We start from the raw sequence: 286,455 nt of genomic DNA, 5'->3' as shown, positions 1-286,455 counted from the left end.
CTATAAATTTGTTATTATTATCAATGAATCTGTACCCTTTGGTGCCAGTTTCATATCCCATAAATCTGAGTCTTCTGGATACGTTTTCTCCCTTTCTTCTCAACTGTTTAGGTATGTGTACGTCTGCAGTGACTCCAAATATGTGCATGTGTGCTAATTTCGGTTTCCTATTATACATTACTTCATATGGTGTCTTATTTACAATACTGGACCAGGTTCTATTTTGAGTGTAATTTGAATAATGTAAGGCTTCTGACCAAAATTGTTTGCTTAAGCCAGCATCCTCCAATGTGCATCTAATCATGGTTTGTAATGTGGAATTCTTTCTCTCTACAATCCCGTTCTGAAACGCAGAAAATGGACTAGACGTGTAATGTAGCATTCCTCTATCCTTTAACCATTGGGAGAATTCTTTAGACATGAATTCACATCCCCTATCTGTCATAATTTGTTTTATTTTGATATTGTGTTGTGTTTCTATGCGTTTGTAAAATTCCTTAAATTTTTGAAAGGTTTCATCTTTGTGTTTTAATGTATAAACAAACCCATAACGGCTATAATCGTCTACTATTGTCAGGAAGTAACGTTTTCTATAGGTGATTGATGGAGTTAATGGGCCAACTAAGTCCATGTGTACTAAGTCAAAAATTTTGTTAGTTGATCTAGTAGATTTTCTTGGCCTGGGACTAGTTTTTAGTTTTGTAGATTTACATACTGAGCATTCCAAATAGTTTTCACAATTTTTTATTTTGACACCTTCTGCGTGTTCAGTCATTTTTTGTACTACAGGAAAACTGGCATGTCCTAACTTCCTATGTAAGATGTGAGCACACTCATCATGAATTGGTTTACCTATTTTTGGTTTTTTTTCATTGTGTGCATCTGCGTGATCATGAGATATTTTACATTCATCATTGTCACTGTTGCTAATATTTTCATCATCTGCTTCAATACAATCTTCCATATTTGAATCAATGTTATGCAACCATTTTTCCTTTGTTATCAGATAAGGTAGGCCTCCTTTAATCATCACAGTGCCTATATTTATTTTATTCTTCTCCAAAGTCGCTTTTCCCTTTGAGAAAACTATATTAATGTCAGAATCTCTACTTAGTTTTATGGCACTTAGTATGTTATGAGGTATTTCAGGTATTAACAATACCCCCTCTATTTTTCCTAGACCAGGCAAGGTTACATTTCCTCTGCCTAATACTTGAACCTTTTCTTGGTTAGCTACCTTTATTACAAATTTATCTTCTGTAAATGAAGACAATATATTTTTGTTATTAGTGGTGTGATTAGTTGCTCCAGAATCAATAAGCCAATTATTGTTCTCATTTTGCTGCATTTTAGTGTTGTCTTGTTTATTTAATCCATTTAGTGAACCAGATTTTCTATCCTTTGAATTATCTCTGCCCCCTCTATTCTCTTTGTAATTTGGTGGGCTTCTATATCTATGTCTATCTATGGAAGACTGTCTATAATTGTATTTGTTCCTATATTCTGACCTATGTCTTTCCTTTGAAATTTTGGGACAATCACTTCTATTGTGTTCCCTGGATCCACAATTGTGACATTTAAATGTTTCATTATATTTTTCTTGGAAAGCTACTTTCCTATAAGGTTTGTGTTCTGTGTGATTGCTAGAACGATTTCTTCTTGAATTGTCTTCTGCTATCAATTTATTGGATAGACTTTCTATGGATAAATATCCTAGATTGATAGTGTCTAAATGTGACATAAAATTGTCCCATGATGAATCAAGTGAGTTGATAATAACACTTTTCATTGTTTGGTCTGAAATCACCTCCCCCCTCAAATGCAGCTCAGCTCTTATTTTGTTTAAAGATATTAAATGCTCACTTATGGAAACCCCTGGTTTCACTCTAGATGAAAAGAAATCCTTAGACATTCTTGTGGTGGTAGCCACACTATCGCTGTAAAACAAATTAAACATGCATTGAATAATTTCTGAAACAGTCAGATTAGGTTTGATGCTATGATACATTGCAGGAGACACACTAGATATTAAGAAAAATGCTCTATGGTGTAAACAATCTATTTTTAAAGTCCAAGGTCTTTTTGGGGGACTAGTGATAAAAAATAGTAAATTTTCCTTCATAAAGACAACCTGTAGCTGTTGATACCATTCTTGCAAGTTAATGCCATCAACCCTTAGTTTTGGGAAGTCACTGGGTAAATTTCCGACATTATTTTGTCCATTACTTACGACCTGAGGTAGTCCGTGGTCTCGCAAGTGTAGAAAATTGCAAAACGGCATGGGGATGCTCGCAACGAGTCTGCGTGGTTCTCTCGCCAGTTCATGTCTTCCCGGACCGTCTGCGTAGTTTCGCGCATGCGCGTTGTCCATTTCTTCTTTGAAGTCGTCGTGGAAGGTTCTCTCCGTTGCGGCTCGCTCGCTCTGTTCTGCTTCAGACGAGTCGGTCTCTGGTTCGACCTTGGGAGTTCTGACGATGGCGGCTGCTCTTCTTTTTCTTTGGGGGGCGTTGGCACTTGCTTCGGTCTGTGGTGTAGGGCGGAATCGACAAGGCTCTCTGGGTTCGGGCGTCGTCACTTTCGAAGTCAGGATGGGAGCGGGCAGGTCTTGAGGTATCGGCTTGCTCGCTCGCTTCTTCGGTGGCTCTTTGGTAATTTTTAGTTTTGGCCCAAATGCAGCAAAAAGTGTTTTCATTGCTGATTTTATTTGGGATTTTGTTGAGTCATCTTCACTTTCTGATTCTGATTCTTCTGAGGAGTTCGAATCTTCTTTTTCATTTTCGTTGTCTGATAACGTTTTTCGCGCCAGAAATTTTGAATTGAGCATTTTGATTGGCTCTGCTTCGCTCACCTTGGAGGCCTGTTGAAACCAAGATGGCTGCCATTCAAAATTTCGCGCGGGATCACTGTTTTTCTTCTTCGTAATGACTTTCTCTGCAGTCATATCACTCACTATTTTTGGGTCTTTAGACTTCTCATTAGTGATGTTTTTCTCTCTCGCTGCTCCGCTGTTCTTCAGCATTTCTTGGAGGTTCGCGATGAGGCTTTCATCATTCTTCTGGCTTTTTAATAGTTTTAATATCTCTGACCTGAGTTCGTTATTCTCTATTTCAATTTCCTCCTGGTCATCATTTTCGTCTATTATTTCTTCGTCTTCAGTGGTGTATTCTTCGGATTCTCTCGAAATTGCGTTTGTGGATTCGTTGATTATTTCTTGTTCTGTTTCCATTTCTTTGCTGTAGGCCCTGGTGTTGGGCCTATCTTTCTTAGACATTTTTTTAAGTTTTTATTGAGTCAATTAACCATCCTCTGCTACCAGCTTGTTGCAATATTTTCAGGATCAGACTCAATAATATTAGTGAGAGTTGAAGGTTTAAATATACTTCCTTTTATTTACAATAGGCATTCTATATTCACTGAATATTCACAGATAGAAGCGAGGAAAAGGGTGTAGGTGGCTCCTTATATATACAATGGGTGGAGCTATAAGTGGGAGTGGTGAATTGTGAATACATTAAGAAGTGAAGAATAAGTTAACCCCTGATACCCCATTCATATACTATTTACACATTAGAGAATAAGGCATTTACATCTGACATAATCAAGTTGTTTTTTTCTCTCCCAATGGGAAACAATTCTTTGCTACCAAATCTATTATAGAAAAGCTTGGTCTAGTGATTAAGAGACCAGGCTGGAAATCAGGAATCTGTTAGTTCTAATTCCAACCAGTAACAAAGATGATGAGGGGACTAGAGGCTAAAACATATGAAGAACGGTGGCAGGAACTGGGTATGTCTAGTTTGATGAAAAGAAGGACTAGGGGAGACATGATAACAGTGTTCCAATATCTCAGGGGCTGCCACAAAGAAGAGGGAGTCAAACTATTCTCCAGATCACCTGAGGGCAGGACAAGAAGCAATGAATGGAAACTAATCCACCCAACCAGAGGAGTAGGTGTAGGATCTGCACCTCCCCATGGTGCAGACACAACACAACACACTGTTGGGTAACCCTGCTTTAAAGGATATTGGATCAGTGGTGAAATACAATTTTTTTTTACTACCGGTTCTGTGGGCATGGCTTGGTGGGCGTGGCAGGGGAAGGATATGCAAAACGTCCATTCCCACCCCACTCCTGGGGGAAGGATACCGCAAAATCTCCATTCCCAACCCACTTCAGGGGAAGGATACTGCAAACTCCCCAATCCCTCCCCACTCCTGGGGGAAGGATAGTGCAAAAACTCCATTCCCACCCTATTCTGGGGCCAGCCAGAGGTGGTATTGGCCGGTTCTCCGAACTACTCAAAATTTCCGCTGCCGTTTCTCCGGAACCTGTCAGAACCTGCTGGATTTCATCCCTGTGTTGAATACTAAATAATCCCAACCAGCATGGCTGATGACAGTATAATTGTTAAAAATAGCTAATTCTGGCCATGCCTTAGTTTTACTTTGGCAATTGCGACTGTATCTGTCACAGGGCTTATGCTGTATTTGACGAGCAAAAAAACAGGTTTATCATCCGTAATTTGCATCCCTTTTCCATGTAAAATGAAGTGGTTAAGCGGTCAAGAGAACATTTGCTCACCTGTGAATTGTCACAGAGCTGGAATCTCTCTTGCTACTGGATCACATGGTTTCCCTTTAATTATTGCACAGAATTCCCAGCAACCTTTCGAATTATCTGCTTGAACAGGACACTTGGCAAAATGCCTCTGCTTTCTTGGTTACTGGGAAATTCTGCACCGAGACCTATTCCGCGCACTCTTTATATTTAACTCACGCTAAATCATTCTCGGAGCAAAAACGGTTGGCTCCATGCATAAGTGTTGCTATTAATTGTTCTGTTCCACTGCCTTGTTTACTTTAGAGCAAGTTCTTAAGGGGAAACTTGTATCTTCAGTGGTAGGGATGGCTTGGTCTAAGAGGAAAACCGGGAAGGAGTCAAGACCTCTGGTGCTGAAAAGAAACACACAGCTATAAATTAACAGGGATGCAGTGTGTTCCTTGCTCAGAAGTTATACTTAAGGCACTTCAACTTCACAACTATACCAGAAGTCGGTTTCAGCAGGTTCTGACCAATTCTGGAGAACCGGTAGTGGAAATTTTGAGTAGTTTGGAGAACCGGTAGTAAAAATTCTGACTGGCCCCGCCCCCACCTATTCTCTGCCTCCCAAGTCCCAGCTGATGGGGAGGAAATGGGGATTTTGCAGTAACCATCCCCTGGAGTGGGGTGGGAATGGAGATTTTACAGTATCCTTCCCCTGCCACGCCCACCAAGCCATGCCACGCCCACCAAGCCACACCCACAGAACCAGTAGCAAAAAATTTTGAAACCCACCACTGAACTATATCTCTATGACCGTACAAAATTGGCTTGTTTCAGGGTTGAGCTAATGTATTGCTGAATCTGATGTATTGAAACTGCAATAAAGCTAGTTTTTTTTTTCTTTGCTGTAATTCCTTAAAGCAGTGTTTTTTCCAACTTGGCAACTTGTCCGGACATCTTTAAGTTGCCAGCTTGGAAAAATACTGCTGTAGAGTTTTTGGCTGATCTGATCTGCCTCACCATAAGTTGCACCTTCAGGCACTGTAACAGATATTTTAAAGGGAAAGATGGATTGGTGACTTTGCAACTTCTCTTTCTACAACCCATTGAATATTATAGTTACTGTCATTAAGGTAAAAGTAAAGGTTCCCCTTGCACATATGTGCTAGTCGTTCCTGACTTTAGGGGGCGGTGCTCATCTCCGTTTCAAAGCCGAAGAGCCAGCACTGTCCGAAGACGTCTCCATGGTCATGTGGACGGCATGACTAAATGCCAAAGGCGCACGGAACACTGTTCCCTTCCCACCAAAGGTGGTCCCTATTTTTCTACTTGCATTTTTTACCTGCTTTCGAACTGCTAGGGTGGCAGAAGCTGGGACAAGTAACGGGAGCTCACCCTGTTACGCGGCACTAGGGATTTGAACCGCTGAACTGCCGACCTTTCAATCGACAAGCTCAGCACCTTAGCCACTGAGCCATCCCATCCCTCTTAGTTACTGTCATTATCATCATTTTATTTCTTCTGTTCACTCATGTCTGATTCTCAGAGACTGCTTGGATAAGTCCCTGTAGTATTCTTAGCAAGGATTTTTCAGAAGTGGTTTGCCGTTGCCCCTTCCCTAGGGCTGATAGAAAGTGACTGACCCAAGGTCACCTAGATGGCTCCGTGCCCAAGCTGTGGCTAGAACTCACGGTCTCCTGGTTACCAGCCTGATGCTTTAACCCCTATATACCAATCTGGCTCTCCTTATCATCATTTTGTTGAATAGAATATGGTGGGCTAATCAAGTAGGTGTTGAGTCCAATGGTTTGGATCATTGACAAAAACTTAAGAGACACGAAGGCATGAAATGTGTGCTGTTCCAAGAAGAGAAGTCTTGCAAAATTAGTGGCATCAAGTCCAGTAAGTTTTAACTTTCCAAACTCTTGGTGACTTCTTGTAGCATTGCATTATGAGTTCAAGTTACCGTTGGTATAACAATGAATGTTTAGCTCCATAATCTTGCAAGCTCAATTTGTTAATCATAATATTTCATTTTCTCCAGTTGTTTTTTTTTTTCTTTTCTGTAACAGTAATATTTCTTGTATTCTGTTCTAAGTGGCTGTCAGTATGAATTCTGAAAACACACAATTTTATTGCCCTCATTTTTTAAACTTTCCCAAGCCTAAAGTCTCAGTTGTGTTTGCAAACAATGAAGCTGAACACCTGGATTTCAATGGATGATGTTTGTGGTTTCCTCATGGAATTCCTTCCTTCCTTCCTTCCTTCCTTCCTTCCTTCCTTCCATCCATCCATCCATCCATCCATCATTCATCCATCCATCCATCCATCCATCCATCCATCCATCAATCAATCCATATTTCTACAACATTCTACAACAACTGGAAGTTTTTAGGAAGATGTTGGATAACCCTTTGTCTGAAGTGGTGTAGGATTTCCTGCCTAAGCAAAGGGCTGGACTAGAAGACCTCCAAGGTTCCTTCCAACTTCGTTATTCTCTTATCCATCTCACATAAGTAATTCTGGGTGGCTTACAAAAACAAAAAACAAAAAAACCCCACCCTCTGAAATAATTTTACTTCAGCCACTAATGAGTTATTACAGTTTTATCTTACTTTTACCTAATCAGCATTTAGCATTGTAACAAATACGTTCAGTCTCAGTTCTGATGATATTGCTTTGCAAGTTTTACCCTGAGCTGTCATGTTTACTTTCTCGATTTCTTTTTAAATTATTTCCAATTTCAACAGCAACCATGTTAGATTTTGATCTGCCTTTTGTCTTCATTGTCGTGCATATACTGGACATGCAGTGGCTTGGTTTTCTAGCAATACAATCTTACTTCTTTTTATTTATTTCATTTTGTAAAATTTGATTTATATGTCGCCCTTCTCCGGAGACTCAGGGCGGCTTACAATGCATTAAGCAATAGCCTTCATACTTTTGTATATTTATACAAAGTCAGCTTATTGCCCCCATAAACTGGGTCCTCATTTTACCTACCTTAGAAAGGATGGAAGACTGAGTCAACCTTGAGCCTGGTAAGATTCGAACTTACTTTAATTGCAGACAGCTGGTGTTAAATTACAGTGCCTTTGTCTGCAGAGCTATCCAGGCTTCTTGCCTGTTTATTACTCCCACAACAGCAAGCATATACATAGAGGGTAAGTCAACATTCCATTTGTAGGCTGTAACACCAAGACACAACTGGAAATTAATTAGGTTAATGATTATTAATTTTAATTCAATGGAAGTGCAATGAAATCAAATTTAGTTTTTATCTTAGTTGCACTAGCAACTTTTTGGATCCAAGCGATGACCTTCATTCTGAAAAAAATTGTAAATTCTTTTTGGGGATTTTTGGCAAGTAAATAAATTATCGGGAAGGCTTTCAGTCCCTTAACACCTACTCTCAAATGTCCCTGGCTGAATGAGTGCCAGGCTCTTTTTCGTGCTATACTTTTAACTGATCATAATGAGATGAGATTTTGTTCTTAAATGGTCCATTGCGTCTAAATATAGATGTCTTCCCTCCCCAGAATGAATGCATCTCATCACAAAGCATTTACTGTGTTCAAAAATAACTTATAATGAGTTGGGTTAGCAAATGTAAAGATGATACCGATGCTGAAAAAGGAAAAGTAATCCTCCTTTATTTATGATTAATGATTTTCCCTCCACCCCCCAAAAAGTTGAGAATTGAAATAGCATTAAACTAAAGGTTGGCGGAAATAGCCATTCCTTTCAGTTTGTAGCTGAGTGGAAATATAAGCCTATCCAATTACTTTTTAAATAGAAAACTCAGATGCAGCGAGTGCAGCCACAGAATTGGAAACAGAAAGAGTATTGATGTCCGCAAAGAATAATGTTATAATCATTTCAGGTCTCCTAATGTTGATGGTTAGAATTGGTCCAGCCTCGCAGAAGAGTTCAATTCAAGGGAAGTCCAACGTTTGAACTCCAAAGTATCTTGAGGGAAACACTCGAGGGGCAGGATTGTCTCAAAAACAACTCAGTGAGGATTGCACATGTCCAGAAAGTATGAGGTGGAGGCAGGGGTGGGTTCTACTTACCTTTACTACCGGTTTGCAATGGCCTTAAGAGATCATAGCACAGAGGTGTGGCCAGTGGCCAAAATTTTTCCCTACCGGTTCTGTGGGCGTGGCTTGGTGGGCATGGCAGGGGAAGGATATTGCAAAATCTCCATTCCCACTCCACTCCAACGGAAGGATACCGCAAAATCTCCATTCCCTCCCCTCCTGGGGGAAGGAATTGCAAAATCTCCATTCCCACCCCACTCTGGGGCCAGCCAGAGGTGGTATTTGCCGGTTCTCCGAACTACTCAAAATTTCCACTACCGGTTCTCCAGAACCTGTTAGAACCTGCTGGATTTCACCCCTGGGTGTGGCATTAAACCAGCAAGTGCCAATTTACATGACATTAGAACCCCTTTCAACCCCTGTCAATATGCAATGGTCTTCTTGTCCTTTTTAGAAATAGAAAAAAAAAATAACAGAGTTGGAAGAAACCTTGGAGGTTTTCTAGTACAACCCCTTGCTTAGGCAGGAAACCCTACACCACTTCAGACAAATGGTTATCCAACATCTTCTTAAAAACTTCCAGTGTTGGGGCATTCATAACTTCTGCAGGCAAGTTGTTCCACTGATTAATTGGTCTAACTGTCAGGAAATTTCTCCTTAGTTCTAGGTTGCTTCTCTCCTTGATTAGTTTCCACCCATTGCTTCTTGTCCTGCCTTCAGGTGCTTTGGAGAATAGCTTGACTCCCTCTTCTTTGTTGCAACCCCTGAGATATTGGAACACTGCTATCATGTCTCCCCTAGTCCTTCTTTTCATTAAACTTGACATACCCAGTTCCTGCAACCATTCTTCATATATTTTAGTCTCCAGTCCCCTAATCATCTTTGTTGCTCTTCTCTGCACACTTTCTAGGGTCTCTACATCTTTTTTTACATTCTGGCGACCAAAACTGGATGCTGTATTCCAAGTGTGGCCTTACCAAGGCATTATAAAGTGGTATTAACACTTCACGTGATCTTGATTCTATCCCTCTGTTTATGCAGCCTAGAACTGTATTGGCTTTTTTGGCAACTGCTGCACACGGCTGGCTCATATTTAGTTGTCCACTGGGACTCCAAGATCCCTCTCACAATTACTACTATTGAGCAAGGTACCACATATACTGTACCTGTGCATTTTGTTTTTCTTAACTAAATGTAGAACCTTGCTTTTCATCAAATCTTATTGGTGAGCAAACCAGAACCCTCTGTAGGCTCCAAGTTGTTCCATCTTTTTAAACATTTTCTGTGGAAATCCATTATCTGATTAAAAGCAATTTTATTCTCTTTCTCTGTCCAACAGCAAAAATAAGCCAAGTTTCCTAGCTGGATTGGAACTGATTGGAGATTAACTTCACGACTTTGATGTTGAAATGTCCTCCAAATGCCAGAATTTTTCATCAATGTTTTTGTGAGTGGAAACAGGCTTCTTTGTCTATCCATTATAACCTTTCCTTATCTTTTCTGCATTCTGCATTTTTTTCTCTGCCTCTCTCCCGTCCCATTCATTAGGAAGGATTTTAGTCATAAATGAACAGCAAACAGTTAACGATCTGATGTATTATTATTGTCTAATACAAATCCCAGGATCTAATTTTAAACAGCAGCATGCGCATAGATTAAAATAGACCACTCTTTTTTTCCTTCTTGATGCTTGCAAGGCATCCTGGAGACTTTGGGTTTTGTAAACTTCCTGAAATGACTTTTCAGTATCTTAAGAAAACTTTTTTTTTGGGGGGGGGGGGGGCTCTTTTGCGAAAAAGAAAGAAAAATCAGTAAACAGAGCAAAACCACAAAGGCTGTTCGTTTTTGAAGCAGGACACTTTTCCAGCTTGCTTGCTTTCCAACTGAATTACCTTCTGTTGGCTTCCCTTTTTTCATCAGCAGGATGAATAAAAGATGAATCGGCAGGGAGAACCATCGGAAGTCCTCATTAGAAGCCAGCGAGGAAAGCAGCAAGAGAAAGTCTGCGGAAAAGCTGGAAGGAGAATCCATTTTAAATTGCATTACATTAAGCAAGCCATGTGATTTAGGATGTGTTCTCCTGGTGATGCCTTCAGGACAGCAATTTAGAAGGGAAGTCATGATCTTAATAGAATGGGGAGAGCCCCGGAACCACATCCATTAAGGAACATGAGCTGAATTAGGAAGTATAGGCAGTCCTTGACTTACGACGACAATTTAAGTCCAAAATTTATGTTGTTAGGTGAAACATTTGTTAAATGAGTTTTGCCCCATTTTACGATCTTTCTTGCCACAGTGAGTCATTGCCATGGTTCAGTTAGTGACCGAGTTGTTCTGTGAATCTGGCTTCCCTCATTGATTTTGCTTGTCAGAAGGTCTCAAAAGCTGTTCACAGGATCCCAGCACACTGCAATATGAATCAGTTGCCAAGCATCTGAATTTTGAACACATGACCACAGGGATGCTGCAATGGTCGTAAGTGTGAAAAACGGTCATAAGTCATTTTTTTCAGTGCTGTTGTTCCTTTGAACAGACACTAAACGAATTGTTGTAACTCACAGTCACTAGCCTATTTTCTGACCTGATGCCTTCATCACTACACCAAACTGGCTTAAAGGTTAAGGTTCCCCTCGCACATCTGTGCTAGTCGTTCCTGACTCTAGGGGGCGGTGCTCATCTCCGTTTCAAAGCTGAACAACCAGCGCTGTCTGAAGATGTCTCCGTGGTCATGTGGCCGTCATGACCAAACGCCAAAGGCGCACGGAACGCTGTTACCTTCCCACCAAAGGTGGTCCCTATTTTTCTACTTGCATTTTTTACCTGCTTTCGAACTGCTAGGTTGGCAGAAGCTGGGCAAGGAATAGGAGCTCACCCCATTACACGGCGCTAGAGATTTGAACTGCCGACCTTTCGATCGACAAGCTCAGCGTCTTAGCCACTGAGCTACCACGTTCCTTAAATGATGCAGTGACGCCTTAAGTGACATATCCCTTAAGCCACCACGTCCCTTAAGGGTAAGATGGCTTACACTTAGTGTAATTAAGGCAGAGTTACTCTACTTCTCTTTCTCACATTTACCCCTTCCTCTGGACTCATAAATCCCTCCTCCGCTTCCCTTAACTGTCTTGTCCCTGGTCTGTTAGGCATTTTTGGGGGGCGGTGGGAGTGGGGTAAACAAGCAGAGAATATTCTTCGAGATGCAGCAGGCGGCATATTTTCAAAGTCCAAGTGGGCAAGATTATAACTTAAATAACTTTAAGGAATGGAATAGTCCAACTCTCTGGGTCATATGACTGCTCTGCTTTAATTTCTTCTTTTGTGTAATTTATTCCATTTTTGAAATACAGTGTGTCTTCTCACCAACTGAAAATGTCAAACAAAATCTGTAATGAAAGCTGTGCCCCAAAATAAAACAAAATATTTTTAAACTCGCCGTGCGGGGAACATTTTGTTTTGCACGTTGACCTTATGCTGTCTCTCCCCTTTTTTCTTTCTCGCGGCAGATTCTTTATCCTAGCGGTTCACCAGACCCTGGGAAGGAGATACGAAATTCTAATGCCCCAGATTGAGTTGATGCTAAGAAGTCCTGCTAGTCAACAATCTCCTTTGCTAGCCATACAGTCAATTGTGTGGGTTTTTTCGGACAAATATAGAATTTTGCAAAAGGCATCTCAGCAGCTGGCATTGGCAGCCCTGGAAGGGAAACACGCTACAGGTAGTCCTTGACTTACAACACTTCATTTAGTGACTGTTCATAGTTACAACAACACTGAAAAAAAGTGATTTAAGGCCGTTTTTTACACTTATGGCTGTTGCGGCATCCCCATGGTCAAAATTCAGAAGCTTGGCAACTGACTCAGATTTATGATCCTAAGTTGCATTAACAGAGGGATACAATCAAAATCAGGGGTGAAATGGCTGCAGGTTTTGGGTTTGGCTACTGACTGGGGTGACATGATAGCAGGATTCCAGTATTTGAGGGGGTGCCACAAAGAAGAGGGCGTCAAATTATTCTCCAAAGCACCAGAGGGGAGGTCAGGAAACAATGGTTGGAAGCAAACCAAAGAGACAAGCAACCTGGAATTAAGGAGAAACTTCCTAACAGTGAGGACAATTAACCAGTGGAACAGCTTGTCTGCAGAAATCCTGGGCGCTCTATCCCTGGAGGTTTTTAAGAAGAGACTAAACAGCCATTCATCTGAAACGGTATAGGTTCTCCTGCTTAAGCAGGGGGTTGGATTAGAAGACCTCCAAGGTCCCTTCCAACTCTATTCTATTCAGATTATGGGTTCTACCTGTTTTGCATCTTCTTGTTTCCACATCTCGTTTTCCTCTTGATCACAAAAGATGCATGCTCTGTTGCCACACCAATGATCTATAGTTCTTAATTAGTGGAGCCACATTGTTATGTGGGATCCTGCAAGATGAAAGACATAAGTTCACAAGTAATGAGTAGCCCTCAAGGCAGAGTAGCATTGATAGATCTTGTCTAAATTCAGTAGAATCAGGAGTGGTTAATATTTGGATGGGAGATAGCAGAAAATACTAGGAATGTAGATTAGATTAGTGTTTCTCTACCTTGGGAGCTAGAAGACGTGTGGACTTCAACCCAAGCTCTGGTGGCTCAGCAGACTAAAGCACTGTTATTAACATCCACTTACATCTGCTGCCTGCAATTACTGCAAGTTCAAATCTCACCAGGCTCAAGGGTGACTCAGCCTTCCATCCTTTCTAAGGTAAGTAAAATGAGGACCCAGATTATGGGAGCAATAAGCTGACTTTGTATAAATATACAAAAGTATGACAGCTATTGCTTAACGCATTGTAAGCCGCCCTGAGTCTCCGGAGAAGGGCGGCATATAAATCAAATTTTTTAAAAAACAAACACCCAGAATTCCCCAACCCGCATTGCTTCTGCTGGGAGTTGAAGTCCACACATTTTCAAGTTGCCAAGATTGAGAAACACAGAACTAAAAAGTTGAAAAAACATCTTTGAAGAATGGCTAATGGCTAATAATTTCTGCCTTGCTGCTGCATCAGGGATGAAATCCAGCAGGTTCTAACAGGTTCTGGAGAAATGGTAGCGGAAATTTTGAGTAGTTCGGAGAACCGGCAAATACCACCTCTGACTGGCCCTACCCCCATCTATTCTCTGCCTCTCGAGTCCCAGCTGATCAGGAGGAAATGGGGATTTTGCAGTAACTTTCCTCTGGAATGGGGAGGGAATGGAGACTTTACAATTCCTTCCCCCAGGAATGGGGAGGGAATGGGGATTTTGCAGTATCCTTCCCCTGGAGTGGGGTGGGAATGGAGACTTTGCAATATCCTTCCCCCAGGAGGGAGGGAATGGAGATTTTGTGGTATCCTTCCCCTGCCACGCCCACCAAGTCACGCCCACAGAACCGGTAGGGAAAAATTTGGAATTTCACCCCTGTGCTGCATACTACCTGACCATTGGAAGCTGAGCATAACCTGAAAGAGATGTTACCTTTTTAAGAAAAGTTTTGGACTTTTTGCAATCTTGGCTGATCCCCATGGGAGGAAGTGGGGGGGGAGGGATAAAAACTTTCCAAAGGTTGCAGCTATTCCAGTTGTATAAAGAGTTCCTTTGCAAAAGCAGAAGAGGAGCTAATGTTATTTTAGGCACCGGTTATTTTAAAATTGGTCAAGCTAAGAGTGAAAAACAAACATGCTTGGTCAATTGGTACTGTTTACAATCAGAGTTTACTCAAGCAAAAAAAAAATGGTTACATATGATGAAACATTCATAAATAGAGCTTATTGGTTGAACTGCCAAAACAAAAAGGGTCTGAATTAAAAAAAAAATGAAACAAGAAAATAAATATTTGCATTTAACATCATTCCATAATGTTGCTTTGCTTCTGCTTGTTGCTCCAAATATTTGGTTAGATGTATGGAAGATAGCCAATACAAGTGAGATCTGTTTTTCTTGGAGGTTTAGCACATTCAGAACCTGGAAGGTGGGTATACAGTAGAATGAACTTCTCACCATTTAACTTGCAAACTTTTCGTTTAGAGAATTGGAGGAGAAAAATAAATTGGTCCCAAAGAAACCTACAGTTGCCTGAGATTTTACCAGGCCAAAGTCAAGAGTGACATCTTGTGGAAGATCCTTGCTATGCCCTTCTCGATTTTGTCAGGTTTTGAGTTGAATCCCAAGTTGAACCCTTGTTTATGTAGAAGCAGGATGTCTCGGGATCTTGAGGCTGTAATGGAAGACCAATATATCCATGTCCTTATGTTGGAGTCCAACAGAATCAGACTGATTCCTGGTCTGTGATAGAAACTCTGTTGGATCTGGTGTAGCCTTTGCCTGAGCCAGTAGAATGTCTCTTGAGAAGGTCCCACTAATCTCCCCTTGAACAAAAGAGAACAAGCTGTCTCCAAACGTTAATACTTAGAGGTTGAAGATGTTCTCTGATGCTGCAGAGAGCAAGATGGAAACCAAGCGAATGAAAAGAACAAGAAACAGTTCTTGGCTGAATATTAGGAGAAACTTCTTGAGAATGAGCCGAGGGCCGTGATGGCGAACCTGTGGCATGCATGGCCATATCAGTGGGCACACAGGCTTAGCTCCGGCGGACATGCGCGAGCTGGCCAGCTGATTTTCGGGCCTTCTGGGCCCACTAGAAGTAGGGAAACAGGCTGTTTCCTGCCTCCAGAGGGTCTCGGGAGTGGGGTAGGGAAGGCCCGTTTTTCTCTCTCCCCAGGTTCCAGAGCCTTTCTAGGAGTCTGGGGAGGGTGAAAATAGCCTTCCCCATCATCCCGGAGGCAAGAAACGGCCCATTTGCCAATTTCTGGTGGGACCTGGGAAGAGAGAAAAACGGGCCTATCGGGCTATCGCGTACCAGGAGCAGGAGCGTGGGGGGATCGCGCGCACATGGGTGAGGCACATAGAATTATGGGTGTGGGCACACGCGCATGACCCTCCCCCACGATCCACCTACTCCTGGCACGCGATGGCAAAAAGGTTAGCCATCACTGGTTTAGGGTATGATCTGCTGCTACAGAGGAATGTTTTCTGTCACTAGAATGTCTAAATGAAAGCTGAGAAGATCATCCATCAGGAACATTCAGTCGCCCTTGAATCCTGTAGGGTAGGTGTTGTATTTAATGGGAAACTATGTTCAAGTCTGTATTACTCAATTCTAAGAAGAAGAAGAATTTATTTATTTATTTATTTGTTTATTTATTTATTAGTTCAATTTATATATGCCGCCCTTCTCCGGAGACTCAGGGTGGCTTACAATGCATTAAGCAATAGCCTTCCAACTTTTGTATATACCTGCTTAGTAGGGCTTTTTGGCCCGCCCAAGCGGTGTTCTATTTTATACAAAGTCAGCTTATTGCCCCCCACAAACTGGGTCCTCATTTTACCTACCTCGAAAGGATGGAAGGCTGAGTCAACCTTGAGCCTGGTGAGAATTGAACTCGCAGTAATTGCAGGCAACTGGCAGCTAAGTGCTACTTTAACAGCAGCAGCTTAGTCCACTGCGCCACCCAAAGCTCTACATGTACTATTTCTACATGTACTGCCAGGCACAAGATATACAGTAGGTATGTTATCATTTGAACCTGTTGTAACCTATAAAGTCTTCTCATTCTGATTATAGGAAGCAGTTTGGGAACTTGAAATACTAAGCAGGGTTCTCCAATCTCTCTGAACTATTTGGAATTTTGAGTGCACATCGTGGGCCTTCTCCCAAAATGCTGCTGCTGGAAAATTTGGATGAGCTCGTAGAGAACACTTGCTGTTGGAGAACACTTGCAATGGAGATCACAACCACCTTCAAAGCATCAATTTCTCAAAACAAGTCTCATTGGCCTGACTCTTTTTCTAGGCCACATCACCTTAATCACTCTCTAACAGGGGTGAAGTCCTCCCGGTTCGGACCGGATCGAGTGATCCGGTAGCGATTGTGACAGGTGGTTCGGAGAACCAGTAGCGATGGCCGTGCGAGGCTCCGCCCACCTGCCCAGGTGTCATTACTTCCTGGTTTTAACCAGGAAGTAATGTGTTTTTTACTCTCTGCACATGCGCAGGTTTTGCACATGCGCAGGTGGTTTGCACGCGCATTTGACATCCACGTACACTTCCGAACCGGTAAGGAAAGTAGATTTCACCCCTGCCCTATAAATATGTTCTTGTCTCTGAGCTTAAGCCACATTCTTCATTGGGCCACATTAAACCAGTAAAGACAGAACCCCTTGTGGGGTAGAATAGGGATCAGCAGAAGGCAATACAATCAATTCCAGTTTATACTTTTCCTGGATTGAATGGGCGTCATGCTTTAATGCGCTGACTGTGCCTCGTCTCTATTTAGAAAATAGTATTTTTTAATTGGAAAAAGTACATGATGCTAGAAAAAAGGTATGTGAATATTGCAGTTCAAGAGCATTGCAAGCTCCAAGTTGCTTCTATGTGTTCATTTGGTTTATTTTTTTAATTGTGTTGTTGGTTTTATTTTGTCACGCTATTGCGTAAAAGCAGGAGATAAATCTAAAAATAAATACAATATTGGGCCTGAAACCACAGTGTGTATTTTACACAGAAGAAAAACAGCAAAACTGACTTCTTACCCTTTCATTCATCTTAAACATACTTTTATTCTCAAGCAGAATAAGCTTTAAAAATAACAAAGGTATGAACGCATTTTTAAAGTACATACATGTAATAAATGCTCTCTTCATCTCAATGCTAGCTCATTTTAACTTGTTAATATATAAAAATGCTTGAAGTACTATGTTAAATTAACATTATGCATAAATAAATACGCTTCCTCTTGAAACAGAAACATCTGTTATCTTGTAACCACATTCTATAAAGATTAGTAATTTCTCGACATTACTGACCCTATTTTTTTTTTTTTTTACATCACTTGTTGAACTATATTTAACTCGGGCACAGGCCAGCTTCAAACTAGAGAAAATTCTGGAAAATGTCTCCAATTCAAATTCCTCTGAAATTAACTGTACAGTACAGACATCTTGCTGAGACCCTGCATTGTTTTGGAGATTGGTTTTAGAAGATCACCCCTATCTGCTTTGTAATTGTTGATACTTCAATATTCAAGGATATGTTGGTCTGTCCTAAACACAATAAAGGCCCACTTACATTACTGAATTTTAATGTTCTAGGACAGTGGCCTCCAACCTTTTGGGCACCAGGGACGGGTTCCGTGGAGAGGTTTTCCACGGTCTGGAAGGGGTGTGGTTCAGGGGTGAAATCCTCTGAAGTCTGCTACGGTTCTGTGAGCCTGCTACCGAGCACACGTGCCCACGTAGCACTAAAAAAGTAAGAGTTTGAAGCCTTCTGAGTCTGCAAAGGCAAGTGGAACAGCGAGGGGGTGGGAATGTGCTGTGCCACATGATTTAGATTAGCTAGAAAGCAGGAAATCCAACAATTCTAGCTAGTATAAATCTCCCATCACAGCTGATCGTCGGAAATACCAGTTCGCTTGAACAGGTAGCATTTTTTTTTTAAAACTACCAGTTCGCCCGAACTGGTCTGAACCAGTAGCATTTCACCCCTGGTGTGGTTTTGTGTGTTGCCTGCATCCCGTGGATGGGGCTTTGCTTGTTTGTGCGGTCCAGTTTCTGGCATGCCACAGCCCAGGGGTTGGAGACCCCTGTTCTAGGATATTTTATCCAGCAATATTAAATATAGCCCAGAAATAATAGCCTTACTCTAGAAAACATACTCTACATAATTGGATGCACTATAATCTATGCAGAACAGGAACGTAGAAACTGCAAGGGTAGAAAGGGAAATGGTTTAAGAAACGGTAAGGTATCATGGAGTTGACATTTGAGGGGTTAGATCATATGGCTCCGTGTGCATACATTTTCAGGTTCAGTCTTGGTATTTCTCTAGTGGAGAATCTATCAAATACCGTATTTTTTGGAGTATAAGAATCTCCAGACTATAAGAAGCACCTACCTTTTTTGGGGAGGAAAACAAGAAAAAAAAATCTGCCTCTCCCTCCCAGCAATTTGCCTCCTTGCAGCAAACAGCGGAGGCCGAAAATGGGGCACGTGGAGGCGGCAATAGGCAATGGCTATCCCTGCAGCCTGAAACAGCTGATGGTCAGGAGGCCGATCCAACCGACAATCAGCTGCTTGTGCTAATCAGGCTGTGCTGAAACTGAAATGGGCTGTTTGCTGTAAGGAGGCAAATTGCTGGGAGGCAGAGAATACCGGAAATATAATTCTAGTGCTTAAGATCAGAAGTAATCAACTTCTACCACATATGAAAGTAGCAACTAGCAAAATAGCTACAAGAAGAATAGACATAATCCAAAATATTATTTGCCAAGCTGTTCAAAAACTGGAGTTTTTTTTACCATCAGCAATTAAAAAAAATAAGCATGACTGTTAGAGCAGCAATTGCTAACAAGTCTTGCTAAAGAAAACTCCTACTACCTTTATTACTGGTTAAGTTCCACTTGCTAGAAAAATGACATCCAGTCATCCCATCTGTAAGCGGATGATGGACAACTGATGATCAAAGAAAAACTTTGTTTAGGGACAAGGTGTAGACTGTTCTAACACCGTGTTGGATTTTCCCTGTGCTAAAAGAAACGATTCTGTAAATTTGATGTAGCCCAATAATACTTAGCAACATTACTTATAAAATGCACAATCTTGAGGGGTTCTTGTTTTAAGCAATATTTTATGGTTAAAATTTGTGGACTTGTGGTCCTAAGGATGCAAAAAAAAATTTTGTTGTTCAAACTGCTAGCAGAACTATTAGCCCTTTATGTTTTTCTAATGCCAACATTAAGAAATGTCCTTTCTCCCCCCTTTCTGGATTTTTAAGCACATTACAAGGTTTGTGTTTTTCCTTCTGACTTCTCAATTCTTCTTAATCAACTTGTTCCCTTTTTCTGTAAACCACAGGCCATTCTTAGAACCGAGGATATGGACTGCTTCTCTTAATCTAACGTACATCCAATTTAATCAACTATTCTGTAGCTTCGCTTGATTGCTTCATTTGAGCCGCTCCTTCCTTTGGGTCATTTGAAGACTCTTCATTCTCCCTGGGCTCAGTCTGAAAAGATCTGCTATCAGATGTGTCATTCAAAAAACTCTGAAATTTCCCTCAAAGAAAAATCTACTGTTTGGTTCCGTTTTCACGTTGAATTGGAACGCAAGTTGAAGAATGCAAAGTGTAACTCAGCAAACCATTCCGTGGAAATGAAATGCAGCGTTGCAGACTTCCCTAAAATCATGATTCAGACAGTGAGTAGTGTGTACTATTAATAAAACCCTGCTCTTTTTCAGAGAACAGTCATCAACCCAGTGTATTACTCATACATGACTGGTATTCAAAGAGAATGTTAGTCAACAGGTGTTTTAAAAGATCAAACGTAAATAAAAAGCACAATATTTGTCCATTCTTAGGAAATTAAAGCCATTCATTGGCAACATGGCGCGTTGAGCCAAGGCTGCAAATATATCCTTATCTCCTTACACTGTAAAATGTCTCCCAATTGCCTTTCAAGAACGCAGCGCAGCTACGAATAGTAATCCTTTCTGAAGCTTTTTTTTTTTAAAGCCAGCAAGAGACACTTACGTAAGACTGCTATGGTAGCAGAAGCAATCAACAGGAGTTTGAAATCCCTGAAGTGCTTTCTACGAGTATTCAAGTAGTAATTGATGCAGCCTATGAACAGTAGCCGTTCAGATGAGGAAAGAAAAGGGGTTGTTGCAAGCTTTTCAAACAGAAAGGTAAGGAGGAAAACTGATCACAGTGGACGCTGCTTAAATAGCTGGAAGACGCTTTCCATATTAATGTATCACGATGACGCCATCAGGAACCTCATGCAAATGACTTGGGAGCAGAAGACAAAATTCAGCATTGCAGGGATGAATTTGGCTTCAGGGAAGTGTTTCATTGACCCTCCACAAACCTATGAAAATAGCTGTATCTTTAAGGAGCTCCTGTAGCAGGGGATTTTTGACCTGACAGAAATGGCTATGCAGTGGCAAAGGGGCATTGTTGGATATAATTCTTTTGACAGGATCAGAGTAAGCTCCCTTGGAGTAGCATCTCTGCCTTTCAGTACAAGTCAGTTTGCATGGATTGGAATCCTGAACCCCACTGAACCCCCAAGTGTCCTCAGAAAAATAATGCATCTCTTCCCCTGCATGCAATCTTTTCACCGATGGCCATTTTGGAGAGCTCACAGAGGAAGAGCACTATCTGCCATTCCAATCTACTTTAGAAATACTACTAAAGTATTACTAGCTGTACTACTAGCTACAAAGTTTAGGTTCCAGTTAAACAACTATTACCAGTTTCTCCCCAGCACCCCATTAACTACAAAACTCAAGCGTTCCACTGAAATCAAATGATTGCCCCAAAATTATTTTACAAGCCAAAAATGGATGGTTTTTTTTTTTTTTATAGGAATTCAAGGCTTACAGAGAAATAAACTTGGTCTCCTGAAGGAAGGACAGGGATTTTATGGGTGGGGCTCTCATGCAAAAAATGTTTCAGGGAATTTGAAGTGAACGCTCCTGACCTTCGGAATTCATGTAACTCAAGATCTTTCTTCATCCTCTTGATAGTATCTATCAATTACATCTGAATTAAAATAGACCACTGTAACTGTGATATCATCCCTGTACATGCGTGCAAGGTCATCAGGAAGAGTCAACATTGCCATAAGCTTTTCTTGGTCTATCTCTCCATATTCATTGGCACCAATGGCATGTCTGATAAGGTGGGTTGCCACATTCTGGTCACAGGGCTGGGCAGTCCGAGCCTTTCTCCGAAGTAGCAGGTCTTGCACATACCCCAGACTGGTTGGTTTCTTAAAAGTGAGCTGAGTTTTCTGGACATCATCTTCAACTGTATGGTTTGCAACGAGCTGGACCACTTCTTGGTTACTCAACATGTCCCACAGGCCATCAGAAGCAAGAACCAAGAACTTATCCTGCCGCCTGATTTTGTGGTAAGTGACCTCTGGCTCGGCTGTTAAGTAAGGAGGGGTGTGATAACACGGAGGGACATACTCATAGATGTTTAAATCCTCCAGGTTGCAGTGGTTTTTAAGGATACTCTGCTGCAGATCCTGACTCCACTTGAACATGACGTCTCCAAAAGCTCTGGAAGGCATAAGGACGCCCAGCAATCTGTCGTTCATAATGAGAGTGTTCCATTCAGAAGTTGGGTGCTCACCTTTCAACCGCGAGATTTCTGACTCATTGAAAGCATTGTGATCTCGGGTAAGGGGTAAAGCAGACCACGAGCCATTGGGGTTCTGAACTCCCAGGATCACCCTGCAGTCCCCAGCATTTGCAACATGCAAATGAGCCTGATCAACATGAGCTAAGCAAGCCGTTGCCCCCGAGAAAGCCACCTGTAGAGCGATATTTTTCAGAAGTTCGTTCTTGGAAGGTGCCTGAACTTCCAACGATATGTCTGAATCCAGCCTTTTAAAAGCACCGATCAAAGCTTCTTCCATTGTCAGTCCAAGGTCTGTGTCCGAGCTCAGTAAGTCTTGCCAATAAACTCTGAGCTGTTCCAAGTACAGGGAGGCAACCTCGTGGAAGAAGCTGTCGTTGGGGTGTTTGTGCCACTGAAGAATGGGCATTATCGGTTTCATAGATTCCACGGCCAACTCAATCTCTTCCAGCGTTTGCCGAGACAGAAGAGAAACGGCGAGGTAAGAAAACAGCCTCTCGCTCACCGACTGAGCACAGGAATAGCCGGCGTGGCCGTCAAAGATTCCGAACATCATTCCCCTCGTCTGCAAACAGGTTGCCGCGCTTCGGCGGTCTTCTATTGGCACGTTGGCTCCCAGGTGGTTGGACTCGAATTTCAATACTGAGCTGGGATTTTTCCCGTCAAATTCAGGGACGGTGTAGGACAACTCGCTCGCCCTTAAGACCTCATTGATCTGTGATGGCGTCAAATGGAAAGAGAAGTCTTCTTCTTCCGTGGAGGTATGTCGGAAGGCTTTTCCCAGGGGGAACATGTGATTGACCTGGCAACTGCAGCTTGCTGGGGACCAACCTGAACGACCTTTGGCCAACAAACTTTTCCATGCTTGATTTTGGGAGAGAACGTATCTGGAATAGAGGCGTCCTTTTCCGGGCAAAGTGGCAACAGCAGATCTTGAAATAATAACCCAGCTAGGCATAATGCCTATCATACGATTCCTTGGACTTCCAATCAACACGTTCTGGAAAGTCTACAGGTAAAACGAAAACATAATTAAAGGAGAAAACAGGAAGACGGCACAATTTCTACCTCAAAGGGTAGACTAAATTGCTTTCTACCAGGAGGCTCCTGAAGACATAATCGCTTATCATTGTTCTCAGTAATAATTTTGTCTGCATAGGCAAGTTATATCAACAATCTGGCAACATTCACATGGAAGAAATTAAACAATATGTCTGGATTCTTAACAGGGGTCAGCAGTAGGACACTTTCATAACTGCAATATCCCTTCTACTTGGAAACCACTTCTGAACTTTGTGCTTGAGGTGGGAAAAAAAAATGAAACTTTGATTTTGGGTTTTCCCAATCAGATAGGATTGCCGTTATAGAAATGGCTAGTATATATTATTATGTAAAAGTAAAAAGTTGAGGTTCTATGTTATTAACTTATTCTATTGTGCCAAAAAGAGTCGAAAGTCAATGTTTTCTTTTTCTTTTCCCTTTCACCCTCCACATTTTCCTCTTCCCCTTCTCGTCCTGTTTTCCCATTATTTTCATTTTTCTTTGTATTTCTGCATTTTATGTTATGATTAATAAAAATTGTAATCTCCAAGATTTCATAATGGCAGCCTCTCGAAATAAGCCTAGACATCCTTACAAAATTCAGTATTTTTATCATTTTTCAAAAATTCTAATGGTAGAAATCTTTTGAGGCGGATTGCTAAATCTTCTGAAGCTTTGGGTTTTTCTTACATAATTTCTGGTAATGGTATGACCATTTTGGAATGACCTTGAAGAAAAGAGGAAGAGCCACAGCCTAGACCAGGGGTGTCAAACTCAAGGTCCAAGGTCCGAATCTGGCCTGCGGAGTGCTTAGATCTGGCCCACGGGGCTGACCTGGAAACATCGAAGGACTGGCCCGCGGTTCCTCTGCCAATGAAAACGGAGCTTAGGAGGGATGTGTGCGGCCCTCCCGAGCTCCGTTTTCACTGGCAGAGGGTTGCAGGAGGCCGTCGCAGCCGAAAACAGAGCTTGGGAGCCTTTTTCATTGGCAGAGCACTCAGTCCACCACAGGCACCCCCAACACGAGTGATGTCAAGCTGGCCACACATTCCCTGGCCACGCCCCCTCCCCAAAGTCAAACACAACCCTGATGCGGCCCTCAATGGAATCGAGTTTGACACTCCTGGCCTAGACAATCAAAAGCTTTCTTGGTCCACAGAAAGAAAAGGAGTGTGGGAAGCATCTCAGAAGGGACCTATCCTACTTTTCTAGAAACTAAAAATAAAGGAGGATGAAAATGCTTTCAGACTTGCAAAATTCTGTTACTATATCCTTACAATAAAGGTAGCAGCAACTCATGGTTTTGTATTTCTTGTTTGGACTACCTGACCAACAATATCTTAAAGAGCCATGGTGGCGCTGTGGTTAAGTGAAGTATTACAAGCTAATTCTGCTGACTGCCTGGGGTTCGATCCTCATCAGCTCAAGGTTGACTCAACCTTCCATTATTCCGTGGTTGGTAAAATGAGGAGCCAGATTGTTAGGGGCAATAGGCTGACTCTGTAAACCTCTTAGGGAGGGCTGTACAGCATTGGGAAGCAGTATCTAAGTGCTATTGCTATTTCAGGAATACAATAGGTGGAACATTATGACATACAATGATCTCGAGAGCTTTCAATTTTCTTTTTAAGTAAGAGATATAGCAACCCATCATACATTGTGGATGCCTATTGCCTGAAAGGTCTGCTGATCTCCAGGCCGCCCACAACATAGATAGATTTCAAAACTGCCAACTGTAGGCACTGGAATGTGCCTACAGTGGAATGTGTGTAGACACCAAGATAGCAAAAACCATTTACTTAGTCCTCATCTCTTTTTTGCAGAACGTATGATTTGCTCCTATGGGTTAGTTTTTGTAAGTTTATGTCATCAGAATGGGGCGATGCAGTGGCTTAGTGGTTAAGAGACTGAGCTTATCAACTAGAAAGCCGGCAACCCAGGTTCGAGACTCGAGTGTCACGCAACAGGGTGAGCTCCGTTCCTCACTTCAGCTCCTGCCAACCTAGCAGTTTGAAAGCATGCAAATGCGAGTAGATAAATAGGTACCACTTCAGTGGGAAGGTAACAGTGCTCTGTGACATCATGGTGGCCAAATGACTATGGAAACGTCTTTGGACAGCCCTGGCTCAATGGCCTTGAAATAGAGATGAGCACTGGCCCCTATAGTCAGCAACAACTAGCAGAATAAAATCCATAGGGACACTTACTTTAGTTCATCAGAAGGCACTTTTTTACAATTAAGGAAACTGTATTACCCAATGCTTTGCGGAGATTTTTTTTTTCCCCAATGAAAGACTTCTGACCCGCTTCTCGTAAAATAGCTATAAATGAAAAGTTAACCACCTCCCACTCACATCTTGCAAAACTCTTCACTTTAAAAAAAAATCTATTTTGTAACGTTCCACATGAGGATGTGAAAAATTGGGTTTGAGCCTCATGGCTGGCATAGAAGAAACCCAATAAATAAAGCAGCATCGTACATTGGCTGCCCAGTTCTCTTTGATTGCAATTTAATGCACATTGTTTTGAGAGGAAATCAGGCTTACTGATATCAGAGTACTTGGTTCTGAATAAATATGTTCAGTAGTTAGCAAAAAAAACCAACTTGCAAGGTCTGGGACCATCCTTACCATGATAAACTTTAACCCAACAAAGAGTGTTATTGTAAAAGGTAAAGGTTTCCCTGTCCAGTTGTGCCCAGCTCTAGGATGCATCTTTCATTTCCTTTTCTTGGTCAAGGAAACCAGCATTAAAGGTAAAGGTTCCCTTCGCACATATGTGCTAGTCATTCCCGACTCTAGGGGGCGGTGCTCATCTCCGTTTCAAAGCCGAAAGAGCCAGCGCTGTCCGAAGACATCTCCGTGGTCATGTGGCCAGCATGACTAAACGTCAAAGGCGCACGGAACGCTGTTACCTTCCCACCGAAGGTGGTCCCTATTTTTCTACTTGCATTTTTTACATGCTTTCTGCTAGGTTGGCAGAAGCTGGGACAAGTAACAGGAGCTCAACCTGTTACGCAGCACTAGGGATTCGAACCGCTGAACTGCCAACCTTTCAATCAACAAGTTCAGCGTCTTAGCCACTGAGCCACCACGTCCCCTTAAGCCAGCATTGCCTGAAGACAATTTCTGCGGTCATGTGTCCAGTATGGCTATATGTCAAACACGCATGGAACGTGTTACCTTCCCACTGAAGTGGTACCTATTGATCTACTTGCATTTGCATGCTTTTGAACTGCTAGGTGGGCAGGAGCTGGAGCAAGGAACAAGAGTTCATCCCATTGCGCATAGCTTGGGTCTCGAACCCGGGCTGTCAGCTCTCCAGCCGAGAAACTCAGCATCTTTAACCGCTGAGCCATTGCACCTCCCCTTCTATTATTGCATACATACACAATGAAACGTTGGACTGTGGATACCACTGAGTTAAACGAACCCAATGTAGACCTTCTACAGATGTTCTCCAGGGAAAAGAGTTATTCTTCTCCTACCCAATGGTGGGATTCAAATAAGTTAACAACTGGTTCTCTCCCTAATGACCAGCTGGGTAGGCATGGCTCGGTGGTCATGTGACCATGTGGACGTGACCAACTCAACGTCACTCACGTTGATGGGTGCTTCGCCTTAACTGTTACAATGTAATAAGGGTTAACCGGAGAGGCAGTTTCTGTAAGCAGGGCAATAAAGATTAGGCTAGAAACAACACCAGAATGTTCCCTTCCTGCCTTCCTTACAGGATTAGCCCTGTAAAGTGGGGGGAAAAAAACAAAATAAGATTTCTTCCAACAACCGGTTCTCCAAACTGCTTAGAAAGTTAACAACTGGTTCTCCCGAATAGGTGCGAACTGGCTGAATCCCACTACTGCTCCCATCCCAATATGCTCCAACACTTTAATTAGAGGCAACTCTTGAGTAACAGCTGAGCCTGGCTTTTGATCTGTTATTGAGAACCAAAAGGAGAAATGAAAACAAAGCACAGGAGCATTTCCAAAGAAATTAATCTCTGGAGATACACAAGCCTACACTTTGTTTACTTATGGTTGTTCTCCTTTTATCAAAGCTTCCAAGTGATTTATTAACTTAAATCATTAGGAAATGTCCTATCTCAGTGGAAGAACACTGGCTTCCTAGACAGAAAGTTTCAAATTTAAATCTTCATCCAAAGCTGGAGAATTGTTTCCAAAACTTTGGAGAGCCTTTTCTTATCAGGGGCTGATTCACACATTACTTGAATTTTGGTGGGTTCTATTTCAGTTAGTTCTGTGAACTAGCATTGATAAAGAATGGATTAGAGCCATGATGGTGAACCTCTGGCACGCGTGCCAGAGTTGGCACACAGAGCCCTCTCTGCTGGCACGCGCATCGTTGCCCCCAGGCCAGATCTCCGTGGCGTTTCTTTTGTGAGCTTCTGTTTCCCTGCAAATGACGAAACAGAAACTCACGATAGAAAAAGATCTTACCTCTTGCCACGCTGCCAGTGTTGGGATGCCCTGCCTCCCGCTGGGCACCTGGTCTTCGTGTCTCTGCTGCACATACACCTTTCAGTGTAACCTTTCAGTTTGGACATGCACATGCATGCAGTTTGGGCACTCGGTGTCTGAAAGGTTTGCCATCACTGGACTAGAGTTTAGTATAATACGGGAGCCAAACCAAGTGAGTTTTCCTCAACAAGCATGACTTTAAGACCTTTATAGGACTTATGCAGGAAACACCTGTCAGGTGTAAGAAATCAGGAGCCAGGATAGAGTTCAAAGCACAACTGCAAGTTTATTCCATGATACCTAGACACAGGAATCTGATCTACTAACAGTCAATGCAAATTGGCGCCAGATAAGAGTCAACAGGTTCCAAGGGGAGCTGGAATTAGTTCTTACAGGGGTGTAGATATTCCAAACTGATTATGTGTTTGACCCCACCCTCAGGCTCAGCCTCGTCATCTCCTACAACACCATGTAAAACAGGGTTCAGGATTGGGAGTGACAAGACAGATTGATAGCTTTACTGCCTTGAATGAAGAGTACGGAGTTAAATTAGTAGATTCTTTCTCCATACTGAATAGTTGACTGTGAAAAAAAGAAAAGAAGTGGAAAAATTACACTGATATGGAAAGCTATGAAAAGAAAGGGAAAGTCTGAAATGATGCCCCCCAACCCAGCCTGGTCCTTCCAGGAGGTAATTCTGCCAGGGTCCTGTTAGAAGTTGGAGCTTCTAAGCAGTGGTGAAATTAAAAAATTTCCCCTACTGGTTCTGTGGGCGTGGCTTTTTGGGGGGAGGTCATGTGACCGGGTGGACATGGCCAACTCAACATCATTCACATCAAGGGGCTCCTCACCGGCCCCTCCTCTCCCAGCCACTCCTTGTCCCAAATGGCAGGAAAATGGGGAGGAGAATATTCCTACCTACCATCCTTCCCTCAGTCTGTGCTGAGATTGAGGAATGGATGACAGGCAAGAAAATCCCCTTCCCCATTTTCCTGCCTTTTACGAAAATGGCTCCATTCCAGCTGTGGCAGAGAGAATGCTAACTTTTCTCCCACCATTAAGAGCGGAACTGCTGCTCCCTTTTTGGTCCCCTCCCTCCTGGGGACTACCTTAAAGGGACAAGCTGCAGCAGCTCCATTTTGAATGGAGGGAGAAAAGGTAGTATTCTCTCTGCTGCATTTAACATTGAATTCTGTGGAATATCGAGTGGCTGAAAGAGGTGAACGGCGACTGGCCGGGCGTGGGGTGATTACTACCAGTTCAGCGAACTGATGCCAATAAACCCTAGCGGTTCGCCCGAACTGGTCTGAACCGGTAAGATTTCACCCCTGCTTCTAAGGAAGATGCTAAGAGCTGGAATGCAGAGAATGTCAACATGCAATCATGTTCAACAGCCATTCAAGGGAGCGTGGGAAAAGAGAGACCAAGGAGCTTGAAGCTTTGAAGCAGGAAAAGCTATATAACGTTCTATATCAGAAGTCTCCAAACTTGGCATCTTTAAGACTTGTGGACTTCCAACTCCCAGATTTCCCCAGCCAACATGGCTGGCTAGGGAATCCTGGGAATTGAAGTCCACAAGTCTTAAAGTTGCCAAGTTTGAGATCCCTGTCCTATACCATCTCTCACTTTGCTCAGTGTGTGTCTTCCTTTCCTGAAAACAAGAATCCCTAAACTGTGCTGGTTCATGTAACTGGGGAGTATATTGTCCAGTTCTGCCAGCCCTTCGAGGTGGGCAGGATCAAGGAACAGACATGGCAAGAAACGCAGGAATATTTTACAGCTGTCTTGAAAGCTTGTTCTCAACTTTCACCATCCCTTCTGAAGGGCCGTACAGTCTCTTTCTCATACTTTCTACTTTCCCAGGGTTGACTCATTGTCTTCCCTTTTCCTCCTTCAAGGTCAGAACTAAATTCCTTTAACCACTTCCCCTCATTTCAGGGGAATTTGACATCAGACATGGGTTAGCCCAATTTGTAAATTCAACCCACAGGCTAAAAATCTAGGCTGGAGGAATCAAGATTTCAGATAAATTCAAGGCTGCTTCCAATTCAAGCAGCTCATGATGTGCAAATCCATGCTGGTAAATACCCGAGTCATGAGATGTAGAAGTAATCCCCAATTTTAATTCTGCAACTCAAGGTAGCTTTGCCCAAACTTGATGCAAAATAGGAGGAGAAAGGCAGGAAGCTTCCTTCACCTCCACCCATTATCTGCCCTTGACAAGGATCCCAGAAGAGAGAGGCAGGAAGGCAATAATAAACTGGCTCAACCAGATTCTTCTTTCTCCCGGCCCTCCCCCATAATCACAACAGCCACCAACTATCCAAGTAACAAAAGATGCTGTTGTTTGTAGGAGGCCCTTTCAACGATATTCATTGCGGTTTTATTGACCCTTATTTACACTGCTTGCAAACTGTTTTGGGAGGATAGCTATCTAAACGGGAGGATATAAGATAGCTAACAATAAAGATAACCACCAAGGTGAGAGGGAGTCAACCTATTCTCCAAAGCACCTGAGGGCAGGACAAGAAGCAATGGGTGGAAACTAATCAAGGAGAGAAGCAACTTAGAACTAAGAAGAAATTTCCTGACAGTTAGAACAATTAATCAGTGGAACAACTTACCTCTAGAACAGTGTTTCTCAACCTTGGAAGCTTGAAGATGGGTGGACTGCAACTCCCAAAATCCCCCAGCCAGCGCTGCTACCAAGGTTGAGAAACACTGCTCTAGAAGTTGTCAATGCTCCAACACTGGAAGTTCTTAAGATAAATTTGGAAAACCATTTGTCTGAAATAATATAGGGCAGGGGTCTGCAACCTTAAATACTCAAAGAGCCACTTCGACCCATTTCCCACAGAAAAGAAAACACCGGGAGCCACAAAACCTGGGTGGGTGTGGCCAACTCGACATCACTCACTTCCACCAGTCACATGACCACCACCCCCAGCCACGCCTACCCAGCCAGTCATTAGGGCAGAGAACCAGTTGTTAAAAAAACACCGGGAATCACAAAATCCTTTTGATCTCTCTCTCTCTCTCTCTCCCCACCCCCCTCTGTATCTCTCTATGTCTGTCTCTCTCCCCCTCTCTCTGTATCTCTCTGTCTCTGTCCTGGCTGCTTCTCCATCCCCCGCCATCGCCCTTACCTTCTCAGGCCAGGCAAGGAGTGACTGGGAGGGGAGGGAGAGGGGCGGGGCCAGCCAGTGGTGGGATCACTTGACATGGAGCCACAGCAGAGGGCCCAAAGAGCCGCATGTGGCTCTGGAGCCGCAGGTTGCTGACACCTGGTATAGAGTTTCTTGCCTGAGCAGTGGGTTGGACCAGAAGACCTCCAAGATCCCTTCCAACTCTGTTATTCTGTTCTGTTATCCTGTTATTCTTTCTGTATCCATCCCATCAAGCCCAAAGGAAGTCCAAAATGGCATAGGACCACCTGCCATGGGTAGTGGGTTGGACTAAAGACCCACCAGGCCCTTTCCAACTCTATTATTCTATGTTCTAATCAGTGGTGGGATTCAAAAAAATTTACTACCGGTTCTGTGGGCGTGGCTTGGTGGGTGTGGCATGGCAGGGGAAGGATACTGTAAAATCTCCATTTCTACCCTCCCCCGCTATCTGTTTTCCAGCTCCGTTCTCCTGTGCAGGGCAACAAAAGATGACCCAGCCAATCAGCTAGGTCTCCAATCAGCTGGGACTCAGGAGGCAGCGAATAGATCAGGGATGGGGCCAGTCAGAGGTGGTATTTGCCGGTTCTCTGAACTACTCAAAATTTCCGCTACCAGTTCGCCAGAACAGGTCAGAACCAGCTGAATCCCACCTCTGGTTCTAATATGTCACCTGTCATTTTCTCGCTCTCTCCATCCTCAAATGAAGAGCCCCTGCTCATTTCACAACTGGGGTCACCCGGTCATGAGACAACATCTGCTTGAGACATGCGGAAGAGGAAGAAAGGCAGTGAATGAACCCAGATAACACTCACACAGAAGTCCTGGATTGTTTCATCATTTGGCACCACCTGTTTTTGCTCTTTTGCATGAGGCATTGTGGAGTTACTGTCTCCATAGCAGTTTCGGTCAGCCTCCCAAGCAGACCAGACAGGAAATACGACAAGGTGAGCTAATTCTACTTTATTATAAGGCTGCAATAACAGATTCTTGCAAGTCTGAAAGAATAAATCTCCTGCCACCATTTCTTTTTACTGCCGAATAAGATAAGGGTGGTTCTTTTCTAAATTTCTCTGCTTGTTGTTTAGCTGCAGGCTGCCTCCTTATCTGACCATCCTCTAGGCAGCATTTTTTAATTCCCCTTCCAAGGTCATTTTCACATACCATTAAAGTTTTTATTTATCCCAAAACTACAGCTGCAGCAACAGAGTCCATTTTTGTAGAATAAGCCATAATTGGTTGTTAAAACCTTGCTAAGCCGTAAACCACAGTTCACAAGTTAAAGTGGGAGACCCTACTGATTTAAAAGCAAAAATACCACATTACATGGCATCATATTCCTGGCCGTGTCTGTGCCTGTAAATTTAATCTAGATTTTAGTTAATACTGAGCTGGACACAATTCCTGGTCATTGCATGGATAAATACTTGCTATCTGTCCACTGTTGTCTTCCCCTTTTGTTCTATGTATAAATCTTATGATGTATGGATTTTTTTCTACTCATCCACTTGCATTACGTGTCCAAAGTATTCAAATTTATGTCTGCTAATCAAAAACTTAACTGTTCTAGGCAGACAAGTTTGACTTGCAGTCCATGGTTTTCTTAGTAATTATACATTTAATCTATACAGTAGTCCTCAACCATTTTTTTTTTTAATTTGATTTATATGCCGCCCTTCTCCGGAGACTCAGGGCGGCTTACAATGCGTTAAGCAATAGCCTTCATACTTTTGTATATTTTTATACAAAGTCAGCTTATTGCCCCCACAAACTGGGTCCTCAATTTACCTACCTTAGAAAGGATGGAAGGCTGAGTCAACCTTGAGCCTTGGAGAGATTCGAACCAGCAGTAATTGCAGGCAGCTGTGTTAATAACAGGGTGCTTAGACCACTGTACTATCAAGGCTCTTATTTGAAGTTACAACAGATCCTATAGTCATGTAATGAAAATTCAGGTAGTTAGTAACTGACATATATGTACAAGGTCGCAGGGTCCTGTAATTGTCATTCATGACCTGTCTAGTCGACTTCCGACAAGCAAAGATATTAGGGGAAGCCAGATGTCCTTAAGCATGATTAATTTAACTTCAGTGATTCGCTTAACAACTGCCTTATTTAGCAATAGAAAATCTGGTCCAATTGTGGTTGGGCAGGATCTAGTGTCTTCTTTCTTTTAAAAACAGAAGTTGTGTAGTTTCCTTTTGAAAAATACAACATTGCTACTTTTTCTTCTGTTTGTTTCAACAAATAGAAGAACAAGTGGAAATGTTGTATTTGTCAAAAGGAAACTTCACAACTTCTGTTTTTAATAAGAAGGAAGATACTAGATCTTGCCTGAGTTTTATATATAGGTAATCCTTGGTTTACAACCACAATTGGACCAGATTTTCTATTGCTCAACAAGGCAGTTGTTAAGCGAATGACTGAAGTGTGTTAAGTGAATCCAGCTTCCCCATTATCTTTGCTTTACCAGATTTTTCAAATCACACCTGTTTTTTTATTGCTTTCTTTTTCTTGCACTCCAGTCTCATAAATTATAATCAATAACAATTTTTTCTACTTACAGAAACGAAGAAAATAGAAAAACCCAGGAAGAATTAGGAAACATTTCAAAGTTATTTACCTTGTTAATCATTCATGTTTTTGCTTTTTCCAGGTATTACGCAAGGCAGATGGTCCTTCACGAAGACCTGTTGAAAAATCGATGTGAGATTTTTAAAAAGATAAAGACATGCCAACTGTCAGGACCTGCAAAACAAAGCCATTATTCCTCCTTAACTATAAATTTAAATGCATTCACAATATATACCTGATCATTAGATAACGTTTGTTATAATTTCAGTATCTCAAGAGCTGCCACAAAGAAGAGGAAGTCAACCTATTCTCCAAAGCAACTGAGGGCAGGATAAAAAACAATGGGGTGGAAACTAATCAAGGAGAGAAGCAACTTAGAACTAAGGAGAAATTTCCTGACAGTTAGAACAATTCATCAGTGGAACAGCTTGCCTCTAGAAGTTGTGAATGCTCCAACACTGGAAGTTTTTAAGAAGAGATTGAAAAACCATTTGTCTGAAATGGAATAGGGTTTCCTGCCTAAGAAGGAGGTTGGACTAGAAGACCTCCAAGGTCCCTTCCAACTCTGTTATTCTATTCTTACCAATAGGCAAATATTTCTTTTCCATGCACAGAAAACGGATCCCACTACAATGCATGAAAATTCTGTAAGACAGTGCATGCCACACAATGAAAAATAGCCATGACAAAAGTTAAGTAACTTTTTAGGGTTGATTTTCCATATTATACTGTAGTTCCTTTCCCTTGACTCAGATCAGCTTCAGAAACACAAATACAAACTTGTTTTGAATATTATAGCCTTCTTTTTTATCACGCCACAAATGTGGTTTAAAACAGCAATTTCCCTCTCCATAACTACACCCCTGGTACTCCCTCTGCATAATTGCTTCACAACCTCAGTGCAAAATATAATGTGCAGCTAAACACCTTGGGTGATCAGGCCAGCTGAGCAAAACGGAACCTAAAATGTACCCAAGTTTTTTTAATAGTCACGTTTTGTTACACATCAAACTAAACTTTAGGCTGTTTGAATAACAGGTCAGCCGAAGGAATGCTATTTTAGCTCCCGATACCAGTGTTTGTGGCTGAGGTTTGCTGTTGGTTGACTTTGCTTTTGCGATGTTGTCAGAAAGTGCACAGACCGATGTCTGCATGAGCAAAAAGGTCAGTCAGCAAAAAGAAAACACCAAGCGAATGCAACACTGATAACTGGGAATGTATCAGGGAGGTTGATCTTTTCACAGCAGCTTTCAAAAATTATGTTGCAAGCTGCCATTAGAATCACATTAAAGATGAGCCTCTGTGGCGCAGTGGTTAGAGTGCAGTACTGCAGGCTACTTCTGCTGACTGCCGGGAATTCGGCAGTTCAAATCTCACCAGGCTCAAGGTTGACTCAGCCTTCCATCCTTCCAAGGTGGGTAAAATGAGGACCCAGATTGTTGGGGGCAACAGGCTGACTCTGTAAATCTGCTTAGAGAGGGCTGTAAAGCTATATAAAAATGCTATTGATATTGCTACTTCAATGATCCAGGTTATTAAAGCAGCGGCATCTTATTTCAGGGTCTGGTGGAGGCTCCCACACAGACCTTCCTGTTTTAATGAAGAGAAAGTTAGCTGCATTCACACAGGTTCCAAAATCATTTCAAATCTCATATGATGAATGCACAGCTCTGAAACAGGCACACTCCTTACTCTGTGACAAGTTAGCTGATAGGCAGAGAAACTGTACCTCTATTAAACTAACACCCTAAGAACAATCATTTTGTAAATCCATTCCCAACCTATGCAAGAGGGGAAGAAAAAAAAACTTTAGCAAATGCACCCAACCACCTTCAATTTTTGCAACTTTGGAAAACGTTGGGATATTCTTTAGAAACTTTCCCCTCTTTTCTACTACATTTTTTTCCCACTTCTTCTTCTTCCTTAACTCCAAATCGGCACCCGCTTTAATTCTGCTTTAACACGTCAAATAAAAAAATGATTTTAAAAAAGGAAAACGGAATGCAGAGCCTCCTTAAAAAAAAATAAAAAAATTTCTCTGCTGCACCAAATTTGCAGTTGCACCTTTAAGTGCAATAAAAATAATAAAATGTAATAGCAACCGAATGGACGAGCTGGGAAATTACCCTTTCAACTTGAGAGCTTCCAAACTTCGAAGAGTTCCTTGGCAACTCCCGGAACCAGGTTCCGTTTCTGAACCAGCGCCGATCCGATTTGCACCAATTCAATGGCTGATCCCGTTTACACGACACTCCCTTGATAAACACCATAGATAAAAGAAATAACCCACGCTTAAAAACCAAAACAAGCCAACCAACCCTGTATTTTTTTTTCCTCTCTCCAGGCGATAAAGAGGTTCACTTGCTGACTTCCTGCACGCTGAAACCTCCGCGAAAAGAGTAAAAAAAAAAACCTGCTTTTCTCTCTTTCCTCCTTGCAAATTAATTACATTCCGGTTTGGGGCGTTTAAGAAGCAGCAGCAGCTGCTGGACTTCCAGTATGGCAAGGCAAAGCGAGGCTTCAATAGAAGCTTGACTCCGCCCCTGGAACGCACAGCCATTGGCTGCAGCGGGAGGCGTGAGAGGGTGTTCAGGAGCTGAATGGCGGGCCGGGGTGGCAAAGCCACGCCCCATCCCGCGCCACTGGCTAAGTCGCATGGGGCTTTTCCAGCTGGGTTCTGCTTGCCTCCCTCCACCTGCGCCCCTAGCGGCCGTTCGGAGTTTTGCAGCCTCAACCAGGAATGCAACGGAATCCGCCCAGAACACGGGTTTCTTAGAACGTGTGAATGGGCACTATAGAACGTTTTCGGGGGTTTTTTTGGGGGATGCGGGCCTCCCCAGGAAATAAAATGCGAACCCGTATGTTCTCAGGGCGAAGCATCCACGCTTGTATCATCTTAGGAAGACTTAAAAAAAAAAAAAGACGTACCTCGTGTCGGGTGAGCCTGCCTGCTAAGCAACCGGGAGCCGTGTGAGTTACTCTGGAGGCGAGGCAAAGCGCTCCTCCTCTCCTCTACGGGAAATGACAGCGAGCCCAACCCCAAACTCGCTTCCTCTAGAAGAGATAGAATCATCAACCCTCCCCGCGTCGTGGGGAGGTGCTTGACCCGGGAGCCTCCCAGACTGGGAGATTCCCCCCACGCCGGTTTAGCCCGCGTTTCCTTAACAAGCCTAGATGAAGTCGATTTGCACACCGGGTCAACCCGTAACCCCACGCCCAGCCATCACAGCCCCGTTTTCCCAAAGTCAAAAACCCAACAACCCCAAGACCGCAGCGCCTGCAAACACGGAAAGCTCCACGTGCGCGCAAGTACCCACGTTCTCCAAAGCCGCGTGTCGACCCGTTTGGCTCTTGCGGCTGGGTTTTTTTTTTGTTTTTTTGTTTTTGGTGGGGGTTGGAGAAGCCGGCAAGAAGCAGCCCCGTTTGGATACATACGACCCGCCCTCTGCCCGGCCTCGCTTGTCCTCGGATGGCCTCACCGAGCTGCCGCCTCTGCGATCATAAGCCGGGTTGTCCTCGGCGAAGGCGGGGTGGAAAGGCAAGGCTTGGTGGTGGCCGCCGGCTTTCTGGCGGATTCCGACGTTGCACGAGACAGAGAAAAGAAGAACACGCAAGTTTGTTTCCCGGTGGGTGACCAGAGATGTTTTCAGCGCCTTGCAAAAGCCAACTTCTCCGGCCCTGCTCCTTGCGAATGACCTAGGCAAGGCTACGACTTTAAAGAGATTTTAGATATGGTCGTAAAACTAATCCATGAATAAACTCTCTCGGTTTTAAAGGTCATTTGGGTAGGAATTCACGGAGGAACTAAATCCAGAAAATCCATTTTTTTTAGGCAAGAAGGAACGAGAATGTTGATAGTGCATGGAAAAAAACCCAGGTTGACGTTTGTCACCTTTTCTGTTGCAAGCCTTTACAAATTAGAGGCTGGGTTTTTTCCATCCTAAATCAAGGTTTACTTGATTTACTCCTCTGGACTGTTATAAATGTCAGTGAGTTGGTCATTTTTGGAACTAATAGGTGTAGTTCCCTATTTATATTTAGGGGAAATGCCAAATGACAAAATGCATCTTTAAAAACAAAACAAAACTTGAGCACCAAAATTCTTTTTTAAAAAGATGTTGAATGACACCCTGTGAATACTTTCAGTTATAATCTGTTAAAAAACTGATGGACTACAAACTTCTGGAAAGCCATTTGGTTTAAAAAAGCCCTACTTGCTGTTGTAACATCTGTAGTAAAGAATGAGTAGGTCTACAGTGTGGATTTTTGACCGCACTTGGAAAAGGATCTCCAAGAGGTCAAGACGCTTCTGATTTAATCTCAGTCATTACAAGAGTCCTGTGAATAATAATCATCACAATATACAAAACTCCTCCTAAGCATATTGATTTGCTAAGAAACCATTGGCAATGTCCATTTTGCTCTCCGAATTCATGGAGACCTAAGCCTAACCCTAAGTCAGTGGTGAAATTCAATTTTTTTTTACTACCGGTTCTGTGCGCATGGCTTGTTGGGTGTGGCAGGGGAAGGAGACTGCAAAATCTCCATTCCCACCCCACTCTGGGACCAGCCAGAGGTGGTATTTGCCAGTTCTCTGAGCTACTCAAATTTTCTGCTATCAGTACTCCAGAACCTGTCAGAACCTGCTGGATTTCACCCCTGCCCTAAGTGGATTTTCCCCCAATGGGATTTTCCCATGTTTCCACCTGGAAACATAAATAGGGCGAGGTCAAAAAGTCTGCACCCTCCTAAACCTACTCATATGCTAGGAATCCATGTCCATTTTGCTGTCCAAATTCATGGAGACATAACCCTAACCCTAAATGGATTTAGTTATCCAATGGGATTTTCCCATGTATTTCACCTCGGAACATAAATAGGGTGGCATTAAAAAGTCTGTACCCTCCTAAACCTACTGATGTGCTAGGAATCCATTGGCAATGTCCATTTTGCTGTCCAAATTCATGGAGACCTTACCTTAACCCCAAGTGGATTGCTCCCCCCCCCCATGGGATTTTCCTATGTATTTTACCAGGAAACTGTCAATAGAAATAGAATGACTATGGCAAAAAAAAAGCAAAAATAGTACCAATAGGTAACCAAACCAACTTTGTAACCAAAACAATCTGGAGCTGCACTTGAATGCTGTCAGCATTGACACAATCACCATCAGTCAACTGCAAAAGGCAGCTTTATTTGGAACAGCTTACAGCTTGATACCTTTAGTATTATTAAACAAGGACCTTCATCGCAGGTTCTTGAGAAGCACTTGGTAGGTGGACATATGTGCCAAATCCAGTCTAAACCTCTCCCCGACTGTGTGAGGAGCATAATAATTTAAATTTTGCATTGTCAAATGATTTGGGGGAGGGTGACTTTACAATAAAGTTGTGAAAATTTGGGATATTCTCTATTCTTGTAAAAAAAAAAAAAAAGAACAGAGAATACCCCAATACCTGAGCAAATGGGGAATTCAGGGTCCTGTATGAGGCTGAACTCATAGTTTATTTATTTATTTATTTATTTTATTATTGGACTTATATGCCGCCCTTTCTCCACTAGGACTCAGGGCGGCTCACAGCAATAAACAACAAGAAGTCCAATTAAAATTCAACAATAAAAACTAAAATTCCTATTAAAACCCCATTCAGCCCAGGCCAGCTTGGCGAAACAGGCATGTTTTAAGGTCACGGCGAAAGGAGCGAAGGTCGGGGGCTACCCGGAGGTCCAAGGGGAGCTGGTTCCAGAGGGTAGGTGCGCCCACAGAGAAGGCTTGCTCCTTAGGGGCCATCAGCCGACATTGTTTGGCTGACGGGACCCCAAGTAGGCCCTCTTTATGTGAGCACACGGGGCGATGGGGAGCTGTTGCTGGAGTTAATGATAGATAACATGTACTTTAGACTAAAGTACATGTTAGCTTTAGACTAAATCACGAGCATTACGTTAAAGAAGGAAAACAGGTTCCTGTGTAAGTTTTGAAGAACCATCATTAGTGATTTGATTTGTTGGGTTAAGGTTCAGTGAAATGTGTAAACGCGGCATTCTGAAACTTATTTAAGAAAACATGGCTGCCACAAGGAAGAGAGAGCCAACTTACTCACCCAAGCACTCTAGGCAGGACAAGAAACAATGGATGGAAACTAGCCAAGGAGAGAAGCGACCTAGAACTAAAGAGAACATTTCTAACAGAACAATTAACCAGTGGAACAAATTATCTTCGGAAATTGTGGATGCCCCAATATTGGAGGTTTTTAAGAAAAGATTTAAATAGTATCTATCAGAAATAGTATAGGTCTCCTGCGAGAGCAGGGCGTTGGACTAGAAGATCTCCAAGGTCCCTTCCAATTTTGTTAGCTGTTGCTATCTAGGAATGAATGGAATGGGATGAATGAATGAATGAATGAATGAATGAATGGGTGGTTTTCAAACTGACAGCATCCCTCTCTATTATCCTTGCTGGTTAGGACCAAGTTGGGAGTTTTAGATAAGCAGCGTTTTTGAAGGACTATGGTTCTCTATCCTTGGCAAACATCTTCAAAAAGGATTGTCTGAAGCAGAAAAATATAGCATGAAGGGCAATGAAGTTCGAGCAAAGCATTGAAGTATTGACGGCTTTAGTCAAGCACAAATTTTCTATAGCTTATTTTAGGCTTTGCGGCTATAAAAGCATATCAGAGGGCAGCTAATACTGATGGCGGTGAAAATATATATTGTCCTTTAACACCCATTAATTTTCAGGTAGAAACATTGAAGGACTTTTCATCCTGGTTTCCTAAATTATCCAACTATTTTTTTTTTTTATAGTGGGTGACAGGTTATGTGAACATAAAATGATTTCAGTTCTCCAAAATGCTGGTCCTTCCATAATCCAAGGAACATCACAGACAAGCTGGGAGGCTTGGTGACCACTTGCACTTTTCAATAGTTCAGGGGGGAAAAAAAGAATTGGAAAGAAGGAAGGAAGGAAGGAAGGAAGGAAGGAAGGAAGGAAGGAAGGAAGGAAGGAAGGAAGGCAAGCAGGCAGGCAGGCAGGCAGGCAGGCAGGCAGGCAGGCTCAGGTTCTTAAAAGCCTCTTCTGTGGAGGTCTGGAGTGGTATGGATGCTTTTCAAGATCTCTTGAAATAGAATCATGTCAAAGTCAATAGATGTCCTGTAGCCATCTTGCATTTTACAGCCTTGGATGAAAATCAGTCTTAAGTCCGCTGATTTTAGAAACGCTCTTTATATTCTTGCTTCTCCTTTTTATTCATTCTTTTTATACCCTGAAGGACGCGCGAACGACCCTTCCCTTAAGAGGCTGAGGGGGCCGAAAATTATTCACCATTGGGATTTTTTCATCTTCCTCTGTCGTAAAAAGAAGACTTCTGAATTTCTCCATCTGTAAACGCATATGAGACGGTGTTACCGCTAGAAACACAATCGGTTAACAACGCTAACAAGCAAATAATACTAAAGAAAACGGAGCACTTTCATCATTTTTTATTTTGTTCTGTTCATCCAGTCATACTCATAACTAGACTATTCCATCCAGTGTTATTTGGGGGGGGGGGGGGTGGCAAGGGTGTAATCCATCAGGTTCTGACAGGTTCTGAAGAACTGGTAGCGGAAATTTTGAGTAGTTCAGAGAAGTGGCAAATACCACCTCTGGCTGGCCCCAGAGTAGGGTGGGAATGAAGATTTTGCAATATCCTTCCCCCAGGAGTGGGATGGGAATGGAGATTTTGCAGTATCCTTCCCCTGCCATGCCCACAGAACCGGTAGTAAAAAAAATGGATTCACCACTGGTGGGGTGGGGTTTGCAACAGGTGTGCAAAATTTGATCTTAAACAATTAAAGCATCCTAGCAGCCAAAGAAATACAAAAATCTACATGTTAGTACAATGTACACACAATGCTTTTAAATCTGAGATACAGCAACCTACAAAAATCGAAATGTATATAAGGCCTAAGTACTGTAGTTAAAGAGGAAAACAATTTCACTGGAAACACAACGTAACCCAGCTTAACGACAATCAAAACGTAAGTCCTTACCTAATGCTTAAAAGACTTTATTTTTCTCTTAAAGATTACATTTTGAAATAATGAGAATAATTTAACAGGTATACAATCCATTTTCACTACCGGAGCTTTCGGAGGGTGAAAAAAGCAAAGCACAGAGGCCAAAATGGCAACCCAGACACAGCTGCTGGTTGCCGGACTGGTTCACAGTTGCCGGACTGGTTCTGTGCTTCCCGTTGTACTCACTGGAGCACCCTGCGACGATCAGCTGCATTTTTGAAGCTGCGTTTCTGCCCCAACAAGGCGCTTGTGCGCTCACAACCAGCGAACCTGTTGCTAAAGTTCACCTCTGGGGACAGCTGATTGGGGGTATTCTGGGAGGCCACATCCACCCGCCAATCAGCTGCTTGTGCTGAATCAGGCTACAATAACATGCTGAAGCTGACCAGGCTGTTTGCCAAGGATGCTAGCCAGATGAATACCGATCGATGCTGGTAGGCAGAGACAGAATGTTTTTTTTCTTATTTTCCTCCCTCAAAACCCCGCCATCACTCTGCTAAACAAATAATTCCCTCAACACTGTCAAACTAGTTACTAAGTCTGCATTACTATTAATCTACTCATTGTTCCTATCACCCATTTCCTCCCACTTTATGACTGTAACCTTGTTGCTGGTATTCTTAAGATTTATATTGACTGTTTCCTAATATGATTTGATTGCTCATTTGTACACTATGACTATCATTAAGTGTTGTACCTTATGATTCTTGATGAATGTATCTTTTCTTTTTATGTACACCGAGAGCGTATGCGCCAAGACAAATTCCTTATGTGTCCAATCACACTTGGCCAATAAAGAATTCTATTCTATTCTAAGGGGCAACTAATACTCTGGAGCATCTTATACTCCAAAAAATACGGTACCTAAAAATCCCTCTCCAAAATGATGATAATTTTTAAAATCGTGGAGGAAAAAAAATCCATTTATCTGGATAGGATACCTAAATCTTTTGCAGCTTGGTTGCTGAAAGTGCTTTTCCAGGAGAATAAATGTGTGTGTGTTTTTTTTAAATACAGCATTTTCTCCTGATAACTATCGGGAAGAATATTTTCCGTAAACATCGGACAACTACATTCTCATCACTCACCCGCAAGATTTACCTGTTTCTCTGATATTTGGATCGCTTCCTTCAGTACTATCCAGGTTACACTCTCATGAAGTGGTGGTGTTGTCAAAGATCCGGCATAAGTCCAGTACTTTTTGCCAGCAGGAAGCAGAGTGCTTGGGTTGAAAGATCTGAATTCAGCTTTTGTTCCCTAGGAGAAGTTTCAACAGGAAGGAGAACATTTGACATTTGGGATTTAAAAATAAAATAAAATTAAGAAACAGCTTCACCAGAAAAAGCAATTACTGTATGTTTGGAAGAGTTAGCGGTAAAAGGAAACTAGGACGCCAAAGGAAAGACACTGTGGCTGAACACCCTCAAAGCTGACACCAGTCAGATCAGGGGTCGGCAACCTTAAACACTCAAAGAGCCTCAAAGGTCCTAACCGGAAGCCCCCATTCAATTCTGGAGGTGATTGGAAGTCTGGTTCCCCCACCATAGAGTCTCCTCCTAGCGTGGCGTCCTTTTTCCTCTACCGACCAAAAGTCCAATTCCCCCACCATAGAATCTCCTCCTAGCATGGCATCCTTTTTCCTCTGCCAACTGGAGGTCATTTTCCCCCACCATAGAGTCTCCTCCTAGCCCAGCATCCTTTTTCCTCTATCTGTCCTAACCGAAAGCCCTATCAATTGTGGAGCTGACCAGCAACAGGGAGCTGCAGCAGAGGGATGAAAGAGCCACATACGGCTCCACAGCTGCGGGTTGCTGACCCCTGAGCCAGATCATAGAAAAATTCAAAGAAGTAGTACAAGATCAGAAGACGTGGAGAGACCTGGTTCACAGAAATGCCAAGAGTCAGACATGACTGAATGGATAACATCATCATCATCATCAAGAGACGACTAAAGATGCAAACGAAAATGATTTTTTTTAAAAAAAAAACTCTTGGAAACTACGAAAAACAAAAACGAGACAAGCAAAACCCCCAGAGCACTAACAGAACTAAAAAGTTGCTTTCATGCTGAACTGATGAATAAAAGAAAGAGACACTAAATGGATCTGAGATATGAAATGATCTAAGAAAAAAACACAAAACCAGATTCCTTACCAGAAGCCCACTGTAAATTTTTTTTTTTTTTTGCTCTGAAAGCTTAAAAGAATTTTATAAAAGTTAGAAAACTTGGGGTTTTTTTGCATGAATAATGTAATATAATTCACATCCAGGCTTCAAAATAAATAAAAAAACCCAATGCCATAGGTGTCAGTTTTGCATTATGATGATACAGCTAAAAGAATACTTGAAGCAGGTGCATACAATCTTGAGCATCAAGATAAATATATAGACATGCACACTTCTATAAATATTACGCCTTGCACAGTTTAACTGGATTTAACTTCCATAATTCACTTAAGCACAATTATTTTCATAGGTTACTTCCAAGGGCATTAATTCTGGATTCAATTAAAGTGCCCAGCAGAACCCAAGTATAATATCCCTTCCTCTTGTTATCACAAAACTTAATCTTTCTGGTCTATGCAAGAGATGTGCAGCGTATTGGATTTGATTCCGTAAACTTGCTTGGAGAAGGCAGGGCCACAAATGTAGCATCTGTATGAGCTCCATGGAATAACTGTATCCTTTTCTAGGATTGTGTACAATCCCAGGAAAAGATGCTGCTGCTTTGAAGAGTTCCAGTTGGTTGCCATGTCTCAACCTTCATGAACTCTAAAGCACCTATTCAAGTCTAATTCCTCCTTAGAAGTAGTACTGAGGAAAGACAGTAGAAGGAAAACTCCAATATCTACTTTAGAATTTTATTATATGTTTGTGTGATTTGTCTCTCCCTTTCTTCCCTATCGCATATCAGGTTCTGTTGTAAAGTTAGATATTAAGCTTCAGTAGAGTTTGAACTAGGTCAAAATAGGGTTGATAGTTTGTAGTTCAAAATATAATGGAAACCCATCCATTCAACTCTGCATGCTGTTTGAATCATTACACGAAACCTTGATTGTTTTGTAGGAGACAGTAGACATCCTTCTGAAGATGTCTTCTTCCTTCTGAAGACTAGAAGTTCTAGAGGAGTTCTGATTTGATTCCAACTGTGGGTGGAGTTTGTCCACAGGGAGCCTTGGAAGAAACATTATCTGGATCTCTTCCGGTAATATTGCAGGCCAAGGCATATCTTATCACTGACTCAAAATGTCCATAAAAGAAGGGTGAACATAACAGACAAAGAAACCCAATAAGAAATAATGTCAACATTCATGTCCATATAATTCAAGAGCAATCTACTTTACAAACTTACTTTAAATTTGACCATATAGAAGGCATCAGTCAATCGGTTCATAGTAGCATGTTCTTCTCCAACCTAAATGTTGAAAAGATCAGAGAAAGTAGAGGCAATTACAATACAGAGTAAGTTTATAATTTCTTCAGTCGGTGGCTTGTAGACTTCTGCTCTACCCACTATTCTTGAAAGCATTCAGTTTTTTAGAAACACTAAAAAAGGGGCAGGGGAGTCACAATCACACCTTCCTTTTTCTTTTCCCTGCGCCTGGAATGACTTTCTGAGGGTGGTGTGCCTAAAACGACACTAACTCATTCATTCATATTCCATTTGGGCAAACTCATGCTTTTGGCATGACTCTCTCTTAACCCAGTTCATGTCCCGGTTTTGTTCACCTGGGAAAAATAGGAGGAGAGAGCATTAGGTACCCTGCTTTGAGTTGTACCCAGTGGTGGGATTCAGCTGGTTCAGGCCAGTTTGGGCGAACCAGTTGTTAAATTGCTGGATGCCCCCCCACCTGCTCCTTCCAGGACTCCCCACGTGCCCTGTTTTGGCTCTCAGGAGGCTGCAGGGAAGCCTACTAGGCTCAAAACAGGATGCGGAGGGGGTGTGTGACCTCCCCGCGGCCCGTTTTTGCTCCCAGGGGGGGTGCATGAGGCCGAGTGCTGCCTGTCACGCCCCTTGGCCACACCCACCATGGCCACGCCCACCCAGCCAGTCATTAGGGCAGAGAACCGGTTGTTAAATTATTTGAATCCCACCACCGGTTGTACCCTACCGAAATGATGGAATATCAATCAAAACGCATCAATTATTTCGATAAAATAAGTAAATAAAATATCCTTTCAGACTTGATTGCCTCCTGGTGTACATTTTCAAGATGGACAGCCTGTTTATGTCTTCCCAGGGAGAAGCTCATAGCATTGCAGACCCTGTAGAAGACTCATGTTAACTGATTGGACTAAAAATTTCAGCAGGATCCTGGCAGCCCCCTTTTCCAACTAACAGATTTTATGAACAGTTGTGAGCTGCTCTACACCTTTTAATACAAATTTGTTGGTTGGAAATGTGTTATTATCTGGGTTCTTCTGGATTTCTAGCCTTGCGGTCGTCTATCCTTTTACACTGACCCCGTTCCCCTTTTGTGTTAAGCTATAACACAGCGACACCCAGGGGGAGGGCCTTCTCTGTGGGAGCCCCAGCCCTGTGGAATGAACTGCCCCCGGAAATTCGTAAGATTTCTGACCTCCGGGTATTTCGCTGCGCACTCAAGACCCTATTGTTCCGCCAGGCTGGGTTAGCAACATAATTTTTAATTGGATGTTTTAAATTTTTGGGGTTTTTAAATCAGCCAAATTTATTTAATACTTTTAAATTATTTTAAATTGATGTTTATTCTGTTTTTAAATAGGCTGTACACCGCCCTGAGTCCTTCGGGAGAAGGGCGGTATAGAAATAAAATTATTATTATTATTATTATTATTATTATTATTATTATTATTATTATTATTATTATTATTATTATTATATGCTTCATGATGGTTTGCTGAAGAGAGTGCACTATTTTTTTTTTTTTACTTAATGCAAGACATAAGCCAGGATTTTCAAACCAGAAGGACTGACTTTACTTAACATATTGGGGGGGGAACCAATCACATGATGGCAAAGGAAAGGTGTGACCTCAAATGCTGTATATCTGAGGTGTCCAATTGTGACAACTTTAAGTTCTATGGACTTCAATTCCAGAATTCTAGGAGTTGAAGTCCACAAGTCTTAAAGTTGCCAAGGTTGGACACCCTTGCTGTACAGCCTGTGTTGATGGGTAATAAGCATATGACACGTACAGGATGCTGAGGCTCTCACCTCTAAGAAAACCCCCATCACGGCAAGGCCATCTGGGGCAGCTACAGCTTCTCCAAACGTTGTGTATTTCTTGGCATTCCAGTGAACTAAATGAAGCTTGGGAGGAGAATCAGACAATGTTGTTATCCGAAACATAAACAGACAAGGTTTTATTCTTCCTATCTCTGACCACATCAAGCAGGTGAGCTGAACGTATTGCTTTGTCCCAAAAAGAAAGTTGAATTTTTGGAGGGTCCAATAACATTGGCAGATAGTTGTATTTTTACCAGGTAAGTCATGGGAAAAATGCTAAGGAAACTCCAGCTTTAGAAAAGTTTTTAGAGCACCCAACTCGCAATTCCCCAGCCAGACAATCCTTTAACCATGGCGGTTGGGGAATCTTGGGAGTCGTCCACATGTCTTAAAGTCACCAGCCAGGGCTGAGAAACACTGCTCTAGATAGCCATATATGCAGTGGTGAAATCCAATTTTTTTTACTACCGGTTCTGTGGGCATGGCTTGGTGGGCGTGGTGTGGCTTGGTGGGCGTGGCAGAGGAAGGATACTGCAAAATCTCCATTCCCTCTCCACTCCAGGGGAAGGATACTATGAAATTTCCATTCCCACCCCACTCCAGGGGAAGGATACTGCAAAATCCCCATTCCCTCCCCTCTCCTGGGGGAAAGATATTGCAAAATCTCCATTCTCACCCCACTCTGGGGCCAGCCAGAGGTGGCATTTGCCAGTTCTCCGAACTACTCAAAATTTCTGCTACCTGTTCTCCAGAACCTGTCAGGACCTGCTGGATTTCACCCCTGCATATATGTGAATTAAATATATGAGCTTAGATCAGTGACTGCCACTAAATCTTTTTGTAGCCACTGGATTCACATAGAGGAAAAATAAAGGAACAAGAAAATTTGCAGAATATTAACATTTAATGGAAAAGGAAGTCCTAAAAAAACAAGATCCAAAAAGGATTCAGGAGGGAGAGGTCATATGACAACATAAATGCAGTTTGCTTACATTTGGCTTAATATATTAAGTGAATCTTAACTACTATAATTTCCAAACCATAGTTGATGAATATGCATGTGTGAACCCAGCCAATGGTCAATAAACCATGGTTAAACAAAGCAATAATGTGTCATGTGAAATTTTACTTGTGTGAAATTAACTTTGTTAAATTGGCTATTTGCTGTTTTTCACATTCTTGCTAAACAATGTATGATAAAGAACAAGCCTATAGGTCCATTTTTATATAGAACTATTAAAATAACTTTATTTTTAGGTGATTGTGCATCTATACCAGGCACAAAGCTTTGCTTTTAAAAATCTGGAGACCATTCAGCAATTTTTGGCTCATCTGAACGGACTACAGATGCTCCATCTCCTTTATGCTTTGTTTTGTGCACAGCTTTGCTCTGTCAACGTTGATAACAACTCACCTCGCAAGGGAAAGATTTCCCATTAATGGTATGTTCGGATCCACACTTCTGGCTTGTCCCCCAGTGAAAATGGAATTGTTTCAGCCTATAAGGATTTTCCAAGGGGCCTCCACTGATAGCTGGAACCCAAAAAGGAAGCAGGGATTGATAGCTGTTCCGTTAGAGTAATAACTATCATGTATTCCTTTCTTCCCGTCTTCATTGGCCAAAGGCAGACGACAAAAGGGCAGGTGCTGTAGTGATTAAGGTTAGAAACTGGGAGACCCTGAGTTCTAGTCAGGGGTGGGCTGCTGGGGGTTCGCAGGGGTTTGGGAGAACCTCTAGCTAAGATTCTGTGCAGTTCGGAGAACTCCCAAATCCCACTCCTGGCTAGCCCCGACCACCTGCCCTTCCCAGGAGTCCCCACGTGGCCCGTTTTGGATGCAGGTAAGTGCAGGCCTACTGGAAGTTTGAGAAGGCCGACCGTTTCTGGCCTCCAGAGGTCTTCTGGAGCCTGAGGAGGCAGTTTTTGCCCTCCCAGAAGCTCAAGAAAAGCCTCCGGAGCCTGGGGAGGGCAACAACGCTCCCGCTCATGATGCAGGAGGCCGACTAGGCCACGCCCACCATGGCCACGCCCACCCAGCAACCGGGCAGAGAACCCCTTGCTAAAATTTTTGAAGCCCACCCCTGGTTCTAGTCCCGTCTTAGGCACAAAATGAGCTAGGTGACCTTAGGCCAGTCCTTCTCATTCAGCCCTACAAAATGGGCAATATACTATAAAACTACTTCCAAGATCTTGCCAGGAAAAATTGCAGGAACTAGCCCAGGCAGTCACCAGGAGTCAAAAATGGACTTGGAAAAAAACAAAACAGAAGTGAAAAACTAAAGGGATTACAATAAGAGAGTTTTTGTAACGGAAGACCAGGCGGACACTTTCTAGATTTACAGTTTTATTTAGAAAACACAGCAGTGTACAGGCAGAAACAAAAATGCTCCTTTTTCAAAACGGTAGGGTTTGCCTCCAAAAAACCCAGAGAGTTCCATGTTGTAATGTGCATTCCTCTCGGTCTTACGCTCCAAAACTCCTTGACTGGCCCGCATGTCAAATTAAGCCACTTTGCTTAACCAGAGTTTATTGACTATCTAACAATTGTCTAGTTTCACACCGCAGCCATAAATGTTGTCATGATTTCTTACCTTCTTTGGCAACAAACAGATGCGATAACACCCAGGGTCATCCACAGAAGCCCTGACTTCCAGATGCCCAATTCCAAAGTCCAAAATTATTCTAATTGCTGGGGCTGGAATGCACCGGCTGAAATCTGTGCAAAGTCATCCATTTTAGTGGCTTCAAGGGCACTAAGGTCTTAATGCTGTGCTGAGATCTGCAGTTTTTCCCCTTGCAAAAGAGGCTTTTGATGTATTAGCTCATTCTCAAGATGCTTGAGAATTCTGCGTATCAGTTCCATCTGAATGGCCCTAAAGATGGAATAAATTTCTGAATGATGGCTGGGATTCCAATTAATCTTGGAGCCGTAACTGTTTCTTAGGTTCATTTAATGGTGGTCATAGATTATATCTTGTGTAGAAAGCTTGTGTGTGTGTGTGTGTGTGTGTGTGTGTGTGTGTGTGTGTGTGTGTGTGTGTGTGAAGGTTTTAAAAACCAATAAACTCTGGCTCACCTGTTTTGTCATCTACATCCTTGAAATCCACCATGACGGAATGTCCATTGTTGGAGATACCAAGAGATGAATCCGATTCGTAGGAAATATTGAGAGGCTTCAAACTGGGGTCATAGATAGCTTGTGTGGAGATGATATCAATTGGAGATTGACGGCTGCCTTGCGCAATGGGATAAGACTTATACCATAGAGAAGGTCCTTTGGGGAGAAAGAAAGAACAGCTAAGAGTGTCTTTTCAAAATCATGGAACTTGTTCCTCTTCCCCTACATGGTTGGAGTCCTCCTAGTCATTTAAAGTTGACGCGTTAGCAGAGAACTCTTTGGTTGAGGAGATCACGTTAGCAAAACACTGCAAGTTCAGAAGGTGGATTCTTAGCTTAGAAAAGTTACAGCTGCAACTCCTGGCATTTCCTGTGAAAAGATTTGGAATTGGGGCAGGAGATATTAGGAGAGATTTATGGAGATCAGCTGCAGTCAGATGATGATAAACACCTACTTTTAGGGCACAGTTGGACTTCTGCTTGTTCAGAATGCAAACCATAAAGCTATTCCTGATTACATCAGACAAAGTTGATAGTGATATCATTGGCAGAGACATAAATCTAACATGCAATTAATCAAGGTAATAGGCTCGCTGTTAAAACAACCACTAAGTTAACTAGAATCATTATCTCCTTTTGCCTGGTTTGGGATGAGTTTCAGTACAGATAGCCCTCGACTTACAACAGTTCGTTTAGGGACCGTTTGAAGTTACAACGGCACTGAAAAAAGTGACTTATGACCATTATTCACACTTACGACCATTGCAGCATCCCCAAAGTCATGTGATTTACTTTCAGATGCTTGAGAAGCGGTTCATATTTATGACGGTTGCAGTGTCCCAGGGCTATCTGATAACATGTTGTGACTTTCTGACAATGGGGAAGCCAGATTCACTTAACAACCGCGTTACTACTACTGCCAGCTGCCTGCAATTTGGCAGTTCAAATAGGCTCAAGGTTGACTCAGCCTTCCATCCTTCCGAGGTGGGTAAAATGAGGACCCAGATTGTTGGGGGCAATGTGCTGACTCTATGAACATCTTACAAGAGGACTGTAAAGCACTGTAAAGCAGTATATAAGTCTAAGTGCTATAGCTATTGTTACCAACTAGGTCATACTCATCAATGCGGATGGTGATTTATGCCCTGATGATGTTACCTAGTTGGTTAATGAACTGTCTGAGGGGTCCTTGGTGGTGGTCTCTGAGCTTGGTTGTTTTCTTGCAGACCTTTCATTACCCAAACTAGGTTAACGTCATCAGGGCTAGATCTTTCCCCCTTATCACTCAACTGGTCTGAGATAAACCACAAAGAACAAGTCCACGTGCAGAACTCAATAGTACTGACTGAAACCTGTCTTCAACCCTAGATCAGTATCCTCAATTACCCCTGAAGGCATCAGATATAGTTACTCCTCCAACACCCTCTCGCCATCTCCTACCATCTCCTGCCTGAAGTAGTTGCCTTCTTAAGACTAATGGTATACATAGTCGCTCCTAATGCTAAGGTAAGTCACTCCTCTTCCGGGCCAAACCGCTTGGGGATGATTTGTTTCCGATGCCTTATTTTAAAAATATAACCTATTCCTTCATCAGCGTTGGAGCACCCGTTGTTCTATCGGCTTTTTTTCTCCGGTTTGCTTTTGCATACAGAATAATGTTTGATCAGCATTGCTTGCAAGCATCTTTTGAACGGGTTTCTGTATTTGGAAAAGCCGATAGAAAAAGGACCCCAGTTCAGCAAAAGTACTCAGAGGGACTACAGCCTAGGAACATTGATTTCCTAATAATAAATTTTAATAATAAATGTAATAATAAATAAATTTTGTTTTCCTGAACAAAAACTCCAAACGTCCCCTAGACATTAGAAAAAAAATTATAAACCGGATAATATTTTGACCCAACGATAATGTAAAAGCTGCTTAAAAGTTAACCCTTTTGTTCCCTGTGGCATATTGCCCGATGGTCATGGGATTGGGATGTAGGCAATAAAGGCAAGCAGTACAATATAACTATATTGAGTGGAAGAAAAGATGGGATGCAGAAAAAAAAAAGAGAGAGAGAAAGAGAGAAGGGAAAGAGTTGTGCAAATCACCTACCATCTTTCTGGCTGTATCCCCAGCAGTTATGGCCTGTCATTATGTGGGTTGCTTCCTTCTGCCTGGCTGCCAGATCATTTAATCCAAGCGCATCAGCTTACCTGCCTTTATAACAGCTCACTTAACAGGACAGTGTTCGGCTCTTAAAGAGACAGCAGCAAATTCTTCTCTTAAATCCACTTTGCACAACTTAGAATTTATAGGTGTACGAGTGGAAGGGGGGAGATAAACTACAGCATTTTTCCTTCATGTGCAGATTACGGATTGTCATTCTCCAGGTTAAGAGGCCCATCAACAAGGACAGCATGGGATACGGGAGATTTTGGTATGTGGTTGGGATATTTCTGCTCCGAAGATGTCTTATGGATGGGCTGATTACCTTAAGGTGATTAATAGTTCTGCTGAATTTAAAGCCAGTTGGAGAGCAGGAGCAAGGGATTTTTTTTTTTTTCCATTGTTCAAAACACAGTTGGGATTCAAAACACAATTGTGCAAAACACACTGGAGTCAGAATGGGGATTTCTGATTCCTTTGGGCTTATGGAATGAAAGGTTGGTGGATATGAATTAGCCTGAGAAAACCATTTTTTGAATTTGCTAAACCTAAGCCAATATTTTGTATCATTTGAAAGGTTTTGTACCGTTTGCGTGTTTATTATAGACTTTATTATTATAGGACAGACTGCCATACACTAAATAAATACATTTATTATCGACTGAAACTTTCTGAATCACGGTCCATTTTATAATTTCACCTGGAATGATGGCATAATAAAAAAAACCAGCTGTTTTAAATGTCAAAAGACTGCCGGATAACAGACCAGTATAAATCTACAATGGGATGGTTTTAGTTTTGCTTTAATGTGTAAGCCAGCCATTAATATTAAAGTCTCCCTTGCACAATAAATAGACTTGATGGGTCAGCATTACATGTACATCAAGACAATTGCATCTTAATCAAAGTATGGATCAAATCCAAAATGCAAAGGTAGATTATATATTGTCTTTTGGACCTTCTGAATGGACATCTGTAAACTTTTCTGATTTATAGCATATCCTAAAAACAAAGATGCTGGTTACCCTGCAAAGGTTTGTGTGTACGCATGTTTGTGTGTGTTCTGAGTGTGTGTATACACACATGCACACATGTTTTATGAACTGAAGTCTCATCACTACTCCATTCAAGGACAAATTAGCCTCCACAGCAGTGGTGGGTTTCAAAATTTTTTACTACTCTGGGTGTGGCTTGATGGGCGTGGCAGGGAAGGATACTGTAAAATCTCCATTCCGTCCCCAATCCAGGGAAAGGTTACTGCAAAATCCCCACTTTCTCCCAATCAATTGGGACTTAGGAGGTAGAGAATAGACGGGGGCGGGGCCAGTCAGAATTTTTACTTCCGGTTCTCCGAACTATTCAAAATTTCCGCTACCAGTTCTCCAGAACTAGTCAGAACCTGCTGAAACCCATCTCTGCTCCACAGCACACACATAATACTGTCATTGAACAAGAGCAATAATGTGAATTTAGTTCCTCCTGTTATTATCTCTTGGTGAAGAATAAGAAGTCATAAAACAATTTATCACTGGATTCGTTAATGAGAAACACCATTTCAATAATTTTGAAATATATGTGTGGGAACAGTGTTTTTAGTCCAGAGATGTACAATATGAGCCTGTTTTGGCATGACTGCCATTGAACTATTAATGCAGTTTTTAATGGGACATAAAATACATGAAAAAGCATTTTATTAACTGTAATATTAATAGCAATTATTAATACGCAGCTATCCTATTTTTTAAGTGCAGATGATAGGTTTCTCATAGTATCTGAACTCCAGCCCATGAAGTTGGCCAATTCCTGCTGCTGTGGTTGATTTAATAAACCATGGTTAAACATAGTTTGGTATAACATGCAGATTAGGAGTTACACAGGCTCATTGCTTTCAACAGGAGTGCAGTGGAAGAATTTGACCATGGTGTGATAAATATGCTACGCTTGAGAATTTTTTCTATGAGCATTTCTGAAATTGTTTTCTGTCTCTTTCTTTAGGTTACTCTGAAATTCATAATATTGTCTGAACTACTGTAGGAAAATTCATTCACGTTGCTTTCTAAAAAAAGTTATATGAGCTGCTTCTTTATTACATACCTGAAATTATAGACAAATGTCACCCCCCCCAAATAAATGTTCTGTTTAATTGCTGTTTATACTGCTTCCCCTATCAAGAATGATATTTTGAAGTAGAGCATAATATTTTAAAATTTATAATTATAAAAATTAGATACAATTACATCATAATTACAAATATAATTATAAACTATAATTATAAACAATTTCATTTAATTCCACAGTAATTCTGGAATTAACATCTCAAAATAGCATTCACAGCATACACTTAAGGCTGGTTTTTTGTTTTTTTATTTTACTTTATTTTTTAAATTTGATTTATATGCCGCCCTTCTCCGAAGACTCAGGGCGGCTTACAATGTGCTCAGCAATAGCCTTCATCCTTTTGTATATTTATACAAAGTCAGCTTATTGCCCCCACAAACTGGGTCCTCAATTTACCTACCTTAGAAAGGATGGAAGGCTGAGTCAACCTTGAGCCTGGCGAGATTCGAACTTACTTTAATTGCAGACAGCTGGTGTTAAATTACAGTGCTTAGTCTGCAGAGCTATCCAGGCTCCTAGAGCTATCCAGGCTCCTGAGTTTGCCAATAAGCCATGGTTTGCCAATAACCATATGGTTTGGTTCATCCAACATACTAAGCCAAAACCAACAAAAATGCACAGTAGGCCTTTGTGTGATGCAGGAATCAAGTCAATTTAAGTTTGTTATAATGTTATCTGTATTTTATTAATTTGGCTTTTTTTCAGGTGACATTTTAAGAGTCACAAGTTTTTGTTTATACTTTACCATATCCTGTATGCATCTTGATGTCCATTAATTTGCTTGATCAAAAGTCTATTTGGACAGGAAAGTTTGGGTTATAACAACATTCACCAAACAATCTGTTTCGGGAGGCATCAGTCTTTCCCCTTCCTTTATAATGCCTTGGTAAGGCCACACTTAGAATCCTGTATTCAGTTTTGGTTGCTACGATGTAAAAAAGATGTGGAGACTCTAGAAAGAGCACAGAGAAGAGCAGCAAAGATGATGAGGGGACTGGAGACTAAAACTTATGAAGAACGGTTGCAGGAACTGGATATGTCTAGTTTAATGAAAAGAAGGACTAGGGGAGACATGATAGCAGTGTTCTGATATCTCAGGGGTTGCCACAAAGAAGAGGGAGTCAAACTATTCTCCAAAGCACCTGAGGGTAGAACAAGAAGCAATGCGTGGAAACTACTCAAGGAGAGAAGCAACTTAGAACTAAGGAGAAATTCCCTGACAGTTAGAACAATTAATGAGTGGAACAACTTGCCTCCAGAAGTTGTGAATGCTCCAACACTGGAAGTTTTTAAGAAGATATTGGACAAACATTTGCCTGAAGTGGTGTAGGGTTTGCTGCCTAAGCAGGGGGTTGGACTAGAAGACCTCCAAGGTCCCTTCCAACTCTTGTTATTCTATTTTTCTTTGTTAAATGCATTTGGACCCAGCTTTCTTTGTTGTCAACAAAGTTTTGAGTTCTGATTCCATCAGAATCCAAGACTGGATACATACTGTCTCTACCTATGCCAGAGTAGTTTTGCTTTAGCAAGATGGCACCTTGGAAGCATACCTTCTCAGGAACCCTCCCAGTCCTTTGGAATTACTTCCCACCTTTTTAGCCATTTGGTAATCATAACGTCATAAAAGTTCTGGATTTTCCATCAAGCTTTGGGCTAGGATGGGGATTGAGCAGGGAGGCTGCCTGAAGGTGTGGTGTCTGGTGGGAAGGGTGGTCTTTCTGTTTTCGTTGGATTTATTTATTTATTTATTTATTTATTTATTTATTTGTCCAATTTATATGCCGCCCTTCTCCGTAGACTCAGGGCGGCTTACAATGCATTATAGCAATAGCCTGCATACTTTTATGTATATACCTGCTTATTAGGGCTTTCGCCCCCCCCCCCAAAGCGGTGTTGTTCTATACAAAGCTGGCTTATTGCCCCCACAATCCAAGTCCTCAATTTACCTACCTCAAAAGGATGGAAGGCTGAGTCAACCTTGAGCCTGGTGAGATTTGAACTCGCACTAATTGCAGGCAGCTGGCAGCTAAGTGCTAGCACTTAACAGCACTTAGTCCGCTGCACCACTGAGGTTGTTGTGACTGTTCTAGAATCCTTATTGTGAGATCGGCGGCCATGTATGTTTTGTAAATAAATGAATAAAACAAGAATGGCTAAACACTCAAAGCTACCTTCCCTGACCAGATGTTCTGCAGATGTTTGGACTACCTTCAGGAGCCGGCATCAAATTCAGTTGGAAAGGCTGATATTAAGATCACGAATCATAAAACTTGTGATTCATCTGGCCTGGAGAAAACTACCATGAACAACGTGTTCCTTTTGATTTCATTCAGCGGAGTGCCAAATATTTAAATCTGCACAAAGAGGAAGAATGAATGCATGAAGGCAGAGAAAAGGGGCATCTGATAAGAGAGCTGAGAAAAGCGGAAGTGATTCCTTACTATCAATTTTTTATCCTCGATTATAAAATATTATGACAATCATCTCATACATTTTTGTTCTTCTGCTCAATCATGTCCAATTCCTCAAGACTGCCAGGACAAATCCCTGCAGTTTTCTTGGCAGCTTTTTCAGAAGTGGTTTGCCATTGTCTCTTTCCTGAGAGAGCGTGACCAGTCCAAGGTCACCCAGCATGTTTTGGGCTTAAGGCAGGACTAGAACTCCTGGTTTCTGATTTGTTGCCTGATGCCTTCACTACTACAACAAATTGGCTCTCCATGCCTATTTATCTAGGAATAAATCCAGTGAACTTCATTTATTTATTTATTATTTATTTATTAATCAAATTTCTATACCGCCCTACTCCCGAAGGACTCAGGGCGGTGAACAGCCAAGATAAAATACAGACAATACAAATATTAAAAATCCCTTAAAATTATTAAATATTTCGGCCGAAACACAAATTAAAACACCCAATTTATAAAATCACGAATTAAAAAATTTAAATTTAAGAATTTAAAAGAGGGGAGTTAGGCCAGGCCAGCTTGCTGAAATAGAAAAGTTTTGAGAGCACGGTGAAACGTGCGCAGGTCCGGGATCTTCCGTATCTCTGGGGGGAGCTCGTTCCAGATGGTAGGTGCCCCCACAGAGAAGGCTCTCCCCCTGGGGGCCGCCAGTCGACACTGTTTGGCCGACGGCACCCGGAGGAGCCCCTCTCTATGGGAGCGTACTGGTCGGTGGGAGGCTATTGGTAGCAGAAGGCGGTCTCGTAGATACCCCGGTCCGATGCCATGGAGCGCTCTAAAGGTGGTAACCAAAACCTTGAAGCGCACCCAGAAGACCACCGGGAGCCAGTGCAGCTCGCGCAGGAGGGGGGTCACATGGGAGCGCCATGGGGCATGCCTCTATGATAGTAGGGTTAGCATGGAATAAACTTCTTCTGTCTACAGTATATTCTGCTAAAACTCTCACTATCTTTATCTACTTGTACCCTCAAGTTAGCCCAAATGGTGCATTATATTGCAATTTTTGAATCGAGAAACCTGAAATCCACTATCTTAAATATTGCATAAAAAATCCAGGAGCCATTACTCTGCAGAATTGAAATGTTCACAGTATTCAGACCAGTTTTATTTGCAAAATTGTGGCCGTTGCAGTATCCCCATAGACACGTCGTTGTGATTTCCAATGCTCCCTGCCGTCTTCCCACATGTAAAGTCAACGGAGAAGCCAGCAGGAAGTTGGAAGTCACTGCTGCTCCCACTTCTACTTTGTCCACTGGTGAAAATAATGACTTATTATTGCAGTTCGTTTGCTACTACAATTATACACACTCACACACAATTTCATGGAACTGTCCAGCATCAGGGTTTAAAAAAAATTGTCCATCTAAAATTTAATGTTTATTCTGGTAACATCAAACTGCTCTTTCTTTCTTTCTTTTCTTTCTTTCTTTCTTTCTTTCTTTCTTTCTTTCTTTCTTTCTTTCTTTCTTTCTTTCTTTCTTTCTTTTTCTTTCCTTCCTTCCTTCCTTCCTTCCTTCCTTCCTTCCTTCTTTCTTTCTTTCTTTCTTTCTTTCTTTCTTTTTCTTTCTTTTTCTTTCTTTCTTTCTTATAATGACCTGATAGGTTACAGTATATATTGTATATACTAGTATATATTCATTTTGTTCCAACTGTCTTCAATGCCTTTTTATTATCTCAGGTTCCAACCTCAAAATACAGTTTGTAAGTGGGCACAGGGTTTGGGTTGAAGAAAATGTTGGAGAATCAGTTATGAGTTTGGAAGCAAAGTCACAGTAGTTTCACCACTGCCTTGTTTGCAACTATAATTTTTCTCAGCAGCTTTTCTTAAATGATAACCCCAAACTATTTGACGTTAATTATGTACATCTCACTTCAATATTGTACCACGTACCTTATCCCATCCAACTCAAACTAAGTAATGATCAAAGGCCTGGAGACTAAAACATATGAAGAACGGCTGCAGGATTTGGATTTGGTTAGTCTAAAGCAGTGGTCCCCAACCTTTTTATCGCCGCGGCCCGCTGAGCGCGCGCAGGGGTGGGGGCACGGCCCAGGAGCTTTTGCGCACGGCCCATTGAGCACGGCCCAGGAGCCTTTGCGCTGCAGCGTTCATGTCCCCCGGCCGCTGCGCGGCCCGGTGCCAGGTACTCCACGGCCCGGCACCGGTCCGCGGACCGGGGGTTGGGGACCACTGGTCTAAAGAAAAGAAGAATTAGGGGTGACATGATAGCAGAATTCCAGTATTTGAGGGGCTGCCACAAAGAATAGGGGGGTCAATCTATTCCCCATAGCACCAGAGGGCAGGACAGGAAACAATCATTGGAAACTAACCAAAGAGAGAAGCAACCTGGAATTAAGGAGAAACTTCCTAACAGTAAGGACAATCAACCAGTGCAACAGGTTGTCTCCAGATATCGTGGGCGCTCCATCACTGGATATTTTAAAGAAGAGACTAGATAGTCACTTGTCTGAAATAGTATAGGTTCCCCTGCTTGAGCAGAGACCTAAACTAGAAGACCTCTCAAGACCTATTCTATTCTATTCTATTCTATTCTATTCTATTCTATTCTATTCTATTCTATTCTATTCTATTCTATTCTAATTCTATTCTATTCTATTCCATTCCATTCCATTCCATCATCCTATCCTATCCTATCCTATCCCATTCCATTATTCTATTATTCTATTCTATTCTATTCTATTCTATTCTATTCTATTCTATTCTATTCTATTCTATTCTATTCTATTCTATTCTATTCTATTCCATTCCATTCCATTCCATTCCATCATCCTATCCTATCCCATTCCATTATTCTATTCTATTCTATTCTATTCTATTCTATTCTATTCTATTCTATTCCATTCCATTCCATTCCATCATCCTATCCTATCCTATCCTATCCTATCCTATCCCATTCCATTATTCTATTCTATTCTATTCTATTCTATTCTATTCTATTCTATTCTATTCTATTCCATTCCATTCCATTCCATTCCATCATCCTATCCTATCCCATTCCATTATTCTATTCTATTCTATTCCATTCCATTCCATTCCATTCCATTCCATTCCATTCCATTCCATTCCATTCCATTCCATTCCATTCCATTCCATTCCATCATCCTATCCTATCCTATCCTATCCTATCCTATCCTATCCTATCCCATTCCATTATTCTATTCCATTCCATTCCATTCCATTCCATTACCCTATCCTATCCTATCCTATCCTATCCCATTCCATTATTCTATTCTATTCTATTCTATTCTATTCTATTCTATTCTATTCTATTCTATTCTATTCTATTCTATTCTATTCTATTCTATTCTATTCCATTCCATTCCATTCCATTCCATCATCCTATCCTATCCCATTCCATTATTCTATTCTATTCTATTCTATTCTATTCTATTCTATTCTATTCTATTCTATTCTATTCCATTCCATTCCATTCCATTCCATTCCATTCCATTCCATCATCCTATCCTATCCTATCCTATCCTATCCTATCCTATCCTATCCTATCCCATCCCATTATTCTATTCTATTCTATTCTATTCTATTCTATTCTATTCTATTCTATTCTATTCTATTCTATTCTATTCTATTCTATTCTATTCTATTCTATTCGTTAATACTCAACTCAAGGCACGAAGATGCTCTCAAGCAGCGTTTACCTACTACCCTGCCCCAACCGCAAGGTGTTTGCCACTGCCCTTTCTCCTGACCTCAGTTTCCTATTTTCCCAATTTTCGCCTGGCACTCTCCCTCCCGAACCTAAGCAGGTTTAGATCCTTTCCCGCAAGACTGGATCTTGAGAAGCTAAACCTGCGCACGGACCGCGCACAGAGGATGCAGGCAGACCCCGGCTGAGTCACAAGCCTATGCAACCGTTTACGACGTTCCTCCTAGAGGGCTGCCTCCAGAGAGATGAACGACCATGATTTCTCCTGCTAGCCCGTTCTGGCTTTGACCCCGACCCATCTTTGGCCATTTGAAAGCGCATCTCTTCGGCTCTCTCTCTCTCTCTCTCTCTGCAGAGCGCGCATCCCCAGCGCCCGATACACACAGCCACAAGGGAATCCCAAGCAGCGTGCGGGATGCCGCGCAGGCGCAGAAGCCGCGTTCTCGGGCGCCCTCTCCGGCGGCGCGGGTAAACGCAGAGGAGGCCCAGCGGCGGCGCGGAGTCATGGCGTCGGGGAGAACGGCGGGCCGGCTCAGCCTGAAGGAGCAGCGCTACGACCGGCAGCTCAGGCGAGGAAGAGCCGGCGGGGTCCGGCTGCGAGACACGGGGGAGGAGGAGGGCTTCTCTAAGCCGCGGGCCGGAGGAGGAGGGCGGAGGGGTCGGCGGGTCCATTGGGGCGCCCGGGGTTTGCAACCTCCCCGCAGCGGCTTTTGGCTCCGCTTCTCTCCTGCAAATCCCTTCGCCTCTTTCTCTTCCTCCTCCTCTTCTTCTTCCTCTTCTTCTTCCTCCTCTCTTCCTCTTCCTCCTCCTCTTCCTCCTCCCTCCTCCTCCTCTTCCTCCTCCCTCCTCCTCCTCCTCCTCCTCTTCCTCTTCCTCCTCCTCTTCTTTCTCCTCCTCCTCCTCCTCTTCTTCCTCTTCTTCCTCCTCTTCTTTCTCCTCCTCTTCTTCCTCTTCTTCCTCCTCTTCTTCCTCCTCCTCTTCCTCCTCCTCCTCTTCCTCTTCTTCCTCTTCCTCCTCTCTTCCTCTTCCTCTTCCTCCTCCTCTTCCTCCTCTCTTCCTCCTCCTCCTCTTCTTCCTCCTCCTCTTCTTCCTCTTCCTCCTCTTCTTCTTCCTCCTCCTCTTCTTTCTCCTCCTCCTTCTCCTCTTCCTCCTCCTCCTCCTCCTCCTCTTCTTTCTCCTCCTCTTCCTCTCTTCCTCCTCTTTTTCCTCCTCCTCTTCCTCTTCTTCCTCTTCCTCCTCTCTTCTTCCTCTTCCTCCTCCTCTTCCTCTTCTTCCTCCTCCTCTTCTTCTTCCTCTTCTTCCTCCTCCTCGTCTTTCTCCTCTTCCTCCTCTTCTTCTCTCTCCTCTGCTCCATGCAGAGCCTCCAGGCCAGATCGGCTAGAGTTCGGCTGCGGTTCCTCGGGCTCCCAGTTGCCTGGATGCCCATCGGATGGAGGATGGCCATTCATTGTCCTTGCCTCTCTCTTGGTTCTTATTTCCAGAAATCTTGTTTGTTTGTTTGTTTGTTTGTTTGTTTATCCTTCGGTTTCAGAGATAAGATTTTAGCATGCATATTCTACATTTGCATATCTGGTTGTATTATGTGCATATTTTAACCATGCACGCCTGTGCACATGTTACATATGCAAACACGTCTTATATGTATGTGCATGTCTACAGAGGTCTGTATTGCTGTATAAGAATGTTACATATGTGGGTATATGTAGAGTATTATAACCACACACACAGCCATGTGTGTATAATAAATAGATTTCCATTTCAAATATATTATTTCATTGCAGACATACAATTTATGTCTGTCTGTTTATCTACCCATCTATAAATATAATATGTGAATAATGCAGGGTGTGTATACCAGTAGTGGGTTTCAATTTTTTTTTACTACCGCTTCTGTGGGCATGGCTTGGTGGGCATGACATAGCTTGGTGGGCATGGCAGGGGAAGGATACTGTAAAGTCTCCATTCCCTCCCCACCCCAGTGGGAGGTTACTACAAGGTTATCGGGATTCCCTTTTCCTCCCAATCAGCTGGGATTTGGGAGGCACAGAATAGATGGGGGCGGGGCCAGTCAGACTTTTTACTACTGGTTCTCCAAACTACGGTACTTAAAATTTCCGCTAACGGTTCTCCAGAACTGGTCAGAACCTGCTGAAACCCACCTCTGGTATATACCCAAACACACAATGAGTTGAGTTGAGTTGAGTTTACTTTGAGTTTACTTCATTGATTAGCCCTTTGGACCATATCAAAGTGCAGAGTTCCAGTCACAAATTATTATTAAAGTCTGATAAAAACAATTTAAAATGGAATTGGAATAAAATACGATTTAAAACAAAATTGGAATAAAATACGATTTAAAACGAAATTGGAATAAAATACAGTTTAAAATGATAGCTTTGATTAGCCTATTGGCCATATCAAAGCACAAGGTGCAAACATATCGCCAATAAAATCTTATACAAACAATTTAAAATAAGAGTAGGTAAAATACAATAGTTATAGGATAAGATACAATATAATTTAATACATAAATATATACAATAAAATAAAGTGACATAAAATTATATTTTGGTGTCACCCTTACAATCTACCCCAATCAGTCCCACTTATGCATATCTCAACTAAACCATTTTCTTTAACACGAACACGCAATGAAATCCTCCTTTCAGGAAACCTATGAGAGGACAGCAATAGATATTTTGAGCGACTGATTATGTCTGTTTTGCTTTTGGTTCATTTGTTTTATGCTTCTGTTTTATTGCCTACATACTGCCTTTCAATCAATCCATTTTTCTCTCCTAGGTTTTAAAGTCAGAAATATTTTAAATTTTAAAGCAACTATTGGTAATGTATGTCGATGGAGATTCTCAGTCATCCAGGTCATAGTTGCCCCAAAGGTGCTTTTTCAAGAGGCAACTGGACTTTCTGGTTTTTTGGGGTTTTTTTGAAGACGTTTCACTTCTCATCCAAGAAGCTTCAGAGCTGAAGAAGCTTCTTGGATGAGAAGCGAAACATCTTCAAAGAAAAACCAAAAAGTCCAATTGCCTCTTGAAAAAAAAAACACCTTTGGGACATTGGTAATGTATCACTTTCCAATAGCTTTCTCTCTAGTTCTTGGTCTTGAAAGTCATATATCTTGATGTTGCAGGTTATGGGGTGATCATGGACAAGAGGCTTTAGAATCTGCTCACGTTTGTGTGATAACTGCAACAGCCACCGGAACAGAAATACTGAAAAACCTAGTTCTACCAGGTATAAATGACTTTTAAAAGCTGTAATTGGTCCCCAGTAAAGTTGTAGTTTAATCTGATCACTGGTTTGGTTTGTTCTTTAAGGTATTGGATCTTTTACAATCATAGATGGGAATCCAGTCACTGGGGAAGATGTTGGAAACAGGTAATGCATTTTCTACAAATATTTGGTAATATTCTGGTGAATATTCCTCTTATGGCATAAACAATGGCATCATACAAAAACATAATGATTTATTTTCAGTAAATAAAATACTTAGGAACTTAAAGCTCCATTTTAACGTACGATTAAAAACCACTAATGTTGACTTCTACCAATTATTTCACTACATTCCAATGAATATTTGTGTAAAATCAACCCTACATTTGTTTTGGTTTTGAGATTAGCCAATTGTGCCACAATGTTTATGGCAAGAATTTCATTTATTTTTAATTAAAATACATAAATATCCAATGGGATTTTTTTAGTCCCATTTGCAATGGTAGATGGAAGATTTTTAAAAATCCTTGTTACTCCATGAACTACAGTTAGATTGAGTGCCATTTTTAATACTTCCATATTGTTTAAGTGGACGGAACACTGATAGACTCATAGTGTCTATGTCTCTATGTCTCAATGTTTTACGGTTGGTAATAGGATAATTTCAGGTCAATTTCAAACTTGGTGGGAATATGGAACAAAAATATGTGAAATACTTTATTGCTGCTATAAATATAGTTTACATTGATAGGTAACCCTTGCTGCTTATCGATGTTGATCATTATATACTCGTGTTAAACCTTAAGTCAATATTCACATGCCATTGTTCAATTTTATTCCTGGTGACCATTTTTATAGCATGGTAAAATCAACTAAGATATTAAGTTGTAAATCTTTCAATAAAAAAGATCTGTGTAGACTAACCATGAAATGCCCTTATTGGAATTACTGGTTTTATTTTTGTGAATTTACAAATTCACATACAGTACTCAGATGTATTGATTTCAAGCACGTCTTTAAAATGTTGCAACATTTTAGAGAGGAAAAATGTATTAGAGTTTTCTATGGAGTATACTGTTTGCATTGTTTTATTTTAAAAATTGTAATTATGATGAAATTCTAAAGGAATATTTTTTCTTTTTTAGCTTCTTCCTGCAAAGAAGCAATATTGGTCAAGTAAGGAAATACTAAATGTGTTTATTTATGTGAGTGATTATGTAACGCATAGGATCCATTCAATTAACTGGTTTTTCCCTTTCACAATAAACATACACATGTCTTGTGTGATTAACAAGGCAATTGTATATATATCTATACATATCTATAGAGAAGTGATCCCCTTGTGAAATATAAACATATATTTATTCCTAAATAAATATATGTTGCAGCCTAAATTTATAACCTTTCGTGACCCACTTTTAATACAAATAAGTAGATTTCTTAGGTAGACGCACATGTAATCCTTTTCAAATGATTAGTTAATTCGCTTTGAAGATCTAACCATGGATGCTTGCAAACAAAGTGTTATTCTGAACAAAACTTAAAGCAGTTTTTTGTTCCCTGTTGTGTAAGTTTGTATGCCCTTCTGTATCCATTGCTGGACATTTTCTGGTACACCCTAAATCATATATGTCTATGTTTTCAGAAGGAATCACCTCAGTATTTCCCCTAACATTTTCCCATTAATATTTATTAAAGCATCTGTATTCATATCTCTCTTGAATGTTGTAATCTGTCTACAATTACATCTACCCCAAAATCCTTATTTTGGAAATTGGAACATGCAGTACAATTTTGTACCTATTTATTGAAAGGTGGGGGTGGGGTTTTGAGGGGATATTTACATTCTCACTTTCAAGATAAAATTTTTAAATCTGTTTATAATGTAACACATCTGCTTATTATTTTTAAACAGAATCGAGCACAATGTGCCACAGAACTGCTGCAAGAGTTGAATAATGATGTCTGTGGAAATTTTGTGGAAGAGGTTTGCATTAAAACATTTTTACACACGTTATACACATGTGCTAACAAGTCACAAAAGTATGTCAGCTATTACTACCATAATATCAAATCTTGCTCTTGTGTAGGCTCATATCAAAATAGTATCCTTTTTTTCTCACTTTCAAGCAACAAATCCTTTTTAAGATGCATACGATTTCATACCCTGAGCAACATGAATTTATTCCTGCAACAGTCTTCTTTTGCAGTGGTTACTATGTTGATTCAAATCCATATTAATTCTAATGTGAATTTAATAATAGCCAGGTTAGAATAGTCTTGATTCAGGAGACCTTTATCTGACCAATGTAGGTGAAGTATGATCAACTATGATGGACAGAACTGAACTGTCTATAAATATGTTTAAAATATGTTTTTAATATGTTTATAAATATAAACATATTTTCCAAAGGGGAAAATATTTGAGTTTAGATTATTGTACTGATTAAAAATAGGCTTGCAGTTGAGGCTAGAAAAGGAAGTTTTAATTCTGAATCTTTTTATATTTATTGCTTTATGCTGCAAATACAAATGGGTGTTTTTTATGTTTTCTCAAGAACCCAGATAAACTTCTGGACAACGATCCTTCTTTTTTCTGTCGGTTTAATGTAGTGATTGCAACTCAACTCCCAGAAAGGTAAGCTGGAACGAAATTGATATTATTGTCTTTATATACATGTGTTTTATTTCGTGTTTGTTTTGGACGTGGTCAAACGAGATAACGCTTGCTCCTAGGGAGGAAAGCTAGGGCAAATCTAGACAGCATATTAAAAAGCAGAGACATCACCCTGCCAACAAAAGTGCGTATAGTCAAGGCTATGGTTTTTCCAGTTGCAATGTATGGCTGTGAAAGTTGGACCATAAAAAAAGCTGAGCGTCAAAGAATTGAGGCCTTTGAACTCTGGTGCTGGAGAAGACTCCTGAGAGTCCCTTGGACTGCCAGGCAATCCAACCGGTCGGTCCTAGAGGAGATCAACCCTGACTGCTCTTTAGAAGGCCAGATCCTGAAGATGAAACTCAAAAGACTTTGGCCACCTAATGAGAAGGAAGGACTCACTGGAGAAGAGCCTAATGCTGGGAACGATTGAGGGCAAAAGAAGAAGGGGACGGCAGAGAACGAGGTGGCTGGATGGAGTCACTGAAGCAGTCGGTGTGAGCTTAAATGAACTCCAGAGGATAGTAGAGGACAGGAAGGCCTGGAGGAAGGTTGTCCATGGGGTTGTGATGGTCGGACACGACTTCGCAACTAACAATAACAACAACAAATGCAATATAAAATTGTAAATTGTTTTTTAAAATACCACAAGGTTGCAAACTAAAGGATCTCAGTTACAAGATATTGTTGCTTGTTCAAGATCTTGAAGTATGAGAGCTATCTATCGATGCTCTGTATACGGAATAAATATTTGTGGGTAGATTCTAGTGGCTGTGTATTTTCTGCTCATTGTTCACTGTTCATTTGCCTTATATCTTATGTTTTTCAGTACGTTGCTCAGGCTAGCTGATGTCCTCTGGAATTACAACATCCCTCTGTTAATTTGTAGGACTTACGGACTAATAGGCTATATGAGAATTGTTATTAAAGAACATCCTGGTAAGATATTTAATGATTTTTTTTAAAAAACATTCCATTGTTAAAAGAATATCCAAATAAAATCATCAGTGATTAAAAATTACTCTGAATATGTAACCATTTATTAAAATGGTAAGTAGCAAAGTTTCTATGTTTTTTCCACCTGTATTTTTAATCTCGGGTGGCTCATTTTCAGAAAGTAACATCTATAATGAAAAGCTGTATACTGAAATAGAGTATTTTGATGAAAAATAGATTAGGTAGTTCTTTAAATCACCTTCGTAACTTGTAAGGCAGGAAATATAATCGGTTCCAAATTATAATTTATCATTTGAAATCTGACTCGAAATACTCCTTGGATTTTACATCGTCTGTTATCACCTCTAGATGCAATGTTAAATAGTCAGGAAAGGGTCACATCATTTACAAATGTGTGCATAATCATTGAATTGTGTTTATTTACAATATTTTAAGACCAACTTTTTAAGCACAAGCCCTTCAAGGGCAGCTTACATAGTAACATCTCTTATAATAATGGGAGCAAAATTGCGGGGAATCTACAAACTTTAGCAATAATGTTACCTTCAGCTATGGCTTTAGAACTGAAATGTTGTTTAATCTTTCAATAGTTATAGAATCTCACCCTGATAACGCCTTGGATGATTTGAGACTGGACAATCCGTTTCCAGAGCTGAGAGAACATATTCAGTCTTACGATTTAGAGCATATGGAAAAAAAGGTTGGTACAGACTTGGCCAACTCATCAGTATGTGCAATCAAGTATTAGAGATGTTCCGGAGGTATTTTTTCAAGAAGCAACTGAACTTCCTGGTTTTTCGTTGAAGATGTTTTGTTTCTCATCCAAGAAACTTCTTCAGCTCTAAGAGAAGAACTGAAGAAGCTTCTTGGATGAGATGTGAAATGTCTTCAAAGAAAAAACCAGAAAGTCTAGTTGCCTCTTTTTTTTTTCTTTTTTTTTTAATTTGATTTATATGCCGCCCTTCTCCGGAGACTCAGGGCGGCTTACAATGCGTTAAGCAATAGCCTTCATACTTTTGTATATTTATACAAAGTCAGCTTATTGCCCCCACAAACTGGGTCCTCAATTTACCTACCTTAGAAAGGATGGAAGGCTGAGTCAACCTTGAGCCTGGTGAGATTTGAACCTGCAGTAATTGCAGGCAGCTGGTCTTAATAACAGGGTGCCTTAGACCACTGTACTACCAAGGCTCTTGAAAACGCACCTTTGGGACAACCATAACCTGGATGACTGAGAATCTCCATAGAAAAGCATTAGAGATGTTTCTTGAATTTGTTCTAGAACAACATTATATGCTACCTTTATTACATATAAAGGGCATTTACGGAGAGTCTTAATCATCCAGGTCATGATTGTCCCAAAGGTACTTTTTCCAAATGGCAACTGCACTTTCTTGTTTTTTTTTGCTTGAAAAACGTTTTGCTTCTCATCCAAGAAGCTTCTTCAGGTCAGAATTGAAGAAGCTTCTTGGATGAGAAGCGAAATGTTTTCAAGGAAAAAACAACAAGAAAATCCAGTTGCCTATCAGAAAAGCACCTTTGGGACATACAAAGGACATTCTTTTCAGAGATGAAAATGGGGCTTGATTTAGATCCGTGCATGTCAAATCTGATTTTTGCTCACTGAAGTTATATAGAAATTTGTTCAGTCTGTTCGTTCTAGGGAAAAAACAAATCCAAGCATGCTTTTTGAACAAGCTCCATTATTACAGACTTGCCTTCTCCACATGCTTTCAGTATAATTTCAAGGTGGGCCAGCCAGCTAGCTTATATAATTCAAAGGTATCTAAATGCTTTGAATTTCTTTAAAGTGCCTGACTCCATTTGGCTTGATGAGATTTCCTACATAGGATTGTGAATCTCTATTTTTAGCTGTGGGTTTTCCAAATCAAATGGAAACCGAGGAAACTATTTACCTTCTGTACATCTATTGCACAAAGTGAAAAGGTTTATTCCACAATTATTTTGTAGCAGCCCTTACTGGCTATTCTGTTAGCTATTTTTGTTGCATTCTGAATTGAGTTTGTACCAGCAACCCTACTTCCCAACAACCCTGCTTTCCAACTTTAGAAGTGCACTATTTTCGTTGGTTTCTTTATTTTGCTATACTTGCTTTAATTTTGCATTTGCAGGAACATAGCCACATTCCATGGATTGTGATTGTATCCCAGTATCTAGAAAAATGGTGTAATGAGGTATGTAGATACCTTGGCGGTAGTAGTCTAACTTACGGGTTACTCATGCTTTTTGCTGCAGATTCGGGGGAATAATGCCTTCCTCCAGAGTGGCTTATGTGCTTTTATATGCTGCAGGCTTGATCACGGGCTGCCTGCATGCTGCTGAAATCACAGTGTTGAATCAGGCTATTCTACGTGAGATTGTAGCTAGCTATTAAGCTGATCAAATGCCATTCAGAGGAATTTTTGGAAGCCCTTAACTTGGGCCGGTTGTGGTTAAGTGAAGCCTCACAGACTTCAATAAACGCTTCTTGTTCCCCAATCTCTTCTTCCCATCTAACTGGCACACAGAAAACTATTTGCAGGCTGTGCATGGCAGCACTGCAAAGAAAGGAAGGTTTGTGTTAACTTCCAGTATGCCATTTCAGCTATACTCTGTTCTCTGCACCATGTAAGCATTCATCCATATGCTTAGGTTGTGGGGGTGGATTGTGCCCATATGTACATCATGTTTAACTGTATTTATTTATTAAATTTCTAGGCTATCCATCTCACCATCAAGCGACTCTAGGCAGCTTACAGTATTATAAAAGCAGCATAGACAAAGTTAGAAACATTAAAACATTGAGCCTTAAAATCAAAAGTTTAACAATAAATTATATAACGGCTCCATGGGTAAGTGTGTTGGAGGTGGGATCTTAATGTAATCTACCAGCCATCTCCAGAATGGGACACCCCCATTTCAGCCCCAGGCCTTCAGCTTTGGCAGAGCCAAAGTTTTAGGCCCTTACAGAATGCCAAAGAGAGAGCACCAGGCAGATCACATTTCTAGGAGCGTGATCTTCCAAAGATTGCCTATTTTTTAATGTAAATCCTGTTGCTAAGCTTGTTATTAGTTTTAGTGCTTTGTTTAAACTAGCCACATCGTGTATGAGAGATAATATATCTGTTCATATCTTTATATGTATGCAAGCGGAAATTTAAAAAAACCTGATGTACAGTGAGTCATGTTTAGCGTAGAATGGGCCTTAAATTAGTCACAGCTTATTCCACTGATAATAGATATTTACACTAAAATTGATTGAATTTGGCTGTAACTCACTGGAGTAGCCTGGCTTGAACATTTGGACTTAAATATGTACAAGTAACATTTTGATGTGCTCCGCTTTATATGTTCTTGCTGGAACCCATCTTCCAGCAGGTTCAGCTACCTATGATTTGGTTAGCATTATACGTAAAATGAGAATTCTGACTTGTTTCGTAATAGAGTAGAATTTTAAGATTCATTTGTTCTTATGAAAAAAAAGAGCCAGATTCACTTATAGTTTGATATTGAACTAACCGTTATTTGCCTTAATGCACAGTTTAACAAAATTCAAACCTGTGATATTTCTGTTTAGAATAATGGTCAGATACCTAAGAACTACAAAGAAAAGGAGGCCTTCCGGGAGATGATTAGGCAAGGTGAGAATTTTGGGTAAATCTCTTGTCTGTCTATTTTAGCATTGTTTCGGTGGGCTTTATTTAAAGACACATATATCTGTGGCATGCAATATATATCAGAAGCTCATTAACTTATCTAAAGAATTCCGATATATTAATATGAATTCAAAAGATAAAGGATGTCTGTTTATCACCAATTTTCTAATTAATAAAAATCTTATTTAGTCAGTTCTTCATTTCTTTCTAGGAATTTTAAAGAATGAAAATGGAATCCTGGAAGATGAGGAAAACTTTGAAGAAGCCATTAAAAATGTGAACACCGCTGTAATTGCTACAAAGGTAAAGGAAGGTTGCCAGAATTGTAAATTGCATTATGACTGCATTCCTAATGGGAAAAAAAATAATGTGGAAATAAATGTTTTCTTGAATTTGTCTTTTAGGTACCAAGTTGTATTGAAGACATTTTCAGTGATGATCATTGTATCAATCTCTCACAGCAGGTAGTAAATGCAAATCATTTGAATATTCTAATCCAATATTCTGACTCTGAATAAAAGAACTTGATCAGTCAATTTTGGTTTTGACTTGTTTGGTTCTTCGTTGTCCTTAGACTCCATCTTTTTGGATTCTGGCTCGAGCCGTAAAAGAATTTGTGAGCAAAGAAGGTCAAGGAAATTTACCTGTCAGGGGTACAATTCCAGATATGATTGCAGATTCGAGTAAATTTATCAGCTTGCAAAATATGTAAGTATTTTTCTACAGTTGTTTAGTTTTATATTTGTACTGAGTTCCTCTTCAAAACCAATGTTTTCGGCAAAGATTTTCATTATGACTTTATAAGCTCCCTATTTTGGGGTGGCTGTGGCTTTAACTTTGATATAAGGGTGCTCTCAAACTGATGGCAAAGTTTTGCAATTGCTAGCTCTAAAAAAATATCAAAGTCTGAAACGCTGACAGTTAGATTTGCTGAAGTTCATTTTTAGAACTTTATTTTTTTAAGATACCGTGATAAAGCGAAGAAAGATGCCGAAGCTGTGTCTAATTATGCTGCAAAGCTGTTGCAGTCAGTTGGCAAAGTGAGTAGTAGAAAATGCACTTTTCATTCTCTTAAAAGACATTGAAATAAAGAGTGAAGTAAAATGTATTTATTCGTGTATGTTTTTTAAATTTATAGAACTGCCCACCTCACAAAACAAATGAGAAGGGGATGGGTGAGGCAGCCTGAAATATTTCTTGTCATGATTGATTCCCAAAACTGGAATTGTAGAAGATAGATAAAACATTGTAATTTTGTATGTGCCCCCAGCTATGGACATAGGATTAAATCAAATTCTATAACAGGAATCTAGAAGACAATTGTTAGACATTCTAATTTCATTAAAACAAATTTGCATTTTGTTCACAGGCACCAGAATCCATTTCTCAAAAAGAATTAAAATTGCTTTGTAAGTATTTTGTTTTACTTATGTCAAGTTAATAAGGCTAAATTGTAAGGAATACTGTTTAGTTGCTTCCATTTGACTGCTCCTACTAGAGCCAGAAACGACTAGCACGCATGTGTGGGGGAATCTTTACCTTTACCTTTTTACTAATGGAATGGGCTAAACAAGGAATCAGTCATTGTTTAATAATGTACCCAAACTGAATTTCCTAAAATGCTCTTTTCTTAATTAGCCTTAATGGTGCAGGAAGAACATTGAAAAAAGGACTTTGCTAATATATAACTGTATGCTGTATAACTAGAAGTCATAGTTGAGAACTTTATCGAAAATTTGAAATCTTGTACTTCAAATTCCATGGCAAATTTTTAAATACCGTTTTGAAATATAATTGCAAGAATGACATAACTATCTCTTGCAGGTTGTAACAATTTTTATATTTAAAATACCTATTCTCTCCTGCCCATTTTCCCACTCGCCTTGGTATTCTGTGTTTAGGCAGTAACTCAGCATTTCTTCGCATAGTACGATGTAGATGTCTTTCTGAAGAATATGGACTGAATACTTCAAACAAAGATGAGATCAGTAAGCTTATTTATTTGTGTCCTTTTGCAGTGTTTTCATGTACAGATAAATCTGTTTGATATAGAAGAGACATGGCCTTTATTCTGCCTTCTTCATTTTTGCTATAATGTAGAGACAAGATTTTAGTTGCAAAAAAGATCAGAGATCTCCAAAAAAAAACCTTTGAATTTGTATATATTGTGAATGAAATGTTGTGGTGATGAATCATGTGTGTAGCTTGTTTTTATTTTTCAGTAAATACTCTTGACTGTGCCTGTATAACATTTGAATCAGTCACTAAGTAAATAAATGAATAGTATTTTATTAACTGAGCTGGCTGGTAGATATTGGCATAATTTATAACTGAACAAGCAAAGAACATAGAAAAAAATTACAGATTATGTGGTGTTTTATTCCCATCAATCCTGTCCAACATGGCGAATATCAAAAGATTGTGGGAATGGTGACTCAAAATATCCAGAGCGTTTAAGTTAGCTGCTATGTATTACAGGAATGTTGCTTCTTAATGCAGTTAGTTGGAACTGTTTTTCAAGTCACTGTTCATAAGATGACTGTGATGGTTTTGCCTTTTTCCCTTATATGTTTGGCACAGCTGGCCAGATCGTTTTATAAAGTTTCTTTGTGAGAGACATCTAAACTCTATATTAAAATCTACCGTATTTTTTTGGACTATAAGATGCTCCGAAGTATAAGATGCACCTAGCTTTTGGGGAGGAAAACATGAAAAAAAAATTCTGCCTCTGCCTCCCAGCAATTTGCCTCCTTGTAGCAAACAGCAAACAACGTGGTCAGCTTCAGCACAGCCTGATTTAGCGCAAGCAGCTAATTGGCAGTTGAATCTGCCTCCTGGAATACCTCCTATCAGCTGTTCCAGGCTGTGGGGATCACCGCCGCCACCTATCCCTGGTGCCTGGAATGGCGGGTTGAAAATAGGATGTGTGGAGGTCGAAAATGGGGCACATGGAGGCCCAAAATGGGATGCACAGGAGGCCGAAAATGGGGCACACGGAGGCAACAATAGGTGACAGTAATGATGAGTGGTGACTGTGCCAATGGGCAGTGGCGATCCCCGCAGCCTGGAACAGCTGATAGGCGGTATTCTGGGAGGCAGATCCAACCGTCAATCAGCTGCTCGTGCTAAATCAGGCTGTGCTGAAGCTAACCAGGCTGTTTGCTGTTTGCTGCAAGGAGATAAATTGCTGGGAGGCAGAGGCCGAAGGGTGGGAGCCGGCGGATGGGCAGGGCTTCGGCAACATTCGCTGTATAAGATGCACAGACATTTCCACCACTTTTTTTGGGGGGGAAAGTGTGTTTTATACTCTGAAAAGTATGCTAGTTTATTTGCTTCCTCTTCAACACTTAAAGCACCTCATGTATTTAATCCCCAAGTGGTTTGTCTTATGTATGCGATAGAGAAGCTCTTTAACATATAGTTAAGTCTCCTGTCATGTAGGCTGACTATATGTTCCTAGCTATAAATCTGTAACATGACAGACGGCGGAAGCAGAGAATAGAGAAGAGGAGATATAAATATGATATGGAAACATTCTTATAGCAAATGGAATATGCTACGTGAAAAATTGAGGAATAGGAAACCTACTTAGTTAAGTTAATCTCAAGCTTTTAACAATTTCCCCTTGCAATTTACATTTTGTTTTGTTACTTGAAGCTTCCCATATGGATAATCCAGATAGTGAAATGGTGCTGTACCTCATGTTACGAGCTGTGGACAGATTTTTTAAACACAATGGTAGATACCCTGGTAAGGTTGTTTTCAATATATCATATGCTTTCTGAGATAAAAATGAATACTTTTGGTAATACTGTAATTTCTGTATCTCTGTTCAAATTTATAAATGCATCACATATTGAAGTTTTTAATATTTCCTATATATATCATAAGTGAGTATGTTTGACAATTCTAATGTACTTTAAAGGCTTAGTAAAAGATCTTACTTTTCTGCTTAGTATATTTTTCTATGGGATAGCGTATTCTCTTTTCTAACAAAATTATATTTCATTTGCTTGCAATAAAATGTTAGTTCTGTCTATAATAATCTTATCTTCTTTTCAGGGGTTTATAACTATCAAGTGGAGGATGACATTGGAAAACTGAAATCTTGCCTTAATAGTTTTCTTCAGGAATATGGATTGCCTGTAACGGTCAAAGATGATTATGTCCATGAGTTGTAAGTATTAACTTGCAAAAATACTTTCCAAGATCTTCTTATGAAGCATTATAATATAGTAACTTTATTTTCCTTTTGTAGTTGTCGGTATGGAGCTGCCGAGCCACACACCATAGCAGCATTTCTAGGAGGTAAAAAGATTGCTTTTTTCATGTGTCCACAAGCCAATTGACATGCAAAAAGATTTAGTGTGTCTTACTTTGATAGTACTTTGTATTCTCATGTCCATTGTTGTTAGTTGCAAAGTCGTGTCCGACCCATCGCAACCCCATGGACAATGTTCCTCCAGACCTTCCTGTTCTCTACCATCCTCTGGAGTCCATTTAAGCTCACGCCAACTGCTTCAGTGACTCCATCCAGCCACCTCGTTCTCTGTCGTCCCCTTCTTCTTTTGCCCTCAATCTTTCCCAGCATTAGGCTCTTCTCCTGTGAGTCCTTCCTTCTCATTAGGTGGCTGAAGTATTTCAGTTTCATCTTCAGGATCTGGCCTTCTAAAGAGCAGTCAGGGTTGATCTCTAGGACTGACCGGTTTGATCACCTTGCAATCCAAGGGACTCGCAGGAGTCTTCTCCAGCACCATAGTTCAAAGGCCTCAATTCTTTGGCGCTCAGCCTTCCTTATGGTCCAACTTTCACAGCCATACATTGCAACTGGGAAAACCATCGCCTTGACTATACGCACTTTTGTTGGCAGGGTGATGCCTCTGCTTTTTAGTAAGCTAATCTTAGAGACACGTAAAACTCCCCAGATTAAATTGCCCTGTTTGAATTTTAATTGGGAGGATCAACTAAGATGAATTTGGAATCACAAATTGCTAACGAAAATAATGAAGACCCTACCATAATTTCTTAAGAGAACAAAATTGGTAATCAAATTTTCCAATACCTATTACCCCACTTCTCTTGTTGTTGATAGGTTGTATAAGAGGTCTCAACTGAAAAATTCAGCTTATGGACAAAGTTGTGCCAGGAAAAACTCGTGCCAGGATTTTTTAACTGAACCTGCCAGAGATTTAACATGGAAAAAGTGCAATTGGCCATTGAGCTGAGTCAATCATGAGAGTATTCATGCTTTATTTCTACCCATTGATCTAAGGTGGCATCTGATTAAAAAAAAGTAGAACTAGAAAATATGCATTTGGATTGGAATCAATTGGCTTCTGTTACATATTTTTAATTTGTCATTCCTTGGCTGTTTTACAGGAGCTGCTGCTCAGGAAGTTGTGAAAATTGTTACCAGGCAATTTGTAATATTTAATAACACCTACATTTACAATGGGATGTCTCAGACCTCAGCAACGTTCAAACTGTAAACCAACCCAACTATGTTGTTGGAATCTCTAACTGTTTTTGATTTGCATTTTGTTCCGTTAAAAGTATTGCTGAAAAGAATGTATAATGCCAGTTCCTTTCTTTGTATTATTTTTGTCTTTCTACATTCTTTCAAATTGTAATAAAGAATGTATCTTGCATTTTAATAAAAGACACTGGAACGTGGAAATTATGGCTTCTTCAAAGTGTGGCCAGGTTACCTACACCAATTTTCCCATATTATATATTTATATATTTGTGGGGAGAGGTGGTTGGAAATAATTTTATTCTTCACAAAAAACATTGGCTGATTTACAGGACTCAAAGAAGTATTTTTAAACATTGTGCTAAATACCGTATTTTTCAGAGTATAAAGACGCACCTACCTTTTTTGGTGAGGAAAAGAAAGAAATCTCCCTCTGCCTCTGAGCAATTTTGCCTGGTTGCAGCAAACAGCCTGCTTTACTTTCATTTTCGTTTTCAGCATAGCTTGATTAGCCCAAGGAAAAAAAAATAATCTGCTCCAGCAATTTACCACTTTGCAGCAAGCAGCAGAACCCTGCCCAAAACAGCTGAGAGCAAATCAGCTGAGAGTCGGGAGGCCGATCCAATCAACTTGTGCTAATTAGACTGTGCTGAAGCTGAAAGGAGCTGTTTTTTTCTTGCTGTTTGCTTGCAAAGAGGTAACTGCTGCAAGGCAGAGGTCAAAGAGTGGGGGCCAGTGGGTGGGCGGGGCTACATTCGGTGTATAAGATGCACCTAAATTTTCACCCCTTTTAGGGGGGAAAAAGGTGCGTCTTATACTCTGAAAAATATGGTAAATTACTCTTTGAAGCAAATGTGCAGTGGTATTAAGCGCAATGTGTTAGATCTTCATGAGTAAGAGATAGTTTCTTGCAACATACAGATATACTCCATGAAAAGACTGGTTCACAAAGAGGATTGGGCATTCATTGAAAGCTACTGGTGAAGAAAAAGGCAGCATTTTTCCTTTCCATTGCTGACACCATATCTTTTTGCACATTGTTCTGGAGGTTTTAATAATGCTTATAGCAGCTTTTGGAGATACTTCACTGCAGTGGAATAGAACTGACAAAAACCACTGCTCAGTTTTTCCTCTACAATAAGCTGTGGTCTAAATTGTAGATCCCACTCATTATAATATGCAGTGTTATTTTCAATATTATGAATGTGTCTTTAAACCATTAAGAAAATGTAAAACATTCTGGAAAATAATTCACGACACTGTGATATAGTGGTAAGGGTTACATACAACAAACATTTTTAATCGGTCATGCAAGTTTTACTTATATTTTGAGAAAAGCAAGCCCTTTAAAAATGGCTGCCCTTGAAACAGAACATTTCAGTGCAAAATCATGGTTGATAATCTAGTGAGTCTTGTCACTAGAACAGTGGTTTGGCCCAAATGGAGGCACTCAATTTGAGACGTGTGTGTGTGTGTATGTATTTTCACTAGATTTAGATATATAGATAGAGATAGAGATATAGATATAGATATAAAGTGTTTTTCTATCGAGACATCTGGTCTACCCCAGCATGTGGGAGGGAGCATATCAACAAAATATAAATTTGGTATAATATATATATGTATGTATGTGTATGTATATGTGTGTATATGTGTGTGTGTATATATATAAATTTATATTTTGCTGATATATATATATATATATATGTATGTATGTATGTATGTATATACACACACACACTCACTCAACAATGAACTAAAGGGCCACCATCAGTGAGCTGTTGGACAGCATTACTTGATCTGTTGTGTGGATGTTTGGGTGGTTTAGGAGTGGGGAATTTGTGGTGGGTGGAGGTGTGTTTGGGGATTATTATAAGTGTTGGATCTGGTCTTTGGGTGTTAAGTGAATTTCATTGTATGGGTATACTGTGTATACACGTACAATGACAATAAAGTTATTATTATCCGATTAGTAGCTGCACACTAAGTTTGAAAATTGGGTGATCTACCTTTGAAAGGACGTTATGGGTCATTGGTAAAAAAAATTTTGATCTCAATTGTGGTCATAAATGGAGGATAATCAGTACAGGAGACAAAGTTGCAGCCTCACTGCACTGAGTGTGTAGTGGGAACATCCCAGGCAGCCTGTTTGTGTTCTCATACAGAGCCCATTCCTTGGGTAGGAAAAGGATCTGCCATCATTGCTTCCCCTCCAGGGGGAAAAAAAAATGCACAAATTTTACACAGGTGAACAAGAAAGAGACAAAGTGTTCAGACTTGTAAAGGCCACACCAAGGTGCCTAATGCTGGAAGTTCCTGCAGATTCCTTTCGGCCGAGACCAGAGGCAAATTTGAAAGCTAGCTTATCATTTGCTTCATGGTTGGACCTCCCTCCCAGCCAGCTGAGCAGTGGGTGCTGAGCTAAGAATGCTGGGACTTGTAGTTCCAATTTACCTGGAGGGGTGGGCTACTATTGAATGACATAAGCCAGGGATGGGCAACTGTGGCCCTTTTACAACCTGTGGACTTCAACTCCCAGAATTCCTGAGACAGCCAAGCTGTCTGGGAGCCAAGCCAAGAATTCTGGGAGTTGAAGTCCACAGGTTGTAAAAGGGCCACAGTTGCCCACCCCTGACATAAGCAGCTTGGTGGGAGAGGGATGTTTGCACACGCGGGAGACAGAGGCGTGTTCATTTTAAACAGATTTAGTACAAATGACCTTCAAAACAACCCACGGCATTGAAGGCCTGGGTAAAATAAGGCACTATTGGGAAGAATCATGAATAAAATTCTCCTTCGGAGTAGTACCTAGAGATGTCTTTTTTCTTTTTTTCTGGCCTTGGCGGCACTTATTTATGCAATTATTTCAGAAAAGCGCCCCATTTTGCAATTAGAGAAAGTTGGGCCTTCAATTCTAATGGAAAATATTCTCAGAATTGATTCAGTCTCATCCTGTTTTTAACTGGATGGCATCGAACATCTCTATATCATTAAAAATGTGGGAAAAAGTGTATGGTTTTGACCCTCAAATATCCATTTTAATTCTTCAAGAAAGACGTTTTCAGTTAAAGAGGGCTGACAGGCCCCATTTACTGGATTCGCATGTCTCATTATGTCCTAATATGGCTGCTTTATTGGCGCTTAATTCGTTTATAATCCAGCCCAAAAAAGTCAAATAAGTCAAGATGGCGGACACAATATTCCCCTTTGAAGTTCCACCTGTTTTGTTTCGTTTCTATGCTGCCATCTTGACTTTGTTGCCTTGAAATGCAGGCGCCCTGAATGGCATGGAACTGAGGACCCCATTCTCTGAATCTGAGAGACAAAACACTTTTTAATCTTTGCAAAGGAGGCTTTTTCGCCTACCTGAAAATGCCAATCGCCAAGTAATTCAGGCAAAGTAAAAAGCATTTATTGAGGAGGAGGGTCAAGTCTTTTTATAGGGTACAGAGATAATTTATACATATATTTGGTGTATGCGATACGTTAGAAAGCAAGTGCTCAAAGACATGGATTATATGTGAGAATTGATCAATAGAAAACGTTGCTTCTAGGTAACAGTCCAGAGGTGGAAAATTTATGGGTTAAACTATAAATTAAATTATTCTCTTTTCCAGCCAGGTTTGCGTCTTGCAAGTGTATTTAAGGATTTCTGTTGTTTAATTGTTGAAAAGGCAAGTTCTTGTATACCAAAAGAAATGGTCTTGAATACGAAGGAAAAAAAATGCTTTTTTAAAATTAGAAAAGAAGCCTGGGCTACCGTGTTAAAAATGCTAATATTGCCTTTTTAAAACATACGAAGGAAAAAATGCTTTTTTAAAATTAGAAAAGAGGCCTGGGCTACCGTGTTAAAAATGCTGACATTGCCTTTTTAAAATGCTAATAATGAAGCATAAAATTCCAGGTACCAGATCTACCTGTTTTTTTATACCTCCATTTCGACATTTTGGACTGCAGATGCCCCAGACCAAGCCCGTGTAAAGCTACTCTGTCTATAAGGGAAGTTTTGGATATTTAATTTTGTATCCTATACTGAGAATTGGTATAGAAATGATAAAAAAAAAATTGGTAAAGTGAATATATTTTGTATAACTTTTTTCCTCTAATTTTTTATTTCTAATGAAGAAATTAACTTGTGTTTTATTTCTTCTCCACCTTCTTTATTATAGATAAAAGCTGAGAAAAAATACAATCAAAATGGAAAATGGAAAAGAACAGAAAATTAATTGTGGTAAGATTAGCACAGACACAATACATTAAAGGATGGTATTAAATCTGCTCTGTGTATTCACAACTTTTTCTGCATGTTCTTTGCATTTTTTTGAATGCAAACGCAAGTTCAAATTCCACGTACATAAAAACATGGATTAACAACAGCAGTTCCCATTTATTTAAAAAAAATTCTACTCAGTACACTAATAATTGTTTGGAATATTGTTGGCATTCTTAACATTAGTGCAATTGGCTGTTACAGATGACAAGATTCTACCATTGACAACTTTTTTTAAAAAAGGATTCTAAATATTCTGAAATTATTGTTTTATCCTTTCAGATATGAAAACGGATCTGAATTTACTCCTTGAATGTCTTAAGTATCAAATGGACCATCCAGCTTCTCAAAAGCAAGCCTTGGTTACTATTTATTCGGTTTGTCAACAAAATAGTAAGCTACTGAGTTTTAGAATTGTAGGTCTATTGGGTTTGTTTTGCTCATTGGGATTATTAGTATGGAAATAAATTTTATTTTAAAACATCATCTGCTATTCACCGGATCTGCTTTTGCTACAGGTGCTGCCTGTGATTATTTTAGAGAAATAGGTGGTTTGATGTTTGTATGGAATCTTGCAAAGTCACACGTGCACAGTTTGGTTCAAGAAGCTGCTTTATTTACATTAGGAGGTTTAGCTGAGAATAATGGTAAGACACAATTTCATTCTCATTATATAATTCTTTCATGTATTTACAGAATCCTTTGTTTTTATTGATAACATTTTTGACGATCAGTACAATAAACTCTACATTTATAAATATTTTACTGTTTATCTAAAATCTGATCACCTGAAAAATAATTTTATTAAGGAACTCTCTATGTAGCTCAGATGGAGTGGGAGAAGATGGTGAGCCATATATATTTTAAACATCACCAGATGTTTAAATGTCAGCTTTTGTTTTCCACAGAAGGAAAATTAAAGAACTTAAATATTGAGCAAATGCTATGAAAATACTTCATCATTCTGGTTGATTTAATATCAATGCACCTTTAAACTCATAAGTACTCTATTCTATTCTATTCTATTCTATTCTATTCTATTCTATTCTATTCTATTCTATTCTATTCTATTCTATTCTATTCTATTCTATTCACTTACTTGAACTCCCATTAAAACAGGCTCCCTAAATCTCACTGAAAACACCCTTAGAATACAATCCTATTCTTATCTACTTAGAACTACTCTCAAGAGTGTGTGAATAATGTTGCACTCTGAACTTCAATGTAAAGTTCAACAAAAATTGGGTATAATTTCTGCACTTGAATAAATTAAAATATTTTATGTTCCCAAAGCTACCATTATAATGTACTGGTACTTCTAGCCATATTTCTGAAGAGTAAGTTCCATTAGGTAGGTGAGAATAGTGGTTATTCCTATATTTGCTCAATTACAGCAATAATACCAGCACTTAAACTTATATACGTCCCATAGTGTTTTACAGCTCTCTCTGGTGGTTTACAATGCCATAATATTTGCCCCCAACAATCTGGGTTATTGGGGGCAATAATGCATAATTATTGGGAAATTCAATTGTATTTAACAATTAATGTGATGCAATGTAGTCTTATTCACATTATATTTATTTTTTTAGTGTTCTGTCAACAGATGTTATGCACAGCTGAATTATTTAAGGATCTTCGTACATTTTTAACTAATAAGGATTCAAGAATGAATTTGAAAAGAATGTCTGTATATGTCTTACTGGTGCTGGTTTCAAATAATAGTAAGATTTTTTTTTCTTCTCCATGTATAAAGAAATTATTTAAACACATATACAGGCAGTCCTCACTTAACAATATGAGGTCTACTAAGATTAGTTCCCATCTAATTGGGGCTCTTTGGTATGAATCAAAAATCCTAGTTTGTTTTAGGTAAAATGTTGAAACTTTGAAAACATTCATTAGATTTCATTATTAGTTGCTTAATATTTGTTCTATTTATTTTTTTTAAAAAAAATATTTAAAAATATAGACAGTGGACAAACACACGTGAGAGAATCTGGATGCCTCGATATTCTGCTACAGTTATTCAGGTAAATTAACCCCAAGAAAATTCAATTAAAAAGTAATTTTTATAGACCCAAATGACTTTTTTCATTATATGCCATCTTATTTTCTTGAACAGAGTAATTCCTTCAGAATCTCAAATGAACCTTTTTGATCATAAAATTGATCAGTATCATCTGTGGTCTTCAGTTTGTAGTAATCTTTGTGTATGTGTCAACAATCCTCAGAATGGTAATTAGTTTATCAAGCATTTCCTTCTCCCCCTCCTCCTCCTCCCCCTCCTCCTCCTCCTCCTCCTCCTCTTCTTCTTCTTATCCTCCTTCTTTTCCTTCTCCTTCTCTTTCTTCTTTCTTCTTTCTTCTTCTTTCTATATAGATGGGAGGAGATGACAAATGGCTAGTGTTCAATGCACATTTTGTTCCCTTCCAGAGGAAAATCAGAAAGCCTGTAGTTTGGTTTTTCCATATGCAAAAGATTGGCTGCAAAGTAGTATGAAGGCTGAGATAATTCGTCCAATATGTTCATTCATTGGGCTCACTGTTGCAAATAATTGTAAGTATCTAAAAATACACACTATGAAAATGTTTATTCTGTGGAATAAAATATCATTCCTAAGTAGGGAGAAAAGAGATAGAGTGTCCGGATGTGCGACAGAAACTCTAATGTGATTTTGAGAGGATGAAATTTGCAATAAGCAAACTGATGATGTGAAGTAAGCGATGTGGTGCAGCAACGCTGGCATATATTTTTCTTTCCTTTTTTTTTTTTTTGTTTAATTGTGTGATTTTTCTTTCTCATATTAAGTTGGTTTTAAGTTAATGCTACAGTTTCCATTTCCTTTCTAAAAATAGTGAAATCCAAAATTTGGCAATGCCATTGAAGGGGATTAGGGCTAGCAAAAAGGAGATTTAAAGTCTACAAAAGGCATGATTTGATGCGTTGTGCAAGCCAAACATGAGTTATTCAGAAAAAGTTATTTAGAAATCTAAATTTTTAAGATTTAAATCTTAAAAATTTAAGGTCATATGAGAATATTAATATTTTATAGCTTCCCACTGTACTTGTTTTATGAATCTTTTGTGTGAAGCTACGGAATAAACTAGTTTTGTGTACATCAGTTACACATTCTGGACTTGTTCACGTATCTCAGTTATAAATGTGGTTACAACTGAATTTATTTGAGATTCCTTTAGAGATTTTTTAAAATTTTGATTTAGGATTTTGTTTTATTTATCTGCTTTAACATAATCAAAGAGCTAATTAAATATTATTCCCCTCTCCAAATCTGTTTAACTTTATAATGTCTGTAACTTTAAACATCTGTATCTTAAAGCAATCTGATAATTGTTTATTGTTTGGGATTTTTTTTTCAAGCAAGAACACAGATTTTTTTTATTTCTATTGGAGGATTAGCTGTTTTGGATGAGCTTCTTCTCAAACTGATACACGGTTCATTGGGGAACAATACAAATATAAAACTTGCTGTAGTGGTGACAAAAACATTGGATGCCTGCATTGCTAATAACGGTAAGTAGTTTCTGTTCGTAAACTTACTGTTAATTGCATAGTGTGTTCTGTGTGTGGGTTTAATATTCAATTCACTGTCTTAATAGTAACAGATAATCTTATCTGTTGATCTTATTGCTAGGATCTGTTTTGCTTTTTGACTTTCTCTGAAACAATTGCAAATATGCTTGAAAGACTTTCAGCTACATTAGGAAGGCTGCAAGAGGCATAAGAGATCTGAAAGTCTCCCAGATCTCCTTCAATGTACAGATAATCCTTTGACCATTCATTTAGAGACCGGTTACAGTTACAACAGCACTGAAAAAAGTGACAACAGATCTTCGCACTTACGACATGGTAGCATCCTCATGGTCACATGGTCTAAATTTAGGCACTCGGTAACCAGCATGTATTTATGACAGTTGCCACTTCTCAGGGTTATGTGATTGTCATTTACAACCTTCCAGTTGGCTTTTGACAATCAATAGAAGCTGGGTTTGTTTAATGACCATGCATCCTCTTAACAACCACATTAAGCCATTCGCTTAATGACTATGGCAACGAAAATGTCATAATATCAGGTATAATTCACTTATTGACCACCTTACTTCCCAATGGAAGTTTTGGTCTCACTATGTGGTTGTAAGTTGAGAACTATCTGTATTTTCACTTCTTATATGAGCCATGGTGGTGCAGTGGTTAGAATGCAGTACTGAAGGCTGCCTGCAATTTGGCAGATCGAATTTCACCAGGCTCAAGGTTGACTCAACCTTCCATCCTTCTGAGGTGGGTAAAATGAGGACCCAGATTGTTGGGGGCAATAGGCTGACTCTGTAAACCGCTTAGAACGGGCTGTAAAGCACTGTAAAGCGGAATATATGGTAAGTCTAAGTGCTATTGCTATATCCTTGTGTTTATCTTGGCTACTGTGCACAGATAATAACATTTGCTCCAGAGAGAAACTTTGAAAAAACTGGAAGCAATGATACAGAAGGTTCTTCTAAATGTACAACTCTTCCAAATGTACAACTTTGTATGTGGTTTCATTCTATTGTATTCCTAAAGAGGCATTTTTAAAAAAATATTTTGTATTTGCAGCTGCAGTTGGCATTCATTTACCAAAGTATAACATTGTGCCTAATCTACTAAAACTGCTTTCTTACAACATTTTGGACTCAGGAGAGCGATTCAGCATTATACTTACTCTTGGACATTGTACAGAAGTCTGTGGTAAGATTTTATTTTATTTATTTTATTTTATATTGGATTTCTATACCGCCCTTCTCCCTGAGGACTCAGGGCGGTGTACAGCCAGATTAAAAAACATGCAGAACAAATATTAAAAACAATTAAAAGATATATAAATTTGGCCCAATTAAAACTCATTACCAATTAAAAACGTTTAAAACATTTAAAAAACAGTTAAAAATTTCATCTTAAGCCAGCCCGGCTTGTTTAAATAAATGGGTTTTAAGGGCGCGACGGAAGGCACTGAGGTCTTGGATTCTCCGTATCTCTGGGGGGAGCTGATTCCAGAGGGTAGGTGCCCCCACAGAGAAGGCCCTCCCCCTGGGGGTCACCAGCCTACATTGTCTGGCTGATGGCACCCCGAGGAGGCCCTCTCTGTGGGAGCGCACGGGTCGATGGGAGGTCGTTGGTAGCAGCAGGCGGTCTCGAAGATAGCTAGGCCCTATGCCATTAAGAATGAAGATTCTTAATTATATATCATTTATTTGAGGGTAGTGAATGCTGCGTTGAGGTGCAGACTGCATTCGAATTTCAACATGTAGTTTATAACAATAAACAAGAATGACCAAATCTGATATTGATAATCTATGTTTGATTTTTCAAGCTGCATTTAGCTTTCATCTAAATGGAAAAATCAGCCAAAATAAAACATTTGAAGTTCCTAGTGACGTGAGTCCAATAAAATATAAGTATGAAGACATTCCAACAATTTAATAGAACGTGGAGCCCTAAATGGGACAATTTGCAATTGTGCGTATGTTTATCTGAGGGAGAAGTTCTGAGCAGACAGAAATAGGATTTGACAATATCTAGGAATTGTGCTTTTAGTTAGCTTTACAAACTGTGGAATCATAGGAATCATTCTCATGTCTGACCTCTGCCAAAATATGTACTGTGTACTTTGAAAAAGGGGTGGGCTTCAAAAATTTTAGCACGGGGTTCTCTGCCCAGTTGCTGGGTGGGCGTTGCCATGGTGGGCATGGTCTAGTTGGCCTCCTGCACCACGGCGTGGTGTGGTGGGGGGCGTTTCTGCGTTTCTATGGGAGGGCAAAAACGGCCTCCTCAGGCTCTGGAGGCCGTCCAGAGGCCAGAAATAGGCCCGTTTCCAGGCTTCCTGAACTTCAGGTTGGCCCATTTTTTGCCCTCCCCGAGCCTCTGCACGCACCTTGCCCTCCCCGTGCTCCAGAGGCTTTCCTTGAGCCTCCGGGAGGGCGAAAACAGCCTCTCCAGGCTCCGGAGGCCCTCTGGAGGCCAGAAACTGGCCTGCTTCCGGCCTTCCCGAACTTCCAGTAGGCCCGTTTTTTTTGCCCTCCCCTCGCACGCCCTGCACTTATCTGCATTCAAAATGGGCCGCGAGGGGACTCCTGGGAGGGGTGGGCGGGGCCAGCCAGAAGTGGGATTTGGGGGTTCTCCAAACTGCATAGAATCTTAGCTAGAAGTTCTCCCAAACCCCTGCGAACTCCCAGCAACCCACCCCTGCTTTGAACTACTACTGATTGTGTTTACACATAATAGTATGCTACAGTTAGCTTAAAATGGCTTATTAAATAAACTAAAAGTGGCTACATTTGTGCAACATAAGCCATCAACTGCAATTTACAAACTACAAGGTAGTGGTCCATAAAACACCTTAAATAATATATATTGGTTGATGTGAAACTCATCTCTGTAACTATCTTTTACGATAACTTTTTGGATTAATTTTTTTTCTGGATAACTATTGTAGTTCTAAGCTAAGTTCTTGAGTTTATGATATATCCTAACAATAAACTGCTGATGGCAAGTTGGCAGTGATAGCAAGATGTGACTTTAAATTTTAGACCTTACTGATAGTTTGAGTATTGAAGTAAGTGAGAGCACATGTTTCTGATTAAGCAAAGTTGTGATGAAAAGCTCAGAATCAATTGCTTTTTCTTGTAAAGATATGTTCAGATGATCTTAATTTTACAGTTTGAACAAATATGTTTACTGAGGCTGATTTTTTTTTAGAGGAAAATCAATATGCTCTGGTTAAGAACAATGGCCTTCCACTTATGATTCAAGCACTAACTGAAACGCAGGATGACGAACTAAATAAAGCTGCTACCTTTGTGTTGCAAAACTGCAAACAGATGAGTAAGATTATCATTATTTTGATTTCTGTATCTGCATCTAAATAGTCACTTGCTTGGTTAAATTCAGAAGTAACAACTGTATCCAAGTGCTCAGTATGTGAACCTGTTGCAAAATCAGTTCTTTAGGTTGAAACTAATAGTATTTGTTAGACTGTCTTCCAATATATAGATTGTAAAGTATCATTTTATAATAAGTTTAATTTTGTGATTGAGAATGTGTTTTTGTGAAAGCAGTGCTATAAATTAACAAATGTTTCTAAAATTCTTCTAGTGGCATTTAATGCGATGCCCTCAGTTGTTTTATCCTATGCTAAAACTCTATGATTGGAGAAGATGATTTCATCCTGAGATGCTTGGATCAAGAAACTGCTATTAAACAACCCATTTTGGTCATTTGGGCGGTTTCTTGTGTGAATAAAATATTTTATTTGATACAAATCAAACCTTAAATATGTTACACATGAGATGGTGACGGATGTAATGCATTAAGTCTTTATTATAAAATATATATCTTTATTTCTGTGAAACGATTGTTTCTATTCTTTTTCACAAGCTGAAAAATTGTCGGGGAAGATGAATCAGCATTCATTCCAAGAGGATGAAAGAAGAATATTGGAAGTAGATTGGCAGAACAAAGAAAGGATTCTTGAAGATTATTGGAACGAAGCAAAGCAAATTTTATACAGAATCAAAGGGCTTGAAACTGAACAAGAGGTTCTTTCTTTCTTTCTTTCTTTCTTTCTTTCTTTCTTTCTTTCTTTCTTTCTTTCTTTCTTTCTTTCTTTCCCTCCCTCCCTCCCTCCCTCCCTCCCTCCCTCCCTCCCTCTCTCTCTCTCTCTCTCTCTCTCTTAGTAGTTGAGGAAATCTATCAAAATCAGAAAGCCTCTCCTGACATTCTCAGTAGAATCTAATTGTATTGTTTTATTCCAGTCTTTCAATTCTTGGAATTACCGTATTTTTCAGAGTATAAAACGCACCTTTTTCCCCACTAAAAGAGGGTGAAAATCTGGGTGTGTCTTATACACCAAAGGTAGCCCTGCCCAGCCTCTGAAACACAGGTTTCAGAAGCTGAAAAAAGCCTCTTAAAGGGAGGCTTCAGAAGCTGAAAAAAGCCTCTTTAAAGGGTGGTTTCAGAGGCAGAAAAAAAAGCCTCTGAAACAGAGATTTCAGAGGCTGGAAAAAAAGCAAGGTGCAGAACTCACAACCAACGAACCTGTTGCTAAAGTTCACCTCTGAGAATAGCTGATTGGGGGTATTCCAGGAGGCCATCCACCAGCCAATCAGTTTTTTCTTATTTTCCTCCCCCAAAACTAAGGTGCGTCTTATACTCTGGTGCGTCTTATAGTCTGAAGAATATGGTAATAACTCAATGAGCTATGCTCATTTGCATTTAAAAAATGAAATTCCATTCTCCTGTTAGTCAGTGCTTGATGGCCTCTTCTAGCTATTTTGGGTATTCTTTTACATATAAGTTTGATTTCTTGAAAGTAGTTACTGCTGAGATAAATATTCCATCATAGTACTAAATTAATGGATTACCGTATATCCATATGAGCTTTTTTGAAAGCAGTTTTGCACTGGCTTTCCTGTTGTTTTTATAGTCAAACAGAAGGTGTAACGTTTGCTTATGGTAGTTCTGTTTAACATCTAGAGTCATGTTGGGCCTGGTCCTATCCTGCAGCTTTGCTTTTTGTCTATGCATTTGTTTCATTTCCCTACTGTTTTTAAACATAGGAAAGTATCAGAAGAGAAATATTAATTGATGAGGATACCCCTCAAGAAACGTTTCTGCAGGCTATGACCCAACATCGTCGAACAAATTCCAGCAAGCAGCTTTCAGAGAACAGCAAAATATATTCAGAAATGAAATGCCCACTACAAAATACTATTTCTAAAGTACAGAATACTTCTAAATTTGAAAAGATTTCTTCTAGTAGAGAACAATTGAAGTCTGCCATTAGGAATTCAACTGATGCTTCACTCGCTCAAAATGATCACAATAATCTTCTTTATGCAGCTGAAAAAACGACAGCACCCATCATAAATGAAGCTTATATTACAAATAAAAACAGTTTTTGTGATTTTAGGAAAGGTGATGCCCAAGCAAGGTACTGTACCTAGGATCTTCTGTCTAAAGCTGGCTTGTTAGTTTGTTCTTAATAGTAAATCAGATTTTCAGATGGAAATTTCATATTGGGTTGCTTCCAGATTTAGTTATGCTTAGGATAGATCCAGTTATTTTAAGTGATAAAGGGCCCCTTATACTATCTAATTCAGGGGTGGGTTCTACTTACCTTTACTACTGGTTCGCAACTGGATCACGCATGCACATGCGCAGATCGCCGATGATGACATCCAGGGCCGTGGATGGGGCCTCCCGCTGGTTTTACTACCGGTTCTTGCGAACTGGTCCGAACCGGGGGGAACCCACCACTGATCTAATTCCATTTTAAGTTTTGGGATGAATTCTGAACAGCCTAGAATTTTATCCTAAATTGTATGGGAAACTTTGTTATTTAAATGTTTCTCTCAAAGATAGAAATCAATTTGTATCTTTCATGATAATTCATGACTTCTAGATAATGCCACATACAGGAACAATGTGTGCTATTCTGTGAATTTTTCCTCACATATCTATAATAAATTAATTATAGGGTGGGAGAATTTTCCAAATTTGAGTTTGAATGTGAAACCTCAAATTGAGCAGAGTGACAAAGCAATATTGTATTGTCACAATGCAAGTCCTGCCCACTTTGTGCATGTGTGTCATGGTGTTATATGGGTGTACAAATGAAATGGAGTTTGTGGCACAAAAGTACAACATTGGTTTTACCATTTGACATACTCAGCTGGAGTGGATACCCATAAATGAACACTGTATGTTCCTCAGTTAGTGGTGCGATATGAAAGATTGAAGTACTTTTGAGGCATCTGTCAAATCTCCAAACTAAAATTCTCAGTAATACTCTTTTAATCTTTTCAGTGAATTCATTTTTAAGAAACCAGATTTTGTAATAAAAAGCCCAATGCAAAAGATTCCACGTTCAGGTAGATATAATTTATCTAAATATTTTAATTTCAATTTGATTTTTAGAAATTATATATTTTTTGTATGGATGGCTAAAAGGTACACAGCTACATTCTGTGATATGCTACTCAAAAGAGCTAAGTAGGTATAGAATATTATTATAACAATAATAAGTTTGCTTTATATTGAAAATATGGTTCTAATTCTTTTTAACAATCTTTTGAAGAATCAATATATAAACTAAATATTAACAATGTAAGCCCTGTGTTGCTGTATCATACAAAGGAAACTTAAGTATAACAGTTAATGATTAAATTGATAGATCAAAAATTTAATCTGGAAATGTTAGTTGGCAATTAGTTTTTATATATGTTGGTGTGTATTACGGTATTTCAGTTTAATTCTTTTTAAATACAGTGGTAATATATAAAAGTAAATACATCCATTGATTACTGCATTTCATATTAGATGTTTTATTTTTCAAAGAGCTACAATATAAAAGGAACCCAAACAGAGGAATGGACCATATTCTGACTGTTCCCCTTAAAATAAGAGAACTCAGATGTTCAGGTAATAAAACATATTAATAAAATAAAAATAAAATAAAATAAAACATATTAAAATATGCTCATAGATTTTTCTGTTCAAAAGGAAGTCCCACTGACTTCCCATTAAGAAGTAGTGATACAATTTCAGCCAGCCAGCCAGCCAGCCTATCCAAAGTAACGAAAATTGTTAGGAGGGCTGTGTGTGCAACATTCCTAATATTAGCCATATCAATATGGGTATAGCAAGATGGCATGGATAATCAGTACAATTTTCTGAGACTGCCCTCCAGTGGTGAGTTTCAAAAATTTTCGCTACAGGTTCAGTGGACGTGGCTAGGTGGGGGGGAGCATGTGACTGAGTGGGCGTGGCCAACTTGACATCACTCACGCCCACGTCCACTTAGTCATATGACCCCTCCACAGGGGTCATGCCCACAGGAAAAGGTAGGAAAAATTTTGGAATTTCCACCTATCTACCCCCGCCCTCCCTTCACCAGTGGCCGTCGTTTCCCCTCCTTTAGCGGCCCTGGTCCTAACCCCGCTTCCTCCCCTACCACCGTCTCTTTGTTTGGGCTGCTTACCTTCCGCGGCGGCTGGTCCAGAGTCCGGAAGGCAAGGTGACCGGAGTTTTCTGCAGCCCCCAGCGGCTCTCAAAGAAATGGCGGCTGTCTGCAGGCCTCCAAAAGATATTGGAGGTTGTGGAAAAAGCTGCTGCCATCCCCATGTTCTTTGCGCATGCGCATCTCATTGGACTTGCAAGGCAATGGAATGCGCGTGCGTGAAGAACATGGCGGCGATGAACATAGCGGTTAGGGCGAGCGAGCAGTGACTGGGGGACTGATTCAAGGGCTTGGCCAGCTGGCCATCGCTACCGGTTCGGTGATCTTGGCCAAATTTCTGCCAACGGTTTGCGCGAACCGGTGCGAACCGGCTGAATATCACCTCTGCTGCCCTCCCTCTGGCTATGTACCAATATCATCCTTTTGTTTGATGTGGAAGGGGTTTGCTACTATATAATTTGTCTCCTTCCTTGCCTAGCAGAAAAGTCCTTCTTTGGGCTTTTTTATGAGGATATAATTGACCTGTAGGGCAATGTATCTGTAGATCTATTGATTTTCTAGATTTAGTGATGCATTTATCACAATGTAGTTAAAGCATAAAATAAGAAATATTAAATAATTTAATGTCTTGCACCTGTGACATTTTATTTCTATAATATTATATTCTCAGGTTGTAGAATAGGAAGACTTTCCCTAAACAGCCGAAACTTTAGCAAGACTCTACAATCTTGTCAATATCTGTGTGAACAACACAAAATTATTCTTGAATCTGAGATGGAATATAAAAGGAAGTTGAGAAGATCCATTATGGCTAACAAGAATACTTCTGCATATAATGGTAATCACAATGACCAGAGATTCAGCTGCAAGAGAAGCTCAACAACTACGAAAGAGTTAGGTGTGTCAAGGAACCTTTATCTTTCGTAATAATATCTAGTTTAGCCCCATTCTGTGGTAATTTTCAGTCTGAATAAATCAATAATGTTTTGTTTCAAACAGCAAATTTTCAATGTGATGCACATTCTAAGAATCAAACAATGAAACAGAATTATAGCTTTCAAGACCAGGACCTGAGTGAAAACCATCCATTTGAAGAGGAGGTACAGACACCTAAATATCAACGTTTTGTATATTAATATCTGGGTATAAATTCTAACACCAGATAGTGTTCTTTGCTGAAAGGGCTTATACTTAAAACTCTTGGTGTGCTGTTTTAATTACTGTTGCAGAATACTGAATACTGCAGTATACAGAATACTGAAACTCCATCAAATATGTCTACAACAACTTTAAAGAAGAGGAGAATCAGGAAAGATTTTACCTCAGAAGAAATAAGTTATCTTTTGGAAGGTGTAAGGAAAATGGGGCATCATTGGAATTCAATTTTATGGGCCTACCCATTTCAGAAAGGACGGACGAATGTTGATCTTGCTAAGAAATACTGCAAGTTACAGGTATTTTTTTTTTGTTTTATAGCTATATTTACATGGATTGAGAGTAGCAGAGGCCTTAAAGTTAATAGCTAGTGTTGGAAGAAATGTCCTTTTGGGTTCAGTTCCAAGTGGGGAGAAAGACACGGGCAACATGGTGGCTGCAAGGAAAGATGGTTTTAATGGTGGACAGGATCACATGCCTTGAAGATCTTGGGTGGAAAAAAAAAAGGGAAGAGATGCTGAGAGCGCCTGAGTTTTATGCCCTCTTGAGCTTTTGAATTTGAGCTTGTATTCTGATCGGTTGTCAGATTCTCATGGGGCCATGCAGGGGCAACTCTGTAGGCTGTCCTAAATCCCAAACTTGGTTCACTCTTGCTGGGTGATGATGTAATGAAAGGGCTTTGGGATTCCTATTATGGCTCTGCCAGAAGGAGGTAGATCTTTGTTAAGTAGAATAGGCTGGCCCAGGCCTTAATAGCCCATTGAGAAGGGTGGGTGGGTGCTGAGTTTCTGCCTCCCTTTTAGGGGAAATATTCTGCCCTTTTAATATTTCCTACAACATCTCATTTTCCTAGGAGAGGGGTGGGTGCTAACTTCCTGCTGTCAGACTGCGGTACTATCTCAACATTAAATGAATTTCCAAACTGCCAATCTTTAAGGAAATCTTTCTTTAATTGAGCTCAGCCACCAGATCATGACTCCACGCGGACAAGACTGACCTTTTGCCTCCCAATCCCTCCCTTTCCAATCCCCAAGTCTCTGCTTCTCATTGGCTATCTTCCAAGTCATTCTTCAGACTTCTTCTCCTTGTCATTTCTCAGGAATGTGCCTCCTCCCCTGATTTCCACGACAACCAAGCTTCAAAGGGATTTTGCAGACAAAAGTTTCAGAGTTTATCTTTCGCTCTCCTCTGCTCTCTCTATGCCAGCGTTGCAATGCTGACACCTGCACTAGTTAGATAAATCAGTTTAGAAGGACTAAGAAATGTCATCTTAGATGGTGATGGAGGAACCAATAATAAAAGCTAGTCATACACCTTTCCTTGATTACTTCAACTCTACAGCCGTATTAGAGGCAATGAGTAATTGATACAAGATTAACATGCTTAGCTTTGTGTCGTTTTTCTCTTTTACAGAAGACTGGAAAGAGCAGAAATACCCAACCTCAGTGAAAATGTACAAAAGCTGAATGTATGTCGTTTAAAATGTGTGACTTCGGCTCCTTTGCAAGAGTCCTTGTTTTGTTATATCTGGAGATTTACACAACAGGCTCTTTTCCACCAAGACTTAAATCTGAAGATACGTTATTTGCCCAAGTGCAATTATGTTGCATGTTGATACTGTATACATTCAAAAGGATCGCATTGGCTTTTTAAGGAAGTGCATCCTACGATACCATCTGTAAAAAAAATAAATGTGAAAAGAATGACTAAGAAGCAAAATACGAGTCTAACATTTATTCAATGGAATTATGCCCTCGCTCTCTGCTTTTGAGTTCCTTCAAAGCGTTTTGCGCTTTTTAAGCTCCCGGTATCGGAATCCAGTCTCGCTACAAAACGGTGCGACTCCGTTTTATGTCCCTTGCGAGCTCCGCATCCTCTTAAGTGTAGTAGTAAGTGAAGAAAAAAAAAGAAAAAAAGGGGGTGGGGAGAGGCTAAACCGAACTATTACTGTATTGTGCCTGTATCGAAACCTTCGGGCGTAACCAAAGAGCCTGCTGTGCTCGTTGCCGCCACTAGGGGTCCCTATTTGGCGCAAACTGGGCGGCGGCCCCGAAAATATTGAACTCATCGTCCAAGCGAAAAAAACCCGCTGCCGTGGGTGTCCTCAGAACTGCCTGACTAAAAAGAGTGGGGGGGGGTCAGCCTTCCGCGTGGGACCAAAAATTCCCCACCTTCCAAAACCACGCCGCGTATAAGTAAAAGCCACCGATGAAGCCACGAACGGGGCGACGGAAAAGGCTTCCAAGAGAGGGGCAAAAAAAAAGAAAAAAGAAAAGAAACAGGCACCCGTCGGGGACAGTCGGGGTCCTTAAGCCGAGAGTGTGGGAAAGCCGGGGTCCTGTCGGCGGAGCCTGGGCGGATGAGGTCACTCTTTGTGGCGGCTGCCGTTGGCAAGATGGCGCCGGTGTTGGCAGAGAAGAAGCTGCTGGAGCCGGACGGGCCTTTGGCTGCAGACCTCCCCAGCGAGGAGGAGGAAGGCCAGAGCCTCTGGTGAGCAGCCGGGCAGGGGCTTCAGACGGCGGGGGGAAGGCTTCGGGGGGCCTGGGCGTGGGGGGGTGGGTGGGGGACGGCATTGCATCCTTTCCCCCTCGCAGGTGGGAAACGGCTTTGCAGGGCCGGTTGAGGGGCCGCCGAGCTCGGCTTCAGCCAAGGGAGCCCCGGGAGGTCCGTTTTTCCCGGCGAGAAGGCTGAGCTCCGCCGCCCTTGGGAGGGGCGCCTCCTGCAGCTGGGGCCGCGGGGGGGAGCTTGCCCTGCCCGGAGGGTGGAGTGGGGGGGGGCTGCTGCTCCTTCCCTGCAAAGCCGACGGTGGGCGGCAGCCTGGGTGCTACTAACTTAGGGGCATGAGGCAACTACCACACCCATCCTCCCCTCTCGCCATCATCCCGCCTGGAGGTTGGGGTGGGGTGGGGGGGGGCAGGTGGATGAGAGCCTTCGGGGAAGCCTCTGCCTGAAATATGGGGCTCCTGGCGCTGCATCTTCCCTGCTTCCCTTCCCTCCCTCCCTCCCTCCCTTCCTTCCTTCCTTCCTTCCTTTCTTTGGGGGATGCAGAATGCTCTTTTTTTTTTTTCCTGCACCCCAAACAGTTGCTGGTTTAAAATTGCCTGGCAGCCTCTGTTTTTCGGGTCTCTCTTAAGTAGGATGCCTCTAAAATATTATCTTTAATACCCAGAGCTTTAATCCCTTGCAAAGGAAGCGGACCTCCTCCAGCTTTGACATGGCAGTTTTGCGTCTCACTGTCTCCTTCCTTCCTTCCTTCCTTCCTTCCTTCCTTCCTTCCTTCCTTTCTTTCTTTCTTTCTTTCTTTCTTTCTTTCTTTCTTTCTTTCTTTCTTTCTTTCTTTCTTTCTTTTTATCACTAGCATTTTGTTCCTCCCTGCTTGGACGTCTCGATACAAGCAGTTTTCCCTAGTTAGCCTGATTTGTTAGGATGCTTGGCTGGCGTTGCTTTCTATACTGGTTTCCCTAAACCGCCTCATGGCGTTTTCCGCTTTTATCAGTGGGCTGCTCTTTATTTTCATTGATAGTTCCCTTGGTAATAAGTTTGCTTTGTAATGAATGCATGCTTAACCGTGGCTTAAGGAATGTGTGAATATTCTGAACTCTTTGAGTTGCCATGCATTTTATTTAGAAGGAGAGACTCTTACCTCTGGCTTGTTTTGAGTTTTGTGACTCACTACTATAATCTGTTGTGAAAGAATGCTCTAAAATATGTCACATGGTGAGAATAAACGCTTTTTTGGTTTGTGTACTAGATTTAGAATGTTTCTAAACAGTTAACAAATGTCCAGGAATTTTTTTTGTTTATTACACTCACAATCCTTTCTGTATAATTGAAATATTGCAGGTGAATAGGTGAATTCCTGCAAAAGGTAGAGTCAGGCCTTTGACTCCTGGTACCCAAGCCTTGTGGGGAGCAACTTTCCATATTATATGCAATACATAACCTTTAGTTCCTTATTTATTAAATTTGTACAGCTGTCCATCTCATGTTGTGTCATGTTTATAATGATTGATCTCAAAAAACGTAATATTGCACTGTTGGTTCATACTCAAAATCCTAGTATTAGTTCAACACTAATTCATAAAAGGCAGGCTTTCCCTAAATTTGTCTAAAAAAAAAATGTATGGTTGTAGTCTGATATTATAAGGCCTAACATGATTGAATGTAAATGTAAAATATAAAAAAAAATTTCTGACCCAAGGGTTTAAATATTTATTTACTGTTTGGAAATGACATTTGGACATATGAAAATCATAGAAAGCAAAAAAAAAAAAAAAAAAATGCTGATTCATTTTTTTATAGGATGGACCTTCACTTCTGGTTTTGTTTTGTTTTTTGTCACTCATCCTGTTCTTTTGATATGTATCTTTCATCCTTGACTAAAAATAATGTTACTTCAATGCAGGTTATCAATATTGAGTGAAGTCTCCACCCGCTCAAGGTCTAAATTACCATCAGGCAAAAATATTCTTGTCTTTGGTGAGTATCAGTGAATAGCTATGGGAGGCTTTTGGTTCTCCAAGAAGGTTAACTGATGAAAGAAAAAAGCCATTTAATTTGGACGAAAGCCTTGGTTGAGAGATTGAATATACATTAGCCAGGCTTCACATGGTCTTGTGTGCATTTTGTGACATAAGGCCTCTAGTGCTTCTTATAGACTTAATGGGATTTTTTCCCCCAGTTTTTCTTTTCGAGAAATAATGTTTCCTTTTTGAAGAAGAAAATGAAAGGTAATTGATACTTAACAAGTTAGAAAGTGGAGGAAGCGTGCAGCAGACTGGCACCATAAAGAGGCCTGGCTTTGTTTAGCTGTTCTCTAAAATGAAATGTTTCTTCAGCTGCTGTGAAGGTACATACAACTTGTCAATTCAAAGGCATGATGTGTTTTTCTGTTAAAAGATTATCTTCCTATTTCTTCTCTTCCTTGCAAACATACTGGCAGGTGATGATGGCTCTGGTAAAACAACCCTGCTGACTAAAATCCAAGGAGTAGAGCATGGCAAGAAAGGAAGAGGGCTGGAATATCTATACCTAAATGTCCATGATGAAGATAGAGATGGTAAAGTCCTGGTTTTACCTGCCTTTCTTTTGCCTAAAGTTCAAGGCCAGCTTACCTCAAAGATGTTATTGTCAGAAGTTTAAGTGCCTTTATTCTTTTCACTTTCTTTTATGTCTGGTTCATTCTCTCTTTTTTCCTTTGATGCCTACATTCAGGCAATTAGCAAGACATGCTATTCCCACCACAAAATATGGCCCTTAATGATCTGTTACCACATTTAGTACATTCTGCCTCATCATCTCTGTTAGCATTTTTGTGTGTGTGGAATGTACCCCCTCCACTTTTCACTTAAGTCTGGTTTCTGTCCATTTCTCTATCCTGTATACATTTTTCAGAATCCTCCACAGCCATTCTCCTGACCCTCTTGTTGCTCCGTTCGTACAACCTGAAAGCTTCCTTTTTGACATTCACTCGTCCAGCTTCACTGCTTTCAGAATTACTAGATCCTTTTGTCCTTTCTGCCCTGTGCATTTAAAATTGCTCGTCAGAATGCTTCAGCTGCCCTACTTTTTCTAAGCTTGTCCTCAGAACTCACCTTTGAAAAAAGCTGAGTACTGCAGCATTTCCAAATCTGGTACACTCTGGATCATCCTTGTCTTCTGTGACCACAATAAACACAAGCGGATCTAATTTAATTTCCCAAAAGATTAAATTAAAAGTTATGCATAAATAGTTGTGGTTTTGTGAATTTTGTGATGCAGTTCTCTAGTCATAAACTGTAAAAACGAGGGAGCTGTCTGCCTCTAAATATGCTATTCAAATAAAAGGCACAACATTTAAGAAACATTCCTTGCAAAAGTCATGAATCAGGAAAAACACAGGCACTGGTGAAATGCTCATGGAACTTCTGAAAATTAGTGTGGAGCTAAGCATGTATACAAAGTGATGCAAATTGTAGCAATAAACTAAGAAAGACGAAGCAACCGAAACCAGAAGATTTATCCATCCATTTATCCAGATTTATCCTTGCCAATTTGGAAAGACCATCCTAGTATTTTTAGGTAAGAATGTCTGAAATAGCTGCACATTCTCGTACTTAGTCAGCCTCTGCTTTTCTCCTCTTTATCTCATTGATGCTGAATTCTTGTTTGTAGTCTCCCTTGCAAGCAAAGTTGTGCTATATTTAGTGCTGGCTGTGCACTTGGTGCTTTAGAAGTTGTCAGTGCCAAGTATGTTAATGGATGCTATATCTTTTAATGTGAGAAGAATTTCCTACTTAAGAGGAATTGTCTCCTTTGCAGATCAGACCCGCTGTAATGTCTGGATTCTTGATGGCGATTTGTATCATAAAGGTCTCTTGAAGTTTGCTGTGACAGCAGAATCGTTGCAGGAGACTCTCGTAATCTTTGTGGCAGATATGTCTAGGCCATGGACTATTCTGGAATCCTTACAGAAATGGGCAAGTGTCTTGCGGGAACATATTGATAAACTGAAAATCCCACCGGAAGAAATGAGAAACATGGAACAACAATGTAAGTTACGTGAGGCTGACATTTCTTTAATGTCCGTGCACTTTATTTAGAAGAATGTCCGTAACTATACTGAGCCAGGCCAAAAGTCCATTAACTAAGCACTGTCTACCTTACTTGTCTGCTGCAGTTTGTGTTTGAGTCTCTTTGTTTTAAACAGCATTGCTAATTATGTGGATTTTGTAAGGGAACATGTAATTTGTACTTGTTCATGTAATGAAGAATTGGTCACCCTGGGAAAGTAGGTTTGTAAATAAATAATATCCCTGTTCCGTTTACAGTACAATTAAATAAATGTTGGAATGATATAGGTAGGGTAGCTTTCATGAGTAACCTTGCAGAGGTTTACACTATGAATGAGGGCATAATGGGTTAGATCTAAATTTGATAGTGCCTGGAGTAGAACATTTAACAGTGATGGTTCTTGAGTTAGTCATTACAGAGTTGCTTTGTTGATGAAATGGATTTGTTTTAAGCAGGATTGTGTCTCAAAAGTTCTGTGGCTTGTAAGAAAAACAATAGATGGATAAAGCAATAGCACTTAGACTTATATACCGCTTCATAGTGCTTTACAGCTCTCTCTAAGCATTTTACAGAGTCAGCCTATTGCCCCCAACAATCTGGGTCCTCATTTTACTGACCTCGGAAGGATGGAAGGTTGCCTTGAGCCGGTGACGATCGAACTAGCAGTGAGCTGAATTAGCCTGCAATACTGCATTTTAAGCACCATGCCTCTTAAGATCTAAATATCTTAAGCTAGAGCAAGCTTTCAAGTTGCTACTTTCTTTTTAAGGAATATTTGAGAAAAAAAGCGACCATGGAATACTGCTTCCCAAAGCTGCTTTTGTTGAGATTGAAGAGAAATTGTTTCCCCCAGTTTTGACAGAGGGAAGTCCTACAAAGCTGGTGCCAAGACTTCATGCATTTGCCCTGATTTTCCAGGAAGTCATCTTCAGCTATCGATAGTCAAGTGTGATTTGATGTTTGCCTAATACTAAATTTAGACCTCATTTTCCCTTCCCTGTTTGCATTGCTGGGCGTCTTGCTTTAATTTTAATCTGTTTCTGCAGACATTGATTCGTTCAAGTATGGATTCTTGGCAGCTCTTGTGCAAAGCCCACTTAAAGTATTTTCAGATTGCTGTGTCTTTGTACAGGTAGTCCTCGATTTACGGATCACAATTGAGAGGTCAAAGTTTTTGTTGCTAACTGAAATGTTTGTTAAGTCAGTTTTGCCTCATTTTACGACTTTTTACGACAGTCGTTAAGTGAATCTTTGCAGTTGTTAAGCTAGTAACACGGTTGTTAAGTGAATCTGGCTTTCCTGTTGTCTTTGCTTGTCAGAGGCAGAGATGGTCTGGAAGTTAATTCATGGCAACTGAACTTTTTTTCTGTTTTGGTTTGAAAAGGTTTGCTGCTTAGTCAAGTAGCTTCTTCAGTCTGACCGAAGAAGCTACTTGGATAAGCAGCAAAATGTTTCAAATCAAAAAAGAAAAGCCAAGCTGCCATGATTCAACTTTCAGACAATTCTACCTGCATGATTGAGTATCTTCATTGACAAGCAGAGACAATGGAAAAGTTTGTAATTGTGGTGGTCCGCCAGCAGCTTGTGGAGCTGACAGCAGAGTCAGACAGTGAGGAGGCTGGGGAGGACCATGGGCCAGTCCTGAAGTCTCAGGAAGGCCCGGACGAGGGCTTTGCGTCAGAGGCAGAGATGGGGCCAGGGCCATCTGGGAGTGATACGTGGATTCCGGAGCCTCCAGAGTCAGACAGCAGAGAGGCAGAAGAACAGGAGGAGCCCGTTCCTAGTACACGCATGCACAGAGCTGCCAGAAGGCAAGAGCAGCTAAAGCAAAAGGGATGACTCGGGAGTAAGGCCAGGAGATGATTGGCCCCTCCCATAAGGCTTAAAAGAGCAGCAAAGACTCTTGGGCTCTTTGTAGGAAAGCAACATTGCTAAATCTGTTTCTATTCGGCGTCTCTTGTTTCTGAATTTAGTGGGGCTTTGCCAAGAAAGGCCTTTGACAGGGTGCCAAAGAAGATAAAGGTTTATGATAAGCAATTAATTTGGACTAAGCTAATAGTTTTGTTTGGGACTAATTGTGTCTTGTAATGATTAAGTCAGTCTAGGTCACAACAGTAAAGTAATATGATTGCAAGTCTCAGTCGCATGATGTCTTGCTTATCAACCACCTTGCTTAGTAACAGTTGTGGGTCCCAATTGTGGTCAGTTAGTGAAGACTACTACAATTCATGCAGAATGAATTGATAGTTAACGTGCACCTGGTGAATGCGATTGGTTTATTTACAGTTTTTTAAAATTGTTGAAGAATGCCCTGAGTTTCAACTTACTGGTTGATATATCTTCTAAATTGCGTTTCTGAGGATTATTTCAAAAGCACAATGATGAATTTGCAGTCCTCAAAGCTCACTTCTTACAATGGGCATTGAATGGTGCTTGCACTGAACTTTAGGAACTGCAGGGATGAAGATCTGCGTGGCATTGACTCGATAGAAAGCCACTGTCCAAAATCAAATAGTAGCAGCATTTTCAAATAACCAGTTTGTTTCTTTATTTATGACACACATGTATGCCGTGTAGTGATGATCAGGATAATGGTTGATTTATAAAAAAGCAATTGGGGCTGTAGAATTGTGGAGGTCCATCAGTCAAGAGAATCATTTAAAAACATTTTTTAAAATACCATCTCTTGTTAGAAAAACAATGAGTGTGTCATCAGAATTTCTATTCCAAACATTTGGGCACTGTCATCTTTTTCAAGAAGTATATTCTGGCAAGCACCTTCCACTACTTGACACAAACACCTCTGGCCTCAATGTGACACTGAGCTCATATTATGCTGGTGGTGGAAAAAAAATCCTTAAGGTTTCCGAAGCTGTATCATGTGAGTTTATCAAACCCATAAATAATTTCAAGTACAGTGGGTCAAAGAATCCCTTTCTTCTGCCAAGAAGTTATGTGCTGTGGATTGTATTATTCCACATTTATATGGAAACTTAAATGAACATGTCCGTTACAGCAGAAAAATGCCTGCGTTTGGAATTTTGCAAAACACACAAGTCATTTCCCTGGATGTAGTAATGATTGTTGTGGATCTGTGCCCGAAGTGAAAGTTTCCAAAGCTATTGAAAAATGCAAGAAGATGAATGGTACTGGGTTTTTTTTTTCCACCATAGAAGGCAGGAGTTCTTATCTTACCTAAGGAAGCAGTCATATAAAACAGCTGGGGCAAGACTTGCCATAAGTGAAAGCTGCTCAGAGTTGTATGCAGGTGACATACAAATGTAATAAATGCAGTTGTGCACAACTGCCTCTCTTAAAAATATCAGCTCCTTCAATGTTGAGCAGTTTAGAGATGAAACATTTGGCATGCTGCAGATGTTTGATTTGCCTGGCTCTTGGTAAAACAAAATTTGACTTGACCCCAAGAGTCTTCAAGAATGGATTGAGCTAAAACTCCATACAAATGGATTTCAGTGACTTAAGATGCTTCATTTGTGCTGTTGGAGTTACTAATAAATTTGCACCCTCATTTGATGATGTACTCACTATTTGGGACATTCATCTTCTAAGGCAAGATATTTTTGCGTTTTATCATGTAGATCCGTGATGGCAAATCTTTGGCATGTGTGCCACAGGTAGCACGTGGAGCCATATCAGTGGGCACGCGAGTGTTGCCCTAGCTCAGCTCTGGCGCGAGCTAGGTGGGACCGGAAGTCGGGAAACGGGCCATTTCTGGCTTTTGGGTTGGTGGGGAAGGCTGTTTTCGCCCTCCTAAAAAGGCTCTGGAGCCTGGGGAGGGTGAAAAACGGGCCCACTGGGCCATCGTGCCAAAAGCGGGGGGAGTGCGGGTGGTGGGGCGCATTGAATTATGCGTATGGGCATGCGTGCACGCAACTGCCCCGCTCCCCCCGCTTTTGGCATGTGATGGCAAAAAGGTTAGCCATCACTGATGTAGATGATCTCATTAAATAGAAAGGATGGCATTTTTTGGAAGGGTAGTGTTCACCAACCTTGACAATATCTGCAACCATTGGGATATTAAATGTAAAAGCTAGGAGTACAGTTTCTGAAAGCCTATTAAAAGAAGCCTTGTTTTCGGCACTTCAGGTCTTTTGAATTTTTAATATGCTGAATTCTTGTAGGGTTTCCTCTTCCAGAAAACCTGGCACAGATACAGCTCTCCCCCCCACCCCCTTTAGCTGTCTGTAGTAGTTTACTGAAAAAGCCTTAAAATAATGAAGCCTTGAAGTTTCAGAGTGAGGTACCCAAGTCCATTTTAGAAAAACATTTTTGTTTTGAAGAAAAACTGTTTCTACATTGTGAAGGGTTCTTGGAGACCTGGAAGATGAAGTGGGATAATTGGTAAACATATTAAAACCATTTTGAGAAAAAAAAAATGGATGGTGTGTTTTCCCCCTTTTTTTTACAAGCAGGTGCTTTATCCTAATTTTTGCTCTTTAATTTCAAACAATATCTTTTTTTTTTTATAAAGAACATTTGAAACAGTAGCTACAGCTTTTAACATAAAAGACATTGTTTAAAAGTAAGTATATGTTTTGTTGTAGTTGTGAAGATTTTTCAAGAATATGTAGAACCAGAAGGAGGTTATCAGGGATCCCCACAAAGAAGAGGTCCATCAGGGCAAGATGAGGAGAATATTGCTCTCCCTCTCGGAGAGAATGTGCTGACTCATAATCTTGGGATTCCTGTGGTGGTAGTTTGCACAAAGGTAAGCTTGAAGTCTCACTCATTGGCAAACCCAGCCATCCCAGTTATACAATGGAATTGAATCTTGTTACTTCAAAGAATGAAATCTGATTTGTGGGGAAGATGGTTTTTCCCTCCCTCCCTCCCTAATATCTTCCTTCTTTCCTCTTCTCTCATATCATCTCCCTCCCTCCCTCTTCTCTTATATCCTTCCTTCCTTCCTTCCTTCCTTCCTTCCTTCCTTCCTTCCTTCCTTCCTTCCTTCCTTCCTTCCTTCCTTCCTTCCTTCCTTCCTTCCTTCCTGTTTCTTTAACATTAACATCGGTAACGATACCTTGAGCACTTCTGCATATTCTTTTTGATTTCAATAACTCTCACATTTCCCATTCTCTAAAATTCCAGGAAGAACATTGAGTTCCGCCTGCTTCCTTTTTTTTCAGGCTTCCCTTTTGTTTATGCTAATTTTAGACTAATCTGCCAAATATTAGAAATCACAGAAGATCTCTGTTCTAAATTTACAACACCACGCAGCTGAAGTGCGATTAAATAGCAAATCAGATTTAAGAAGTTGCATGTTTTTGTATTGATAAATCTGCCATGGATGCAACATTTTCAAACAGAAAAATAGTGGAGAATGTTATTGTGTGTTTGTGTTATTTGTGTACATTGCCCTGAATCGTATGTTGATTGTGTTGGTAGCTATGTGAATGGACTAAATGAATAAGTACAATTGAAACTTTCCCCTTAATAGCTTCAAAGTTTGCTCTAAATATTGATCTACGCAAAAGTCTGTCTTCCACGCTCATTTTATTGTGTAGCAGATTTTCAGAACTCTTGAGATTCCTTTGATTTTTTTTCCAGTGTGACGCAATGAGTGTGTTAGAAAAAGAGCACGACTACAAGGAAGAACACTTTGATTTCATTCAGTCGCACATTCGTAGGTTCTGCTTGCAGTGTATCCTTTTTCTTAAGCCTGAAGTGGTATATTAAAAAACTACTTTATAAACTTGAAACAATGTTTAACGTGAATCCAATTCGGTTCTTTGTTTTGTTTCCACCATTGAAAACATCTAGGTTACATCTATGTTTCATTTGCCTTTCATGAGCACATATTCAAATTTAAAACCACAAAGGCCAGCTGTCAGGGTTCCAAATAATAACCCCAAAGCAATCAAAACTCTGAGGCCTGGAGTTTCCTCAAAGAATATATTTATTTGGGATATTGGCAACGGCTGGTGAAAACCCGACTCTGAAGGGCCCAGAGTTTTCCCCACTCAAAGTCGAAAGTCCCCGCCCTCCAGGTCATATGTCCATCACATGGTCCAATCAGGTCATAGTCCCAACTTCGGCTGGCTTTGGTCCACGCCCTTCCAACATCTGGTAGAGCGACCTTGGTTCCCACGAGAAAGAAAGTTAATTTGGCTCCTTTAGGAACGGTTGTATTTCTTTAAACTGCTTTAGGCTTCTTGTAATATTTTTTTTGAGTTTGAAAACTTTTAACATTTTCATTTCTGTATTATAACTACTCTCCTTTTCCTTGGGCTTTTCCTTGGGCTTAAAATTAAAAGGATGGACTGCTTCAAATCATTATCATCAATACACAGTAAATAAACATATGGTGTCGTAGTAAAGTTTTGGACAGGTGACCAATGCTTAGCTGTGTTACTCTCTCATAGAGCTTCTCTGAGGTAAAGGAGAAAGCAACAACATATACTGTCTTGAATGTCTGAGATAAAGGCAGGATATAAAATTAGTAACTAAATATATCATTTAGAAACAGGTACTTACTTTTGAGAGACTTAAATGTATACATTTAGCACTTGACATTCACTTACTCTGCTTGGAATTTTCCTTAAACGAAACGAATAGATGGTGCAGCCTTGATCTATACATCCGTTAAGGAGGAGAAGAACCTCGACTTGTTATATAAGTACATTGTACATAAAAAATACGGCTTTCACTTTGCAACCCCTGCCTCAGTGGTAGAAAAGGACGCGGTTTTTATGTAAGTTGAAGGGCAAAATAAGCATCAAAAGGCTACTGTAACTGAAACACAATATTTTTCTGGCTTGGTGGGTCAGGGGAGACGAAACCTACCTAAAAGGTGCAAATATCTGTCTCAACTCTTAATAGAAATCTGTCTTGAGTAATATTGTCTAAATGGAATTCATCCTATAATCCTATAATAATTTGAAGAGCACCAGTTTGCGAAAGTTACATACTCGTGTTTTTTGGACTATAAGACGCACCTAAATTTAGAAAAAGAAAACAACAAAAGTTTTTGGCCTACACGTGCCCCATTTTCGGCCTGTTTTTGAGGCTTTTTTGGCCCGAAAAAAGGGTCGAAAACGGGCCCAAACCCTCAAAAACGGGTTGAAAAAGCCCCAAAAACGGGCTGAAAAAAGCCTGAAAATGGGGCATGAGGAGGCCAAAAAAATGGCTGCTGGGTGGGCGGGGCTTCGGCAATATTCGGTCTATAAGATACATAGACATTTTCACCCCCTTTTGGGAGACAAAAAAGTGTGTCTTATAGTCTGAAAAATACAGTAGTTTTTCTGCTCTGTGTAGACTTAAGTAACTTCTTGGGATTGGTCTTTTCTGGTTAGCATTTCATCTTCATGCCTTTGGCTCTTTTTTGAGAAATGTACCTAGCCTCTGAATTCCCTTTTCTCTGTACCTTCCAGAATTTCCTTTGAAAATTGTTGAATTTCAAAGGAGGGTGGTGCGACACCCCCCCTCCCTCCCCAGTGGCGATAAGCACTGAAATTAGTTTCATTCATTTTAATCATGAAATAAAACTTCCTACTTCCCAAAACCTGTGAATGAAATTATTTACAGGTGTGTAATAATTTCATTCACTGGAGCCCTCCTCTCCTCCCTGCCCATCAAATAAATTGTCTGCCTCAATTTACAAGCGTCTCTTTTCAAGGGGGAATAAAAGACAAGCAAAATCACGCCTTTATGTTCAAAACGCATTACTGAAAAAAATGCATGAATGGTAATTCTTTCCCTAGACCTGCTGGCTGGGACAATGAAAAGAAAATTGCAATCCTGCATGAGAATTTCACAACAGTGAAACCAGAAGATGCATACGAAGACTTCATCGTAAAGCCACCTGTAAGAAAGGTACAGCTTGCTTTGAACTCTGCTCCACTATCCTTCATGTGAAACTAGCTGCTGGTCATTGACACCGAAGTTCATATTTTAAATTACAGTAAACTTTTGTTTGGCATCATTTAATGCGGAGTAGTGAATCTGCTAACTATTCACTCATGAAATACTTGGAAAAGTGCTTCTTGGGACTCCGTTGATTTAACAAAGAGCACTTATAAAAAAACAGAATGCTACTTTTCACCCCAGGCAAGGAGTTGTAATTTGGTATGGAAAAGACCAGGATAAAATGGATTGGATCCAACTAACCATGAGTGGAAGAGTGTTCTGAGACATAGAAGCCTTCTGAGGAGGCCTTTGATGTACGTTTCCCCTGCCTCAGGCACACAATTTTGCAGGAGGAACCCAGAAGATATTTCCTTCTTAACTGCCTAAGTTTATCAGCCTGGCAGCCATCTTTGTAGCCCATCAGCATCTAACGTGTGCAGGCTGTGGCTGCTTGTGCCTATACAGTCTAAAAATGCTTGTCCAGAAATGGGAGTTAGTCCCTACAGTTCCTACACTCTGGCAGCAGATCAAGGAAGCTGATTACTCCTCAGCTGTATCTGAGAAAGTCGCTCTCTCCGTGCGGTAAGAGAAGCCATCGGCTTCTTTTGCATATGGAGAAAAGGAGCTTTTCCCAGAATGGAGCTGTGTTCCACCCCTTTCCATGCACAGAAAACGAGGGGATATCATTTGCAAAGGGTTGTCCTTGCAATGTCCACGGGCCATCTCCAGGCCTTCTTATCTGTATTGATTTCAGGCCAGAGTGACTGTTCAGCAGGACTTCTTCTAACCCAGGGGGTCAGCAATCTGCGGCTCTGGAGCCGCATGTGGCTCTTTCATCCCTCTGCTGCGGCTCCTTGTCTGCGGTCGGCTCCACAATTGATAGGGCTTTCAGTTAGGACACGTAGAAGAAAAAGGAAGCCGCGCTAGGAGGAGACTCTATGGTGGGGGAACCGGAGGCTTTGTGGCTTTGAGTGTTTAAGGTTGCCGACCCCTGTCCTAACCCTAAAATACCATGCTAAGAAAGGAAGTGGAAGGGAAAGCGCTACCATAGCCAGAAATTTGCACGCGGCTCGCCTCTTTCTGCAGTTTCCACAGGGATGAGTCTAAATTTGTACGGGTGGGAGGGACACCCTTGTGTATTGTTTCTTTCCTTGTGTGTGGGTTTTTTTCCTAAGATCCAAACAGGTGTGCGCATCCACATTTCTTGCATTTATTACGCCAGATGTTGAGGTGTATAATAATCTCCCTCCGCTCCTCCCCCGTGACTCCTCTTAATGGAGATAATTTCAGATAACTGAACATCTGTTTGTGAGAAAACCCTTTCCCCCCCTTTTTTTATTTCCCTTGTCAGTTAGTTCATGATAAAGAGTTTGCGGCAGAAGATGAGCAACACTTTCTGATGAGGCAGCAGGTAAGTGGAAAAAAACGCTATTTTCTGTTTTTGCTTGTCTCTGGGGCTTAGGCTAATTTAAAATAAGGTCTATGCATCATGAGGCTTTGGGTCTCAATGCAGCCTCCTAAGTCTCCCTTTTTGTAGCCTTTGCATCCCTTTTTGATCACAATTGCAGAAAACCATCTTCATGGTTTGCTGGCAGGTAAAGCTCAAAACATTTAAACCTATATCTAAAAATAAACTTTCTCAAATTAGAAGAACAACATCTTGGTCTTCTCCACATAGCATTGACTACTTACCGTGTTTTCCCGAAAATAAGACCCTGTCTTATATTTTTTTGAACCCTGAAATAAGCGCTTGGCCTTATTGTCATGTGCTCAAAAGCCCAATTGGGCTTATTATCAGGGGATGTCTTATTTTGGGGGAAACCGGGTAGCATTATTATCCTACCACTACAGACCTGAATCCACCTCTTTTTTCCTGTGATAGTAAGTCTTCAATGAATCCCCAGTAAGCAGAATCCTTGCCTGAAGGACCAGGGTGTAAAGCTCCAAGGGAGAAAAATAATTCCCAGAATTTACACGCAGAGCAAAAGCGTAGCTTTCTATGTTTTGCATGGTGACTTTCTCTCAAAACAATTCTTGGAATTGTAGTTGTCTGTTGCAGTGAAAGAGATTACTGTGTCTGGTCTAGTTCGTGGATGAGCTGTTTCCTTAGGATAGTTTTGAACTTTAATTTAGAAATACTGCTTTTTTTTTTTTCATTTGAAACTAGAGACTCTGATTCACTCTTATCAGACATATATAGCATAGTGCACAATAGTCACCCTGATGCTGTTGAATACATCTATCACTCCTTCACTATTAACTGTGCTAGATGGATTTGTGTTCACAAACATCTGGAGCGCTGTTCATTGTGCCTCCATAAGTGAGTGAGTGAGTTTGTTTGTATCCTGCCTGTTCTGACCTAGGCTCCCTTAAAAAAAGAAGCAGGAATTGGTCCCGGCAAAAACCTCTTTTATTAACACGACTGTGAATTACTTTCATTCACAGTCAGCAAGGTTTGTCCAAACAGTTTTTCCAAGGAATATTTCTCAACACAACTTATCTCGCTTGGCAAGCTGCCACGTAACTTACTTCCAAACTCCAAGAGGAAAGCAAAGTTTGGCACAGAGTCTCTTGGAGGCACGAACAGAACTTTTCACTCTTGAAACTACCGAACGAACGAATTGTTTCCTGCAAAAGCCCCCTCCCCATTCGCTCTTCTTTTGTTTGGAGGGGCCAATCATCTCCAAGGTGTGGCTTTACTCCCAAGTCGACCCTGCTTTCTTAGTTGTTCTTGTCTTCTGGCAGCTCTGGGCATGCGCACACTGGGAACGGGCTCCAGCTGTTCCTCTGCCTCACTGCTGTCTGTCTCCCTTTCTGCCTCCGACGCAGAGCCCTCCTCCGAGCTTTCCCCAGCCCCCAGGACTGGCCCACGTTCCTCCCCAACCTCCTCACTGTCTGACTCTGCTGCCAGTTGTGCTGGCTGCCGGCAGGCCACAACACTACCTTTATTATTTTTACAAATAACTCAAGGCAGCCAACATATTGAAAACTCCTTCCTCAGCCCAAGCAACCCTTGTAAGATTAGAACTAGAACTAGCCCAGCCTCCTGGTGATTGGCCCTAAGTCATGCAGCCAGCTTTTATTCCTAAAGCGGGACTAGAACTCGGAGTCTCCTGCTTTCTAGCATTGTGCCTTGAGCACTAGGTTGGAGTTAACAGCCACATCATCTCTCCTCTTTTAACAATATAAAATCTCAGTAGGAAAAAAAGCTTTCTAAAATATAATGCTGTATTGTGGTTCTTTGGATAATCAGTTGACAGGACTGTAACTTTTCTTTCAGGCATTCCTTGCCAAGCAGCCGGCAACCCCTACCAGAGCTTCTGTGAGTATACATAGTTAAAATCGGTTACATTCCATAAGGCAGTATAATCAGATAAGAGAGAAAAATATGAAGAGTAATCCGCCAGTGAACGTCTTGTGAATGTGAAATTGTTTGACAGATGATTGCGCTGCACCAAGGGAAATATGTATTTTATTAATGACTTCAATTCGTCGTCGTACACAGCTTTTAAAAATCATAAACGGGGGGGGGGGGGGAGGTGGTATTTTGCAAAAAGATGGCATCAGTAAACCACATCCTGTTGCTTTTTATTATTATTTATTATCCAGGAATCTCCTGCCCGTGGCCCTTCTGGCTCACCCCGACCGCAAGGCAGGACAGGCCCTGCCGCCGTCCCCAGCGCCTCGCCAATAGCATCTGTCAAGAAGCCAGATCCGGCTATTAAAAGTATGCAGTTCACCTTACCAATGTTTGTTTCTTTTTGAACTTTGCCTGGGTGCAGCCTTTTATGGTCTCTTGTTTCAAAGGCTATGGGGATATTTGGAAAGTTTTTTTGTGAACTGCTACAGGGATCATTAGCATAATGAAACTTGCCATTGTGAAAAAAGTATAATCTCTTAAATGCAATTTTTAAAAAAATCTTTTTCAATTATAGCGTTAAAAAAATCCCAAGTCTCACCACCTGCTTTAATCCTTCATTGGATATGGGATGTAATAATTAGAGGTGTATCTTCATAATACATCCATGCCCAAGCAAGAAGATAAAAACGTTTTAGAAAAGCTAAGATGGTTTTGGAACAATAGTGGATCTATAGCTAGAAAAGGCAGCAGATCCCTCCCCACCTCAAGTATCTAAGCTTATGTTACTCAAATACAGATATAGTGAACTATACCGAAGCTATAGTAAAGTAGTATGTTTAGATGAAGATATTATGGTTTTATTTGAAAGCCAGTGTAGTCTACTGGTCAAAGTGCTGGACTAGAGATTAGAGGAACCAGGTTCTAGATCTCCCTTAGGCCTGGAAGCCATCTGGGTGATCTTGGACCAGTTATGCCCTTCTTAGCCCAAAGCAGCATTGGGGCCTTGTGAGAATAACTCCCATGTTGCATCATGCACTTTTCTGCAAGAAGTCGCTCTCATGTAAAAAGAAAAGGATGTTGCAATGAAATGGGAAAATGGGTAACAAGATCATTGTCAGTTGAATACACAGATACACCATTTTGCGGGATCCAATCTGGGTCGGTCACCAGGACCAGAGGTTTTAGTCTTCCAAGGTTTCGGACTCGAGCTCAGGGGCACATCCTCAGGGAACTTCACTCTAGCACAGTGTTTCTCAACCTTGGAAGCTTGAAGATGAGTGGACTTCAACTCCCAGAATCCCCCAGCCAGCGCTGCTGGCTGGGGGATTCTGGGAGTTGAAGTCCACCCATCTTCAAGCTACCAAGGTTGAGAAACACTGCTCTAGCAGAATGTAACATTCTGGTCCCGGTGATCGACCCAGATTGGGTCCTGCTGTAACATCATTCTGGGATACGTCTATTTGCCTTCAGACAAATTTTTCCGTATAATAACCTTTGACATCAGAAAGATACCAGTGTCGTGGTTTTCTTCTTTTATTTCTCAGCTTCTGTTTTGAAAGTCGATTTCTTTTAAGGGTCAGTATCCCACTTTTGCCCATTTTTGGTGTTTGCCTCTTCCTCCTTAGACAATGCTGCAAGCGAAGGAGTGCTAGCCAGTTTCTTCAACAGCCTCTTGAGTAAAAAGACAGGTTCTCCCGGGAGCCCTGGTGCAGGAGGAGGTGTGCAAAGCACCGGCAAAAAATCAGGTACTGTCCAAAAGAAGCCGTTTCTCCGTAATTTAATCGGGCCCATTTACATGCAGTACTTTGTAATCTGTGATTTTAATCAGGGTGGATTTGATTCAAATCAAGTCGATTTAAATCATGATTTAAATCACTAGTAAAAAGGCTTGATTTAAATCAACTCGATTTAAATCATAATCTTTAAAGAGCAACTGTCATCTCTGTCAACCCTCCTCTGACCCGCTGTTGACTCACCGACAGTCCCATTCACTTTAGTGGGATGGCTGGTGATGCGGTAGTGACCCAACCAGGTGAGGGATGTGGTGGGCAGCAGGTGAATGGATGCCCGCTAACAGGCGCTGCCATGATGGATCTGAAATGACAGGTGCTCTTTAAATGTAAGGACTCATTCTTGCTGGTCGTTAGAATCTTTGATATTATTATTATTTGCAAACAAAATGAAGGTTTCCTATTTAAGCTTGCAGAGCTTGGATTCATTGAATTGAGTTTACCAAAAATGTAAATATTGCAGAATATACAGCCTCATGCTACCTAACTAAGCTCCATATCATGCTGAATAAAGTAAATAATTATTTAATTGTATCTTAAATAGAAAACTATCTTTAGATAGATTTTTTACTCCAAAAGCATTTTATTAAAATAAATTTGATTAAAAAAATCCGATTTAAATTTTTAAAAAATCAGATTTTTTTTGATTTTTTTCTATAAAAAAAAAAATCGATTTTTATCCATCCTGGTCTTTAGTTGATTTTCTACATACGTATACTGTGCCTTCCTTTTTTTATAGGGCAAAAACCTGTTTTGACGAATGTCCAAGAGGAGCTGGATAGAATGTCTCGCAAGCCAGACTCGGTAGTAACAACCAACTCCTCTCTGACAGAGAACGAAGCTTGAGAATCCTTGAACCTCCATATGTAAATGACCAAATAGTGATGTACATTGACCTGATAACACCAGGAGCTTCCTGCTGTGGCAGATGCTATCAGTTTTTTCTTGGGGAAATGAAATTTAACCTTCATTGGCTTGTCCCGGTGTCAAGTGCACATTCAGGAAGTTTTGCGTCTAAATTTCCTCTGTTTTACGATAACCATTTTAGAGTTTAAATAGGGCATTTCTCTTAATTTGGTTGCAAGCAATAGGGAGAAGCGCACAGAAGCAAGAGGTGGAGTTCCTGCTGAAAAGCCACGAGCTGCTGCTGGCACGGAGGAAGCGCCAAGTCCTCTCTCTCTGTTTTTTTTTTTCCAAGTTAACCGGAGTTGGCCATGAAAATGCGTACTTGTGTTTGTAGAGGGTGCAATGTAGCAGAATGTTGGTTGGATGATGAGTGTGTGCAAAATGCAGTGTTTTGAACGGATAAAGGCAAGACCTGATCAATAGAAGCGAAAAAGCACGTTGGATGTAAATCAGATAATCATGTCGGGAAAAATAAAATAAAATAAAAATGCCTTTGCAATTGGGAAACAGAAAATACGAGCATCATGGGAACTATTCCAATGGCATTTTTTTTTTCCAGTTCTAATAAGAAGATACATAAAATATGGTGGGTGCTCTTTTTGTCATAACTGACACGGGGAGAAACTTGTTCAGACCAAGTGCCTGGCACAGTGTGAGATGTGTCTTCTCGAAGGTGCTTGAACCTCTTGTGCACTATTGTACAAACAGTGTCTGTTTAATTTTTTTTTTTTTTAAATTTTATTTTAACCCGGTAACTTTGATAGCTGGGTTGAGATTTTGCATCCTTCCCCCCCCCCCCGATAACTTTTTCTTTTTCTTTTCTTTTCTTTTTTCAATACCAACCATCTGGCCTGTTAAAGAGGAATGAGGGACATGTCATTTCTCTGTAATGAAATGGAAACGCAAATCTTTCTTTTGTATCCAAGAGTTAATTGCAAAGGTCAACACTGATTTTCTGCCTTAAGGCTTTAAAAACCCCTATGGTGAGTTTGGGGTAGCCTCCAGAATTCTTGTTCCGGATTGGATTTTAACAAAGGGTTGTAGGTATACGCAGAAGAAAAAACAAATGCAGACTTACGTGACTTCATTACATTTGTGCTTTACCCCTTCGGTGTTGCCTTTTCAATGTGGAAATGATTTTGACAGTTGGCCCGTTGCTGCTCAGATGAGTTCCCTTAGCCACTTGGAGTAAGACTCCCACAGTTAACCGAAATGGCACTTTTGAGTTTCTGTACAATTTATTTGACAGAGAAACAATAACTTATTTGTACCAAACTTGTTTGTAAGCAACACATTGGAGGGATATACCACCATGGATTATGCAGAGTTTACTTTGTATTGATAAAAAGGTTTTTGTGTTACGTTAAAATCTTGTTTCCGAATAGAACCACCCTAATATTTATATACCTATATCTATATATATTGTTATATATATGAAATAAATTGACCACTAACACATTACTGGATGTAATTGCAACCCACGTGTTGTTAGAGAGAGAGGCCATTTCTCTTCGTTTTTGTAAGTCTGTCTAATGCTAGCTAGAAAACTAAGAGTATTTACTTGCATTAACAAAAAGTATGTTTACTTATGTCAGTTACATTTTTTTTTTTAAAAAAAATACATGTTCAACTACATTATAAAACTCAGTTTTGCCCAACATTACCTGGCTCTTAAACTGAGAAGTTGTGATCAGGGAATTTGCTGTGTTTTGGCTGCCATTACAAGCCAGCGTAGGCTTTGTTATATCAGGGATCTCCAACCTTGGCAACTTTAAGACTTGTGGATTTCAACTCCTAGAGTTCCTCAGCCAGCAAATCAAAGCTGGCTGAGGAACTCTGGGAGTTGAAGTCCACAGGTCTTAAAGTTGCCAAGGTTGGAGACCCCTGTGCTATATTGTAAAATTAGCCTCATGCCATCCCAATAGTTGTAACTCAATCTGTCCTCATGGCAGCGCCTTTTAAGTAACCTATATACCCTATTCAGTAACTACAGTTTGGTGCCCTTTATACATGTAGAACCAGTGAGTGTTTTGAGATGATTGAATTTATGCTTGGATCTAAACAGATGGGAGTGCAACAGCTATGGGGTTGTTTTTGATGGGTTGGCCATTCCGAAGGATGATTATGGCAGCCGGATGATTTCATGGAATTCTGGAGAATAAAACCTTAAAATCAAACTGGGTTTGGGGAAAACACAACAAATTACTTGCTGCTGTTCTAAGAGAGCGCTAGTTAGGTCTCGAGGCCCAACTGGTCTTATTAAACATTTTGTCATGCACCAAGATAATTTACTTTTTTTTTTTTCTTTGAAAGCTGTAGACAACAGGATTTTTAAAATTTTTTTGCATAAAATGAATCTTGGATTTGCAAAACAAAAAAGGTCAATAGCATATGACTTTCCAGTTCTACAAAAGATCATTGGGACTCAAACAGAATTTGGAATGCCCCCCCACCCCCCTATTCTTCCACTTTGCAAGTGAATGCTCCTAGTTTTTTCAAAAGAAGGAAACTGTAAGTGATGTGATGTTTGTCAGTTGCCAAAGTCTAGCAACTTTGGAAAGCTGCACCATTGTCTTTTCTGGTGTTCTCAAGCATTAGAACCAAAGGCCAAATGCAAAACAGCCTTTATGTTTAAAAGTACCATTAAGATTTTTTTCAGGATTCACTTTTATGGAAGACTGTTAGAATTACTACCTGGCTCTATTTATATTGCATATAATAATTGCATCTGCTGTTCACGTTTAAAGTAAAGTAATAATATATTGGACTTGAAGATAAGGCAAATATAAATCAGTTAAGGATTGGCCCGCCATCCAAAATTCTTGTTTTATGCTGCTTGATTTTTAAGTTTGCACTTCTATTGGCATTTTAAAACTCGTTTAAACAGAACTTGTACGTACGTATTTAATTTAACACATTGAAAGTGACTGAACTTAACCATACCCATACTGTAAATGAAAGTTCTCTCTCCTGTATTCAGTTTATTGATGTTTTTAACTTTTCAATGGAGACTGCAGATGTATCCAGCACAACCCTTAGTCCAGTTGTATGGCTTTAACCAGGTGCAGTCCTGTGGAACCTTGCTTTCTAGTGCTGGCGAAAATGAGGACATGTCTTTAACGGCTTCAAATAAACACCAACCAAGACGATTTACCTGTGTGGAGTCACCTTTTCTTTTTTCTTTTGGCAAGGTGGGCCATTTTGAAGAATGATAAATTGAAGCAAATGAAGTTTTGAACTCTTAAATATAGAGATGATCAGCTTTTTTCTTTGGGCGGGTAAATTTTCTTACCTGTTTGCTGAGAACGTAGAAAGGACTGTAACTAAGCAGCCGAACGACTGAAAAAATACTGTCTGAAATCCTAGAAAGGCAGACTCATTCCGCATACCAGGGAAGGGCAGTATGCAGATGATGTGGTCCCCCAAACTGAGAACATACTGTCTGAAATCCTAGAGGGGCAGAATCGTTCAGCATACCAGGGAGGGGCAGTATGAAGTTGACATGAACCCCCATCACTGAAATCCTTTAGTCAAATGAATGACTAGTTTTCAGCCATGATTCCCCCTCCCTGACTAAGGATACTAAAAGTGTCCACTCTTAAAATCCCCATCCCCACAAAAAAGTGCACAACTATTGTTGCTAGTTTTCAAGTGCATTAATTCATGTCTTGGAGGGTTTGAAAATGAGAATGGTAACTATTCCTGCAGTCTCCCTGATCCCATTTCCAACTTTTAAAACAGACCAAAAAAAAATGGGACAGTCATGCAGGTTTCTTGACAAATTGCAAGCTGCAGGCCTATAATGTGCTGAACCTCGCTTGGTGAGTGATAGCTTCATAATCTTCTAAAATGTAGAAAAAATCCTATACTTTCTTGAATGGGCATCAGTGACTATTTTGGCTATTTTTCTAAGTAAAATGAATGCAATGAATTGCTATATTGCGTAGAACTTAAGGGGCCCTTAGAGCAGTGTGTCTCAACCTTGGTAGCTTGAAGATGGGTGGACTTCAAACTCCCAGAATCCCCCAGCCAGCAGCGCTGGCTGGGGGATTCTGAGAGTTGAAGTCCACTCATCTTCAAGCTTCCAAGGTTGAGAAACAATGCCTTAGAGTGTTATCTTCCAGATGTCCGTTTTCAAGATCCATCCCAACAGAGTGATCCTATAATAGGGATAGGATATTTCAGAGGCCCTCGCTGAAAGACATTGGAGGCTCAGACCTGGATACTGGATTAACCTTTTCAGTAGTAGCCCTCTGCCTCCCATTTAGCTGCACCAGGTGGTTTTTTGCAAAGTGATAAAAATATTCCTAAGGGAGCATTTGGATTTAACTTACAGACCTATGAGTTTGTAGCTTCATCATTTGTTGGTGTAATGGATGTATTTTATGGTTCTATTAATGTTTTACTCAAATGCTGTAAGCTGCCAGAATTTGAAGAGTAGGCAGCATATATGGTACATTTTGGTAAAGATCCATCAACACACTCCCTAGAATAGCTCTGAAGTCTTTAAAATCTCCTTAGAAAATAAGAATAGTAAGTATCTGTAACCTGGTCCTTTTTTTGACAGATTATCATCCAAATAATTCTCGTTTTGTCACTAGCCGCCCACTCACTCATTCTAAGTAGTCCTATTTTCTTCCCCGTTTGAGGGGCCATTCATAATATACAGTTGATATTCCAGATACACTTATCAATTGCAAGTTAGTTCCTCATGTTCTCTGCAGGGTATTTTAAAGCAAGCTGTGGGGGAAAGAATCTGTTCAAAGAGGCTGTGCGTTTAAAGAGAAGATGGTTTATTCGACTCAAGATGCGGTAACGAGAAGCCATCACATTCATTAGCAGCATAAACCATCTTTTATTGGAACAGCATTTCAAACGTCATTGCACTGGAGTGTTACAAATTGTTTTTCGAGAACAAAACTGAACGTAAATTGATAAAACATACAGCTCCCTAGAATAGGAAATCCAAGCCCAAACAAAGAATGGTAAAAATGGTTTTAAAACACTTTTAATTGGTTTTTTTTTAAATGCTTTTTAAAGTTTAGGTTTATTAGTAACTTTTTTCTTTTGTTATTTCATTGAGCTGCCAGAGTCACGTGGGTTTGGGTATAAATCAAATCAATAAAACCACAACAAAACGTGACCTGCTCTATTTTGCCGAATTGAGTATGTCTCATGCTGTAGCTTGTTCTGTGCATTTGGAGACGTTTGATGGCAATACTGGCCCAATATTGTCAGGGCGCTGAGCAATATTTGGAACATCTCTTCATGTTCAATCGGTTGTCCACTCATCTTAAAAGCTGCCAAGTTGGAGAAACGCTGTCGCATGATTAGACTGTGCTACCATATCCTCCCTCATCCCAGTCTCGTAAGACTGTTACGGATGGAGCTGCTTTGTGCTACTTTGGGGCACCGCTTTGTAAGGTGGCTGTGATTTAAACCGAAAGCAAAAGGTAACAAAACCTTCGGCATCCACTTTCTAAGATGGAAGATGATAAAATCTAACACGGAAATTGATAGTGAACGTTGTGCCTGGTAAAATGCGCTCTCAGTAAGAAGGGTTAAATTGCAAATTGAGTCAAAGGGCTGACTTTAAAAAAAATAATAATTAGCCATTACCACGGGAAGGCAGTAAGAAAGAGAAACTAATCCAGTTTCTCAGGGGAAAAAAAAGTGTGACACGTGAGCTGATTCCTGGAAAGGGCCCAACCAGTTGGCTTTCAAACCACACTGAGATAAGAGGTGAAAACAGTTCCTCAACCAGTTTCACCTTGACTTTCTGTGTATGTTTACTGTATTCAGAACTAATCACACTGGGCGGAATGAACTGATTGTATTATAGCTTTATCTTCCTTTTAGCATCTAAAAGTCATTTGTTGTTTCTCTTTGTGGTGAATTTACCGGGAAGACCGAAATGCTTAGAAAGATCTTTATAAGATGCCTCCCATCTTGTGAATACAATCCCATTTCTCATAAATTTTGGGCCCAGCATGCAGAATGAATAGGTCCATTCATTTTCATTGATGCAAAACAAAACACACACCCACCCAAAAAATCCTGCCTTGTAATCTCGTTTCAGAAACACAAGAAGGGTTTTTTTTTGGGGGGGGAGGGTCATTTTTAAATTATTTTTTGTTACCCCTTTTTCCCTTTTAATGTTAGTTTGTATTTTAATGTTTGACAATGAAATCTAATATATTGTAAAAATATAGGAAGCTTTTTTGCAGTAATTTTATTAAGGATATTAAATAAGTAAATTATTTAATTATTTTAAAATATAATACAGAAATACATCAAGGAATATAGCTATGTACGTATATATATAAAAAAAGTACAGAAATCCCCCAAACAAAAATTCCACATCTTTCTTTTTAATTAACTAATTAAGGGTTTGAGGCCTTTTTCAAAATTGTTTCTAATGTTTTGTCTTCCTTTTTTTTTTTCTTTGAAAGCACTTTAAGTGGTTAACATAATCAAAAGCAGAATTATGGCCATTAAAAGTGAGTAGTGAAATTTCTTCTGCAATTTAATACAAATGGCCTTAATGAACATTGAAGGACCAGAGAAAAGAGCTAAGGAAGTTCTTTAAATTGTGCCTTTTTTTACAATCCCTGTGAAGTGATAGCTTTTTTTTTTTTTAACCTTAGCCTCGCATCACTTACTTGCTTTCATCTCATTTCAACATCCAGCTGCAAGAGTTATTTTTGTGGATTTCCAAGTTTGGGGACCTCTGCTTTAAAGGAAAAACAAAGTTATTTTACTAGCAGCCCATACATAGCTCTAAACTTTTGTGGGAGAGAAAAAAGGGAAATATATCTAAGACCAGAACAGTGAATGTGACATTGATCATGGTGGTTGACAAGGAGAATAAGTCGGTTTCCAACCTTGGCAACTTTAAGACTTGTGGACTTCAACTCCCAGAATTTCCCAGCATGACTGGCTGAGGAATTCTAGGAGTTGAAGTCCACAAGACCGCTGGAATAGGTTGCTAAGAGGCAAGGACTTGACACACAATTTATTATTACTACTAGTTCACAACAATTTGAAGTCACCGCTGCCAGGTTTTTTTAAACTGATGTAGGCCTTCAAATGCATCGATTTCTTCCCAAGAACCTAGGACCGTGATGGCGAACCTGTGGCACACGTAGCCATATCGGTGGGCACGTGAGCTGAGCTCCGGCGTGCATGCATGCACCGGCCAACTGATTTTCAGGCCTTCTGGGCCCGCCAGAAGTAGGGACTGGTGGGACCGAAAGTTGGTAAACGGGCCGTTTTTGGCCTCCGGAGGGCCTCCAGGGAGGTGGGGAAGGCAGTTTTTGAGAGAGAAAAATGGGCCCACTGGGCCATCACGTGCCAGGAACCGGGGAGCGTGTGCACAGGACGCATAGAATTATGGGTGTTGGCATGTGAGCACCTGAAACCCCCCCCCACTCCTGGCACACAATGGCAAAAAGGTTAGCCATCACTGACCTAGGATGTCATAACGGAGTAATACACACACACACACACACACACACACACACACACGCAAATCCAAGTAGTGTGGCCTTTTGCAATTGACAGGAAGAAATGTTGTCAATTCCCTGATTTTCTAAGAGCTGCCCAAAATGTTTCAGTATGGCTCCCAGTGTGTGCCCATAACTACTGGCACAATTTATGCCATAATCTTTCAACTTCTATATTCAGATCTTGATATTTTTTGATCTCCTCCAGTTTTTTTGTCCTCCGTCGTCCTATCCCATGATATTGCCACATCAATTAACCGTACTTCCTCCTTTTCAACCACAATTATATATGGTATGTTATGAGTCAAGCCTTTTTCAGTTTGTATTTGGAAATCCCACAATATTTTAACTTTGCTCATATTAGGCCATCATGGCACAATTTTGAAACATACGTGTCCTTTTGTCTGTGTTTGTTCTTCCAGTAGCCTTACATGGTTAGGGTTTTTCCATCTTCTTTAAGATGCCCCTATTAAAGGAGCTGATAGATACAATTATTTATTTAGTGAACATCCAAAGTTACAAAAACACTAAGGTACAACAGTTACAGCAGCCTCATCGTCACATGATCAACATGGCAAACGGCATGTATTTATGACAGTTGCGAGCTGGTTGCCATTTGCAACCTTCTCAGCCGGCTTATGACAAGCCAAGTCCATGGGGGAAGGCGGATTCACTTAACAACCAAATGATCCATTTCACTGCAGTGATTTACTTAATTGTGGCAAAAAGGATAGTCAAAATTGTGCACAACTCATTTAACTGCCTTGCTCAACAATGGAATTTGTGCTCCCAATTTGTGGTTGTAAGTCAGGGACTACCTTATCCAGGCTCTTCCACTAAGACCTGCCTGGCATGAGTGATCCTTCTGGGAAAGTGTAGGTAGTCCTCGACTTACGACAGTTCATTTAGCGACCGTCCAAAGTTACAACAGCACTGAAAAATGGGATTTATGACCGTTTTTCATAGTTACCACCTTTTCAGCATCCCTATAGTCATGCAGTTTACATTCAGATGCTCGCATTTATGATGGTTGCAGCGTCCAGGAGTCACGTGATCTCCTTTTGCAACCTTCTGACAAACAAAGTCAATGGGGAAGCCAGATTCACTTAACCAGGTTACTAACTTATCTGCTGCAGTGATTCACTCAGTACAGGTGTCAGCAACCTGTGGCTCCAGAGCCAGATGCGGCTCTTTGGGCCCTCTGCTGTGGCTCCCTGTTGGGTGATCCCACCACTGGCTGGGCCTGCCCTTCGCCCTCCTCTCCCAGTCACTCCTCGCCTGGCCTGAAAAGGTAAGGGCGACAGCGAGTGATGGAGAAGCGGTTGGGGCAGAGACAGAGAGATTCAGAGAGAGAGGGAAAGAGAGAGACATAGAAAAATACAGAGGGAATCATGTGACTGGTGGAAGTGAGTGACATGGAGTTGGCCACGCCCACCCAGATTTTGTGGCTCCCGGTGTTTTCTTTTCTTTGGGAAACGGGTCCAAATGGCTCTTTGAGTGTTTAAGGTTGCAGACCCCTGACTTAGTAACTGCAGCAAGAAAAGTAAAATGGGGCAAAACCCACTTAGCAAAAGAAATGTTGGGCTCAATTTTGGTCGTAAATCAAGGACTACCTGTACATTATGGTCAGCATAGCCCTCAGCCTCATCAAAGCATTGCAAGACCCTCCACCACATCGGGGTGATATTATTATTATATCACACTTTTTAGAGGAAATCTCTGCGGTTGCCAAGAGGTATGGCACATAATGTACTATTTGAATCAACATCTGATAATATTTGGTCCAGTGGTTAAGGCACCAGACTAGAAAGCAGGAGACTGCAAAAGTTCAAGCCCTGCCTTAGCCATGAAAACAGCTGGGTGAGCTTGGGCCAGTCATTCTCTCTTAGCCCAACCTTGCAGGGTTGTTGTAATTATGGAGAAAATAAGGAGGAGGAAAGTGGGGGGGGGAGATGTTCCCCGCCTTGAGTTCCTTGTAAAAATAACAACAGGTGGGTTGCAAATTAAAAAATAATATATACATACATACATACATATATATATTTATTTATTTAAAAAAGAGGAAATTTCCTGACAGCTGCATAAACAGAGGGATTGAATCAAGATCACCTGAAGTGTTAATACCGCTTTATAATGGCTTGGTAAGGCCACACTTGGAATATTGCATCCAGTTTTGATTGCCACGATGTAAAAAAGATGTGGAGACTCTAGAAAGTGCAGAGAAGAGCAACAAAGATGATGAGGGGACTGAAGAACGGTTGCAGGAACTGGGTATGTCTAGTTTAATGAAAAGAAGGACTAGGGGAGACATGATAGCAGTATTTCAATATCTCAGGGGCTGCCACAAAGAAGAGGGAGTCAAGCTATTCTCCAAAGCACCTGAGGGCAGGACAAGAAGCAATGGTTGGAAACTAATTTGCGGGGGCAATAAGCTGACTTTGTATAAAATATACAAAAGGATGAAGGCTATTGCTTAACACATTGTAAGCCGCCCTGAGTCTCTGGAGAAGGGCGGCATATAAATCAAATTAATAAAAAAAAAAAATCAAGGAGAAAAGCAACCTAGAACTAAGGAGAAATTCCCTGACCGTTAGAACAATTAACCAGTGGAACGACTTGCCACCAGAAGTTGTGAATGCTCCAACCCTGGAAGTTTTTAAAAAAAGAAGAGATTGGACAACCATTTTGTCTGAAGCGGTGTCGGGTTTCCTCCCTAAGCAGGGGGTTGGACTAGAAGACCTCCAAGGACCCTTTCTTGTATTCTAACTTAATATAAGGGTGGAAACTCCTCCTGACGCTGCTTCCAGGGTTGGGGTCTGGGGTCGCTCGACCGTCCCCGTGGGTCGGTGGGCGCGTGGGGAGGGAAGGCGAAAGAGCTTCCCGGCTAACCGGGGTCGTGCCCCCCTTCCCCTTGAAGACCCCCTTCCCCACGGCTCTAACCTGTTGAACGGCGGCCCTCCTGCCCGGCGGGGGTCGTCGTCGGCGGGAGCCCCCTCAGGCTGCCTCCTTCCCCGCCTCCCTTCTTCCCTCCCTCCCCCTCCAGGCCTGCCTCCCTTCCCTTCTTCCGTCGCCGCCGAGCGGGAGGAGCAGCGGGCGAGGGCGAGGCGTCGCCGGGGAGGCAGGCCGACGGGGCGGGACCAGAGGCCGGGCCCGGAGCTGAGGCCGGGGCGGTCCGCCTCGCTCCGCGGACCGACATGCCGCCGTCGCTGCTGCTGCTGCTTGCTGCGCCTTCTTCTTCTTCTTCCTCTTCCTCTTCCTCGGCGTGAAGCGAGGCTCCAGGGCCGCCATGAGGAGCCCCGAGGACCTGGAGGGCTTCGACGGCGAGGCGTCCAGCACCTCCATGATCTCCGGCGCCAGCAGCCCCTACCAGCCCACCACCGAGCCCGTCAGCCAGCGCCACGGGCTGCGCGGCCTCCGCTGCGACCGCGACTACCTGCGCGGTACCCCCGGCCGCCTGAAGATCGCCCAGGTGGTGGGTATCACCAGCCCCCCCTCCCTCCCTCCCTTCCTCCGGGGTCAGAGACCCCTGCCCTGCAAGGGGAGGCCGGCCTCTGGGGGGGGGGGTGTCCCAGATGGGGTTTTTTTGGGGAGGGGGGTTGTCTGCGGGGGAGGGGAGGTTTGTCTCCCCTCTTTGGTGGTCTCCCCCTCCCCAAAGAACCCCTGGATGGCGGCTTCCAGATGTGGCACCGACCTTTTGTGCCCCTGCCTCTGTTTACCTTATTTCCTAGGGAACATCTGGAGCCTACCAGCCCATGGGGGGATACGGTGTACACATGTGTGTGTGTGGAAGATGGGGATGATGGGTACTGGGGGTTCAAGGTATCCAGAAGGCGCCTGCTTGGAGGGGGAAAGGACACCGGGTCTTTTCTCCCCCCTCCCCAAGGAACCCCTGGATGGCGGCTTCCAGATGTGGCACCGACCTTTTGTGCCCCGCCTCTGTTTACCTTATTTCCTAGGGAACATCTGGAGCCTACCAGCCCATGTATGGGGTGGGGGGACGGACGGTGTATGCATGTGTGTATGTGTGTATGGAGGATGGGGATGATGGGTACTGAGGGTTCAAGGTATCCAGAGGGCGCCTGCTTGGAGGGGGAAAGGACACTGGGTCTTTTCTCCCCCTCCCCAAGGAACCCCTGGATGGCAGCTTCCAGATGTGGCACCAACCTTTTGTGCCCCGCCTCTGTTTACCTTATTTCCTAGAAAACATCTGAAGCCTACCAGCCCATGTGTGTGTGTGGGGGAACGGAGGATGTATGCATGTGTGTATGTGTGTATGGAGGATGGGGATGATGGGTACTGGGGGTTCAAGGTATCCAGAGGGCACCTGCTTGGAGGGGGAAAGATACCGGGTCTTTTCTCCCCCTCCCCAAGGAACCCCTGGATGGCAGCTTCCAGATGTGGCACCAACCTTTTGTGCCCCGCCTCTGTTTACCTTATTTCCTAGAGAACATCTGAAGCCTACCAGCCCATGTGGGGGGAGGAGCGGTATGGTGTACACGTGTGTGTGGAAGATGGGGATGATGGGTACTGGGGGTTCAAGGTATCCAGAGGGCGCCTGCTTGGAAGTGGGAAGGACACCGGGTCATTTCTCCCCCTTCCTTGCTTTCAACTTTGCGTCTACACCACCACCACCCCTCCCCAAGATTGTGAAATGGTCTTGAAGGCTCCAGATGTTTGAGGGACCCGCCCTGTTGCAACAGATGGAAAGGTGTGGGGACATCTCAGGACATCCTAAAGAGTTAACCTCCGATCCTGATGACCAAGGGGTGGGAAGAGTGTGTGTGGGGTAGGGGTGGGGATTGCTGGGCCCCATCAGCTTGGTGGCATGGGTGTGTTACCTTTCATTGTTTGGCAGAGATATATGATCTACACTATAGTTGCACCCAAAGGACGAAGAAATTATGGGAGATTGTCCTTTCCCCTGTGTTTATACTCTTTGTCCTTGTAGTCCCTGGTGTATTTTTGAAGTCTGCCTGATGGGGATTGTTGCTCAGTGCTTGCTTATCTTGTTGGATAAGACTCTTCTAAATACTCAAAAATTAACACATGTAGAAAACATAATCTGTGGATTTTTACCTAACAGGGTTTTTTTTAGTGTATTTGTGTATTTATGTGTTATTTGTCTTTGGAGGTGGGAGGGTGTTGTATCAGTCTGCGGAGGATAAAGTATGATAATCTACAAAAACTTCTGCTGCAAATCTGTAGAATTACAAGGGTTCTTTTGTTGGTTGCGGTCCGAGCCTGTGGAATTGGGATTTGGGGAAATTCATATTCCGTTTGGAGATTGTTGGAATGGGATAAAAAGGATTATGCACTGTATAGCATATAACTTTTCTTTTCCTGCTCATTCCCTCCTCTCCTTTTTATGAGCAACTGCTTTCAGGTTATGGGAAGGGAATCTCTGCAAAATTTGTGAGGATACTGGCTTTTCTTTTATTTGTCTTTCTGGTGCCTCTGATTTTTTTTTTTCCCTTCCAGAAAAAGAAAAACTTTTCCTTGAATCCATTTTCCTTTCTTTGTTCCTCATTCCTATAATTTTCGGTTTTGTTTCTGCTTGATTAAGAAGCAGTTTGGCAACAGGTGACATTCTGTAAGGTTATTTATATTTATCCAGTTTTGCAAGGTCATTCTTTGTAACTAGGGGGAAAAATGGGAGATAAGGTATCCTCTTTTGTTCTCTTATCTCTTCCCTCAAGGTGTGTTCTAGAAAGTGTGTTTGCGATGTCTTTTACTCAATTTAGCTGATAGGTCTACTCATGCTTTTGTTTTTGTAGCATTGCAGTACTGAAATATGTGGGTCTTTCGGTCTCAGTGACTGCTTCATTTGGAATGAAAATATGTGAACTTGGAAATGCATAGAAGATGTGGTTTCTTCTGTGCTAGCGAAATATGAACAATTTGTTATCATTTGTTTTTGTCTGTCTCATATTGCTCAAGTGACTCCAAATAGGATATAAAACTTCCAGTGTTTAGAAGTTTTATATCCCATTTGGTCTACAAGATTTTTGAAAACAGTTTTAGACCCTTGATGAAAAGCTTACGCTAAACTTGCTGTCGTATCACAGCAAAATGCAAAAGCAATGAAAGCAAGTCTAAAATTAAAAATATTTCCAAAACTCCAGTGAAATAAGAAAGTGTTGGCTATTTGCCTAAAGCAGTTTTTTTTCAATCCTGGCAATTTTAAGGCCTTTAGACTTCGACTCCTAGAATTCCCCAGGCAGCCATGAGAAACCCTGGCCTAAAGGCTTAAAGCAGAGGTCTTCAAACTTGGCACCTTTAAAACTTGTGGACTTCAACTACCAGAAGCTATGCTGGCTGGAGAATTCTGGGAGTTGAAGTCCACAAGCCTTAAAGCTGCCAAGCGTGAGGACCTCTGGCTTAAAGAGAAAGGCTTAAAGAGCTTTTGGAGGGAAAAGGGGCCTGGTAGCTCAGCAGACTGATAGCATTGTGATTAACACCAGCTGTCTGCAATTACTGTAAGTTCGAATCTCACCAGGCTCAAGGTTGACTCAGCCTTCCATCCTTTCTAAGATAGGTAAATTGAGGGCCCAGTTTGTGGGGGCAATAAGCTGACTTTGTATAAATGTACAAAAGGATGAAGGCTATTGCTTAACACATTGTAAGACGCCCTGAGTCTCCGGAGAAGGGTGGCATATAAATCTAATTTTTTTAAAAAAATTGTATATTGAAAAATCCTTGTTCTGTAGCCCAACGCATCTGGCCTTGAAATTTAAGGAACAGTGGCTTCCAGTGATTTTATAATGGACATTTAGCAAATTCACATGGGGAAGACTTTCAGTTTCTCTTGCTCCAAATAATTGCGAAAGCAGAAGGCAGAATAAGCTGGAGTTTAAGTGGTGGAGTGGGGGAGGTGTTCAACCTGGTTATCTTCCAAATAATATATAAAAGTAGTCCTCGACTTACAACAGTTCATTTAGTGACTGTTCGAAGCTACAAAGGCGCTGAAAAAAGTGACGTATGACTGTTTTTCACCCATCCCTGTGATCAAATTCAAAATTCAAATGCTTGGCAACAGGCATGTATTTATGATGGTTGAAGTGTCTCGGGATCATGTGAGCACTTTTTGCGATCTTCTAACCAGCAAAGTCAATGGGGAAACGAGATTCCCTTAACAACTGTGTTACTAACTTAATAACCGCAGTGATTTACTTAACAACTGTGGCGAGAAAGGTTGTAAAATGGGGCAAAATGCACTTAATCACTGACTTGCTTAGCAACAGAAATTTTGGGCTTGACTGTGGATATAAGTCAAGGACTACCTGTAGGTCAGGGAGAACAGCAGCAGTAGGTTTGCCAAGCCACAAAGTGATTTATTATAGATTAGATTAGACAGTTTAAGGTGTGGCCACAGAAATAGCTACCATCATAGACTTATTAAACATGAAAAGTTTCTGATGTGATACTTGCATGTTGAATGTATTGTAATGTTGACTTTTTTTTTCCTGTCTTGACTGCTAGTTTGTTGATATCTTAATAGCTTTACGTTTTCATCTGAGAATTGTATCTTAATAGCTTTGACATATATGCCCCCATCATAAATCTATTGTGCATGGCCAAATTGGGAAAGGAAAAAGGGTGTAGTTTACTAACTTTGGTCTGACTGTAGTTTGGGTTGTGCTTGTGGCTTAGGTGCTCTTGTTCTTACCTCTGCATTTGAACAGTGCTGTGCTGATGTCCTAAGTGCTTTTAATGGCATTTCAAGAACAGAGATATACATCTCAGGTCAGGGACACAAAATTTTGCTTTACTATAATTGACCCATTATTTAACATTGTGTGCATAAACAGTTGTGACCCAGGCTTACAAATTCCTCCCTTCTTTTGTACTCCATGACTGGATTATTACAATGGCAGTAGCAAATAATAATTTAGGCTTCGGCTCCGTGTGCACAAATGAGAGTTTGCGCTGCCTTAAGACAAACTTTTTACCGTTAATCTGAATTAGACATTTCCGGCAGCATTTTTTAAATTAACAAGACTGCACACTTGATGTCCCCGTTTGTTCGTGTCAGGATGACCTAAATGTACGGTATGCATATTTTATGCATTTAACTAGAGGACTTTTAAGGATGCATTTTCCATGGGCAGCTTTATGAACTTGGAAAAAATTCTGGGTGATCAGTGGAATTTGTCCAGCCTGAGAAAAGCACCTAGTATGATTATACACGGGAAGGAACTATGACTATGCAGTCATTTCTTCCTATTTCTGTTCTAAGAGTGCAACCAAATCTCATCAGTGGAAAATGGCTCATACGACACTGGCTACTGGAACTAGATTTTTGTTGTGTTTTAAGAAGGAAGCATTCGTTAATTAATGTGTGTTGCATGGCTTTCCAGCAAATCTGTCAGCCTGATACATGTAGTTCTGTTTTTATTTGAATTCACTGATCACAAGATGATAAAAATCCACATTTCAGTATTCTTTGGGGCCCTGATTTTTTGGTTTGAACATTTTAAAAAATGCTAACTTTGCAGTCACTTCAAAACAATTTGAGGTTTATTATCTGATTGGAAGAGTTGACATATACAACTATAATCTGATATTTAAGATTGATCTGGGCCTGGACTGTCCTTTGAGCTTTTAAAGGTTTTTCTCTGTGTTTGTCTAAACTCAAACCCACTATAAAAAAAAAAAAAACAAGGAAAATGCAAGATGAACATAATTCAAAATTAGTGTTTATGTGTTCCTGTACTTTAAAGTCACATTTATTGGGATGTTATTATAAGATCAAAAGGGAAGCACAATTATTTTCAGTAATTAGATTTCATGAGCAAATAATACAAGAGCAATTGTTATACTAATTGTCTTTTATGTCACCAGGATAAAGAACTTGGAAACTATAAAATGCAGGCTCTGTGGCTGCTTTTTTAAAATAACATTTTGGAGCTCTTAATGTTTTGCAATTACATACACTACAACAAATGTATTTATTGTCTCGATGCTCAAGTTAGTTTATCTAAGCTAAATTGCACCTTTTAGCTGAATTAGTTAGGACTTCAATTCTGTATAGTAAACTTGGTATTAAAAAATTTCAAGGACAAAAAAAAAGGTTGCTACTTACAACAAGACACAATAAGATATAAGAAATATACATAGATATTTATTTTAGTTATAGTTGATCACTGCAGAGTTTGGAGAAAGATCATGTTTTCTACATAACTTTCTGTTCTCCATTTGTAGTTTTCTGCCTAATTGCAAATAGCAATTTTATCTCCCGTTTGTTCAATTTGGTGTAACTTGGGCTCTTTTGGAAAATATTTACTTGAGCCCCCCCCCCCTCCCCCGTGACTATATGGTGCTACAATATATAGATGATGGTATTGCACTTCAGGGTGCTTGGTGACACATTATTGGCAGGCGATTTAAACACAGTGTGGGAAGCTTTGGCGCTTTAGGGAATGTGAAATGTTTTTTAAAAATTCAGACAGTGGAAAATTTGTTCTTTTGGGGCATAATTTGAAACACATTTGTGCGGCTTTGTTTCAACCAAGGGTAGAAGGTAATTTTTTGAATTGCTCTATAAAAAAAAAAACCTTGAGGTACCTTGGTTCTGTCGGAATTACAGCCAGAGTAGTTCAGGAGTTTTAGGCCACTGTTGGTATCATTCTCTTACTGTAAATTCCTTAAAGCAAATTGTATTCTATGGATGATGGCGGTAGAAGCCTGTTTTGAACAGATTATTTGGTAGAAAAATAGAAGGTAGTCCTGGACATATTGCCACAATTGAGCTCAAAATGTCCATTACTAAACAATACAGTTGTTAAGTGAGTTTTGCCTCATTTTACAACCTTTCTTGCCACAAGTTAAGTGAATGATTCAAGTTGTTAAAGTTTATAATACAGCTGTTAAGTGAATCTGGAGTCCCCATTGACTTTGCTTTTCAGAAGGTCGCTAAAGATCAGTGGTGGGTTGCCCCCGGTTCGCACCGGTTCTATAGAACCGGTAGTAAAACCAGCTGGAGGCTCCGCCCACCGACCCCGACATCATCAAAATGCTTCTGCACATACGTAGAAGCTTCTGCGCTTGTGCAGAAGAGCGCGCGCGCGCAGACCGGTAATAAAGGTAAGTAGAACCCACCCCTGCTAAAGATGATCACGTGACCCTGGGACCAGCGGTGAAATCCTACTGGTTTGCATCAGTTCGGGCAAACCGATAGTGATAAAAAAAACCTACGGGTTTGAGTGAACCAGTAGTAAAAAAACCCATTTCTGACAATCAGGAAATCCTGCTTTCTAGTGAATCTAAATCTAAATATTGAAGACTATTGTATTGTCAGTATTGAACATACTGAAGTAATTTGCCAGATAATTTGTCTTTCTTTGCCTAGTGTGTGTGTGTGTGTGTGTGTGTGTCTGTGTGTGAGAAAGAGAGAGAGAGAAAAAGAAAAAGAAAAAGAGACAAGGTCATCATTGCCTTTGCTGGCAAGGTATTTTCTTTGTCCTTCTAATTTTGCAGTCTTTTTACCACAAATAAGTAGAATCATCTTCCTTGGTTTGATTTTGAAGATTGCATTCTATAAACTTAAAAAGTAATTCTTCTTAATGAGAACTATGGAATGGCACATACTAACTGTGGGAGTCCAAGTTTCTTATCGACTGCATTCAGAAAATCCTTTATTGAAGACTCAGTTGAAGGAATAGACAAGAAGTGTATTCTTTTTATGAGTATGACCTCTGTCTCTGCCTCTTTTTAATGGCATCAGTACTGCCTACAATTTCCCATACGATTGATTTAGTATTAGAATAAGTGAAAGAGTTAACAAAAACAGCTGGATGTTTTCTCTGCAGGAATGATGTTCTTATAATATGTTGCTTCTGCATGTTTTCCTCATAATTGGTACTTATCTAGTTTGGAGGAAGGAGGAACTTGTGTCCAACAGATGTTTTCAACTCCAGGCCTTATAAGATTATGGAAATTGTAATCCAAAATATTTGGAGAGCCCCAAGTAGCCGACTCCCATTCTTAGAAATCGGACAACTATGCACAAAGTGTGCGCTGATGCTATGTCATTGTAAGAATTCCTCTGGGCGCATTTACTGTGTCTAGAAGATTGTATTGGAAATTTTAAGGCCACCCTACTTAACCCATTTTAGAAAACTCTTAGGGCAGGAACCACGTTTTTAGAAGAGTAATTGTCACGTACAGTGCTTTAAAACCATGTCTATAAAAATATTTTCCTCCCCAGATACTTGCATAACCCCTAAGGGTTATGCAGAAGCAGTTTGAAGTAGGGGCAGTTGTAGATTTAGGTGGAGGGTCCTCAAAGAGGCTTCATACAGATTTAAATGACTGATCAAGCTCCTAAAACACATGATTTTTGTCTGTTTTCTATTTAGCATGTTTTGATATTGCTAACTATTCTGTTTAATTTAAAGTTGGTTTTATTTCTCAGAATTTCTTTCATTCTGTGATGTTTTGGACTGTTGGCTACTTAAAGCCTTCAGGAATGGACAACATGCATATCAATAAGGCTATAAAACCAGGAGATTTTGTGGTTAAGCCAGTTGGGTGACTTTGGGCCGGCCTTCCTTCTTCCTTCCTTCCTTCCTTCCTTCCTTCCTTCCTTCCTTCCTTCCTTCCTTCCTCTCTCTTTTTCTTCCTTCCTTCCTTCCTTCCTTCCTTCCTTCCTTCCTTTTTCTCGCTCTCTCTTTTCCTTCCTTCCTCTTTCTTTTTCTTCCTTCCTTCCTTTTTCTTTCCTTCCTTCCTTTTTCCTTCCTTCCTCTCTTTCTTTTTCTTCCTTCCTTCCTTCCTTCCTTCCTTCCTTCCTTCCTTCCTTCCTCTCTCTTTTTCTTCCTTCCTTCCTTTTTCTTTCCTTCCTTCCTTCCTTTCTCTCGCTCTCTCTTTTCCTTCCTTCCTTCCTTCCTTCCTTCCTTCCTTCCTTCCTTCCTTCCTCCCTTCCTTCCTTCCTCTCTCTTTTTCTTCCTTCCTTCCTTTTTCTTTCCTTCCTTCCTCTCTCTTTCTTTTCCTTCCTTCCTTCCTTCCTTCCTTCCTTCCTTCCTCTCGCTCTCTCTTTTCCTTCCTTCCTTCCTTCCTTCCTTCCTTCCTCTCTCTTTTTCTTCCTTCCTTCCTTTTTCTTTCCTTCCTTCCTTCCTTTTTCCTTCCTTCCTCTCTCTTTCTTTTCCTTCCTTCCTTCCTTCCTTCCTTCCTTTTTCTCTCCTTCCTTCCTTCCTTCCTTCCTTCCTTCCTTCCTTCCTTCCTTCCCCTCTCTCTCTCTCTCTCTCTCTCTCTCTCTCTCTCTCTCTCTCTCTCTCTCACACACACACACACACACACACACACACACACATTTAAAGCTTTAAAGGTTAAAAGCAATGCCTTGCATCAAAGCATGTTTGTGTACTACAGTCTTTTGAAATATATATTTGTTACATATGTTTAATGATTGCTCATAAGTTACATTTTTTTCCAGCATTGTTACATTTAATATATTTTGGCTTTCCTGTTTGGATTGTTTGAACTTTTGAGAATAAGCTGCCTTCATGGGTTTGAGCTACTCGGTATACATTTTGTAAATTAAAACTATGAAAAGGTGGCTTAGCATAGCATGGATATCTGACATTCTTTAAGGGGTTGTAGAAGTATTAGTTGAAACCATTGAATAACTCAGGCAAGAAATGGCAGAATATTAATGCTGCTTTTCATTGTAATAGACCGTTTTGCCTTTACGCCCAACTCCACCCATCTTTGCATACCTTCTGCTTACACAGTGTTGTTCATCTGTTCCCTGTATTTGTACAGTAATGTAAGACAATCACCTTTGTTTCTCTTTTGCCTTTTTAGTTCAACTCAACAGTTGGTCAGGATATAAGTTGATTGATCGGGTTGATCATTTAAAAAAATGAATCACACTGGTTTTTTAAAAAGTTGCTATGGCTGTCTGTTTTGTCACTGAGCTGGGGTGTGTGTGTTGATTTTGATGTGCAACCTAACTAAAATGCTTAGTATGTAGTTATTGTCCATGGGAACTGGAGTTTGGTTCTAGAGCAGGGGTCCTCAAACTTTTTAAACAGGGGGCCAATTCACGGTCCCTCAGACTGTTGGGGGGGCCGGACCAGGTGGGGGGGGCGTGGCTAGGTGGTCATGTGGCTGGGTGGGCGTGGCTAAGTAATCATGTGACTGGGTGGGCATGGCCAATTTAGCAGTCCATTAAACAATACACACAAATTAAACTTTAATTTGTTATGCTCCTGGGGGTGGAAAGCAGGTTAATGAAGGGATGTGGCTGCCTTGGGGGGGGGATTTCTCTTTGTGTGTGTGTGTGTGTGTGTGTGTGTCTTTCTCTCCCTCCCTCCCTCTCTCCCTCTCTCTCTCTCTCTCTCTCGGCCTCCAATACCACTCTGCCACCCAAAAACAGGCTCGTTTTTGGCCTCCTGGCCTCCAGAAGGTGGGTGTGGGCCCGCGGGTAGGTGGGGCAATATGGGCAGGGCTGCCTCCTGTGGGCCCGTGCGGGCCGGATTAATGGCTTCGGTGGGCCTTATCCGGCCCACAGGCTGTAGTTTGAGAACCCCTGTTCTAGAGGCTCTCTGATTATATTATTATTCAACCAAGTTTGACCTTCTAGAATTATTTGTGGTGCAAGGACACATTCCTTCTTTGGGAATATTCTAGAGAGATTCTGAGTCATTCAGGTCATGGGTGTCCCAAAGGTGCTTTTTCAGGAGGCACCTGTTTTTCTTGTTTTTCTTTGAAGACATTTCGCTTCTCATCTAAGAAGCTTCTTCAGCGTCTTCAAACGTTTTCAAAGAAAACCAAGAAAAGGCCAGTTGCCTCCTGAAAAAGCACCTTTGGGACTTCTTTGAAATAGTTCTTGTGTTTGGATTGTACTGGTGTAGGACAGAGGTGGGTTTCAGCTCTGGTTCTGAACAGTTCTGGAGAACTGGTAGCGGAAATTTTGAGTAGTTCAGAGAACCAGTAAAAACCATCTCTGACTGGCCCCGCCCCCATTTCTCTGCCTCCTGAGTCCCAGCTGATCGGAAGGAAATGGGGATTTTGCAGTAACCTTCCCCTGAAGTAAGGAGGGAATGGAGATTTTACAGTATCCTTCCCCTGCCACGCCCACCAAGCCACACCCACAGGACCGGTAGTAAAAATTTTTGAAACCCACCACTGCTGTAGAGTACTATTTTTGCGTAAAGTGAATATGTTTTTTTAGCCACAGACTTCGTAATATGGAGGAGCCTTATGTTAGGATGAGACAGAGGAAGATTGCTTTTAAAAACCGTGCTTGATGGCTGTTTATTTTATAATAAATTCCTGAAACGATTGTCTATACTGTGGAGTAATTACAGGATTATCTTCTCAGGTGAGATAGAGAATTTTTTTATAAATAATAAAAAAAGTGTGCTTTTTGATGCTTCCCAATATTATTATTATTATTTCAATTTATATACCGCCCTTCTCCTATTGGACTCAGGGCGGTGCACAGCCAAGGATAAAAAACATACCAATACAAAATTTAAAATCAATTAAAAGAATTATACATCTTTGGCCCACAGTTTAAAACAACCCAATTACACTTAAAAAGCTAAAAAGAGCTAAAAAAAGGGGGGGGGTTTTTCACACCAGCCCTGCTTGATGGAAAAGAAAAGTTTTTAGGGCACAGCGAAAGGCCCGGAGATCTGGTATCCTTCGTATCTCCGGGGGCAAATCGTTCCAGAGGGCAGGTGCTGCCATAGAGAAGACCCTCCCCCTGGGGGTCGCCAGCCGACATTGCCTGGCTGATGCCACCCTGAGGAGTCCCTCTCTGTGGGAGCGTACTGGTCGGTGGGAGGCTATCGGCGGCAGAAGGCGGTCTCGCAATATGCAGAGAATGCTGTGTTGTGAAAGTTACAGAAAAGAAAAATGACTAGAATTAGTAACAAGATAAACAGAGGTCATGAAAAGAATTGTAAATATTTCTTTGCTATGTCCTAAACTATTTATTTGGCAGGAAGAGAGTGACAGTTCCGACCACTTTGAAGAGTTTATCTTCCACAGACAGACGCCCATAGAAACTGAAGTTACTATTCTTTTCTCCACAATCTTTTTACAGCCTTTGTTGCGTCTCCTGTAAATTCCACTGTTAAAATTTCTTTTACCTTTCTCAGAGTATGTACATCTGAAGTTTTTAAGTGTTCTGCCCTGAGGTGCGATCAATCTGTAGCGATTAGATAGTCGTCTTTGTATTTAAAGCCATACATTTTCTTTTCATATTTTTGTTTTTTTGTGCTTGCTTTTCTATTTTGGGGAATTGCTTATGAAATTCTTACATAATTTGTTCCAATTAAGCGTCGTACGGCAAAGAAAGAATGCATGTACACCAGTGGGTGGATCATCACAAGGTGTTCTTTGATTTTTATCCCCTGCTGATTTTCTGTCTTCTTTCCTCATTCATCCGCTGGCACTTCTGAAAAGATTTGTGGGGCCAGTGAAAGTAAACTATTACATTAAAAAGGTGTAGTCGATACACATTTGGTTCTGCTTTGAACACCTTTTTCCTGTTCAAATGCAGCGTTGCCATATGTTTACGAAGGAACATTATTTCTGTGAAGAACACGACTTCACAATTAGATTGTCCAACTTTTTTTTTTTTTTATTTGATTTATATGCCGCCCTTCTCCGGAGACTCAGGGCGGCTTACAATGCGTTAAGCAATAGCCTTCATACTTTTGTATATTTATACAAAGTCAGCTTATTGCCCCCACAAACTGGGTCCTCAATTTACCCACCTTAGAAAGGATGGAAGGCTGAGTCGACCTTGAGCCTGGCGAGATTTGAACTCACAGTAATTGCAGGCAGCTGGATGTTAAATGCTGCCTTAGGAAGCATTAGCCTCCTACGCCACTCAGGCTCTTTTACACATGAAAGAGGTTTTTTTTTCAGTTTTAAATCGGAATAACAGAGTTTATTTATTTATTTATTCAATTTGTATGTCGCCCCTCTCCGAAGACTCAGGCTCACAATGCATTTAAATCATTATAAAAAACATTTAAGAATTAAAAACATTAAAACTCATTCCTTGAGTTGGAAGGGACCTTGGAGGTCTTCTAATCCAACCCATTACTCAGGCAGGAAACCCTATACCAGGGATGGCTAACCTTTTTGCCATCGCTTGCCAAAAGTGGGCAGGGGGGTCGTGCGCATGCGTGGCCACACCCATAATTCAATGCGCCCCAACCCCGCGCGCCCCCTGCTTTTGGCACGCAATGGCATGGTGGCCCCAGTAGGCCTGTTTTTTGCCCTCCCCAGGCTCCAGAGGCTTTCTTGGAGCCTGGGGAGGGCGAAAACAGCCTTCCCCAGCTCCCGGAGGCCCTCTAGAAGCTGGAAACGGCCTGTTTCCCAACTTCCAGTGGGCCGGAAGGCCAGAAAATTAGCTGGCCAGCATATGCATGTGCGCTGGAGCTGAGCTAGGGCAATGCTCGTGTGCCCACAGATATGGCTTGGCTTGCCACCTGTGGCACACGTGCCACAGGTTTGCCATCACGGCCCTATACCATTTCAGACCAATGTTTTGTCCAGTGTTGGGGCACCCACAACTTCTGGACACAAGTTGTTCTGTTGATTACTGTACTATCCGGAGTATAAGACACACTTTTTTCACTCCTAAAAGAGGGTGGAAATGTTGGTGCGTCTTATATATCAAATACAGCCATTTTTGGCCTCCTGAAACCCTGCCCCGTTTTTGCAAAAAACAGCCCCATTTTTTGTAAAAACAGGACATGCAGAGGGTTTGGGAGGCCTGCAGAGTGCTCCTGGGGGCCAGGGAAGGCAAAAACGAACGTTGTCTTACCTGAACGTTCCTTCTCTGCGCGCTGATGGGCCCGGGACGAAAATTTAGCTGCATTTAAGGATGCGTCCGCACAGTACTCAGTGGCTGCAATGATTTTATTTATATCGTGGTGCAGCCTGTTGTCCTCAGGTGGAAGCCGCTCCTGTAATTGGCGCATCCAGATTAGCGATGCACGGGCAAAGAAGGAAGTCGCAGTAGAAGACCTGATGGCCCAAGCGACGGCTTGATGAGTCTTGCGGAGAGACAGCTCAGACTTCCTGTCCTCGGCCTTGAGTCCATCAAGGACGTCGTTTGATATCACCGAGGAAGACGTAAGGTGGGCCACAGGGGGGTCCACATTATTTGGATTCTCCAGGCAGCGCGCTGGAGAATGTTTTTTTTTCTTGTTTACCTCTTCGAAATCTTGGTGCATCTTTTACTCCGGTGTGTCTTATAGTCCGCAAAATCCGGTAATTGTTCGGACTGTCAAGAAATTTCTCCTTAGTTCCAGGTTGCTTCTCTCCTTGATTAGCTTCCACCTGTCAGGAAGTTGAAAAGGTAGGGAGAGAAAAAGGCACAGAAAAGAATTCATAATGGTAGTATTTTTAAATATAGGATGCTAGCTTAAATGTGTGAAACACCTACGCACATCCATCAGTTAGTGCTTCTTGGAGAAGAATGATGAGTATGGGTCTTCCTCCTCCCTCGGCCTCATCCATTGTACACAGGTAGTCCTTGACTTTCGACTATTTGTTTAGCAATGTTTGAAGTTACGACAGCACTGAAAAAAAAAGTGACTTAACAATTGATCCTCGTACTTAAGACCGTTGCAGTGTCTGTGGACACGGATTGCGATCTGGGTTCAACTGGCTTGCGTTTACAACAGTTGCATTGTCCAGGGGTCAGGTGATCGCCATTTGCAACCTTCCCAGCTGGTGTTGTGGCCGGTCGGCCGCCAGCCCTTCCGGCAGCCGAATCAGAGGAGGAGGAGGCGTGGGAGTCAGAGTCAGCATCAGGGCAACCTGAGAGCTCCAAGGAGGAAGCGGGAATGGAGCTGGCAGAGAGAGAGAGAGAGAGAGAGAGAGAGAGGCGGCGCAGATGGAGAGTCAACAGCCCCCAGGTCTGGAGATGGCTGATGAGGAAGAGGAGGAACAGCTGGGTCCAGTGCCTGATTCATAGATGCACAAAGGCAGAGGAGAGGAGAGCAGTGGAAATCCATGGGCCGATCCTTGGGAAGGAAGAGCCACCGCTGCTAGCGAAGCCCCACCCTATCTCTGGGGATAAAAGGCAGGGGGCGAAGATGAATAGATGTGGCAGACAACTATTCATCTTCCGGTTGGCCGGACTTGTTAGCTTGCGAGAGAAACGTTTTGCCAGGGCTGCCGGCACTCCTAATCAAGGAATCTTTTGAGTTCACGTCAGAGGATTTGTCGTGTTTGGGGAGCTGGCTGGGTCAGGACAGCCGGCTTCCAAAAAAGTAAATTTAAAGGGGGAAGCCTGTTTTGCTTAACAACTCTATAATTTTCTGAACGATCGTGACCAAAAAAAGTTTGTAAAATTAGGCCCAGTCAGATGGTGGCTTGCCTAATGGTCGCATCATTTAGCAATGGATGTTTCAGTCTCAATTGTGATCATATGTTGAGGACTACTATATCTGAAGAATTGTGCTTTTGTTTTGTCCCTTTCTGACAGTGGATTTTTTTCCCATTAAGAGAAAATGAAAGAATGAAAGGGAGATAAAAGATGAGAGGATAACTAAAATATGCTGATGTTATCTGGCTCTTCTGTGAAATTTCTGTGAATAAAGTACATGCTAAAAACTCTTTCTGGAAAGAGTCTTTCAGATGCTATTTGGCAGGTTTCAATGCTCTTTTCTTCTCATTTCCTAACCCAGGTTCTATATTTAACTTTTTTCCCCCCCTTTAATGGGCCTAGTGCATAACTCTCTCTTCTTTTGCTGTCACTCTTGTCTTCGTGCAGCACAATCATTTTTCTAACCTATTTAATTGCCTTTAATGTCTTTGTTCTTAATTGATGCTGTGTAGTCAACAGCTGAGCTTGTTAGAAGATGTAATTATTTATTGCTTTTGACTTTTGAGATGCGATGCTTCCGCAGATTGGTAGCTATGTAATTACGAACTCTGAATCTTCAAATTATGACACATTGTCCTATAATCCCCTCAGGACATGTTTACAACTAAGCAGAATTAATTACTCTGAGAAACCTCAGAGGGAAAAATTGCCTTTGATTTCACTGTTTTGCACCAGTGTGACAAGGAGGGAAAGTTACATTTGTCTTCCTCAAACGTCAGAATACTTTGCTTAAAAAAAAATAAAATCAAATAGTACGGTAAAAGTTTTAAAAGGAGTTTAAAGGAAAAACCAATGATAGATATAACAATTCATGATTTATATAAGTGATCCATCTGGGTGAAAAATAAGATGATTGTGGCTTTTCTCAAGCAGATTCAAGTGGTTTTATTCCATCAAGTCTTGGGACAAAATTGGATGGATTCCATGATGATTTTGGATAGAAATTTTATTGTATTTAGTTGTAGTTTATTTTGACTGTATTCTTTTGTTCTATTGCTTACCTCCAGTCTCTGCTGGGAATGGGGTAATGGTAGATGTCTATTCTGTAAAATAAATATTTTTTCACACCTTTTCCTTATTAAATATGATTTTTGAACCTAGGAGAGTGCCAAGTCTCTAATTCTTGTATAGCTTTTTAGAAGAGCATAGTATACAGTGTTGTACCGTACATTATTGAAAAGCACATGTGACATATAATGCATTGTTTATGATTGTAAGCTGCCCAGAGTTTCCTTGTTGTAAGATGGCCAATAAATTTTATAAATAAATAAATAAATAAATAAATAAATAAATAAATAAATAAATAAATAAATAAATAAATAAATAAATAAAATAAATAAAATGCATTTCATTTGAACTTCTGTCATACTTAACAAATATACAAGGATAATATTGAATTTTGTTTTTTTTAGAAAACAACTCTTCTAATTTTATGAAATTTCTATCCTGGCCTATGTTTATACTTTCTTTTGGGTGGGTGGGGAAATTAATGTGTGCTTTTTAAATGATGAAACATTAATGAAGCATGAAATCTGTCCAATATTTGTTTTGGAAGAACATTATATTCTTAGTGTTGTGGCTAGCAGTTTTATTTTTTTATATTTCTATTTTTCCAGTATGTCTAGACTGTTTTGTCTTTTAAAGATGGCATCTAAGAGAGATATCTGATTGAAAAGTTGAAATTCCTGATATTGTGAATATTTTTTATTTGATCTGGTAACATTCTTCTTGTAGTGGATTCCTTTTAGGTTATACTGTGCTCCTGATTAGCTCTTTACTAAAATTCTTGCATTCTGGTAATTGAATACCAGATAAACACTTTAACAAATCTTAAGTAACTGCTGTTTGAAATGAAAGCTGTTAGTTTAAAATGAGACTTGATTTTTCTTTATTCTAATTAATTGGATATTAAGCTAAAACACAACTTAAACATTACTATTTATTAGAGATGTGTCAACCTTTTTTTTTTTTTAATTTGATTTATATGCCGCCCTTCTCCGGAGACTCAGGGCGGCTTACAATGCGTTAAGCAATAGCCTTCATACTTTTGTATATTTATACAAAGTCAGCTTATTGCCCCCACAAACTGGGTCCTCATTTTACCTACCTTAGAAAGGATGGAAGGCTGAGTCAACCTTGAGCCTGGTGAGATTTGAACTTACAGTAATTGCAGACAGCTTGATGTTAATAACAGTGCTTTAGTCTACTGCGCCACTCAAATCAAACCTTTTTTATGGCCTTTAGGAACACTACAAGAAAAATACATAAACCTGTATTTATTAACAAAACTATAAAGGAGACATGTACTGCAATAAAATTGCATAAAATATTAATGTAGAAACAATAATAGAGATGACACCGGCAGCTTTAGGCGGTTAGACTAGAAGACCTCCAAGTTCCCTTCCAATGCTGTTACTCTGTTCTGTTTTGTTCCTTCAAACTCTGTTATTCTGTATCCTGTATTTTTATTCTCCTAAGAACACTGAGAGAGGTAGGTTGGCCCTGCCCCCAAGGCACCTAGGGAGTTTCTGTGACAGTTGGTGGACTTGATCATAAGTCTCCTTGGTCATAGTCCAGCACCATAATCATTAACCACACCAGTGTATCTGTGACTAGTGAGCTTCCCATTCCCCTTCTGAGTGGTTGCAAAGAGGTGCTTGTTGTGTTTGGACTGGGAATACACAACCTAACCACATCCTCCAGATGTTTCTAATAGAACCGTCACCATTTCTTGTCACTGCTGTCAAAGTTGGCGGGAACTGAAGTTCAGAATACTTAGAGGGTTCCAGTCCTCTAAGTATGTCTCTGAGCACAGCCAGACAAACCCACCAATCCTTGAGCTGGCAGTAAAGTTTTCTAGCATTACATCACACCACAAGGCTGGTGAATATCCTTAAAGTTTCAGAATTGGGCCTTCTGGAATGTGATTGGTAGATTCTCCTGGCTTTGTTTCCCAATCATGGTGGTTGAGAAAAATAACTGTCAGTCCCTTTCTTTGACCTGATCTGGATGGAGTGGGATGAACAGGTGAATTTTGATAGACCGATCCCTTAGAGACAGGTAGGCTGTTGAGGGTTATTGGTCCATGGGACAGCAGTATCTACCCAACTAAGCCAAAGACAATGTGAGGAAAGTGGGAAGTGACAACTCTTTATCTAATAAGCTTCTAGTTCTGCAGATCAAACACCTGGTGGGTTAGGGAGTTGATGTCAACTCACAAAGCATCCCTGGCTTGCTCTCAAGTTGCCATAGGCAAGGGGGATGAGAAACTGACGAAGCAACACGGCAGCCAAAAACAGGAGCACATTCCAGACATACGTTTCTCAAGGCTAAATCCCAGGGTTACCCACAAGGGCCGGAGGGGAGTGATCTCTACAACCCACGAAATTGCTCCATTGGCGAATGTGACACACCCTGGGGGGAGGCGGGAAACAGGGTCATGATTAGGACTGTAAATTACATGGGGTCAGAGTTGGCTTCATTTGGGTATGTGCCGACATGGAGTTCCTAATAAATAATTGGATTTCTTTTGAAGCTTGGTTCGAGGCTCATGATTTAATTAGGGCATCCGTCGGAACCCTGACAGTTGAGGCCCACTTTGTGCTAGCCAAGTTAAATCAGAATAACACATCTAAACCTGAGTACAAAAGAGATGAGATATATTTAAAAGGTAACGGTAATGTTTCCACTGTCCAGTTGTGTCTCACTCTAAGGGGCGGTACTCATCTCTGTTTCTTAGCTGAGGGAGCCAGGGTTGTCCGAAGACATATGTTCCTGTGGCCGGCATGACTGTATGCCAAGACATACGGAATGCTGTTACCTTCCCACCAAAGTGGTACCTATTTATCTACTCGCATTTGCATGCTTTCGAACTGCTCGGTGGGCAGCAGCTGAGGCAAGAACGGGAGCTCACTCTGTCACGCAGTGCATGGGTCTTGACTGCCAACCTTCCAGTCGAAAAGCTCAGCATCTCACCTTCTAGGTTTGGGGATTTCCAAAGGCCATTTTCTCCATGCCTATATTAGGATGTATTATCAGCTTTAGCATATTACAAGATAAAGTAACTCCTGTTAAACGTTTTTGCCCCAAGATCCTGAATATTCTTAAGTAAGGGAAAAAAAATACACTATCTGGTAGTTTTTCACAATCATGAGTAATTATGTCGTTGAACCACATACAATAAGTCTTTTTATGGGCCCCTTCAGATAAACAGGAAGGCTATTTAAAAAAAAAAAAGCCATCACGATGGAAGGGTTTTTTAAAAAATATTTTATTGCCTAATTTAACAACCGATAAAATGCAGCCAGCTAAATAGGGAAAATGTAATGGTAGCATTCTTTTTCCTTAAGAAAACTTCTGCTGAGGTTAAATTTAAACTTCAGTGCATTCTCTTCATTTTTCTCAGATGTTGACAGTAATACTTAGTTAAGATGATTTGCCAAAGTGGATCTGGTTCTGCTACAATTCATTTTCTTTCTTACTTGATTTGGTGGCGTGCTGGGCCAGTCCCAAAGCGGCAGCAAAAATATCTGTGTCCTTTACAATAGGACAAAATATTTGGGAAAAGCTCTTTTTGGCTGCTGTTCTTTGATCCTGCACAGTTGTAAAAGAACTCATTGGCTCTTGAAGAGCTAAAACAATTTGGGGAAAACCAATGCCACATATTATTTTTTTTTGTACCACCAGTTTCGTTTGCAACATGCCTGGAGATGTTTCACAAACAGGCCCCTTTCTTTGCATGGCACAGGTGCCTTGAGAATTAGCATGAACAGGGTAAAATTAGATTGGTGTCAACATTTCTGGCCTTTAGGAAGTCCCTGAAAATATGACTGTATCATTTTTACATTGGAAGATTATTTGAGTCAGAAAAAGTCCAGTGGTTCTTGACTGCGAGTTGGTGAATTCATGCAAAGTTTTGCTTCCCACAGGAAAGTGGCATGAAAGCAAATGAGGTACATAGTGTCGAAAACAAGAATGTACAACTTTTTCATGACTGGGATTTGAATCAAACTGATTTGTCCCTCTCTTGCGGAAATGCGGGTAGAATCCAGGAGAGGTGTGAGGAAACTTTTATTCACACAGTACGTTGTTGCAATAAACCCACCTTTTCAGAGTTTCGTTGTATTGTTTTATTAGTCATTTGTGTTCATTTTGGTGTTTTTTTAGGGGAAGTACATTTATTAATATTATACTAAATAGAGATGTGATGACAAAAGGTTTAGAGATGACTTAGAATGATTTTCCATTGTACTTGTAGTATGAAAAAGATTATACCTTATCTTTGCAACCAAGTGAAGAAGGCTGTCCTATCAATAAAAAACCTTTTAAAAATTAAAAAAAAAAAAAGAAGGCTGTCCTATCCACCTTTTAAATCAAAGAGAATACTGAGGAGCTTCCAGACTTGAGGGAACTCTTCCTCCATAAGTTTTCTATGAAAATAATAATAATAATAACAACAACAATTGATACCTAGGACGCTGACAGCAACCCGTATCAACCATTAGCACCAGTCAATGGTATTTGTGATGCATTTTGGAATGTTCAGTTGACTGAGTTTCATGTTTTTAATGAATAAAGTAAATAACAACAATAATGAATAAAAAAGATAATCTGACGATCTGTCGAATACAGATGGATCGTCATTTGGAACACAACACGCCAGATATCACGAATGTTGAGGGCTGAAGCGTACAGTTTATTAATATCGCTGTATCAGGAGACATCAAAGTCGAAAAAACTGGAAAAAATCACGAAATATCACGACCTGGCCATGAAAACTACATGGCTATGGATGAAAAATGTAACAGTGATACCCATTGTGATCGGGGCACTTGGTACCATGTCCGAGAATTTTATAAGATACATCAACAAATTGCAGCTTCCTGCAATAACACCAGCGGAACTGCAAAAAACTGTGCTACCCGGAACATCATATATTTTAAGAAGATACTTGGTTGATACCTAGGATTCTGGCAGCAACCTGTATCAACCATTAGCACCAGTCAATGGTATTTGTGCCACATTTTTAATGAATAAAACAGATAATAATAAAAAAGAAGCAATGGGTAAACACAAAATTAGAAGAAGGAGATTATGATGTCTACATCTTCCTTACATTTCATAAATGATCAAGGTGTATGGAAACTCCCGTAAGAAAACACATTTCACTAATATAATTATTGGTTCAGGTTGTTTGCATTGATTTATATTGGGAAGCATTTCATAGCTTCTCAGTTGTGCTCTTTCACAGATCTCCAATACATACAGTCGTTTATCCAGTAAATTCTGGATGAATGCGTCTCGGATTTCCGTACAGTAGAAGCAAACTTGTTTTTGTGTAACTTGTGTTGAATTCTTTATATATCAGGGGTTTCCAAAGTTGGCAATTTTAAGACTTGTGGATTTCAGCTCCCCAGCCAGCCATGGGGTGGGGAGTTTGCAAGTCTTAAAGTTGCCATGTTTGGTTTATATCATGAATTTTACTGGGAACTGCACATTGTTAAGTATCCACTTCCCAATGGATGCTTCAGGATTATTGGTGACTCTATATTCAGAATATTACAATACTGTTTTCCTGTTTTTCCACATCTTAGGTTTTGGCTTTGATTTCCTTCATCTGCATAGAGACCATCATGGAATGCTCTCCTTGTGAAGGACTTTATTTTTTTGAATTTGTCAGCTGTAGCGCATCGGTAGTTACTGGAGTTCTATTGCTTATGTTCAGCCTAAATCTCCACTCAAGAATACCACAGATCAACTGGAACACTACAGTAAGTTCTCATCCAAACCTTTACAAAAATAGCTGAATAAACATGTGAAGTTTAGATTTTCAGCTCTGATTGCTTCAATGCAGGAACTTTAGATCTTATTAGAGCAATATGCTAGGACTCTGTGCACTAAATAGAGAAACATCCTGCTTTATATTCAGCGTGGATCCCCACTGGTGTAACATGTGTTATGAAATATTGTGTGCTAAAGTATCTAAAGCTGAAATTGTGTCTGACTGCATTTTCCCTCTTGCAAATGCCAGGTTTGTCTTTATTGCAACTTCTTAGTTGCTTATGATGGAGGAAATCACCTTGTCACTTCATATTGATACTTGTATTAGAATTGAGTATAAACTGTATGAATTAGCTCTGAAAATCAATAACTCTTAATAGATATAAATTTATAATGGAGCGACACTTTGGAACTGCTCTATTTTTTCTTGGGGCGGAAGTAGATTTTAACTCATTTTCTGCCCCATCTTCTTAAAGGAGTAAGGTTGTGATCTTCCTTTTAGTCTTATTCCTGTCCTTAAAAAAAAAAAATAGCCTGAAATGTACACTAACGTTCAGGAGATTTAACTTTACTGTATTGTCCAAAAATTCCTTCGCTTGTTCTCTCCCACGCTGACAGGTTGGAATGCACATTTTTATTGACTGGTAAGCCAATAAAAGGGATGCGGTGGGAGGGACGTGGTGGCTTAGTGGCTAAGATGCTGAGCTTGTCGATTGAAAGGTCGGCAGTTCAGCAGTTCAAATCCCTAGCGCCGTGTAACTGAGTGAGCTCCCGTTACTTGTCCCAGCTTCTGCCAACCTAGCAGTTTGAAAGCACGTACAAAATGCAAGTAGAAAAATAGGGACCACCTTTGGTGGGAAGGTAACAGTGTTCCGTGCGCCTTTGGCATTGAGTCATGCCGGCCACATGACCACGGAGACGTCTTCGGACAGCACTGGTTCTTTGGCTTTGAAACGCCCCCTAGAGTCGGGAATGACTAGCACATATGTGTGAGGGGAATCTTTACCTTTACCTTAAGCCAGTCAATGTTTTTCCCTTCAATGTAGAATAAACGGCACCCTCAATGTTGCAGGTGTGCCGAGAACTCCCGAAAAACAAAAATTATGTATTGCAGTAATTTGTGTAGCCATGAAATGTTCAGTGGCGGTGATCGCTAATGACAACACTGTATTTTGGAGTTTTTGATAAACATTCATAATATTTCAAGAAAGAAACGTGGAATACTGTTTTTGACAGCAGTCCTTCTGTTGTCGTATTGCAAATTACACACCTTTTAATTTAATTTTTTAAAAAAAGTAGCTTCTAGAAGGTAAGTATGCCAACGACTCAGTTGTGGTATGCTGGAAAGAGCTAAGAATTATTGAGGAAATAAGCAGACAAGTCATTTTTCAGACTAATGCTGATAATGGGTTAAAAACCAACAATGGAAATTCCTGTGTGGTGCTTAACAAATATAGCTCCACAGTGCAAGAATGTATGCAAATAATATCAAGGAATGTAATGGCCATCTGAAAGCGTTTTTGTGATGAGTTTACATTCACTCCTAAATCCTTGTTTTAATCTGTTGCAAATACCCCAAATATTTAGTCTAATTGCGATTGGTTTAGAGTTTTCTTCTTCTCTGCCTTGTGACGGGTTAGAATGGATCTGTTTCAAATTGGAAGTGATGAACGAATGCTACAGTTCCTGAGATTCCAACAAGCAGAGATTTGGCTAAATGTTATCACACTACGTCTTAGCAGGGGCAGTCAAAAGGGATGGAAAAATGTCCTGTTTCACCCTCACAAATAGCTTTCATGATTGTGACAATTTGATATTTAGTGCAAGGTGTGCTACAAAAATAGCAGATTTTTTTTTTCCTTGTGCTAATCAAGCTATGCTGAAAACAAAAATGAATGTAAAGCAGGCTATTTGCTGTTTGCTGTTTGCTGCAATGAGGCAAAATTGCTGGGAGGCAGGGGCAGATTTCTTTTTCTTGTTTTCCTCACCAAAAAGGTTAGGTCTCTCTCTCTCTCTCTCTCTCTCTCTCTCTCTCTCTCTCTCTCTCTCTCTCTCTCTCTCTCTCTCTCTCTCTCTCTCTCTCTCTTCTCTCTCTCTCTCTCTCTCTCTCATCTATCTATCTATCTATCTATCTATCTATCTATCTATCTATCTATCTATCTATCTATCTATCTATCTATCTACCCTCTTCATTTAATGACCCCATAATCCCTTGTGAGGTGGAGTCTGGGCAATTGAATGGAGCTAACAGAGTGTTTTAATGGCCGGATGCCTTTCTTGTTCCCAATGCGGAGTTTTGTTCAGCAGATATATTCTCAGTGTGCCCAGAGAGAGAAATATCTGCTTCTACCTAGGATTGAACTCACAGCCTCCTGATTCTGAGGCAAGAACTCCACCCTAGGCCACTGCACCACTCTGTCCGTCCGTCTGTCCGTCCATCCGTCCATTTATCCATCCATCTATCCATCTATCCTTTGCTTTTTGGCTGTTGTTTTCCCAGCCTTGAGCCTGGAAGGCACCTGCTATGTAGCTACAGAGTGGTTCTGTCTGCTTTGAGCAATGCTGATGCCTTCCTTGCCTGTTTCAGTTCTTAGAGGTTCATGGATTGGGACGGGCCATCTCAAATGCAAAAGATGTTGAAAGGTAGCAGTTGTCAATTTTCCACAGCTAACCTCTTTATTACAATTGGTTTACTGAACGCTTCTTTGTCTCCCCCAGTAGAACTTCAAATATCTTTTGTGTAGGGGAATATAAAGGATAGTACCAAGTAGAAACTTCGGCCATTATACTCTGGTTTTGGCTAAATCTGCTTGCTCTTGGCTTGTGTCTAAGAAAAACACGAGACCCATAATTGCCTAGCGTACAAAAAAAAAATAAAAATCAGACAGTCTGTTGAATTTTAAAATATTTTGTGAATTGCACAATCAGCTTAGTCCATCTCTCTCCTCCCAAATCCTTTGCATTATTATCCTTTGCTATCCTTTGAATAATTAATATTGAGATAAATTATATGAATGCCCTTATAGCAAATACTGAACTCCTTCTCTCCCTCCCTCCCTCCCTCCCCCCCCCTCTCTCTCTCTGTGTGTGTGTGTGTGTCTGTGTGTGTGTGTGTGTATGAAACCGGGGTAACCCAATACCTTTTCTTTACATCTCCAAATTGCAGGGTTGATGAAAGAGAAAATGGCTTGTTTTTCAAATTTCTCCTTTCCTTCATTTTATGTGTGAAATGAGGACAGGACATTTTCTTTTCTTCACACATTTAGAAAAAGAGGAACCCATTTTGTCTGCAACCTCAGCTATTTAAGCGTTTTGTGTATTTAGGACTTGAAAGACCAGTTAATGTTATGACTTTCCAACTTGGCAACGCTTGGTATAAGAGTGCATCAAAGAGATGATAACTAAAACACAAATACGTTGGAAATCAAAAAGAAGATTTAGAAGGGAAGGCAAAGTGGTGTGCCAGAAGTGCTATTATACACTTTGAGCAAATGACGTTGCCGGAAAGAATCTGCATATGGAAGATAAAGAAACTAACATATGTCCCAAACAGACTTCAAATATGGTCCTTGCCCGATAATCTGAAATAGCAAGCAAAAATTCAAATTAGGTCATTTAGGAGCTGCTGTGTATTGTATGCCAGGTCTCCCCCAACAAGCTTTATCAGACAAATTAACATGCAACTTCTATGTGGGTCTAGGACAGTGTTTCTCAACCTTGGAAGCTTGAAGATGGGTGGACTTCAACTCCCAGAATCCCCCAGCCAGCGCTGCTGGCTGGGGGATTCTGGGAGTTGAAGTCCACCCATCTTCAAGCTTCCAAGGTTGAGAAACACTGGTCTAGGACAACTCGCCTTGACCAATTCACTGTGGCCAACTCGTTGCAGCCATCTTGCTGCGGTCAACTCGCCTCGAGACAACTCGCTGCAGGATGAGTTACACTAGTATTGAAGAAATGATGGAATAGAATAATTAAAGGAAGGATGCAAAAGGAGAGGTCGCAAAACCAAATGTGAATGACAAAAATTAAAATAAACGTTTAATTGTTTTAAATAATGAAATTGAATTGTTGAATTGTCCCGCACCAGGTTGGCCACGGCGAGTTGACTGTAGCGAGTAATCCCATTCTGCTTCTATGCTGGCTAGAAATTGTAAACGTTTCTGTCCCTTTATTATCCGGACAGTGCCAGGTTGGAGAAAGCTGTGATCAACTATAATTAAACAAGTTCCCTGGTTTCAAATAAGCCACCTGACTGCCTCCCAGAAATTGCTTTGAATTTACTACAACAGTAGTAAGTCGAGATAACTACGATGCCTTGACTTGGTGCGGGTAAATTTTAAAGCAGCAGATTGCGGCTTGAAGAGCTGAAGAACTGTTGACAGGTGCAAATAAAACCCAACATCTCTGTGGTGAAACCCCCTACTTTTTAAGTTACTTTTTAAAAACTCAGCAATTGAAACTGATGAACTTCTTAATAATATATACTAACGTATTCTTTTTCTTGTCTTCTCCACATTAATCCAATAAATGCTTTCGTGATTATATAGGTGGCTACTGTTTAGCTGTCTGAAATATCTGTAGTTATCTATTGAACAGAGCTTTCTCTATGTGATTGTTGGATATATCCGTTTAATATATACCGGTATTATTTTAGTGCATGCACTCAAAAGCCCAATTGGACTTATTATCAGGGGATGTCTTATTTTAGGAGAAACAGGGTACCTACCTACCTAATCAGTTCTGTTTGGAAAACTCTGGATTTTATTTCCTCAAAACCCTAAAAATTGAAACTGGAAGGGAAGATGGACTAAAAGCCAAGTGATCTTGGCATATTTCTGTAATAAATGTACACAATGAATCCCCACTACTCCTTTATTGGAACATCAGGTATATTAGCTAAGCTTTTGTCTATAACCTGTGAAATATATGGTAAAATTAACTGGATGATCTGCATTTCTCTCTCTCTCTCTCCTTTTTGAGTGTATTGGTAAGCCTGTAAATCATCTAACAAAGTTCTAACAAGAACTCGCTCTAATTCCTTAGAATTATGATAAATGTGCATAACAGCATGCCAATTATACAGCTGGGAATTCAGTGAGATTAAAATCATTTGAGCTCCATTGCTAAACAGGAAGTCTGTGAAACTGAATTGCAGAAGTTACTGAATGATTTGTTGTTTCAGGAATAAAGAATACTTGAAAAGATTCTCCAGGACATAGAGAAATGTTCCTTTATGCTAAAACTATGTCACACAAACAGAATTAGCATTTTACAGAGATCCTGCAAGATGTAATACCGTAAGAGACGTGTGGCAGGCATACAGATAGTTTTCTAGATTTGACACAGCTAGGAATCTATTTATATATCAGTAGCTAAGTTATAAAATATGCTTGTGGCTGGAAGAATATTTTGTGGGTTTGGTAGTATTGGAATAAAGAAAAGAAGAAATTGCCCTTGTTTTATTAAGTAATTCTTTTTCTTGACTATAATGCAGGAATTGTTCACCGGGTGTATTTTTCTGTGGAGTTGCAATTTGACATAAAGTAATTACCGGTAATTGCATGCAAACTATCCTGCTTCATCAACTCAGTTGATATTAAGACAGACAGACAGACAGTATGACAGACTTTGACTGATAGTTAAGACTGCAGAAAAAACAATTGCAACTAACCTGCCTTCCATTGAGGACTTGTATACTGCGGGGGTCAAAAAGAGGGCTGAGAAAATATCTACCAACCCCTCACATCCTGGATTGCTCCCCTTGGGACTCCGCTACAGGGCATTGAATGCCAAAACAGCTAGACACAAAGACAGTTTTTTTTTTTGCTTTGTGCCATCACTCTGGACAAAGTCCTAATCCCCACAGCACTGTCTTACGTCTAAGGATATTTACTCCTGTAGTAGAGCTGTACTACTATTATCCTTCTCATCTGTTCCACTGCCTTCTCCTATCTGTGTCTGATGTTTATATTACTAAATTCCTCGTGCATCCAATCACACTTGGCCAACAAAGAATATTCGGTTCTATTCTAATATTCTAAGATATAATATCTCTAATTTTGTTTTTATAGGATTTGGTCAATACTGGAATCTGCACTTTTTTCTTCTTCATTGCGTCGATAGTACTTGCAGCTTTAAACCATAAAAAAGGTGCAGAAATTGCAGCTGTGGTAAGAAAACATTGATTTATTTGCATTCTCTTGTCGAAAAGATGAAATATTTGGGCCCTCTGTCAATCCACTGTCAACAGCAAACTGCCACCCAGATTAATTTATGCTGCTTGACCGACGGGGTTGGACTAGAAGACCTCCAAGGTCCCTTCCATAGCTCTGTTCTGATTGATTGATTGCTGGTTAGAATTTCAATTTAGGCTCTCTCTTTTCACATAGCAATCAGCCTAAACAACCAATTTTGTTTGAGGTCAAAACATCGAAAACATCAAGAAACAAAATTGATTGTCTTTATGTTGGCTATTACCATCGTGGCAATGCCAATATATTTCACTGTTTTAGGTTATTGATATATAAACGATCCATCTCACTTGGCTTTGTTTTAAACATTCAGCTTAATAACAAAGCTTTTTAAACTGCCACAAAGTGAAAATCGTGGCGAGCTTTTTTCTGAGTAGATCAGGGGTTTGCAGTCTTGTGTGTATGTAAGGCTGCACTTTGCCTTTGAGTGATAATGCCAGATACCACACGGTTGAAAGTTAATAATCACTTTCCGTGTATTTAATAATTGCTCCTTTGTGGTATATATTAAAAAGCATGATTCAGCAAGAATCCTTGAAGGGGGTTCAGGAAGGGGCTGCAAGCCAACACTCCGTTAAAGTCTCACGTGGGCACTGGATTTGCAGATGGCGTATTAATGCTTTAGTTAATGAGCAGTTCTGTTTCGCAAAAGGATTTTGCAATGTTATGGTATAAGCTAATCGACTCCTTTCAGAGTTAACAATTCCATAATTTTTGCCTGCAGAATTCCAGGAAATTTTAATGGAATAAAGAAATAATCAGTGTCATCATATGTTTAAGTTACTTAAGTTATTTTTCTTTTTAATGGAGCTGGGCTGTAGCTCAAAAATCACATGGATGGATAAATGGCTATCCTGTAGCATTACTTGAAAATATTTGGGATATGTGGATGCTATATTTACACATGCCTGTTGATTTCATATTAAAGACACCAACAGTGTAAAATTTCTCACTCATCCACCCCCAAAATATACAATTAAGTACCAGTATTCACTTAATTGAAAGTGCAGGCTTATTATCTCTGGTTTGTGTTCAAAGGAGTTTTATGAAGCTTTATCTGTGTGATAAGGATTATAACTTGTCCTTCAAACAGGACACCAGTATTAAAGACAGTAAAAGGCAGCTACCTTTTTATCTGAAGGCAGCAACAGCGTGCACATACCGTATATTTCGGAGTATAAGACGCAACTTTCCCCCCCCAAAAGGGGGTGAAAATTTAGATGTGCCTTATATACCGAATGTAACCCCGCCCACCCACTGGCCCCCACCCTTTGGCCTCTGCCTCCCAGTAATTTACCTCCTTGCAGCAAACATCAAGAAGAAACAGCCCATTTCAGCTTCAGCACAGCCTAATTAGCACAAGTTGATTGTCCGTTGGCCTCCCAACTCTCAGTTGTTTTGTTCTCAGCTGTTTTGCGCAGGCCTTTGCTGTTTGCTGCAAGGAGGTCAATTGCTGGGAGCAGATTTTTCAAGCTATGATGAAAGCAAACAAAAATGAAAGCAAAGCAGGCTGTTTGCTGCAACGGGGCAAAATTGCTGGGAGGCAGAGGCAGATTTCTTTTTCTTGTTTTCCTCACTAAAAAAGGAAGGTGCGTCTTATAGTCCGGAATGTCTTATATTCCGAAAAATACGGTAATTCGTATTCTATTAAGTGTTACCTGCTATTTCTTCAAACAAATGTTCTCTTTCTCTTTTTAGATATTCGGTTTTTTGGCAACCGCAGCCTATGCTGTGAATTTATTTTTAGCAGTTAAAAATTGGAGAAACACCAACAGACAGCAAAACACGCGACAGACCAGTGACTATATACGTGCTCGGACAGAATCCAGAGAAGTAGATAACCGTCCAGAGATTCAACGTCTGGAAGGGTGAAAACGAGAACTTCCTGAAAAAGATTAAAAAAAAAAAAAAGCCTGTGGACCTATGTTTTAAAGCAAAGAAGATGCCGACAATAATTTTTTACAGGCAGTAAAGGAGAACGTGATGGCCAAGAGCATGTTCAAAGAGAAGGAGGTGGATTAAGAAGCAATTATATGAAGGCTATAATGACAATTGCATATTTTTTTTTTGCCCGTAAATAATGGAGGATGGAGATACATCAAGAGTGGAGAAAGGGATGTATAACATCCAGACCAAAAAAAAAAAAAAAGTAGAATTAATTCTAGCAATAGATTGTATTTTTGAAACATAATTTTGATGTTTGGCATCATGCACTGAGATGAAAGATAGCAAGAATATAAATTGGCTATTGGATTACAAAACTGCTACATAACATTTTCCAACAGGTTTGCCAGGTTACTTTTCGATCTCACACTCCTACACTTTCTCTGTGTCACTGCAACAAGCAGCCAGCTATATTAGACTTTTAGCTGGAGGATCAGGTAATACTACAGTAACTTAACGATTTTGAGCGCAAAAGAAAACACCAAGCGCCACTCCCTCTGTGGTTACAATTTAGGTACGACCTGATATTGAATTCTATCACCTGTTACATTCGTTCTCTTTTTGTTTTACTTTGAAAGAAACACAAAGTAGATATTGGAGTTGTTTGTGTAAACATGTATAGATAATGTTTTTTTTTCTCTCCCTTTTATGTTCAGCTACAGCAGAGGTCTTCAAACTTGGCAGCTTTAAGACTCTTAGACTTCAATTCCCAGAATAGCATAGCTGGCTGGAGAATTCTGGCATTTGAAGTCCACGAGTCTTAAAGCTGCCAAGTTTGGGGACCCCTGAGCTACAGGAAAGTCTCATTGTGGTCAGGGCTTAATAATATTTGTTTTGCATCCACGGATCGCTGTGTTTCTGAAACTGTGCAACTGTCCTGAGAACTTAATTGGTTTGGCTGCTAATTTCTATTGTCCAAATTCGGGGTGAAATGTATTTCTGAGTTAAGCTGTTATTGTAATGGAATGTGGGAAAGACTTTGGGAGACAGAGTGAAGAGATGCTTTCCAGGGAAACGGTCAGAAAAAAAACAAACCAGCAGAGTTGGAAGCTGGATAATGGTTCTAGAATGTATAAAGAAGTTCAGAAGAGACCCAACCTTGGTCTGTTAGATTCTGTTAAAAAATAAAGTTAGAATCTGGTTGTGATTCCTGTCTAGTCTACCTGATGAGGCTGACTTATTGTGTTTCCCCAAAAATAAGACCCTGTCTTATATTTTTTTTGAACCCTGAAATAAGCGCTTGGCCTTATTGCCATGTGCTCAAAAGCCCGATTGGGCTTATTATCAGGGGATGTCTTATTTTGGGGGAAACAGAGTAATTGGAGGCCCTTGAATGATAACTTTCTGGATGTCAGATCACGCATGTTTGAAGTATGTCTACAAATTAAGACTTATTTTGGCCAGTGACCATAGCCAGTTATGTGGTTTGTTTAGTTTATATTCATACAATATAGTAACTCCAATTTTCCTTCCACCTTTGTTTGAAAAGGGAGAACAATGCATTCTGCGAGTCGGGAATGTGGAACCAGTGATTAGATTTGACTCTCTTGTATTCGTTATGTAATGGTGATCACAAGATTAATGTAGTACCCTATGTACCGTATTTTTTGGAATATAAAATGCACCTTTTTCCTTCCTAAAACGGGGTGAAAATTTAGGTGCGTCTTATACACCGAATCTAGCCCTGCCTACCCAGTGGCCCCCACCCTTTGGCCTCTGCGTCCCAGCAGTTACCTCCTTGCAGCAAGCAGCAAGAAGAAACAGCTCCTTTCAGCTTCAGCACAGCCTAATTAGGACAAGTTGATTGGATCGGCTCCTGACTCTCAGCTGTTTTGCTCTCAGCTGTTTTGCGTGGGCCTCTGCTGCTTGCTGCAAGGAGGTAAATTGCTGGAGCAGATTTTTTTTTTTTTTTGTGCTAATCAAGTTATGCTGAAAACGAAAATGAAAGTAAAGCAGGCTGTTTGCTGCAATGAGGCAAAATTGCTGGGAGGCAGAGGCAGATTTCTTTTTCTTCTTTTCCTCACCAAAAAAGGTAGGTGTGTCTTATACTCCGAAAAATACTTTAGTTTTTAAATGACTTTTTGGGAAAGACATCAGTTCAGATAAAAAGGGCAGGATTTTAAGCGTCATGTACATAATCCCAAATGTTGTTTTTTTTTTTAATCTTTGGTACCGATTCAAGCTGTATTCAAAACTACTTTTGGAAGAGAAGTTCTAAAAGCAGCTTAAATTATGACCTGCTGGGGGAGCAATTGCTATTCCAAAAAGTTAGCAAAACATGTGATGCCGTATAGCAATTTCATTTCCCCCCCCCTGTCAGTAGATGATAAGTAAAATAAACAATGGTGAGAAAATACAGGGAAGTTTCACTGCAAAAATATCACCTGAATTCCCCTTTCATTCTGCCAGTAAAATTCTGTACTGTAAATGAGCTTTATGATAGAAAACGCCAATGCAAGGCAGGATATGTACTTAGAAGCCTTTAGAATTCATCTTAGTTCAGCTCAATTACTTAGAGAGAAAAACTGATTTGGCCCTTTCTCTTTAGTGGTTCTGCCACTAAATATATAAGGATTGTATGAAAAGTAATGACTCAACCTTATTGCCGCCTCCACCAAGGTAGGCTTGGAAGGAATCATACAACAAGAAATGCTAGAATTCTGTTTTATTCATAGAAGCTATAGTTTAGTTTAGTTTCCTTTACTTTATTGTCATTGCACATGATACGATGAAATTAAATGCCATCTTCAGTGTACATTATAACTATAATAATAAAAACCTTGGTAGTACAGTGGTCTAAGGCACCCTGTTATTAAGCTGGTTATTAAGACCAGCTGCCTGCAATTACTGCAGGTTCGAATCTCGCCAAGACTCAAGGTTGACTCAGCCTTCCATCCTTTCTAAGGTAGGTAAATTGAGGACCCAGTTGTGGGGGCAATAAGCTGACTTTGTATAAATATACAAAAGGATGAAGGCTATTGCTGAGCACATTGTAAGCCGCCCTGAGTCTCCGGAGAAGGGCGGCATATAAATCAAATAAAAAAAAAAAAAAAAACGCAAACATACATCCTTTACATTCTATATAATTGAAAATTGAAAACCCGATATTGCACTATACCGTAGAATTCAATACGGTTATTGCCCTGGGATAGAAGCTGTTTTTCAGCCTATTTGTCCTTGTTTTTATTATCCTGTACCGTCTGCCAGATGGTAATAGTTCAAAAAAAAAAAAAAAGAGTGCCCAGGATGAGATGGATCTTTAAGAATGTTTTGAACTTTCATAAGGCAGTGGGAGCTACAAAGCTCTTCCAAAGAGGGGAGAGGGCAACTAAAGATCCTCTGGGCAATGATGTTGACCCTCTGGAGTGCTGTCCTATCCGCCACTGTGCAATTGGCAAACCATACACAGGCGCAGTAAGTTAAAATACTCTCTACGGTGCAGCGGTAAAAGGCCACCAGCAGTTTTCCATTCAGTTGTTGTTTGCTGAGAAATCTCAGGTAGTATAATCTCTGCTCGGTCCTTTTGACCAGTGCTGCAATGTGAGCGCCCCAGGTCAGGTCCTCTTTTATGATAACACCCAGAAACTTAAAACTGGCCACTTGCTCCTTTGATAAGCAAGGGCTGGATATCTGATCTATTCCTTCCTTTCCTCTTAAATCAAAGAAAATCAAGGCAGGGCAATTTTTAATTCCTTCCCCATTGTTTCTTGTTTTCCTAGGCTAAACTCTACTAACAGCTACCCCATACTTTTCCAATGTAATCTCTGTGCTCTTTTACACTTTGTGATGATGTTCCATAGACAGCGATGCTTAGTTTCTGGGTGACAGTGATGAACCTAGTTTTCATCAGCTGTCACAATGCTGTGAAGAAGTTCCTTCTCTTGGTGTGACAACCAGCTTTCAAGTTTTGAAGGTTCCGTTTCTGCCATCATTCTGCAAGACACCCATCATGCTCAAACCTTCTGATGCAGGAGAACATCCATAAGGTGACCTGCTATCCGTGATTCTCTGGAACACCAAGGTTGACAGCCATTTCACTTTGATCCGCTGATTGTTCTTAATCGGTTCATCAACTTTTCTTCCGTGAACTCTTGCTCTCTCACGAATTGCGCACTTCGGCCTTGCCTCAGACAAATCAACTCTTCCCAATTCATCATCTTTGCGTTTACAACTTCACAATTTTTGTTGGCTCGTTTGGCAGTAAATTTCAGTTTAGTGGGATTCCATCGGCAGTGGAACATTCAATCAGTACATTGCCTAAAGAGCACGGATGAGTTCCCACTTGCAAGTTTCTATTTCACAAACAATAATAGCAAGACAGTTTTTTTTTTTCTCTTCGTAAAATTTTCTACCAATTGAAGTGGGAAAAAAACAGATGGTAAACAATATGTTTCTAATATGTAGGCAGTAACATATACTGCTGAAGGCATTACTTTTCATTCAAGACTTGTAATTTAAGTAAGAACCCACCCTCCGTAACATGCATTGCAGCTGTGTTTGGGAATATGATTATTGTGTGTTACAAGAGTGACACTTAAGCTAAAAGAATAGACATTTTAACATTATCGTGTAGAACAGAGGTACGGTACATTAAATTGCCTTGAGAAACTTAACCAAATTTGTGCTTGATATTGTCAGAAATGATAAGCATTGGAAGTCTGGGTATGAGTATATAAAAGCCTATTATAGCCACCTTAGTCCACGAGGGCAAAAGTCCATAATCCACAGATAATGAAGAAGACCATCTAAAACACTTTCTCAACCTTGACAGCTTGAAGATGGGTAGACTTTATCTCCTAGAATTCTGGGAGCTGAAGTCCACCCACTTTCAACCTTCAAGCCAAGGTTGAGAAACACTGATCTAGAAAACCAGTCCTCTGGAAATTCTTTGTCCAACAATATTACAAAAGCAAATACGGGGAAGAAGTAATGTTTGTATATCCTAGCGTAGTAATTATTATTTTATATTTCCATGGGATCATCCATTGAACTCAATGCATTAGGAATGTACCCAATCAGAGCTTTGATTCATAGCCTTATTGGTTTTCTAAAGCTTCTAATGACTAAATACACTTATATATCACATTTTGGATGAGTGTTGGAAATTATTTACCTAGCCTAAATCTGGTAATATCAAGTAATGTTTATAAAAACATGATTAAAGTAATGTGCTAGAAGCTATATACTTTTTAGCAATGACTTCCATTTTAAGAATATTTGGTTTTTAGCTAGGGAAAAAGGCTTTGCATAGTACTCTTTTTATGAGACAGTTTTATTTTTATGAGATAAGAACACTGCCTTTTCGGTGTTAGTTATCTTATGTTTTTCATGGAAAAAGGTGCTCAGTGTATTTGAACGGCTGTGGTCAGGTTTTATTTTGTAGTTAATTGTGAAGATGTAAAGACCCAATACACCATCCAGATTGTTACAGTTGTGGCTTGCGGTATTTAGCTAAGGCTTGTCTTTACAGCTATGCTAATATCCATAGATGAAAACTAAGAAGCTGGAGTGAAACTATTCCTATTCCTTCCTCTTGACAGCTGCGATTGATTTTGGAAAATCAGCTCACTTTCTGGAATAATTTAATTCAGATGGTTTATGAGCCCCAGAAATAAGTATGAAGAGAAAAGAATACTGGGTTGTTTTTTTTTAAACCCACTATTTGTAATATTTCTAGTAAACTAATGTTTTGGAGTTTGTCTTGCCTTATTTACAATATCGATTTGATACTAGAAGGAGTGCAAAAACTGAACAAAAACTGAATCCGTGTCTGGTTTCCCTTGACTAGAAAACGATTTCCCTTCTTAATCTGCTTGGCCCTACGCACAAGATACTAATGTGCAGTTCCGCCAGAAAATGATTCATTTTTCGTAAGCTCCTGTCCCTTCTAAAAAAACCTTCTTTCCAAATTGAGGACTATTTGTACGTGTCGAGAACAATTCCACAATATTCAGCCAGCGTGGTCAAGACTGCAAGGTAGGGAAAGTTGGGTGTAGCTAACATGCGTGAATTTGGTGGTGTTTAATTTGGGATAAAATCCGATAAAAGCATTGAAGAGGGCGAAACGTCTACGGAGATTCTCAACCCACCAGGTCATGGTTATTCCAAAGGTGCTTTTCAAAAGGCAACTGGACTTCCCTGTTTTTTTTTTTCCCTTGAAAACATTTTGTTTCTCCTCCAAGAAGCTTCCTCGGTTCTATCAGTTCAATCCTTTCTATCAGTTCAATCAATTCAGTTCAATCCTTCTGTTCCCCACCAGTGGTGGGTTTCACATTACGTTACTACTGGTTCGCCACGCACACACACTTGCTTCATGCGTGCATGCCTGGTTTATGCACACGCCTGCCTTCCGCACATGCGCCCGGCTTCAAAAACGTGCCTAAATAGGATGGCATAGAGCCGGTTCGGGCCAGTTCGCCCCAAACCGGCTGAATACCACTTCTGTTCCCCACTATTCAGTCAGAACTGCAGAAGCTTCTTGGAGGCGAAGCGAAACGTTTTCAAGGAAAAAAAAAATCAAAAGTCCAGTTGCCTTTTGGGATATCTAAGAGGGCATTGTGAGTCCTAGCTTATTTCTGGCTATCAAGAAGGCTTCTGTTGTGGCATTTTAAGAACTCTAAGTAAAAGTACTGTAAACAGAGCCTGTTCAGAGGTAGAATAACTCAGATTGTACATCTTTTACATTCCATTATGTATGATCTCTGTCCACTGTTCATATTTGGGACTGGAATATATATATATTCCACATATATATATATAGGTGCTCCTGGACCTCTATACATTGTTGTTAAAGCATCTTAAGATGAAAAAGCGTAACTCGTGTTAGGAAGTGTTGGGCATCTTGATTCGGACACCTGTTTCAGTGACTCTGCTAAACCCCACTTACACTTCCTCGCCTAGAATAAAAGATGCACTTAAATCGTCTTATGCGGATACTTCTCTTCTGCATTATTGTGGATGGAACCTATTTGTATATATTGAGGTTTATGAATTGAGATATGATACGATGATGAGATGGTAAACTGTATATTTATTGTTCACTGTTATTGTCCCAGTTTGGCTAGAGTGCCTTTTTTGTACGAATATCCTTTGTGTGTGAATGGCATGAACCCTTCTCAGAGATCCTTCCAAACAAACGCTATTTTTATAATCGCAAATTGCTAAACGACAACTTTTATTTTTTAGTTCTGTTAAAATACCAGCCTTAATGGATTCCTCAGCCTTCTTTAAAACGTCTGCTTCCCTGGCAGAAGTTGAAAAATGCCATTGCATTGCCATGGGCAAACTCTAATGTTGTTTAACATGCGACGCAAACCTTTTGGTAGGTCTAGAGAAAGTGTGTAAAAAAAAAATGTGGATTTTGGTTGACAAGGGACCAAGTTAAAGCAGGTAACACAATTCCTGGGGTAGCACAAGTGCTATTATGAAATGAGGGACACCAGTAGGTAAAGAGAGATGTTTTCTCCTAATTTAAAATGTTTTCAAATATATGGCAAGTTGCACTTGATTTGTTTTAGAGGATTCTTTTGAAAAACGAAGTATTGGATTGTTTCAATACCCGCTCCAAGGCACTGGCACTGTGTTCTAGACTTTTTCAGAATTCAAACTTTTGTGACCAAAAATATTACCTAAATAAGATTATCAACAAGCTAATAAAAGACAGGTGATTTCAATTTGATCCTTTCCTTCCAGGGTGAAACCATATTTAAAGTATCACGTCTTAAATTATTGGCTATTGTGAAATAAACATTCCTCCTACGAAGAAAGGCTTAGAAAAGCTTGATTATATAGCATGAAACGCTATTGAAGTCAAGTCCCAGGGACTTAATTTTTTTTTAAATAAAACAACTATTGCAAAAGTATGCCCAGTTACCATACCAGCAGTTTGTAAGGAAAAAAAAAAAAAAGGCAAGAAATTGTTTAATGCTGTGGATTTAAGTTACGGTAAATATAATTAGATCTAAAGTTTGAATATGGTTTCAGTTACAAACCTGGTTTGCTGGTGAGCTGAATCAGTTTTCAACTGATGATGGGATTCAGCCGGTTTGGGCGAACTGATTGTTAAATTGCTGGCTGTCCCCCCTCCTTTTCCAGGAGACAACATGTGCCCCGTTTTGGCTCCCAAGTAAGTGCAGGGAGACCTACCAGGCCCAAAATGGGGCACGGGGGGCCCCCTGGCCCGTCCCCCTCACCGCCCGTTCTTGCTCCCAGGAGGCTGCAGGGAGGCCAAATGCTGCCTGTCACACCCCCTGGCCACGCCCATCATGGCCACGCCCACCCAGCCGATCATTAGGCCTGAGAAGCGGTTGTTAAATTATTTGAATACTATCAATGAATGTGACCTACATTGTATCAGATAGAATAGTTTGTTTTCTAAGTTTTATCTAGCAGAAAATCACATCTTTTCAGAGAGAAAAATCTGCTTTCAAGATTGTGTGGTCAGCAGATATAATTTCCCATCTGAATCCTTTGCCGTTTAGATTGACATGCCCTTCTGAGCTTTGCAGTTTGGGAAACATATTTTCCAATACGGTCCACGGAGACTTGGTCAGAATATCATTTCAATGGCCTGGGACTACAACAGGAGGCTTCATAACCTTCTGTTACTACAAATGGTTCAGAAACTGCTATCGGGCCACTTCAAGAACACAAGAAGAAATCTGGTGATCTTGCATCTGCGTAGTCTAAATATTGATCATTGGATTGGCCAATGCAGGAATCTAGTTGTTTTAATTTCGAACATAACACCACCAGCATAATAAAACATGGGTGGAAAACAGCGCAGTCTGTAGTAACCCGTTAGTTTAGTGTTTTATCAACTTCCGCAACTTTAAGCTGGCTGAGGAACTCTTGAGAGTTGAAGTCCACACATCTTAAAAGTTGTTGAGGTTGAAAAACCCTGCATTTGTCCTTCCGGAGCAAAGTTAATCATATTCCACAAAGTTCCTGTGGTTTCAAGACTTATCTGTACGGCCTTTTGCTTTAGTACCAAGAAAAAAAAAAAACTTGAGCGCAGAAAGTTTCTTCCTGCATAAAGATACTCTTTGACATTCCATATATGAGGATTTCTATCTGTTGTGTGAATAAGACGTATATCCATTCCAAAGTTTCATGAAGACAAATAGCAGTTGTATGCCATGCACTTTTAATTTCCAATATTACTCTGCATTTATAAACTTCCAAGATGAAGGATTGTAATGATTTTTTTTTTTTACTTAAAACTGAAGGCAATCACCAAATTGCTGCTTGGTCAGTTCTGGTTTTTAAATTTATTCCTATGTGGTGTATTTTTGTATATTGGCATGGTTTATTCTGGGTAATGTAAAATTGACTGAGTATCCTCCTGCCTTTTGATCTATACTTTTTTGGGGGACGCACCAGGATATCGGATTCTATCAAATTCTCATGGTACTTGTCTATTTTCATTGTGTGTTTTTTAAAAAACCTGTATTTTTGTATGTAGGACAAAATCATAAGCTTTCGGAGTACTAATCTCATATGGAATCATTGTAAAGGATTTAATAAATGGGTAGGAATAAATCTCTTCACTTGTTGACCATTTGCATCTTGGGTGACTTACATACCCAATTGTTTCACTCCATCTAAGAAAACTGCCCGATATTTCTAACAAGGACTTGAATTTGTCATTCTTTGGGAAACCAAGCATTTAGTTGCTCAGAGAGCCTTAATATGTTTCAATGTGCATGTTCAGATAACTAGGAAAAGCTCTTATGCTACTGGTACTCTCTGAGTTACCTAAAAAAGCATCACCAAGACCAACCTGATTTTATGACTTTTCTGCTGCTAATCTATTCCTATTCTTCGCTACGGGGTGCTTTTGCTGAAAACCAGAAGTAAAAACCAGATTCAGCAAAAATGTAAACCATGGTTATATGAACACGGGGTGCCACAAACAGATATAAATGCAGACCAGTGGCAAGCACCTGAAAGGTATTCACATGATTGTGGGGAGTATGTGCGTCCATTGTAACTTTGGAATTGGGTTACAAGTACCTTTTAGGGGCTGTGTCAGTGGTGAAATCCAATTTTTTTTACTACCGGTTCTGTGGGCGTGGCTTGATGGGCGTGGTGTGGCTTGGTGGGCGTGCCAGGGGAAGGAAATTGCAAAATCTCCATTCCCACCCCACTCTAGGGGAAGGATACTGCAAAATCCCCATTCCTGGGGGAAGGATATTGCAAAATCTCCATTCCCACCCCACTCTGGGGCCAGCCTGAGGTGGCATTTGCCGGTTCTCCGAACTACTTAAAATTTCCGCTACCGGTTCTCCAGAACCTGTCAGAACCTGCTGGATTTCATTCCTGGGCTGCGTCATAAATCTTGGTCGGATTACCTGTATCATTTACCTTGGTCAATGGAGACTTTGATGTTCCAAGCCGAAGGTTGAGAGGAGTATCCTCTGAATGAATTTCTCAGCCCTAATGTATAAATAATTGTTTACTGCAACCCTTTTTAGTGTTAGCAATTTTTCTGTATTTAAAAAATGCCTAATATGAACTTTTTAAAAATAAAAAAAGCTAAGACATTACTTTGCCATTTACAGGCACCGATCAAACTTCCTTTGATGCGGCTACCTTGAGAATTCAATTGCATGTGTAAGTAATTACTCGAGGCAAAAGTACCTTCCTTTTTATAAAATACACTTACAGTAAAAATGGGCTAACATAATATCAAAAGATTACAAAATTCGGATAACATAAGATTCACATAATCAAATCATAAACCCATTTCTCAATCCGGTTATAAACAGCAGCATGTCTGTCTAACTCATGCAAGTTAATACAATGGAACTGAGCTGCTCATTTTGTATACTGTAACTGAAGTGACTTCTAGATACCTATACTTTAAGGCTGTTTTAAATTTGTTATTTTAGGCATAACCTGAGATTGCCCTAATCTTAATTCAAGCATCCGTACCAGTGTACAAATTCCGGAATTAAATTTGTACAGGCAAAATTCTATTCCAGAGATGTTATTTAAAAAACAGATAAATAAATTCATAGCCTTAATTGTTACGATTCTTTTAGCAATGATTTCCACAGGTACATTAACGTTACATGCTTGCCAGTGAAACACTGCATACCCTTTCTCTATCCATTTCTGGAAAGTTCAAATTTTATAATCAAACATTTGTTCTTGGATATTGTTTTGGATCAGCTGATCTAAAATATTTTTGCTCTGCGTTTTTGCATATTATTCAGGTTGTTGTTACTAAGGCATCTGAATTACAGGCCAAAATTTGTCTGAAATCTGTAATGCAAAGATTATTTCAAACAAGAAAAAAAAACTAATGGTTTCCCTGTAGGAGATGATTAACAGAAAAGTTATTAAGGTAAGATAAGAATAGGCCATTATGATTGTTCTCATATCTGAAATACCCAGATCTTTCCAGATAGTGCAGATATTGAAATAATACAAAAGCTAGTGAGCACCTTCAAATGAAATATTGACATAGATTTACTCCGTCTACAGTTCCAAAATGTGTTCCTTGTTCCATTTGACATGCACGCTAGGTTTCCTTTCATTGAAAAACAAAAACAAAAATCACAGATTAAACCACATGCAAATGACTATATAAAAAGAAGCAAAGACGGTAAAATGGTCCTCGGGGGAATTCCAGAGAAGCACAAACCGGAACATAGCTAAACTGTTGTGATAACCCAGTTCAGAAGCCAGTCTGCTGGGTCCTTCCTTCTCTTATTGCCAGGACCTGCCTGTGGAGTTTATCAAAAGGAAAGACATGTGTTTGCTTTGTCTTGATAACTGACCCTGCCCTACAAAACTAATACAAATCGGTACCAAGCATATTAAATATTGTGTAATGATATATTGCATCATAGTTTCCTTCATTATAGGTAAGTCTTTGTTTAGTTAATACTATTTGGACTGGCAACTCTTGCTAAGGAATGCAGTTGTTAAGGGAGACGTCACGTGGCTAAAACAGCCTTACGTGCCCTCACTTCTGCTGTGGTTATTGAGACACCCCAGGTCATTAAGCGAGACTTCAAGTGACCATGATTTGGGTTTTGACTGGCAGCTTCTCCATGGGACTCTGCTTGTCAGCAGCCGGTGGCGAAGGGCACAAATGATTATGTTGGCTGCAGGACACTGCCATGGTCATAATGCAAAGCACGGAAATGGCAATCACAAAAACTGTAGGGATGCTGCCACGGTCATCACCTGTGAGGACCAGCTGTAAAGGTACTTTTTCAGCATGGTCGTAACTGAGAACCGTTGCTAAACAGGGCAGTCCTTAAGCAAGGACTGGTATACGGGAGAAGAAGAAAAATCAGAAGCCGGAGGAATTGCATGCCTGGTACACATTATCCTGAGATTCTTTTTGGTAATTCTAGTTTTGGATCAAGGGAGCATGTACATCGCAGAGAAACTATGCACTGTATCTTGCGTAGTTTTCTATAGCTTACCGCTCCTCATAATTACTGGTGGAGCTATCAATCGAATCAAATATTTATTATGGTCCTAGGCCAGAATGCAATCAATAATTTATAGTTAAAAGAGAGTTAAAAAGCTAAATATATATAAAATATTTTAGTTAATTTTTAAAAGTGTGTTCTCTCTCTCTCATCTATTATCTATCAAATTATTTTTTATATTTCACCCTTCTTATGCTGGTATATGAATGTAATAAAGATTTGATTGGCTGGTGTGGTTACCAGACAGGCAATCACAAAAGTTGTGAGAAGCATGTTCATCACATTTCTTTCTTGAGGAATGATCTATTAACGTGGGGCTTGGTATGTGTAGGCATGTAATTACTGAATACGAGAGATGATTTTAAGGAATCATCTTACTTTGGCTTTATTCATTAGGGGTTTAAATTTATTTTCATTATTGCTGAATTTTGTCCTGAGTTTAAATTCAATCTAAGTTTTAAAATCAAGCCCCCTTCTAACAAATAAGCTACTGTCTTCTGAAGTCAAGAACAAAAACTTTGGTATAAGTAGAAAAAAAGAAAGAAAGAGATATTACAGTTTATAAGCTTGATCTGGGTATTATGTCTACTACTGAAGAAACTCCATGTTGCAAGATGTTAATGACTTCTTTATACACCCCGGATAACATAAGGAGTCTGTTCGTAAAAGGTTTGGCTGGAAAAACCTATTGCAATGCTGAATGAGTTTCAGACAGCAGCAGGTCAAGTTTTCTTGTGTAAATTATACACAATAATATTCCCAGCATGATTTTGGTGATCCCAGTTGCAGTTTTACAGTTCACTGAAAAAAGTTAAAATATCCAAGTTCACTGAAAAAAGGTTAAAATACTCAAAACATTCATTTCTCTTCTGCTTTTTCTCTTTTTCCTTTTCCTTTTCCTCTTTACGTCTTCCTCATTTTCCATCGAGGTTCTGCCATTCATCAAAGATACTGTTATTTCAGTCTGAATCTGAATCGGAGTCGTCTGAAAAAAAAAAATGGACGTGAAGAATAACTTTCATACTAAAAATAGGAAATTGGGCTTTTTAAAAATACTATAGTAAACTGATAAATGGGAAGTAACTATATATATATATATATATATATATATATATATATATATATATATATATATATATATATATATATATATATATATATATATATAAATTTGATTTATATCCCGCCCTTCTCCAGAGACTCAGGGCGGCTTACAATGCGTTAAGCAATAGCCTTCATTCTTTTGTATATTTATACAAAGTCAGCTTATTGCCCCCACAAACTGTGGGGGCTATTAACTGTAGTTTTTCAATTACCTAAAACTAGAGCGGTATTTTTCAAACTTGGCAACTTTAAGATGTGTGGACTTCAACTCCAACTACCAGGAGCTCTGGTAGTGCAGCAGACTAAAGCACTGTTATTAACATCAGCTGCCTGCAATTACTGCAAGTTCAAATCTCACCAGGCTCAAGGTTGACTCAGCCTTCCATCCTTTCTAAGGTAGGTAAAATGAGGACCCAGATTGTGGGGGCAATAAGCTGACTTTGTATAAAATATATAAAAGTATGAAAGCTATTGCTTAACGCATTGTAAGCCACCCTGAGTCTTCGGAGAAGGGTGGCATATAAATCAAATAAAAAAAAAAAAAAACCCTCCCAGAATTCCCCTGCACCAAATCATTAGGTAGCAAGATTGCATTGAAGCTCTAAATAGCAAGTGTGGTTGGATAGCAATGCAAGAACGGTTCAAACCTACTTTCTGACTTCTGTGATTTGGGGGCGTCGGAGGAATCTTCCTGTTTTAGAAATGTTGCCAGGTCATTAAAGGTGAAATAGACATAGACACAATAGACGATGGTGGTAATAAACCCAAATACCTGAAGATCAAGATAGAGGAAATACAGAAAACATAAGTTTTTAAAATATGGAGGAGGGGGGGAAGAGGAAAAGAGCTATCATGGGTAGAAATGACAGAATTCAACCCATATCCCGTGTCTCCATTTTTAGTCTTGACTGCAGAATACGGGATCTTGGAGGTCTTCTAGTCTAACTCCCTGCTTAGGCAGCAAACCCTATATCATTTCAGATGAGTAGTTGGCCAATCTCTTCTTAAAACCCCGAGTCTTGGAGGATCCACAACCTCTGGAGGCACGTTCTTCAACTGATTAATTGTTCTAACTGTCAAGAACTTCTTCCTTAGTTCTAGGTTGCTTCTCTCCTTGATTAGTTTCCACCCATTGCTCCCTGTCTTCCGGTGCTTTGGAAAATAAGTTGACCTGTCCCCCTCTTCTTTATGGCAGCTGATCAAATACTGAAACACTGCTGTCGTATCTCTGCTAGTCCTTCTTTTCATTATTATTATTATTATCATTAATACATTCAGTGGTTTACGGCTTTCCTATGGAAGTAGCGCCAACTTGAGAGTATCTGACAATCTTTTCTAACTACATCTGGTCAAATGAAGGTTGGATCCCTAGACTAAGAACAATCTTGAGAATAAGGCGCTAGAGGAGAAAAGGGGTATCAATCGGATAAATGCATATAAAATAAATTAGAAAATAAAGAGAAAACATGCTTTCAAACATGTTATTGTCATAGACATTTATCCTTCCTTGTGAGCTCTTTTGCATTTGTAATTCCAGCTTTCTGAAATATTTGGATTTTTAAAGAAAGCTTCATTGGCGTTAATGGAAACTTTTTACAATGCAATGCTGGGAGAACTTTTGGAAGAGAGGCATATGATTAGAGAAGAAACAATCTCCCAATTCTCTTCCCATATTCCTTCATGTACCAATGAGTTGAAAAAAAAAAGCTTCCACTGATATTAATGGAAGGTTTTAAAAAGAGCTACTCCATAAGAATGTATGGGGAAAATCATAGCGCAAGGAGTTTATGAACTCTTTTCTCCCCAAAATTAAGCAAACCCAAGTTGAGCAATGAAATGTGAAGAGCAACCATAGATAAGTTTAGACGGAATTACAATTGCATAAAAGAAAACACAAACAGGCTTGTGAAATTAACTGCTGGAGAGAGAAAATATGGCGTACAAGTTCTGTTCAGAAACAGAAACTTACCCCCGCTGCCTTCGAGGCGGTGTCCGTATATTTCGAAACGGCAGCAATGGAGATGGCAAAATATATAATAGCAGCAATAATTCCACACAAAAAATCCTGCAAAACCAATGTCGTCAGAAAGAGAAGATTATTAAGAAGGTAAAGGCGCTCTCATGTAACCCCCCTCCTGCGCGAGCTGCACTGGCTCCCAGTGGTCTTCCAGGTGCGCTTCAAGGTTTTGGTTACTATCTTTAGAGCGCTCCATGGCTCAGGACCAGGGTACTTACGAGACCGCCTCCTGCCACCAATAGCCTCTCACCGACCAGTTCGCTCCCATAGAGAGGGACTCCTCAGGGTGCCGTCGGCCAAACAATGTTGACTGACAGCCCCCAGGGGGAGAGCCTTTTCTGTGGGGGCACCTACCATCTGGAACGGGCTTCCCCCGGAGTTACGAAACATCCAAGACTTACGCATTTTCCGCCGTGCCCTGAAAACATTTCTATTCCAACAAGCTGGTCTGGCCTAACTCTCCCTTTTTAATTGGCTTTTAAACTGGCTTTTAAATTGGGTTTTAAACCTCTTTAGATAAATTTGGATGTTTTTTAATCTTTGAGCCTAAATTACTTAATCTGTTTCTTAATAGTTTTTAACTTCTATATGTATTTGTATTTATTATGGCTGTTCACCGCCCTGAGTCCTTCGGGAGTAGGGCGGTATACAAATATGAAAAATAAAATAAAATAAATAAAATAAATGAAAAAGGTATATATGCAGGGTTGCCTTTTAGGAGATAATTTCAGAAGGAAATTTATAGTCCTTCACTTGTTGGCTTGAACTACAGTTTTCACCACACCGAACCAGTAGTGGTCAAAATATTAGGGATCCTGGCAGCTGTTCAGTCATATTTGGAGGTCCACAGCTCAACGACCCCAATTCTGCTCCTGGCCAGCCTTTTCCAACCTGTTGCACTTTAGATGTCTCAAGATCACAACTCCTGACAAACCCTATCAGCCAGCAGGATCTGGTGAAGATCCTTGATCCTTGTTGGGAGAAATTTTATAAGAGGTTCCTTTAATTGTTGAGCGTTATGTGCCCAGCAGTTACGAGATGGTGCAGCAATGTTTTCATGCTGGGGCACAGCATATAATCATCCATTCCTTGAACCGACAGGAATCAGATTTGTCATCGGGGGGCTGCGGAGACTTTGAGGGCCAGAAAAAGATCACCGAAATATGTTAATACCATCTCCATATTTGCAGCACGCGTGCATTTAATTCTCTTCTTCTTTTCCTTGCACAAGGAAGACGGGCAAATGTATACAGCCCGCAGAAAAATCTGCTTCCTTTTTTTCTAGTAGAGATGACGACTGCTGGCATTTGAATTACAGAGCTCAGCTGGGTTCACATCTCAGTTATTATTATATATCTGGGTTATAGCACTGCAGTCTTTGACCGTAAATTAGATGGCTGATGGAAAATAATGAACAAATCGGGTGGAACAAAACTCAATGGCAGTGCTGTATGTCCCGTCCCGTCCCCCCTATCCCGTTTTGCTTTGCAAAGTTAAGTCTTCCTGGAAAGCCAGCATCCCCTGGTGGTCACTGTGGAGAACAAAGGACTTCTTAAACAATTGTTTTCCTCAAAATCTGACTGGGCTGCAATATCACAACCAGCTTCACCATCAGGCCAGGCCGCCCTGTCATTCAGATTTCAAAGGTAGCTTGCTCAAAAGCCACAGGTGGAATGCAATTGGATACAGATAATCCTCGACTTACGTCTGGTTGCTTAATGGCTTGTCTGAAGTTATGATGGACTCCCCAAGGCTACTTACGAACTGGATTTGAAGTTCCAATGGCCACTCTCTCCACCACAATCACGGGATCATATTGGGGGTTGGCAACTGGCTCACATTTACAGCCGTTTGCAGTGTCCCGTGATCACCTAACCTTGATTTCTGATTTCTGACCAGCTCAAGGATGACTTAGCCTTCCATCCTTCCGAAGTTGGTAAAATGAGGACCCAGATTTTGGGAAGCGATATGCTGACATTGTAAATTGCTTAGAGAGGGCTGTAAAACATTGTGAAGTGATATATAAGTCTAAGGGCTATTCCTTCCTTCCTTCCTTCCTTCCTTCCTTCCTTCCTTCCTTCCTTCCTTCCTTCCTTCCTTCCCTCCCTCCCTCCCTCCCTCCCTCCCTCCCTCCCCCCCTTTAGTTAGAATGTAGTGTTGCAAGCTAACTCTGCCCACTGCCAGGAGTTTGAACTTGACCGGCTGGCTCAAGGTTGACTCAGCCTTTCCATCCTTCCGAGGTGGGTAAAATGAGGACCCAAATTGTTGGGGGCAATAGGCTGACTCTGTAAACCGCTTAGAGAAGGCTGTAAAGCACCATGAAGTGGTATATAGTTCTAAGTGCTATTGCTAGTTCCTGTTTATTTCTTGCAAAAAACACCCATTGTGGAGAATGAATTTGCTTAATGGCCATGATGTTCACTTCATGGGGTGTGGGGAGTCATTTAATAATAGCTGCAAAAAACAATGTAATCGGGCATGGTCACATAGTGACCTGCTTAATGACCATCACAACTTAGGACTGTAATTCTGGGCTCAGTTATAAGTCAAGGACCGCCTGCATCTGATGCCACTTTGTGTTCTGGGTGTCAAGTTCCAGAAGTAACTCTCAAGGTAGTAACAACACAAATATAGCTCAGCAGACGAATGCATTGTAATTTAACTCCAGCTGTCTGCAATTAGTAAGTTCAAATCTCACCAGGCTCAAGGTCGACTCAGCCTTCCATCCTTTCTAAGGTAGGTAAAATGAGGACCCGGTTTGTGGGGGCAATAAGCTGACTTTGTAAAAATATACAAAAGTATGAAGGCTATTGCTTAACGCCTTGTAAGCCACCCTGAATCTCCGGAGAAGGGCGGCATATAAATCAAATTTAAAAAAAAAAAAAAAGTACCTGTTCTTCCTTCTCCCTACCCATCATCAGGTTGTCTGGAGTTGATGGAAACACAACCTCAACATGTTTGGAAATGATACCATTCAACCTCCCTTCTCCTCCTTCCCTGCGAAACCAACCTACCAGCCCACCTGCTAACTACATCATAAGCACCAGTCAACCCCCTCATTCAGCTACTTACCCCCAAAAGCCAATAGATGCCTCGGAACTTCTCATTCAACTTCAGGGAATAGGAAAGGAAAAAGCCCAAAGCGACCAGAAATGTCAGTAACGGCACCATCATGAAGGGCGCAGCTGTCGAAGCGATGTAGCAGATGAAGATGATAAAGGAGAGGGTCTGAAGGACACAAATGGGAGAGCGTGGTGGTTACCCATGAGCTGCAGAAGATCTGTTGGGAGTCCACTTGGCCCGGTATTCCTGCAGATGCAATCTCATCTCCCCCTACACACCGACAGGTATCGGGTTTGCTTGCAGCATCAGAATTTTCTTGAATGGGGCATACAAAACCTTTGCTAGACCAATTCTCGAATACAGCTCGTCTGCCTGGAATCCGCACTGTATATAGGACATTAAAACAATTGAGAGAGTCCAGAGGTATTTTACAAGAAGAGTCCTCCACTCCTCTACTCGCAACAGAATACCTTATGCAACCAGGCTTGAAATTTTGGGCTTGGACAACCTAGAATTACGCCGCGTACAGTCTGACCTAAGTGTAGTACACAAAATTATCTTCTACAATGTCCTACCTGTCAATGACTACTTCAGCTTCAACCACAATAATAGATGAATACACAATAGATTCAAACTTAAGGTAAACCGCTCCAAACTCGATTGCAGAAAATACTACTTCAGCAACAGGATGGTCAATGCCTGGAATGTACTACCTGACTCTGTTGTTACATCCTCAACCCCCCCATAACTTAAACTGTCTACTGTGGACCTCACCCCATTCCTAAGAGGTCTGAAAGGAGTGTGCATAAGCGCACCAATGAGCCTACCGTCCCTGTCCTACTGACTCCATTTATTCGTCCCCATTTACTATGTTCATATTTATGTTTATACTTATACCCGTTATCTTTTACATGTTTGACAAACTAAATAAATAAATAAAAATGGCTCTTCAATTTTTTTTAAAAAGGAGGTTTAGTTAATAAAGGGCCTGGTGGCTCAGCAGACTAGAAGCATTGTGATTAACACCAGCTGTCTGCAATTACTGTAAGTTCGAATCTCACCAGGCTCAAGGTTGACTCAGCCTTCCATCCTTTCTAAGGTAGGTAATTGCAGCATGGGGATGCTGCAATGGTCATAAGTGTGAAACATGGTCATAAGTCACTTTTTTGAGTGTTGTAACTTCAAAGGGTCACTAAATGGACTGTTGTAAGTTGAGGACTACCTGTATTTGATTAATTTTACCTTTGGGGGACAGGAGACAGACCCCTTTCTAAACAAACTATGGACCTCCACCCAGATTGTTTTTACCGGTTAAAAAGACTTTATTTGAAATCCCAAGGGTCCAGACACATTCATGGACAGAAAACACAGTGCAGGAAGTTGCATTGTGCTTTGCTGCCTGCCAGCTTTGTTTAATGTTTCTTTAAATTAAAAGACTCTTTTAAAAAATTAATCTCAAACTCTGTCTGGGGGTTGATGGACACCACTTCCTATTCCTTTAGCTTCTGCAAAAGGAGCTGATGCAAACTATTGCAAATTTCAGCCAGCTGTGAAATAAGAACTTGAAAAGACAGAACAATTTCCAAGAAACCCAGCAGTTCCTGTATCGTTTTTTTGAATCCAGGAAGTCTTTGCTAGTAAGTAGTATAAACCACTAAAAATGGAGGATGGTGAACTTCAACCATAGCTGCAATGAAAGAGCTGCCCATTTAAAATCTACATGTGTACATGAGTACACACACACACACACTCTAACATTTTTTTTGGCAGAGATTTATCTTTAGGGAAAGCCTGAAGGGCCTGCTGATAACCCTGAAGTGAAGCCCAACTTAGAATAGAACAACAGAGTTGGAAGGGATCTTAGAGGTCTTCTAGTCCAACCCCCTGCCTAGGCAGGAAACCCTATACAACTTCAGACAAATGGTTATCCAATCTCTTCTTAAAAACTCCCAGTGTTGGAATACTCACAACTTCTGTGAGTGTTCCACTGATTAATTGTTCTCACTGTCAGGAAATTTCTCCTTAGTTCTAAGTTGTTTCTCTCCTTGATTAGTTTCCACCCATTGCTTCTTGTCCTGCCTTCAGGTGCTTTGGAGAATAGCTTGACTCCCTCTTCTTTGTGGCAGCCCCTGAGATATTGGAAGACTGCTATCATGTCTCCCCGAGTCCTTCTTTTCATTAAACTAGACATACCCAGTTCCTGCAACCGTTCTTCATACGTTTTAGCCTCTAGTCCCCTAATCATCTTTGTTGCTCTTCTCTGCACTCTTTCTAGAGTCTCCACATCTTTTTTACATCATGGCGACCAAAACTGAATGCAGTACTCCAAGTGTGGCCTTACCAAGGCATTATAAAGTGGTATTAACACTTCACGTAATCTTGATTCTATCCCTCTGTTTATGCAGCCTAGAACTGTGTTGGCTTTTTTGGCAGCTGCTGCACACGGCTGGCTCATATTTAAATGATTGTCCACTAGGACTCCAAGATCCCTCTCACAGTTACTACTATTGAGCAAGGTACCACATATACTGTATCTAAATCTAAGTGACAGTTTTCTATAATAAAGGACGTACAGTCACTGGATTTAAAGATCACCGTGCATTACCCCCTGCTGAACAAGAGTCTGGAAAATATGTGTTTTCCCCTTTTCTTTTCTTTTTTCTCTGCAATCTCCCTGACTTTGGGCAGTGTCTTCAAAAGACTCCACTCTGTGTCTCTTCCAAATTTTTCCATCTGCTCAAACCCATTCGTCCAGTTCTTCTACTATGCTAACAACCCTTAAAAACAAGATTTAAGGTCTGATTGTGGCCACGCCATACAGGAATCTTCCCCAGGCTTCATCTAATGGAAATGGGGAAACACAACTCCAAAATGCCCGGCCAGTATAAGTTTCTTGGTTATCCCACTGAGGATACTCCCAAGGCTTGGATTTTGCAAATGGTTTCTTCTCTAGCATGTTTGACTCAAAGACAGACTTCGTTCCTGATAGGGAACAAACGAAGAATGCTCAGGTTAGCTAGGTCTGAGAACCGAAGAAGCTTCTTTGGATGAAAAGCGAAACATTTTCAAAGGAAAAACCAAGGAAGTCCAATTGCCGTTTGAAAAAGCCACCTTTGGGAAAATCATGACCTGGATGACTGAGAATCTAAATAGATGACCTAGTGATGGAAAACAGTCCTCCCTGAAAATTCTTATTTAACTTTTTCCTTTCCTCCTAGGTGGGAGGAGTTTCTACTGATGAGTTGCTACAAAGAGGACTGAGCAAACGAAAGAGGGGAAAAAAAGAGGAGATTCACAGCTCCTGGAGAAAGAGGTTCCCTATTATGTAGCCATCGAACAGTTTCAGGCTTGGGTAGGAGTTCGAGTTCTCCCAGTCTGACTTCCGATCGGGGTGAAATCCAGCAGGTTCTGGAGAACCGGTAGCGGAAATTTTGAGCAGTTTGGAGAACTGGCAAATACCACCTCTGGCTCGCCCCAGAGTGGGGTGGGAATGGAGATTTTGCAATATCCTTCCCCCAGGAGTGAGATTTTCCACTATCCCTCCCCTGCCACGCCCATCAAGCCACGCCCACCATGCCACATCACGCCCACACAACCGGTAGTAAAAAAAAATTGGATTTCACCACTGCTTCCGATTCATGGTGGCTGCTAGGCTTATAAAATGTGAGGATTCCTACCATATACACCTCCTTCAACTCGTAGAGAAAAAACAGGATAAAAAAACAAAACATTGGTGGTAAGTGCTAATGGGAATTTGTCGGATTTTGGCAAATCCAGGTACCATTCGTTTAGCGACCATTCGAAGTTACAAGTGAAAAAAAAGTGACACGACTCATCCTTGCACTTAGCAACATCCTCATGGCCCCGAGATCAAAATTTAAGCGCTTGGCAAACTGACATGTATTTACAATGGTTGCAAGTGTGACGTGATCACTTTGTGGCCTCCCCAGCCAGCTTCGGACAAGCAAAGTCAATGGGGGAAAGCTGGATTCGCTTAACAGCATGTGGTTCACTTAACATCTGCAGTGATTCGCTGAACAACCATGGCAAAAAAAGGTCATAAAATCGGGCGCAAGTCACTTAAAAAACTGCCTCGCTTAGCAACAAAACTCTGATCTGAATTGCAATTGTAAATCAAGGATTCCCTGTCCTTAATCAGCTCAGAATCTTAGAATCTGGCACAGAAGGACAAAGGTTAATTTTCCTAGGCTAGATGGGAAGGGCCAGTGACTTTTTTGATTGATTGATTTACTTAGCATTGTTCCTCGTAGAGATATTCCTGATTATCCAAGGACACTTAAGGTTGATAGGAGGTTAAAATCTGTGCTCTTGTTAATCCCATCATTTTTTGCCATACCAATATGGCTAGATTCAGCTGTTTAGCATGGTGTCAGAACCTTAAGGTAAAGGTTCCCCTCACACATATGTGCTAGTCGTTCCCAACTCTAGGGGGCGGTGCTCATCTCTGTTTCAAAGCCAAAGAGCCAGCGCTGTCCGAAGACGTCTCCGTGGTCATGTGGCCGGCATGACTCAACGCCAAAGGTGCACAAGAATGCTGTTCCCTTCCCACCAAAGGTGGTCCCTATTTTTCTACTTGCATTTTTTTACATTCTTTCAAACTGCTAGGTTGGCAGAAGCTGGGACAAGGAACGGGAGCTCACCCTGTTATGCAGCACTAGGGATTCGAACCGCTGAACTGCCGACCTTTCAATCGACAAGCTCAGCGTCTTAGCCCCTGAACCACCGCATTCCTGAATTAAGGTCAGAACCTTAATCTGTGGTTAATGTCTGGAGATTCTCCATCATCCAGGTCATGGTTGTCTCAAAGGTGCTTTTTCAAAAGGCAACTGGACTTCCTTTGTTTTTATTTGAAGACGTTTTGCTCCTTAATCAAGAAGCTTTTGACCAGAACCGATAAAGCTTCTTAGATGAGAAGCGAAATGCCTTCAAATATAAACAAAGAAAGTTTTCAGAAAAGCACCTTTGAGAAACCTATGGTTAATGTTAACTGTGGTTTGCTTTAGCAAGCCACATTCATAACTCTGTTGGTTGCCACGCCCAAAGAGTTTTAGGGCAAGCTGCAGAAATCTTACATTACTTAGAACTGACACCAATTATGTCATACTTGGCATAATGTGTTTTGCTTTGTCTGTCATGCAAACTCGGCCAGTGGACTTTTTCCAATGAACTATAGTCAAGCAAACTATGGTTTAGGAAAATGTAAAATTAGTACAGTAAAAGTTTCTGAAACTTCTGTGATCACACTAGAAAAATGATTTTTTTCCTGTAGTTTTTCTCAGCGTATTAGGTTGAGGTCATGGTTCACCCTCTTTCATGGACTGATTTAGCCCATCATCTTGCTCCTCCGGAGCTCAGCTGGGTACCACTGCAGTGTCCAGATGTTTCTGCTTCCCCTACACAAAGTATCTTGAGAAATATACCTCCTTGGGGGTGCTTTTATTCAGTGAATTTATTTGAATTTATTTATTGATTGATTAGCCCTTGGGCCATATCAAAGTGCAGAGTTCCAGAAACAAATCATTACAAAAGTTTGGTAAAACAATTTAAATGAAATTGGAATAACGCACGATTAAAAATGCAATTAGAATAAAATACGATCTAAAATGAAATCGGAATAAAATATTTAATCAGTAAATCCTGATTAATCCAGGATCAGGCATAAGTCTGTTGCTTCTAGAACGGCAGCTCAATGTGTCGTGCGAATGCCGTCTTCGCCTTCTCTCCCGGGTCTATATAACACATAAGGGGGCTCTGCTGGGGGAGGGGGAAAGCATGACAGGTCTATCTTTTGGGGTAAGCTTCTCCAAGGAAGCGACCCGTTTGCAAATCATTCCTGCTTTGGCAAAGACACACCTCGGGCATCATCCGGAGTGGGTCACAAGCTCCCCCCTAGAGCAGTGGTGAAATCCAAATTTTTTAAACTACCGGTTCTGTGGGCATGGCTTGGTGGGCATGGCAGGGACAGGATACTGCAAAATCCCCATTCCCATCCCACTCCAGGGAAAGGATACTGCAAAATCCCCATTCCCTCCCCACTCCTGGGGGAAGGATACTGCAAAATCCCCATTCCCACCCCAGCCCACTCAGCCAGAGGTGGTATTTGCCATTTCTCCAAACTGCTCAAAATTTCTGCTACCTGTTCTCCAGAACCTGCTGGATTTCACCCCTGCCCTCGAGGCACGATTGTTGCAGCAGGAGTCGTCTGAACCAGGGGTCTCCAACTTGGGCAACTTGAAGACTTGTGGACTTCAACTCCCAGAGTTCCCCAGCCAGCTTTGCCAAGGTTGGAGACCCCTGATCTATTCCATGGTTTTTCATTGGGGGAATTCTGGGAGTTGAAGTCCGCCAGGCTTAAAAGTTGCTAAGATTGAAAGACAGGGCTCTAATTTGATGGCCGAGGGGTCTCTCCTTTCATTTTAACCCTCCCCCCCAAGAATAACCACCCTGAAGAAACAGGAACTTTGAATAGGGACTCCCTCACCCCCACCCCAACCTTCTTCCAAGCATTTAAACCAGGGGTCTCCAACCTTGGCAACTTGGAAGACTTGTGAACCTCTGGTGGCTCAGCAGACTAAAGCACTGTTATCAACATCCACTTCCATCTGCTGCCTGCAATTACTGCAAGTTCAAATCTCACCAGGCTCAAAGGTCGACTCAGCCTTCCATCCTTTCTAAGGTAGGTAAAACGAGGACCCAGATTGTGGGGGCAATAAGCTGACTTTGTATAAAAATATACAAAAGTAGGAAGGCTATTGGCTTAACGCATTGTAAGCCGCCCTGAGTCTCCGGAGAAGGGCGGCATATAAATCAAATTAATTACATAAATAAATAAATAAATAAAAAACTCCCAGGATTTGCTGGCTGAGGAACTCTGGGAGTTGAAGTCCACAAGTCTTAAAAGTTGCCCAAGTTGGAGACCCCTGGTCTGAACGGTAACGCAACGCTTGGCCAGGGCTTGTCCTTTAAATTTGGGGGGTTTTAAATTTCAGACATTGTGTAATAATTTTAATTATTTTTAACTGATGTTTGTCTTTGTGTTTTTTAATAGGCTGTACACCGCCCTGAGTCCTTCGGGAGAAGGGCGGTATAGAAATAAAATTACTTACTTACTTACTTACTTACTTACTTACTTACTTACTTATTTCCTTTGCCAGAGATGAGCTCACCCCACATCTTCGGCCTGCCTTTTCCCCACCCCGTGTCTCAACTTTGCAACGGGGAGAGAGAGAGAGAGAGAGCGGTCCCCTTGCCCCTCCACCCCACCCCACTCCCCCCCCAACTCTTACCGCCTGGGCCAGGAGCAGCAGCCCTTTGCGGGAGCTCAGGAACCCCTTGAAAGCCAGCAACAGGCGAGCCCCCGGGGGCGCCTCGGCCGGATCGGGGTCTTCTCCTTCGCAGCGCTCCATGCTTTCCGATCGCTTCGCTTGCAAGAGGAAGGAAAGCGACTCCCGCCGGCGGACTTTGCAAAGAAGCCGATGCAACCTCGGGGGGGGGGGGAAGGTTGGGATTTATTTTGGTCTTTTCGGGTCTGGGTCTCCGGAGGAGGCAAACGGAAACGGGACGGAAATCGGGCAAACCCGCACAATTTTTTGCGAGCGGCCACCAATCCGGGTCGGGGCTGGGGGAGAGGCAGGCAGGGAGGGAGGGAGAGAAAGGAGGGGGCCGCACCGTCTCGGCTCCTCCTCCTCCTCCTCCTCCTCTTCTTCCTTCCTCCGGCGCCAGAATTGAATGAATGAATGAATGAGCCCAATGCTCATCACTAAGTCTGCATTACTTTTCATCTTCTCATTGTTCCTATCGCCCATCTTCTCCCACTTATGACTGTAGGACTGTAACTTTGTTGCTTGTACCCTTACGACTTATATTGATATTGTTTTCTGATTGCTTATTTGTACCCCTGTGACTATCATTAAGTGTTGTACCTTACGATTCTTGACGAATGTATCTTTTATGTACACTGAGAGCGTATGCACCAAGACAAATTCCTCATGTGTCCAATCACACTTGGCCAATAAAAAAATTCTATTCTATTCTATTCTATTCTATTCTATTCTATTCTATTCTATTCTATTCTATTCTATTCTATTCTATTCTACTCTACTCTACTCTATTCTATTCTATTCTATTCTATTCTACTCTATTCTATTCTATTCTTTTATTCTATTCTATTCTATTAAGTCTGCACTACTATTAATCTTCTCATTGTTCCCACAACCCATCTTCTCCCACTTATGACTGTATGACTGTAACTTTGTTGCTTGTATCCTTACGACTTATATTGATATTGTTTTCTGATTGCTTATTTGTACCCCTGTGACTATCATTAAGTGTTGTACCTTACAATTCTTGACCAATGTATCTTTTATGTACACTGAGAGCGTATGCACCAAGACAAATTCCTCGTGTGTCCAATCACACTTGGCCAATAAAAAATTCTATTCTATTCTATTCTATTCTATTCTATTCTATTCTATTCTATTCTATTCTATTCTACTCTACTCTACTCTACTCTACTCTACTCTACTCTACTCTTAACGTGCAAACCGCTGATTGCACGGAAAGGCAGGTTTGTTTCGTTAAATCAAGAGGTGCCCAACCTGGGTAACTCTTTAGACCTGTGGACTTTTGACTCCCAGAATTCTGAGAAGTTCACAAGTCTTAAACCCGAAGGTTTAAGAAGAACCTTCTCTCCCCGGAGCAAAGAAAAAAGAAAAAAATCTGCTGTGAACTCAACGTGGAGTCAGGAAGGGCATCCGGACAGTAAACGCTCAGCTCCATCCAGTCGCCCCGACTCTACCCCAATTACTTACGGGATGAGAGTTGTAAAAGGGGAGTATTTGGATGAGAAATGTCTTCAAGGAAAAAAACCAAGGAAGTCCAGTTGCCATTTGGAAAAGCATCTTTGGGACCACCATGACATGAAATTGAGCATCTCCATTGGCCCAAGTCTTAAAAGTTGGTGAGGTTGGCCATCTCTGTGCTAACTTGATCATCCAGAAAATCAAGTTGGAAGGGAACGTGGAGGTTTAGTCCAACCCTCAGTTCAAGCAGGAGACCCCATACCATTTCTGACAAGTGGCTGTCCTCTCTCTTCCTAAAAGTCTCCAGTATTGGAGCACCCACAACTTCTGAAGGCAACTCATTCCACTGATTAACTGTGCTGTCAGGAAGTTTCTCCTTAGTTCTAGGACACTTCTCTCCTTGATTAGTTTCCATCTATTGCCCTTGGTAGGGCTGTTGGGTTTAAAGCAGATTTGGCTCCCCCTTGATAGTTTGAGAGACCGTCCCACCTTTGGACAAATGGACAAGCCCGAGTGTGTAGGGTTTGTAGAAGGTCACCTTGACAGGTGAGGTGCCTCATTGATAAGGGGAACCAAGCAGGAATGACATAAGGAATGAAAAATGTTGAGTCTTTTTTGCAAGTAATGCAAAATAATCATGATTTAGAAGATGTATGCAAATGTACTTTTGGTTTTATGTATACCTTAATTGTCAAGGCTATGGTTTTCTCAGTTGCAATGTATGGCTGTGAAAGTTGGACCATAAGAAAGGCTGAGCGCTAAAGAATTGAGGCCTTTGAACTCTGGTGCTGGAGAAGACTCCTGCGAGTCCCTTGGACTGCAAGGTGATCAAACCTAGAGGAGGTCAGTCCTAGAGGAGATCAACCCTGACTGCTCTTTAGAAGTCCAGATCCTGAAGATGAAACTCAAATACTTTGGCCACCTAATGAGAAGGACTAACTCACTGGAGAAGAGCCTAATGCTAGGAAAGATTGAGGGCAAAAGAAGAAGGGGACGACAGAGAACGAAGTGGCTGGATGGAGTCACTGAAGTATTGTATTTGTATTTGTATTTATTGAATTTGTATACCGCCCTACTCCCGAAGGACTCAGGGCGGTGAACAGCCATAAAAATAAAACATGGAAATACAAAATTTAAAATAGAGATAAAACAAATTAAATAAATTTGGCTGAACCATATTTAAAACCCCAATAATTTAAAACCAAATTTAAAATTCCCATTTAAAAGCGGAGAAGTTTAGGTCAGGCCAGCTTGCTGGAATAGGAACATCTTAAGCGTGCGATGGAAGGTACGCAGATCCGAAATCCTCCGTATCTCGGGGGGGAGCTCGTTCCAGATAGTAGGTGCCCCCACAGAGAAGGCTCTCCCCCTGGGGGCCGCCAGTCGACATTGTTTGGCCGACGGCACCCGGAGGAGCCCCTCTCTATGGGAGCGTACTGGTCGGTGGGAGGCTATTGGTGGTAGCAGGCGGTCCCGTAGATAAGAAGCAGTCGGCGTGAGCTTCAATGGACTCCAGAGGATGGGAGAGGACAGGAAAGCCTGGAGAAACATTGTCCATGGGGTCGCGATGGGTCAGACACGACTTCGCAACTAACAACAAATATCTTAATTATCAAGGATAATTAATTTAGGCAAAATCAATAGACTGAAGTGTCAAGAGAAAGACTTCAGAAGACTACTGAGGATCAGTGGTGTCAAAAAGCTGGACCACAATGCTTTTTCTTAATTTTTGGATGGTTAAGCCAGGGAGGTGAGATAATTTAACTATCAATAAGAGGATGCTATAGGATCTCCCAAAATCCTACCCAAATTTACCTGGAATTTGGGGAGTCGTTATCTAATTTGAGCAGAAAACCAATGTTTAACAACCTTTATAGATATAAAATGATCCATGATTTTATAAGCACGAATAACACACTCCTTTGCTTGTTTGATGTATAACATGGAATATATTTAATTCTACTTTAGAGGTTTTTATTGTTTGTAGCAAATGGAGCTGTAAGCTTGAAGGAATGTGGTTTGTCTTCACTGTTGCCTGTTTGGACAAGCAAAAAAAAAAAAAAAAATGCAGAAAGAATCCATCAAGTTATATGCCCTGGTTTTTGCTCCTACTGTATGAAACTTTCAGAAAGGTGATTAAGATTCAGAAATTGACATTTTGCCATAAAATGTTTAGTCTTTCTTTTTCTGAAATATTATCACCATGGGCAGTTTCTATTTCTGATTTTTTTAAAACTATCCACCTGCTCTTTGAAAGCCTTAAGTTTGTTGATGTGGAAAAAAACTCTACTTTGACATATTATTTTCAGTTTTCCATGTACTGTATTTCAAAACATTTATGCTACCACACCCTAATTGTTCTAAGTATTAGTTAAAAACAAATACAAGGACATAGTTCGGTGTTTTCATTTTAACAAATTGATAAATGGCTTTAAATAATTTTTTCCTATTTTTTTTTTTATTTCTCACGAGTTCACAGCAGTGGTGAAATCTGAACTGGTTTACTACCAGTTTGCTGACTGCGCACAGTGCGCACCATGCACCAAATGCGAAGTGCACACATGCGCAGTGCACACCAAAAGGAGGCATGGGGTAAGTAGAACAGCACACAAGGGGGGGGGAGGTGATCAGCTGTGGCGCGCAATCTGTTTTTTTACTTTTAAAAGCATTTTTTTACAACCTATTCAGCCAAATAGGTTGCAAAAAAAATGCTTTTAAAAGTAAACAAAAAGGCTCTGATGATCAGGGAGCTCAGCTGGGATGTCAGAGCCTTTTTTTTTACCTTTTAAAAGCATTTTTTTACAACCTAATAGGTTGTAAAAAAATACTTTTAAAAGTAAAAAAAAAAAAAGGCTCTGATCATCATGCGGCTCAGCTGGGATTGTCAGAGCTTTTATTTTACCTTTTAAAAGCAGTTTTTAAAAGAATTGGCAAGCTGGCGACCAGGCGATTGGGTGGGCATGGGCAGGGATTTTTGCTATCGGTTCTCCGAACCACCACCCGCCATCGCTACCGGATCTGCTGATCTGGTCCGAACCAGGAGCATTTCACAGAGTTGGGGACTATTGGCATGTAGAGGAAGAGAGAAGACTGGTTCATTGGAAGAATCCACACAGATAAAGACTTGGTGGGTTGATTGAAACCTTTAAACCAACAATTCCTCATCTGGTTTATCTTAAATCAGGATCAGAAACTATAGGATAATCTTATTTGGTTTATCCTGGTGCACAAAAAGCCATGTACAATTTCAGCCAAAATTTTCATATCTTCTCAGTGTGGCGTGGAATGAAAATGACAAGCAAGTCTTAAGGCTTGTTTGGCACACTCAACAGTTGAGCTTCATGTCTGAATGTGGTATTCCCCCCTCCTGCAAAAACGTAATTGCAATATTATCGCTAAGAATGGGGAATCTGCTTTTTTACAACATGAGCTACCCAAAAGTTGAGTTAGAATTAGGAACCAATTGGGTACTCTGGCTTGAGTTGTTTGTAAAAACAATAAAGGGCGGGGATACAAATAAATAATAATGTTAGTTATTGCTACATCTCCACTCTGTACTGTCAAGACAACTGTCTAAAAGGTTTTTCTGACTGACTTCCTCTTTTTGAGTGCTCTGCTAAGATTTGCCAAGTTGTGAGTGTGTGTCTGCATTTACGCAACATGCTAACTAATGGCCAGAGGCTGAATTTTTAACTGGAAGGACTTGTGGGTCAGTAAACCACCCCCATATTAGCCCGGCATATTGGCTGAACTCAGTATTCTGCTATTACAAACAGCAAAGTCAATGGTGGTGGCTTCTTAAAATGGAATTTTGTTAAAAGATTAACATTTTTTTAAAAAATTCTGAGCGGGTCAAATGCACACAATAAATACTAGGAGCTCTAATATTATCACAGGTAAAACCATTTTAATTAAAAACATTTAAGATTTAATACAAACCAGTTCAAGAAAATATACCCCATAATCATTTCTAATGTTATATGGTAAAAAAAACCAGCTGTTTTATAAAACACAAGATATTTTTATCAACGGTGGTTTTATGCTGTTAAATAAAGGAACTAATTTGACAACGTAGCCAGTAAGTCAAATTCTAGATGCAGTTAAACTAAAGGCATAAAAATCCCCCATCAAGTAAAGGATTTTAAATCACATGTAATTTGATAGGGTTAAAACATGTGCTTAATTTTGCCTTTTTGAAATCAATAGGATTTAATAAAGCTTGACTGACTCAACTGGAATCTAAAGCTTTCAGGAAATACAGAGAAAGTGTGACAAAAGAGCCTACAGCAAAGCAGGCTTTTAAAATGGATTATAACAGCTTTCCCAATCTGATGACCTGCTGGTATTTTGTCCCAGCTACACACAATAAAGTGCTTTATGCATTGGTTGTGGATGATGGGAGCTTTAGTCCAACATATTTGTATAAAGCTGTATTAGGAATGGCTGTTTTATATAATTTATTTGGCTCAGTTGGCCATTTTATTTTTGGATACCATCCCTTCTTACTACGACCTATTAAAAGAAACTTTTTTCAGGATTAAAGTAGCATCTATTATACAAAGAACGCAGAGTATCAAACAGAATACCTGTAAAAAAAAAGAAGAAAAAAAATGGTTCAGATTCCACACAAAAATGAAAAATACAGAATCACTATTAACATCTAAAGGCTAGTATATAGATCAGAATTTGGTTTTGTGACTGTTCTAAAATATATGCAATAGGTAAGAAATCTGGAAAAATGTTTGTACCTCATATTCTAGGAAACTTGCTTCCTTTTATTGTGTTCTCAGCAAATGTAAAACAAACTTCCCATTTTAAAGGTAAACCGAGGAGAAAAAACATTTTCCGTTCAAGTAAAGGAAGTAACTGTATTTTTGGCAAATTTTGAGAAGTGGTACTTGCTAATGGCCTAGCAATATATAGCATTCGCTTTCAAAAATGAAATGTGAGTTAAGTAAAATTGCAATATATGGGGGAAATCCTGGTAAATTGTTACTGTTGGAAGAGAGTCACATTAATTTATGGTAACAAAAATCAAGTTTGGTAATGCCTTCCCCAACTTAACAGATTTTATTAAAAGGTAAAAACTGCCTGAAAACTTATTGCAAAGAGGTTGTAGAAAAAAATGCTTTTAAAAGTAAAAAAAAAAGTTGGCCACGCCCACCCAGTCACATTACCCCCCCCCCCCGCCACGCCCACAGAACCGGTAGTAACAAATTTTACATTTCACCACTGGTACAGATGTCTTACTTACACCTCCAATTAATGTTTCCTTGATGGTCTTTATGATTGTTGCACACAGGCCCACAATGAGGAGAAATAGCGCTGCCACCAAGGAATTGAAAGCATCCTGAAAAACAAAGCAGAGAATACTGTCTCCAGATCCAAGATATTTTTGCTGTCTGGTAAGGAACAATGCGAGTGGCTCTTCGCTGGAGTCAACCAAGCGATACCTAGCAAACCTCACAAAGTCTTGTCAGAAAGAAAATGCAGATGCAAGTGTCAACAATCGTACAATAATTAAACTAGTTAGGGCCCATTTACAATACAGTACCTTAAATCAGCTGCTGGAGGAGCTAGCTGAAATGTGAATGCTTAGATCCCAGATATGCATATCTGATGAAAATGTTTATCATCATCATCATCTTCTTTTAAAAGACCCCATAATTCCTTGCGGGGTGGAGTCTTGGGCAACTGAATGGAGCTAGCAGAGTGTTTACTGGCCGAATGCCCTTTCTGTTGCCTAGTTGTTAGCCTTCGGGCCTGGCACCACTATTCATTTGTACCCTCTATTAAAGAAGTATATAGGACTAGAATCTTAGTGCTAGATAGGTGGTTTTATTGGAGACTGAAATAAGTCATATATATATATATATGCAGAATATCTGCCTAAAATTCTCCATCTATCTATCTATCTATCTATCTATCTATCTATCTATCTATCTATCTATCTATCTACTTCATTTAACGATCCCATAATCCCTTGCAGGGTGGAGTCTGGGCAATTGAATGGAGCTAGCAGAATGTTTACTGGCTGGATGCCCTTCCTGTGCCAATGCGGAGATTGTTTCAACAGATATATTCTCATTGTGCCCAGAGAGAGAAATATCTGCCTCTACCCAGGATTGAACTCGCAGCCTCCTGATATCTGATAAAAATGTTTATATTGCATCAATATTCTTTTGCTTTGTAAAACAAAAGCAACAGCCAAGAAAAAGAGTGCTTATAAAAGTCTATAATGTGAAGCTTTGTTGGCTAACCTTCAATATAACTGCTGAAAAGGAATTATTTTTGTAATGGGCAGAAGTTAAAGCTCCATGGAAAACTGATTTTGAGTCATCTTGAGATCATTAAAAAAGTGAAGGATGAGTAACCAAATGCTTAATGCAGTAACACCCAGTAACAGTTTATAAGTAGTGCCTCAAACAGAAGATAAGCAGTGTTTTAAGACTGAGATGCTTTTTATTGAACAAAATCTGTATCATTGCAGTTAATAAAAATGATAGCCAATATATTTAAAGTATATCTAAAGCATCTTAAATATAATATCACATGTGGTGACAAGTAGATGTATTTTGAAGAACGACCAGATTTCAGCATTGCCCTAAATCATTCATGGAATTTAAGCTCCTGTTTTCCATATCGAGTATGTTCACATTTTTCAATATAGTACTACTTTATCCTGTGTTTTTACTTTTACTTCTGACTTCTTTTACTTCTTACTAAGTAAGTACTTCTTACTTAGAAAATAAAATAAGTTGGTTTGTAAAGACAGAAGAGTAGAAGAATGATAATCTGAAATGGTCTGGTGGATTAATGCTTTTCATTCAATGAAACTAGTCAGCTAAATATAATCCTAAGAATTATCATGAGCTTAAATGGACTCCAGAGGATGGTAGAGGACAGGAAGGCCTGGAGGAATGTTGTCCATGGGGTCAACATTAGGTACACAATTCATAAGCAGATCTAACACCAGTAATTTCACAATGTTAAATGAAGCATAATCATCAGAAGCAAGTTTAGAATGAATGAATAAAAGAATACCGTGTTTCCCCAAAAATAAGACCCTGTCTTATATTTTTTTGAACCCAGAAATAAGCATTTGGCCTTATTTTCGGAGAGGTCTTATTATTTTGGGGCACGTGGAGCAAGACGGGGCTCCTCTTGCCATCTTACCTGATTTCCAGCTCTGCCTCCCTAACCCTAACCAGAGGAAATGGCCGGGACCGGCTGCGCATGCAGTTAAATATTTTCCGGGAGGGCTTATTTTCGAGGGGGGACTTATTTTAGTGCATGCACTCAAAAGCCCGATTGGGCTTATTATCAGGGGATGTCTTATTTTCGGGAAAACAGAGTATATATACTCTGTTTCTCTGAAACAGAAACTGTGCTTTGCTCGCACAGGCACGAAGCCGAAGACACCAGCCTGAAGATGACGAGTCGGACCTCGTCGAAACGTCGCCAAGATACTCTCCATCTTACACGGGAAAAGACCCGAATACGCCAAGACCTGCATACCTGTACCCGTGAAAATCTACGAAAACAAATATATACACACACAAACACACACACACAAACGAATGAATCAGCCCTACATCCAGAGAGCAAGTTATACAAAACAGTGGAAGTCTTTCTATAATTAACCTATTTTTCCAGGAATATGATTGGGTACATTAAGTACCAATCTGACATCTATCTTTTGCATTAGTTACAGAATGTGTACACAAAGCAGTTATTTGTAAAAAAATTATACTTACAGCCAAAGGCCAAAACATGAATTTTAGCTTTTCATCCAACTTCAGTAGATAGAGTAAATAGAATAAAAAGGTAATGACAAGTTCCATGATCACAAGAGCTAAGAAGGCCTCGTGAGATCTTTTAACAGCAAAAGTGATGATCGCCATAAAAGCTACAAGCTGCAAGGAAGAAATAAGTAATTTACAAGACATCCTGCAAAAACACCAGACTGCTAAACTTTCTATTTGACAGGTTAAAATAATAAAACACAAAGCTAAGAAATTTCACAAAAAGAAATGCTACATGTTTCTTTGGCATTCTAGCTAAAACAGACCAAGGATGTGACAAGGACAGAATGTCTTGCACACAAGTTTTCATATGAAACACACTTAAATGGTAGCCGCAAGTATAACCCAAGAGTTTGGAACTTTCATTTTGTTGATCAAAGGTAAAGGTAAAGGTTCCCCTCGCACCTATGTTCTAGTCGTTCCCGACTCTAGGGGGCGGTGCTCATCTCTGTTTCAAAGCCGAAGAGCCAGCGCTCTCCAAAGACGTCTCCGTGGTCATGTGGCTGGCATGACTCAATGCCAAAGGCGCATGGAGCGCTGTTACTTTCCCACCAAAGGTGGTCCCTATTTTTCTACTTGCATTTTTTTTTACGTGCTTTTGAACTGCTAGATTGGCAGAAGCTGGAACAAGTAACGGGAGTTCAATCTGTTACGCGGCACTAGGGATTCGAACTGCTGAATTGCTGACCTTTCGATCAACAAGCTCAGCGTCTTAGCCACTGAGCCACCGGGTCCCTTTGTTGATCAAAACAAACAGCCAAAACAAGGCACAACATCCTGAAACAGAAGTTAAGTTTGTTGAGTGGTATTAGGAAATAGTGGCTGGGTTTGCATTCCATTCTTTATTTGGTTATTGAATTAATTCACTTTCTTGTTTGCATGATCAGTGAATCATAAAGAATAAGCTGGATTTGCACAACATATACTAATATACACACAAACCAGCCAAGGTTAGAATTTAAAATGTGAAAAATGGAACTGTTAAGTCTATAGTGGGTGTGAATTTACATTTATGGAGAGAGAAACAGACTTTAAAGAACCGAAAAAGAACAAAGTTACAGCATGAAAAAGGAAAAATGTGGGCTTTGAAATCATCATTTCACATCACAGTAGGAACCACAGAAAATACTTGGGTAAAATCTTAGCCTCCTTTATCCTGATGTGTTATGATACTCTTTTTCTTTTTCTTGGGGCTAAGGAGGATGGCTGCTGTAGTCCAATGAACCTAGAAAATTTCTGGTTGGGGAAGGTAGATTTAAAATGCCTCCTGGATGGCTCTGAACAACTGTATGGATCAAGGGAGATGACAAGTATTCATACAAGATGCCTACTCAGTTACAAACCAAACAATATGGTTTGTTGGATCTTGGTTAGTTTTTTTCTGGGGTAGAGCTGATGTGTGAACCCAGAGATTAGGAAAAAATATGAATAGTTCATCGCCCTGAAAGTCAGACACTGAATTTTTAAAAATGTCTTATAAAGAATAAATGGAGCAATATATTTCTATAAAGTTTAGATGTATGAATATGTTAAGTGAATGAGCTCATTCTATATTTATTTCATTTATTTAGTCAATTTATACGGCCACTCAGCTCACTAAATGTGACTCTGGGTAGCGTACAACCTAACATATTAATATTGTATGAACCCTTTTTACCTTTTCTTTCAGTTTTCCATCATTATTAGGTTAACCGCTGTTCTGTTTACTTTTTATATTTTATTTCATAACAAGATGTACAAAAGCCAAAAAGACAACAATAAAAAAGGGAAACAAAGGCAATTGCTTTTTCAAAAAACAGTAAGATTATGCATTTCCTGAGCCCACTGTTTAACACTGGGACTAACTGCATTTTGTTTGTATTATTTCATATCCCTGCATATTATATATTTCATATATATTTTTCACATATACAGTAATAATGTGCAGAGGAAAGCAGTTCAATTCAACTACTATGTTCCAGATGTTATGCAAAGACAGACATTGCCCTGATGTGACTCTAAAAGTTATTTGGGAGGGCTTTAATGTCTAGGTCTAGGATATATAGAAGGAAGGAGAAGGTGGAAGAAAAGGAAAAAAGAAGAGAAGGAGATAGAGGAGAAAAAGAAAAGGAAATAGAAAAGAAAAAGAAAGAAGGGAAAAGAGAAAGAGGAACAGAGAAAATGAGAAAGGAGGAGAAAAAAGACCAGGAAGAGGGGAAAGGAGAAAGAAGGAAAGAAGGCAGGAGAAGAAAGAATAGGAGACAGAGAAGGTGAAAGGGGAAAAGGAGATGGAGAAAGAAGAACTAAGATGACAACAGAGACAGGAGGAGAAAGAAGAAAGCAGACGAAGAAGAGGAAAAGAAAAAAGATGAAGAAAGGAGAAAAGGGAAGAGAAGGAAGACAGGAAAGAAAGAAAAGAAGAAGAAAGAAGGATGGAGGAGAAAAAGGGAAAAGGAGCTGAGGGAGCTGAGGGAGAAAGAAGAAAGAAGGGGAAGGAGGAGACAGGAGAGAAGAAATGAAAGAAGGATGGAGGGGAAAGGGAAGAGATGGAGAAAAGAAAGAAGGGAAAGGAGGAGACAGGAGAGAAGAAAAGAAAAAAGAATGGAGGATGGAGGAGAAAAAGGGGAAGAGCTGAGAGGGAGAAAGAAGAAAGGAGGGAAAGGAGGAGAGAAGAAAGGATGAAGGAGAAAAAGGGAAGAGGAGCTGAGAGAGAGAAAGAAGAAAGAAGGGAAAGGAGGAGATGAGAGAAGAAAGGAAAGAAGAATGGAGGATGGAAGAGAAAAAGGGGAAGAGCTGAGGGAGAAAGAAGAAAGGAATGAAAGGAGGAGAGAAGAAAGGAGAAGAAAGGATGAAGGAGAAAAAGGGAAGAGGAGCTGAGAGAGAGAAAGAAGAAAGAAGGGAAAGGAGGAGATGAGAGAAGAAAGGAAAGAAGAATGGAGGATGGAAGAGAAAAAGGGGAAGAGCTGAGGGAGAAAGAAGAAAGGAAGGAAAGGAGGAGAGAAGAAAGGAGAAGAAAGGATGAAGGAGAAAAAGGGAAGAGGAGCTGAGAGAGAGAAAGAAGAAAGAAGGGAAAGGAGGAGATGAGAGAAGAAAGGAAAGAAGAATGGAGGATGGAAGAGAAAAAGGGGAAGAGCTGAGAGGGAGAAAGAAGAAAGGAGGGAAAGGAGGAGAGAAGAAAGGATGAAGGAGAAAAAGGGAAGAGGAGCTGAGAGAGAGAAAGAAGAAAGGAGGGAAAGGAGGAGACAGGAGAGAAGAAAGGAAAGAAGAATGGAGGATGGAGGAGAAAAAGGGGAAGAGCTGAGAGGGAGGGAAAGGTGGAGAGAGGAGAGAAGAAAGGAAAGGAGAAGAAAGAACCGAGGAGAAAAAAGGGGGAAAAGGAGCTAAGAAGGGAGAAAGAGGAGAAAGAAAGGAAAGGAGAAGGAAGAACCAATGGAGGAGAAAAAGAGGAGACCCTCAGCGCGCCTATCCAGTCCACCCTCCCTCCCTCTACGCTGGGGGGATCCGGCCCTTGAGAGGCCGCAGGGCCTGACGAGAGAGGCGCTCTGCACATGCTCAGAGACCCCCCCCCCCTCCCGGCCTCAACGTACCATGCGGGCCGCCTTGAGGACGCCGCCCGTGGAGCGCGGGAAGTGCCGGTTCACCTCCACCTTCGCCATGGCGGCGCTGCGAGGCGGCGGGCGGTGCCGGAAGGGTCGCCGGTTGACGGGCTGAGGGCGAGGGCGTCGCGCTCTTCCTCCACGCCTCCTCGGGGCGGTTTGGCCGCCCTACCCGGCCGGACTGTTGGGAGCCCTTCGGGCTGGTGGGGAGGGGGAGGAGTTGAGCAGCCCCCTCCTTCCCTCCTCCCTCTCCTTCCAGGACGGCCTACCTCACAGGGCTGTTGTGAGGAGAAAGGTGAGCCAGGGGGAAAGAAAAGGGGGAAGAGACATGCCCCCCCAAAGCGGATTTGAGCATCTCTTTTCTGTCTCCATAGATGGGTCTACCTTGCAGGGGGCTCGTGAGAAGGAAGCCACAAACCAGCCCACTTTTTTGGCCCCATGTGGAAAAAAAAAAAAAAAGAACCTTTTGGTCCAGTTTCAGGTTTCCCCCATAGTTTATAAGCTTGGAAAGTATGAGGAGTTGAATAAACCATGGTTAGTTTAATCCTGGATAGGCAGGGCTTTGGGAAATGGAGGCTTGGAAAGGCCCTTTGAGCCCCTGCTTGGACCGCTGTCAGGATTGACTTATAATCGATGAAAAGTATAAATAAGTAACGCAGAGCTGCAGGGAAACTTTATGGATGTTTAATTTGAGATGCTGTTATTCGTTCTTATTTTTAGATTAAATTGTAATCGTATTGATTACATTGATTAGTATCAGATTAGTAAGGGATTTTGGGCTCCATTAAAAAGGTGTCCTTGCATTTAACATATATATAGATATAGATATAGATATAGATATAGATATTTATGTTAAATGCAAGGACACCTTTTTAATATATGATATACTAGAAATATATGTATAAAAGATATATTAAGATAAGAAAGAAAATGTATAAATATGGATTACTGATGCGAAGATGTTGAAAAGAAGATGTAAATATGTTTTTGTTTTTTTGTTTTTTAAAAATTGTTTAATAAAAATAAAAATAAAAAGGTGGCCTTGCTTAAGTAATGAGCGAGGATGATATATTCTCAAAATATATCACCATATCATATTTTGAAAACTTTATTCTTTTTCTTTCTTTTTCTCCCCCCCCCCCACTAATTACTTGCATAGGGAATATTCTTTATTCTATTTTATTTGCATTTTTTGTCATGGATTGCACCAATGAGGCTAAAACCAATTTCGTTGTCTACATGATGTACAATGACAATAAAGCAGTGGTGAAATCCAATTTTTTTTACTACCGGTTCTGCAGCCGTGGCTTAGTGGGCATGGCAGGGGAAGGATACTGCAAAATCTCCACCCCCACCCCACTCCAGGGGAAGGATACTGCAAAATCCCCATTCCCTCCCCACTCCTGGGAAGGGATATTGCAAAACCTCCATTCCCACCCCACTCTGGGGCCAGCCAGAGGTGGTATTTACCGGTTCTCCAAATTACTCAAAATTTCCGCTACCGGTTCTCCAGAACCTGTCAGAACCTGCTGGATTTCACCCCTGCAATAAAGGGTATACTATACATGGAAGAGCTTCAGGTGACAAAGGTGTCTTCTGCACAGATGCTGGAGATATGAGTTGACAAATGGTTTTTCAGTTATTTAGTTAATCCATTTATGCAGTCTCACATACATCATTCTGGGTGGCTTACAATTTATTGAATAACAAATAATCCTAGGCCGAAGCCTCATTCCTGCATTAAATATCAAATGCGACTTGCAGATTACACTGGCTAGGTTCAGGGGTTATGCTAAAACATAAGGCAGTGTTTTAGTTCAAGCTTCAAAAGTGTTGCATATGAACCCATTTCAAGTGGCTTTCAAGCCATGATTAATGTTGCCATCATGGCTTGTACCAATATGACTTCACCAGTCTGCTCCAAAACTACAATTAGTTTTGCTAAAGGAATTCCGGCATTGTAACAGGAAATAGTTTAGCAAGAACCTTCTTACTTGCAGCTCTGAGGTAAAAGTAGCTCTTTAAAGCTACCAGGATGTTGATTCTTCTTTGCTTCTTTGACTCAAATATTTATTGTGCTTCTTGACTGTTATTATTAGCGGTTGAACATTTGTTTCAATCTTCCACCTGGGATTGTTTTTGCAGGACTTAGATATTTTGTAGATATTTGTTCCAATGATTTATTTACACAATGATTACACTACTGTATCTAATCTTGATTATGAAAGAATAACAGGAAAGCAAAAGAACAATTTATAGTGAAACTCAATGTTGTGTAGGCAAAATGGCTGCCTAGTAGTCCCTATCAGTCAGATAAAATGGCAGCGGAAGGGGGTTTTCAGGGTTTTCCCGAATGCCAAGAGGAAAAGGGTAAGTTTAATTTGGTAGGTAGCGTGTCCCACAATGCTGGAGCAGCTGCTGAGAAAATCTGTCTTCTGTTCCCTTTCGTCTCTCATAATCGTTGAACTGTGTAGCTGCAAGTGACCATGAGGTCATCTAGCTCAACCCTCTGCACTGCAGAGGAAAACCAAATCCATTATCTTGAGAAAGGGCTGTCTAGTCTCTTTGTCCAAATCTCCAGAGTTGCTTCTCTTCCATAGACTGACTTCCACTCTTCCTGCCATCATTTCTTAACCTCTGTAATTTATATCCATTATTTCTCGTGTGGTTTCCATGGCGATGGAAGAGTGGGCAATTATGCAAGTCCCCCTCCCAATGCTCCTGGAGGATGACAAAATCCTAATATAATGTGTTGCTGGAGGGTAGGCTGGGACCACTCATAAGAGTGAAAAGGCCACGTTGACGCATGAGAATTAATTGCAGGCCACAGAGGGAGACCTGGCATGCCAATCAGCTGTTTGGCAGCTAGCAAGGAAGAGGCAGTGATGGAGCTGGCATCCCGGGTGAGGCCTTGAGGTACTTTGCAGCATGTCTTTTGGGGCAGAAGTGGCTTTGAAAAGTTAGCCCGTGGTGACATTTGATGGCAATGAATCGGTTTTCAAAAAATGCTAATGGACTGCACGAAGCTGCTTGGCAGGCTTCAGACTTTGTAGACCCATTTTGGAGTGTTTTGATCATTGTTGTAGTTTTAATTAGTCCTGGAGGGGACGTCCCAGTGTAGTGACTGCAAAGTGGCATTCTCCTACAATTTTTTTTTTTGAAAAAAGTTTTTTATTTTTATTTTTCATCAACATGTTTAAATGTACAGTCTTTTATCCATCCTCATCCACTGTTCATTCATCTTCTTTAACTTCCATTAGGTAATTAATTATTTGTTCGGGTCTGCTCTTTTACCATTTCCTTCTTTTGTTTTACTACAACCTTTCCTTTTTCCCTTCCCTTCTTTCTCCTCCTTTCTTTCTTCTTTCCTCATTCCTCCTCTTCTTTCCTTTCCTACTTCCTTTCCTCTTTCCCCTCTCCTCTCTTCTTACTCCCCTTCTTACCCTCTCTCCTGCTCTTCTTTCCCCTTCCTTCTTCCTCTCCTTTTCCCATTCTTCTTTTCTCTTCTTCTCACCTCCCAACTCCCATACTTTCCCCTCTCTACTCCTCTCCTCTTTTCCATTCCTTTGTTGTTTCCTTTTTTAATTCAATCTGAGATGGTATTCGAGCAGACATGATTTCTACTTTCATACGTCTCCATTTCCAATTTCATTTTTTACTTTACTATTATTCCTCTAGTATTCCTGTACATTTTTTAATCAATCAATACAATTGCGGGTAGGATCCATTGCAGGTTTATAATTCGACTTACAACAGTTCACTTAGTGACAATTCAAAGTTACAACGGCACTGAAAAAAAGTGACTTATGACCAAGTTTCACACTTATGACCTCATTGCAGCATCCCCGTGGTCACATGATTTGCATTTGGACTCTTGGCAACTGGTTCATATCTGTGACGTTTGCAGTGTCCATGGGGTCATGCGGTCAAGCTTTTGCAAGCTTCTGACAAGAAAAGTCAACGGGGAAGCCAAATTCATTTAACAATTGCATTGGTAATTTAACAACTGCAGTGATTCACTTAAAAAATGTGGCAAGAAAAGTCGTAAAATGCAGCAAAACTCACTTAAGAAATTTCTTACATAGCAACATAACTTTTGGGCTCAATTGTGGTCGTAAACTGAGGACTGCCTGTAGTAGTTTGGCCATTGCCTTTTATGCGAGTTAGAGCTTCTATTATACCCAGAATCATTGGATATTTAGGTGGGCTGAGCTCGCCCATGCTTAGCCTATGGTGCGAAATACGCTAGAGGCAAACGTTTCGAACTGAATCCTTCCCCTCCCTCCCCTCTTTCCTGCCCTGCCTTTGCCTCTAGGGTTGCCAGGTCTGCTTCCAAAAAATAGCGGACAAGCGGGGGTGGGTGATGGTTAAGTAGTAAAAAAATTAAAAAATTTTTTACAATTAAATTATATATTTTCTTACAAACATTTTAACACGTATTAAAATAATCACTTCAAAACTTTACTTAAAATTCAAAACATCAAATATAGTATAATATGTAAAATATTAAATTACATTTTACTTTGCTGTCGTGTGCATTTTTTATTTGACTGTGCAGCTTTGATCAATTCTTTGTGTTTAAGGAATAATTCTTTAATTTCAGTACAACGTTGAGAAATATTAAAAAAATATACAATCATAAAGCTTTTGAATAAAAAAAATGTCCACTATTTTGTGAAAAAAAAAATAGTGAACATAATGTGAAAAAAGTGGACTGTCTGCTCAAATAGTGGACACCTGGCAACCTTACGAGTGCCTCCTTCCCTTCCACCACCACCCCCTCCAGGCTACCTTGGGTTGGATTAGATGACCTCCAAGGTCCCTTCTAACTCTGTTACTATAACTGCCACCCGCTCGCCTGCCTGCAGCTGATCAAAAGGAAAAATTCGTCAGCTTGCAAACCCTTAGTCCACCAGCCCGAAAGGCTTGAACTACAACTCCCAGCACCCAACTGCCCAATCTGGGGAAGCTGCAACCGGCTGACGCGCGGATCGCAGCTGAGCGTCTCTCCTCCCCTCCGTTGCAAAGCGCAGCTGCTGGACTCGCGGCGTCTGCGAGCAGCGGAAGGAAGCGGCTCATCGGCCCGGACAGCTGCTCCAGCTGCTCCTTCTTTGCCTTTTGCAACGCGGCCGCCCTCCCGGTTCCTGCGGGACGACCGGACATGGGCGATGGGGTGGATGCAATCGCTCCGCCACCGGCTCTGGCTGCCTGGCTTGCAGCTCTGGGCGGCTGGGGCTGCCTCGGCTTCCTACCGCTGCAAAGCCGGCTTCTCGGAGCTTCGTCGCCCTGCGTCGCCGAGGGAGCAACGCTGCTCCATGGCCGGGTCTTCCCAGCACGCCTCTTGTAGGTCCAGCTTGGCTTGGCTTGGCTCCTTCCCGGGATGGGAGAGCGGGTGGGTGGGTCGCGCGGGGCTGGCCAGGTTTCTGGGCTGCTGCCCATCGGAAGGCGCAAACGGTCCCCAGTCAAGGTTGCTCCCGAGACTCGCCTGGGTTTGGTGTTGAAAACGTGGCTTGGAAAAACGCTAAAACCAGGTGGAAATAGAATTGTGAATTGCCTGGGTTTTATTTAATTCATGAAATGAACGAATAGTGTTTCAGGACCCCTTGAATTTTATTTTATTTTATTTTATTTTACTTTACTTTACTTTACTTTACTTTACTTTACTTTACTTTACTTTACTTTACTTTATTATTTTATTTTATATTTTATTTTATTTTATTTTATTATTTTATTTTATTATTTTATATTATATAATATATTATATTATATTATATTATTATATTATATATATTATATTATATTATATTATATTATATTATATTATATTATATTATATTATATTATTATATTTTGTCGAGTACACATTAGATAATATACACTGCTCAAAAAAATAAAGGGAACACAAGCAGAAGACATCCGAGATCTGAATGAATGAAATAGCCTTATGAAATACTTTGTTCTTTACATACAGTAGTTTATACACTGCTCAAACAACTAAAGGGAACACAAAACTACTGTATGTAACGAACAAAGTATTTAATAAGGCTATTTCATTCATTCAGATCTCGGATGTCTTCTGCTTGTGTTCCCTTTATTTTTGGGGGGCAGTATATATAAGTATAAGCATGAATTGAATACATCAAAATGAATACAATTAAAGGGAACATTAGGACAGGGACGGTAGGCACGCGGAGGCTCTTAGGCATGCTGAATTTTTTTATTCGGCTTTTATATGAAAGCTGAAATGTCTATTATCCAAGAAGAGTCTGGGGACGTTTCTTTACTGTTTCTGCTTATTTTTGGTGTGTGTGTGTGTGTGTGTGTGTGTGTGTGTGTGTGTGATGATTTTGTTGAAGTGGCTTATGATGCACAAAAGCTTATGTCACAGTAAATGTATTTATCTGGAAAGTCTCACAAGTCTGGGCTTAATGAGGATCCAGCATGAAATCGGGCCTGTGAAATAAGAGTTGAATGGCAGACAAGATGCCAACATCTGACAAAGTCTGTAACAGTTGAGTTGAGTCTAGTCTGTGATCTTAGCTATTCTTGTTTCCTGGGTAAATACTCTGTTTCCCGCAAAATAAGACATCCCTTGATAATAAGCCCAATCGGGCTTTTGAGCGCATGGCAATAAGGCCAAGCGCTTCTTTCAGGGTTCAAAAAAAATATAAGACAGGGTCTTATTTTCGGGGAAACACGGTATGTCAGTTGGTCCTAGAAGGCTTTGCTTTGATGCAAGAGACTCCTGGTCCTGTTACATAGCCTTGCCCTTTCCTACATCCTTCCTGTACCTCTTGCGTCTGCATCCGGTGTGGTGAGGATGAGTGCTGTGCAGGTGTGTTTGTGGCACCTGCATTCACACTACCCCTGTCCTGCCTTTACCTTCTTTTTCCTCTCTATCCAGCAACGGCAAAGATGTCTGACTTTTTCTTTCACACGTTGTGCTAAAACAACCTTTTAATTCTAGCTTGCATTGGTTGGGGTTTCACATATTTACCAACTGAGCCACCTCATGGCTTAGCGTGACGTGTGAAACTTGCAAGGAACAAATTAAGTGACCTTGATGGCACGTCCTGCAATTGAATTCCGCCATGAGTGGTAATGTTGATTAGGATTCTAGCAAGGCTATTCGACCTCCTATCCTTGATCATCATCATCTTTTAGATAATTGATATTAAAAGAAGATTTCACAAAGGTTTAAAAAAACTATTGAAAAATAGAAGAAGAAATAGCAAAGAGGGTAAAAGGAAAACAGAAGAATAGCAAGAAAAAAAGATATTTAAGCAAATCTGGTTCTTTGGAGCAGTTGCAAACATAATGATTATCATTCCCTCCCTCTCATATTGCATGTCATAGTTCCTTTCTTCCCATAGACAAATCATTCTAATCAATACATCCAGAAATCACCAATTCATTTTTATTCATATGCAGCAAAAAGTCCATAAGTGGTTTCCAGTTTTTTTTTTAAAAAATAAAAAGTAATTGTAGTTTTCTCCTTAAACAAGTTCTTCAGTGTCTAGATTGAACTTTGGACTGTCAGAATTAACTTAATTAAAACAAGTTAATTTAGCCATTTCTGCTATCTTCACAACCCATTCCTCCATGATTGCTGTTTCTATAGAATTGGAATGTATAGGTTGTAATGTTTTTTTTAAACTTTTGTTTGGGACATTGTTCGCATTGTTTCATTCTTTGTTGTTAGCTGCCCAGAGTCCCTTGGGAGTTGGGCGGCATAAAAATGCGACTAATAAATAAATAATTAATAAATATAGTCTTTCATATTTGTGCATAAAATAGCCTTAATACTAATTGCCCTTTCCTTTGTAGCACTACTAATATTTCAACTTATTACCAGCACCAGTTACTCTTTCAACTGAATGCCTTTATTTTCTTTTAAAGATAAGCACCTGGCAAACGGAGAAGGAAGGAAGACAGTTGTAAGTATGAATCTCCGATATTCTGCATTAATGAGACAGTAATGAAAACAATCACTATGCATTTCTGAATGTAGACTTGCAAATCTTTTTGTTGGATATCGCATAGGAGAATAATAACAATATATTATGTAGTATGTTTTAAAAAGACTTGGGGCATACAGTCTGCAAGATGGGAAGAATATGTGAAGATTGAAACCATAATTGAAATGACTGGAAAGTGATAGTTCATGCTCGCTCGCTCGATTGATAACATGATTGCATGGACTTTGTGCCACTCTTTTTATTTGATATTTGATGTATCGGCTTTTGGAACTTATCCAGACTGGGAAACTTGGCTCCACAAAAAGGGTAGAACAAAGCTGTATTGAAATATTGTAAGTCGGGGGTGTCAAACTCGATTTCATTGAGGGCCGCATCAGGGTTGAGTTTGACCTCGGGGGGCCGGGGGTGGTGGTGTAGCCAGGGTGGGCATGGCCAGCTCAACATCACACATGTCGGAGGTGTCTGTGGTGGCTTAAGCGCACTGCCAGTGAAAACGGGCTCCTGAGCTCTTTTTGGCTGCCACGGCCTCCTGCAACCCTCTGCCAATGAAAATGGAGCTCAGAAGGGCCGCAAACGGCCTTCCTGAGCTCTGTTTTCACTGGCAGAAGCACTGTGGGCCAGTCCTTCGCTATTTCCGGGGTGGCCCCATGGGCCAGATCTAAGTACCACGCGGGGTGGATTTGGCCCCTGGGCCTTGAGTTTGAAACCCCTGCTGTAGGCTATAGTAACAGAATCGGATTGTTGAGAATCAATAGGCTATAAGTAAAAAGTTAGGTTGAGTTTTACTTCTCCTTCTTATACCTCAGAGTATCAGGAAGGAACTAGCCTGAATCTCTTCCTAATACTTTCTTCTTTCCCAAGCTTAAGGAATGGGTCTGCCCTTGTTTCTGTAAGAACTTTTGAGTATTTCCTTCAAGACCATTCCATGGTTCTCTACAGCAGCGGTCACCAACTGGTGTTCCGTGGACCACTGGTGGTCCGTGAGAAAATTTTGGTGGTCCGCAGAAAAATTATTTGCACTTTTTATATTGCACTCAATATAAAATATTTGCACTCAAAACTACGGCCCCTGGGACAGATGCGTGCAATGAACGTTTGTGTTGCTGTAGAGAATCTCCCCCTTCGGGGTCTTTTTGTGTGGGTCGGAGGGGGGGCAGAAATTCCAACTTGGGGTCTGCTTCAGCCTCCTGGTGGGGGGCTTTGGGCGAAGGCTAGAGGGAAGTGCCGCTGGTGGCAAAGAGCTGGAGGGCTTCGTTCCAGTGGGACTGATCATGGCCTGGAACTGGCTGACCATCTTAGCCCGCTGAGCCTCCAGGCGCCTGTACCTGGTCTTGCACTCCCGCAGGTCTTCCCTCTGCTTGGAAAGCCTATGCTCCTAGTCCTCAGTGAGGTGCTTCTACTGAGCCTTCTTCTCGGTCAGATCCAATTTGAAATGAGCTGTTTTGCCAACTCTTTTTCGTGGTGGCTGCTTAGCTCCAACAACTGCTTCATGTTGGGGCGCTAAGGAGCCCGGGCGGGGAGGCGAGGAGGGGCTGGGAGGGGAGGGGCGAGTAAAGACTGGTGAGGCGCCCCTCGACGTGAGTGACACCGAGTTGGCCATGCCTACTCAGTCACATGACCACCTAGCCACGCCCATCCAGCCGGTCATTAGGCAGATCATATTAGTGGTCCGCGGGATTTAAAATTATGAATTTAGTGGTCTCTGAGGTCCGAAAGGTTCTACAGCATGGTAGAAAACGATATTCTTTCAGCAAACGATATTCTTTCAGGGTATATATAACAACACCTATAAAATGGCTTAAACTATGGAACACGATTACGCGGTGATTTACAATGTGGATTTGGAAGGGTTTTTAACTTATGCAGAGAGAAAACAAAGCCCTCTAGATTTTTCAAATCGAAAGAGTTCTAACTTTCTGCTGAATTTGAGCATCGCCATTGAGCTTTGCTCACCTGCTGTCGTTTCATCTTTCTTTCTGTTTTCACCAGATCTGCATCGAGGGGAACATTGCTAGTGGGAAAACAACCTGCCTGGATTATTTTGCTAAAAACACCGGCATTGAGGTGATGAAGCATTGTGGTTTCTTGAGTTCCTTCATATTCTAAGTGGGCTTCATGTGGTTGAAAACAAATAAGAATCAGGATTGCGGTTCACATGTTTAGTGAAATTCCTGCCCTATGAATTTTTTTTTTCAACACAGTTCCTTTGAATGTCATGTCACCCCCCCCCCGAGGTCTGTAGACCACAGGTTGATAACCACTAATATACACAATTCATTGATTAGTGGTTTCACATAGTAATGAAAGAGCATAAGAGGATCGTAAGAGAATGTTTCCAAGGGTAAAATTGGTCTTTGACAAAGGAGTCAGTCATATCGAAGTTTACATACGTTGCATACTTTCTGAGGGTAGCAGCTGCTAATCTTCCACATTTCTTGGTTGTATCTTTAGGGTAGCTTGAGAGAAGTAAACTGAAATTTTCTGCATTGCACTGATTATTTTTTTTAAAACTTTCAACCCAGGTGTTGACAGAACCAGTATCTAAATGGAGAAATGTCCACGGTCACAATCCTCTGGTAAGTTGCTAGAATGAAGTTCCTGGACTTATTTTCTGCATTCATTGTTTTAACTGCTTGAAAGCCCTTGAATTATAGTGAGAAAGTAAAACCGAACTACCCTTATCTTAACACCAGAAAATATACTGATTCTCTGTCTAAATTCAAGCGTTGTTATTGAGTAAGTTTTTTTCTAATAAAGTGGCTAATATGATTCACCAAGACAGCATATGCTGTACTTCCTCTTTGTAATTTGGTAATGATTTTCAAGCCTTTTTTTTTTTTTTTTTAAATAGTTGGTCTCAGTTTTAAGTGCTGGTTCTTTTGCAGCCAAAATACATTTAGGCCCAAAGGAAGATAATGAGTCACAAATTTTCCTTGGTGGCCAGTGTCCCGTTGAGAACTGAATATGCTTAGTAAGTCCTTCCCATCGGGGAGAAGAAATTAAATAAATACTGGAGGATTTGGAACCATATGTGCTCATGTACCTAATATTGCAACAACTCAACTCTTCTCTTCTCTTCTCTTCTCTTCTCTTCTCTTCTCTTCTCTTCTCTTCTCTTCTCTTCTCTTCTCTTCTCTTCTCTTCTCTTCTCTTCTCTTCTCTTCTCCCTTCCCTTCCCTTCCCTTCCCTTCCCTTCCCTTCCCTTCTTTCTCCTCCCCTCCGCTCCCCTTCCACTCCATTCCACTCCACTCCTCTTCCACTCCTACTCCACTCCACTTCACTCCCTTGAATATAGTCTTATTGTTTTCTCCCCAATGGCAGGGCTTAATGTATCAAGATGCAACCCGGTGGGGGATGACATTACAGACTTACGTGCAGTTGACTATGTTGGATCAGCATACAAAGCCAATGGTATGTTTTATAAGGTAGTAACTAGAATCCTAACGCAGGTAGTCCTCAACTTACGACCACAACTGAGCCCAACGTTTCTGCAGCTAAATTTTTCCGTAGTTGTTAAGTTCATTTTGCCCCCATTTTATGACCTTTCTTGTCACAGTTGGTAAGTGAATCCTTGCAGTCGTTAAGCGAATCTGACTTTCCCATTGACTTTGCTTGTCAGGAGGTTGCAAAAGGTGATCACACAACCCTGGGACGTGGCAAACGTCATAAATACATGCCAATTGCCAGGTGTTTCAATTTTGATGACGTGACCTTGGGAATGCTGCAACGGTCGTGAAAACCGGCCAAAGACTTTTATCAGTGTGGTTGTAACTTTTTTTTTTGTAAAAAGTTTTTTTATTTTTTAAAACATAAACATAAAATACATCTTTTTAGAACGAAGCATTGATCTGGTCATAAATTGGTACAATCACAAATTCATCTTTAACAATGACTCATCTCCACTAATCATCATCTTATAAAAATAATAAAAAAAATAAAACAGAGAGAGAGGAAAAAAAACACAATAACTTGCTCAAAACAATTACCTTTCTATTATTTCACCTCAAATCTTAATTTCCAAATAACACAACTTAATGTTTTACACAATTGTTTCCCTAAATTCTATCTATTTTATAATACCATTATCCAAGAACCCGTTACTTAAATCTTTAAACCCTAACTCAATATCATTTCATTATCTTTTCTTTTTATTTAAATGAGTGTATCTTAAAAATATAAATCATTACTATTATCATAAACAATATCTTAACTATCACTCACAGCAAATCCTCTTCATTACTATTTATCTCAACATAATCATCCTAATTTACAAGTCATAACATAATCATTTTTAATTATTTATCACAACACATCATCTTCATCTTAATCCTCATCTTTTACTTTTAATCCCAGCACAATCATTTATTTTTACTGTTGTTCCCAGCAAAATCATCCTTATTTTTACTGTTTAAACCCAGTATAATCATTTTTATTTTTGCTGTCAATCCCAGCATAATCATCTGAATTTCACTGTTAAAAGTGTGGTTGTAACTTTGAACAGTCAGTAAATGAATGGTTATAAGTTGAACTACCTGTATTAAGAGCCAGTGTGCCATAATAGGTAAGATTCTGAAAAGGTAATAGGGAGACCCTGGTTCAAATCCAGTCTCTGCCATGGATTCTAAATGGGTAATTTTGGATCTGTCGCCTTCATTTCAGCCAACTTCCTTGGCTTGTCAATATGGGGAAAACCGGAAGAGAGAGAATTATAGTTTGAGTTCTTGAACGAAAGTTCTTGAAATCTAACAAGGTTGCTGGTTTTACAAAGGCCTTGTCGAAGTTAAATAAACTTCAAGGGAATAAATAAAGGGAACAAATCCCTTTTCCTCAAGGAATCTGTATTCCAGTGGATACTGCAGAACAGCTAATCTCCCCCTCCCCTTGAATAGCTAGCAATCTGTGTGTCTGTCCGTCCACCCACCCACCCATCCTTCTAAATGGCTTTTGACATTTAATTTGCAGATTTCTCCCATAAGAATGATGGAGAGGTCAATTCACAGCGCAAAATACATTTTTGTGGAGAACCTATATCGCAGGTACGGTACAGAGCGTGCTTTTAAGAGAGCGGCTTCATATTTTATTCATTCTGAAATAGCCCAGGAACAGAGCCAAATTGCCATCAAATTGTCAGTTGCACATCAACTGACTAAGGCACGCTGGCGGCTGCTGTTTGTCTTGCAGTATATTTTCGATTGGTCTTGCCATTATTTTTTCCACTCTGAATAAACATTTTACGGCCAAACGAGATTTCCGTTCTGAAATGCGGGAGGGAAAGGAGAAGCAATTTGTAAATCCACAAGGTGGCATCTCTGCTACAGCGTCTCTTGAGCAAAGGTGCAGATGCGATGCTACAAAAATATCTTTGAGTTCTCTTTTATCCCAGTTGCTGAAGTAATATGATGTAGCGATTACTGTATCTGTCTGATTGCTGTTTGTGTATTTGAAGAAATTACATTACTGCCTTTTTTTGCATGTGCATATTGGATACACATTCCCGTGTTTCCTCGAAAATAAGACCCTGTCATATATTTTTTTGAACCCTGAAATAAGCACTTGGCCTTAATTTTGGGGAGGTCTTATTATTTTGGGGCACATGCCATCTTACCTGATTTCCAGCTCTGTTTCCCTAACTCTAACCAGAAGAAATGGCGGGGACCAGCTGCGCACACAGTTAAATATTTTTGGGGAGGGCTTATTATCCAGGGAGGTCTTATTTTTGGGGAAACACAGTAAAAGCTTTGATAATGTTGGATTGGGTGGAAGCTATACACTAGTTTTATGAAATTAATTTCATGCTTTTGTATCGCTTAAATCTGAACTATAATAAGCAAACCATGAGTTTATATGCTCAGGTTAGCTATGGAGGAGAAGGCTAGTGAAAGCACATGACTTACCTTCATGTGCTCTCCCTCATAACAGTCCTTGGTTATGTGTGGTAACCAGGCAACACCGAACTGATTCATACGAATGTTGAAGTTGTTCCAGTGAATGATTACTGAAAACAGATCAGATACATTACATTAAAATATTTTGGCTCGATTGTCGTTGAGGTAGAAATATAGCAATGTGGTGGCCTAGTGGTGAAGACACTCATCTCCCACTCGGAAGATTGAGAGTTCTCAATCCTAGGTAGCGGCAGATGTTTCTTTCCTAGGGTGGAAAGAAAACAAAATCTGCTGTGAACTCCACATAGACGTTAGGAAGGGCATCCAGCCAGTAAACACTCAACTCCATTCTGTCATAGGTCATAAGTTTATTTTGTCAAGCATATATAACAGGTAAAAGTATAAACATAATTTGAATACATGAAAAGAGTAAGTAAAAAGGAATATTAGGACAGGGACTGTAGGCTGGTGCACTTAAACATGCCCCTTACAGACCTCTTAGGAATGGGGTGAGGTCAACAGTAGATAGTTTAAGGTTAAAGTTTTGGGGGTTTGGGGAAGAAACTACAGAGTCAGGTAGTGCATTCCAGGCATTGACCATTCTGTTGCTGAAGTCATATTTTCTGCAATCGAGTTTGGAACGGTTTATCTTGAGTTTGTATCTATTATTTGCTGGTGTATTGTTGTGGCTGAAGCTGAAGTAGTCATTGACAGGAAGTACATTGCGGCAGATAATTTTATGTACTATGCTTAGGTCAGACTGAAGTTGGCGTAGTTCTAAGTTGTCTAAGACCAAAATATGTCTGGTGGCATAAGGTATTTCATTGCGGTTAGAGGAATGGAGGACTCTTCTCGTAAAATATCTCTGGACTCTCTCGATTGTATTTATGTCCAATATGCAGTGCGGGTCCCAGACAGATGAGCTGTATTCAAGAATTGGTCTAGCAAATGTTTTGTATGCTCTAGTTAGTAGTACAACATTGCCAGAGAATTCACCCCAATTCTACCCTAAGTTATGGGATTGCAGGGTCGTAAAAATGGAGCGGTTGAGGTAGAAATATACAGAAGTGAAGGGAAATATATTCACTGATTCTCAAAGATAAGTAAAATTGGGCAGTCCTTCAACTTGGATGAAGACAACTAGAAAATACAGAATTGTTGGCTGGACTGAGAAATTGTGAACATACCCAGAAGAAGGAAGTGGTGAATTGCTTCTGTACTTCTGTGAAATAAAAGATAAGAATGTACCTATATGAAGGCATCAGGAGTGGAACTTGATTTAAGGGAGACAATAGCTCTCTTCCGGAGGTTGTAGAACGTAGCAGATGTTGGCTGATCTGAAAAAAAGCTGAGTAAGGTTGCACCTGCTTAGTCCCTGGAGAAGAGAATTCCAGAGTGGTGGTCTAGGCTGGGAAACAACAACAACAACAAAAAGAATCCTAGGACAAAGGAAACTTGAAGCAAAGTCAGTGGGGAAGCCAGCAAGAAGATTGCAAATGGCAGCCATGTGTCCATAAGATGCTGTGATTGTGCAGGATTCACCTAACAATGGCAGTTGGGACTGCCCCAGCTTTTGTCACAAGGTGATGCAAGCATGAGACATCACACTTTATGATCACACTGCACAGTTATGGAGTTGCTGGAGTTGTTAACATCTTTAAATGAGGACTACCTGTAAGGCACCCACAGAGCCATGGACAGGCTGACATTTTGACAAATCAGCTTTGAGATCTTGGTGATTACATTTAGAGGAAGATTGGGCCAGTGTGTCAGCGAATCCAAAAAGAGAACTCCTGGGGTATTGTACTTCCCAAAAGTAAGACTTTATTGAATACACCACATTGGCACACACAAAGCAAAACCAGCTCTGGGTTTCCCGCACGAAAGCCCACATAGTTAAACTTGCTTGTTCCCTCTGGCCATCCCCCTCAGTTCATTGCATTGTCCAATTCCATCCACTTCTTTTGTTATGAGAGAGGCCCAGATCGTTCAACACCGGCGCGGTGTGACTTTGGGGGTGGCAGCAGGGTCTCACGATCTGCAGGTGAAGTCTTGGCATTTCTTTCCCACCCCGATATTCCAACCCACCCCACCCCCCGATTGTTGTCAAGCTGAGAGTGAAGAAGTAACTAGGTGAAAGAGAGAATCACTCTTGAGACTGTACATCAGGGGTGTCAAACTTGATTTCATTGAGGGTTGCATCAGGGTTGTGTTTGACCTTGGGGGACTGGGGTGGCTGTGGCCAGCTTGATGTCATTCGTGTTGGGGGGGGGGCACCTTGGCCGAGTGCTCGGTCAGCAAAAATGTGCTCCTGAGCTCTGTTTTTGGCTGCGACGGCCTCCTGCAGCCCTCTGCCAGTGAAAATGGAGCTCGGGGGGGGGGGCACATGCGGCCCTCGCAAACTGTTTTTGCCCATGACTGCCTCCTGCAGCCCTCTGCCAACAAAAAAGGACCCCCCCGAGCTCTTTGCTAGCAGAGGGCTGCTAGGAAAGGGCTGCTAGCAGAGGGCTGCAGGAGGCCACGGTGGCCGAAAATGGAGCTTGCAAGGGCCGCGTATGGCCCTCCCGAGCTCCGTTTTCACTGGCAGATGCAGGGCGGCTCCGCAGGCCAGATCTAAGCACCCCGCAGGCTGGATGCGGCCCACAGGCCTTGAGCTTGACACCCCTAGTGTACATCATTTTGTGATGATGAGGAGGAGGAGGAAAAAGATTAGCAGTTGCCGGTTGATAGTATGAAGATGAATGACTGAACTGTTGATCATCTTTTTTATTTGAGTTCTCTTCTATATTTGTTGTTGCAGTGGGAAAATGCCAGAAGTAGATTACGTCATCCTGACTGAATGGTTTGACTGGATCCTCAAGAATATGAACGTGTCAGTTGATCTGATCGGTAAACACCTCTATTGATTCCTCAGGTGTGGGGAGGTTTGGTGGCTAGCAAACATTAAGGATAACTTTAGTAATTTGAGTCTTAACACGATGCCAATCAGATAGCCTGTATTTCAATATGCATAATTCTTTAATCACTGTGAATTTAAGGGAGTTGAACTTCAACATATATGAGGCGAATTAGGTGAGGGAAATCATATGTAAAACCTGTGCTGTTTCTTTTTTTTTAATACAGAAACTTTAGTGTTTGCCCATTTGTGTGTGTAGAGTAGACTAACTTTTTAGCTCTAAATTATTTTTTTTCTTTGGATAGTTTAAAATCAAGAATGTTCATCTTTAGTCTAAGTTGGCATTAAAAGGCTTTCTGCATTGCATACTTAATAGGTGATTACATGAATGTATTGTACTTTTAAAACTTGAAATATTTATCATTTGGGGATTTTTTTTTTCCTGAGAAGCAAACAGATTCCTATAGTTATAATTTTCCTCTGAGCTTTGTATTCAATTTTATTTACGGCCAAAAAGCCCCAATGCAAGCTACAAATATAATCTAAATTCGGCATTGAATAAAACAGTTTAACAAGTAAAATATTTAATACACGTTACATCATAGACTTAAAACCCCAATTCCTTGATTTGTTACTAAAATCCATGGTTTTATAACCATAGTTAAAAAAATCTGGCTGTTGCCAGTGAGGTCTGAGCTTTCAAAAACTGGATGGCCCTTCAAGAATATTCGATTTATTTTAGTACGCCAAGCATTTTGAATGGGAAATGCTGGGTTTCAAATGGGTAGCTGTGGTTACAATTGCCGTAACCATTTTGGAATTCTTTCAGGGCCGAATCAACCCTGCTTCTGAGTTAAAATACATCTGAAATGATTGAAATAGCCCTTGCATCCTTTAACAGTTTAAACCTATAATGGTTTGATGCAGTTTACCTACAGACCTCTCCTGGCATGTGTTACCAGAGACTCAAGCGGAGGTGCAGGGAAGAGGAGAAGGTGATTCCCATGGTAAGGAGAAGACATTTCAATTTTTTGGAGCATTACAACTTGATTGGTTGGAAGAAGGATCAAAAGTCTTCAGTCTCCTTAACAAGACGGTCATAAGCATCCACTGGGGCAGGGAGTCAAATGCCAACGTATGCACGATGTCATCACAGAGATGACGCAACTTTAGTTCTTCCACCAGACATCATGGTGGAAGTGTGGCATTTGTGCAATGGTACCCTGATCCATGTAACCATTGTTTTGAGGTCATGGTTGGTCTCTTTTGGATATTCAAGATCAAGGGAGGTACAAACACCACTCTATAAAGCCTTAGTAAGACCACACCTAGAATACTGCATCCAGTTATGGTCACCACACTATAAAAAATATGTTGAGACTCTAGAAAGAGTGCAGAGAAGAGCAACCAGGATGATTAGGGGATGAACGATTACAGGAACTGGGTATGGGTAGTCTAGTGAAGAGAAGGACCAGGGGAGACAGGATAGCAGTGTTCCAATATTTGAGGAGCTGCCACAGAGAGGAAGGGGTCAAGCTATTTTCCAAGGCACCTGAAGGCCAGACAAAGAATAATGGATGGAAACTGACCAAGGAGAGATTCAACCTAGAAATAAGGAGAAATTTTCTGAAAGTGAGAACAATCTACCAATGGAACAGAAGTTGCCTTCGGAAGTTGTGGGAGCTTCATCCCTGGAGGCTTTCAAGAAGAGACTGGACTGCCACCTGTCAGAAATGGTGTAGGGTCTCCTGCTTGGGCGAGGGGTTGGACTAGATGACCTACAAGGTCCTTTCCAACTCTGTTAATCTGTAATATTGCTGAAAAAGTTGCATTCTGTGATTAGCAGAAAGTAGATTTCTGTGCTAAAGTTGTCCCTGTGGTTTGGGGGTGATGTTCCCTGCCTATGGAGAGCACATGACAGAACAGGAAGTGCCCTTTCCATGCTGGCTAGGGAATTCTGGGAATTGCAGACATCTTCAAAGATGCTGAGGTTGAGAAACACTACTACAGGCTGTTGATTTGAATTCCCTACTCAATTAAAAGATCCCAGTTGTACCTTTGACTGGGGAGGTGTTGAATGTTCAGTTAACTGAGATGGGAAAACAACTGTTCTAGATAAACGAGATCCAGGTTTACTAGCCAGCTCCCTTCCCAAATCTGGTGGTCCTGTGCAACTTACATCATATGCTTGGCTCTAATTGCAACTATCCTACCTTTTGCTTCTACAGAACACAAATCATAATTAACCAAAGTATTTTTGTATCTGTTAAAAAAAAAAAACCACCTGATCATCCTTCTTTTTCCTCCTCCTCTGGACAGAAATATTTAGAAGCTATTCATCAGCTTTATGAAGACTGGCTCATTAAACAAACATTGTTCAAAGTCCCTTCTCCGGTGCTTGTAAGTATTGAAAGATACCCTGTTTCCCCCAAAATAGGACATCCCCTGATAATAAGCCCAATCAGGCTTTTGAGCGCATGGCAATAAGGCCAAGCGCTTATTTCAGGGTTCAAAAAATATAAGACAGGGTCTTATTTTCGGGGAAACACAGTAGTTTGGCCAAAACAGGAAAAAGGTATCTGAATTAATGCGTAACTTTTTATTATGTTTGTAAAAAAAATTGTCTTGCTCTCCTGTCATGTCTCAATATTAACTACAGTGTTTCCCCGAAAATAAGACCCTGTCTTACATTTTTTTGAACCCCGAAATAAACGCTTGGCCTTATTTTCAGGGAGGTCTTATTATTTTGGGGCGTGTGGAGCAAGATGGGGCTCCTCTTGCCATCTTACCTGATTTCCAGCTCTGCGTTTAAATATTTTTGGGGAGGGCTTATTTTCAGGGGGATGCTTATTTTAGCTCATGTGCTCAAAAGCCCGATTGGGCTTATTATCAGGGGATGTCTTATTTTCAGGGAAACAGGGTATCTTCAAAGGCTTCTTCGACTTATTATAAACTTTCCACAAGAGGGGAAGACGTTTTAATAGCATTGTGACAGACATCAGCTTGATTTTTGGCAACTTGGTTCCTTGTAGGAAATACGGTTAGACAGAAGGGTAAAATGGACGTGCACACATATTTATGCAATTATTTATGCTCATAGAACAATACTACAAAAATACTATTAATTGAGGAGGTCACGTATGATGGATGTTTAACAACTTATGATATAAACTATAACTGGTTGCGTTTACATGTCATGCTAAAACCAAGCAACGTTTTTAAGCCATCAGTCCTGATAGAATCAACCACTGTGTGAATGAGTTGTCTGTTAATGCAGGTGGCCTGTTGCTTGAAGGAAAGGAATACATTTGCATGCCATCGAAACAAAGAATGCCAGAAATACTTATGCCAAACAAGCCAGGGTTTTGTAAGCCAAGGACAATTTAGCACAAGTTCATGAATGTTGGCTTGTTTAACACACAGTCTCAATTCCAGACTTGGATTCTGTAGATTTTTTTTCCAGAGATGTGCTTCAGCATTTGACCATTTTGAGTCTTTTTAAGGTGATGCAGGCTGACGATGACCTGCAGGAAATGATGGAGAAATACGAAGAGAATCAGGACCAAATCTTGATGCTGGACAACACCCAACGGCGTCTGTAGAATTAGCTGTCTTTACTATGGACAAGACTTTGTTACTCAAAAGAACAAGTACAGGTGTAGCCTAAGTACAAAGAGAGAGCTGTAGGCTTGGTTCCTGCAAGCAGCTTGAAGTGGTGGGCTTGGAAACTTGAAGGCATTCGGAGAAGCTTTGCAGAATGGTCCAAGGGCTGAGAAGGTCCACCATGTCCATGCAGGATGACCCATCCAGAGCCAGAATGGATTCGGCACTCTTCCCTGCCTCCCACCCTCAGCCTTTTCTCTGTTTTTGGACTGTACCCTTGAAGAGTAAATACATACATATAAGGTGTGGCTAATCCTTCTCTTTCGCAGCAGCCCATCTACTTTTTTCAGCTTGCACTTACGCTGCTGGTGAGACCCGAGAGACTCACAAATGATGGAGAAATATGAATGAAATGCATAGCTATGACTTAATTCCTCCTGCTGCCAACAGATGCTGCTGTTTGGAGCTAGCAAACGTGCAGCTCAAATGCAATCGCATTTAAATCTTGTTTTATTTTTCCCAAAAAAGAATTTTAATGGAAGGGAACAAAGAAAACGACCGGCCAGGCTTATTACTAGTACGTGCTTATTGCATTTGTGTTAATATTTTAAGTATACTAAAAAGTGTATACAATATGGCTGTGGCCCCCAGCGTTTCCAGCTTCGCGGACTGGCAGTCTTGGGTGTTGGCTGGCGGCATCAGTGTTGGGGGTGGGTGGGTGAGGAATAGTTTTGTGCGCACAACCTAATCCCGCACATGCGCCAAGGGAGCTTTGTGTGCTCATCCTCTTATTTGCACAGCCCTATTCTCAATGAGCTGCAGCACAATACCTGTCCGTGACATGGCCCTGATCCCCGGGGCTTGGGGATCACTGCAATATGGAATAGTCAAGTTATTTTCTATCCACGAATACATAAAATTGTATAAATTATATGAAACAGGTAAAGTAGCAAACGGAGATGGACTGAGTGGTTGTCAGAATTCATTCCAGGGGCCCACTTTGGATGTCCCTGACCCACTCTTGAGCACCAGGCAAGGCAACCCAACCCAACCCAGATGCAGATCCTTTTGCCTCTCATCCTTCCTGTCTTTCAGGGGCAGATAAATCCCGGGGGTCTTCACATTGAACTTTTAGGCAGTTCAAGCCAGGTGAGCACAAAAACTATTAAGAATGACCCCAGTGCCTAAATTCCCTCCATGGCCACATCTGGGCAGTGGTGAAATCCAAATTTTTTCATTGCTGGTTCTGTGGGTGTGGCTTGGTGAGTGTGGCAGGGGAAGGATACTGAAAAATCTCCATTCCCACCCCACTCCAGGGGAAGGATACTGCAAAATCCCCATTCCCTCCCCACTCCTGGGGGAAGGATATTGCAAAATTCCATTCCCACCCCACTCTGGGGCCAGCCAGAGGTGGTATTTGCCGGTTCTCCGAAGTACTCAAAATTTCCGCTACTGGTTCTCCGAACTCAAAATTTCCGCTACCGGTTCTCTGAACTGCTCAACATTTCCGCTACCGGTTCTTCAGAACCTGTCAGAGCCAGCTGGATTTCACCCTTGCATCTGGGCAGGATGAGAGTGAATATGGTCCAACCCTCAGCCTTTTACTTTTGACTATTTTAACTTTTCCCTGCAAGTCAGTTCTTTTGGAATTACTTCTTTTGTAGAGTTTTGTATTTGATATTAAGAGTTGGGTTCAAGGAACAGTCATGTTGGACCAGTGACTCTATGTGAGTGGATATAGATAAATGATGGAGCACAGGCATATGGTATATTAAATGAGTGTAGAATTTTCTATTCAGCATGATTTAGAAACTCTTGGTTACGCTTTGCCAGAACAGCAAATGTGATTCCATGATATTTATCATTCCTTTCCTCCTTCATTAAAAATGTGTCCAAAATGTGTTATTGTCTCACATTCTTAGTCCAAATAAAGAGAACAATTGCCAACCTGTTAATTTAGCTTATTCTCCCTGAGATACAGAATTCTAAGATGGAAGTGTTGGTTACGTCTTTTATTTAAATTTTACTGTTATTGGTAGAAAACTAATTCTGATTCAGTTATTCTCTTAATTGAGCCGCAGAAAGATGTAAAGAAAAATATAAGCACATATTAAAAATATTTAATATATTAAGTTATTGTCAAGTGATATGATCTATGTTGAGATACAAATGGGAACGCTGCAATTTTATATGTTTTCCCACCTAATATTAAATACGGTGAACATAAAATCTTTTCAGTCTCCATAATTGGCCGCAGTCGGGTTATGAAAGTGAAAGCGATTTTGAAACAACTTTTGAAGATTCACAAATGATTTTGTAGAGTTCTTTTTCAGGCCTGGATAGAAAAAAAAATGCACTTGGCAATGGACTCTTCACACAAGCCTCCAGAAAGATTTTGATATTGTTATGTTCAGTCCGAACACCGAAACAGAAAACTATGCTATTCCTACAGGGTGTTTTGTATGTGTCTATACATCTTTGTACATGCCCTCAAGTCAATGTTGAGTGCTGGATTAGTCCCTGCAGTTTTCTTGGCAAAGTTTTTCAGAAATTATTTGCCATTGCTTCCTTTCTAGGGCTAAGATAGAGTGTCTGGCCCAAGGTCACCCAGACAACTTCATGTCGAAGACTGGACTAGAACTCCCACTCTCCAGGTTTCTAGCCTGGTGCCTTAAACCGGGGGTCTCCAACCTTGGCAACTTTAAGGCTGGCGGATGTCAACTGGAAGTTGATGTCCACCAGCCTTAAAGTTGCCAAGGTTGTAGCAGTGATGAAATCCAAATTCTTTTACTACCGGTTCTGTGGGCATGGCTTGGTAGGCATGGTGTGGCAGGGGAAGGATATTGCAAAATCTTCATTCCCACCCCACTCCTGGGGGAAGGATATTGTAAAATCCCTATTCCCATTCCACTTGGGGGTCAGCCAGAGGTGGTATTTGCCAGTTCTCTGAACTACTCAAAATTTCCTCTACCGGTTCTCCGAACTGCTCAAAATTTCCACTACCGGTTCACCAGAACCTGCTGGATTTCACCCCTGCCTTACACCATTACACCAAACTGGCTCGCTTTATTTAAGCAGCCCCAAGAAAGGATAGCTTACCATTTGGAATGCGACGGCAGGGTAATGTTATAAAATGAAAAGACAAATCAAGAATATATTTTTTTGTTTAATTCCAGGAGGAGTAATTTTCAAGAAGAAATAAAATATTTCACAGGAATTCTACCTTGGCTTTTTTAAGCATTACTTATAAGCATCCCATGTTCTGAGCTTTGAACTTCAGTTGCTTGTGGCAATGAGTGAATGGCTAATTGTTCAGTTTCAGAATTGTGCATTTTATAAACTTGCAGAGATAAGAAACCAGCACCTCTTCAATTGAAAGAGCCCAAGGCTCATGTTCCCTGAATATTGGTCTTACCAGCTGAAGCGGAGGAAAACTGAAGTCCAACAAATTCCTCAGCCGTACTGGCAAAGAAGCACAAAATGGAGTAACATGATTAGAAATAATAACCAAGAAAGGGAATCAAAATACAGGTAATCCTTAATTTATAACAGTTCATTTAGTGACCGTTTGAAGTTACAATGGCACTGGAAAAAGCAACATGACCATTTTTCACACTTAATGGCCATTGCAGCCCCCCCATGGTCGTATGATCAAAATTTTGGTCCTTGGCAACTGGTTCATATTTATGATGGCCGCAGCGTCCCAGGGTCAAGTGATAAAACTTTTGCGATCTTCTGACAAGCAAAGTCAATAGGGAAGCCAGATTTCGCTTAACAACTGTGCGACTGACTTAAGGACCGGTGATTCACTTAACGGCAATGGCAAGAGAAGTCGTAAATTGGGGCAAAGCTCACTCAACAGCCTGTTTCACTTAGCAACGTAAATTGTAGTTGTAAGTTGAGGACTACCCGTATCTGGTGAGAAATGATTGAAGGTTTTCACATGCTTTCCTTCGATAAGTATTTTCAATGAAACTTGCTTGACGGGCTATTGATTATATTGGTACTTTGGTATGCATAGCATGTTGGCTGCTGGTTCATTATTACAAGACATTTTTGGACAGACTTCTTCTAGTTGTCTGACCGTGGACGGGACAAAATGTTTATCCACAAGCCCTGAAGAACCCAAACAAACGAGAGAAGAAAACCAAAAGGAGATAGAAGAAATTTAGCATCGCCCAACATTTTTGGGATCCAAATGGCTTTTCCATGGGCGATTCAGAATAAATTATTCTTCCCCTCATTTTTATCTTTTTTTTTCTTTTGCTACACCGTAAAGGTAAAGGTTCCCCTTGCACATATGTGCTACTTGTTCCTGACTCTAGGGGGAAATGTTCAGCTCCGTATCAAAGCCGAAGAGCCAGCACTGTCCGAAGACGTCTCCATGGTCATGTGGACATGACTCAATGCCAAAGGCGCACGGAACGCTGTTACCTTCCCGCCAAAGGTGGTCCCTATTTTTCTACTTGCATTTTTTAACGTGCTTTTGAACTGCTAGGTTGGCAGAAGCTGGGACAAGGAACAGGAGCTCATCCCGTCATGCGGCACTAGGGATTCGAACCGCTGAACTGCCGACCTTTCGATCGACAAGCTCAGCGTCTTACCCACTGAGCCACCGCATCCCTGTTGCTAGACCATACTAGAATTTAAATGCTTCCCTCCTCTAATTTCCTGTGGAGTCCAATATGCTTTTTCTTTTAAAAAAAAAAAAGTCGTAACATTCTTGAATTGTTTTCTATCCAATTATTTTTGGTCGTATTTCAGTATAGAAGCAGCTTACATTATCTTTCATCTTGTCTGATCAACCTGCTAATATTGCATAGAATCTTAACAGAAAAATATAACAATTGAACCAATCGAGCAAATTTGGAGCAATCCAAACCATTTGATATTCCATGTTTCCGGATATATTTCCTACATTAACAGCAATCGTATTTAACATTTAACATGATTCGTGTATGTATGAAACAGCCTACTATGACCTGACATCAGGATCCAGATAATTCAATAACATTTTCTTAGAGGTAGTTCTTGTTTAGCGACTAAGGCAGCGACCATTCACAGAGGTGAAAACATTTATGAACTTCACAGGCCTGTAAAAGCAAAGGAAAACTGAAGTAAGATCATAAAGATTGGTGGTTTCTTTGGATGACTGCTTAACAACCAAGTTGCTGGCTCCAATTCTCGTTGCTAAATGAGGACTACCTGTAATTTGTGTTTTAAAGCTCACGATTAACATTTCTTCGATTAAATCCAAACTGGTTGGGAAGAACAGAAAACGCTCAAGAGAAGCTTCACCAAAGCATTCCTGATTTGTACAGTTTCTTAGTCCTAGTTCTTTATCCTGCACAGTTTTCAGGCACTTGGGAACTGCATAAAAGAGGAAGAAACAGGCAGCACCAGTGTTCTCCCCGAAGTGTGTACCTGTCGGACCTGGAAGCCATCTTTTCACCTTTTGAGACTTCAGGCCTCCCACAAATTCTACTGTGGGAAAATGGGAGGGAGGATTGTATGGAGTGAAGATAATATGTAGTCAAAATAACATTCTTTCTAGAGAGTCAAGGCTGTTGTGCCCTGCAGCTGTGTTGAGAAGAATGAGGTATCTTCTGTTCTGGAGGGTACCTGATTGGTTCGTGTGATGGACATGTGGGTGAAGAGCAAGGACTTGAACTTTCTTTTGGGCGAGAAAAACCCAGAAGCTCTCAGATTCGGGTTTTCCCAGTTGTGCCAATATGACATCTCTAATAAAAATTAGCTTTGAGGAAACTCAAGCCTCGGAGTTTGATTTCGTTGGGGGTGTTACTTGGAACCCTAACAGTACCCTTCTCTAGCAGGCCTGCCAACCCTTAAGCCATGAGCACAGAGAGGGAAATTCAGAGGAGACGTTGGAGCTACATAAGTGGATGAAAATTCCTTCCTTGGAAATTGAAGGAGTGGTGATTTATCCCTTAAAAGTATAATGTTCTTTCAATGATCTCACAGTAAGATGATGCTAAACCTCTCATGAGGTCTTAGCTGAGCACATTTGAAGTCCTATGAAATATCCCATGATCCTCTCTTGCAAGATTTTACCAGTGGATGAGAAGCATGTAAACACCCAATGCTCTTAAGAGACCGTATCACCAATCTTGCCGCAACTCAGTAAATCCTGACTTGCTGGTCCCAGAGCTTTGAGGGACCTACTTTTTAATTATCTTTTTTAATAACAACATAATCGTCTAGGCAAGGTTCGTTTCCATGCGCCCCACGAGTATCGAAGTCCGCCAAAGAGGAATGAAAGGGGTATCTTTCTCGCCTATGCCGAATACCTGCTGGAATGTCACCACAGTACTGATCCTCGGTGGGAACGGGACAGGTCAAAATTGGGACATCTAGATGTCTGCTATAACTCGGACCTGGCGTGGGATAGCTGCACCCGGGGATATGACTGAAGTGATCTGATGAATAGAGGTCTATGTTGTCATTGTCTCCACAGGAGAGATTGACAGATTTCATCTCGGGATGATAACGTTCTTCGGGGACTCGGTGGCTCCTTGCAGACTCTGGCTGTGCCGTTTCTTCCACAGGATACATCAACTTCTCTACGTAGTCTTCCTTGTTCTTCGGCTCATCTACCATCAAGGCCAAGTCACTGGAGGAGTTAGGTGACTGCCGTGCCATGCTACCTTTCAGTTCTTTGGGTTCGTCAATTGTATCCGACCCAGGAATGCCCAGACGCTTCATGGCATCACAGATTTTGGATTCCTTCATCGTTTGCCGAGTCTGGTAATCATAAGGAGTTTTGCTTACCACCGTAGAATCGTTGAGGATAGCTAGGGCCCGAGGGCCACTTTCCTCAGAAGGCAGATGAGGGAGGGTTTCTTCCCCACGGGTTGGTAGGCCCAGCCTTGTTTCAGTAAGCCAGGCCTCCTCATTGGTTGCTCTCGATGAAGAGGTAGAGAAGTGGAGAGGCTGTTGTCCAATGACAATGTCGCTGTATTTAATCAGAAAGTCCTCACTGTCCGTGCTTCTGATGCAGGAATGTGTCGAGGTTTCCTCCGTTTGGTTTTGGTTCCTGTCCTGCTCAGGTGTCTGTTTGGAAGCTGCTGGCCGAGTCTCCGTTGTAATGGATTGGAGACCAAAGCTGTTGCCATGCTCAATCTTGTCCTGCTCTTTGAAGGCACTCTGGCTATGACTCAAGTAGGCCAATGCAGGATTTGGTGCCCCGTTGCTTTCTCCAAAGGCCACATCCTCTTTTGTTTGTGAGTGTTCCTGCTTTTTAGCTAACCCAACACAAGGAAGACAAGGTTTCTGGGTCCTCTTCTGTAGGATGTCAGCGAGGTCACCGTCTTTCATGTCCCCTGCAACTTCAAGAAGGTTTTCGCATTCAATTCTTGCAAGGAACATTTCAAATGCAGTGTTCTCCGCTTCTTCCTCACTTAGTTTTCTGACCAGGGAATATTCGGTAGCAGAGGTGGCAACGTAGCCCATTTCAGACAGCAGTTGTTGTACTACACTTTCTGGAAGGATGGACTTTACATGGTAGACAAAGTTGCCTGTAAAAGTCTAAAGAGAACGAGAAAAATAACATTAGGAGACATCAGCATGGAGAAATTATTACTATTCTGTGAAATTATGGGTTGAAGATCTTCCTTGTAGATACAATCAACAGAAGAATTCAGACGTCAAGCAACAGGATAAGGACTCGTCCTGACTGACCCCAAAGGGTCAGGCTACCTTTAGAAATCTTCCTTCCTGCTGAAACTGCATTGTATGCTCCTCTCTTATCTCTTTACCTGAGATGTGGTTAGCTAAATCTGGCCTTTGGGATATCGATCATTGGACAGGAATCTGGCAAAAGGATGAGCATCCTAGCATCTCTAAAAGATATGGCACAGTATCTCAATAGGTTTAGTGGAACCAAGGCAATATTCTGGCTTTCTGGGCATTTATATGAGATTACTGATACAGTTCTACAGAGGAATTATTGAGTCTGTCATCTGCACCTCTATAACTGTTTGGTTTGGCTCTGCAACCCAACAAGACAGACACAGACTTCAGAGGATAGTTAGAACTGCAGAAAAAACAATGGCTACCAACCTGCCTTCCACTGAGGACCTGTATACTGCACGAGTCAAAAAGAGGGCTGTGAAAATATTTACAGACCCCTCGCATCTTGGACATAAACTGTTTAACTCCTATCCTCAAAACGATGCTCTAGAGCACTGCACACCAGAACAACTAGACACAAGAACAGTTTTTTCCTGAATGCCATCACTTTGCTAAACAAATAATTCCCTCAATACTCTCAAACTATTCACATTAGGCTGCATTACTATTACTATTAGTCTTCTCATCGTTCCTATCACCCATCTCCTCCCACTTATGACTGCATGACTGTAACTTTGTTGCTTGTATCCTTACAATTTATATTGATTGTTTCCTAGTATGATTCGATTGCTCATTTGTTCCCTATGATTATCATTAAGTGTTGTACCTTATGATTCTTGACAAATGTATCTTGTCTTTTTATGTACACTGAGAGCCTATGCACTGAAGACAAATTCTTTGTGTGTCCAATCACACTTGGCCAATAAAGAATTCCATTCCATTCCATTCCATTCCATTCCATTCCATTCCACTCCACTCTATTCTCTATTCTCTATTCTCTTCTATTCTATTCCTGGTATTCCAATCTAACAAATTTGGAGGGCACCAGATGGACCAAAACCCAGCTTCCCTCATAGGGTTGCTATTGGATAAATTAAATTGGAAGTTGAAGTTGACCACTTTTGGATGCTATAAACGGAAAGGCAGAATTGATAGCCAAATGTAGAAGTGAGGGCAAAAGTATGAACTTCCAAAGCTGGCTGAGCAAAGCTGGCTGAGAAATTCTGGGAGTTGGAAGTCCACAAAGTTGCCAAGGTTGGACCATGCCTGGCATAGGAGATTAGGTCAGGGTGTAAAATCGGAGGATTTTTGTTTTTAACCTTCTCTACCTCGGGTTCCTGGAGCAAAGCCTTCCCCCCCCCAGATACCCCCCCTCTCCATCAAAGACGCGAAGTGGCCAAACCCACTGATGACCTTCGCTTCCTTTCCTTTCCTTTCCTTTCCTTTCCTTTCCTTTCCTTTCCTCTCCTTCCTCCCCCCCCAAGGCTACCTTGGGTTGGACTAGATGACCTCCAAGGTCCCTCCTAGCTCTCTCTTACTGTTACTGTAACTTGTTACCTTCAGCGACTTGATCTCCTTCCTCCAGGGCGAGAGGCAAAGGTTGACGCACAGCAGCTCCAGGTAGCCGAAGGCCTGGCTCAGTTTGCGGAGGAAGACGGCGCCGGCCTCCCGCCGGCCCCGCATCCTAGTCCAGCAGCTCTGGGCGATCGCGCCCACGTCCCACTTGCCCGCCTGGAACCCGGCGCGGCTCTTCAGCGGCGCTTCGTTGCAAAGGCTTAGTTTGCCTTCCGCCCAGGTGGCGCGGTAGAAAGCCAGGTAGTCTTGCAAAACTTCGCGCGGGGCGGCCAGAGACGGGCAGCTCCTCATCCTGGTGCCCGAAGCCCCTCCGGGGACTTGGCTGCCCTCTTGCCGCGCCTACAGGGACAAAATTTCGGCGGCGGAAAGCCCGACGGCCAGCCGCGCTTTCCTCCGCAGGACCCAGAACGCGGAAGCGGAGGATTCTTCCCACCTGTGGCTTCGTTTGGCTCGCTGGGCGGAGAGAGAGAGAGAGAGGCTCTTTGAGGCTGCCATTGGCTCAGCCGTGGCTTTGCCCGCCGTGCCAGTGGCCGCCCCTGCTGTCGCTCAAGACAGAGCGGTCGTAGTTTTTCATTTCGGGCTGGCCAGGAGGCGGGGAAGTGGGCGGGGCTGCAAAGCGAAAGTGAAACCGAAGGGAGAAGGGGAATTGAGTTCTTTGCTTTGGGTTATCCGCCGTTCAAAGGCAGGCTGGAGGGGAGTGGCTGGCTCTCTCTGGTGTTCAGTTAGTTTGTTTTTTTTTTTAATTAGATTTATATGCCGCCCTTCTCCGGAGACTCAGGGTGGCTTACAATGCGTTAAGCAATAGCCTTCATTCTTTTTTGTATATTTTTTTACAAAGCCAGCTTATTGCCCCCCCAAACTGGGTCCTCAATTTACCCACCTTAGAAAGAATGGGGCTGAGTCAACCTTGAGCCTAACTAACTAACTAGTTAGTTAGTTATATATGTATGTTTGTCAAACATGTACAGATAACTAGGTATGAACATAAACTTATTCCCACTTATGACTATAACCATGTGCTCGTATCTTTTAATTTATATTGTTTTTACTTGTTTCCTAGTACGATTTGATAGCTTGTTAATAACCTTGACTATCATTAAGTGTTGTATCTTTTTATTCTTGAAGAATGTGTTTTATTCTCATTATGTACACTGAGAGCATATGCACCTGTAGGAAGAAATATCCTTCTGGGTTCAGCTCTAAGTGGGGGGAAAAGACACTGGAAACATGGAGGCTGCTTGGAAAGATGGTTTAATGGTGGACAGGATCACCTGGCTTGAGTTCCTGAACAGAAAAGGGGCGAGATACAGCGAGTCCTCGGGTTTTATGCCCTCTCTGGCTTTGAACTTCCTGGGGTCCAGAAAGAGTATCCTGATTGGTTGTCAGACTCCCAGGGGGTGGGGGTCTTAGCTAGCCTTGCTGGCTGATGTAATCTTCCCAGGTGCCATCTGGTGAGTTTCTGTTGCTAAATGGGTCCCATTATGTTGCAGAAGATGGTCCATTGACAAAGATTGAGTTTCTGCCTCTGGCCCATTAACAAAAGGGTGGAGGCAGGAAGGTGGGAGCTGCTTTGTCTTTAAAACACGCTTCTCCATTTCTCATCCAGGAAAACATAATATTTTGCCTTTTTAATATTTCCTAAAATATTTCATTCTTCTAGAAAAGGGGTGGGTGCTAACTTCCTACACACCAAAGACAAATTCCTTGGGTGTCCGATCACACTTGGCCAATAAAGCATTCTATTCTATTCTATTCTATTCTATTCTATTCTATTCTATTCTATTCTATTCTATTCTATTCTATTCTATTCTATTCTATTCTATTCTATTCTATTCTACTCTACTCTACTCTACTCTACTCTACTCTACTCTACTCTACTCTACTCTACTCTTTATTCTATTCTATAAACAAAGGAAGTAAATAAATGGGGACAGTAAGACAGGGACGGTAGGCACGCTAGTGTGCTTATGCACGCCCCCTTTACGGACCTCTTAAGAAGGGAATGAGGTCCACAGTAAACAGTTTGAAGTTGAAACTGGGGGGATTTGAGGATGTAACAATGGAGTTAGGTAGAGCATTCCAGGCATTGACCACTCAGTTCGTTCTAGAAGTGCCACCATGGGTGATGGTTGTTATTACAGGTAGTCCTTGACTTACAACGGTTCATTTAGTAACCGAAGTTAAAACGGCACTGAAAACTGACTTCGAACCATTTTTCACATTTACAACCGTTGCAGTATCCCCATGGTCGTATGATTTACATTCAGATGCTTGACAACCGACTCACATTTATGACGGTTATGCAGCCATCCAGGGGTCATGTGATCCCCCTTGGGCGACCTTCGGACAAGCAAAGTCAATGGGGAAACAAGATTCACTTAACCATCTTACTAGTTTAACAACTGCAATGATTCACTTAACAAACGTGGCAAGAAAAGTCGCAAGATAGGGCAAACCTCCCTTAACGAATTTCTCACTTAGCCACATAAATTTTGGGCTCAGTTGTGGTCATAAGTTGAGGACTACCTGTATTTTATAGACTGTTGAGTTCAAGTCCTGTCTTAGCCATGGAAGCCAGGTGGGTGACTTTGGGCCAGTCACTCATTCTCTCAGCCCAACCCACCAATGGTGGGTTTCTACTGGTTCAGCCCGGTTCGGGCGAGCTGGTAGCGACAATGGTGAGCTGAAAGTGAACCGGTTCTCTCTGACGGTTAGGTTGGCCCTCCCGCCCGCCCCTGCATAATACATACCTTATATTTGGTCATTTTTAGCCCAGCTGAAAGGTGCGGCAGAGCGGATAGCCGTATCTCAGCTATTCCATAATACATTGCGCTTGCGTGGAGCACTAGTTTGGCATGTGTGAAGCGCGTGCATGAAGCGAACCAGTGGTAACACCGGTTGAAACCCACCACTGCAACTCACCTCACAGGGGTGTTTGTTGTGGGGCAAATAGGAGGAGGAAAGTGTGTTGAATATGTTGCCACCTTGAAGTTATTTGTAAACATAAACCTGAGATATCATTGAATGAATATTTTGTTTTATGTCAGGTGCAGTAGACTAAACCTGGGACTGCTTGCCCTGAAGGCCACATCTGGCACAGGACCATTGGAAGGGTGTTCAGGTAAAGCAAGCATTTTCTTTCAATCTTTATAATCATTATAGCGTCATTATGGTCAAGTCAACCAGTTTAAATGCAACCCCAGGCCCAATATCTGGGGAGGTTATCACTATCGGCCATTCTGGAACGTAGAATGTTGAGAGTAGTTGAGCCCTTGGTGGATCCGGCATATTCTTCCTAAACTCAATAGATGTTGTGAACTTTGATCGGAAGTAAAAACAGTTACTCTCATGAGACCTCTGAAGATACCACTTCCCATAACTTGGTTGTGACCCACAACAGCAAAAAGTGCTGGTGAACTTTTCCAGGAATTGCTGGCACCTTGATAAGGTGTGGAAAGGTTTTCAAAAAAATCAAAACATTACAGATAAACGATTACTTCAAATTAATGAGATTGAAACATCCTGCAGATTCAGTATCCCCGAAGTATGTCTTTGGGTCAGGAGGCTGTTTATAATCTTAGATCAGGGGTGTCAAACTCGATTTCACTGAGGGCTGCGTCAAGGTTGTGTTTGATCTGGAGGGCCGGGATGGGCATGGCCAGCTCGACATCACTCATGTCGGAGGTGCCTGTGGTGGCCTGAGCGCTTGGCCAATGAAAATGGGCTCCCGAGCTCCATTTTCGGCTGTGACGGCCTCCTGCAACCCTCTGCCGGTGAAAATGGAGTTGGGACAGTGGTGGGTTACTACCGGTTCGGTCCGGTTCTTGCAAACTGGTAGTAATGGCGGTGGGAGGCTCCGCCCACTTGCCACAACATCATCACCTAGCCCTGAGTTGGGAATGCTGCCTGCAGCCCTCGCGAGCTCTGTTTTCACTGGCAGAGGCACTGCGGGCTAGTGCGTCAATGTTTCCAGGGTGGCCCTGCGGGCCAGATCTAAACACCCCGAAGGCCAAATCCAGCCCCGGGCCTTGAGTTTGATACCCCTGTCTTAGATCATGTAACTTGGATACAAACCAAGGATTGCATTTTGGAATAATGTTGGAATATTTTGGAACACCTATTCATATCTAATAAATATAGAGCAAGCTTTTGAATCACGCAAGTATTTTAAGATTTGGCGAAAGAATTATCCCAGGTAAATTTAAATTGTTAGAATATTTCTAACTCCAAAAAGGCTGGCTTAATGCATGTTGTAAAAGCTTTCCATGTATTTTTTTATTGCTCTTCTCTTTGGAATCATTATACAAATATCCATCGTTTAATTAGCGGCAGGGAGAAATACAATTCTCTTTCTATTATGCTACGTAAAGCAATCATCACAGATGGGTCTTTTTGTTTTCGCATTTAATTGTTAATGGAATCCCATGCTTTACAATACTTAGTCTTCTATATCCAGAGGCAAATGCCACCTTTTTTGCTGCTACATTTCTAAAGATTGCTAAAAGACAAACAAACAGAGCAAAACAAGCCATATTCTATTCTCGCTACAATGTACAGATAGTCCTCAACTTATAACCATTCATTTACCGACTGTTCAAAGTTGCAAAGAAACTTATGACCGGTCCTCACTCTTACAAATGTTGCATTATTCCCTTCGATCACATCATCAAAATTCAATTGCTTGGCAACTGGCATGTATTTATGATGGCTGTCACGTCCCAGGATCATATGATTGCCATGTGCGACCTTTCCAGCCAGCTTCTGACAAGCAAAGTCGACAGGGGCAAACCGGATTTGCTTTTAATGGCCTTGTGATTTGCTTAATAACTGCCGTGATTTGCTTAGCCACTCATTGGGAAATAAAGTCATAAAATCAGGCACGACTCATTTCCAACCATCTTGCTTAGCAACATGAATTCTGCTCTCAATTGTGGTCGTAAGTCGAGGTTTATCTGCAGAGGAAGAATGGGACATCCATGGGAAATGAAGCACCATGGTTGTTTCTCAACTTGGCAACATTAAGACTTCTGGTATGGCTCTGGGGAAGAGATGCAATTGTTGGGAAAGGTCCAAATCAAAATCTTAAGGAAAAGTTTTATTATTCGGAACCAAACAAGGATATTTGATCCTGGATGGATCAAAGATTTGTGATTTGTGCTCGATAAGAAGCTGTTGTAGACTTTCTACAAGTTAAATGCAACACAGGTTGTCCTTGATTTACAAAAGTTTGTTTAGTGATTGTTCAAAGTTACAACGGCACTGAAAAAAGTAGTTTATGACAATTTTTCCACACTTACGACCACTTCAGCATTTCCCATGTTCATGTGATCAAAATTCAGCTGGTCACAAGGGGGAAATCATAGAGATTTTAGGCATGGGCATTCTAGCTAGAAGTGAATGTCCTTTGTCAGAGGCCCACTTCCTTTTGAGATTACACTTCCAAAAATAAATGAGGAAGGACCAAAATGAAAGTTGACTGGATCTCAAATTCATGCTCATTCCCCCTCCCCCCATGTGCCACATTTCTTCCTTGTATCAAATTAAAATGCACCCATGGAAATACAAATTTTGGACAGAAAGTTTGGAGATTTCTGGAGCTACGGCCAAGGGTGGGCTGCTGGGCGTTTGCAGGGGTTCGGGAGAACCTCCAGCTAAGATTCTGTGCAGTTCGGAGAACCCCCAAATCCCACTCCTAGATGGCCCCGCTCATCCCTCCCTGTCCCTCCCAGGAGTCCCCATGCTGCTTGTTTTGGATGCAAGTAAGTGCAGGTTGCATGTAGAGGCTCAGGGAGGGCGAAAAACCAGCCTACCGGAAGTTCGAGAAAGCTGGAAACAGGCCCGTTTCTTCCGAAGCCTGGGGAGGCGGTTTTCACCTTCCCGGAGGCTCAAGGAAAGCCTCCGGAACCTGAGGAGGGCAACCCCCCCTGCCGTGATGCAGGAGGTCAACTAGGCCACACCCACCATGGCCACGCCCACCCAGCAACCGAACAGAGAACCTCTTACTAAAATTTTTGAAGCCCACCCCTGGCTACGGCTAGCATTTTCCATGGCAAGTGGACTTTGCTGGACAGCCCTGCCTTAAGGAACTGAATTTAGTCTGAGTGGGAGAGATCAAAGGAACAACAGCTGTGAGAAAGTGGAGAACCTCCACTTTTTCCAAAGAGCAAGAATATGATTTTGTAAAAAAAAGATACAATACTTCAGGTTAAAATTCTCTAACGATGTTAGATGTTTTGTAGGACAGAAACAACAGCCGCAGTAAAACAAGAATATAGCAGCAAGCCATCAAGAACCTAAGCAGAGATTTAAAATCCTTAAGAGTCTCAGCAAAATAATTCTTTTGCTCCCCGCTTGCAAAAACCATGGAAGGAGACCAGTAAACTACTTTCTAGAATTCAGAGCTACAGCTCAGAAAAAAAATCAGATTCCCGTAAACAAATGAATGATCTGAGATGCTTCAAGAAATCTGTAGTCGATTATTAATTGGGAGAATCATATTTTGGTACATACATTGAATCATCGTCATTATGAACTTACTCTGTAGACCTCAGAGCAACATGGATGGCGTTCTCCCTATTTTATTAGCTTCCCAACTCTCCTGCGAGGTAGGTCGTGTTGATAGGCAGACCGGTTGGCTTCAGGATGGCTATTTTCCCAGACCACACTGAGGTGCAAACATAGCCAGCCCATATTTTAGCCTAGTGCGGTTTTGTAAAACCCAACCCACATTTTCCTTACAAAGAATCCCTTCCTCTTGTTATGTATCTCTACCGGCTTATAAGCAGTGCTTAAAATATTGGTTGTACTTTTTAAGAAATATGCCTTTTATTTATTAATCGAATTTATCGAGTTGCCCATCTCACCAAAGTTGATTCTGGGCAACTTTTCCTCCCGAACCAGGGAAGATCCAACAAGAATTGACAGTTCCATACGCCCCTGGGTGAGGAGACATTTTAAAAATGGAGATGTCCACCTTCCTTAGCATTGCTTTTGGTGTTTTACCATTTTCAAAGTGGGAGAGGAAACAGTGCAAAAGACATCGATAGGCCAGCTTTCCAGAGACGTTCTACCACTAAAGAATGAAAGCAAAACCCGTGTCTCCAAAAAGCAGCCCAGCCTAGCCCTGTTCGAAGTAGAAAAAGAGAAAAAGTTTTGATGCGCGTCCACCGATGGGTGAGCGATCAGCTCATCTTTCCACGTGTCTTCGCCTCGAAGGCTTCCTTTCTGATGTGCCCACGGCGTAATTCGTTTAAGCTACTCTGTCAAAAAGTGTCCGATGATAATCTGCTGAACCTTTCAGCAGGGCGAGTGAGGCTTGTGGGAAAGGAACATTCTGTTCACGCATAACAGCCTCGTACGGAGGAGCGGTTTCGGTTGGGAAGGATGACGACAAGGCCGTGGAAGGTTGATGCAGGTCCTGTATCCTAACCAAGCCCTCAGAATCCCGTCCCATTGTTGTACTGGTAGATCCCCTTTCTTCCAAGGGATTGTTTATAGACACATCATTATGCTGACAAGGGTCTATCAGAGAATAAGGTGGAGGATCTTCTGTTGGAAGGTAGATTTGGGCTGCTCCGGGCCCAACACACTCATCGTACCTGAAAGAAAATAACAGCCACTGTGTAGTTCCTGCATAATTTCAGGCCAATCCATCCAGTCAAAACAATAACATACAGATCTCCATTCGGAAGGGAAGTCAGAGATAATAGAACTGAAACCAATTGAATGTAGCAGATGAAGCACAAAGTTAAATATGTTTTACTCTTTCCTGAACTGGATCAGAGGTGGTGTTCAGCAGGTTCTAACCAGTTCTGGAGAACCGGTAGCGGAAATTTTGAGTAGTTCGGAGAACCGGTAGCGGAAATTTTGAATAGTTTGGAGAACCGGTAAATACCACCTCTGACGGGCCCCACCTGTCTATTCTCTGCCTCCCGAGTTCCAGCTGATCAGGAGGAAATGGGGATTTTGTAGTATCCTTCCCCTGGAGTAGGGAGGGAATGGAGATTTTACAGTATCCTTCCCCTGCCACGCCCACCAAGCCACGCCCACAGAACTGGTAGTAAAAATTTTTTTGAATCCCACCACTGAACTGGACGATTCTTTTTCAAGGAACAAGAAGTTTTAAAAGGAAATTGCCATGCTTACCGTAAAGGACAGAGGGCTGCTAATTAAATCCAAACCCCCATCGACCATTAATTATATTAACTGAAATAATAAATAAATAGATTGAGCACTGACGTGATGTGACCTATTTTGGTAATAAAACATTCGGAAGAAAACAAGCAAGCTCAGAGAGCACCAAGGACCCTTCATTTCAACCCAGAGTTACAAATATTCTCCTTTATCCGTAATAAATAAATAGCATTGCTGTTTTGTGGTTGTGAGTCTTCTTAGCTATTTTTTTTGTTTTTAACTCTGTTTTTATTCTATTTACAGTAGAGTTTTTCCTTCTTTATTTAGATAATTTATAAATGTTTTAATATTCTATTCTTCTATTTTTATTTAATTTTAATTATTTAATTGTGAGCCATCCAGAGGAAATGGATGATCTATATGTTTATTAAATAAATACACAGATAAACAAGCCTGAGTCATTACACAGAGCAGCCAAATAGAGTCTGCCTGCCTATTTTTTTTTTAAAAAAACCTCTGTATCTGCTCTTTCTAAAATACTAACTCTAAAATAGATCTGACATGTTTCCAGTGAATTTGGGTCCCCAGGAAACCCATTAAGAGAGGGATATTTATGGATATTACTTTTGATGTACCCTTTCAAGAAAAATAGACTAGAGTGGTTCCATCTGAATGCTTTGGCAGGATCCTGATTAAGGGAAGCAGGAAGAGAAAGAAAGCAAAATAATCCCAAATGAAATCTGTAGACTCGTATGAGAACCGATTAGGGATACATTTAGAGAGATAATCACATTTAATCGCAAATGAGATTTCTGTAGCTCGTACATCAAAGCAATTAAATTATTAACATCCCAAAGGCATCTTTCATAAATTAATGTCCTAATTAGAATTGTATATAAATAGTTTTTCTGCCCTTCAAAATTTAAAATGAAGAACAGCCACCCACCAAAAGAAATGGGACTTGGCTTTGCTTCATTGGTCAGCAGTGCGAGTTAATCGATTCTCAGAAGATTTGGTCCCAGGTGTTGATGTTGTATTCAGCTGTAATGGTTGCCTCGTTTGACCCCTATGATCTTTTCCCAAACTGGTGCCCTCCAGTTTGGGAATCCCAGAATCCCAGAATTCCTGAAAGCCCCTTTCACCTGATACAAACTTTATTGGACATGTGTTGTGGTCCACCAGCAGCCTGCAGAGCTAGCAGCAGAGTTGGACAGTGAGGAGGCTGGGGAGAACCATGGGCCAGTCCTGGAGTCTGGGGAAGACCCGGACGAGGGCTCTGCATTGGAGGCAGAGATGGGGTCAGGGCCATCTGGGAGTGATGTGCTGTCTCTGGAGCCTCCAGAGTCGGACAGCAGAGAAGCAGAGGAACAGGAGGAGCCTGTTTCTAGTGCACACATGCCCAGAGCTGCCAGAATGCAAGAGCAGCTAAAACAAAAGGGATGACTCGGGAATAAGGCCAGGAGATGATTGGCCCCTCCCATAAGGCTTAAAAAAGCAACAAAGGTTCTTGGGCTCTTTCATCCCTGCCTTGGAGTAAGTCTCTTGGATCTCAGTGGGATTTACTTCTGCACTGATATCAGCTCAACCTGTAGGAATTAGGATCAGAGGTGGTTTGGATCGGTGAACCAGTAGCTCCGACAATCAGCTAGCCCCGCCCACCTGCTCACACCCTATCCTGTCCTTTATTTCCTGCTTTCTAGCTCATCTCAATCACGTGGCACAGCTGATTCTCCGCCCCCTCGGTGTTCTATTTACTGTTGCTGACTTGGAAGGTGAGCTTCTAAATGCTCCATTTTCAGCGCTGCGCTCAAGTGCTTTAAGCACGCACACACACAAAGCATGTGTGTGCACATGAAGCACACGCTCACCAAACCGGTTGGCAGCATCCCACCACTGATTAGGATAAAGGTAAAGGTACAGGTTTCCTCTGTCCAGTTATATCCGACTCTAGCGGGAGATGGTCATCTCTGTTTCTTAGCTAAGGGAGCCAGCATTGTTCCAAAAATATTTCTGTAGTCATGTGGCCAGCATGGTTATACACCAAAGGCACACAGAATACCGTTACCTTCCCACCAAAGTGGTACTTCTTTATCTACTCTCATTTTCATGCTTTGGAACTGCTAGTTGGATAGGAGCAGGGGCAAGTAATGGGAGCTCACTCCATTGCCTGTTCCAATATCCATTAGCGTTCCAATATCTCAGGGGTTGCCACAAAGAAGAGGGAGTCGAGCTATTCTCCAAAGCCCCTGAAGGCACGCCAAGAAGCAACGGATGGAAACTAATCAAGGAGAGAAGCAACTTAGAACTAAGGAGAAATTCCCTGACAGTTAGAACAATTAATCAGTGGAACAACTTGCCTCCAGAAATTGTGAATGCTCCAACACTGGAAGTTTTAAAGAAGAGATTGGACAACCACGTGCCTGATATGGTATAGGACTTCCTGCCTAAGAAGGGGGTTGGACTAGAAGACCTCCAAGGCCCCTTCCAACCTTGTTATTCTGTTCTACATGGCGCCCAGGTCTCAAACCCAAACTGTCAGCTTTTCAACTGACAAGCTCAGCATCTTTAATCACTGAACCATTGTGTCCCCTACAGCATGTAAGACATCAAAGTAAATGCAGGGGCATTTGAAGAGAACCGGTTATTCAATTTCCCACCACAGATAGCAGGTTTTATCTCAAAGATCTCCAAGACTTGATAAGGTCACACTTGGAATACTGCATTCAGTTTTGGTTGCCACGGTGTAAAAAATGGCTGCAGGAACTGGATATGTCAAGTTTACTGAAAAGAAGGACTAGGGGAGACATGATAGCAGTGTTCCAATATCTCAGGGATTGCCACAAAGAAGAGGGAGTCAAGCTATTCTCCAAAGCACCTGCGGGCAGGACAAGAAGCAATGGGTGGAAATTAATCAAGGAGAGAAGTAATTTAGAACTAAGGAGGAATTTCCTCACAGTGAGAACAATTAATCAGTGGAACAACTTGCCACCAGAAGTTGTGAGTACTCCAACACTGGGAGTTTTTAAGAAGAGATTGGATAACCACTTGTCTGAAGTTGTGTAGGGTTTCCTGCCTAGGCAGGAGGTTGGACTAGAAGACCTCCAAGGTCCCTTCCAACTCTGTTATTCTATTCTATTCTATTTACCACTGGTTTGAAGAAGTCCAGGCTGAAGCGCTAGAGAACTGCAATATATCAAAGTATTCAATACATCAGCCTTGGACCTGTTACAGAGGAGGGAAAACACTGCAATGAAAAGGAGGTGCTAAACTTTCGGTAACACAACACGGAATGCTTAGCAACTGGAAAAGGTGAATGCAAAGCCAAGGACTCATCACTGCCCTACAATGAACGGGGGAAGGAAAGAAGGAAGAGGTCTGGGAGAAGAGGGTGAGAAAGGCTGAAACCTGGAAGATTACTGGAGCTGGCAGTTGGCAACCTTGCCTGGAGGACAAAAAATGCCAGCTGGTGGAAACAAAAGCTGTACTTTCTAGATACTCTTATCAGTTAAGCAGATGGGCAGCTTCCCACTTAGGCTGCAGGAAGAGAATGGAAAGGTTGTAAAAAGCCCTGATTTATTGGGCCTCTTGCCAGGAGTTGAATTTGCTTCCTGTAATTAAGCCAGTGGGCGAAAATCTGTATGTTTTCACCCCTTGAGAACGGAGTGTAGTAAGACTCTGCAAATGACTGGAATGAAGTCCTGCTTAAATGAAAATTACTTGAGAAGAGACAAGGCCTTCACCTCTACACCAGGGAATATGAAGAGAAAGGAAGATTGACCAAGCTCCTTCTGGCAGCCTTCAAGCTGCAGGCAGGGCTGGATCTAATGAAGCCAAGTCTTAAGAATCCAAGAAGAGAAGATAGATAGATAGATAGATAGATGATGGATGGATGGATGGATGGATGGATAGCTGGATAGCTGGATAGATAGATGGATGGATAGATGGATGGATAGATAGATAGAGATAGATGGGTAGGTGGGTGGATGGATGGATAGCTGATAGATAGATAGATAGATAGATAGATAGATAGATAGATAGATAGATAGATGATGGATGGATGGATAGCTGGATAGCTGGATAGATGGATGGATAGATGGATGGATAGATAGATAGAGATAGATGGGTAGGTGGGTGGATGGATGGATAGCTGATAGATAGATAGATAGATGGATGGATGGATGGATGGATGGATAGCTGGATAGATAGATAAATGGATGGATGGATGGATGGATGGATGGATGGATGGATGGATGGATACATACATACATACATACATACAGATGATAGACGGATGGATAGATATAGATGGATAGACAGACAGACAGACAGACTTAACTGAAGGGAAGTTGGAAAGCCATGAATAGGGAATATCCATCTATCCAAAATGGCCATCCAATCATATATCATGGATTGTAACATACCATATGATACCTGGCTAATAAAAAAAATGTTACACAAATAAACAATGACAATCTCACCCAACATCTCAGCTCCATTCCCAATGTTGTCCTTTTGCACAATCAAATCCTATTTGTGGAATCTTGTTGCAATCACTTAGGGAGTTGTTCTTATGCTTGTGCTGCCAAAAATCCCTCTTTTATAAATGAGAATGTCCATCCATTTCTTGTTTTGGAAACAGGGTTTGCAAATTGTTTTTCTCTGACTGTGATAAGTTAAGTCTTACACTCTCCATCTCTGACCAGCTGATGGTCTTTTGTGTCTTAGAAGCTCAGAAATGTGGAAGGATCACAAGAAGTCATCAAAGTAGTAGATGAAGTATGCGGTGTTTATTTATTTGATTAGTACAGTCATCTATATCACTGGTCCATGGACTACTGGTGGTCCATGAGAAAATTTTGGTGGTCCCCAGAAAAATTATTTGCATTTTTTATATTGCACTAAATGCTATTTATCTTTTTTAAGAAATCATATTAGTGGTCCACGGGATTTAAAATTATGAATTTAGTGATCCCTGAGGTCCGAAAGGTTGGTGACCCCTGATCTATATCATGGTAGTAGCTCTTGGCAATTTACAATATGTGTCTACACTTTTTATTCATCCTTTTAGTATGTATGTGTTATATCTGGAAATTGATAGGAAATCAAGCTGCTGGTTCTTGGACACTTCTTATAATTTTTGGTGAAACTGTTCAGAGAAGGCACACAACAACAGCAGCAAAAAGAGTTCAGAGATCAAAAGGCGCTTGAGATATATTGGCCAATGGTTTTAGCATACGGCTGTTCCTATGTCATTCTTTGAATCAAGAAGCTTCAGCTGATTTTTTGCAATGATGCCTGATAATTCCATTTTACAATTTCAGTCAAATATCTAATAACTGCTTTTGTACAGCTTACAAGTATGGATTAGGTTGGATCTTTCTTTTCAAGCAGCATAGTTGTGTGAATCTATGGTTTGGCTAATGGATAATTCAGTGTACTGTGGGAACCCAGAAGATGGCTTAATTAAATAACCAAGTTAAGATGGGATTTGCAAATGGAGTTAATAGCCATTGTCAAACTCTGAGTAATTGTTAAAACAAATGTTACGACACGAATTTAAGAGTCAGAGTTAGAGTTAAATTGATCATCAGCAATGAATAGGAACTTAGCTGTTCGAAAGCATGCAAATGTAAGTGGATTAAACGGATACCGCTTTAATGGGAAGGTAAGACTGTTTCATGTGCCTCGGCGTATAGCCATGCTGGCCATATGACCACGCAAATGTCTTCAGACAATGCTAGCTCCCTCAACTAGGAAACAGAGATGAACCCCCCCCCCCAGAACTGTGATGGTAAACCTATAGCACTGGTGCCAGAGATGGCACGCAGAGCCCTCTCTGTCGGCATGTGTGTCATTGCCAGCTGCTTTTCTAGTTTCCAGTGTGCACGGCCAGCTGGTTTTCGTGGGTGCTGGAAAACGGCCTGAAAACAGCCCAAAACCAGGCCCAAAAAACCAGCTTGAAAACGGCCCCAAAAAGTGGCCTGAAAACGGACTGAAAAACGGCTAAAAAACAGGCGTGCACATGCCGTCCAGCTGGTCTTCGGGGTTCCAGTGCTCCGATGCATGCATATGCACAGTGGTGGGTTCCTCCTGGTTCAGTCCGGTTCGGCCGAGCCAGTAGCAGTGACGATATGACATCACCGAACCGGTTCTCCCCCCCCTGCCCTCCCACCCCCCCACCTCCCCACGTTATTCCTACCTTTTATTTGGTCCCACCCCCAATCTATTGCTGCCTCCTGAGTCCCAGCTGATGACTAGAGGGAAAAAAAACTGCTTAAACTCTTGCCGCGGGGCTTCAAAGGGCCGCCCTACAGCTGATCAGTGTTAAAAGAAAACAAATGAGTTGGGTCGTAAGTGCGAGGACTGGTCGTAAGTACGAGGACCTTCCAGAAATGACTGACCAGCTAGCCACGCCCACCTAGTCACATGACCTCCAAGCCACACCCACAAAATAAGCCACGCCCACAGAACCGGTAGTAAAAAAAATTAGAACCCACCCCTGCATATGGATGCACATGCACATATGTTCCGGTTTGGGCCCTTGGTGCCAAAAAGGTTTGCCATCACTGCTCTAGAGTGTGATGTGACTAGACAGGGGAAAGCTTGTCGTTTTTAAAACTGTTTTTGAAATAATAATTAAAACAATTAAAAAGAAATTTACCGTGGTGGTGAGTCTGGGTGTATGATGTTGGCCTGGGAAAGTGCCTCCATGTAAGAGCTATAGTAAAACGTTGGTGGGAATTCTTCAGCGCAGCTGGATCTTAGCTCTCCGACGGAGCCACCGTAGGAAAAACAGTCTGGAGCTGGGGAAAAGAAAAATAATATTGGCACAGTTCCAAAAGGTGGATTAAACAAGGGTCGTTCAGACAAAGAACCTTGGAAATTCTAAATGACAAATATTTAGGACGTAGCCAGGAATTGTTCTGCCCCAGCTACAGATCCCAAATAACGCAGCACACACAAAGTCTGTACAAACCTTAGTTTACTAAATTAAATCAGTCTTTTTCAAACAAAGGCTGTTAATTAACTTTCTTAACAGCCTACAAGAATCCAAAGAATAAATAATCGTAATCTTACTATGGTTGGCAGAAAGCCCAGAAGCAATTTGCAGGAAACTGATAAGAGAACTAAGATCAGGACGTGAAGGAGAGTGAACAAAGTTGTTCCCTGCAAATTGCTTCAGTCGTCCTCCTTCCTTAAATAGGCTAAGGGAGTGGCCAATTAGCCCCAAGCCTTACTTTCAAGGAGACCTCCTCCTGAGGAGCCACTCCTGCCTTTTAACAGCTCTGCGCGCTCGTGCATCGAGAAGAGGCTCCTCCTCTTCTTCCTCTTCACTTATGGGAGCTTCTGGAGGTTCTGAAGGCCCTGGCTGAATCCCCGCCTCTGGCACCACATCTTCTCCAGCATCCTCATTGTCTGACTCGAGTGCCAGCTGCACAGGTGCAACACCACACCAGCCTCCTCGCTGTCAGAATCAGCTACTAGCTGCACAGGCCAATGAAGGGCCACAACAGGAATGCAACTATTAGGATGAAGTTGATGATGCCCTAAAAACTTTTCTTTTCCATCAAGCAGGGCTGGCGTGAAACCCCCTCCCCTTTTTAGTTTTTAGCTTTTTAAATTGTCAAAAGGGTTTTAGTTTCAATGTTTTAAATTTTTGGGCCACAGTTATTTAATTCTTTTAATAATTTTAAATTTTGTATTGATATGTGTTTTAGTCTGGCTGTGCACCGCCCTGAATCCACTTGGAGAAGGGAGGGATATAAATTGAATAAAATAAATAAATAAAATAAAGTGAGGGCTACGGAAAGGAAGGTCGGAAATATTTACATCTCTAATACGAGATGTATTAGATAGTCGAGATAGTCGACTATCAACTATGTACGAGATAGTCCTTGACTTACAACTACAATTGACCCCCCCCCAAATTTTCATTGTTAAGCAAGACAGTTGTTCAGGGAGTTTTGTCCCATTTTATGATCTTCCTTGCCACCTTGGTTGTTAAGTCAGTCACTGCAGCTGTTAAGTTGGTTAAGGGAATCTGTCTTGCCTATTGACTTTGCTTGTCAGAAGGTTGCAAACCCCAGCTCATGGCAACCGTCACAAATACGAGTCCGTTGCCAAGCATCCGGATTTGGATCACGTGACCATGGAGATGCTGCAATGGTTGTTAAGGGTGAAAACCGGTCATAAGTCACTTTTTTCAGCACCATTGTAACTTTAAACAATCACTAAACGAATTGGCGGCAAGTCAAGGACTACCTTTATCCAATTCCTAATTTTGAGGGTACCGTTAGAAAGAAAAAAAAAAAGAGAAGAAAATATAGAAGACGCTCTTACTGTAGCTGGCATCGCTCCACAGCTGGAGATGTCGAAAGCACTGATTTTTTCGCAGGCTGCCAATCAGGATGGCCACGCAGGATAGAAAGAGGACCACTCCAATGACTACCCCAGCCACAAGCACTGACGAATCCAGCATAATAGTGCCTCGGCTGGTTTCTGTGTAATGAGTAATCTCGCTGATGAAGTTGCTACGGTTCAGCTGGATTTCTATGTAGCAATGAGACAGAAATGGACCCAGTTGAAGAGATCTTACAAAACAGCCCATCTCACCCTTAACACCACAAAAACTAAAGAAGTTATAATTGACTTCAGGAGGAAGAGAGATGCACATCTACCACTGTACATAAATGGTGAGGAGGTGGAGAGGGTGGGTAGTTTTAAATTTCTGGGCACTTATATCTCGGAGGACCTCTCATGGACTATGAATGCTAACATGCTTGTGAAGAAGGCACAGAAGAGGCTGTACTTCCTGAGAATCCTCAGGAAGATAAATCTATCTCAGCATCTACTTCTGTCCTACTATCGCAGCACCATTGAGAGTGTCCTGACATACGGCATTCTTGCATGGTATGGGAGCAGCTCTGTAGCGGACAAAAAAGCTCTACAGAGAATCATTAAAACTGCCCAGAATATCATCGGACTCCAGCTACCAGCCCTGGACGACATCTTCGAATCTCGTTGTTTGAGAAAATTGCATAACATTCTCAGAGACTCTTCCCATCCTGCTTACAATCTTTTTGGACTGTTGCCTTCTGGCAGAAGATACAGAACAATTAAAACTTGGACCACACGTTTTCTGAATAGTTTTTATCCCAGAGCTATAATTGCACTCAACAATGAACTAAAGGGCCACCATCAGTGAGCTGTTGGACAGTATTACTTGGTCTGTTGTGTGGATGTTTGGGTGGTTTAGGGGTGGGGAATTGTGGTGGGTGGGAGTGTGTTTGGGGATTATTATGTGTGTTGGACCTGGTCTTTGGGTGTTAAGTGAATTTCGTTGTATGGGTGTACTGTGTATACACGTACAATGACAATAAAGTTATTTATTATTTATGTATTTATTAAATGTATATTGCCAGATAAATCTTTGGGGTTTATAGGTGAATTGTAGGAGATGAGCAGGCTCAGCCTGAGGGAGGCATCAAATGCGTCATCGGTCTCGAGTACCTTCATGCCCACAAGAAATCTTAAATCCAGCCCACCTTGAATTCCTTTGACTCTTTATCTACCGCCAATTTACTTTGATCGTTAGTAATTCGGATTCTTGTAAAGAGCTTTAGCATGCAATAACCCTGTATATTCATTTGAACTGCGCAGACTCTTGATTTCCTGTGCTTGACATGAATGGACAACATGTCATCAGCTTCAATCAACACAACCATCAGGACTACAGTATTACTGGATTGTTGCAACTCTCTCCATCCTCGATCATGGGGTTATGTTGGTGGAAATTGGCAGGAGTTAAAGTCCAATAACATCTGGACTTTATGATGAAATCCCTGGTTCCCATCAGGACTTGGGTTGAGTTCTCTTTACAGTTTTTTTTAAGTTGCCTAATTGTCAAGTATGAACTTCCCACTCATCTGCAGGAAGTGGACTCAGCTACTTCCTTGATTTAGGCTCAGAGACAATTGACAGGTTCGCGCATCACATTAACCCAAACACTTCAGTTTATACATCACAATGGCTGGCTTTGGACATCAGCAATTTTGCAAGCCACAATGGTGGATTCACACATTATGCTAAATCTCAGCCCACGACAATATGCCATATTTTTCGGAGTATAAGACGCACCTTTTTCTCCCAAAAAAGAGGGTGAAAATCTGGATGCTGCTTCTACTCTGAATGTAGTCCCGCCCAGCTTCTCAAACGGAGGTTTCAGAGGCTGAAAAAAACACCAGAAATGAAGCTTCAGAAAAAAAGCCTCCAAATAGAGCTTCAGAAAAAAAGCCTCCAAACAGAGCTTCAGAAAAAAAGCCTCCAAACAGAGCTTCAGAAAAAAAGCCTAGACAATTTCAGAAAAAACAATTGTCCAATTTCTTCTTAAAATCCTCTAGTATTGGACCAAGATTAACCGAGATTGGTTTGGTACATTCAGGCATATTAAATGGGCTAACAGAGGCCAAATCTGCTAGGATTTGCGAACGCTTCTCCTTCAGCGCAAAATGCTGGCTTGCCTATTCTTTTTCCGACAGCTGACATTGCCTTTTATTTTTATTTTTTTGCTGCAGCTACCTGATAACAGCCTCCGCCGTTGTGCGCTGACATTCTTATTAAAGAGTCCGAAAGAATCAGATTGGATCACTACTGACCTGCAACACTCAGAATGTCAGAAGCGAAGAGTTATGTGCCAGGAAAAAAAGAGGGTGAGAAATAAATTGTTTCAGATATTTGTGCCTTTAGGGCACGGCGTGGATGTCACAGCCACTTGTAAATGTGCCGTTTCAAATTAGCAGGTAAACGCATACAGCCTTCCTATTCTTCACACCACCAACCTGTTTGATCAACATGATAAAATCCCACTGGAGTGAATGAAATTGCTTGGGTGGGAAGCAAGCATTGACATGCATGTCACCGGCTATCGCGTTAACTGGGACGGGGCTTCAGGATTCTCAGCCGTCCCAGGAAGCGGATTGTGTACTCGACTTACGACCACAATCTCGCCCCAAAATTTCGACTGGACAGCAAGACGGTTGTTAAGTGAGTTTCGCCCCATTTTACAACCTTCCTTATTGCTGTTGTTCAGCGAATCTGGCTTCCCCGTTGACTTTGCTTCTCAGAAGGCATTCACAAAATCCCGGGACACTGCATCCATCATAAGTACATGCCAGTTGCCAAGTGTCTTGAGTTTTGATCACATGACCATAGGGATGCTGCAACGGTTGTGAGTGTGAAAACCGGTCGTAAGCAGTGCTAAAATCTGAACTGGTTTACTACTGGTTTGCTGGCTGCGCAGGAGTGCAAAGTGCGCACTGCGTGCCTGCAGTGTGCATGAAATGTATGCTGTGCACGCACGCCTGCACCAGAGGTGGATTTTAGCAGGTTATGACCAGTTCTGGAGAACCGGTAGCAGAAATTTTGAGTAGTTCGGAGAACCGGTAGTAAAAATTCTGACTGGCCCTGCCCTCATCTATTCTCTGCCTCCCGAGTCCCAGCTGATCGGGAGGAAATGGGGATTTTGCAGTATCCCTCTCCTGGATTGGGGTGGGAATGGAGATTTTACAGTATCATTCCCCTGCCACGCCCACCAAGCCACACCCACAGAAACGGTAGTAAAAAATTTTGAAACCCACCACTGGCCTGCACAGTACGCACCAAAAGGAGGCTTGGGAAGATAAGTAGAACAGCCGAGGGGGAGGGGAGGGGAGATCAGCTGTGTTCCGGAGAACCAGTAGTAAAAAATGCTTTTAAAAAGTTTTTTAAAAAGTTCCCAAGCTCGCATGCCACAGCTGTGATTGTCGGAACCTTTTTTTAATCTTTTTAAAGCATTTTAAACTACCAGTTTTGGAGAACTAGTAGTAAAAAAAATGCTTAAAAAAAAAATTCCGATGATCGAGCGTCGCTCAGCTGATCTTCGGAACTTATTTTTTTTACTTTTTTTTATTACCGGTTCGGAGAACCTGCCCGAACCGGTAACATTTCACCCCTGGTTGTAAGTAATTTTTAAGTCAAGAACTATCTGTACTTCTAACCAATGTCTAGGTCCCAACATGGCACTAAACAATGTATGTCCTAGTAAGAATATTATTAAATAAAACTATAAACTCTTTGCCACTGTTCTGGCAGAAAGACTAAAGAAGATTTCACAGGTGTGTGTGTGTGTGTGTGTGTATATATATATATATGTGTGTGTGTGTGTGTTTGTGTGTGTACAGTTAATATCTCAGGTTTCTTCCCGTGTAATTGTAAACATATCCTTAAAAGGGTAGTAGCGACATTTCGACGAAATCACATTCGTCATCTTCTGGCTGAAGTTCTCGGTTTGGTTCTTATGGGCAAACTGTGTGATCGTAACTGATGTTTTTCTATGAAAAGAGGCAAAGGTGTATTCTGATTGGTTGACAGTGTTGTTGTATTCTGATTGGCTGATGAAATATATATATATATATATATATATATATATATATATATATATATATATATATATATATATATATATATATATTTGTTTTCGTAGATTTTCACGGGTATAGGTATGCAAGTCTTGGCGTATTTGGGTCTTTAACGATTCAATAATATTTAGGACAGTCCTTAGCTGTCTTTTCAGCAGCAAGCCTGCTTGGTCTTCATATATATATGTATATGTACATGAAGATATATAGATATATATATACACACACACACATATACATATATACATGAAGACCAAGCAGGCTTTCTGCTGAAAAGACAGCTAAAGAGATAATGTGAGGACTGTCCTAAATATTATTTTTTTTTTTTTTATTGCAAAAGTTTTACAATTACATTTTCACCCCCTTTTTCACCCCCCACCTCCCGCCCCAAACTTCCCATCCTCCCTAACCCTCCCTAACCCTCCCCCCCCCAGACTTCCCTATTACTTACTCATAACTAATGACACTAATATATAAGCCTGAACCCGTCCCTCCCCCTATAAAATTTTTCCTCTTTATCCCTTTGCATTAAAATATTTCTAATACATTATTTTCAAATAAAAGCTATTTGATACTTTCTAGTTTGATATTTGTTCTGAACATATTCTATCCACCTTTTCCATTCCCATTCATAAGTCTCTTGTGAACAATCTTTTAAATACGCTGAAATCTTCGCCATCTCTGCAAAACTGGCCATCTTCACAGTCCATTCCTCGATAGTAGGCAAAGCTTCATTCTTCCAGTATTTACCTATCAACAGTCTTGCTGCTGTTATCATATACAATATCAATTTTGTTTCACCCAATGTAAAACCCTTAACTATACCCAATAAAAACAGTTGTGGAGAAAACTGAATTTTTTTCTTCAAAACATTCTGCATGACCCACCAAATTTTTATCCAAAAAGCCTTAACTTTCCTACAGGTCCACCAAACATGATAATACGTAGCATCCAAACATTCGCATCTCCAACATTTTGGCTGAACATTAGGGTACATACATGACAACTTTTTGGGATCTAAATGCCATCTATAAAACATTTTATAGAAATTTTCCCTCAGATTCTGCGACTGTGTAAATTTAACATTCTGAACCCAAATTTTTTCCCATGTTTCCAACATCACTGGTTCCTCAAAATTTTGTGCCCACTTAATCATACAATCTTTAACTAATTCGGTTTCTGAGTCCCTTTCTAGCAAAACATTATAAAGCCTTTTAATATGCATTGGACCTTTCTCTTTTATGTGTCTAACCAATTCTTCCTCATGCAACATAATACCAGTTTTTTGGTCCTCTTTCCATCTCAATTGTAATTGATTATATTGTAACCAAGTTAGATTAAGTCCTTCATCCAACAGTGTCTGTAATGTCTTCAGCTGCCATCTGCCCGCATCTGTAAAAAGAACCTCTTTATATAAAAACCCCCCGAGTGACATTATATTTGTATTCCACAAAGTATGACCAAGATCCAGCCATAGCGGTATTTTGTAATCCCATTTGAGTCGGTGCTTCTTCCAAACTCTCATCAAGGAGTCTCTAAGTATATGGCTTTTAAATACTTTATCTACTTTGTCGTCATAAAATAAATAAGCATGCCATCCAAATTCGAGATCAAAACTTTCTGCATTTAGTATTCCAGTCTTTTTACTTCCAAACCAATCACTTGTTAAAGTTAAAGCTGCAGCATCATAATATAACTGTAGGTTTGGGAGTTTAAGGCCTCCTCTTTCTGGAACATCTTGCATAATTTTCAGTTTCACTCTCGGCTTCTTCTCGTTCCAGACAAACTTATTCACACCAGACTGCCAAACTTTCAATTGTTTATCACTTTTAAGCACCGGAATCATTTGAAACAAAAACAGAAGTCTTGGCAAAATATTCATCTTAACTGCTGCTATTCTTCCAAGTAAAGACAGTTGCAGCTTTTTCCAGGTCTCCATATCTTTCTGAACCTCTCGCCACAACACCTCATAATTATTTTGAAACAATTTCAAATTTGATTCTGCAACCTGAACTCCAAGATATTTTACCTTAGGTACAATTTCAAAACCTGCCCTCCTTTCAAGCTCATATTTACGATCTTGTGTCATATTTTTAACTATCATTTTGGTCTTTTTTGAATTCAGTCTAAAACCTGAAACTCTACCATAATCTTGTATAATGTCATTCATCAAGATTATTGATTCCATTGGTTGTGATAGGGTAACCACCAGATCATCTGCAAATGCCTTTATTCTGTAATCCTCTTGCCTTATCATTATGCCTTTCAAAATTTTTGAGTCCCGTATTGTGTTTAACAAGACTTCCAATGTTAAAATAAATAAAAGTGGGGACAACGGACATCCCTGTCTTGTTCCTTTTTCAATTTTAAACTCTGTCGTCAAACTTCCATTAATAATAATCTGTGCCTTTTGCTCTTGATAAATTGCTGAAATTGCCTGTATAAATTGGTCCCCAAAGTTCATCTTTTTTAAAGTCTTTAATAGAAAATTCCAATCCACTCTATCGAAGGCCTTCTCTGCATCCAAAAAAGCCAGCACTGCAGGAATCTGTTTATTCTTATCAAGATATTCCAATAAATCTATTACTTGCCTTACATTGTCCTTCATATATCTGCCTTCAATAAATCCCGCTTGGTCCTCATGAATCACCTTTTGAATTACTGGCATCAATCTGTTGGCTAATACCTTCGCATAAATTTTATAGTCTGTATTCAAAAGAGATATTGGTCTATAATTCTCTGGTTTTTTAGGACCAACTTGTTCTTTTGGTATCAAAGATATATAAGCAGTTGTCCAAGATGGGGGTATTTTACCCCCTTGTTGAATGTTACAAAATAAGTCTCTAAGTTGTCCCACCATTTCAGCTTGCAAAGTTTTATAATACACTGCAGTCAGACCATCCGTGCCAGGAGCTTTGGCTGTTTTTAACTGTTTAATTGCTGCTGTTATCTCCTCCTCTGTTATGGGATAATTCATTCTTTCCTTTTGTTGATCGGTAATTTTTGTAATTCTCTTATCATTTAAATATTTTTCTATAAGTCCATTCTGCACCTCTTCTTTAGCATATAATTTAGTATAATAATCCACAAAAGCTTCTTTAATTAATTTTTGTTGAAAGATTTCTTTCCCGCCAATATCAATACTATCAATAGTCCGTATACTTTGTTTTTTCCTCAATGTGTAAGCCAACCATCTGCCCGGTTTGTTAGCGTTGCAAAATGTATTATGCTTCGCATATTGTAGGCTTGTTGCAACTTGTTCCGCCATAAGCATTTGAAATTGGTCCTTCAAAAGTTTTATAGCACCTCGAATTCTTTCATCTGTTGGATTTTTAATAAGTAGCTGTTCTTTATTCTTTATTTCCATTTCCAACTCGATTCTTTTCTTTTGTCGAAACTGTCTATGTTTAGAGTTCATATAGATAAGTACCCCTCTCATATAAGCTTTACTTGCATCCCAAACAATTTCGATTGGAGTACCTTTATTCAAATTTATTTCAAAAAATTCTTTCAAGTGCTTTTTAAGTTCTATTATATTTTTTTCGTATCTAAACAAATTCTCATTTAATCTCCAGGAGCGTCTCTCAACCTTATCCATCTCAATTTCTATCCATACAGGGCTATGGTCAGTCAAAGTTCTTGGAAAAATTTTTGTTCTTTTGGTCTTAACAAGTAGATCATTTGACAACAGGATAAAGTCAATCCTAGAAAAAGATCTATGTCTATCAGAAAAAAAAGTGTAATCCAATACATTTGAATTATGTATTCTCCAAACATCTTTTAATTCCATATCTTCTTTCATATCAAAAAAAGTCTGTGGTAGTCTAATTCTAGACTTTGCCAAGCTCTTTTTATCTAATTTAGAATCAATTACTCCATTCCAGTCTCCCATAATTAAAATAGATCTATAGTCCCATTGCAATATTTTAGTATGTAATATCTTATAAAAATAATCCTGTTGTTGGTTGGGAGCATAAATTCCAATCAAAAGAATTGGTCCATTTGCTGTAAGCAATTCAATTGCTACAAACCTACCTTCTTGATCTGCTTCTATAACTTTCGCTGTTAATTTTTTATTTACATAGATAACCACACCATTCTTTTTCTGCGATGTCGAAGATATAAAATGTACTCCTAATTTTGAGTTTATCAAATATTTTTGATCTTGAGTAGTTATATGCGTTTCTTGTAAACATATTATATCATTATTAAATTGTTTCAAATATGTAAATATTTTCTTCCTTTTCTGTGCTGAATTCAACCCATTGACATTCCAAGATAGACACTTAAAGGTCATCGGCCTCTTTCTGGAGCGCGGAGCAATATCTTTGAAGTTCCTCCGAAAGCTTCGATCTCGCTCCTCCCATAGCGCCACTCTCTTGCACAGTACTCTTAACTGCCTTCTTGTCTTGTCTTTCCTGTTGTTGTTGTTGCTGTTGTTTAAATAGCTTAGATTGAGCTCTAGTTATACGTTGATCTTTCACTTCAGCCAACTGAATCAAATCCAAAATTGGAGAAGAATCCAGCAAGGGCTCACTCAAAAAACCTCCTTCTGCACCTTGCATTGTTTCTAATTCCTGCTTAGACTGTTCTTCCAATTGCCTCTCTTCACTCTCCTTAATCTCCAAAACTGTAGATGTACGTGGAGATGGAGTTCTTTCCTTAAGTATAGTACTATAAAAATGTTGTGCCTTCTCCACGGTATTCAGCCGATATCCTTCTCCCTTGTATCTAAAAATTATCCCAGCTGGTGCATCCCACCGGAAAGGTATCTGTAAATTTTTCAATTCCTTAACAAGAAAACCAAATTCTTTTCTAGCTTTCAGCATTTTAGGAGGTAATTCTTTAAAAATTTCAAGTCGTGAGCCCCCCACTTGTATAGAAGTATGAAAAGATTTTTGCAGGATATGATTTCTAATTTCTCTATCAGTAAAATATATCACCACATCTCTAGGCAGTTGTCTTTGTCTGGCCACCCAAGAGTTGACTCTGTAAATTTTATCTATTTTGTGAAATACCAAATCAGGACTAGCTTGTAAAATCTTAGCCAAGGCTTCAGAGCAAACTTGTCTCAAGTCCTGTCTCTCCTCCTCTCGAATTCCCCGAAGCCGTATAGCAAATTCCATCGCCCGGAATTGTATCATAACAATCTCATCTTCAATTCTCTGCATTTTATTGTCAACTTCATCAATTTTATAATCATTGTCTTTCATCTTGACATTAACTTCTGATTTAAATTCTTCAACTTTAAAATCAACTTTCCCAATAAATTCTACCAGGCCAGACGCCACTTCTGATATTTTTTTGGTCACCTTTTTTTGATTCTGATTCACCATGTCTTTAACTTCATTAATTTCCTGCATAAATTCCTGATGTGATTTTTGAAGTTTATCATCTATCTCCTGTTGGGATTTTTGAAATTTGTCATCCAAAGTTTTAGAAATAAATTCTTTTAAATCTCCCACATCAAATTCTTTTTTCTGAGTTTGTAACTGTTGAGCAGGGGGAGGTTGCTTTTCATGTTTGTGTGTGGGGGATCCCCCCCCTGACGCCTTCCCTTCCTGCTTCTTTGAAGCCATCCTGGCTCGTGATCTAGTTTTTCTGAAAAGGGAGGTTCCTTTTCCTTTCCCTCCTGCACAAAGACTTCTAAAAAAGTCCCCCAGATTTAATCAAATAAAGACTTGAATAAAGCAAAGTCCAGTATTAAAAAGGGAGAAATTATTGTTTCTCTTTTAACAAGCAGGGCAACTTTGTAACAACTTGGAAACTTTGTAACAAAACAAGATAACTTCACCAATCCACATTCACTGGCTCGTTAACTCTGAGGCTAGGCGCCATATTTTTTTCTTCTTTTCAAAGCACTTTCACTCACTCACATTTCTCAAATTGAAAGTCAATAAAGTGCTGATACTTGCGTTTCCAAATTTCAGGCTTCAGGTAGTTTCGCTGTTTATTAAAGCCGGTTCTTTCGCTTTAAGTTTCCTGCAGCCGGCTTGTTCTGCAGAGGCAGAATCGTCCCACGTCGCCCGGAGTTTCAGCAGGCTGGAAGGGAGCCACGCCTGTTCTCTCCCCAGAAACTTCCCTGGGGGGTCACAGGGGCTCAACCAGTGCCCTGCGATCTCTCTTCTTCAATCCTTTAGGATCTAGAAGTTTTCGAGCCGCTTCTTCGTTTCGAAGCGGCTCTACAGGCGGCGGGGCTGGCGGAGCTTCAAAGAGCGCCGCCGACGCCGAAGACAAGGAAACCGGAAGTCCCCTAAATATTATTGAATATTCATAATATCGTAATGAAAAGAGGCCGCCTTAATTTTTTTTAGATGCAGAGAAGGCCTTTGACAACCTGAATTGGGGCTTTATGTTTAAGGTGCTGGAAGAAATGGACTTTGGAGTGAATTTTATCCAAGGAATTAAAGTGACTTACACGTCAAAGGATGCAAAAATGGTTATAAATGGTGATTTAATTAACTCGTGTGAAATTCAAAAGGGCACAAGACAAGGATGCCTTTTGTCCCCTCTGCTGTTTATTTCGGTTTTGGAAGTTTTGAATAGTGATATCAGACAAGATGACAAAATAAGGGGTATAAATATAAAGAAAGAAGTTTATAAATGGAGGGCCTTCGCTAATGATCTGGTTATATTTCTACAGGATCCAAAAAATAATATAGATATAGAATAGTTGATGAGGATGTCCTAGTAAGAATAGTGGCCTGGATCCAAATTTTATGATCAGATTGAGTTTGCAGACCAGATTGGCTTGGTTGAATCAAGGCTTATTAGCTGTGCAGAGATTGGTTGGTGCATTTGCACCAACCTCTAATCCACAAACTGGTTCAGAAATCACAATAGCTATACTCACACCAGCCGTGAAAATAAACACAGCACTTTATACCATGTTATAGATTAACCTTTCAGCTAAACACAACCACTGCATGGATTCTTCACATTGTGCTAAATTCTGCACCTTGGTCATCTGAACAGACGACAAGTGTGTGAGTTCGTACATGTGAAGCCATGCTGCCACGACAACCACAGCACATCTCTGTACAGAGTGTGAATTCAGTCCAAGTTGATTTTTTTTCCCCATCATTGTCTTGGAAGTGGATACTATTTGTGAGGCTGAAACATTATCCCAGCTCACGGTGGCTGCTGTTTTTCCCTTTAACATCTTTAATTTGTTCTAAAAATAAATGAGCCCAATATAAGCCGGCCAAATTTTTTAACAACCTGCTCCACTTCTTTCAAATATATATAAAAATACATACAGCTGGCTCTTATTACAGGTGATGTTACCAAGCCAACCCTAATCGGGCAAGAAATACATTTGTTTGATTCATCAGCTTTAAATAAAGCCATGCCTCTCTCTTACTGGTAGACTGGCCAAGCAACCTGCATGGCAAGGCAGGAACTGGTCTTGGGGGGGAGGGAATGGGAAGCATTTATTAATCGATTATAACCTTTGAAAAGATTATTTTACTTTATTGTGTTGTGGCCCGCCAGCGAATCTGGCAGCAGATTCGGAGAGTGAGGAGGTTGAGGAGGAACATGGGCCAGTCCTGGAGTCTGGGGAAGGCTCTGATGAGGGCTCTGCGTCAGAGGCAGAGATGTGGCCAGGGCCGTCTGATAGTTGTCAGCTGCCTTCCAAGTCGGACATCAGTGGGGCAGAGTAACAGCTAGAGCCTGTTCCCAGGGTGCATATGTGCAGAGTTGCCAGATGAAGGGAACAGCTAAAGAACAAGGGTCAACTTGGGAGTAAGGCCACAGGTGGACAATGAATGGCCCCTCCCAGAGGGAATAAAAGAGGAGCGAAAGGGGAGTGGAGTTTGCAGGAGTTCATTATTGCATTCTTGCAATAATCTTGTATTGTTCTATCTTTTTATTCTTGATGAATGTATTTTATCCTCCTTATGTACACTGAGAGCATGTACACCTAAGACAAATTCCTCGTGTGTCCAATCACACTTAGCCAAGAAAGAATTCTATTCTATTCTATTGTGGCTAAAGCTACATTTTTGAAAATCTACTTCGGGCTAGATTTTAAAGAAAACAGTATAGCATAAGAGAAGAAGAAAGTTATATTTGAAAAAAAATGCTGCACCGAGAGTGCATTAGAGAGAGAGAGAGACAAAAATAGGTTTTCGACTCAAGCTGTCTCTTAGCACCACACTAGTAAAATGGAATGTTTGGCAGGCAGAAGGAAATGGGCAAATAAAGAGTCTAGTGCAGGGGTCTGCAACCTTAAACACTCAAAGAGCCATTTGGACCCGTTTCCCACAGAAAAGAAAACACCGGGAGCCACAAAACCTGGGTGGGTGTGGCCAACTCGACGTCACTCACTTTCACCAGTCACATGACCCTCCTAGCCACGCCTACCCAGCTGGTCATTAGGGCAGAGAACCGGTTGTTAAAAAACAACGGGAACCACAAAACCCTTTTGACATCTCTCTCTCTCTCTCTCTCTCCCTCCCCCTCCCTCTCTCTCCCCCTCTCTCTGTATCTCTCTGTCTCTGCCCCGGCCACTTCTCCATCCCCTGCTGTCGCCCTTACCTTCTCAGGCCAGGTGAGGAGTGACTGGGAAGGGAGGGCGAGGGGTGGGGCCAGCCAGTGGTGGGATCATCCAACAGGGAGCCACAGCAGAGGGCTCAAAGAACCACATGCGACTCCGGAGCCGCAAGTTGCAGACACCTGGTCTAGTGGTTAGGGAAGAGATAAGAAACTTATTTCAAACATTGAAAGCATTTAGTTAGCATATTCGCAACATGGCTATTATAGGAGCTTTAATTGTCTCACGGAAGGCCAGTTTGGTGTAGTAGTTAAGGCACCGAGCTAGAAACTGAGAGACTGCGAGTTCTAGTCCCACCTTAGGTACAAAGACAGTTGGGCCAGTAACTTTCTCTCAGCCCTAGGAAGGAAGCAATGTCAAACTGCTATGAAAGTTCTACCAAGAAAACTTCGGGGACTAGTTCACGCAATTGCCAGGAGTCAATAAGTTGAAGGCATGCACTTGCGCACAACACACAACCAAAGACACACATACACACCTGTTCAAAAAGAAATGCCTATGGTAAGTACAGCCAGACACACTCAACATCTAAGTTCATAAAGACAAACTATCTCCTTGCCAGCGAGACTTTTCGGACAATCAAAGGCAATGGGACAAAATGAACATGATGCTGGAGTCTTTCAATGTTTTATTTAATTTTGAAATTGAAAGTATCTTTAAAAAAGAACAGTGAGGTAGGGAAGGCAGCATGCCAGGTGCTTAGGGGCTCCATGTTACTTAATCGTTGGCCAAGATACTGAATGGGTTTGGAGAGAAAGGAAAGTTGCAACAATAAAGAAATTTGGCATTGGAAGGCAGCCAGAGTCATTGATTGAGATGGACAGGTATATAAATGAAATAAAATAATAAACAAATCAGGCAAGCAAGCAAACAAGCCAGCTAACTGCTTGGAGAGTTATGCATATTATAACTGAATGATAAAGAATTAAAGTAAACCTTACTGCAGGCTATCTCAAGTGCCATCCTTGGATGAACTGGCAGGGCATCAGTTAAATAAACAAACACAAGCAAATTATAACATGGTGGCCCAGCTTTACAGACATGCTTATAATACTTCCTGGACCCAATGCAACCTGACAGTTCTAATGACCCCAACTCCCTCTGCTGCTGGTGCCAGGATCCTTCTGAGGTCTGCCTTCACATTTCCTTCATATCAATCTGTTCCTGGTTGAAATACAATTTTCATCCTCAGCTTTTCAATCAACTGCTTAATGAAAAGATAAGTGTGGTCAAGGTGCAGATGGCCAGCAGAAATGGAAGGGAAAAAAAAAGTTCTACTCTCATTAGCAGCGGTTCAAAGGAGACCATTCCAGGAAATACTGCTGTTAGGGTTCTTCTTGAAATAACCAGGGAGAGGAGGGATAATTTCTTCCAGAGAAAAACAGACATTTTATGCCAAATTATAGGATAGGCAACATTTAGAATTCTTCGAAAATCGGATTTGTCACAGTATAATTTCCCAAATTTGGAGATACGACGCCAGCACAAGAAAATGAGGCATGATATGGCCTGTAAATTAAGATAATTAAGTTTTCTTAAATGAGCTCCTATGCTACCAGCCTCTTTATAAATAAGAAAATAGCAGAGAGAATCTATGCTAGAACTTCCTTCTCAAGTTGGCTTCTTCCAGATGTGCTGGGACTCAGTTCCTAGAAGCTACATGTGGAAGTCTTCATTTCATTCATTCATTCATGAATGAAGACCTTAGAATAGTTAAAGACTGTGAAGTGAAATAGGTAATAGTGATAGGTAAATCTCCCCATAATTACAAATATGAGGGATAAAGAGAAGTGTGTGAAAGAGAGGTAGATATTAACAGAGGGGAAAAAATGAAGATCACAAGAAAATGGAGGCTCCTAGTTAATTTCATGAATTGGTGCGCTAAACTTTTCTGGCAATATCACTGAAGTGGTTTAGCATGACCTTCCTCTGGGATTTTTTTTTTTTAATTTCTCTCTTTATCTTACAGATCTGGTAATCTCCCATCCAAATAGATACTAAGCTGAGTTTGTGAGCACAGCCAAAGTTGGCCTGCTGAGATGTTGAATGGTTCAACTTGCAGGTGCTTTTTCAGGAGACAACTGGGCTTTTCTTACTTTTTCTTTGAAGATGTTTTGCTTCTTATCAAAGAAGAAGCTGCTTCAGCTCTTCTGAGTGGATGGTGGGGAATGGAAGGATTTATAGTCCTTGCAGACAGCTGGTCCTTTGCATCCTTTTAGAGAGTCGTTGAGACACTTAGAGGTTTATTTGTGTCCTCAGGGTCAGTTGAGTAGTGCAAGTGTTCCTTTAGTCAACAATTTTTCTCTGGAAATCCGTTCATATTCCCACACCATTCGAAGGGTGCATGGCTAAAAGTCTGGAGATTCTCAAGTCATCCAGATGCTTCAACCTCCAAGTGCCTCAACTACAGCTGGTCATTTGCGTTCTCTTTAGAGAGTCGTTGAGGCCACTTGGAGGTTTATCTGTGTCCTCAGGGTCACCTGAGTACTACAAATAGGTGTGGAGCCTTCTTGCAAATGACCAGCTGTCTCCAAAGAGTATAAATCCTTCCATTCCCCACCATCCAGTCAGAGCTGAAGAAGCTTCCTGGATGAGAAGCGAAACGTCTTCAAAACAACAACAACAAGAAAAGTCCAGTTGCCTCCTGAAAAAGCAGGAGACAACCATGACCTGGATGACTGAGAATCTCCATAGATTTTCAGGTTATAGGTAAATGTACTGTCCGAGGTGCTGAACTGACTTAATTCTATACCTACTGCATTTAACCAACTTATTTCACTCTTCCTTCTGGCTGCCATATCCAAAATGTACCACAACTCTCATCTGATGTTATTACAGTCAAAACATTGGCTTTGTTATTGATTGGATGTTGATGGCTTCCTCTATTTTTAACGTTATTACACATGTTGTATGCCTACTCTATAGATTTAAAATCCCACTAATAAATTGCCCATTTGTTCAAAGCCTTTCAGCTAGTTTTCTGCTTCCATATACATTAAGGCTCATAGACTAAGCTTAACTTGGCTTTTCCTCTCCCCAAATGGAGACCACCAGCAGGAAGAGACCACCCATTGAGATCAACATGAATAATGGTTACTGAATTAGTCCATTTTCTGAGACTGCACAGGACACTGAACCAAATGGTACTCAAAGGAACAGCTATTATATTTCATCTTGACTGGTAGTTGAACTAGAAGGCTCAGAGCCTGAAATTCAAGGGCGCAAATGCAAGAAAAGCTATAAACTTTATAACTCAAGCCATCCTATCTACCTACCTACATGCTCCAAATCCAGATTATGTCTCTTCCTCTTACTGCCAGCTCCAAAGATTGGCAGTTTGGAAATTCATTTATTTTGAGATAGCATCGAAGTCTGACACTTACTTTTATGTAATACTGGATGAGGAACTGCTTGACACCCAGGTGCCTTTATTGAAATGAGCCAGGGGCTTTGTTTCTGACTTCACCCATTAAAATTCTTCCAAATATATTGAAACCTTTTAAGTCAAACAGACACACATACAGGGAACCACATCAGTAAAGCTAACCAGGGATAGCATGATTAACACAGCTCTAACACTGAATAAATCCCGCTTTTACCAGCATTTTACCCTTAGAATAACATTTAGCCACGGTGGCGCAGTGGTTAGAATGCAGTACTGCAGACTACTTCTGCTGCCTGCCGGGTGCCTGCAATTTGGCAGTTCAAATCTCACCAGGCCCAAGGTTGACTCAGCCTTCCATCCTTCCGAGGTGGGTAAAATGAGGACCCAGATTATTGGGGGCCATAGGCTGACTCTGTAAAACCACTTAGAGAGAGCTGTAAAAACACTATGAAGTGGTATATAAGTCTAAGTGCTATCGCTATAAGCCCTTACAACCCAAACTGGCTGTACTGAGAACATTATTTCTAGAGTCTTGAAAATGATGTCAGGGAGCACCGCGTATATCCCTTGCAGTTCTCTCTTACTACCTGATAGGATGCCTGCCCACCACACTTTAAATAAGTATTTAAACTGCCCCCCCAATTAGGAAGCTGACATTCTGCAGAGCACAATGCCTTTGTACGTCACTGTTTCTTCTAGTAATGAAAATATAGGTAGTCCTTGACTTAATGACCACAATGGAGTCCAAAATTTCCACCGCTGAGCAAGTTAAATGTGTTTTGCCCCATTTTGCGCTCTTCCTTGCCACCGTTATTAAGTGAGTCACTGCAGTTGTTAAAAGTTAGTAACATGGTTGTTAAGTGAATCAGGCTTCCCCCCCCCATTGACTTTGCTTGTCAGAAGGTCGCAAAAGAGGATCCCATGACCCCGGGACATTACAACCGTCATAAATACATGCCAGTTGCCAAGCATCCAAATTTTGATCAAGGGACCATGGCAGTGGTGAAATTCAAGGTTTTTTTACTACCGGTTCTGTGGGCGTGGCTTGGTGGGCATGGTATGGCTTGGTGGGCATGGCAGGGGAAGGATATTGCAACATCTCCATTCCCTCCTCACTCCAGTGGAAGGATACTGCAAAATCCCCATTCCCTCCCCACTCCAGGGGAAGGATATTGCAAAATCTTGCTGGTTCTCTGAACTACTCAAAATTTCTGCTACCGGTTCTCCAGAACCTGTCAGAACCTGCTGGATTTCACCCCTGGACCATGGGGATGTGACAATGGTTATGTGAAAACGAAGTCAGAAGTGACTTTGAACAGTCACTAAATGAATGGTTATAAGTCAAGGAATGCCTGTTAGCATCATTAGAAAATTTAAATAACCGGTGATTTCAGCCAGCTTTGTTTGCAAGCAGGTCCATTGTCCAAGGTTTATTTTTATTTTTTTTTACAACACGTAAATTGATCTAGTGTATTTAAAAGCATTCTGAAGAATAACACGGGATGACCTGAGCCTGTGCAATAACCATGCTGTGAATGTAGAAATCTCCTTTACCAGAGTGCCTATTGACCTGCTGTCAGACTTTCTGAAAAGACATGGACTCCTGCCTTATCAAGTCTGGCATTATCTGAGTATAAAATGTTCTGTCTTAAAAGGAATAGGTTCAGGATAAAAGGTTGAGAAGCCTCTTTTATAGCGCAGGCAATTGAAATTGGTTTAAGCCTTGAAAATGCCAATTGCACTACAGATGATGAAGATAAGATTGGCAGCCTAAATCACGTCCGGGCTAAGGTTCAGCATCCGACACTAGTCAATCACACCAGACTTAGGATTTCATTAGATGAAGTCAAAGCACGGTAGACTTTCCTGGTTGGTGGTCCTTATTAGCCAGAGGTCTTCAAACTTGGCAGCTTTAAGACTTGTGGACTTCAACTCCCAGAATTCTTGGGGAATTCTGGGAATTGAAGGACTCCCAGAATTCCACTTGTGGACTTCAACTCCCAGAATTCTCCAGCCATCTATGCTGGTTGGAGAATTCTGGGAGTTGAAGTCCACAAGTCTTAAAGCTGCCAAGTTAGAAGACCTCTGTTATTAGCTGATCTTCTGAAACAAATTGCGTTTAGATAGTGGAGTTTCTGTTTAGGGTCACTGCTGTAACCCAACACTTTCTTTTCAAAACCATTTGAAACCGCATGAGACTTCCAAGTAGATCAAGGCTCTCAAGATCACCAACAAGGAAGATACATTGCTGAGAAGGAGTGTGCAAGGAGCAAAGATGATTGTGCACCCATATTGGAAAGACACAGCAAACAAGCTTAGCAACTTCTGAAAAAACAGGCCTTTTCACCCAAATAATCCATCCTTATCACACAATAGGTAAAGGTAAAGGTTTGCCCGCACATGCGTGCTAGTCAATTCCGGCTCTAGGGGGCGGTGCTCATCTCCATTTCTAAGCCGAAGAGGCAGCACTGTCCGAAGACGTCTCCGTGGTCATGTGGCCGGCATGACTAAATGCCAAAGACACACGGAACGCTGTTACCTTCCCACCAAAGGTGGTCCCTATTTTTCTACTTGCATTTTTTATTTGCTTTAGAACTGCTAGGTTGGCAGAAGCTGGGACAAGGAACGGGAGCTCACCCCATTACACGGCACTAGGGATTCAAACCTCTGAACTGCTGACCTTTCGATCGACAAGCTCAGCGTCTTAGCCACTGAGCCACCACGTCCCAATTTCCAAAAAAACAGGCATTTCCACCCAAATAATCCATCCTTATCACACAATGGCCTTTAGTAAATATGGACCAGGAAAAGCACTCGCAGATCCTGAAATGTTTTCCTACAATTGTATTTCTCTTTGCTATTGTGCATTATAGTTTCTGAGAGTCTGCTTAGCATTGCAATGGTTGAATACTTTTGTCTTTTCCTTCCTCTCTCTTTATAAGTTAACATTTATAAATGCATGTTATCTGGCCTGGAGCTGCTTCTCATTATTGAATGTTTGGCTGGAAGTCACTTCTCATTATGCAGTGCTTCTAGCAGGGATGACAAAATCCCTTGGCAACCACACTATTTGGATAAAGCTCTGCTTGTAAACTCTGCGCTATCACATTATTTATACATACTTGTGTGCGTGCATGTGTAATGCTGAGTATTTTTCCAAATTCTCCACTTAAGAAAAAGAAATCAGAAGATCCGAGTAGAGGATGAGAAATGCCTCGCTTGGTAATTACCAGACATGGAAAGGATCCTGGAATTGTAGAGTCAGCAATGAGAAATGACTGCCGAGATAGATAGATAGATAGATAGAAGATAGATAGAAGATAGATAGATAGATAGATAGATAGATAGATAGATAGATAGATACATAGATAGACCTGACAGACAGACAGACAGACAGACAGCAAATGCAATTTCAAGCTGCATCAACAGAAGGAGCGCTTCCAAATACTAAATTAATCAATTAACCTTGACTAATCTCGGGGACTAAATTTCAGCAACTATTGAGAGAAACTCAACCCAGTTCAAGAGAAAAGCAATGAAAACAATCAAAGGACAAGGAATTAAGTGCTGGGGAAACCTTTTAGGAGCAACTGGATATTGAAGAGAAAGCCTTGAACAGAAAAGGAAGAGGGGTTTGTTGGACCTTACAAAAAAGCAAGACGGGAAGAAAATTGACGTGTTTTGAGTTGTGGTGCTCCTGCTTATTCTTTGGACAGCAAAGGCAACCAACAAGCAAGCACTGGAGTGGTTAACATCAAACATGAACCATGGTAGCACAGTGGTTAGAATGCAGTATTGCAGGCTAACTCACTGCTCACTGCCAGGAGTTCGATCCTGATCGGCTCAAGGTGGATTCAGCCTTCCATCCTTCCAAGGTCGGTCAAATGGGGACTCAGATTATTGGGCGCAATATGCTGACTCTGTAAACCACTTAGAGTGGGCTATAAAACACTAGGAAGCAGTATATAAGTCTAAGTGCTATTGCTAAGTCACTAGAAGGCAAAATTATGAAACTGTGTCTCGTTTACTTTGACTGTGTCATGCGGGGGAATTCACTGGAGAAAGCAATTATCTTTGGAAGAGTTAGCGCTAAAAGGAAACCAGGCCACCAAAGAATATGGTGGTTGGACGCCATCAAAGCTGAGACCAGCCAGAGCATAGAAAAACTCAAAGAAGTAGCGCAAGATCGGAAGATGTGGAGAGATTTGGGTCATAGAAATGCCAAGAGTCAGACACGGCTAAATGGATAACAACATCATCCAACACAGTTCTGGGCTGCATAAACAGAGGGATAGAATCAAGATCACGTGAAGTGTTAATACCACTTTATAATGCCATGGTAAGGCCACACTTGGAATATTGCATCCAGTTTTGGTCGCCATGATGTAAAAAAGATGTGGAGACTCTAGAAAGAGTGCAGAGAAGAGCAACAAAGATGATTAGTGGACTGGAGGCTAAAACATATGAAGAACGGTTGCAGGATCTCTGTATGTCTAGTTTAATGAAGAGAAGGACTGGGGGAGACATGATAGCAGTGTTCCAATATCTCAGGGGCTGCCCCAAATAAGAGGGAGTCAAACTATTCTTCAAAGCACCCGAGGGCAGGATAAGAAGCAATGGGTGGAAACTAATCAAGGAGAGAAGCAATTTAGAACTAAGGAAAAATTTCCTGAAAGTTAGAACAATTAATAAGTGGAACGACTTGCCTCCAGAAGCTGTGAATGCTCCAACACTGAAAGTTTTTAAGAAGATGTTGGATAACCATTTGTCTGAAGTGGTGTAGGGTTTCCTGCCTGGGCAGGGGGTTGGACTAGAAGACCTCCAAGGTCCCTTCCAACTCTGTTATTCTATTCTATTCATCGTCACCATTGAAATGCTAGACAGGTTGTCATATAGAAAAAAAGTGGAGACTGTGTCTCTGCAGTCCCATAATGCAAGACGCAGAATAAATTCTCAGCAGGCAGAGTCTGGAAGCATTTTAATAGTAACAGCAGATTGACAGTATAGCCAATTATGTGCCTTTCTCTAGTTCAGGTTTCTCAATAGTAACTGCAGAGTGACATCGTAACCAATTATCTTCCTTTTACTACTGCAGCTGCCATGCTCAAGTAAAGGCTGAACAGAGACTAGTTGAAGATGCTTTAATTTGGATTTCCTGAAGTGTGCTATGGGCTACTTTTGACCTAAACGGTCTTTCTCATTTGCGGAATGCTACGATCCACCGTATTTCTCCTCTAGCTGAAAGTGGATGAAGTGATGAATTCCATTCATACTTTATTGTTCAGTTTGAGAAGAAAGGATATAAATGGATAAATGCATTTTTTTAAAAAATAACAACAAGGAAGAACTGAATCTATACCATGACCATGACACACAGACTGTAAAAAAAAAAAAAAAAAAAAAAACCTCACAAAAAACCTGTACAGAAGAAGGATCCCATCTTTTACCTAAGATACTTTTCCTAAACTTTTACTACTGGTTCTGTGGGCGTGGCTTATTTTGTGGGTGTGGCTTGGAGGTCATGTGACTAGGTGGGCGTGGCTAGCTGGTCAGAGTCATTTCTGGAAGGTCCTCGCACTTACGACCAGTCCTCGCACTTACGACCCGACTCATTTGTTTGCTTTTAACACTGATCAGCTGTAAGACGGCCCTTTGAAGCCCCACGGCAAGAGTTTAAACAGTTTTTTTCCCTCTAGTCATCAGCTGGGACTCAGGAGGCAGCAATAGATTGGGGGTGGGACCAAATAAAAGGTAAGAATAACATGGGGGTGGGGTGGGGGGGAGAACCGGTTCGGTGACGTCATATCATCACCGCTACCGGCTCGGCCGAACCAGACCAAACCAAACCGGGAGGAACCCACCACTGGATTACTTTCTTTAGATCAACACTATCAACCAGCAACCTACAATGAAGGTTGTCGAAGTTGTGGTTTCTTCTCAAGGAAATCTATCCCAACACTCAACAAATCAAATCTTTTGTGACTGACATTCGAATTGACCGTGTTGCTACTCTGTCTCCCACATTGTTTCATGTCTATGCACTTTATAGAGGAAAAAATGCTCTTACCCAAGGTCACAATTCTGTTTTCTACATTACAAAGTACAGAAGACACGACACACTGCATTTGTAACTTCACCATTGCTAACATATCATTTCCCTTGACCAAGAAGCCCTCGTTTAAAATTCTGCTACCCTTAACTGCAAGTAAGGCGGAATAATTAAATACCATTAAAAGGTAATTAATTTGCATTAAGTAACCTTGAGTATACGCTTAATATGCCTCATTTGCAAAAGTACTCCCAACTGTTTAACCTCCTTGACTTGCCTTCTTGCAAAGACACTGTTCTTTATGCATTTTTAAAATACTCTTAATGGTTTGAAAACCCACCAGATGTAGCTTCATTCAGATGTTTTGCTACTGATGAGATCTGATGGGTGTTTTTAATCTGAACATCTCTGCTCACAGACAGCTAGCATGTTTTGAGAAAGATAGGGTTAACCTAACCTCATCTAACCTTCCTAAGGTGCCCAGTTTTCTTTATGCAGAGGGCTTTTGATATGGAATAGAACAGGAGTCTTCAACCTTGGCAACTTTAAGACTTGTGGACTTCAACTTCCAGAATTCCTCAGCCAGCAAAGCTTTAAGACTTGTAGACTTCAACTTCCAGCTTTGCTGGCTGAGAAAATTCTGGGAGTTGAAGTCCACAAGTCTTAAAGTTGCCAAGGTTGGAGACCCCTGGAATAGAATATGAACCCTCTGCAATGTTCTGGAAGTCGGCTCTGCTTCTTCTTAATGTTCTTCTCAACAAAATATTCAAGGAACAGCTCACTAAAGGTTGACCTCGTTTTAAGCCTAGCCACCCGATAGCCCAACGCAACTCCATCCTGTGATAAGTAGCAGAAATCTCAGCTGAATGGCTCTGCGTGAACCACCACGCTTGATGCACCCAAGGGGATCAAATTCACCTGAACATGTCACTGGGATGGAGACTTTATCTTTGCCACAGTCCTTCCTGTAGTAGCAAAAGCGGCCAATTCATCAAGCAGAAGCTATCCCCACACTGAAGTCTTTCTTTTCTGCAAGGCAGGAAATTCTTCTCATCTAAAAAAAAGAAAAAAAAAAGGAGGGAAAGAGAGATTAAAAAAAAATAAGTCAACAGCAAGCAGAGCAACATGTGCGTTAGGAAGACCCCAGATTTTTTGCAAACTTAATGCTTGGGTTATTTTTATGGTATCCAAGAGCAAACAGGTTTATTCTTCCTTTCTCAGTGGATGGGAGCTAATCTAGTCTGGAAGTCAACATTGAAATTATGTTCATTTAAATGATGTCTGTTTCTTTCCCCCGATCTTTCCCCTATTCTCTTCCACTGCTGTATGGACGTCTATTAAGGCTGGTCAAGAAAGAATGCTATGAAGAGACTTTATGATGGCCAAATCATCCTGTGACATTCATTGTATTGTTCGTGGTAAGAGTAAACCATTCAAGCCTGAATGTCTAGGGAGATTCTCAATCATCCAGGTTATGGTTGTCCCCAAAACGCTTTTCCAAAAGGGAACTGGACTTTCTTATTTTTTTTCCCCTTGAACTGAAGACGCTTCTTGGATGAGAAGTGAAACATTTTCAAGGGGAAAAAAAACCCCAAGAATGTCCACTTGTCTTTTGGAAAAGCATCTTTGAGACATTCAAAGTATTTCAAACTCCTGCTGCATCATCCTTCCCCAAACTAATGCCTTCCACATGTAGTGAGAAGTTGGTGGCAAAGTATATGCCTGAAACAAAGGTGTGTTAGTTTTGAGGCTGACCCCCTTTTCCCTGATGATCTCCTAAACTAATGTTCCTCAACTTTGGCGACTTTAAGGTGAGTAGACTTCAACACCCAGAATTCCCCAGCCAAGCAGCTATGTGTTGTGGCCTGTTGGCCACCGGCCCCTCCAGCAGCCGAATCAGAGGAGGAGGTGGCGTGGGAGTCAGGATCAGCATCAAGGCAACCTGAGAACTCTGAGGGGGAAGAGGGAATGGAGCTGGCAGAGAGAGAGAGAGAGAGAGAGAGAGAGACAGGGAGAGGCAGAGCCTGGGCCGTCCATCAGCCCTCAGATGGAGAGTCAACAACCCCCAGGTCTGGAGGTGGCTGATGAGGAAGAAGAGGAACAGCTGGGTCCAGTGCCTGAAGCACGGATGCACAGAAGGCAGAGGAGAGGAGGGCAGTGGAAATCTATGGGCCGATCCTTGGGACGGAAGAGCCACCACTGCTAGCAAAGCCCCACCCTAGCTCAGGGGATAAAAGGCAGGGGGCGGAGATGAAGGAGCCTGAGTGGCGTAGGAAGCTAATACCTCCTACTAAGGCAGCATTTAACATCCAGCTGCCTGCAATTACTGCGAGTTCAATTCTCACCAGGCTCAAGGTCGACTCAGCCGTCCATCCTTTCTAAGGTGGGTAAAATGAGGACCCGGTTTGTGGGGGCAATAAACTGACTTTGTATAAATATACAAAAGTATGAAGGCTATTGCTTAACGCATTGTAAGCCGCCCTGAGTCTCCGGAGAAGGGCGGCATATAAAAATAAATAAAAATAAAATAAATAAAATGAATAGGTGTGGCAGACAACTATTCATCTCCCTGCCGGACAGACTGGTTAGCCTGCTGTGTGTGTGAGAGAGACTTTTTGCCAGGGCTGCTGGCGCTCCTAATAAAGGGAACATTTATTTAACTATAAAGGGTTTGTCGTGTTTGGCAGCCGGGATAGAACACAATGCTTATGCTGGCTGGGGAATTCTGGGAGTTGAAGCCCACACTTAAAAGTCGCCAAGGTTGGGAAACATTACTCTAACTTGCAAGTAGAAAGATCTTCTCACATCTCTACAGATTCCTGGGCTTTGATATAAGATTAGGGCCAGAATATACACAAATCTTTGCTTTGTGTACTGCCTAGCTAATTCCCTTAAGGCCCAGGTTGAAAATATGCCAGCAATCTACTTTGCTCCCAGCTCTGGTGGTCTCCAAGAGACGCTTGCCCGGTCTTGCTAATGGTTCTTGTGGTTCGGAAGGCAGCACGCTTAAAGAGCCTTCAGCAGCTTCAGCTTGGGAGGTCTGACAGGAGCTTACAGTTTATTTTGCTGTAAAGGCAGCAAAGAGAGGACATATGCGTTGCCTCTATTATCTGTTATCATGGCATCGCTTGAATCCAAGGAAATGTATACATATGCACTGCACGATAATACAAACAGACTTATGCAGTGGCTTTGAGCACAATTCAGCATAATCCTGCTCTCTTTTATTTAGATGGAGTGCCTCCTCCTAAACTTTGAATGTTGACTCAGTGTTGAATGTTGAGGCTAAGTCTTATCCTCTATAACAAACCACAGTTCTTTTTTTTTTTTTAAAGGAAGTATACATTAAACTTTAAACACATTACAAATAACTCCTTTTGAAAAAAATGAAAAACAATGCTATTACTTTGTAGCATAAAATATAAGCTTTGGGACTACACAACTGTATTGGAGTTGTGTTAAACACAACGGGCTTTAAAGAAGAAACCTAGCCATCTGTCCATCCATCTGTCCATCCCTTCATCCATCAAATATTGTGAAAATAACCCTTTCAAACAGTGGTGGGTTTCAGCAGGTTCTGACCAGTTCTGGAGAACCGGTGGCGGAAATTTTGAGTAGTTTGGAGAACCGGTAGTAAAAGTTCTGACTGGCCTTGCCCCCATCTATTCTCTGCCCTCCAAGTCCCAGCTGATTGGGAGGAAATGGGGATTTTGCAGAACCTTCCCCTGGAGTGGGGTGGAATGGAGATTTTACAGTATCATTCCCCTGCCACGCCCACCAAGCCACACCACACCCACCAAGCCACACCCACAGAACCAGTAGTAAAAATTTTTGAAACCCACCACTGCTTTCAACTTGAATTAATGGAAGGCTATTCTTCCCACTTTGGTGGGAAGGTAACAGTGTTCCGTGCACCTTCGGCGTTGAATCATGCCGGCCACATGACCATGGAGATATCTTTGGACAGCGCTGGCTCTTCGGCTTTGAAAAGAAGATGAGCACTGCCCCCTAGAGTCGGGAACGACTAGCACATATGTGCGAGGGAAACCTTTACCTTTATCTATTCTTCTACAAAGTCAGGCAGGAAGAAAAAGGAAAGTCCAACCTGTATCCTGATTTGCAAAAGAGGGGTTTCTTAGATTAACTATCTGGATAGCTCTCAAAACATGTTTAATTTGATGTTTTGGTGTCATTCTTTTGATAGCCAAAGGCCCATGTTAATCAGCATAATTGTTCATGATTTATCATTTTTCTTATGCTGCTGCTCCAGCAGAAAATGCTTACTACGCTCTCCCTTACATTTCTCCGTATCACCCACTCTGACGGCACATGCCTCTCAGAAAACCATAAGCATGTACATGCCTGGCAGCACAGTTTTGCGTAAGACCTGCAATGAAATAAATTTTTTGTGCTTTTAGCATGCAGGGGATAATGTTCTTGGAGAATCTAAATCATTAGCTGCCCAACTAAAAGTTTAATTTCAGTAACGGGGACATTTCCTTTACTACCACGAAACCCTCTCCCTGCTAAGTAATTAGCTACTTCTTTCCTTTTATTATTTTTTTTGAGTCATTGCCGACTCCTTGTGATTGCCTAGAAAAATCCCTGCAGTTTTCTTGGTAGGATTTTGGAAACGTTTTGCCATTGACTGCTTCCTAGGGCTTAGAGAGAGAGAGAGAGGGACTGATCCAGGGGTGAAATTCAGCAGGTTCTGATAGGTTCTAGAGAACCGGTAGCAGAAATTTTAAGTAGTTCAGAGAACTGGCAAAATACCACCTCTGGCTGGCCCAGAGTGGGATGGGAATGGAGATTTTACAATATCCTTCCCCCAGGAGTGGGGAGGGAATGAGGATTTTGTAGTATCCTTCCCCTGGAGTGAGGTTGGAATGGAGATTTTGCAGTATCCTTCCCTTGCCATGTCCACCAAGCCACACCCACAGAACTGGTAGTAAAAAAAATTTGGATTTCACCACTGGACTCATCCAAGGTCATCCTAGTGACTTTGTATCTAAGGCAGGAGTAGAACTCATGGTCTCCCAGTTTCTAGGTCAATATTTCTTGAACTTTGACAGAGAGGTGGACATCAACTCCCAGAATTCCCCTGCCAGCAAGGATGGACAGTTCACGTGTGAAGTTCAACTCCAGGATGCTGGCTGGGTAATTCTGAGAGTTGAAGTTCACCTATCTGAAAGTCGCCTAAGATTGAAAAAAAGAATCTGGGAGATGGTGAAATCTAGTCCTGCCTTAGGCATGAAGCCAGAAGGGTGACCTTGGATCAGTCCCACATATCTCCAAGTTGCTAAGCTTGAAAAAACACTCCTATCTTGATGTCTTAGCTACTGCACCGAACTGACCCTCATAACACAGGTGCAAAAGGACATTTAAACATTTCTGAGAAGATTCAGGTGCCAGGGGTTTCCATGCCTCTCCTTTCTATGTCCCTCAAACCCTAATCTCCCATCCTGGAAGGGTTTTTAATCAAGAGAGGGAGAGGGAGAGGGAGAGAGAGAGAGAGAAACAGTTTGGAAGTGGGCTGCAAAAGCATTGTTGGAGAGGTATGAAAGCTAGTGCTTGGGGGGGGGCTGATGCTGTTTTAGGAACAGCAGTGCGCTTCGGTCTCAATTCACTTCCCACCTACTCAATCTGGAGGCTTGCATGGAATACAGGTTGACTAGGAGACAAATAAACACCTAGCTAATCCTGAAAGAGCATTATACTACATCTCGCAGTCAGGAAACGACTCCTTAGTTCTAGGTTGGTTTTTCTCCTTGACTAATTTCCATCCATCGCTTCTTTGCTCTGCCTTCAGATGCTTTCAAGAATAAGTTGAACCCCTCCCTTCTTCTCTGTGGCAGCCCCTTAGATATTGGAACACTGCTACCCATGTCCTTTTTATTAAATGTTGTTGTTGTTGTTAGTTGCGAAGTTGTGTCCGACCCATCGCGACCCCATGGACAACGTTCCTCCAGGCCTTCCTGTCCTCTACTATCCACTGGAGTCCATTTAAGCTGACGCCGACTGCTTTGGTGACTCCATCCAGCCACCTCATTCTCTGTCGTCCCCTTCTTCTTATTCCCTCAATCGTTCCCAGCATTAAGCTCTTCTCCAGTGAGTCCTTCCTTCTCATTAGGTGGCCAAAGTATTTGAGTTTCATCTTCAGGATCTGACCTTTTGAAGAGCAGTCAGGGTTGATCTCCTCCAGGACTGACCAGGTTGATCGCCTTGCAGTCCAAGGGACTCGCAGGAGTCTTCTCCAGCACCAGAGTTCAAAGGTCTCAATTCTTTGGTGGTCAGCCTTTCTTATGGTCCAACTTTCACAGCCATACATTGCAACTGGGAAATTTATTAAACGAGACATACCCAATTCCTATAACTGTTCTTCTTGATCATCTTAGTTGATCTTTTTTCTGCACTCTTTCTGGAATCTCAACCTCTTTTTATATCTGAATTACATTTCAGAAATCTTATCGCGAAACATGATGGCATAGTGGTTAGAATTCAGTATTGCAGGCTAATTCTGCCGACTGTCAGCAGTTCGATTCTCACCAGCTCAAGGTTGATTCAGCCTTCCATCTTTCCGAGGTCAGTACAATGAGGAACCTGATTGTTTGGGGGCAATATGCTGACTCTGTAAACTGCTTAGAGAGGGCTGTAAAGCACTTTGAAGTGGTATATAAGTCTAAGTGCTATTGCTATTGCTGTATACAATACAAACATCCTCTCGCTTCCTCTTCTACAACTTATCTACCCCAGCTCTTTGATTCGTTAGCACTTTTCTCCAATCACCCTTTCTACATACAGGTATCAATCATAGTCTTTCTCACAAAGAAGACATATGCAATTACAAAGGCAGAATGGGATTTGCATTACCTTAAATTTTCTGTCCACAAACATAGTGCAGAGTTTTTCTTAATGCAACAAAGGCAGAATAGAAAATAATGCCTTCAGAAAAGATCTGGTCACAAATGGCTTCCCTAGATGTGATCCATAAAACTACCACGAAACTGGAGAGGTGTAATCCACTGCAACAGTACACAAGAAAGATTTGGAGGATCCAATCTTGCATTCTATTTGCAAAGTTGACAGGGAACATTGGCCCAAACACAATTCTTAGTGTAAAAAGGCAGAAGAGAAAGAAAAGGAAGGAAGGAAGGAAAGAAGAAAGAGAAAGAAGAAAGAAAGAGAAAGAGAAAAAAGAAAACAAAGAGGAAAGAAAAAGAGAGAAAGAAAGAAAAAGAGAAAGGAAGGAAGGAAAGAAAAGAAAGAAAGAAAGAAAGAAAGAAAGAAAGAAAAAGAAAGAAAGAAAGAAAGAAAGACCAGCACTAAATCTGGAGAATGTCTCACTGAATTTAAGTGAGAATCAAACACCTTGCAAGAGCTCAGCCTTCCCCGGTGAGATGCCACAAGATTGTTGCAAATCAATTTTGCAAAACTCCAGGCCATTTTTAATTTTGTTGGAGGGGGAGGAAAAGTGTGAGATGACATAGTGTCTGGTGCCTAAATTGTAAATGGTATCTTGTCGGCTCGCAGATATATTTTCAGGGGAAAAAAACCCTGTAAGATTACAATAACCAACATCATTTTTGTTTTCGTTTTGCAAATAACAATCCACTATATTTTTAGCAGGAGAGTTTAGCTGCAGAGAAGGCAAAACCAGGTCACTTTCGGCTGATCATGTTTTGGGGGTAGGCCAAACGTGAATTACAACTTCAGAGAGAACTAAATTAAAACAAAATGTACAGGGAAAAAGATTTTGAGCACAAGCCCAGAACTTCACTTTTGCACGGAGAATGGAGCACCACATCCTGGATGATGTCATTGGTGCCATCCAATAACTACTGTATTTTTTGCACTATAAAACACACTTTCCTGCCCCCCAAAAAGTGGATGGAAATATCTGTGCGTCTTATGGAGCGAATATTGCCTATTGCTGCCACCGCCACCGCCGCCACTTGCCGCTTGCCATTTGACGGTTGGATCAGCCTCCCAGAATATCACTGATCAGCTGTTCCAGGCGGTGGGGGTAGCCACCAATCACTGCTGTTGCCACTGCCACCACTCACTGGTGAACAGTGGCGGTGGCAACAGGTTGTAGCTGAGATAGGCAGTGGCGATCCCCACTGCCTGGAATAGCCGATCGGCGGCATTCCAGGAGGTTGATCCAATCATCGATAGGCAGCGGTGGTGAACAATGGCGGCAAGTGGTGGTGATAGGCGGCGGTGGGAAGCGGCGATAGCCGGGGAACGCTGGCGAAGGCTCCAGTGTTCCCCAGCGGAGGCAGCAGACACAGAGGAAGCAGCAATAGTGCCATTTCTGGTTGGCCAGCCTGCTGATTGGCGGGGCTACGGGAGGCTGAGATCCAGCTATCGCTCAGCTGACCAGTGGTGGGTTCAATGGAGCAGAGCCCTGACGAGCCACGTGCTGGGGCTGGAAGGCAGAGGCAGATTGTTTATTTTCTTGTTTTCTTCCCCAATTTGATATGGAACCACAAAATATTCCTAGTTCCTTTAGGCTACAACTGCAAAAAAAAAAAAAAAAAAAAAAAGTGGTAAAGATATTTCCTGTGAAGAACAGAAAACTTGGCCTGCTTTCTCAAAAGATCCTATTTCTCCTGAGAGAAATATCTGCCACTGAAGAGATGGCTTCAATTGGCTTCTTTCAGATCTGCCTAAGCATTACATAATGGGATACGGGTTTGCTTATTCCCTCAGGTGCCAATTTCTGCTGGAAGCTTTTAGAAGCAAACGTCTCGCATAGAGCCAAGCGAGGGTTAAGATGCTGTTCCTTCCTGCAGAATGATGAAAAGGTGGAACAGCCTCTGGGAGGAATTTCCCTGGAGATTTAGTGTCGAAGCATGAGTTGCCAGAGAAGCTGCTGAAGAGAGAGGCCTTTATTTATATATTTGTTAAATTGATGTTGCTGTCCAACTCCACAGTCACTCTGGCTGGCATACAGTCAAGGCATTATGAAAATACGGATGAAACACCCCAACTGTCTGGAGGAGAAAAAAACATCTATTCTAAAATGGTACAATATGTAGGACCTAGCTTAACCCCAAGGCCTGTGGGAAAAGCCAAATGTTCAGGTCTCTTTCAAACATGGTTAAGGTGGGGACCAGGCAAATCTTAAGGTGTTCCAGAGAGCAGGTGCTCTAACAGACAAGGCCATGCTTCCTGGGTACTGTCAGATGAAGCTGCTGAATAGAAGAGACTAGGCCAATTCTGATCAACTGAGATTTGGTTGCCACAATATAAAAAAGATGTTGAGAGTCTAGTGCAGAGAAGAGCAACAAAGTTGATTAGGGGACTGGAGACTAAAACATACGAAGAACGGTTGCAGGAACTGGGTATGTCTAGTTTAATGAAAAGAAAGACCAGGGCAGACATGATAGCAGTGTAACAATATCTCAGGGGTTGCCACAAAGAAGAGGGAGTCAAGCTATTCTCCAAAGCGTCTGAGGGCAGGACAAGAAGCAATGGGTGGAAACTAATCAAGGAGGGAAGCAACCTAGAACTAAGGAGAAATTTCCTGACAGTTAAAACAATTAATCAGTGGAACGACTCTCCTCCAGAAGTTGTGGATTCTCCAAAACTGGAGGTTTTTAGGAAGAAATTGGACAACCGTTTGTCTGGAAGTCAATAGTTTCCTGCTTGAGCATGGGGTTGGAGTAGCAGAAGACCTCCGAAGTCCCTTCCAATTCTGTTATTCTGAACTATGGAAGTTTGCTCTAAAGGAAGACAGACAGTCCTTTAGACACAAAGCCATGAAGAGTTTCATAATAGATAACCAATACTTTGAACTGTGTCCAGAAGGCTTCTAGTCGAAAATTTATCGATTTTCGATAATCTATCGATATCAATATGACTGTGCAATTTTATACGTCTTTACTGATGCAGTGGCTCAGTGGCTAAGATGCTGAGTTTGTTGATCGAAAGGTCGGCAGTTCAGAGGTTTGAATCCCTAGTGCCGCGTAATGGGGTGAGCTCCCGTTACTTGTCCCAGCTTTTGCCAACTTAGCAGTTCGAAAGCAGGTAAAAAACGTAAGTAGAAAAATAGGGACCACCTTTGGTGGGAAGATAACAGCATTCCGTGCGCCTTTGGCGTTTAGTCATGCCGGCCATATGACCACAGAGACGTCTTCGGACAGCGCTGGCTCATCGGCTTTGAAACGGAGATGAGCACTGCCCCCTAGAGTCAGGAACGACTAGCACATATGTGCGAGGGGAACCTTTCCCTTTACCACCATCTGCTAGATTCATGGTCTGGAGCCTGATTATTTGAGGGCCATTTCTCTCCCATGGTTTCTTGCCATCATTAAGAGAGTCAATGTCTATCAAACAATGCCATCTAACAGGACCTCGGAACCTTCTAACAAGACCTTCTCTGTTGTGATATTGGCATTCTGGAATAGCATTCCCCCAGAAATCCATGTAGCTTCCACCCTAATATGTTCTAGAAGTCTTTAAAAAAATATGGCTCTTTTCTCACTCTTTGGGGCATACTGTAAAGTGTCTTGAATGTGTGTCTTTCAACATTTATATTCTTCTGGTTTAGTATTTTTTTTTCCAGTTTCAGCCGCCCAGAATTATTTTGGAGTTAGGTGGCCTTTAAATCTAATAAAGGAAGAAGTAAAATTCCCAGCACTTAACAATGGATAATGAAAGATAGGCGAAACTTCCTTTGCTGACTTTGTAAGTAAAGCATCTGTCCCATTTGTGAGAATTTCACCAAACAAGATATTTTTCTTTGGACACAAAACCTAGATGCAATTTCTTTTCCGACAAATAATCAAAAATTATTACTTATGTCTTCCTGAGTCATTCCATGAGACGTATCTTGAATGGGGAAATCATGTTTTAAGTTCTTGATTCACACAGATAAAAGACTATCCATGCGTTAACGGTTCATTTCCAACTTGCATAATTGAAATGTCAGTGTAAGAGACACTCAAACCAGCAGTTTAGTATATTGGGTGACTAAAGTCTTATTTGTACATTGGGAAGAAAGGGCCAGTTTCTGCATTCCACCTTTTTATGTCTTAGGCTTTGAAAGTTGTCATAGGAATGTCCCTAGAGAACCTTGCTAGTTAGTTCCTGTAGCAGGAAAGAACTGAAAAAGTAGGGCATCGGATGAAAGGGACTGGCTAGTACAGGAAGGTCAAGAAAACATGTGAAAGAATAGGCTGCTCAGGACTTGGAGAGCGCCAAGATGGGAGATACATTTGCAAATATTAGATAGTAAGTAGAAATGAAAAAAAAATGAAAAAGGTCTTCTGCAATCACTACATAAGACTAAGACTGTAAATCAGGCTTGTCAGATGTTACATCTTTTCTATCCTGCTCTACAGAGTATTTATTTATTTGTTTGTTTGTTTGTTTGTTTGTTCGATTTATATATGCCGCCCTTCTCCGGAGACTCAGGGCGGCTTACAATGCATTAAGCAATAGCCTTCATACTTTTGTATATACCTGCTTAGTAGGGCTTTTTTTGGCCCCCCCTAAGCGGTGTTCTATTTTATACAAAGTCAGCTTATTGCCCCCACAAACCGGGTCCTCATTTTACCTACCTTAGAAAGGATGGAAGGCTGAGTCAACCTTGAGCCTGGTGAGAATTGAACTTGCAGTAATTGCAGGCAGCTGACAGCTAAGTACTACTCTAACAGCAGCAGTTTAGTCCACTGCGCCACCAAGGCTCTTTATATGGGGTAGAGTTGGTCTCTGACAAAAAAATCCACTTGAAGAAACTAAAAGCATTTGAAATGTGGATTTACAGACGGCTATTACGTATAAGCTGGGTTAACAAAAATCACAAATGAGGAGGTGATAAGCCACCTGGGAAAGCCAAGGGAAATCATCAAAGCCATTCAAAAGTGAAAGTTAGAATATTTTGGACAGGTGATGCGACACCCGGAAAAATACAGCATCCTTCAACTTAATCCTCCAGAGAAAAGACTGAAGGCAAACGAGGTCCAGGCAGAAGAAGAACATCATGGCTTCAAAACTTAAGGGACTGGTTTGGACAAAACTCAGCAGCACCTTTTCATGCGGCTGTTGACAAAAATAGGATTGCCAACATGATCGCCAACGTCCGATGACGGATATGATACAAGAAGAAGTAGAACTTTCAATCAACATGGTGCCCTTCCATCAAACTGCCCATTTTTAAACCTTTCGCTTTTTAATATTTTTAAAATATTAAAAGGCACCAGGCTAGAAAATATTAAAAGGCACCAGGCTAGAAAACAAGAGACTGTGAATTCGAATCCTGCCTTAGGTATCAAAGCCAGCTGGATGATCTCTCTCAGCCCAGCTCAAGTCATAGGGTTGTTGTGGGGGAAAATAGGAGAAAGGCGAGTTATTTGTAATCGTAATAAAGCAAGTTATAAATAAATAAATAAAATAAGTATAGAAATGAGATCTGGCTAACTTCAAAGAGAACAGATCCATAGCTGTATCCACATGGGACTGGGTAAATCAGATTGAGAGGAAAGAATCGTATCTGCCTTATCTCATCTGCAGTGGGTTCTGCCACGTTGTGATCAAGCTTTGAATGGAGGTAACCTTAATATTTCTGCAACCTCTGCCACTTTTGGCTTCAGCTGCTATCAGTGGTCACAGGATCATCTTGTAAACAAAGTGACCCTGGCACTCTAATTGTGTGACAGAAAGAGGCACTACAGAGTGGTTGAATTTTTGCCCTTCTAACAAAACCTGCACAAGGAAGATTTATTCTCAGCTCAAGAAAATTACTTTCGAATAGGGTGATTCTTCCAAGCAGATTTCACATTGTTTCACTCCGATAGACAGAATCTTGCCAAACTAAAGCAGTCTACTATCTACATCATGGGTGTCCAACCTTTTGGTTTGTCTGGGCCTACATTGAGTGAAGAGGAATTGTCTTGGATGGCGTATGAAAATCTATAATATAGTTAAGATACATAAATTGTATAACCATGTTAAAAGTTTAGAATCTTGTGGGAGGCCGCATTGCTAGCTGTCCAGGGCCACACGTGGCTTGCGGCCTGCACATTGGACACGCCTGATCTACATCAAGCACATACTCAGAAGTGTTAGGGAGGAGCTGCCTTCACCCTCGTTCACTCACACAAATTATCTGTACTGAGCTGTCCTCTCAAGTCCTCCTGAGGATCTGGCCCACTATATTCCACCACATAAACTCTTCAACCTTGGCATATTACTTAGAGACTGAAATAACTGCCACTGGTTCTAATTTGGACATTACTTCCCAGAAGCAGAGAAAAGCGGAAGAAAAGAACTAAGGAGAAAAAGAGAAAGAGAAGAGAGTTTAATACTTCGCCTTCGTTTGCGTAGCACCATGATTGCGAACCGATGGCACATGTGCCAGAGATGGCACACAGTGCCCTCTCTGATGGCACGTGAGCCGTTGCCCCAGTTCAGTTCTGTTGCACATGCATACATGCCTCCCGCCGGCCAACTGGTCTTCAGGTCTCTGCCGTGCATGCATGGGCACTGTGCGCGTATGCACGGGGGGGGCAGGGTGCATGTGTGGGATTACATGTGCATGCGGGAGCTGTTCGTGTGCTGGGGGGGCTGGGTGTGCATGCATAGGGACAGGGTGCATGCACAGGGGGGCAGGGCAGTGGTGAAATCCAAATTGTTTTACTACCGGTTCTGTGGGCGTGGCTTGGTGGGTGTGGCAGGGTAAGGATACTGCAAAATCCCCATTCCCTCCCCACTCCTGGGGGAAGAATTGCAAAATCTCCATTCTCACCCCACCCTGGGGCCAGCCAGAGGTGGTATTTGCCAGTTCTCTGAACTACTCAAAATTTCCGCTACCGGTTCTCCAGAACCTGTCACCCCTGGGGCAGGTTGCATGTGGGGGAACCACATGTGCATGCGCAGGGGGCTGTAAGTGTGCTGGGGGGGCGCATGTGCATGGGCGGGGGATGGGGTACATGCGCGGGGCTGCGTGTGCATTACATTTTGGCGATTGGGGCGCATGTGCTTGCATTTGTGGGCGCACGCGGGTGCTTTGGGCATTCGTTCCAGAAAAGATTAGCCATCACTGATGTAGCAGATATTAACTAGTGGTACATAACATTGTGAAAGTACCCCCGCTGAATTTACTAGCCCAATTTTGGAAATTCATTATAAACATCTCCAGCCAAGTGACATCAAATCCAGCTATTTCAACAAAAGGATTCCTTCCCTCCTCCCCCCACCCCGAAACATTCCTCGGTCAATAAGAAACATATACAAGGTTTCTGATCTCTAGAAACCTTGAAAGAGAAGCACCCCATCTTGCTTTGCAGACAGAAACGTTCAGGTAGGCCCAGATATGACTAATAAAAAAAAGACTCTGATTTGAAACTCTGGACAATGCCCAGCAATCAGATTAGGAACACTTGAGTTGAGATGGATCGCTGGTTTGGCCTCAAGGTAAAAAAATCTTTTGCAGTTCAGAAAAAAAACACGTTGGCATGAATTTATCCAATTTGCACACACCAAAATCCACAGGCAAAAAAAGAATTAAGACATGCGCTCATATTCAACCCCCCCCTTTTTTTTAAAGTAGAATAATATTAATGAAAAGTGCCACACCAGTGCATATTTTGAAACAAAGCATTCAGGGAAGAGTGCAATGCACAACCATTGGAAGAAGTGGGCAAAAAACCCGTTCAACTCTCCCCTCTCCAAATTTCCAAACTGACCAGGAAACCAAATGGAGATTAGGAATATGAGAAACTGAGCCTGGGTTTGGCCGTCCTCCAACTCTTTTCTTTGAAATCTTTTCGTTCAGTTTAGCCATTTCTACAAAAAGGTAGAAATTGCAGACCAACCAGCTTCAAAAGTGATTACACTAGCACTAATTTGATCCCAAGGTTTGGCATTCTGAATCTTGATGGGCTTGTCTTGGATTTGGCCAGGAAGTCAGCACTCCCAAACAAAAACCTTTCTCACCCACCCACCCTATTCATTTTAGGCCAAAGTTAGTTCATTCTGTTTTGCCTTCTGGTTTCTGTTCTGCTGGAATCTAAACACCAGAGAGGGATTCACATGCAAATATGAGGACCCAGATTATGGGGGGGCAATAAACTGACTTTGTATAAAATATACAAAAGTATGAAGGCTATTGCTTAACGCACTGTAAGCCGCCCTGAGTCTCCGGAGAAGGGCAGCATATAAATCAAATTTAAAATTTGACCTCAGTGCCTTTCGCCATGCCCTTAAAACTTTCTTTTTTCAGCAAGCCGGGCTGGCTTAACACTTTTAAATATTTTTAACTGCTTTGTCATTGTTTTTGAATTACGGGGCCAAATTTATATATATCTTTTTAATAGTATTTTAATGTTTGTAGTTTATGTTTTTATTTGGCTGTACATCGCCCTGAGTCCTCAGGGAGAAGGGCGGTGTGTGTATATTTATAAGAAATAAATATATATATATATATATATAATTTGATTTATATGCCGCCCTTCTCCAGAGACTCAGGGTGGCTTACAATGTGCTCAGCAATAGCCTTCATCCTTTTGTATATTTATACAAAGTCAGCTTATTGCCCCCACAAACTGGGTCCTCATTTCACCTACCTTAGAAAGGATGTAAATAAATTTGATATAAAATAAAAATAATATATATATATATAAACCCCAGCCTTTCTTTTGCTGATGGTCAGACCTCAAACTAAACTAGAGCTTCCCTCTTCCGGAAACTCCATGCCTCCAGAAAGGGACAGCGACAGAAACTTCAAGCCTTCCACGTTCTTAAAAGAGGCTGATTTTTTTCCCCCTGTAGACCAGAAGCCATACACGCACCTAGATTTTCTTGAGGCACAAGCTTCAGGAATTAAGCTTCCCACCCCACCTCCCATTGTTGGGACGGAGAGGCATGGGCGGAAAATGAGCCTGGGAGACACCTGGCTCCATTGTTCAGAGAATGGTCGCCCGATCGCACCACTCCCCGGTTCCTTGCCTCTTCAACTTCAGCCCTTTACTTTCTCCCCATCCTAGAAAGTGAAACCGAAGGGAGTGAAATCCGGCTTGGTCCCTGGCTGCATTGTCTTCCTTGCCAAGGATGGAGAAGAAAGGAGAGAGTGGAAAGGCAACCTCTCTCCCCCCCTTCCACCCCCAAACGCCGCCCCATCCCCATCCGCCTCCATCCACCTCTGCATACATACGTGCGATGGGCTCTTCTCCATGATCCCGAAGTTTTCCCCCCTGCTGCGGACTTTCTCGGGTCGACGAGACGGCTTTTCCCGCAGGACCGCCGGAGGCATGTTGAGTCCAGCAGACTTTTGCCCGGAGTGGGGTTTTTTTTTTTTCCCCTCCCTCCTTCCTCTTCCCTGCCCCCCCCCACCGACCCCAGATGTTTCCACGGAGAGGACCGCAAGCCAATTAACCGGAACCGCTGCAGGCTACACAGCACACGCGGGGAGAGAAAGGGGGGGGGAGGAAGGTGGAAGTGGGGGGGGGAGAGAAGGCGCGCTCCCGCCCTACCGCGCGCCCACCCACCCTCCCTCCGGATCCCCCTCGTGCAGTTGAGCCCCTCCTCTCCACTTCCCAGCCCAGACAATGGCTCACCCCGCCCTAAGGACTTCTCCGCTTTTGTGGCAGGGGGAGCAGAGCTTAAAGCTTTCCGAGCCCCCCCCACTCTTTCCCCCCTCCCAGCTCAGGTGGGACAAAATCTGCTTTTGCTTCTCTTTAAAAGACCGACTTGGGGAAGGAAGTCCCCAAAGGGAAAAAGCCCCTTTGGGGAAGCCAAGCCCTTGATTTAACTCCACCAGCAGGAGCGAAGCGATCGGGGAGGGTGGGAAGCCCCTGTCCCTCCCCAGGCGGGGCTACATCCTAACCCCCCCCCCCAAAACCCGTTGTCTCCTACCCAGGAGTCGCCCTCCAGCGCCCCAATCAGGGAGCGGCAGTCGGGGAGGGGAGAAAGGGGGGGGTGGGAAAGAAAGGAGGGGAGGGGGAAGCGAAGCAGCCACCCGGTGAGCTCTTCCCTCGCCCACCTCCTCCTCCTCCTCCTCTCTCCTCCTCCTCCTCCCCTTCCCCTTCTCGGAGCGCATCCAGCAAGAGTCCTGCCTCTCCATGCGGGCTCGCCCAGCGCCTCCTCCTCTTCCTCCTCCTCCTCCTCCTCCTGGGTCGCGAACCGGAGCAGCGGAGAACAGGGCGACGATGGCGCATAAGGCTCCTCGATGACTTCTCCAGGGCGGCGGCGGCAGCGGTGGCTCCCAAGCAGAGAGAGCGGACGCCCGGAAAAGATGCTCCTGGGACGGCCAGCCGTGATGCAGCGGCGGGGGAGGGGGGGGTGGGCAGGCAACGGGAGGGGAGGGGGGCTCGGTTGCGTCCCAAGCAAACCCAGCCCCGCGCTGCACACTTCCCACCCACCCCCTCTCCCCAACCCTTTTTGCCGAGGCTGGAGGAACAAAAGGAAAAGCGCCCCCATCGCTTCCCCTTTTCCCCCGAGCGAGACTAGGGCGCATCCGAAGCTTTGGAAAGAGATGGGTTGGGTTGGGTTGGCAACTCAAGTTGGACCGCTTTTTTTGGGGGGGGGTTGTTAAGGGGATGGAGATGGAATGGAGGATGGGAAGGGTTGTTTTTCTTTGCACTATTTTAGGTCCCGCTCAATTTGGGTACTGACTGTTACTCCTGGAAGGGAGGGGTGGGGGAAAGAAGATCCAATCTGGATCTGATGGGAAATGCCCAGCTGCCCTGTGGATTGGACACCGATGTCCGTGTACTGTATTTATTTTATTTATTTTATTGAATTTGTATACCGCCCTACTCCCGAAGGACTCAGGGCGGTGAACAGCCATAGAATAAAACATGTAAATACAAAATTTAAAATAGAATAAAACTAATTAAATAATTTGGTGGAGCAAATTTAAAACCCCAATAATTTAAAACCAAATTTAAAATTCAATTTAAAAAGGGGAAAAACTTAGGTCGGGCCATCTTGATGAAATAAGAAAGTCTTGAGCGTGCGACAGAAGGTACGCAGATCCGGGATCCTCCGTATCTCCGGGGGGAGCTCGTTCCCCTGTAGACCTTGCTCAGAATCATAGTCCTGGCCATAATAATAATAATAATAATAATAATAATAATAATAATAATATTGATTGATTGATTGGTTCGATTTATATGCCGCCCTTTTCCAGAGACACAGGGTGGCATACAGTGCGTTAAGGTTAAGCAATAGCCTTCATACTTTTGTATATACCTGCTTAGTAGGGCTTTCGCCCCCCCCCCAAGCGGTGTTCTTTTTTATACAAAGTCAGCTTATTGCCCCCACAATCCGGGTCCTCATTTTACCTACCTCGAAAGGATGGAAGGCTGAGTCAACCTTGAGCCTGGTGAGATTTGAACTTGCAGTAATTGCAGGCAGCTGGTGTTACTTAACAGCGCTTTAGTCTGCTGCGCCACCAAGGCTCTTAATAATAATATTAATATAATATTCATATCTAATACACCAGTGGTTAACCTTGGTTACTCCTAACCAAACAGGGCCCATTTGGTGCTAATCCCATCAGGCCGCGTTTTCAATTCACTGGGTTAAATGCATTGTATGGCTCTCCCTTATTGAAGAAGCCCTTTTGTTCTCTTTTCCAGTTCAGGAGGAGACATAGCAAGCAAAACCTCAATGGATTATTCATGAGATCCATCCATTAATTATTCATTAAATCCATTAAGCTTCGTTTCAATATTTATTTATTTATTTGCCTGCAGGGTCCCTCAAACCAGGATCTGCGAAATGGTGGTCTCAACCATTGTTAGTCTGTAAACTACAGCTTTAGGGAATCCTATACGTACCCGCTTAGTGACAGATGAACCTGGTTAGGAGGGGAAAAAAAAGAGTTTTAAAGAGTTAAAGAGTTACGATAGCGGAACGCGAAAATCAGGTGTTAATAAACTGTGTCAGTTGCTGCAAGGAGAATTATAGAGTCTTGTGATACCTTAAAATAGGAGTGGGGAAAGAACCTGATTCCACAGGGGATAATAGATCACGAGGCAGGACTTTGTCTATTGTAGAGAAGGATTGTAGACGAGGATTGTCTCCAAAGATTGGAGAAGGATTGTGGTGGGGACATGAAGTCTTTCAGTACTTGAGGAGATGTCACAGAGAAGAGAGAATTGTTTCTTCTCCGAAGCCCCTGAGGGCAGGACAAGAAGTAATGAGTGGAAGCTTGTTAAAAGAGAGCTCCAACCTAGAAGTAAGGAAAAGTTTCTGACATGGAGAACCGTCAGTGGTACAGGTTGCCTTCTGGAGCTGTGGGTGCTCCATCACTGGAGGTTTTCAAAAATAGACAACCATGTGAAACCTCCCAAGTCTTTATGATTCTAACTTCTATCTCCTTTCTTGCTATGTCTTTTCTCTCCGTCTCTCTCTCTCTCATCTCCTTTCCACTTCTTGCAAGGTTTCTGCTGGGAAGGCACAGATCATCCTTGGCAGATGTTTGAATTGATCTCATACGAAGCACTTTGGGGATTCGCTCAAGAGCCATAAGCTGTCCATCTTTTCCACAAAGAGCAACTGATTGATTGCAGGATTGCGTAATACTTAATGGGATAAAGCCATCTAGCATGTGATTATCTTGCTGTTGGTAGACACATCTCCAAGTTTGCTTGTTTTCATCCAGTGCTTCGACAGTTCCAAGCCCATGTGTGATGAACGGACAAGATGGACCACATCTTCTTACATGTAAACCATCAGCTGTGTCACCCGCTCCTTGAATCGAAATAAACTTGGGTTTATCTTGCTGGAGATCATCCTAAGCTCTTATTAACCTGACATTCTAAGCATAGGAAAAAAAAATCCCCAAATTCATTTTTTTCCTTCTTTCACACAAGAAATCTGGAAGGAGTTCCTGACAACAAGAAATGTAGATAATTGTCTGTTTGCAATTCAAAGAAATCAATTTAGCCATTCTCAGCAAGTTCCATCATCTTCACCAACTATTCCTCTATTGAGGGTGGTGATGAATCTTTCCATCTTGCATTCCCTTTTTTCTTCTAACTGTAACTCTTTTGGTTTTTATCCTTTCCTCCAGCAAGCTACACTTGTTTATAGACCAGAACATGCAATCGTTTCAGAAACAATAAGTGATGTAAAATGGGGGTTTATAACAAATGATTATGTTCCATAAAGCTCCCAAGGTTAAATCTACGTCTACATATTCTAGGTTTAGTGCTGTTTTCAAACAATTTCATTAAAAAGAAAAATTCCTGAAAGTAGGAAAACTATCACACGAGGAAGAATTATTTTAGTTCAATTTGTAATTTGCACTAATATCTCTCAGGGGGCAAATCTGCTGCCTTCCTCCAGCTTTTCCCCACCCAGATGCAGGAATGCAGAAAAATTTTTCTCTTATTCTTTCTGTGGTCCATCTTAAGTCAATCACTTAATTCAGGGGTGTCAAACTCAATTTCATTGGGGGCCGTGGTTCATCAGGGTTGTGGTTGACCTCAGGGTGTGTGTGTGTGGGCACGGCTGACTGGGTGGGTGTGGCCAACTGGGTGGGCATGGCTAGCTGGACGCCACTTGTTGTTGTCCGGGCTCTGTGCTGGAGGCAGAGATGGGGCCAGGGCCATCTGGAAGTTCTGTGCGGATATCAGAGCCACCATAGTTGGACATAAGCGAGGCAGAAGAACAGGGGGAGCCTGTTCCCAGTGCGCGCATGTGCAGAACTGCCAGAAGGCAAGAACAGTTAAATCAAAACAAGACAAAACAAAAAGGTCAACTCAGGAGTAGGGCTTGGAGATGATTGGCCCCTCCCATAAGACATAAATGCAAACATAAAACATAAGACATAAAAAGGCAAACAATGTCGACTGGTGGCCCCTAGGGGGAGAGCCTTCTCTGTGGGGGCACCTACGATCTGGAACAAGCTCCCCCCGGAGATACGGAGGATCCCGGATCTGTGCACCTTCCGTCGCGCACTTAAGACTTTTTTATTTCATCAAGCTGGACTGGCCTAAATCTTCTCCCCTTTCAAATATAAATTTTAATTTGTTTTAAAGTATGGGGTATTTTAAATTCAGCCAAATTATTTAATTCGTTTTAATCTATTTTAAATGTTTGTATTTATGTGTTTTATCTTGTGGCTATTCACCGCCCTGAGTCCTTCGGGAGAAGGGCGGTATAGAAATTTAATAAATAAAATAAAATAAAATAAATAAAGGAGGAGCAAAGGCACCTGGGCCTTTGCAGGAAGCAACTGTTGTTCGTGCTGTCCGGTTTCAAGGCTGCAGCTCCGTTTTGACTCTGTGCTCCGTGTGGCCTTGCAAAGTTAATTGCCAATTAGGTCTTGGCAGTGTGTCAAGGGAGATAAAGGCGGGTGCTTATCAGCCTTATCCTGAAGGACTGTGGCAGACTTCTGTCGGACTCTTTACAACTATTTGGGACTCAACTGTGTATGAACAGATTGAGAATGAACAGGCTCTGAATGAGCAGAATTCACAGCCGTTGAAATAAAAAGAGGGTTTTTGGGACTCATTGTGTGCTTTTTACTGTATCAGGAAGCCGAGGCCCTCAGAGAATGCCGGTTTGCAGCTGCAGCTGTCTAAAATCTACAGAGGCTGCAAAAGTCTGAAACGTGGAACCCAACACATCTGGATTGGGTGAACAATAGAATGCTGTCTATTCCAATTACGGAAAAGGAAGAAGCAGGCAGGCAGGCGTTGAAGGCAGTTCCTTTCCTCACGTCGTTTCTGGAGCTGAGCACCATCTGGTGTTCAGTTTCATTATCCTTGCAAAAATGCTGACGGCTCTGAAGGCTCACATAAAAAGGCCATTTTTGATGGATTATGCAGGGAATTGATGATGTTGAACTTTATGATTTATGTTCAAGTAATGGAGCAGGGGAGGATTAAGTAGAACAAGTGATGCTCAAAAGGTTTTTTTTATAAGCTGCTTTTTAGCATGGGACTCTAGAAAAGAGGATATTTGACCAAAAAAGGACAATGTCTTGCAAAACAAGGCGGTCATGTTTATAGGTAGGTAGGTAGAGATATCAAAATATTTTTAAATGGAAACATTAAGCGTTCTAAGCGCTATTATGGTCAATGACCATAAATATCATCAATCCCGTCTTGAAGGTAAAGAAACAAAGATAATTAGGGGACTAAACATATGAAGAACAGTTGCAGGAGTTGGGAATGTCTAATCTTAATGAAAAGAAGGACTAGGGGAGACATGATGGCAGTGTTCCAATATTTGAAGGGCTGCCACAGAGAAGAGGGAGTCAAACTATTCTTCAAAGCACCTGAGGGCAGGACAAGAAGCAATGGGTGGAAACTCATCAAGGAGAGAAGCAACCTAGAACTAAGGAGAAATTTCCTGACAGTTAGAACAATTAATCAGTGGAACAACTTGCCTCCAGAAGTTGTAAATGCTCCAACACTGGAGCTTTTTAAAAAGAGATTGGACAACCATTTTTCTGAAGTGGTGTAGGGTTTCCTGCCTAAGCAGGGACCTCCAAGGTCCCTTCCAACTCTGTTGTTCTGTTCTGTTCTGTTCTGTTCTGTTCTGTTCTGTTCTGTTCTGTTCTGTTCCGTTCCGTTCCGTTCCGTTCCGTTCCGTTCCATTCCATTCCATTCTAAATCATGGCTTGTTTGACTTAATAATTTGATTTCTCACTATCACTCGTGCCCTTGTGATTTCCTGTCTGGACTACTGCAATGCGCTCCGCGTGGGGCTACCCGTGAAGAATATTCAGAAGCTTCAACTCATGCAGAATGTGACAGCATGACTAGTAAATGGTGTTGGTTATTCAGCGCTTGTGACACCATTACTCCATGAGCTGCATTGGCTGCCATTGTGTCCTTGAGTGCCATTCAAGATGCTGGTTGTTTTCTTGAAAGCGTTTCTTGGTTTGGGATTGGATTACATGAGGGACTATTTCTACCTTCCACCCTCCTCTCCAACGCCCTCTCTCTTCCTCCCTTCCCCCTCTCTTCCTCTCCCTTCCCTCTCCCTCTCCCCCTTCCTCTCCCTCTCTTCCCCTTCCCCTCTTCCTCCCTCCCTCCCTCCCTCTCTCTCTGTCCTTAAATTTTTTCTTGCATTTTTAGAGGGGAGATGACTTTCAGCATTCTCTGAAACTAGGTCAAGCCACCTAATGATTATTTTAGAGGGTGTTCCAAGTGAAGCTTAATCTGCTGCTGCTTATCTGATCTACCTTATCTAAGATGCCAGATGTCAACAATTATTGCGTAAGAAAACAAAAGATTCTCTCAAGTCAACCTTGATTTGGGACTGTTTAGTTGCTGCAATGTGGATGTGCCTTCTTCTAGGACATTTTTCTGTTTTCTTCCCCCCATTGACTACTTACAAACCTGGCTGTCAGGTTTTGAGGTCGTCTCAAATAAATTGCATTTCAAACAAAGTCTTTGATGAAAAACTCCCATTTATTAAGCACGACATTCTAACTCCGACTCCATCATAGCCAACACTGACTTCCTGACCCCAAACTCTCCCTTTCCTTTCCCCACTCCTCTGCACTCATTGGCCATCTTCCAAGTCACTCTACCCCTAATCTACTGCTCCAGCTCAAAGGAATTTCCCCCCTCCCATCCCATCTCCTAGGGGATATTATCTCCAGGGAAAATAAGTAGGTGAAAAGTCAAACATCCCTTTTTCAGACGCCTCCGCTTCTTCTTATGTCAGCACTAGAGTAAATGCAGCTTGAAGTGCTGACACTGGCACTTTCTGATAGATATTCTGAGCAGAATCAGAAATTTCTTCCTGCTTTGACATGGACCTCAGTACATGCCTTGGGGCTTTTTACTCCTAGTAATTAGCTTAGGAGTTTCCAATACTCGTAGAATTGCAATTCTCAGATAGCTGAAGTAGAAGGAACAACCCAGTGGTGAAATCCTCTCCGGATTGCCACCAGTTCGCCGCCTGCGCATGTGCGGTGTGCGCCAAATGCATGGTGTGCATGCATGTTGCATGCCAAAAGCACACTGTGAACGCTTATGCAGTGCACGTCAAACATGCACTTCGCATGGAAAAAGGAGGCTTGGGAAGGTAAGTAGAACAGCAAGGGGGGGGAAACAGCTGTGCTGCATGATTTAGCTTCGCTACAAAGCAGGATTTCCTGCTTCCTAGCAAATATAAACCGTGCGGCACAGCTGATTGTCGGAAATACTGGTTCGGACGAACCAATAGCCCGGTAGTTTTTATCACTACCGGTGTTTGCCCGAACCAGTGCGAACCGGTAGCATTTCACCCCTGGAAGAACTCCTATGGTGTCCCATGATGAATTAGCAACATTTACAAGTGAAGCCATGGGGCTTATTCAGCAGACTCGAAAGTTAAAAAAAAAAAAGCCCATTATTAGGGAAAGGTCTATTCTCCCTTTGGAGCCATCAGATCCGAAATGTACCTGCTATTTACATTTGCAAGTGCCAACACCGTCATGAGAAAATGCCCCATTTTACAGTCCCTGTAAGGAAAAAGTAATTTGGAAGAAGAAAATAACTTAAGGTAGTTTCACCGTTAATGAGGCTGTTCACTTTGGGTAGTTTCCGGCGGCAGCTGAAATGCTTTAGATGCGTTTGAAAATGTAGCTTTTTTTTTTTTAATGAGTAAAAATGGGTGCCTGGATAAAAACCATGTAATGGGGTTAAAGTGAATATGTGTGATCGAAAACAACGGAAGAGACTATTTGTAGCTCAGGGTTAACTCTGGAGTTTTTGGTGTTCTCTCAAGTTGATGGTTTTCTTGCAGATGTTTCATTACCCAGAACCTGCTCCCTTCTAGCACTGGCGATGTTAACCAGTTTGGTAATGAAACATTTGCAAGAAAACCATCAAGCTCAGAGAGCATCGATGACCCCACATCGGGGGTGAAAATCAGCAGGTTCTGAGAGGTTCTGGAGAACCGGTAGCGGAAATTTTGAGAAGTTTGGAGAACCGGCAAATACCACCTCTGGCTGGCCTCAGAGTGGGGTGGGAATGGAGATTTTGCAATATCCTTCCCCCAGGAGCGGGGTGAGAATGGGGATTTTGCAGTATCCTTCCCGTGGGATGGGAATGGAGATTTTGCAGTATCCTTCCTCTGCCACCCCCACCAAGCCACGCTCACCAAGCCACATCATGCCCACCAAGCCACGCCCACAGTACCGGTAGTAAAAAAAAATTGAATTCCACCACTGCCCCACATCTGAAACAATGGATAGGTTTGGACGGCATCCGTGTTAGTGAGGGATTTTTGCTTTCCTTGTTTTTCTATCCATGCCTGCTCTGATTTCAAATGCTCATGGTCCATTATAGACCATGGTTTTCTGATCTTCTGGTAGCTTTAGTAGAGGTTTTGATATGGGACCTGAACCTTTGACATGAGTTCAGATGCCAGTCCTTCATCAGTTATTCACTACCACCAGTAACAAATATGTAAAAGTGTTACAGGAACGTTGAGATAATTCATTCAATAAAAGCTTGTAACTAAAAACACATTTAATTAGAAAGCTGCAACAATCAGGACAAACGAGACATCATCTTTCAACTGATGATTCACATCGAATTTCACTGGTGCCAGTGAAGTGTGTAATATGTATATACCATGATATAAGATCATACACCAGAGTAATATACATGTTGCACAGAATATGAATTACATATGGAAACGTATGACTAGTTTTTTCCTAACTACTTGTATAAGGATTAAGGTAAAGGTAAAGTTTCCCCTTGCACATATGTGCTAGTCATTCCTGACTCTAGGGATCGGTACTCATCTCCGTTTCAAAGCCGAAGAGCCAGCGCTGTCCAAAGACGTCTCCGTGGTCATGCGGCCGGCATGACTCAATGCCAAAGGCGCACGGAACGCTGTTACTTTCCCACCAAAGGTGGTCCCTATTTTTCTCTTTGCATTTTTTTTACGTGCTTTCGAACTGC

General features: G+C 41.3%; 11 protein-coding genes and 1 long non-coding RNA gene across 17 annotated transcripts; 5 read left to right on the top strand and 7 right to left on the bottom strand.

The window, feature by feature from the left end:
- Window positions 1-19,021: 19,021 nt before the first annotated feature.
- Window positions 19,022-35,382, bottom strand: PDP2 (pyruvate dehydrogenase phosphatase catalytic subunit 2). Of its 2 annotated transcripts, none has more exons than XM_070953009.1 (3): window positions 35,370-35,382; window positions 33,101-33,167; window positions 19,022-22,804 (listed from the first exon to the last, which is right to left on the bottom strand). In XM_070953009.1, the coding sequence occupies exons 2-3, from the start codon at window positions 33,110-33,112 to the stop codon at window positions 21,149-21,151; spliced, it is 1,668 nt and encodes a 555-aa protein (XP_070809110.1). In that variant the 5' UTR covers window positions 33,113-33,167; window positions 35,370-35,382; the 3' UTR covers window positions 19,022-21,148. The 2 variants fall into 2 exon arrangements, with proteins under 2 accessions (XP_070809110.1, XP_070809109.1); XM_070953008.1 differs by lacking the exon at window positions 35,370-35,382 and adding an exon at window positions 35,178-35,324.
- Window positions 35,383-40,306: 4,924 nt separating this feature from the next.
- On the bottom strand, window positions 40,307-51,571 carry CA7 (carbonic anhydrase 7). Its single transcript, XM_070952880.1, has 7 exons — window positions 51,532-51,571; window positions 49,394-49,591; window positions 47,733-47,851; window positions 46,307-46,402; window positions 44,462-44,524; window positions 42,211-42,366; window positions 40,307-40,429 (listed from the first exon to the last, which is right to left on the bottom strand). Exons 1-7 carry the CDS (start codon window positions 51,569-51,571, stop codon window positions 40,307-40,309), a joined length of 795 nt encoding a protein of 264 aa, XP_070808981.1.
- An 8,769-nt stretch (window positions 51,572-60,340) lies between these two features.
- Window positions 60,341-76,031, top strand: NAE1 (NEDD8 activating enzyme E1 subunit 1). 2 transcript variants are annotated; one of them, XM_070952701.1, is made up of 20 exons: window positions 60,341-60,423; window positions 63,003-63,106; window positions 63,190-63,250; window positions 64,231-64,261; window positions 65,001-65,072; window positions 65,644-65,723; window positions 66,571-66,680; window positions 67,289-67,398; window positions 68,831-68,893; window positions 70,276-70,339; window positions 70,566-70,657; window positions 70,759-70,818; window positions 70,929-71,062; window positions 71,319-71,394; window positions 71,724-71,763; window positions 72,283-72,342; window positions 74,012-74,104; window positions 74,417-74,531; window positions 74,613-74,662; window positions 75,734-76,031. In XM_070952701.1, exons 1-20 carry the CDS (start codon window positions 60,359-60,361, stop codon window positions 75,841-75,843), a joined length of 1,590 nt encoding a protein of 529 aa, XP_070808802.1. In that variant the 5' UTR covers window positions 60,341-60,358; the 3' UTR covers window positions 75,844-76,031. The 2 variants fall into 2 exon arrangements, with proteins under 2 accessions (XP_070808802.1, XP_070808801.1); XM_070952700.1 differs by having other exon boundaries at window positions 72,256-72,342.
- A 3,993-nt stretch (window positions 76,032-80,024) lies between these two features.
- On the top strand, window positions 80,025-93,712 carry TERB1 (telomere repeat binding bouquet formation protein 1). The gene is made up of 18 exons (XM_070953120.1): window positions 80,025-80,058; window positions 80,380-80,490; window positions 80,616-80,744; window positions 81,690-81,821; window positions 82,070-82,130; window positions 82,223-82,335; window positions 82,534-82,656; window positions 83,479-83,631; window positions 84,709-84,840; window positions 86,848-86,973; window positions 87,526-87,686; window positions 88,707-89,080; window positions 89,956-90,020; window positions 90,487-90,570; window positions 91,779-92,006; window positions 92,108-92,208; window positions 92,338-92,562; window positions 93,677-93,712. Exons 1-18 carry the CDS (start codon window positions 80,025-80,027, stop codon window positions 93,710-93,712), a joined length of 2,388 nt encoding a protein of 795 aa, XP_070809221.1.
- A 910-nt stretch (window positions 93,713-94,622) lies between these two features.
- On the top strand, window positions 94,623-115,887 carry DYNC1LI2 (dynein cytoplasmic 1 light intermediate chain 2). Its single transcript, XM_070952660.1, has 13 exons — window positions 94,623-94,753; window positions 96,669-96,742; window positions 97,206-97,322; window positions 98,564-98,794; window positions 103,381-103,544; window positions 104,384-104,477; window positions 105,392-105,527; window positions 106,537-106,648; window positions 108,033-108,092; window positions 109,962-110,003; window positions 110,291-110,408; window positions 111,668-111,787; window positions 112,572-115,887. The coding sequence occupies exons 1-13, from the start codon at window positions 94,623-94,625 to the stop codon at window positions 112,676-112,678; spliced, it is 1,506 nt and encodes a 501-aa protein (XP_070808761.1). The 3' UTR covers window positions 112,679-115,887.
- Window positions 110,190-120,724, bottom strand: LOC139323346 (uncharacterized). Its single transcript, XR_011600983.1, has 4 exons — window positions 120,636-120,724; window positions 119,401-119,468; window positions 113,817-113,967; window positions 110,190-110,378 (listed from the first exon to the last, which is right to left on the bottom strand). It is a non-coding gene; the product is annotated as an uncharacterized lncRNA (long non-coding RNA).
- Window positions 120,725-123,434: 2,710 nt separating this feature from the next.
- Window positions 123,435-188,041, top strand: CMTM4 (CKLF like MARVEL transmembrane domain containing 4). Of its 2 annotated transcripts, XR_011600993.1 has the most exons (7): window positions 123,435-123,715; window positions 145,198-145,374; window positions 151,456-151,554; window positions 153,334-154,093; window positions 183,520-183,629; window positions 186,340-186,442; window positions 187,027-188,041. XR_011600993.1 is itself a non-coding variant. In XM_070952855.1 (4 exons), the coding sequence occupies exons 1-4, from the start codon at window positions 123,530-123,532 to the stop codon at window positions 153,505-153,507; spliced, it is 636 nt and encodes a 211-aa protein (XP_070808956.1). In that variant the 5' UTR covers window positions 123,435-123,529; the 3' UTR covers window positions 153,508-154,726. The 2 variants fall into 2 exon arrangements, 1 of the variants encoding a protein (XP_070808956.1); XM_070952855.1 differs by lacking the exons at window positions 183,520-183,629; window positions 186,340-186,442; window positions 187,027-188,041 and having other exon boundaries at window positions 153,334-154,726.
- CMTM3 (CKLF like MARVEL transmembrane domain containing 3) lies at window positions 166,662-179,642 on the bottom strand. Its single transcript, XM_070953203.1, has 5 exons — window positions 179,523-179,642; window positions 172,225-172,380; window positions 169,105-169,200; window positions 167,787-167,907; window positions 166,662-167,016 (listed from the first exon to the last, which is right to left on the bottom strand). Exons 1-5 carry the CDS (start codon window positions 179,640-179,642, stop codon window positions 166,991-166,993), a joined length of 519 nt encoding a protein of 172 aa, XP_070809304.1. The 3' UTR covers window positions 166,662-166,990.
- Window positions 184,925-192,493, bottom strand: CKLF (chemokine like factor). The gene is made up of 4 exons (XM_070952856.1): window positions 192,409-192,493; window positions 188,795-188,953; window positions 186,292-186,387; window positions 184,925-185,623 (listed from the first exon to the last, which is right to left on the bottom strand). Exons 1-4 carry the CDS (start codon window positions 192,475-192,477, stop codon window positions 185,543-185,545), a joined length of 405 nt encoding a protein of 134 aa, XP_070808957.1. The 5' UTR covers window positions 192,478-192,493; the 3' UTR covers window positions 184,925-185,542.
- Window positions 192,494-197,562: 5,069 nt separating this feature from the next.
- On the top strand, window positions 197,563-214,678 carry TK2 (thymidine kinase 2). Of its 3 annotated transcripts, none has more exons than XM_070952949.1 (10): window positions 197,563-197,760; window positions 200,317-200,354; window positions 202,386-202,460; window positions 202,919-202,972; window positions 203,718-203,807; window positions 205,359-205,432; window positions 209,082-209,170; window positions 210,105-210,184; window positions 211,497-211,577; window positions 212,681-214,678. In XM_070952949.1, exons 1-10 carry the CDS (start codon window positions 197,586-197,588, stop codon window positions 212,777-212,779), a joined length of 855 nt encoding a protein of 284 aa, XP_070809050.1. In that variant the 5' UTR covers window positions 197,563-197,585; the 3' UTR covers window positions 212,780-214,678. The 3 variants fall into 3 exon arrangements, with proteins under 3 accessions (XP_070809050.1, XP_070809053.1, XP_070809052.1); XM_070952952.1 differs by having other exon boundaries at window positions 197,563-197,764; XM_070952951.1 differs by lacking the exon at window positions 211,497-211,577.
- A 4,288-nt stretch (window positions 214,679-218,966) lies between these two features.
- Window positions 218,967-224,833, bottom strand: LOC139323736 (uncharacterized). The gene is made up of 3 exons (XM_070953202.1): window positions 224,756-224,833; window positions 221,988-222,344; window positions 218,967-220,325 (listed from the first exon to the last, which is right to left on the bottom strand). The coding sequence occupies exons 1-3, from the start codon at window positions 224,831-224,833 to the stop codon at window positions 218,967-218,969; spliced, it is 1,794 nt and encodes a 597-aa protein (XP_070809303.1).
- A 4,421-nt stretch (window positions 224,834-229,254) lies between these two features.
- On the bottom strand, window positions 229,255-238,617 carry BEAN1 (brain expressed associated with NEDD4 1). The gene is made up of 3 exons (XM_070953136.1): window positions 238,479-238,617; window positions 236,800-236,941; window positions 229,255-229,603 (listed from the first exon to the last, which is right to left on the bottom strand). The coding sequence occupies exons 1-3, from the start codon at window positions 238,615-238,617 to the stop codon at window positions 229,255-229,257; spliced, it is 630 nt and encodes a 209-aa protein (XP_070809237.1).
- Window positions 238,618-286,455: the final 47,838 nt, after the last annotated feature.

This window comes from Pituophis catenifer, unplaced genomic scaffold (assembly GCF_029215685.1).
Source record: "Pituophis catenifer annectens isolate HBS135680 unplaced genomic scaffold, rPitCat1.0.hap2 SCAF_13, whole genome shotgun sequence".
Lineage (NCBI taxonomy): Eukaryota > Metazoa > Chordata > Lepidosauria > Squamata > Colubridae > Pituophis > Pituophis catenifer.
Note: the sequence above shows the minus strand (reverse complement) of the source record. Positions and strands in the feature narration are given on the sequence as shown.

What these genes read in the sequence shown, in the direction of transcription:
- CA7 (XM_070952880.1), bottom strand. Translation starts at nt 51,571, where the DNA reads ATGACAGGCCATAACTGCTGGGGATACAGCCAGAAAGATG. An exon ending in TGATGGGGGTTTTCTTAGAG is followed by an intron (nt 44,525 to 46,306) that starts GTGAGAGCCTCA and finishes TTCAACATTTAG; the next exon opens with GTTGGAGAAGAACATGCTAC. An exon ending in TCCAAATATCAGAGAAACAG is followed by an intron (nt 40,430 to 42,210) that starts GTAAATCTTGCG and finishes ATGCGTTTACAG; the next exon opens with ATGGAGAAATTCAGAAGTCT.
- NAE1 (XM_070952700.1), top strand. Translation starts at nt 60,359, where the DNA reads ATGGCGTCGGGGAGAACGGCGGGCCGGCTCAGCCTGAAGGAGCAGCGC. An exon ending in GGGGAAGATGTTGGAAACAG is followed by an intron (nt 63,251 to 64,230) that starts GTAATGCATTTT and finishes TTTCTTTTTTAG; the next exon opens with CTTCTTCCTGCAAAGAAGCA. An exon ending in CCGCTGTAATTGCTACAAAG is followed by an intron (nt 70,658 to 70,758) that starts GTAAAGGAAGGT and finishes TTTGTCTTTTAG; the next exon opens with GTACCAAGTTGTATTGAAGA.
- TERB1 (XM_070953120.1), top strand. Translation starts at nt 80,025, where the DNA reads ATGGAAAATGGAAAAGAACAGAAAATTAATTGTG. An exon ending in TGCCTGCATTGCTAATAACG is followed by an intron (nt 83,632 to 84,708) that starts GTAAGTAGTTTC and finishes TTGTATTTGCAG; the next exon opens with CTGCAGTTGGCATTCATTTA. An exon ending in AGAAATACTGCAAGTTACAG is followed by an intron (nt 92,563 to 93,676) that starts GTATTTTTTTTT and finishes TCTCTTTTACAG; the next exon opens with AAGACTGGAAAGAGCAGAAA.
- DYNC1LI2 (XM_070952660.1), top strand. Translation starts at nt 94,623, where the DNA reads ATGAGGTCACTCTTTGTGGCGGCTGCCGTTGGCAAGATGGCGCCGGTG. An exon ending in GAGAAACATGGAACAACAAT is followed by an intron (nt 98,795 to 103,380) that starts GTAAGTTACGTG and finishes GTTTTGTTGTAG; the next exon opens with TTGTGAAGATTTTTCAAGAA. An exon ending in TGGTGGTAGTTTGCACAAAG is followed by an intron (nt 103,545 to 104,383) that starts GTAAGCTTGAAG and finishes TTTTTTTTCCAG; the next exon opens with TGTGACGCAATGAGTGTGTT.
- CMTM4 (XM_070952855.1), top strand. Translation starts at nt 123,530, where the DNA reads ATGAGGAGCCCCGAGGACCTGGAGGGCTTCGACGGCGAGGCGTCCAGC. An exon ending in AGATCAACTGGAACACTACA is followed by an intron (nt 145,375 to 151,455) that starts GTAAGTTCTCAT and finishes TTGTTTTTATAG; the next exon opens with GATTTGGTCAATACTGGAAT. An exon ending in GTGCAGAAATTGCAGCTGTG is followed by an intron (nt 151,555 to 153,333) that starts GTAAGAAAACAT and finishes TTCTCTTTTTAG; the next exon opens with ATATTCGGTTTTTTGGCAAC.
- CMTM3 (XM_070953203.1), bottom strand. Translation starts at nt 179,642, where the DNA reads ATGGAGCGCTGCGAAGGAGAAGACCCCGATCCGGCCGAGGCGCCCCCG. An exon ending in CCGCCTCGAAGGCAGCGGGG is followed by an intron (nt 167,908 to 169,104) that starts GTAAGTTTCTGT and finishes CTTGATCTTCAG; the next exon opens with GTATTTGGGTTTATTACCAC. An exon ending in CAAATCACAGAAGTCAGAAA is followed by an intron (nt 167,017 to 167,786) that starts GTAGGTTTGAAC and finishes TTTTTTTTTCAG; the next exon opens with ACGACTCCGATTCAGATTCA.
- CKLF (XM_070952856.1), bottom strand. Translation starts at nt 192,477, where the DNA reads ATGGCGAAGGTGGAGGTGAACCGGCACTTCCCGCGCTCCACGGGCGGC. An exon ending in TCATGTTTTGGCCTTTGGCT is followed by an intron (nt 186,388 to 188,794) that starts GTAAGTATAATT and finishes TTTGTTTTTCAG; the next exon opens with GATGCTTTCAATTCCTTGGT. An exon ending in AGGAAACATTAATTGGAGGT is followed by an intron (nt 185,624 to 186,291) that starts GTAAGTAAGACA and finishes TTTTTTTTACAG; the next exon opens with GTATTCTGTTTGATACTCTG.
- TK2 (XM_070952949.1), top strand. Translation starts at nt 197,586, where the DNA reads ATGGGGTGGATGCAATCGCTCCGCCACCGGCTCTGGCTGCCTGGCTTG. An exon ending in ATCAGCATACAAAGCCAATG is followed by an intron (nt 203,808 to 205,358) that starts GTATGTTTTATA and finishes TTTAATTTGCAG; the next exon opens with ATTTCTCCCATAAGAATGAT. An exon ending in AAGTCCCTTCTCCGGTGCTT is followed by an intron (nt 211,578 to 212,680) that starts GTAAGTATTGAA and finishes AGTCTTTTTAAG; the next exon opens with GTGATGCAGGCTGACGATGA.
- LOC139323736 (XM_070953202.1), bottom strand. Translation starts at nt 224,833, where the DNA reads ATGTATTATGGAATAGCTGAGATACGGCTATCCGCTCTGCCGCACCTT. An exon ending in TAAAAATGACCAAATATAAG is followed by an intron (nt 222,345 to 224,755) that starts GTATGTATTATG and finishes TTGTCCCTGTAG; the next exon opens with GCGCGGCAAGAGGGCAGCCA. An exon ending in AGGAGATCAAGTCGCTGAAG is followed by an intron (nt 220,326 to 221,987) that starts GTAACAAGTTAC and finishes CGTTCTCTTTAG; the next exon opens with ACTTTTACAGGCAACTTTGT.
- BEAN1 (XM_070953136.1), bottom strand. Translation starts at nt 238,617, where the DNA reads ATGCTGGATTCGTCAGTGCTTGTGGCTGGGGTAGTCATTGGAGTGGTC. An exon ending in GTGGAGCGATGCCAGCTACA is followed by an intron (nt 236,942 to 238,478) that starts GTAAGAGCGTCT and finishes TCTTTTCCCCAG; the next exon opens with CTCCAGACTGTTTTTCCTAC. An exon ending in CACCCAGACTCACCACCACG is followed by an intron (nt 229,604 to 236,799) that starts GTAAATTTCTTT and finishes ATTTTCTTTCAG; the next exon opens with GTACGATGAGTGTGTTGGGC.